The sequence below is a fragment of the Mobula birostris genome, chromosome 18 (genome assembly GCF_030028105.1).
Source record: "Mobula birostris isolate sMobBir1 chromosome 18, sMobBir1.hap1, whole genome shotgun sequence".
Taxonomy (NCBI): domain Eukaryota; kingdom Metazoa; phylum Chordata; class Chondrichthyes; order Myliobatiformes; family Myliobatidae; genus Mobula; species Mobula birostris.
The window spans coordinates 50269735-50521587 of NC_092387.1; the positions used below are offsets into that span (position 1 = coordinate 50269735).

General features: G+C 41.6%; 4 protein-coding genes across 10 annotated transcripts in view; 1 reads left to right on the top strand and 3 right to left on the bottom strand.

The window, feature by feature from the left end:
* Positions 1 to 23777: 23777 nt before the first annotated feature.
* Positions 23778 to 111555, bottom strand: ascc1 (activating signal cointegrator 1 complex subunit 1). Of its 3 annotated transcripts, none has more exons than XM_072282638.1 (10): positions 111303 to 111555; positions 109206 to 109374; positions 105785 to 105884; positions 93844 to 93941; positions 90851 to 91029; positions 81128 to 81264; positions 46961 to 47080; positions 40089 to 40213; positions 37360 to 37439; positions 23778 to 28830 (listed from the first exon to the last, which is right to left on the bottom strand). In XM_072282638.1, the coding sequence occupies exons 2-10, from the start codon at positions 109315 to 109317 to the stop codon at positions 28714 to 28716; spliced, it is 1068 nt and encodes a 355-aa protein (XP_072138739.1). In that variant the 5' UTR covers positions 109318 to 109374; positions 111303 to 111555; the 3' UTR covers positions 23778 to 28713. The 3 variants fall into 3 exon arrangements, with proteins under 3 accessions (XP_072138739.1, XP_072138740.1, XP_072138741.1); XM_072282639.1 differs by lacking the exon at positions 111303 to 111555 and adding an exon at positions 111096 to 111181; XM_072282640.1 differs by lacking the exon at positions 111303 to 111555 and adding an exon at positions 111070 to 111131.
* On the top strand, positions 111523 to 116182 carry anapc16 (anaphase promoting complex subunit 16). Its single transcript, XM_072282644.1, has 3 exons — positions 111523 to 111717; positions 114804 to 114878; positions 115823 to 116182. The coding sequence occupies exons 1-3, from the start codon at positions 111594 to 111596 to the stop codon at positions 115936 to 115938; spliced, it is 315 nt and encodes a 104-aa protein (XP_072138745.1). The 5' UTR covers positions 111523 to 111593; the 3' UTR covers positions 115939 to 116182.
* A 6005-nt stretch (positions 116183 to 122187) lies between these two features.
* Positions 122188 to 169461, bottom strand: dnajb12a (DnaJ heat shock protein family (Hsp40) member B12a). Of its 2 annotated transcripts, none has more exons than XM_072282649.1 (9): positions 169249 to 169461; positions 146901 to 147081; positions 141562 to 141707; positions 138158 to 138343; positions 131474 to 131550; positions 128669 to 128778; positions 127339 to 127511; positions 123323 to 123476; positions 122188 to 122552 (listed from the first exon to the last, which is right to left on the bottom strand). In XM_072282649.1, exons 1-8 carry the CDS (start codon positions 169379 to 169381, stop codon positions 123355 to 123357), a joined length of 1128 nt encoding a protein of 375 aa, XP_072138750.1. In that variant the 5' UTR covers positions 169382 to 169461; the 3' UTR covers positions 122188 to 122552; positions 123323 to 123354. The 2 variants fall into 2 exon arrangements, with proteins under 2 accessions (XP_072138750.1, XP_072138748.1); XM_072282647.1 differs by having other exon boundaries at positions 122188 to 122596; positions 169249 to 169460.
* Positions 169462 to 214027: 44566 nt separating this feature from the next.
* Positions 214028 to 251853, bottom strand: part of micu1 (mitochondrial calcium uptake 1) — a 130017-nt gene continuing 92191 nt past the window's right edge. For all 4 annotated transcript variants that reach the window (XM_072282652.1, XM_072282650.1, XM_072282651.1 and 1 more), the window contains 6 exons: positions 247253 to 247335; positions 245510 to 245707; positions 237811 to 237948; positions 227852 to 227960; positions 223660 to 223749; positions 214028 to 216085 (listed from right to left, as the gene is read on the bottom strand). In XM_072282652.1, coding sequence (XP_072138753.1) covers positions 215925 to 216085; positions 223660 to 223749; positions 227852 to 227960; positions 237811 to 237948; positions 245510 to 245707; positions 247253 to 247335 — 779 coding nt within the window. In that variant the 3' untranslated portion in view covers positions 214028 to 215924. The remainder of the gene's footprint in view (positions 216086 to 223659; positions 223750 to 227851; positions 227961 to 237810; positions 237949 to 245509; positions 245708 to 247252; positions 247336 to 251853) is intronic.

Below are 251853 nucleotides of genomic sequence, written 5' to 3' on the forward strand. Positions count from 1 at the left end.
GGTCTAAAGCCATGTGGAGAGCCACTGAGATTGCGTCTGCCATTGACCTATTGTGGTGATAGGAAAATTGCAATGGGTCCAGGTCCTTGCTGAGGCAGGAGTTCATTCTAGTTATGACCAACCTCTCAAAGCATTTAATCAGTGTTGATGTGAGTGCCACCAGGCAATAGTCATTAAGGCAGCCCACATTATTCTTCTTAGGCACTGGTATAATTGTTGCCTTTTTGAAGCAAGTGGGAACTTCCACCTGTAGCAGTGAGAGGTTGAAAATGTAATTGAATGCTTCCGCTAGTTGGTTGACACATGTTTTCAGAGCCTTACCAGGTACTCCATCTGGACCTTCCACCTTGCAAGGGTTCACTCTCTTTAAAGACAGCTTAACATCAGCCTCTGAGACAGAGATCACAGGATCATCAGGTGCAGCAGGGATCTTCACAGCCGTAGTTGTGTTCTCCCTTTCAAAGCGTGCATAGAAGGCGTTGAGTTCATCTGGTAGTGAAGCATCACTGCCATTCATGCTATTGGGTTTCGCTTTGTAGAAAATAATGTCTTGCAAACCCTGCCAGCATTGCCATGCATCCGATGCCGCCTCCAACCTTGTTTGGAATTGTCTCTTCGCCCTTGAAATAGCCCTCCGTAAATCATATCTGGTTTTCTGGTACAGGCCGGGGTCGCCAGATGTAGCCTTCAGCAACCATGGCTTTTAGTTTGGGAATGTACAGTAAGTCTTTGTAGACTTAAATTATTTTATACAAAACTACAGCTGTTCCATTGACTGAGACACCTGGGAGGACTCCTCTGCTGCTCTTTGGCGATGAGATCCTTTACAAATATCCAGTGGTGCAAATGGGGTCTCATCTCAATAGCTCAGTAATAGGATGGTACCTCCAGAAAAACAACACTCCTTCAGTAAATCAGGAAAACAATTACTGTATATGCAAGTGTAAGGGGGTTTCTTTTTTTTATGTCACTGTGTAGTCTTATTAAAATGGCTTCTTTGTTCTTTGCTGTTTCCCTAGACGACAGTGAGTCAAGCGACCCTGAGGCTGGCCGGGGGCTACACAAGATACCGAGAGGCTGAAAGTTTAGAACAACACATTAATGACTGGGAGGAACTCAGCAGATCAAGCAGCATCTATGGAAAGAAATGGACGGTCAATCTCCTGGGTCGAGACCCGATGCAGGAACAATAAGCAATCTGTTGGAAGAACTCATCATTTCTAGCAGCATCCATGGGAAGGAAGGATCTGTCAATGTCTCAGGCTGAAACCCTGAGTCAAGCCCTGACCTGCAGAGCTCCTCTGGCAGACTGTTTGTTTTGCTCTGGATTCCAGCATCTAAAGTCTCTTGTGTCTCTTTTCCTTAATCTTACACAGGCTCTACCAGCACCACTCGGACAGTGGTTGATCTCTGAGCTGATGTCTGTTTTTGAGGAGAGAATGCTGCCAAGGTAGGGAAAGTGGTCAACATTTTCAGGGGTGACATCATCAACTTTTATGGAGGGCTGGATAAATGGTTGGTTGGGCGGTGGCTGGTATAGGGCCTGTGTCTTTTTTATAATGAAAACGAGGGCTCTAAGTGCCTTGGGAAAGGCATTCAGGATACATTGAAGGTCTTCTTCAGAGTTGCTGCAATGGTGTTGTCAACAGCATACTGAAGCTCCATGACGTTGTTCTTGGCCCTGAACCAGATGGGGTTGAAAAGCCTGTTGTCCATTCTGTACATAAACGGGATTCCCTGTGGTAGGTCTTGGCCAGTGAGGTGAAGTACTGGAGCAATAACATTGGCAAATAATATGGGCACAAAGATACAGCCCCATTTGACTCCTACCTTGACGGAGAAGGTTTCTTATTCAGCGCCACAGTTGCTGAGTACTGTGGCTGGCATGCCATCATGCAGAAGCCTCGGTATTCATAAGTACTTGTCAGAGCAGCCATTTCTTGATAGTATATGCCAGAGAGCTTCGGCAGTCTACTGTGCCAAATGCCTTTGTCAAATCTACAAAAACCAGGTACAAAGGAGGCTTTTGTTCACGGTATTTTTCCTGTAGTTGACGTGCTGTGAGGTTTCACCATGAGAGCTTGTATAACCTGCCTCAGTGATAACTGTCACCCAGAGGCACTCACACCTAGTCCCCACAGGAAGAGCAGCGTGAGCTGCCTCAATGACTACTACCCAGTGGCGCTCACATCTACTGTGATGAAGTGCTTCGAGAGGTTGGTCATGGTTAGAATCAACTCCTGCCGACACAAGGATCTGGACCCACTGCAATATGCCTATTGCCACAATAGGTCTACAGCAGATGCAATCTCACTCAATCTTGGATCACCTGGACAACAGTAATACCCACAATGGCCAGCTGTTTATTGACTACAGCTCAGAGTTCTAAACAATCACACCCTGATTTCTAATCAACAATCTCCAAAACCTCAGCCTCTGTACTTCCCTCTGCAACTGGATCTTTGATTTCCTCACCAGGAGACCACACTGTGCGGATCAGAAATAACATCTCCTCCTCGCTGACAATCTACACTGGCGCACCTCAAAGATCCGTGCTTAGCTCCCTGCTTCACTCTCTCTACACCCGTGATTGTGTAGCTAGGCACAGCTCAAACAACATCTATAAATTTGCTGATGACACAACTATTGTTTACAGAATTTCAGATGGCGATGAGGAGGTGCACAGGAGTGAGCTAGATCAGCTGGTTGAGTGGTGTCACAGCAACAACCTTGGACTCAATGTCAGTAAGACCAAGGAATTGTCTGTGAACTTCAGGAAGGGGAGGTCGAGGGAACAAACACCAATCCTTTTTGAGGTATCAGAAGTGGAAAGAGTGAGCAGTTTCAAGTTCCTGGGTCTATCCTAGGATAGACCTAGGAACTCTGAGGATCTATCCTAGGCCCAACAAATTAATGTAATTACAAAGAATGTATGGCAATGGCTATATTTCATTAGGAGTTTGAATAAAATTGGTATGTCACCAAAGGCACTCACAAATTACTACAGATGTACTTTAGAGAGCATTCTAACTGGTTGCATCACTGTCTGGTATGGAGGGGCTACTGCACAGGATCGGAAAAAGTTGCAGAAAGTTATAAACTCAGCCAGCTCCATCGTGGGCACAGGTCTTCCCAATGTCCAGCACACCTTCATAAGGAGATGCCTTAAGAAAGTGGCATCCGTCGTTAAGGACCCTCATCACCCAGGACATGTCCTATTCTCATTGCTACCACATAGATGGAGGTACCTGAGCCTGAAGATACACTTTCAAACAGTCAGGAACAGCTCCTTCCCCTCTGCCACCAGATTTCTGAATGAACAATGAATCCGTGAACCTACCTCAGTATTTTTTTCCTCTCTTTTTGGACTACTGATTTAATTTAATTTTTCTTTTTTATATACACTTCTCATTGTAATTTATAGTTTTTATTATTATGTATTGCAAAGTACTGCAGCAGAAAAACAACAGATTTCATGACATATGTCAGAGATGTTAACCTGATTCTGATCTGGGATTTCCTCCTTACATTTCACCCTCTTCCTCTCCCTCCTCTTATAAAATGCTCCTTGATGCTTACCTTTATGATCAAGCCACCTAGTCTAACATCATTCGTGGCTTGGCATCCAATTCTATTTAAAAATCATTCCCTTGATGCTCCTAGGGATGTTTTTTAACAAATGTTAGGACACTATATAAATGCAGGTTGTTCTCTGACCATCTCAAAACTCAGTCCCTCCACCATCTAACTTAGTACAGTTATCTAAACCTTTCCCGAGCAAAATGGATCTATTAATATCTTGGAGATACAACTCTCCAAGAGTAACGCCGGGTCTCAAACTAAAACATCAGCCTCCTCCAGCAAGATGTTTATTGCTATCAGTATCTCCATTACCCTCAATACAGTTCCTCAATAGACTTGGCGGCAGTATTTCACAATTGAACTACTATTCCTGGGAACTTGCTCCATTGTTTGGGAAAAAGTATTCAACTCTCAGCTCTGCCCAAAGGTGGTGATACGTGTGGTTCCATTGTCAAGTTTTTGTTCTCAGGCTGAATGACTTCCTTGCCTTAATTGACATTAACAATCATTGTTGTGAAGATTGTTAGTAAGTCTTTTTTCTACAGCAATGATAGGACCTAAGGCTTTCATCCAAACCTATTCCTTGTGGAATTGCTTTAGGCATTCTTTGCTGAATTTTTTCATGTTGAAAGCTCATCACGTACACACTATTGACTGGGTACTTTCTTTGACAAATTGAAAATCTGGTGGTTGTCATGTTGAGCAGGCCCTGTGCCTGCTTCCTTGTTGTTACAGGTATAGTAAAATAATAATTTTGGGGGTTGGAACTAGAACATAGAGCAGTACAGTGCTTAGGTCCATGATGTACTGACCTTTCAACTTACCCAAGATCAATCTAATCCTTTGCTCCTCCATTTTTCTTTCATGCATGTGCCTATCTAAGAGTGTCTTAAACGTTTCTTATGTATCTGCCTCAACCATTACCTCTGGCAACGCATTCTACATTCCTACCTTTGACATCCCCACTATAGTTTCCTCCAGTCACCATAAAATTACCATAAGACCATAAGAGATAGAGGAGAATTAAGCTATTTGTCCCATTGAATCTGTTCTGTCATTTCATCATGGTTGATCCAATTTTCCTCTTGGCCCCAATCTCCTGTCTTCTCCCCACATATCCTTTCATGCCTTGACCAGTCAAAAATCTATCAACCTCTGCCTTAAGTATACATAAATATTTGATTTCCACTGCTGCTTATGGCAAAGAATTCCACTGATTCATCACTCTCTGACTAAAGAAATTCCTCCTCATCTCCGTTCTGAAAGGAGGCCCCTCTATTATGAAGCTGTGTCCTTGGGTCTTGGTCTCTCCCACCATAGGAAACATCCTCTCCACATCCACCCTATCAAGACCTTCCACCATTCGACAGGTTTCAATGAGGTCACCCCTCATTCTTCTGAATTCTAGTGAATACAGGCCCAGAACCATCAAATGCTCTTCATATGACAAGCCATTCAACCCTGGAATCATTTTTGTGAACCTCTTTTGAAACCCATCTAGTTTCAGGACATCCTTTCTAAGGTAAGGGGCCCAGATCTGCTCACAGTACTCCAAGTTGCCTCACCAGTGCATTATAAAGGTTCAACATCACATCCTTTCTTATATATTCTCGTCCTCTTCAAATGAATGTTAACATTGCACTTGCCTTCCTCACCACAGACACAGCCTGCAAATTAACCTTTAGAGAATCCTGCACAAGGACTCCCAATTTCCTCTGTGCCTCAGTTTTTTTTTGTATTTTCTGGCAGTTTAGGAAATAGTCAATCCTTACATTTCTTCTACCAAAGAGCATTCCCATACACTTCCTGACACCATGTTCTAACTGCCATTTCTTTGCCTACTCTCCTAATCTGTCTAAGACCTTCTGTATGCTCTCTACTCCCTCAAAACTGCTTGCCCCTCCACCTATCTTCGTATTGTCTGCAAACATTGCTACAAAGCCATCAATTCCATCATCCAAATCATTGACATACAATGTAAAATGAATTGGTCCTAACACAAACTCCTCTGGAAAACCACTAGTCACTGACAGCCAGTCAGAAAGACTCCCTTTATTCTCACTCTTTGCCTCTTGACAATCAGCCACTGCTTTAATCATGCTAGAATCTTTTTTGTAATGCCATGGGATTATAACTTGTTAAGCAGCCTCATGTGCAGATCCTTGTCAGAGGCCTTCTGAAAATCCAAGTACACAACATCAACCGATTCTCTTTTGTCTATCTCGCTTGTTATTTCTTCAAAGAATTCCAACAGATTTGTCAGGCAAGATTTTCTCTTGAGGAAACCATGCTGACTATGGCCTATTTTATCATGTGCCTCCAAGTATTCTGAGATCTCATCCTTACTAATCAACTCCAACATCTTCCCAACCACTGAAGTCAGACTAACTGGCCTATAGTTTGCGTTTTTCTGCCTCTCTCCCTTCTTAGAGTATGAAGACGCGCAGTCCTCTTTTATTGTTATTTAGTAATGCATGCATTAAGAAATGATACAGTATTTCCTCCAGTGTGATATCACAAAATACAGGACAGACCAGGACTAAAAATACTAACAAAACCACATAATTATAACATATAGTTACAACAGTGTAACAATACCATAACTTAATGAAGAAATCCATGAGCACAGTAAAAATTTCAAAGTCTCTCAAATATCCTGCATCTCACACAGACGGGAGAAGGAAGAAAAACTCTCCCTGCCATGCCCCAACCACAGTCCGACTCTGAGTCATCCGAAAGTTTCGAGCCTCCGATCAGCTCTCCGACACCGAGTACTGAGCGCCATCTCTGTCCGAACGATTCGACCTCAATCTCGGTCGCCAACAGCAGGCAAAGCCAGGGATTTTGAGGCCTTCCCTCCGGAAGATTCCTGACCGCGCAGTAACAACAGCAGAGAACTGACATTTCAGAAATTTCTCCAGATGTTCCTCTGTGCTTTCACGGCTGTCTCCATCAAATCAGAATTGTCCACGGCCCCTATTTAACAGATACAATATCATTTTCACCGGAGGGCTGCGCACACACGGTGTGCTGCTCTCTCTCCTCCCGCTTCTTGAAGAGTGGAGTGACATTTTCTATTTTCCAGTCTTCCAGGGCCATTCCACACTCTAGTGATTCTTGAAAAATCATTCCTAATGTCTCCACAATCTCTTCAGCCACCCCTTTCAGAACTCTGGGGTGCACACCATCAGGTCCAGGTGACTTATCTACCTTCAGACCTTTCGGTTTCGCAAGTACCTTCTCTCTAGTTATGGTAACTTCACACACTTCATGCCCTCTGACACCCGTCTTCCACAGTGACCACTGATGCAAAATACATATTCAGATCATCCGCTATTTCATTGTTCCCATAACTGCTTCTTCAACATTGTTTTCCGGCGGTCTGATATTATGCCCCCTTGCGTTAGCCATTTCTGCTCTGGGAAAAAGATGCTGGCTGTTTACTCTATCTATGGATCTTATCACCTTATATACCTCTTTCAAGACACCTTTCATCCTCGTTCACTCCAAAGAGAAAAACCCTAATCCAGGCAGCGTCATGATAAATCTTAGAATCCAAGTCAGGTTTAATACCATCGGCATATGTCATGAAATTTTGTTGTTTTGCAGCAGCAATACAATGCAATGCATGATAATAAAAACTATAAATTACAGCAAGTACAGTTGAAGTCAGAAGTTTACATCCACCTTAGCCAAATACATTTAAACTTAGTTTTCCACAGAATGTTTCCTAGAAAACATTCCCTGTCTTCGGTCAGTTAGGATCACTACTTTATTTTAAGAACGTGAAATGTCAGAATAAAAGTAGAGAGAATGATTTATTTCAGCTTTTATTTCTTTCATCACTTTCGCAGTGGGTCAGAAGTTTACATACACTTTGTTAGTATTTGGTAGCATTGCCCTTAAGTTGTTTAACTTGTGTCAAACATTTTGGGTAGCCTCCCACAAGCCTCTCAAAGTAAGTTGCTGGAATTCTGTTCCATTCCTCCAGACAGAACTGGTGTAACTGTGTCAGGTTTGTAGGCCTCCTTGCTCGCAAACGCTTTTTCAGTTCTGCCCACAAATCTTCTGTCAGATTGAGGTCAGAAAATGATGTCAAGTCTGATTCATCCTTGGGAGCAATTTCTAAACGCCTGAGGGTACCACATTCATCTGTACAAACAATAGTACGCACGTATAAACACCATGGGACCATGCAACGTCATACTGCTCAGGAAGGAGGCGCATTCTGTCTCCTAGAGATGAATGTACTTTGGTGCGAGAAGTGCAAATCAATCCCAGAACAACAGCAAAGGACCTTGTGAAGATGCTGGAGGAAACAGGTAGACAAGTATCTATATCCACAGTAAAATGAGTCCTATATCGACATAACCTGAAAGGCTGCTCAGCAAGGAAGAAACCACTGCTCCAAAACCGCCTTAAAAAAGCCAGACTACAGTTTGCAAGGCACTTGGGGACAAAGATCTTACTTTTTGGAGAAATATTCTCTGGTCTGATGAAACAAAAATTGAATTGTTTGGCCATAATGACCATCGTTATGTTTGGAGGAAAAAGGGTGAGGCTTGCAAGCCGAAAAACACCATCCCAACCGTGAACCACAGGGGGTGGCAGGGGTGCTTTGCTGCAGGAGGGACTGGTGCACTTCACAAAATAGATGGCATCATGAAGAAGGAAAATTATGTGGATATATTGAAGCAACATCTCAAGACATCAGCCAGGAAGTTAAAGCTCAGTGGCAAATGGGTCTTCCAAATGGACAATGACCACAAGCACATTTCCAAAGTTGTGGAAAAACTGCTTAAGGACAACAAAGTCAAGGTATTGGAGTGGCCATCACAAAGTCTTGACCTCAATCCGATAGAAAATTTGTGGGCAGAATTGAAAAAGCATGTGCAAGCAAGGAGGCCTACAAACCTGACTCAGTTACACCAGTTCTGTCCGGAGGAATGGAACAAAATTCCAGCAACTTACTCTGAGAAGCTTGTGGAAGGGGACCCAAAATGTTTGACCCAAGTTAAACATTTTAAAGGCAATGCTACCAAATACTAACAAAGTGTATGTAAACTTCTGACCCACGGGGAAAGTGATGAAAGAAATAAAAGCTGAAATAAATCATTCTCTCTACTATTATTCTGACATTTCACATTCTTAAAATAAAGTAGTGATCCTAACTGACCAAAGACAGGGAATGTTTTCTAGGATTAAATGTCAGGAATTGTGAAAAACTAAGTTTAAATGTATTTGGCTAAGGTGTATGTTAACTTCTGACTTCAACTGTATATATTTATATTAAAAAAGTTATATTACAATAAATAGTGCAAAAAGAGAAAAATATGTAGTGAGGTAGCGTTCATGGTCTTTTCACCACATCCTTGTATAATGAGGTGACCAGAACTGAACACAGAAGTTCAAAGTAAGTTTAGTATCAAATTACATATATGTCTCCATATATCACCCTGAGATTAATTTTCTTGTGGGCATACTCAAAAAGCCGTAAAAGAAGAACAACCATAATAGAATCAATAAGAGACCACACCAACTTGGGTACTTAGCTAGTTTGCAATAGACAACAAACTGTCGTAAATGAGCAATAAATATTGAGAACATGAGATGATGAATCCTTGAAACATTTCACTGATGGACAAGTGAAATTGAGTGAAGTTATCCCGTTTGGTTGGGGATGGTTGAGGGGTATTTACTGTTCCTGAACTTCATGGTGTGAGTCCTGAGGCTCCTGTACCACCTTCTTGATGGCAGCAGCGAGAAGAGAGCATGCTCTTGGTGGTGGGGGTCTTTGATGATGTTTTCCTGTGACAATGCTCCGTGTAGATGTGCTTAATGGTGGGGAGGGCTTTACTTGTGATGGACTGGGCTGTATCCATTACTTTTTGTATAATTGTCCGTTCAAGGGCATTGGTGTTTCCATACCAGGGTGTGATGCAACCAGTCACTATACTCTCCACCACACATCTATGGAAGCTTGTAAATGTGTTAGCTGTCATGCCAAATCTTCACAAACTCCCAAGGAGGGAGGGGCGCTGTGTGCTTTCTTCGTAATTGCACTTATGTGCAGGGCCTAGGACAGGTCTTCTGGAATGATAACACAGATGAATTTCACATTGCTGACCCTTTCCACCTCTGATCTTCAAATGGGGACTGGCTCATGGATCTCTGGTTTCCTCCTCCTGAAGTCAAAAGTCCGCTCCTTGGTCTTGCTGATATTGAGTGAGAGTTTGTTGTTATGGCAACACTCAGCCAGATTTTCAATCTCCCTCCTGTATACTGATTCATCACCACTTTGATTCGGCCTACGACAGTGGTCTCGTCAGCAAACTTGAATATGGCTTTGGAGCTGTGCTCAGCCTCACAGTCACAAGTGTGAGTAGAGCAGGGGCTAGGCATACAGCCTTGTGGTGCATCTGAGCTGATGGAGATTGTGCAGGAGATATTGTTGCCAATCCAAACTGACTGGGGTTTGCAAGTGAGGAAATCAAGAATCCAATTGCTCAAGGATGTGTTGAGGCCAAGGTCTTGAAGCTTATTGATTAGTTTTGAGGGATTTGAGGGGTTGATGGTATGAACACCATACTCCAAGTATGGTCTAACTGGAGTTTTATAGAGTTACATTACCTCACAGTTCTTGAACTGAATCCTCCAACCCATGAGGGCTAAGGGAGAACTTCACAGTTCAGCTGTATTGCTTTACACAGTTAAATAACATTCTGGCTCATTGTTAAAGCAGTGGCACAAAGTATGGTCACTTTGACAAAATGCAGAAGATGCCAGTGTATTACAGTTTAACACAAGTGAAGGCACAGAAGTCTGCAGATGCTGGAATCTGAAGATAGAAAAAAATTGCCAGAGGGCCTTGGTGAGTCAGGCAGCACCTGTGGAGTGAAACGGACAGTCAACATTTGAAGTCAGGACCCCTCATCTGAACTGGAGACTGCAGATGATGGAATCTGGAGCAACAAAATATCTGCTGGAGTGGGTCAGCTCATGATGCATGATTTTGACCTGGAACATCAACTTTTCCTTTCTTCCCATGGATGCTGCTTGGCCTGCCAAGATCCTCTGACAGATTGTTGTTCCTGATGAAGGGTCTCGATCCACAATGTTGACAGCGAGGCAGCAGACTAGGCCTCAGTTCTTGGGCTCACGTTGTAGTGTGGCTTCTGAGCTCATTTGGGGGTGGCCTCTCCTATCAGTGCTGCCCTCAACTGTTGGATTGGTGGAATTACAGGTAGGACTGCCGGGCACTATACATTTGCGGGACTTGTCACTCAGGGACTTGGACTAAAAATTTGTTTTTTTATATGACTATGTTCTTTTTCCCCCCCATTCTCATTATTTTGAATGCGTGTGTATGTTTTTGTACCATAGCCCCAGAGGAACGCTGTCTCATTCCTACATGGTTTGAATGACAATTAAACTAGATTTGATTTGATTTGACTATCCATTTCCTTCCACTGATGCTGTCTGATCCACTGAGTTCTTCCTGCGCCTTTGTGCGTTGCTCGAGTTTCAGCCTGACACAGGGTATCACCTCAAAATTGGCAACGTATTTCTTTTGCCTCCACAGATGCTGCTTGTCCTATTGAGTTCTTCCAGAGATTTGGTTTTTGTAGATTCTTTAGTCTTCTGTCTGCAGACCAAAGTCGTCACGTGAACAACTTAAATACTGAAAACAAAGGAACAAGCTGAAACTCAAATGTCCATCAAAAAAGAGGAGGCGAGTTTATCTGAAATTGTTGAACTTATGCTGAGCCAGGTATGGAGGCTACAGTGCAATGGACTGCAAGAGACTGCAGAGAGCTGTAGGCGCGGCCAGTCATCACGGGCACAACACTCTTCAGTATTGAGGACAACTTCAAGACGCAGTGTCTCAAGAAGGCAGCATCCATCACTAAGGACTTTGGTCTGAAACTCTGGACCAACGCACAAGGGCACAGGAGGAACTCAGTGGGTCAGACTGCATCTAGGGAAGGAAATGGACAGTCAACATTTTGGGCCGAGGCCCTTCAACACGACCGTCCAGATGGAGGAGCAACAGTATTGGAGGAACTCGGCAGTCCAAGCAGCAACCTCGGAAAGAAAGGAACTGTCTAGTAACCAATGAACACTATCTCATTTTTGTGCACTTTTTATTTTTGTAATTTATAATCATTTAATGTCTTTGTTCTGTCCTGCTGCTGAAAAACAAATTTCATATCTTATACTTTAAGTCAGTGGTATGAATTCTGATTCTAATTCCAAGCCCTGACGACTGCAGCATACCCAGTGGAGGATGAGGTGCTTGTCTTTGAGCCTGTTTTGGGCCAGTGAGTTTACTAACCTGAGCTGTTGACTCACTCTCTCTCCACAGTTGTTGTCATTCTTGCTATATACTTCCAGCATTTGCTCATTTTGTTTTGGATTTCATGTTCGGTACGGTTTTTCACCTTTTTTTTTAAATCTTGTACGTATTTTTCAGTTGCCCACTTTCAGGGGTTAAATATTCCAGGTTTCTTTGTATCTGAATTGACTGAGGTCGAGAATCAGTGTTGCAAATCAGTGACCCACAATGCACACAGTATTCAAGGTGCAGCCTGATCATAGCATGGTACATTTAACATGATATCCTTTAGAAAAATGGAGCCAATCATTTATCTACCTAACAACTTCAGCAGCATTGCTGGATCCATCTATTTTTGTGTTTTCCTTAAAGCATACGGGGAAGCACTTGGAAGCCTAAAAAATCGTGTCTTTTTCATTTAAGATTTAAAAGCATGGAAAAGATCCCAAGACTGAGCAAAGCTTCCGATTGTTATACAAATTATGATCATGTTGCTGAACACACAGCCTGTTTGCCAAGAAATGCAGTGTGCTCTTGGCACTAAGTGGCAATTGGATCAGAATTTCTATAAACTTAAGCTGAAATTGATCAATTAGCGAATCTTCTCACTACAATTTCTCAACATTCATTCAAACATCAATGCTACACGAAAACAAGAGATAACACCCAACAGAAACATACACTTTGCACAAAGAGATTAGAGTTCTAATGTGCAATTGCTTCTGGGAGACATTTGGCAATGGAAATTAATGCATTTGGAGTTTTAGATAAGGAAGCTGGTGCAGTAATAGGGAGCATGGCTACAAATAGAATCAAAGAAATTTGAAGCGTAATATGTGGCAATTGGACCCATCATGCCTAGAATAACTGAATAGTAGCGCTAAGACTAATCCCACTTTCAAATAGTCATCTTCAGACTTATAACAAAACAAGTCCAACACATTGTTTGACTGTACTACAAGAAAGAATGGTGTGGAAGCAATAGAGAGAATGCAGAGGAGATTCTCCAGGATGTTGCCTGGAATGGAGTGCTGTAGTTAGTTGGTAAATTGTTTATGTTGAGAGATGTGGAGAGGAGGTAAAGGAGCTTGAAGACACATACTCAATGTTTTCAGGACACCTTCTTCCCCTCGGCCATCAGATTTCTGAACGGACAATGAACCCATGAACATTACCTCATCAATTTGCTCTCTTCTTGCATTATTGATTTAATTATCTGTTTCTTATTGCAATTTATAGTACTTTGTATGTATTGCACTGTACTGCTGCTGCAAAACAACATATTTCAAGATATATGTTAGTGATATTAAACCTGATTCTGATGTACAGTGAGAAACTTTGTTTTGCATGTGGGAGGGGAAGATGGCGGCACGACGCAGTGCGCGCAGCTCTCTGGTGAAATGATACCGTATTTTTAAGTAGAATGTCGTGCCGTGCACACTTCTGATTTGATGGAGGCATACATGAGAAGCAGAGGAACATCTGGAGAAATTTCTGAAATGCCCGGTTCGCTGCCGCTGCTACTGTGCGATCAAGAATCTCCGGAGGGAAGGCCCTAAAATCCCCGGCTTTGTTTGCTGCTGGCGACCGAGGCTGAGGTCGAAGCATTCGGCAGAGATGGCGCTCGGTACTTGGTGTCGGAGGGCTGATCGGAGCTTGAAGTTTTCGGATGACTCAGAGTCGGACTGTGGTTGGGCATGGCGGGGAGAGTTTTCTTCCTTCTCCTGTCTGCATGAGATGTGGGACTTTCGAGAGACTTTGAACTTTTTTATTGTGCCATGGCCTGTTCTTCATCAAGTTATGGTATTGTTGCACTGTTGTAACTATATGTTATAATTATGCGGTTTTTGTTAGTTTTTCAGTCTTGGTCTGTCCTGTGTTTCTGTGATATCACACCGGAGGAATATTGTATCATTTCTTAATGCATGCATTACTAAATGACAATAAAAGAGGACTGCGTGTCCTCATAATCTAATCTAATCTAATCTAATAATCTAATCCATACAGGGGGCCATTTAGTCATATCTGTGCATTGGCATAGTACAATGGAAAAGCAATAACAGATTGCACTAGAGATTGGATAGGCTGGGTTTATCCTCACTGAAATGTAGGAAGATGTGGGTGAATTTACAGAGGTTTATAAAATAAGATAGGATAGATTCGATAGGCAGACAGAAATCTCTTTCTAAGGACAAGGGAGTCTACGACCAGAAGGCACAGGTTTAAGGTGAGAAGTATGAAGGAGATCTTAGGGGTAAGTGATTCACACAGAGTGGTGGTTACGTGGATTGAACTTCCAGAGGAGGTAATGGAGCCAGATGCAATTACAATGCTTAAAATGGCACTCGAATAAGAAAGGTACAGAGCGATGCAGGCCTAATGAGGCAAACTGGCATTAGCATAGGTAGGTAACATGGTTGGTATGAACAAGGTAGGCCAAAAGGACCTGTTTCTGTGCTGTTTTTTTCTATGATTCTGTGAGGTACTCTTTTTCATACCTTTTAAATTGAATGAGGCGTTCTGCGTCCATCTGAGTGTAGGTAAATAACTTGTTCCTTAATTCCCCTCTAATGCTTCTACTGATAACCTTAATTATTTACTGCCTGGTTATATCTCTTCCATCTGGGCATCCCAAATTCTCCAAACTTTTGAGAATTCGCTGCAGTTTCTGTACCAGACAAGTTTGTACTCTTTCAGAGCAATCTTTAATTGTAGGTCTCTTCTGCAGATCTCTGGAAATAAATTCTTAATCCAACATGGTAGGCAGAAGCACTTTGTCAGTGTCAATGACAGACAGAAATTTGCAGAGCAAATCTATTGCCTTGTGTTGATTGCCACGTAGTCAGTCTACCTACAGAACAAAAAGTTGTAATTAACTTCGCTAGTAAAAAACAATGAAAGCAGGAGGCTTGGTGCCAAAGTTTGTTTGAAAGGGGTCCCCAAACATTTTTATGCCGCGGACCCCTACTATCAACCGAGGGGTCTGTGGACCCCAGACTGGGAGCACCCGGTCTAAAGAATAAAAGGTTAAAGAGGGCAGCATTGTAGCGTAGTGGTTAGCACAACACTTTACAGTATAGGTGATCTGGGTTGAATTCCTGACACTACCTGCAAGGAGTTTGTATGTTGTCCTCGTTACTGCGTGTGATTCCTCCCAAATTCCAAAGGCATACTGGTTGGTAGGTTAATTGGTCATTGTAAATTGCCCCCTGATTAGGCTAGGATTAAATCGGGGGATTGCTCAGCGGCGTGGCTCGAAGTGCTGAGAGGGCCTGTTCCTTGCTGTATCTCAATAAATAAATTTTAAAAATAAATAAAATGCAGGTAACTGATACTACTTTCAAAAGTGAAGTAGTCATTATCTCACTATTGAAACAGAAACTAGTCCTGATGGGCTGAATATCCTCCCCACTTTCCTGATGGATGAGCACAGTTTAATGGGCTGAACGGCCTCACTTTCCTGTATGGGCACTGTTCAATGCCTCACCTGCAGAATGGCCCTGCAATAATGTAGGACTCCATTGGTAACACACTCGCATGGCTGTTATCCTGAACTAGTGCCCACACTACCATGTATCAGAAGTAAAATTACTATTTCTTTACATAAGTGGAACATGGCATTTTGATTTGTGACTGTCATCTGTTTGTACAGTGCAGTAAATAACTCAAATTACTTCAGGCTGAATGGTTTGATTTTTTTCTTCTTCCTGCCAATAATGTCTTAATAATTGATTCCAGTGGACATCAATCTAAAGGACTACTGGAGCACTGGGAAAGAAGCTGGGTTTACAATTATCGTGGCTATGAAGACAGCTCCAGACCATAGTTGGCTCCATTGGACTCAACACAGATTTTCAACAGATTTGATTATGATCAAGTGGTGAAGATGGCACAGAATTAATTAATGTTGACACTGTAGTGGTAAAGAAGACAATTTTTTAGGCTGTTCTGTGAAATCACTCTAGAGGTCATGAACTGTTTCCTTTATTCATGGAAGAAGTAATATACAACAAGTAGCTATTTTTTATACATCACTAATTTTTATTGCAACACCAACAAATTACATTCAATACAACCAGTTGCTGATTACATTTTGACTGTTTAACCCAGCTACCCCCCAACCTTCATTGCCATCCCCCTCCACCCCTCATCCTCATCCCCACCCCCTCTCCACTCCTCCTCCCTCTCCACCCCCCCACCCCGCTCCCCTCCACCAACCAACTGAATAGTAGTGAATACACAGACAGAGCATTCCTATTTTAACAGAAGATCTTTTAAGTTAGATATCAAATTTGCCCACATTAAGATTGTGTTTGGTCCTGCATCATTTACTCTTGCTGATGATAATTCCAGGTAAGAAATGTCCAAAAAGCTCCAAAGCCAGTGAGTACTTGAAATACCATAGGAGGATTTCCAATGCTGGACTACAATCTTAGCTGCAGCCAGGCCACTAAGCAGCCATTTTATTAGGAACAGGAAGTACCTAAAAATGGCCACTGGGTGTATTTTGATATATTAGTAGTCTTCTGCTGTTATAGCTCATCCACTTCAAGGTTTGATGTGTTGTGCATTCAGAGACGCTCTTCTGCACACCATTGTTGAAATGGGTAGTTATCTGAGTTACTGTCACATTCCTGTCAGTTTGACCAAGTCTGCCCATTCTCTCCTAGCCTCCTTCATTAACAAAGTGTTATTGCCCACAGGACTGTCACTCACTGCATATTTTTTTTGTTTTTTTTTGCACCATTCTCTGTAAACCCTAGAGACTGTTGTGTGTGAAACCACCCCATCTGGCACCAACAATCATTCCATGGTCAAAGTTAGGTCACATTTCTCAAAGAAGAGAAAATCTACAGATGTTGGAAGTCCAAGCAAGACACACAAAATGCTGGAGGAACTCAGCAGGCCAGGCAGCATCTATGGAAATGAGTATAGTCAATGTTTTGGGCTGAGACCCTTCAGCTGAAGGTCCTGCTGAACAGTCATGGCCTGAAACGTTGACGATAGTCTTTTCCATAGATGCTGCCCGGCCTGCTGAGTTCCTCCAGCATTTTGTGTGTTGCTTAGATCACATTGCTTCCCATTCTGATATCTGGTCTGAACAACTGAGCCTCTTGAACATGTCTATATGCTTTTATGCATTGAGCTGCTGCCATGTGATTAGCTGATTAGCATTAACAAGCAGGTGTACAGGTGTATCTAATAAAGTGGTCAGTGAGGGTAGATACACATTAATATGAATTCACTATGGTGATCGTTATCTGGCAATATGGTTATTCTATATAATTACCAAAGTATAAATAAGGAATCTGGATCATAGCGTGGTAAATTGTAATCTGGTTGACTAGTGAAATGGCTCCTGCAAGACTGTAAAAGCAGCTTAAATATCCTAAAAGTTCAAATATTCATCAAAATGCCCTTCAGGAAAGTCACTGAGCATCTTCTCTGGCTGGGAACAGACAAGTGGTTGGTTTTCACCTGCTGACTCATACATAGAAAGGGAGTAATAGCAGATGGCGAAGGCAGGAGCTGGAAAGGAGAGTGTGTGAAAGGCAGAAGAGATGCTGAGAGACTGCTTTGCTTTGCTATTGGTGCACTGACTCTTGGTATAAAATGGTTGGTGATTTAGGACTGAGATGAGAAATTTCTTTTCACACAGAACAGTAAAGATTTTGAGTTTCTGTGCCCCAGAGGGCAGTTGATATGTTAGGAATCTGATCAGCTAGGAAAATGGATAAGGCAGAGGCACGACCTTGTCAACTGGCAGAGAAGGCTGGGGGATGTGTATGTACCATTTCTGCAACATTTTTATATCTTCCGAACAACGCAGTAAGGGATCAAAAGTGGGACCTGCAGGAGGAAACGATGCTGTTTAGACAATTCCGTCGACAAGGAGGAGGTAGAACAGGATGCCTACATCAATCCACAGTGTTGCAAGTTCACCTCGATTCATCTGGTCTACTCGCCTGACGACAATGTGCAAAAGACTCTTCATATCCTTTCAGCTGCTTACCTTCACCAAGAACTGTGCCACAGCAAGCATGCACGATGCAACTGAACCCCCTGACAGTACTCTGTAGTCCTTGATCCAGTAGTATTCTGCTCTCGACGACACAAGTTGGGGAGGTATGCATCAATCTGCCCTCCCCAACTTCAACAAGCTCAGTGAGACATGGAGTTTTCTATTATTCCTCCAGGGCTATATTGTCACAATTTTTATCAAGCACATTTTAGATTGGTATACACACCCAGGTACACCTGCACACTTGCTCATTAATGCAAATATCTAATCAGCCAATCATGTGGCAGCAACTCAATGCATAAAAGCATGCAGACATGATCAAGAGGTTCAGTTGTTGTTCAGACCAAACATCAGAATGGGGAAGAAATGTGATCGCTTTGACCTTGGAACAACTGTTGGTTTGAACGTCTCAGAGACTGCTGATAACCTGAGATTTTCATGCACAACATTCTCTAGAGTTTACAGAGAAGGGAGTGAAAAATGGAAAACATCCAGTGAGCGGCAGTTCTGTCAGCATAAATGCCTTGTTGATGAGAGAGGTCAGAGGAGAATGGCCAGACTGATTCAAGTTGTCAAGAAAGCAACAGTAACTCAAATAACCACATGTTACAACAATGGTGTGCAAAAGAACACATCTGCGTGCACAACACATCGAACCTTGAAGTGGATGGGCTACAGCAGCAGAAGATTTACTTCTGTACGTAATAAAGTGGCCACTGAGTGCATATCAAACATTGTGAAGATGCTGCAGAATAATACAGATGTGAAATAAAATAGACAATACTGGAAATTCTCCACAGGTCAGATAATGTCTAATGAAAGGTCACTGACTTATATTTACTCTGCTTCTCTCTCCGGATGCTGCTTGACTTGCTAATCATTTTAAGCAGAATGTCCCTCATCCCTGAACAGTGAGCTGGTAGACTGAAGTGTTAAGAGGTCAAGGAGGGTGGAATCATAAACACAAGAGATTCTACAGATGCTGAAAATCTTTCACAACACACACAAAGTGCTGGAGGAACCCTACTGCCACAATGAGGCCACACTCAGGTTGGAGGAGCAACACCTCATATTCCATCTGGGTAGCATCCAACCCAATGGTATGAACATCAATTTCAATTTCTCCCTTTCTCTCTTCTTCCATTTCCCATTCTGGTTACCCTCTCAGCCCTTCCCCTCACCTGCCATTCACTTCCCTCTGGTGTCCCTCCTCTTCCCCACTTTTCCATGGTCCACTGTCTCCTATCAGATTCCTTCTTCTTCACCCCTTACTTCCCAATTTCTTACTTCACCCCCACCCACACATCTAATCACCATCCCCATCACCCAGTCTTACCTATCACCTGCCAGCTTGTATTCCTTCCTTCCCCCTATCTTTTTATTCCGGCCTCTTCCTCCTCCTTCTTCAGTTTTAATGAAGGGTCTCAGTTTGAAACATCAACTGTTTATTCTTTCCCATTGATGCTGCCTGACTTGTTAAGTTCCTCCAGCCTTTTGTGTGTGTTGTTTTAGGAAAGTGGAATATCTGAGGAGGAAAGCATAATTACAGCCGTCGGAGATTCTTGCTCACTGGTAATCCTGCAGTTGCACAATGACAGTGGGGTGCCTTTTGATGACAAACACTCTCCTAGTGGAATATCAGCTACAGTTGTGAACCTAGGAGTCTGCTCATATTGACAGGTATCCAGCCCTAGGACAGGCCACCTCCAGGCCTCCCATTTACAGTCCCTGGCCTGAACTCACAGACATAGGGTTCCTGACTTCCAGAACCTCTGACCCAGGGGCCTCGACTTCAGTCTTTGACCAGTACTTACTGATTTTATGTCAGGTTATTTATAGTCCTTGTACATATAAAGTTCTTCTTGTGGTGCTCGGTTAATTTTAAGTACTCTGGGTCTGCTGCTCTATGAGCCATGAGTTCCAGATGAACTCAGGGAACTGATGTATCTGAGTTCTATTGATAGTTACTGGTAACCCATGATCATCAGATACACTTGACACTAGGTCTCATTCCAGCAAGTCAGAATTGCCTGCCATCATCCGATATGATACCTGACCCCTGAAACACTAGTGTCCTGACAGGTCCAAGGATTACAACCACTCCCTGCAGACGCGGTGCACTGCGAATGTCCTCGTAAGAGTTGTATTCATTTGGAGCAGCTGGTCTGTGAACAGCTGATACTACTGGATAGCTTGCTCCTCGTGAGAGATCCCAATGAAAAGGGCAAGATCAGTGGCAACATCTGATTAACTTCCCAAAGAGCCGGTCAAGCTGACAGACAGACATAGGTGTCAGAGTAACCCCTCGCCACAAAAATCATAATTAAAGGTTTCCTCAGAAGTTGGTGGGAAGGCAGCTGGCAGAAGTCAGTACACTATTCACAACTTTGTTTATTATGCCTTTGGATCCTTAGTTGCAATGTAACAGCATAAGATCATAAGACATAGAAGCAGAGTCAGGCCATTTAGCCCATTGTATCTGTTCCACCATTTGATCATGGCCGATTTATTTTCCACCTCAGCCCTATTCTCCTGCCTTCTCCCATAACCTTTTACTAATCAAGAACCTACTGTATGAACTGCCACTTAAAATGTACTCAATGACTTGGCCTCCACCGTCGTCTGTGGAAATAAATACCACAGATTCACCACCCTCAGGCTAAAGAAATTCCTCCCAATCTCTGTTCTAAAGAGACATCCTTGTATTCTGAGGCTGTGTCTTCTGAGCCTAGACTCTCCCACAACTGGAAACATCTGTTTAATGCCCATCCTATTCAGGCCTTTCAATACTTGGTAGGTTTCAATGAGATCCCCCCCCACCCCTCATTCTTCTAAATTCCAGTGAGTACAGGTTCAGCGTCATTAAGTGCTCCTCATCTTAGCCCTTTCATTCCCAGGATACTTCTCGTAAACCTCCCCTGGGACGCTCTCCAACGCCACCATATCCTTTCTTAGATATACGGCCCAAAAGTGCTCACAATGCTCCGAATGTGATCCGACCAATGTCTAATACAGCCTCGGCATCATATCCTTGCTTTTATAGTCTAGTCCTCTCAAAATGAATGATAACATCACATTAAAGAAAATTAAAAATTCTAGCATAGTAAAATATTGAAAATGCTCAGCAAGTCAAATATGTGGAAGGAGAAACGAAGTTGATGCTAAAGTTGGAGACCCCTTGTCAGAGCTGATATAAGATGGAGAAGGTTTGAGCACATCAAGAAGCACAGGCATGTGGGAGAAGAGGAAAGTAGAAAATTAAAGCTTTGTAGAAGCAAAGAGATTTAATAACAAAAGGGCTGGCGTTTTTAGGCGGAAGAGAGAACTGAGATAAAAGAAGCCATAAAGGGCAACAACAAAATCCTTGCCGGCAGCTTATGCAGGAAAAAGTGGGAGTTGTACAAAGTAAATTTTTTATCCAGGTACATTTATGTCACCATATACCATCCTGAGATTTGTTTTCTTGCAGGCATTAACAGTAGAACAAACAAATGCAATACAATGAAGAATTACACACAAATGAAGGCTGACCACCAGTGTAAAATAAAACTGTGCAAGTACAAAAATAATAAATATATAAGTAAACAAACAATACTGAGATCATGAGTTGTAGAGTCCTTGAAAGTGAGTCCACAGGTTGTGGAATCAGTTCAGTGTTGAGGTTACTCACACTGATTCAGGAGCCTGATGGTTGAATGGGTAATAACAGTTATTACCATTCAACCATCAGGCTGTGTGGGGCCTAATGCTCTTTATTCCCTTCCCAATAACATCAGTGAGAAGAGACCATGGCCTGGATGTTGGAGATTCTTGGTGATGCATGCTGTTTTCTTGTGGTAATGCTCCTTATAGATGTGTTCAATGGTGGAAAGGGCTTTATGTGTGATGGACAGGGCTGTATCAACCAACACACCCCCAAAGATGTGCTGGAGGCATCCCACAAGGGTTGCCACAAATTCCAGCACCAACATAGCTCGTACAATGCTCAGCAGAGCAACTCAGAGCACAGCCATTGAGAACAAGAGTATCTTAAAAAAAACCCACATATCCATACACATACACAGTCCTCCAACTCTATGAAAGGTCGTCTTCATCAGCCCCCAGCCTGTAGTGTACTTGTGGAGTTCAGACATTGGGCCTTCAACTCCCCTGCGGATTCACAGGGATTCAGAGACTTGGGACTTCGGCCATTGGGCCTCGACGTCTGGAGGTTCAACTTTTGGGATTCGATCTGGACTTTGATGCATGTAGGCTGAATGCCCTCCTGGACTGCAGCTCTTCAATTTGCTTGTTTTCTGGTCCTCTACCCAACCTTTAGATATCTCTATCTCTTCTCCAATTCTAACCTAATATCATTGCCTATATCAATCCTGCCATCACTGACTGCCCTAATATCTGGAATTGCTTCCCTAAGCCCCTCTGTCTCACTACCTCTGCACTTTTAAAACCTTCTCCCAAATCCTATCTCTTTTGTTGTGATAATATTCTTCCAAAGTATCCTGGGAAGCATAGCTGTGTTGAAGTTGCTGTATGAATCCAATTTGTTGCTTTTTTTTTGGAATGAGACAGGTTTCTTGGCTAGACACCAGGTTGAGCATCACGACTGCGTGGGTCATTCTGGCTTCTAGCGCTGCTGGGGTACCAGGCATCTGATGCACTGTTGTGGAGGCAATTCGTACTGCACTTTGCAATTCTAACACATCATTAAGACACACGTTGCTGCAAAGCCACTGGAGCATTTAAGATAAAGAAGCTTCCTCCAGCTGTTTCCAGCTGCCTCATTGCTTCCGACAGCAGCTTGGTAAGTCTGCCTAAACTGGAGGTAGTTTCCTCTGCCTTAGAGTCATAGACGATTACAGCACCAATACAGGCTCAATGAGTCCATGCTGACCACCTCCATCTAACTAGTCTCAACTTGCTTTGGCCCATATCCATCCAGGCTCCCCCTTCATATACCTATCCAAGTGCTTCTTAGTGATACTATTGTACCTTCCTCTGACCATGTTCTTGAACCTTGTCTTAATGGAAACATCTCTCCCAATGAACACTGTTTCCCAGTTCCAGATAACCCACTTCCCCTGTGTTCCTTTCCTTTTCCCAGCAGTTCATCCCGGGTTCACCATTTCCATTCCACTCCCTGCCACATTACCTACACTCATCACCCTTCACCTACGTACATATCTGTCTGTTTTTCTCCCTATCCCCAATCCTAATACTTCCATTGCCCATCGGCCCCTTCTCAGGTTCCACATATCACCCATCAGCCTCTGCCTTTACCTCCCCCCCCCCACTTGGGCTCATCCGCCCATCGTTTCCTGCCCTGCCAATCCAGTTCCACCGATCGTCTACCAGCCTCTGCCTCACCCTACCCCCTCATCTCTTACACTGGCTGACATCCCTCTACTCTGTCCTGATGTAGGGTCTTGATGAGAAAAATCCATCATCCCCTCTGCCTGCACAGATGCTGCCTCACCCACTGTGTAATTCCAGCTGCTTACTGTTTTTCTCCTTGAGCAGTCTCGATCTTTGTCCCAAGAGAAAGCCAAAGTCAAGTTTATTGTCATATGCATGCACAGGTGCAATGAAAAACTTATTCACAGCAGATTGTCTTCCAAACAACTGGACCTCTCCATTTTAACCTTGTACCTGAAAACCCTCATCCTTGAAACTTTTCCTTATGGCTGGAATCTTTCCTCTACCTTTTCTGGGACATTCATACCCTTCCTAAAGTTAAGTGGCCCCAACTGAATGCAATCTGACAGTTGTGGTCCTTCCAAAAAGAAACAGGAGAAATGATGATTAGACGAAAGCAGAAAGACAAGGTGTTCAAATCAGTGATGTTTTATTTATTTCTATTTAGAGATACAGCACAGTAACAGGCCCCTCTGGCTTAACAGGGCCACATTGCCTAGTTAGTAGTTCCAATTAACCCACTAACCCGTACATCTTTGGAACGTGGGAGGAAGCTGGAGCATCTGGAGGAAACCCCGCGTGGTCACGGGGAGAACATACAAACTTCATACGTAGGTGCAATTGAACCTGGCTGCTAAGGCTGTGTTACGCTAGCTGATGTGCCGAGTTCCTTTAAGTGATTCTGCTCTCAGCACTTTACTGCCAAACAGTGGTCTGCCTAAATCAAGATTCAGGATTGTTTAATGTCATACCCAGTACAATTGTGCAAAGCAGATCAAAATAATTGCTACTCCGATTCTGATGGAAAAACACAAACACAATAATAATATTAAAAACCCACAATAAATATAAATGCATAGGGTAGCTTATATACATTGATTGTATGTCCATAAAATGCTGCTCAGTACAGGAGTGTCTGTACATCAGGTAAATGACAGAAAATGATAAACTAATGCTGTTTGGGGTTCTGGAGGGTGGAGGTGTTGATCAGCCTTACTGCTTGCTGGAAGTAACTGTTTCTGAGACTGGTGATGGTATGTAGCCTCCTCCCTGATGGGAGTGGAACAGTTTCACTAATAGGGTGGGTGGGATCCTTCATGATGTTACTGGCCCTTTTCAGCCACCTTTCTGCATATGTGTCCTTGATAGTTCTTGATGTAAAGAGGGCTAAGAGTGGTGCAAGTTCTCCTGAAGTCGATAACCATCTCTTGTCGACATGAGGAAGAGGTTATCTGCATGGCACGAGGCCTCAAGCTCTTCCACCTCCTCTTTGTAAGCTGTCTGATCATCATTGGTAAAGGGCCCCACCACTGTCGTGTCATCAGTGAACTTGATGAAATGATTGCTTGGGTGTTTGTCTATGCAGTCATGTGTGAGCAAAGTGTACAGCAATGGGCTCAGCAGACAGCCTGGGAGGGAGGGGTCATGGGGCAACTGCATTAAGGATGATGGGGAGAGAGGAGCAGTTGTGTATCCTGACTATCTGAGGTCTATTTGTTGGGAAGTCCTACACCCAGTTGTACAGTGGTGTGTTTAGACCGAGGAGCAGGAGTTTGTTCACCAAGGTCTGAGGGATAATTGTGTTGAATGCTGAACTGAAATCCAGAAACAGCTTGCTGACAGAAGTGTCCTTGTTTTTTAGGTGTGTCAGGGCCAGGTGCATGACAGATGCTGTGCTACTGCATCTGTCATAGAGTAGCTCTGTCGGTAAGCGCATTGGTGAGTGTCCAATGTGGCAAGAATGGAGTTTTTGATATGTGTCCTTATCAGTTCTTCAAAGCACTTCATGATGATTGGCATCACTGTCATTGGGCAGGAGGCGTTAAGTTCTGAAGGGGTGGAGTTCTTTGCAACAGGGATGATGGTGGCTGATTTGAAACATGTGGAAACAGCAGCCTGGGTGAGTGATGTGTTGAAGATGTCAATGAGCTGGTGTGCACAATCTGAGTTCTCAGCCTGGGATGTCGTCTGGCAGGGGGGGTTGACTCTCTGCAGAGTCCTTCTCACATCTGTTGCTGTTACAGATGGTGGCTGCTCACTCGGGATGTGGCCAGCGCTGTGTTGCATGCCTTGAAATGTGCATAAAAGTTGTTTAGAGCATCAAGAATGGAGGTGTCACCGGTACAGATAATGCTGTCTTTCCTTGCGTTGTCAGTAACGTCCTCGGCGCCCAGCCACATACGCCGGGGATTGTTAGCAGAATTTTTTGAGTCTATTCGGTCTTTGCCCTCTTAATGCCTAAGATGAGCTTTTTTTCTGGTTGCTCTGAGAGCTGTTCTGCCACCAGACTTGAAGGTAGCTTCTTTAGTAGGTGCACTCCCTTTAGTACATTGTGCACCTCAGTGTTCATCTCGGGCTTCTGACTGGGCCATGAGATGACCGTTCTTAAGGGTCCAACATCATCTACACACTTACTGATGTGGCTGATGACAGATGAGGCATATTCCTCAGGGTCTATCTCTTCTCTATTTGTGAACATCTGCCAGTTAGTCTGTTCAAAACAGTCCTGAAGCATAGAGATTGCCTCATTATGCCACACAGTGATGGTCTTCTTGACTGGTTTCTCCATTTTGAACAGCAGTCAGTATGCTGGGATTAACATTATGGAGATGTGGTCAGAGAGAAGCCAAGTTGAAGACATGGGATGGTTTTGTAAGTACTATGTGTGTCTGTATAAACATGGTCGAGTCTGTTTGTTCCCCTAGTGGCCATGGTGACGTGCTGTTGCAATTTGGGTAAAATGTCCTGCAAGTCAACATATTTGAAGTCTCCTGCATTTATGAAGAGACCGTCCAGATGCTTGTTTTGGAGAGAGCTGATGATACTCTAAAGCTCTCCAAGTGTGACCTTGATGTTCACGCTCAGGGGGATAGAGACAGTGGTGATGAGCACAACAGTAAACTCCCAGAGCAGGAAATGTGGTCGGCATTTAATTGTAAGATATTCAATTGCCCAGAACAGTGACTGTTAATTATAGATAAGTTTGCACACCAATCTTTGTTAATGTACACACAGATTCCACCTCCTTAGGATTTCCCTGACAGGGAGTTTCTATCTCCTCAGAACACAGTCATCCCATTGAGCTGAAATGTCAACTTGGGTATGTTGTTGTTTAACAACAGTTTGGTGAAAACCAGAATGCAACATGTCCTCATTTCTTTCTGTGTTCCTTTTCCAGGAAAAGTAATGGTACCACCAGTCTGGTTGATTTAGCTCTCAGCTGAGCTAGTGCCCCAGCTCTCTTGCCACTTTTCTGTTTCCTCTCACACCACCTGTGCCTGCAGATTCCTCGGCTAACCACTATCGCCAGGTCTGGTGTCCGTGGAACCTCTAGTCTGCTGCTAACACTGCTAACGGCAGTTTAAAAGTAACTTTGTCTAGGAGTTCAGTGGTGCTGTATTCATGGAGCTTTGGTTGATTGAAATCCCTGACTAGAAACTTTAAAACACTAAGAATTTAAAGCTAACACCATTATTGGGAACAAACAAGAGAAAATCTGCAGATGCTGGAAATCTGAGCAACACACACACAATGCTGGAGGAACTCAGCAGGCCAGGCAGCACCTATGGAAAAAAGTACAGTTGATGTTTCGGGCCGAAACTCTTCGGTAGGAGCTGGAGAAGTCGCTGCGTCCCTGCACACTGCCACTTTCTTAAAATAGTATAAAGGGAAGAAAGAGTTGCACTTTAATGTATTAAATCACAGGAAAGGAAGTTAAAACTAGAGAAATTGACTGAACGTGAGGAAGCTGGTTCCTACTCACTGACTTCTGGATTTAATTCCAGTGTTCAGCAGTGTGTGAAGCTCAGGAGGAACGAGTTGCCAACTTCAATATGTTAATCCATCAGTTGCAATAATATTAACTTTTTAAAATACAATTTAATGGAGTGTTCACAATTCGATAGATTTCCTGAACTCACCAGTGGAAAGCAAGATGGTTGAGTCATGAGTAAGGATGGTTTAGAAAGAGCTATTTTAAAAGCAAATTCTCCTCGGTGAATAAATCTTAAATGAATCCACTAAGACTGGTAGCATTTTCAGCCCAAGTCAGAAATTTGGATTTAAAAGTTGAAGATGTTGCCGCACTAAATTCCTATATGGTGCTCAGAGGTTCATCACCATCGATCCCTGGATGGGAAGCTAGATTCATACTCAGTCCATTGGACTCATTGTGTAACATCATTCCTGTACACGGCTGGGAATTCAAAATTAGGAGGCAGAGTTAGATTGAGAAGGGAAAGATTCAAAGGGGATCTGAGGAGCAACATTTTCACAGAATTTTGATGTGTGCTGAATATGGAACAACCTGCGAGAGGAAGTGGTAAAGGTGGGCACATTTACCACATTTAGAAGACATGGATAGGAAAGCTTTAGGGCCAAACTCATATAAATGGGACTAACCCAGTTAGGCAACTTGATTGACACGGTGACTGCAGCCAAACGGCCCACTTCTGTGCGTATATAACTCTCTTCTCGCTGAGGAGCAGTCACAAACCTGATGGGCTGAATGGGTTCCTGGGCTGTATCACTCTGCAAGTTTGAAGTGGCTACATCCTGCATTTAATCCTGGATTTTCATCTGTGCCTGTTGCACAGAAAAGACGATCCAAACAGACAATATTCTGCAGGGAATTCCTGGACACATCAAGCTTCATATTTGTTATATGATCCATACATCTGCTCTGTTCTACTATTAACTCACCACAACATGTTGCAACCAAATAACCCCTGAAACTGTCTGACAGACTGAGACATTCCTAGTAATCGAAGGGTAGGCCAGAGCACGCTGATCTCTCGACTCTGGGTCTGGAGTGCCAATGGAATTAAGAGTCTCCTCTGCCTACTGATCCCATGGGTCATTTGCAGAACACACATCAGCAGTCTGTGGCAGTGTATGTCAGAATGAAAGATGGCAATCTGCCCAAAATGACAATCACCCAGCACTGGATAATTGGCATGGAGAAGGAAAAACTGGCGCAAAAGGACATTACCTCCTGAGGAACAACACTGAGGTAAAAGAAAACATGGAACTTTATTTAGCACCTGACTCTGAAACCCTAGACTTGGTAGTACCCGATTCTGACAAATAAAAGAATACTCCATTTTTCAATATCAGCATTTTATCTTGAGACCATAAAAAGTCCCAACAATTCAGTTCTTTTTTCAGAAAAAGGTGGTTAAATGGTTCCTATTGAAACCCTGGTTCATTTGCTATCGAACACCAGGTCAGTCTGTTCTGCCGTGGTTTCCAAGTTCAGCAGCAAGGCTTATCTATTGTCATTCTCTTTTGGCTTGGGTGAGGGGGTTGACTGATCTTGCACGCATCCTGTCAAAACTGTCAGGGCTCAACAATTCCACCACTCTTAAGAAAAGCTGATGGAGGCAGAAGACGAATAGAAGCCAGAATTGTCAGCTGAGAACCTCTGGGAGACATGGACCATGTTCAGCTCCACTTCACCAAATAAGTAGTCTTCAAATTTCTGTAAAGGAAAGGAAGATGTTAGTATTTTACCTACAAGGGAGCTGGTTCTTCCACCTTTTGTTGGAGGTGCCTGTTACGTTGGCATACCTCACTATGCAACGTCTGTAAGATCTGGAGCAGAATAAGGCCGTTTGGCCCATCAAGTCTGCTCTGCCTTGCAATCATGACTGATTTCTTTCCAATCCCATTCTCTCACTTCCTCCCATTAACCCTCATACCAATGTACAATGCAGTTTAAACTTAACATCCCATGAAGGAGCAGCAGTTAATTGCTGTTTCTCTCCCTGCAACAGAAAGTGAGGGAGAATACCAAGGTAAATGCACCAATCTACTAGTTACCTCGTGGATTACAAAAATCCTCATTACTTTATTTAAAATTATAATTATGAAAGAATTGGATGAGGATCGACATAGTTCTCACAGTGAGGTATCCAAAGCTAAGGGGTCATAAACAAGACAAAAAACAGTAACTGTAATACAGTAATAGTCCAATAGGGGATATTATCTGACGAGCACTTGGAGAGTAAACCTCACTGTCATAGGGGGTGGTTGAACTGAGCAGTAAAGATACATGGATAACTTTGTTAAAGTTAAACGGTGCCAGAAGTGACCCATGTGGATTACAGACCAGAGGCTTGAGTGGCTCATTTCTATGCTGTATATTCTACGTAATAATAAATAAGGCACATTTTAAGTGGTTGAGCAGAGCGTAGGTGAATCCAGATTTTATCCTACAGGGGCAATCCCTTTGGAAAAGGAATGTTTGATGATGAAAACTACTGGAGCTCAAATATCAAGTGATGTGAATTAAAATGTGGAATTTGGTAGTACAATAAGAGATTAGTTATTTGTATTGTTTAGAGATACAGTACGGTAAGTGGCCCTTCTGGCTCAGTGAGCCCACGCCACCCAATGTGACCAATTAACCTACTAACCTGTACTTTGAAACGTGGGGGGAAACCCACGCGGTCACGGGGAGAACGTATAAACCCCTAACAGACAGTGACAGAACTGAATCCGGGCGGCTGGCACCATAATAGAGTTACTCTAACCATGCTGCCCATCCAAAGATAACAGGGGTTTCAGTATTAATACTGAAGGAGAGGTGAAGGAGATAACTGGACATGTGTCTGGACAAATGGAGACCGCAGGGACTGGTATGTAATTCCAAAATATTGTTTTGTCTTTACACTGTCAGTGGAAATGTTTGCATCCTGTGGCTTTTCTCCATAAGAGTATCATGACACAAGCTTCCTAATTTAATTCTGTACTTCTGTCCCACAAGTTTAATGGGATTGATAGAGGGCTTTTTTATATAAAAAATAACAAAACACAGTTTAATGCAATCTACAACAGAAACAGAAAGAGGTGAACTCGACTTTAGCTGCTATTTCAACTGAGTATCATTTAAACTCAAGGTCAATTTGAGACTGCAGAGCTGTGGTGCCTGAACACATTCAAAGCCAATTGCCACACATCCCACAGAGACAGTATTCGACCACCTACAGAGCAGTGCAAATAAAAAGCCAGAAGTCTTCTTCACACAGCTTGGAGGTCAAATTGTTCTCCAACCACAGCAGTTTTATTGCTGTAGTACATGTTTGTCTTCATTAGAAGAGAAAGTATTCACTCTTCCGCTAATCTGAGGCATGGTGGAGAATATTTGTCTTGCATGACCAGAAAATAATACCGGTTACCTACTTAGAAGGTTAACAGATAATTTTATTGAACAGTTCAAGATATTGTGGAATTGTTGAGAGGGAGAAAGGGGGGAGCTTGAGAAATTGGGAGGAAGGGGAAAGGGGGAGGAGTGGGAGGGAGAGGGGGAAAGGGAAAGAGAGGGGAAAGGGAAAGAGAGGGGAAAGGGAAAGAGAGGGGAAAGGGAAAGAGGGGGAAAGAGAGAGAGTCAGAAAGAGAGGGGGAAAGGAGAGAGATGGGAGGGAAATGAGGAAAAGGTAAAGTGGGAGGAAAGGGTGTGGGGGAGAGAGGGAGAGCAGGAGAGAGGGAGAGCGGGAGAGAGAGAGAGAGGAGAGAAAGAGAATGGGAAAGAGGGAGAAGAGAGTGAAAGAGGGAGGAGTGAGGGAGGGAGGGGGTGTAGGTGACTGTTGGAGTCAGGGAAGGAGGAGTCAGTGGATGCTTAATTGGAATTTCAGAATGCCTTTGACAAAGTGCCATACATGGGGCTGCTAAATAAGATAAAAATCTATGGTATTACAGCAATGATACTAGAATGGATAAAAGATTGGCTGATTAGTAGAAGGCAAACTGTGGGAATAAAGGGGGGCATTTCTGCCTGGCTGCCAGTGACTAGTGGTGTTCTGCAGGGTTGGGTGTTGGGACCGCTTCTTTTCACGTTATATGTTATTAGTTAACAGATGAATTGATGGTTTTGAGGGCAAGTTTGCTGATGATACAATGATAGGTGGAGGGGTAGGTACTGTTGGAGAAGCAGGAAGTCTGCAGAAAACTTGGACAGATTAGGGGAACTGGCATTATGAGGAAGTGGCAGATGGAATACAGCGCAGGGAAGTTTATGATCACGCACTTTGGTAGAAGGAATAAAGATGTACACTATTTTCAAAACTGGAGGGGGGGAGTTGCAAATTCAGAAATTAGAGTTGCAAAGGGACAAAGGGAGTGAAGCCATGGCATTGATTGCTTCTATCAGATCTCCCCTCAGCCTTCACTGCTCGAGAGAATATAAAAAGTTTGTCCAACCTCTCCTCCAATTCAGGGAGCTAGTGTGAACCTCTTTAGCACACTCTGTAAAACCTTCACATTCTTCCCATAATGGGGTGACCAGAATGGTATTTATTACTCTAGAGACAGCCTAAGCAGAAATCTGCAATGTAACTTGGCGAGCCTTAAAATCAATGCCTTGACTAATTAAAGCAAGCATGCCATTCACCTTTTCTTATCACCCTATCAAACTGTGCGGCCATCTTCTAGGAGCTATGGACCTGGACTCCAAGATCTATCTATACAATAAGTTTACATTTGATGTCCCAAAGTGCAACAAGTCATACCCGGCCAGATTAAACTGTCATTTCTGCTGTTTCTTTGCCCACATCCGCAATCATCTCTATCCTGCTGTATCCTTTGACAATCTTCCACACTATCCACAATACCACCAATCATTGTATCGTTAGTGAATTTATTAATCCACCCATCCACGTTTCCATCCAAGTCAATTACATATATCACTCATAGAAGAGGCACCAGGGTGAATCCCTGCAGAACACCTCCAGTCATGGGTCTCCGTCCACCTTGAAAACTAAACGTTAAAAAGTGAAAACAGGTGATCCTGCTGCTTTCTCTGATGTTCATAACACATTCACATTGAACCTAAAAGAAAATTACTTATACATTTGCTCTAAACTAGATTACATTTTCCTCAAAGCAATTAGCCTCCAAAGGACCCCAGTGTGCTTCTAATTATAGCAGTTCTTCAAACAGAGTAGGTAGGCAGGCAGAAAAGCAGATTTTGATTCTGGTCTACTTAATGGACTGGCTACCTCACAGACAGCTTCAGCTTGGTAATAGCTCCTTTCATCAGATGCAGCAAATAGACAAAAATCAGACGGAGGTGATCTGATGAATTTAAAGTGGTTTATCTGAATTATTGTCCAATTGGAGAGAAAATTGGTTGGGGTAATTAAATGTCCAAGCACTTGACAAGGGGAGAAACGCTTTATTTGCAGGGAGTAAAGAAAGAAAGGGGTAAGGAAACTTAAAGAGGAACATAAAAGAGGGCAGATAATTCAGAGTGGGGAGTTGGGCACGTTGATTGACAGATGATGGAAGATCAGAACAGGTTCTAGCCTCAAGCCCAGTCTGGGACAGAGTAGGAAGGAAGAGTGTTACCAGACTATGGCTAGTTCCCAGAAGGGAGACTCTAACCAACTATCCTCATCATGCAACTCAAGAGATTCTGCAGCTGCTGGATTTCTTGAGCAACGCCCACAAAATGCTGGAAGAATTCAGCAGGTCAGGCAGCATCTATGGAAGCGAATGAAGTCGATATTTCAGGCTGAGACCCTTCATTAAGACTGGAAAGGCAGGGGGCTGGTCAGAATAAGGTGGGGGAAAGGGTAAGGAGTACAAGCAGTGATAGGTGAGATCAGGGGGAAGGTAGGTGGCTGGGAGGGGATAGGTGGAAGAGGGATGAAGAAGGGATATAATAGGAGAGGACAGTGGATCATGGAAGAAGGGCAGGAGGAAAACCAGAGGGAGTCAATGGGCAAGTGAGAAGTGGTAACCAGAACGCGGAATGGAAAAAGAGAGGTGGGAGGAAGGAAAGGTTACTTTACTTTTACTTTATACTTTATTGTTGCCAAACAATTGACACTAGAACGTACAATCATCATAGCGATATTTGATTCTGCGCTTCCCACTCCCTGGATTACAAATCGATAGTAAATATTAAAAATTTAAATTATAAATCATAAATAGAAAAATTAGAAAAATGGTAAGTAAGGTAGTACAAAAAAACTGAGATGCAGGTCCGGATACTTGGAGGGTACGGCCCAGATCCGGGTCAGGATCCGTTCAGCAGTCTTATCACAGTTGGAAGGAAGCTGTTCCCAAATCTGGCCGTACGAGTCTTCAAGCTCCTGAGCCTTCTCCTGGAGGGAAGAGGGACGAAAAATGTGTTGGCTGGGTGGGTGGTGTCCTTGATTATCCTGGCAGCACTGCTCCGACAGCGTGCGGTGTAAAGTGAGTCCAAGGACGGAAGATTGGTTTGTGTGGTGTGCTGCGCTGTGTTCACGATCTTCTGCAGCTTCTTCCGGTCTTGGACAGGACAACTTCCATACCAGGTTGTGATGCACCCTAGAAGAACGCTTTCTAAGGTGCATCTATAAAAATTAGTGAGGGTTTTAGGTTACAGGAAGTTAGAGAAATCAATGCTCATGTCATCAGGTTAGAGACTATCCAGATGTAATAGAAGGCATTGCTCCTCCAACCCGAGTCTAGCCTCATCCTAGCAATAACTGAGGCCATGGACAGACATGTCAGAATGGGAAGTCAGAGTGAAATTGGAATTGAAGCAGGACACCCTGCCTTTTGCGGAGGACAGAGTGAAGATAACCCAGTCTATGTTGGCTCTCACCAGTGTAGAGGAAGCCACACAGGGAGCACTGGATACAACATCTGACCCTGACAGACACACAGGTGAAATGTCACCTCATCATTCAATGTCATTAATACAGTGCATTGCTCCGTGTCCCACCATGGACCAGGAGATCTTCACTGGCCAGAACTCAAGTAACCCAGCTAGGGTTACAATGTAACTATGAAAGTAGGTCATGGGCTGAGTATCCTGTAGTGAATGGCTCACTTCCTGATTCCTCTAAGCACTTCCATTATCTACAAAGCACAACCAAGAGTTTGACAAGACATCTTCATGAATAAGTGCAAGAAGTTTCACTCTGTCCTGGACAAAGTCGCCTGCTTGATTGGTATTTCATCCACCAACTTAAACATTCCTTCCCTAACACACTGGCGCACAATGGCTGCAGTATGTATCGCCCACAAAATACACCGCAGTTTGCAGCCAGGCTACTTCAACAGCACCTTGCAAACCTGCAATCCCTACCAACAATACGCTCAAGGTCTTCAGTTATATAGCAAAGCCACAATATGTAGGTTCCCTTTCAAGTTGCAACTGTTAAGAAAATAAAACATGGGAAGAGAATTAGGCCATTCAGCCTATTGAATCTGCTCCAACATTCGATAAAGTGATTTATTTATTTTCCCTCTCATCTCATTCTCCTGCCTTTTCCCTGTAACCTTTGATGCCCTTACTAATCAAGGACTTATCAACCTTCACTTTGAATGCATCCAATGACTTGGCCTCCACTGCCGCCTGTAAAAATGAATTCCACCAACTCACCACCCTCTGGCTAGAAAATTTCCACCTCAACTGTTCTTGTATTCTGAGGCTGAGGACTCTGGTTCTAGACTCTCCCCATGTCCACTCAGTATCTGGTAGTTTCCAATGAGATTCCCCCTTCATTCTTCTAAACTCAGATTTATTTGTCACATGTACATCAAAATAATATAGCGAAATATCTCATTTGCATAGGCAACCAGCACAGCCAAGGATGTGCTGGGGGCAGCCCACAAGTGTTGCCACACATTCCAGCGTCAACGTAGTATGCCCACAATGTTTTGCAGAACAACACAAACAACAACAAAACAAGGTAACAACAGCAAAACAGGCCCCTTTCCCATCCCTCCCACTCACACAGATAGACAGGTCTTCACCCCAGAGAAGGCCTCCTCCAGTTCTTGTCTCTGGGTTCTCAGGCTCACACACTTTGGGCCTCTAACTTTGGACTTCACCCCAGCACTTGTGATCATGGTTTTACCTTCAGGCTTTGAGTTCTGGACTGGCATGGACCTCCAACACTAATGACCTTTTAAGCTTCTACCTTTGGCTTTTGACCTTCCGGCTTCTACCTCTGGATAAGCCACACTCTGGACATCAACCTAAAGCTTTGCCTCCAGATTTTGTTGGTTTTGTACTCCAGTGAGTACAGGCCGAGATGTCAAATGCTCCTCACACACTAAACCGTTAATACCTGGGATCATTTTTGTAAACCTTCTCTGGTCCCACTCCAATGCCTGCACATCCTTTCTCAGATGTGAGGCCCAAAACTGTTCATAATACTCCAAATGTGGTCTGACCAAAGCCTCACCCTTGTTTTAAAATTCTAGTCCTCTGGATATGAATGCTAACGTTGCATTTGCCTTCCTTACTACCAACTCAACCTTCAAGCAAACCTTTAAGGTATCCTACACCTTTGAATTCACTTCCGGTTTAAAAAATAGTCTACACTTTTATCTCTTCTACCAAAACGCTTGGCCATGCACTTCCCTGCACTATATAATACCCTGACTTGTGAATATAATTGCCATTCCTTCATCGCTGTTAGGTCTAAATCCTGTAACACCTACCCAACAGCACTGGATACATACCTTCAGCAGCACAGTTGCAGTGGTTCAAGAAAGTAGCCCAGGGGAGGGTGGCCAGTAACTGCTGGCCTTGCTAGCCAAAGAAAGGGTGACATAAAAGCTGTCATCATCTCCAAGAAATGATGAAAAACCATGGATCCTGGTCAACACATGGAGCAGATGTTAATCAGTACTCAGCAGCCTTTAACCCCACATCTTGGTAGCCAGTGGCTACATCTCTTGTCTTAACCTGCCCAACAAACCAAGCTGAGAGGGATTCATTCTGCATGAGTACCAGCGGAGGGCACGGATTCACATCAGATTGCCACAGAGCAGTGTGCAGCATCACATTCAGAACTGGGTTTATTATCACTGATTTATCTTTTACAATTTGCTGTTTTGTAGCAGTAACACAGTGCAAAACGAAAAAGACAAGTTACAATAAGAAACATATAAAAATAAATAGTGCAAAATAGTGAGACAGTGTTCATGGGTTCATGGACCGTTCAGAAATCTGATGCTGTTTTAGAGTTTTAAGCCAGCCATTAGAATCCCCTTACCCTTTTTTAATAAAGTTTTAAGATATTGGATATTTCACTGGAAAGTAAGGACTTCAGACAATGTACTCTCTCAGTTGTACATCAGTCCACTGTGCAGTTAACGTACACAATTTACTGGGAATGCCACCAGCAGAGGCAAGCTAATGCCCTACAGGATCTACCTGCCTTTACTGGTCAGTACATTCCCTTCCAAAATACAATTATTCTTAACATACAATATTGCAAGGGCTTGCAATTGCACAGAATCTTTCAATGCTTCACAGCATCACAGAGAATTCTACAGCTAAAGAAGTACTTTTAAAAGAGGATCACTGCTGCAGGGGTAAGCAGCACCTGCATTGCAAAGTTATAGAAGGCTATGGATCAAATGCTGGTGAAATGGATTGGTGTGGAGAGATACAATAAGCTGCACGGACTGGATGTGCTGAACAGCCTGCTTCTATCTAGTGCTGTATGACTAGTCATAGATCTCTCTATGACTCTATTGTACTAAGTATACAACAATACTGCAAGAAATAATGTCCCAATACGGCAATAAATGATAACAATATCTCTTGGTTTAGTGTTGTTAATCGGTTAAGCATTGGTCAGGACAGGAGACAATGCTCTCCTGCTTTCTTCAGTGCTGTGCCATTGGATGTTTTACAGACAAGATGGAACCTCAGTTCAATCTATACTTAAGGGCTGGAATGCAACTCTAACCCCTGGAATGGGAATAAAATCCTTAAATGTTTTTGAGAGAGAGGTGAAAGTACGTCAGTGACTGATGTATTCCTCCCAAGGTCTTGCATCATAATTCTGTGTGTGCTCCAACCAATATATCTGGAGAGATTCAGCACGGATCTGCTGGGCCATCGCCGGGTCCAGGGTCATAGGCCAAGAATCATGGGAGATGTTTTCCGCTCCATACAACGTACCACTATTCTAGTTAAGCCAATATGCCATTGACTCAGCTAGCACTGTTCACAAAAGGACAAGATGCGTTTTTCTAATTAATGCTTATGACTGACCTTTAACACATTCCTTGCATCGAATGACTCCCTTTCACGAAAATTCGGCTTCCCCGAGGCAGTATTGTCTCGTTCTTCCACTGAAAGCAACAGAGGTTTTCATTATTGGCAGTTCACTGCAGCCACCAAACTAGAATGACAAAGGCATTTTTATTACAGAATCACAGCAGTTTACAGCAGATAGATCAGAGCAGAAGCTCATCTGTTCACGCCACTTGAGAAAGCGCTATCGAACTCATCGAGCTTTTCAACTCTCACTCTCTATTCCTGACACGTCAAAAGCTCATCCATTTACTTTTTAAATGCAATGAGTGTTTCTGTTTCTTTCAGGCAGAGCTCCAAACCCATCATTCTTGGACGGTTTTTCTTCCCTCAACTCTCCTCTAATCCTTTTACTAAATACTTAATGTTTCCTAGTCATTGACATTTTTAACTTGAGGAATTGGTCCATTTGATTCAGGTTTTCTGGATCATCAACACCTATCTCAAAGAAAACTTCAAAGTCAAAGTAAGTTTATTATCGAGAAGTATCTATATATCACCATGCACCACCCAGTGATTCATTTTCCTGTGGGCATTCGCAGTAAGACGAAGAAATACAGTAGAATCAATGAAAAACTACACTCAGACCATGTGTGTATGTGTGCACTTTGGTAATTAATTCATCCTGCGCAGAACTAACACTGGATCTCACATTAGTCAACACCCCAGGGGTAGAACTTAGACAGCGCAATATCACAGCTAGTTTTTTTCTATCAGCTTTTTTCTTGCCTCCTGTAGGTGTCAGCACGTGTGAGGAGGGAGGTTTATTCACTGGCACCTCACCATTGTTCATCTGCAAGCTCACCATTCAGGCTTATTGTAGCTCTGAGGAACCTGAGATGGAGCACCCCAACTCTATCAAAAACTCAACAGATGAAATTACATGAAAATTTAAGTAATTTCTTGCAGGTCAGAAACAAACTGGCAGACCAGCATTTACCCTCAGTAATCTATGAACCTTCAAAGATTCAAAGTACATTTATATCAAAGTATGTGTGCAGTATTCAACCCTGAGATTCTTCTTCCCATAGACAGTCACAAAACAAAGAAACACCATGGAACAGCACAATGCAAAATTGAACTGAACTGAACTAAACTGAACATTCCTAGACTGTTACAAGGACTCTGTGGTTGTTGTTCTATATTTGTGTCTTTTATTCATTTTTTGCCATCTGCATAATTTATTTTTTAAAACTCCATTGTAGTTTTTTTCTCCTTTCTTGCAAATCATCAAAGAAAATTGCATGCCTTCCTGAAAAAGCTGCTGAAGGGACACTTTTGTAGGTGTAACAGTGCACACAAAATCAACGCAGGATGTGGATAAATATGTGCAAAGGTCTGCATCAACAAAAGGAAGTGTTTACTTAGGCTGGTGTTTTTTTTAAATAAAATCATAAACACTTTTCAAAGTCTTTCTGTATTGGTAACATCTAATCATGGAAAATCATAGTCATAGTCATACTTTGATCCCGAGGGAAATTGATTTTCGTTACAGTTGCCCCAACCAAGAATAGAGTGTAAATATAGCAATATAAAACCATAAATAATTAAATAGTAATATGTAAATTATGCCAGGAAATAAGTCCAGGACCAGCCTATTGGCTCAGGGTGTCTGACCCTCCAAGGGAGAGTTGTAAAGTTTGATGGCCACAGGCAGGAATGACTTCCTATGACGCTCTGTGTTGCATCTCGGTGGAATGAGTCTCTGGCTGAATGAACTCCTGTGCCCACTCAGTACATTATGTAGTGGATGGGAGACATTGTCCAAGATGGCATGCAACTTGGACAGCATCCTCTTTTCAGACACCACTGTCAGAGAGTCCAGTTCCATCCCCACAACATCACTGGCCTTACGACTGAGTTTGTTGATTCTGTTGGTGTCTGCTACCCTCAGGTCAGGTTAGTATTTCAGGTGGAAGACAACCTGTGTTGAAATATTAACCTGCATTTTCCTTTTACAGGTATTGGTGGAACTGAAATGCAAGCCCCGTGAAACATCTTAAGTAATCTAAAATTCAGAAAAGATAATAAATATCTATATGCAGTACATTACTCTAAGTTGGTATACTATAAATAGGGTTATGTGGGTAGCACAGCATCTATCACACTGTGTAAAACATGAAGATTGGTTTTATTTGTCACATGTACATTGAAACATAGAAAGATACAGTGAAATGCATTGTTTGCATCAATGACCAATCCAGTTTGAGGATGTGCTGGAGGCAGCTGCAAGTGTTGCTTGCTTCAGCACACAACATAGCAGACCCACGACTTACTAACCCTAACCTGTATGCCTTTGGAATGTGGGAAGGCAATGGAGCACCCGGAAGAAACATGCGTAGTCACAGAGAGAACATATAAACTCCTTGCAAACACGTGCAGTCACAGAGAGAACACATAAATTCCTTGCAAAGACATGCCGTCACAGAGAGAACATATAAACTCCTTGCAAACACACGCAGTCAAGGAGAGAACATACAAACTCCTTGCAAACACACGCAGTCACGGAGAGAACATATAAACTCCTTGCAAACACGCACAGTCACGGACAGAACATACAAACTCCTTGCAAACACGCGCAGTCACGGAGAGAACATACAAGCTCCTTGCAGGCAGTGGCGGAAATTGAATCCCAATCTGCGTGTGTGACCGAGACAGAGTGACATTACACTGGATCCTGCACGTACCTGTTGGATCTCTTCTGAAAAGCGTATTCATCAAAGTAGCATGGAGCTTCACCTTGTTCCATTCTTTCCCCATCAGCCCAGAGGCTATAAACCGCTCCATTAATCCATCAGCGATCAGCTGTAACCTGCATGCAAACGAATTACCGGTCAGTATAGGAAAGCAAGCGACAAAGTAGCAAAAGTAGCAGCATTCACCACCACTGGATGATCACAGACTTGTTTTTAATTTTTAAAAAATTTATTGAGATGCAGCAGGGAATAGGCCCTCCCAGCTCTTCGAGTCACGCCATCCAGCAAGCCGCCCGATTTAACCCTAGCCTAATCATGGGACAGTTTACAATGACCGATTAGCCTACCAACTGGTACACCTTTGGACTGTGGGAGGAAACCAGAGAACCCGGACAAAACCCACACTCACAACACGCTGGAGGAACTCAGCAGGTCGGGCAGCATCCGTGGAAACGATCAGTCAACGTTTCGGGCCGGAACCTGGACAAAATCCATGTGGTCACCGGGAGAATGTACATCCTCCTTACAGGCAGTAGCAGGAATTGATTCTGGGTCGTCTGTACTGTGAAGCGTTGTGCCAGCCACTACACTAGCTCAAGTGCTTTTGACTTTGGTCAACCCTTCTTTCAATGTCCAGCTTTTCCTCTCCAAGAGACAGGAGGGAGAACAGAAAGTTAGGATCTAACGGCTGTAAAGCTTGCCCCAGGTCTGTGCATTTGTCTCAGTGCTTTAACATTAGTGTGCACAGCAGAGCTTCCATTTGCTGAAAGACTAACAGCCAGAAGCAAATGTTTACCTCGTAAAGACTTATTAGCTATTTTTTTTGAAAGTGAGACACCTAACTTAATAAACAGTTTTAAAGATTAGCTTTATTTGTTATGTTTATTGAAACATACAGTGAAATGCATTGTACGTGGCGAGGATTGCTGGGGGCAGCCCACATGTGCTGCCATGCTTTTGGCACCAAAATAGCATCCTACAACATACTAACCCTAAGCTGTATGTCTTTGGAATGTAGGAAGAAACTGGAGCAGCCAGAGGAAACCCATGTGGTCATGGAGAGAACGTACAAGGACAGCAATGGGAATTGAACCCAGATCTTACAGGTAGCATTGTAAAGCGTTAAGTCTTTTCCCTTTCACCATATTCCCAAGTGTTCTTACTCTTCCAAATATCCCAACCCAAATCAGCACCGATCATCACCTTGACTTGTTAGATAGTTCATGTTCCAAAATAACAATGGCCCCCTACCTAGTCTTAAGTTTTTCAGTTCCCAAAAGGTGTCAGTCCAGGCATACTTTTAATACTCCATTGGCTTCACCTTATTTCAGGCACTTCCGAAACCTGATTTCATCGAGGGTAACTATTAGTTTGGGTGCTCTTGCCCTGGATGCTGAGATTCTCTAAACATCTACAGCATGGATCAGCAAGTTTCTGCAGCACCCCATTACCACCACAGCTTTACCATCAGAATTTCATTATAACTGGAAGGCCAACTGCGTCCCTTTATCAATTTAACATCAGTTTGTTGAGCATCTGGAAAAAGTTCTTGAGCTTTGATTCTAGACTGAGATGAAAGTCACAGCAACAGAGAACCTTGTTTTAGTGGTAAAATTGGTTCAGAGAGATGTAGGCAAGAAAGGTGAGGAGGAATAAGCTTTTTTTTTTGAAAGCCTTTATGTTATTTCTCATTGTTCTCTGTATGAAAGAGAAACATGCATTTTGAAACTTAAATATTGGCAGACACGAACAATTAACACAGAAAGCAATGAGAAATTTTGTTTGGTTTGATCAGGAAATTTATCACTCCGCAATAACAACATTTCTCCAGTCTCAAGAAATCAGAATTTGAGATAATTTCTCAAGTAGTCTGGCAATATTTCATGGGTAGAGAATGCAATCTCATTTAACTATATTGCCAGATAATTTTGTATGCAATTATATTCTAAAGGAGATAACACAAATGACCTGCAAAATAGCCAACACAAGTAGAATTACTTTAAACAGACATGGGCTTTACCTTCTCCTACAGAAACTCTCACTATATTAGGAATACAATGAGTCTATCTCATGGTGGCAATTTAATTACAAACAAGAGAAAATCTGCAGATGCTGGAAATCCAAGGGACACACACAAAATGCTGGAAGAGCTCAGCAGACCAGGCAGCATCTATGGAAATGAGTACAGTTGACGTTTTGGGTTGGGACCCTTCAGCAGGACAGGAGGAAAAAAGATGAGGAGTAGAGTTAAATGGTGGGGGGGAGGGGAGGGAGTAATACAAGGTGAAAGGTGAAACTGGGAGGGGGAGGGATGAACTAAAGAGCTGGGAAGTTGATTGGTGAAAGATACAAAGCTGGAGAAGGGAAGAGTCCAATAGGAGAGGACAGAAGGTCATGGAAGAAAGAAAAGGGGGAAGGAACACCAGAGGGAGGCAATGGGCAGGCAAGGAGTTGAGGTGAGAGAGGGAAAAGGGAATAGGTAATGGTGAAGGGGTTGGGGGCATTACTGGAAGTTCGAGAAATCGATGTTCATGCCATTAGGTTGGATGCTACCCATACGGAATATAAAGTGTTGTTCCTCCAACCTGAGTGTGGCCTCATCGTGAAAGTAGAGGAGGCCATGTATAGGCATATGGGAATGGGAATGGGAAGTGGAATTAAAATGCGTGGCCACTGGATTGGAATGGGAATGGCCAACCAATTTACTTCCACTTCCCATTCCCAATCTTTCACCAATCAACTTCCCAGTTCTTTACTACAACCCTCCTGCTCCAGGGTTTCACCTATCACCTTGTGTTTCTCCCTCCCGTCCCTCCACCTTTTAACTCTACTCATCTTTTTTTTCTCCGGTCCTGCTGAAGGGTCTCTGCCCAAAACGTTGACTTACTCTTTTCCATAGATGCTGTCCGGCCTGCTGAGTTCCTCCAGCATTTTGTGTGTGTTGCGTGGCAATTTAATTGTTTGGGTGGATAGGTGGAAGTTAACGTTATGTCTTAGAGTACCAGTGATCAGAAGAACGGGGGTTCAATTCTCGCCACTATCTGAAATGATTCTGTCTGTTCTCCCCATGGTCGCGTGGGTTTCCTCCAGGTGCTCCAGTTTCTTCCCATATTCCGAAGTTATGTGTATGCTATGTTAGCCTGGAAGTATGGTGACACTTGTGGGCTGTCCCCAGCACATCCTTGGACTGTGTTGGTTGTTTTTGCAAACAGTGCATTTCACTGTATGTTTCAATGTATGTGTGACAAATAAAGCTAATCTATGAAGCATACAAGAAAGCGTTTTTCACAATGGTGACCTATGGACAAGGAACAATCCTCAATAATCTGAGTTCCAATTTAGAATTAAGCTCCAGAAACGACCAATTTCTCCATTTTCTTCTGAAGGGCAACAAACAATAGAGTAAAAGTATTAACTGCATGGATCCTACAAAGCAGGAGCCAGTGCAAAGAACAGTGTTAGACTGTGAGTGTCTCTGGAGCAGAGAGAAATGCAGAGCACTTAGGCAGGAGCTGTCAGGTCCCATGAGTAGGTGAGAAGAATATTAATTTTCCATGTAAATAAGCAACAGTAAACAAAATGGCTCAGAAATTCACTCAATGGACAATGGTAGTATGGGGGTTAGCATAATGCTGTTACAGTGCTAGTGAACTAGGTTTAATTTCGCCTGTCTGTGAGGAGTTTGTACGTTCCCCCTGTGACTGCGTGGGTTCCCTCTGGGTGTTCAGCTTTCCTCCCACATTCCAAAGACATACATGTTAGAGTAATTGATCACATGGGTATAATTGGATGGGGCTTGTTGAGCCAGAAGGGTATGTTACCATGGTGTATCTCTAAATAAAGACATGCTTAGATAGATGAATAAATACGTACTGTATATACCTATGTACACTGGCAGGCTAAAATATGTAGATTATACTGTTCAGTAATACAGTACTGGAGAATTAAAAAGCTATTATGGAATGGGCTGCCGGCGGCGGTGGTGGAGGCAGAAATGATAGAGTCTTTTAAGAGGCTCCTGGATGACTACATGAAGCTTAGAAAAATAGAGGGCTGTGGGTAAAGCCTAGGTAGTTCTCAGGTAGGGACATGTTCGGCACAGCTTTGTGGGCTGAAGGGCCTGTATTGTGCTGTAGGTTTTCTATGTTTCTATGTTTATCAATGACAGTATTGTCTCGACAGTGGTTTGAACACCTTTTGAGGCTGGGGTTTCAGTGATTTTACTGATAGCAGGGATCGGAATTGATTAGTAGACAATAATCAGGACAGCGATAATCCCAAACAAGAGCAAAGTCTCATGGTCATTAGCTTTGTCCACCTGCTTCATCGCCATTAGCACATTGCAGAGCTATGGCAGTCCTCAGTTCAGATCATCTCACCTTCTCAGATGTTCTGGAGGGGACAACGTCTGATAGCACATGGCACACGTGGATTTGCATGCTGCATTTATTAATAATGGGTTTGCAAACCCAGTCATAAGAGAGAAAGGCACAAGTCAATGCAGTATCTGCTCCTGCCTTTGTTTCCTAAAGACCTACCCTGGAATTGTGAGCAGACGGGTGAGATTAGAGATTAGCTTTATTTGTCATGTGTACATCAAAGTATTGAAACATACAGTGAAATGCGTCATTTGCATTAACGACCAACACAGTCCGAGGACGTGCTTGGGTTCAGCCCGCAAGTCTCGCCAGACTTCTGGCGCCAACGTAGCATGCCAACAATTTATACAAACCTTAATCCTAAACCTTCATCTTTGAAATGTGGGAGGAAACGGGAGCACCAGAGTAGACCCACGCAGTCACAGGGAGACGTAGAAACTCCTTACAGGCAGGCTGCGGGAAATGAACCTGTAAACCATTTTGTTACTGCGCTGCCCAATGTGGTTGGAGTGCTTCCAACACATTTTAATAGATTTTATTTACTAATTGCTTGATTAAAAATGTTATATAGCCAATTACTAATTTCAATGGCTGTCATTTATTTCCATAAAGAAAATGTTTAAAGACCCAAATTCAAGGTAAAACAAAAATCAAAAGATAATTAAAATGCAAACTAAAAACACAATTTGATGGATATACACAGCTGGCATCCTCTTCATCGGTGATGCACCAGCAGTCTTCTGACACCATGTGACTGACTGGGTTGACTAGTTTCAATATTCTGCCTTAAATAATTGTAGAATCAATGCCTTAACAACCCAGTTCCCTGTCAGTTACAATAGATTCCAGAAATTACATTTGTCCATGGCCCCAACTTCACCCTTGGCTCAGTGAACACCAAAACTCAGTGACTGAAGCTGGCCATGCAGAAATATGGAGAAAATCACACTGGTAATGTAATTGGTGGAAACATCCATAATTCACAGCCACCAACATTGAGTTAGGGTTCACTTCAAGAGGCTGGTCTGACGTGATGATTTAATCCTGTAAAGTGCTTTCACCATGCTGCATGTTCAGTGTTTGGAGTACAATAAATGAGTCGTTAGTTTTTCTTACACAGAAATCCAGGTTCACGAGGATGCTTCCAGAAATGAAGGGGTTAACATACGAGAAGACCTTGGCAGCTTTGGGCCTGTGCTCACTGGAGTTTAGAAGAATATGAGAGGGAGGGGTGGCTGTCATTGAAACATACCGAATGTTGAAAGGACTAGATAGGATGGATGTGGAGAAGATGCTTCCTGTGGTGGGAGTATCCAGAATTAAAGGGCACAGCCTCAGAACTGAAGGGCTACCCTTTAGAACAGAGGTAAGAAGGAATTTTTTTAGCCAGAGTAGTAAGTTGGTGGAATGCTCTGCCACAGGCTGTGGTGGAGGCCACGTCTATGCGTATATTTAAAGGCATGTGTATGGAGTAAAGTGGCATCCGGAATCAGCCAAAATGGAATGGTGGAGCAGACATGGGCTGAATGGCCTAATTCTGCTCCTATCTCTTATAGTCTTATGGTATTAAAACACCTCCGTCGCTTTCAATTGTGAAAACCTACAATAGCATCATTACATTTTGTCATGCCCCTTTAAATAGCTCACTTATTTTTAAATAAAATGGTTATCTGTTCGGCAAACCATTCCGATAACAGGAAGAGATCTTTCACAGAATCATGGCTCCTGAAGTTATTTCAAACAACTCTATAATCAACCCAATTCAAATACTATTTTTCTAATCATTCTCCCTCAAATACCTATCCAGTTCCTCATTAAATGGCATTCAACTGTTTACACTATCTTTTGAAGGAATGCAATTCAGATTATAACCCCCAACCCTATGCAGAAAAAATGTACATATCAAGGGTCTCTGAAGAATAACTATTTCATGGTCATACCGCCTTCCTTTGTATTTCACTGAGGAGAGAATTAATTTCCAGAATTCTACTATTTTTGACCACGGTTATAAATGAACACAGGACAGGGCGGACTAGAGCTGGGATCATTAGGCAGGAGAAAGGTGTGGTGTGGGATTATTAAGAATGAATCAATTCCCTCAGATTAAAGGTGTGCATCACGGTAGCGTAGCAATTAGCGCCGGCTGTAAATTTGGGGTTCGATTCCTGTCACTGTCTTTAAGTGTGACCACATGACTGTGTGAGTTTCCTCTGGGTGCTCCAGCTTCTTCCCACATTCTAAAGACGGGGTAAGGGTTAGTAAATTGGCATGCTATGTTGCTGCTGGAAGCACGGTGGCACTTTGTGTCACTTTTTTATGATGTCAATTGCTTTGCACAACCCTCGCTGATCTGATTTGACACAAACGATGCATTTCATAGTATGTTTCGATGTACATTTGACAAATAAAGTTAATATTTCATTTTACTCTTCTTGTAGGAACTACTGTGAGCAAAAATGAGCTATGAGAATCTTCATCACTTACTTGTCTGTTCCATTTTTCATTTCAATTTTTCCATAAAGAACATCAACCATACTTGGGTCATCATTCATGTACTCGATCCCTTTTACCCTCACGAGGAGCGGCTTTCCTTCTGTGAGTTTACTGAAATAGAAAGGCACGATAAGGAAGAAGGCATATAAATCTCTCAACCACAGTTACCTATGTAGAGTATGGGATATTAGATTTAATAGAAAACTCAAATGTACAGGATAGTCTCACACATAGTCTCAGAAAGCCTGGAGTTGTTTAATGAACTTCATTTAAACATCACCATGTGGATATACAGAGCAAGAAATAGTCAAGATGAATACAATAATTTTACACTTTTAGATTTTTTTTACTTTGCACTTTAGCCCGACAGATCTACTTATTGGCGTTTTCTGCGGACATTTTTGTGATATCAATTACAATGAAGTTTTTACTATTTTAATATGTTTGTCTTCACATACCAACTGGCTGAAATTGAAGTGACATATACCAACTGCCTAGTTCACTTAGTGCTTCATGAGCTCTTCTTCTTTGAGTGTCAGTCTTGAATGGTCATATCTTTCTTGCCTCCAGAGCCCCTTCTACAATGTAATTACATAATTCGGCCTGACATTTCAGTTCAGCACCAGAAGTACTGCACTGCCAGAGTTTCTGTCTTTTTGATTAGATGCAGAATTTGCCCAAGCTCTCCTGAATGTGTAACATTCGGGGCATTGTTTGAAGAAAAATAGGGCAGCTCTTTGCTATACTCAATGCCAATATTTATCCTCCAGTTAATGTTTTTCTTGTGACTATGATTAACCTACTTTCCATTTTAAGGTTGTGTTGATTAACTTCCTTTTTAATGCATGATGCTTGCAGAAAAAGCTGTTGTAAGGGTTCTTAAGGTTAAGCAACTGACTACAAGGTACTAAGCTTTTCCTTCAGTAGCTAGATTTGAAAGTATTAAATATAGATGCAATGATTATTACAGAGTGAAATACTGTACATAAACATTCTAGAAACCACATCTGCTGATATATGCAAACAGGAGGAAGAATTCTAATTCCCAGACATCCATCAGATCACTGTGGAGTTCAGGCTTGTCATCATCTGACTGCACATACTGTGCCTATAAAAATTATCCACTTCTCTCCCCACCCCATCCCCAGAATTTTCATGTTTTACTGTTTTATAACATTGAATAACAGTGGATTTAATTTAGCTTTTTTTGACACTGATCAACAGATACAGACTCTTTCGTGTCAAAGTGAAAATAGATTCCTACTAAGTGATCTAAATTAATTGCAAAATAAAACACAAAATAATTGATTGCTTAAGTATTCACCCCTTTCAAGTCAGTATTTAGTAGGTGTACCTTTGACAGCAATTACAGCCTTGAGTCTGTGTGGATAGGTCTCTATCAGCTTTGCACATCTGGACACTGTAATTTTTCCCCACTTTCTTTACAAACTCTGTCAGATTGCATGATCGTGAGTGAACAGCCCTTTTCAAGTCCAGCCTCAAATTCCCAGCTGAATTTAGGTCTGGACTTTGACATGGCCATTCCAAGACATTAACTTTGATGTTTTAAGCCATTCCTGTGTAGCTTTGGCTTTATGCTTGGTGTCATTATCTTGCTGGAAAACAAATCATCTCCCAAGTCGCAGTTCTCTTGCAGACTGCATCAGGTTTTTCTCCAGGATTTCTCTGTATTTTGCTGCATTCATTTTACCCTCTACCTTCACAAGCCTTCCAGGGCCTGCTGCAGTGAAGTATCCCCACAGCATGATGCAAGCACCATCATGCTTCATGGTAGGGGTAGTGTGCTTTTAATGTGTGGTCTTTGGCTTACACCAAACATAGCGTTTAATCTGACGCCCAAAAAGCTCCATTTTGGTTTCATCAGACTATAAATTGATTGAAGCACCTTCAATAACTCCAAAAGACTGAGGTTTGGTAAAATACTGAAAGGCTTTTATTCGCTGTACAATATGACCTCCACAGTGAGTGTCTGCCCCCGGACTGAGGGGGAGGGGCAAGGCGAACACCTTTATACAGGACTCTGTGGGAGGAGCCACAGGGGCAGTCAGCAGAGGGGTGTGTCCAGGCAGTTAACCCAGTTACAACATATATATACATGGTTTACCACATTCACCCCTCCTTTTTTTAAAAAGAGTCCCGCGGGGTGAAGTGACTGACAATATTTAAAACAAGTGTATTTACAGGTCAAGTCTATCAGGCAGTCGAGTCCGTCACTGTGATCTACGTAGCACCGGTGGTGATTGCATCGGCGGCGGTGGTTGTGCTGGCTCTAGTCTGACCTGAGGTGTCAGCACGTTAGGCGTCAGTAATCCCTCATGCGTGTGCGTCGCGCCCGGTATGGGAGTGTCGTGTGGTGTCTGTGTAGAGTTTGGAGTGCGCGGTGTCTCGTGGGTATATACATCGGTGGGTACGGGGTCAATAGTCACCACAGAGTGTTCAGGGTAGGAGGCTGGTGCTCCTGTGGGTGCCAGGTCGCGGATAGAAACCGTGTCCTCCCGCCCATCAGGTAAAACCACGTAGGCATACTGGGGGTTCGCATGAAGATTCACTAGAATGATTCCGGGAATGAGAGGGTTAACATATGAGGAACGTTTGTCCGCTCTTGGACTGTATTCCTTGGAGTTTAGAAGAATGAGGGGAGACCTCATAGAAACATTTCAAATGTTAAAAGGCATGGACAGAGTGGATGTGGCAAAGTTGTTTCCCATGATGGGGGCGTCTAGTACGAGAGGGCATGACTTCAGGATTGGAGGGCGCCCTTTCAGAACAGAAATGTGAAAAAATTTTTTTAGTCAGAGGGTGGTGAATCTATGGAATTTGTTGCCACAGGCAGCAGTGGAGGCCAAGTCATTGGGTGTATTTAAGGCAGAGATTGATAGGTATCTGAGTAGCCAGGGCATCAAAGGTTATGGGGAGAAGGCGGGGCAGTGGGACTAAATAGGATAAAATGGATCAGCTCATGATAAAATGGCGGAGCAGACTCGATGGGCTGAATGGCCTACTTCTGCTCCTTTGTCTTATGGTCTCATGGTCTAAGTAAGTGAACCCTCTCGACCATCGGGGAGTATTTATTGCTCCTTGCATGTTTCCGGAGCAGCACTGGCCCCGGGGACGTCAGCCAAGTTGGTAGGGTGGTTCCAGTGGTCGATTTTCTGGGAAAAGAAAAGAGCCGCTCATGAGGGGTGGCATTGGTGGCTGTGCATAACAGGGAGCGGATGGAGTGGAGTGCCTCGGGAAGGACCTCCTGCCAGCGGGAGACCGGCAGTCCCTTTAACCTGAGGGCTAACAGTGTGGCTTTCCACACCGTGCCATTCTCCTTCTCTACCTGTCCATTCCCCCGGGGATTATAGCTCGTGGTCCTACTAGTTGCAATTCCCCTAGCTAGTAGATATTGGCGCAGCTCGTCGCTCATAAACGAGGACCCTCTGTCACTGTGGATATAGCATGGGTATGCGAACAGAGTGAAGAGCTTGCGCAGGGCTTTTATAACTGAAGTGGTAGTGGAATCGGGGCAGGGAATGGCGAAGGGGAACCGCGAGTACTCGTCGATAATGTTAAGAATTGCGGTCGGTGGAGGGATGGGGGCCCTTAAAGTTGACACTCAGTCGCTCAAAGGGGTGGGTGGCCTTGATGAGTTGTGCCTTTTCGGGTCGGTAGAAGTGCGGTTTGCACTCTGCGCAGACTTGGCAGCCCCTGGTCATCATCCTGATCTCCTCAAGGGCGTAAGGCAGGTTCTGGGCTTTCACGAAGTGGAAAAGCTGGGTGACCCCCGGGTGGCAAAGGTCTACATGTAGGACGTATAGCCAGTCGATCTGCACGCTGGAGCATCTTCCCCGGGATAGGGCATCGGAGGGCTGGTTGAGCTTCCCAGGCCTGTACATGATATCATAGTTGTAGGTGGAGAGTTCGATTCTCCACCTCAGAATTTTATCATTTTTGATTTTGCCCCGTTGCTGGTTATTAAACATGAATGCGACTGAGCGCTGGTCAGTTAGCAGGGTGAACCTCTTGCCGGCAAGATAGTGCCTCCAGTGCCTAATAGCTTCCACTATGGCCTGGGCCTCTTTCTCCACCATGGAGTGTCGAATTTCAGGGCCTTGAAGGGTACGGGAGAAGAACGCCACTGGTCTTCCCGCCTGGTTGAGGGTAGCAGCCAGCGCGAAGTCGGAGGCGTCACTCTCTACTTGGAAGGGAATGGCCTCGTCCACCACATGCATTGCTGCTTTGGCAATGTCCCCTTTTATGCAGCTGAAAGCCACGTGGGCCTCGGCTGAGAGGGGAAATGTGGTAGACTTGACCAGGGGGCGGGCCTTGTCTGCATAGTTAGAGACCCATTGGGCGTAATATGAAAAGAAGCTCAGGCACCTTTTGAGGGCTCTGAGGGTGTTGGGAAGAGGGAGTTCCAACAAGGGGTGCATATGGTCGGGGTCAGGGCCAATGACTCCATTCTCCACGACACACCCAAGGATAGCAAGTCGGGTGGTCCCGAATACACACTTGTCCTTGTTATAGGTGAGGTTGATAGCTTTGGCCGCTTGGAGAAATTTTTGGAGGTTGTTGTCGTGATCCTGCCGGTCGTGACCGCAGATGGTGATGTTATCCAGATATGCGAACGTGGCCTTCAGTTGGCACTGGTCCACTATCCGGTCCATTGCCCCCTGGAAGACAGATACACCATTCGTGGCACCAAAGGGGACACACAGGAATTGATAAAGCCTGCCGTCCGCCTCGAAGGCGGTGTAAGGGCGGTCCTCCCGGCGGATGGGGAGCTGATGGTAAGCGAATTTTAGGTCTATGGTCGAGTACACCTTGTACTGTGCTATCTGATTGACCATATCTGCGATGTGGGGTAGAGGGTACGCGTCGAGCTGCGTGAACCTATTGATGGTCTGGCTATAGTTCACGACCATCCTATTCTTCTCCCCGTTCCGAACAACGACCATCTGCGCCCTCCAAGGACTGTGCTTGCATCAATGACCCCCTCCCTGAGCAGCCACTGCACCTCCGACTTAATGAAAGGTCTGTCCCCTGCGCTGTACCTCCTGCTTTTCGTTGCCACAGGTTTACAGTCGGGGGTCAGGTTGGCGAACAGCGGTGGGGGAGGGATCCTGAGGGTGGAGAGGCCGCAAGTGGTGTCGGTAGTGTGGCAGTTGGCATGATGTTGGGTGGGATGCGCGGGTCGGTGTGTGCGTGTGGTCAGCAGCAGGGTACGTGACATATCTCTACAAAACTGGGGATTTACGACAGTAATTGGCAGGTGGGGCCCATCATACTTCATTGTCACGCTTTTCAGGTGGCTCTGGAAGTTGAGCCCCAATAGCACAGGGGCACACAGTTGAGGCAAGACCAGTAATGTAAAGTCTCAATATTCTGTGTCCTGCACCACTAGTGTCGCTACACAACCCCCCTGGATGTCTGTTGTATGCGACCCGGAAACCATGGTGACCCTCTGACTTACCGGCCGTATCATGAGTCCACAATGCTGCACTGTGTCCGGGTGGATAAAACTCTCCGTGCTGCCTGTGTCAAACAGGCAGCTTGTCCTGTGCCCCTCCACCAAGATGTCCATCATTGACCTTGCGAGCTGGTGGGGAGCGCTTTGGTCGAGGGTCACGGAAGCCAGGGTTGGGTCACTGTCTTGGTCCGGCGTGGTGGGGTGCCCCGTGAGCACCCGTTGGTCGTAGGCAGTGGGAGGTGGCACCGACCAAGATGGCCACTCCCATGTCTCGCACGTGGTGGCGGCGTGCAGGGAAGATGGCGGCTCCCATGTCTCGCACGTGGTGGCAGCATGCAGGGAAGATGGCGGCAGGCAAGATGGTGACCCCGTCTCGCACGCAGCGCTGCTCGATCTCTCTCGCGGTTTTGACTTACAGACCTTGGCGAAGTGGCCCTTCTTTCCGCAGCTGGAACAGGTAGCTTGTCAGGCCGGGCAGCGTTTCCGGGGGTGCTTCTCCAGTCCGCAGAAATAGCACTTCTGCGGACTCATGACTGGCGGCAGCCAAGGTCGATTCGCCGGCGGGTTGCGGGGTCTGCGGCACCCACGAGGCCATTGGGGGATCGCGTGCCTGGAGAGCCTCAGAGCAGAGCAGCCTCCAACGTATCAGCCAGCTCGATCGCCGAACATAGGGTAAGATCGGCTTTTTCCAGCAGCCGCTGGCGCACGTACACTGACCCCGTTACGAAGGCGTCTCTCACTAGGAGTTCTGCATGCTGCGCCGCCATCAGCTCCTGGCAATTGCAGGCTCGCACGAGTGTCTGTAGTGCCCGGACAAACTCAGCACTTGATTCCCCGGACCGCTGTTGCCGTGTCGCTAACCGGTGCCGAGCATAGACGCTGTTTATCGGCCGCAGGTATTGTCTTTTGAATGTGCTCATTGCGCCGTCGTAGCTCGGCTGGTCTCTGATCAGCGAATAGACCCGTGGACTGACCCTGGGAGTAGAACTCTGCGCTTCGCTACGGGGTCGGTCGCTTTAATCTCCTCTAGGTACACTTCAAAGCAGGTCAGCCAGAGTTCGAAAGCGTTTCCAGCTTCAGGCGTTTGTGGATCGAGGTCTAGTTTGTCTGGTCTCAGGGCCTGTTCCATGTTTTAAAATGTACAGCAAATAAAATTGAAGCACCTTCAATAACTCCAAAAGACTGAGGTTTGGTAAAGTACTGAAAGGCTTTTATTCGCTGTACAATACGACCTCTACAGTGAGTGTCTGCCCCCGGACTGAGGGGGAGGGGCAAGGCGCACACCTTTATACAGGACTCTGTAGGAGGAGCCACAGGGGCGTGTCCAGGCAGTTAACCCAGTTACAACATATACATATGGTTTACCACATTGATGACAGGCCAAGACCTTCTTCCAGCTGACTTCAGGGTCTTCCAAATGCCTTCTCGCAAACTCTAGCCAAGATTTCATGCAAGTATTTTTTCCCAACAGTGGCTTTCTCTTTGCCACTCTCCCATAAATCTGCGACTGGTGAACCACCCGGGCAACAGTTGTTGCCTGTGCAGTCTCTCCCATCTTAGCGTCTGAAGCTTGTAACTCCTCCAGAGTTGTCATAGGTCTCTTGTTGGCCTCCCTCACTAGTCCCCTTCTTGCACAGTCACTCAGTTTTTGAGGATGGCCTGCTCTAGGCATATTTATAGCTGTGCCATATTCTTTTCATTTCTTGATGATTGACTTAACTTTACTCCAAGGGATATTCAGTGGCTTGGGAATTTTCTCATATCCAAGACCTGACTTGTGCTTTTCAATAACCTTTGTGCAGAGTTGCTTGGAGTGTTCATTTGTCTTCATGGTGTAGTTTTTACCAGGATACTGACTCACCAGCAGATGGACCTTCCAGGTACAGGTGTACTTTTACTACATTCAACACCTCAACTGCACACAGATCTTCAAAAACAGATTGCCATTTAACTAATTATATTACTTTTAAAACCAATTAGCTGCACCAGTGATGATAATGTATGTCATATTAAGTGGGGGGGGGGTGAGTACTTCCACAATCAATTATTTTGTGGTTTATATTTGTAATTAATTTATATCACTTTGCAGAGATCTGTTTTCACTTCGACGTGAAAGTGGCCTTTTTGTTAATCAGTGTCAAAAAAGCCAAATTAAATCATTGTGATTCAATGCTGTAAAATAATAAAACATGAAAATTCCAAGGGGGTGAATGGTGAATACTTTTTACAGGCACTGTATATACAACCAAATGAAACTAAGTTCCCCCAGACCATGGTGCACCCACAAAACATAAATCATACACAGCAAATACAATAACTACAATAAGTTAATAAAGTATTATTTAAAATACATGTGGTGCGCAGCTGGCTGTCCTAGTGATGAGACCTCGGTAGTGGTAGGGTACTCATTAGTCACAACCTGAGGGAAAAAGCTATAAGCCAGCCTGGCAGTCCTAGTCCTGATGCTCCTGTACCTCCTTCCTGATGGTAGAAAGTCAAAGAGATTGTGGGATGGGTAGTAAGGATCCTCAACAATGCTTCAGGTCTTTTGTCTACACTTCTCCTAGTAAATGTCACAAATAGAGCAGGGGAGGGAGACCCCAACAATCCACTCAGCAATTCTCTGTAGGGTCTTGTGGTCTGATGCCTTGCAGCTTCCATACCACACAAAGATGCAGGCAGACAGGACACCCACAATGGTGTTCCTGTAGAAAGTTGTTAGAAGGGGGGGCGAGGAGCAACCAAGGCTCAGTACAAAATTGTAAAATTTTTGTTTGAACAACTTTGACAGCCATTCATAAACACAACAGATTCTGCAGATGCTATTGCATAGATAGAACAAAAAAAAACATCTGTGATGTGCCATTTAATTATGGATTTCAGTTACTAAGTTCAATCAGTTGAAGAGACTAACATTAGTTACTATGGAGTTTCTTCCCTCTGCACCATTTTATTATTAAAATATAGCAAACTACATTAGGAAGCTAAAGATATTGCAAAAATGAACATGGTAAGAAGATACAACGCAGAAGGCAAGAACCAAACTTACCTAATTTGTTTTCATCAACATGTCTCTCACAAATAGCAGTCATTTACCCCATACACAGAACAGAGCCAAAATACAGGAAAATTCACCGAGAACTGCAATACAGCTTGATCCAACTGTCATTGGCTCAAACTGCTGATTCTACATTCTGTTTGAAAAATAATTGGAGAGTCTTTCTTTTCCATCATTTGCCTTTCTCCTCAAAGTCTCTACCTCCGTTTCTCAGCTCACGTGGACAGAGTAGCAGCTGATGAAAGATAAATGAAAGCAGAGACTGTTGAAACCACTCAGCATGTATGACGGTAATGCAGAGAGAAATACGAGCAATGATGAATTAGCACAACTATGCAGACAACACACAACTGTATTTGCCTGTTACACCAGATGACCCCGAGGCTCTAAACCCTCTGGTCCAGTGTCTTGCTAGCATTATAGAATGAATGAGTTTGAATTTCCTTAAACTAAATTTTAGTTATTGGTAGCAATAAAAAAGTGTGAAGATCTTTTGCCTTAGAAATCAAGCCAAAAGCAAAGAATTTAGACAACATTGACTCTGAGTTAAATTTCAAATTACATATTAACCATATTACTGAGATGGTGTTCTTTCATTTAAGGAACATTGCAAAAGCAGGAGAAGATGGTGGCGCGCCTGCGTGTGCGCAGCCCTCCGGTGAAAAATGATATTGTATCTGTTAAATAGGGGCCGTGGACAATTCTGATTTGATGGAGAATGGACGTGACAGCACAGAGGAACATCTGGAGAAATTTCTGAAACGCCCGTTCACTGCTGTCAATACTGTGTGGTCGGGCATCTTTCGGAGGATAGGCCTCAAAATCCCCGGCCTTGCCTGCTTTTGGCAACCAAGAAGGAGGTCGAATCGTTCGGCCAGAGATGGTGCTCAGTACTCGGTGTCGGAGAGCTGATCAGAGCTCGAAGTTTTCGGATGACTCTGAGTCGGATTGTGGTCGGCATGGCAGGGAGAGTTTTTCTTCCTTCTCCCATCTGCGTGAGATGTGGGACATTTGAGAAACCTTGAACTTTACTGTGCTCACGGACTTCTTCATCAAGTTATGGTATTGTTACACTGTTTGTAACTATATGTTATAATTATGTGGTTTTGTCAGTTTTTTCAGTCTTGGTTTGTCCTGTGTTTTGTGATATCACACCGGAGGAAATAATGTATCATTTCTTCATGCATGCATTACTAAATGACAATAAAAGAGGACTACGTGTCTTCATAATCATAAAAGTTCAATTTCTTATAAAATCTCAAGATGTAGAAAATTTGATACATGCTTTTGTTTTTAGCTGATTAGACTGCTGTAATGCACTCTTTTCTGCACTAAGAAAGATATAATCAGCTGCAGCTTGTTCAAAATGCAGCAGCAAGAATCTTAACCAAAAAAAGAAGAAAAGCTGAACACATTTCACCAGTTTTAGCATCATTACACTGGTTGCCTGTGTCCTTTAGGGTGAATTTTAAAATACACTTAGTTGTATATAAGTCTCTGAATAATCTCACTCCTCCATATATTTTGGAGTGTCTATACCCTTACATTCCTAATCACAATCTTAGATCTGCGAATACTGGTTTGCTTAGTGTTCCTAGAGCCGGGCATATAAGAACTAGTGATGAATCCTTTTGCTCTTACGCACCAAAATTCTGGAATACACTACTGACTGAGATATGCCGGGCTAGTACTGTGGAACATTCCAAATCACTTCTAAAAACTTACCTTTTTAATTATAGGATTACAAACCTACTTATACAATAACTAATGCCTGTTGATGTTGATTATATTTCTGTAATTTGGTATAATCACATTTTATTCTATATAATGTTTGTCTTTACTTATGATTTTTAATTTTGTCTTGTATTTTTTTAACTATATTGATTCATCCTCACAATCTATGTAAAGCACGCTGAACCTGCATCTTAATGTATGAAAGATATTATATAAAATTATTATGATTATGTTGGCAAATTTTTATTCCAACCAGAAGGGGTTAGAAATCAAACATTTTTCAAGTTGCAAGGGAGGAGAAAGCTAAAGGAATATCTTCAATTGCCTGGCAATCAAGGGGTTGATGAGCACAAAAGGTGGCAGTGCTGCGTGAGTTGATGTGGTGAGGTTCAATCATCATAGCTCGTCTTTCTGGAGGAGATGTAAGAAAGAGGAGATAGATTGAACAGAGAGGGGAAAATCTCAGTGCTGCAACCAATGGATAAAGTTAAAGATAAAAGATTAGTTTTATTTGTCACATATTCATCAAAAAATACAGTGAAAGGTGCCATTTTGAGTCAATGATCAACACAGGATTGCGCTGGGGTCAGCCTGCAAGTCTTGCCATGCTGTTGGCACCTTCATAGCATGCCCACAATTCACCAATCCAATTTCTTACAGTATGCCTTGCAACGTGGGAGGAAACCAGAGCAACTGGAGGAAACCCATCCCTGATTCTCGAAAGCTACATTGACAATAGACAATAGGTGCAGGAGTAGGCTATTCGGCCCTTTGAGCCAGCCCGCCATTCACTGTGATCATGGCTGATCATCCACAATCAGTATCCAGTTCCTGCCTTATCCCCATAACCTTTGATTCCGCTATCTTTAAGAGCTCTATCCATCTCTTTTTTGAAAGCATCATGCATGTTGTATGTTCGTACCAGTGTTTTGGATATCTCCACATGGCCACAGAGGAATGGACTCTCAGGGGAAAGTTTTGATTGTTGTGGTCTATAGAGAACCAAAAATATAAAATGGACAAAGAGCAAAGTCCTTCCACATGAGGAAGTAGGATTCAAGTTAAAAGGCAGAACCACAGAGGTGATAATCTCTGAATTACTACCCGAGACACCTGAAAATTGATACAGGGGATAATAAGTATGAATAATTGAATACATAGTACTGTAACAATGTGCAGACATTCATACACTAGGCTGGGACTGGGGAAGATGGAGCTGCTCTATTGGTTGAAGTTTCACACAGCAATGACAGAATAAAATGATTATTTATGGCTATAGAAAAAGGCTTTAAACTAAATTGTAGAACGACTTTGCTGAAGCAATATTTAGAAAGACAGGGCAAAGAAATTGTGCAGAGTTGCATAGTTCAAACAAATGTACTACTTTCACAGAGTTGTGGAGCAAAGAAACAGGCCCGGGGTCCATCACACTAGGACAAGAATTGTGAATCTTTCACACTAATCCCAATTTATTCTCCCCACATTCCCCTTGACTATCTGCAGATTCTATCATTCACCCACAAACCAGGAACAATTTACAGTGAAACATCTTTGGGAATTGCGAAAAAACTGGAGCAATCAGAGGAAAGTCAAGAAGTCAAAATGAGATTGTGCACCATCCACCAGAGGCCAGGTATGAACGTGGGAATCCTGGAGCTGTGAGGGAGCATCTTTATTATAGCAGCAAAAAATAGTAAAAAGACAGACATGAAGATTCTTCATCTGAATCAATACACTCAGCTTTAGTCTTAAAGCAGATAAATTAAAGGTGCACATTGAAATAGTGTGTATATATGCTTGGAAGAGGATGCAGGATATCAGCAGGAAATAGTGGGAAAAATATAGGTCAAATATAACTGAGCAGCTTGAAGAAATTAGTCTAAGTGTAATCATGTTGGTTAAATTTGTAAAGAAATTAACAGCCAAGAAAGAGAGTAGGAATTTCTTGTTTGAGCAGCTATAAAGTTAAGTATGGTGGGGACTGGTGTTGGAGTCCCAGCTACTCACAATCTATATCAATGATTTGTATGAGTGATCACGGGTAATATATCCAAATTTACAGATGGCAGGATGCTGGTTGGTAGCATGAGCTTCAAGATGCTTCATGGAATGAGCTGCCAGAGAAAGTAGTTGAGGCAAGTACAGTAACGATATTCAAAAGTATATGGATAGAAAAGGTCTAGACGGATATGGGCCAAATGCAGGAAAATGGGACTAGCAAAGGTGGGCCAAAGGCCGTTGTCCATGTATGACTATCATTCAGGGGATATAGGCAGGTGAAGTGAATATAATATGAGATCATTCATTTTTGCCACGAAAAATTAGAAAGGAAGAGCAAATTTTACAATGTTGAGATAATGAAAGGTGTTGGGACCCATTTTCTTTGTACATGTATCACTCAACATTAACATGCAGGAACAACTAGAATAAACAGAAAGTATATTTGCTTCTATTATAAGAGAACCTGCATACAAGAATAGAGCCTTGGTGAGAATGCTTCAGTAATATCATGCATAGCTCCTTCACGAAGGTCTCCCTTCGTGAAGGAGAATATGCTTGTATTTGAAGGAGTTCAGTAAAGATTCTTGATGATGATTAGTGGGATGATGTGTTTGTCATATGAGGAGAGATTTAGAAGACTAGGCTTATCTCAGGCTAATAAAAGGTCATCTCATTGAAACGTACAAACTTCCTGAGGAGTTTGACAGATATGGAGGTAACATTTCCACTGGCTGGGTTATCTGCAGTCAGGGAATGCATCTAAAAAACACCTGTATTGTATTGTCAGCCCTAAAATACAGACCATGCATTTTCCAACATTGTATTTCATTTGTCACTTTATTGTCCATTCTCCTAATCTGTCTAAGTCCTTCTGCATCCTACCTGTTTCCTCAACACTACCCTGCCCTCCACCAATCTTCGTATCATCTGCAAACTTGGCAACAAAGCCATCTATTCTATTATCTAAATCATTGATATACACCATAAAAAAGAAGTGGTCCCAATACCGACCCCTGTGGACACAACTAGTCACAGGCAACCAACCAGAAAAGGATCTACAAGGAAGGAGGTACAGAACCCTTGGGTCCTACACTACCAGTTATTACCCCTCAACCATCAGGCTCCTGAACCAAACTTCACTCATCATAACACTGAAATGGTTCCACAACCTATGGACTTACTTTCTAGGATTCTACAACTCATATTCTCAATATTAGTTAGTTAGTTATCTGTCTATATATTTATTGTACTCCTTTTTGTATTTGAATAATTTGCTGTCTTTTGCATATCGGTTGTTTGTCTGCCTTTGTGTGTAGTTTTATTCACCAATTCTATTTGTATCTGCTGTGAATATCCCCAAGAAAATGAATCTCAGGGTTGTATATGGTATATGTACTTTTAGTATAAATTTACTTAGAATTTTGGACTTTGAAAAATTAAACATTTTTAAAAGGGAGCATAGAGCAACAATATTCTAAGTAAAAGTGAACTCAGTGAAGTGACTCTGCAAATCAAGAAGAGTGGTCAATCAATCACTGCTTTAAATGACTGAGGCTGAGTTGAAGCACATAATCTGCTACTGTCCTCCACTTTGTAATTCTTTCAGGAATATCCGGCTTGTTCCAGCTGCACTTCATTCACAACTTCTCTTTCTTTCATTTTTATAAGTAGATTGTTTTCTGAAAGGCACCTACAAAATGGTGGAGGAACTTAGCAAGTCGGACAGCATCTACGGACGGGAGTAAACAGCCCACAGATGTGGTGATCCAGTTTACCACCTTGTAAGACAGGAGGACCACAAGACATAGGAGCAGAATTAGGACATTTGGCCCTTCGAGTCTTCTCCACCATTTCATCATGGCTGATCCAGTTTTCCTCTCAGCCCCAATCTCCTGCCTTCTCCCCAAATCCCTTCATGCCCTGACCAATCAAGAATCTATCAACCTCTGTCTTAAACATACATATAGACTTGGCCTCCACAGCTGCCTGTGGCAACAATTCCACAGATTCACCACTCTTAGGCCAAGGAAATTCCTCCTCATCTCCATTCTATTATGAGCCTGTGTCCTCTCGTCTTAGGCTCTCCCACATAGGAAACATCCTCTCCACATTGACCCTATCATGGTCTTTCACCATTTGACAGATTTCAATGAGGTCACCCCTCATTCTTCTGAATTCCAGTGAATACAGGCCCAGAGCCATCAAACACTCTTCATATGACAATTGTTGTGAACTTCCTATGAACCCTCTCCAGTTTCAGCACATCCTTTCCAAGATAAGGGGCCTAAAACTGCTCACAATACTCCAAGTGAGGCCTCTCACTGTTTTATAAAGTCTCAATATTACATCCTTGCTTTTATATTCTAGTCCTCTTGAAATGAATGCTAACATTGCATTTGCCTACTTCACCACACACTCAACCTGTAACTTAACCTTTAGGGAATTCTGCACAAGGATCCCAAGTGCCTTTGCACTTCAGATGTCTGTATTTTCATTCCATTTAGAATATAGTCAACCCTTTCATTACTTTTACCAAAGTGCATGACCTGCACTTCCCAACACTGTATTCCACCTGCCATTTCTTTGTCCATTCTCATAATCTAAGCCCTTCTATAGATAGACTCTCTACTTCCTCAAAACTACCTGCCCCTCCACTTATCTTCATATTGTCTGAAAACTTTGCAACAAAACAATCAATTCCATCATTCATATCATTGACATATAATGTAAAAAGAATCAGTCCCAACACAGATCCCTGTGGAACACCAGTAGTCACCAGCAACCAACCAGAAAAGGCTCCCTTTATTCCCACTCTTTGCCTCCTGGCAGTCAGCCACAGCTTTATCCATGCCAGAATCTTCCCTGTAATACCTTGGGCTCACAGCTTGTTCAGCAGCCTCATATGTGGCACCATGTTAAAGGCCTTCTGAAAATCCAAGTACCTGTACACAATATCAAATGATTCTCTTTTGTCTATCCTGCCTGTTATTTCTTCAAAGAATTCCAACAGATTAGTCAGGCAAGATTTTCCCTTGAGGGAACAATGCTGATTACGGATTATTTTATCTCGCTGACGATCAACACTGGTGCATCAGGGGTGTGTGCTTAGCCCACTGCTCTACTCTCTCTATACCCATGACTGTGTGGCTAGGCACAGCTCAAATACCATCTATAAATTTGCTGATGATACAACCATTGTTGGTAGAATCACAGATGGTGACAAGAGGGCGTACAGGAGCAAGATATGCCAAAGAGTGGGTGGTGTCTCAGCAACAACCTGGCACTCAACGTCAGTAAGACGAAAGAGCTGATTGTGGACTTCAGGAAGGGTAAGACGAAGGAACACATACCAATCCTCGTAGAGGGATCAGAAGTGGAGAGAGTGAGCAGTTTCAAGTTCCTGGGTGTCAAGATCTCTGAGGATCTAACCTGGTCTCAACATATCGATGCAGTTATAAAGAAGGCAAGACAGCGACTATACTTCATTAGGAGTTTGAAGAGATTTGGTATGTCAACAAATACACTCAAAAACGTCAACAGATATACCATGGAGAGCATTCTGACAGGCTGCATCACTGTCTGGTTTGGGGAGGTGGGGGGCTACTGCACAGGACAGAAAGAAGCTGTAGAGGGTTGTAAATTTAGTCAGCTCCATCTTGGGTACTAGCCTACAAAGTACCCAGGACATCTTCAAGGAGCGGTGTCTCATAAAGCAACATTCATTATTATGGACCCCCAGCACCCAGGGCATGCCCTTTTCTCATTATCACCATCAGGAAGGAGGTACAGAAGCCTGAAGGCACACACTCAGTGATTCAGCAACAGCTTCTTCCCCTCTGCCATCCGATTTCTAAATGGACATTGAACCCTTGAACACTACCTCACTTTTAAAATATATAGCAACACACATCAAAGTTGCTGGTGAACGCAGCAGGCCAGGCAGCATCTGTAGGAAGAGGTGCAGTCGACGTTTCAGGCCGAGACCCTTTGTCAGGACTAACTGAAGGAGGAGTGAGTAAGGGATTAGAAAGTTGGAGGGGGAGGGGGAGACCCAAAATGATAGGAGAAGACAGGAGGGGGAGGGATAGAGCCAAGAGCTGGACAGGTGATAGGCAAAAGGGGATACGAGAGGATCATGGGACAGGAGGTCCGGGAAGAAAGACAAGGGGGGGGCACCCAGAGGATGGGCAAGAGGTATATTCAGAGGGACAGAGGGAGAAAAAGGAGAGTGAGAGAAAGAATGTGTGCATAAAAATAAGTAACAGATGGGGTACGAGGGGGAGGTGGGGCCTTAGCGGAAGTTAGAGAAGTTGATGTTCATGCCATCAGGTTGGAGGCTACCCAGACGGAATATAAGGTTTAAAATATATATCTGTTTTTTGCACGATTTTTAATGTATTCAATATACGTATACTGTAATTGATTTACTTATTTATTTTTTATTATTTTATTTTGTGTTGAACTGCTGTTGCTGCTAAGTTAACAAATTTCATAATACATGCCAGTGATAATAAACCTGATTCCGATGTGCCTCCAAGTACGCCAAAACCATATCCTTAACAATCGACTCTAAATTCTTCCCAACCACTGAGGTCAGACTAACTGGCCTATAATTTCCTTTCTTCTGCCACTCTCCCTTCTTGAAGAGTGGAGTGACATTTGTAATTTTCCAATCTTCTGGAACCATACCAGAATCTAGTGATTCTTGAAAGATCATAACTAATGCCTCCACTATCTCTCCAGCCAACTTCTTTCAGAACACTGGGGTGTGCACCATCTGGTCCAGGTGATTTATCTACCCCAGACCTTTCAGTTTCCCAAGAAACTTCACACATTTTGCAATTTCACACACTTCATGTCCCCTGACACCCGGAACTTCCACCATCCTGCTAGTGTCTTCCACAGTGAACACTGATGCAATATACCTATTCCGTTCAACCCACCATTTCTTGTCCCCCATTACTACCTCTCCAGCAACGTTTTCCACTCTTGCCTCTTTTTTTACACTTTATGTATCCGACAAAACTTTTGGTATCCTCTTTCATATTACTGGCTTGCTTACATTCATGTTCCATCTTTACTTTCACAATGGCTTTTTTGTTGCCTTCTCTTGGTAATTTGAAAGCCTTCAACTTCTCTAACTTTCCACTAATTTTTTGCTCTATTATTAGCTTTGACTTCTCTTGTTAGCCACAGTTATGTCATCTTACCTTCAGAGTACTTCTTCTTCTTTGGGATGTATATATCCTGTGCATTCTGAATTGCTTCCAGAAATTCCAACCATTTCTGCTCTACTGTCATCCCTGCCAGTGTATTTTTCCCCCAGTCAATTCTGGTCATCTCCTTTCTCATGCCTCTGTAATCCCCTTTACTCCACTGTAATACTGATACATTTTGACTTTAGCTTCTCCTCAAATTTCAGAGTGAATTCAATCATATTATGATCACACTTTCCCTAAGGGTTATTTTACCTTGAGCTTTCTAATCAATTCTGGTTCATTATACAACACCCAATCCAGAATAGCTGATCTCCTAGCGGGCTCAACCATGAGCTGCTCTAAAAAGCCATCTCATAGGCATTCCAGAAACGCCTCCTCTTGGAATCCAGCATCAGTCTGATTTTCCCAATCTACCTGCATGTTGAAATCCCTCATGACTAATGATTATCATCTAAATCTTTAATAGAAATGATGGAGTGACATGGTGGTATAGTGGTTAGCACAACACTTTACAGAACCAGCGACCGGGATTCAATTCCTGCCACCACTTCTTCTTTGGGATGCACATATTCTGTGCCTTCTGAATTTGTATGTTCTCCCTATGACCATGTGGGATTCCTCCAGGTGCTCCAGTTCCTTCCCACAGTCCGAAGATGTACCAGTTGGTATGTTAATTGGTCATTGTAAGTTGTCCTGTGATTAGGGTCAGGTTAAATCGGTGGGTTGCTGAGCAGCAGGGTGCGAAGGGCTGGTGGGCCTACTCCACGCTGTATCTCAACAAAAATAAAAATTAAATAAAAAACAATGACTGACCCAGCACCAATCCCTGCAGCACACCACTATCAGTGAGCATGGTTGCCAGAGGAGGTAGTAGAGGTGGGTACAATTGCAACATCTAAGAAGCATTTGTATAGGGACATGGAGAGTTATGGGCCGAACATAGGCAACTGGAACTAGCAGGGAGGATGCTGTTGTTGGCATGGACCAGATGGGCTGAAGGGCCCATTTTCATGCTGTATTAACACACACACAAAGTGCTGGAGGAATTTAGCAAGTCAGGCAGCATCTATGGTGGGGATTAAAATTCACCATCTCTACCTATCATCTTCTAGCTTGTAACTCCTTTCCATCCCGCCCACCTTCTCATTCTGACTTCTTCCTCCTGCCTTTCCAGTCCTGAGGAAGGGTCTCAGCCCAAAACGTCAGCTGTATATTTCCCTTTATTGATGCTACCTGAGCTTCTCCAGCATTTTGATGTGTGTTGTTGAGATTTCCAGCACCTGCAGAATCTTTTGTGTTAATCCATGCTGTAATACTCTTTGACTCTAATGTAAAACATTTCCTAATTCTGAATAGGCATCTGTTAGTCTCGCCATGCTGCAATCTCCCCTCTCCACGCCACCGATGTTGTCCAAGGGAAGGGCACTAGGGCCGATACAGCTTGGCACCAGTGTTGTCGCAGAGCAACGTGTGGTTAAATGCCTTGCTCAAGGACACAACACACTGCCTCAGCTGAGGCTCGAACTAGCGACCTTCAGATCACTAGACCGATGCCTTAACCACTTGGCCACGTGGCCATAGTTCTACTGTCATGTGTACAGTGCATATGAAGAAGACACTGTGAAACTAATATATAAACAAGAAAGTCTGCAGATGCTGGAAATCCAAAACAACACACACAAAACACTGCTGGAGGAACTCAGCAAGTCAGGCAACATCTATGGAAATGAATAATTTGACGATTCAGGTCGAGACTCTTCCTCAGAACTGGAAAGGAAGGGGTAAAACACCAGAATAAAAAGGTGGGGGAGGAGAAGGAGGACAGCTAGAAGGTATTTCTTGTTCAGTGGCTGCCTGTAAACAGACAAATCTCAAGGTTGAATAATTCAGAATTAGAATCAGAATCAGGTTTATTATCAGTGGCATGTGATGTAAAATTTTGTTAACTTAGCAGCAGTTCAATTCCATACATAATCTAGCAGAGAGAGAAAAAAAATAAAACATAATAATAAATAAACAAGTAAATCAATTACATGTACTGAATAGATTTTTTAAAAATGTGCAAAAACAGAAATACTGTGTATTAAAAAAAGTGTACATACCTTGCTAATAAATGTACTTTGAATCCTTTGAAGCCAGTTGGATAGGAAAGACAAAGTGCGGGAGAAGAAGGAATTTGATAGGAGAGGAGAGTGAACCATAGGAGAAAAGGAAGGAGGAGACCCAGAGGGAGGCGATAGGCTTGTGAGAAAAGGTAAGAGGCCAGATTGGGGAATAGAAGAAGGTGGGACGAGAAGGGAAGATTTTTTTTTTAACTGCAAGGATAAATCGGTGTACATGCCATCAGGTTGGAGGCTATCCAGATGGAATATAAGGTGTTACTCCTCCACACTGAGGGTGGCCTCCTTTTGTGCCAAGATGAGGTCATGGACCAACATGTCGGAACAGAAATGGGAATCGGAATTAAGATGTTTGGCCAGTGGGAGGTTCTGCTTTTGGTGGATGGAGCGGAGGTGCTTGATGAAGCGGTCCGCCGATTTACGATGGGTCTCACCAGTGCAGAGAAGGCTGCATCAGGAGCACCGGACACAGTAGACGGTCCCAGCAGATTCGTAGGTGAAGTGTTGCCTCACCTGGAAGGACTGTTTGGGGCCTGGAATGGAGGGGAATGAGCAGGTGTAGCATTTAGGCTGCTTGCAGGGATAAACTAACATAAACAATTTTTCAAAGATACTTGAATGTAAACCAAAGGATCCTTTCTTAACAAGCATCATTTTGAGATGAGTCATGATCTCCTGAGGAACAATGTTCCAATCTTTACACTGGCCTTGGAAAGAAACCATTTAAACATGTTTACTCAAGCAGAAGGCTGAATTCATTGGTACTCATTTATATTCATGTCCTCTGGTGATTCTGAGCTGACTGCTGCTGTATTGTTATTCGTACAATGGAGAGAAACCCAATGACTACGTGACAGAAACAAGAGAAAGAATGTAAAACTAACTAAACATGCTGGTGCTAGAAAGGTTCGTGTGCTGTCAACTAATGTGCTGAATGATCTGAGTTCCCTGGCAACACACAAAAATGCTGGAGGAACCCAGAAGGTCAGGCAGCATCTTTGGAAATGAATGAACAGTCAACGTTTCAGGTCTAAACCCTTCTTCATGATTCGGCCCAAAACGTTGATTGTTTACTCTTTTCCATGGATGCCGCCTGACCTGCTGACTTTCTCCAGCACTTTGTGTGTGTTGCTTTGGATTTCTAGCATCTGCAGACTTTCGCACGTGAATCATCTGAGTTCCCTGTCCTAACAACGACACAACTATACATGGAGTTCCTCCAGTATTTAGTTGTGTGTTGCAGTTCTTTTTGTATCTGTTATCTAATAAATGATGCTGTTCCGAAAGCTCATCAACCTGAAATGTTAACTCTTTCCTTCCTTCCACAACTGCTGGCTAATTTTCAATTTTCCAACATCTGCGACATTTTGCTTTTCGGTTCTGCACAAAGTCTATCACCTTCACTCCACTCGTTCCCCTACCTTTCTCTCCCACGTAACACAATTTTAAAGGTTACAGCAGCTTTAACAGCTGAATGGAAAATGGAGTTTCTAATCTGACCTCCCCACAAACCACACGACTAATTTTATCGCTTCCTCCCTGCTTCAAGCTTCAGGTTTTTTTTACATTGACAATCTCAAGAAAAACTTGCATTTAGTGTAGCCACTGCACAGCAATGTATAAAGCTGAATTATGCAAGGTCAGGAAATCAAAAACTTTCTCAGGCAGAGTTCGAAAGCGGAGGATATGGAAAAGTGCAGTTTCACGAACGGAAACATACTGATGAGGCTAAGAGGCAGTGAGAATGGGAGAAAAATTAAAGTGAAGCCTGTCCTGATGAAGGATCTTGGTGCAAAATGTCAACTGTTTCTCCCCCTCCATAGATGCTACCTGACCTGCTGAGTTGCTCCAGCATTTTGTGTGTGTGTGCTACTAAGCGAGGTTAAAAAATTAGGATTGGAGAACAGAACTGGGTTTACTATCTCAGTCATATTTAATAAAATTTGTTGTTTTGTGGCAGCAGGACAGTGCAATACATAACAATCACGATAAAGATAGATAACAGATAGATAGATAGAGCAAAGTAAGAATAGTTAGGTTGTGCTCATGGACTATTCAGAAATCTGATAGTAGAGGGAGAGAAGTTAATCTTAAAATGTTGAATATCAGAATCAGAATCAGGTTTATTATCACTGGCATGTGTCGTGAAATTTGTCAACTTAGCAGCAACAGTTCAATGCAATACATAATATAGAAGAAAAAAACACAAAATAAAATAATAATAATAAATAAATCAATTACAGTTTATGTATATTGAATTGATTAAAAATTGTGCAAAAACAGAAATACTATATATTTAAAAAAGTGAGGTGGTGTCCAAGGGTTCAATGTCCATTTAGGAATCGGATGGCAGAGGGGAAGAAGCTGTCCCTAAATCACTAACACGAGGAAATCTGCAGATGCTGGTCCCATGATCCTCTCATATCCCTTTTGCCAATCAACTTTCCAGCTCTTAGCTCCATCCCTCCCCCTCCTGTCTTCTCCTATCATTTCAGATCTCCCCCTCCCCCTCCCACTTTCAAATCTCTTACTATCTCTTCTTTCAGTTAGTCCTGATGAAGGGTCTTGGCCCGAAACGTCGACTGTACCTCCTCCTATAGATGCTGCCTCGCCTGCTGCGTTCACCTGAATCGCTAAGTGTGAGTCTTCAGGCTTCTGTACCTCCTACCTGATGGTAACAGTGAGAAAAGGGCATGCCCTGGGTGCTGGAGGTCCTTAATAATGGACGCTGCCTTTCTGAGACACTGCTCCTTGAAGATGTCCTGGTTACTTTGTAGGCTAGTACCCAAGATGGAGCTGACTAGATTTACAACCCTCCGTAGCTTCCTTCAGTCCTGTGCAGTAGCACCACCCCACCACCCACCAAAAACAGACAGTGATGCAGCCTGTCAGAATGTTCTCCACGGTACATCTATTGAAGTTTTTTAGTGTATTTGTTGAGATATCAAATCTCTTCAAACTCCTAATGAAGTATAGTCACTGTCTTGCCTTCTTTATAACTGCATTGATATGTTGGGACCAGGTTAGATCCTCAGATATCTTGACACCCAGGAACTTGAAACTGCTCACTCTCTCCTCTTCTGATCCCTCTATGAGGATTGGTATGTGTTTCTTCGTCTTACCCTTCCCGAAGTCCACAATCAGCTCCGTCGTCCTACTGATGTTGAGTGCCAGGTTGTTGCTGTGACACCATTCCATTAGTTGGCATATCTCACTCCTGCATGCCCTCTTGTCACCACCTGAGAATCTACCAACAATGGTTGTATCATCAGCAAATTTACAGATGGCATCTGAGCTATGCCAGGCCACACAGTCATAGGTATATCGAGAGTAGAGCAGTGGGCTAAGTACACACCCCTGAGGTGCGCCAGTGTTGATCGTCAGTGAGTCTTCAGACTCTTGTCCTCCCTGATGATAGAAATGAGAAGAGATCAAAGGGTTTTGGCCCAAAATGTCGACTGTACTTTTTTTCCATAGATACTGCCTGGCCTGCTGAGTTCCTCCAGCATTTCGTGTGTCTTGCTCGAATTTCCAGTGTCTGCAGATTTTCTCTTGCTAGAGATCAAAGATGCTTGGCTTCAAGCAGGGCAACAAAAATATGGAAGGAGTTGAAATAAAGGAGTGAGAATGATAAAAAAAAAATCAATGCCAATATAAGTTAGCAAGCACAGAACTGAGGGGACACAGTTGTGAAACATACCACTTTTTTCTGTCTTCCTGCACCTTGCTACAAAACGCTGTGGTTAAAATTAAGAATGTCAGTCTTATCTCGCAATCTGGCAAGAAGCAGAGTACTGATATAAGATAGGCTCAAACTTTTAGTGTATGAATCCAAATTAAAAAGAGACCAAACACATCAATAATATCAGTTTTTATATTACATTAAGTAAGAAAAATGCTTGTTTATCTGCTATGTCTGAGTATTACTATGAAGTCACACAGTAAGAAAATCTATCAGATTTATTAAAAGGATAGGCCCATTAATGATCTTTGTAGTTTATGACAGTTTAATGTCTTTCCTCCACAACTGAAAATCCAGCAGATTATATTCAAAATAAACACATAACAAGAGAAATCGGACATCTTGCCATTTTAGTTTGCAAGATTACTTCAGAATGGAATGCTGGACAGAGTGATAGGTTTTTGTATGGAGTGTATAATACTTTTAAATGGCCATTGCCAGTTCTTGTTTTATTAGTTCCTTAACTCCTCTCCAAGTGAAATCCATTCTCAGTGTATCATCATTTGCTCTTGAACTATCGATTTGCTTCTAAACAGTTCCATTGCTATCCAGATTGGCTTTTTACCTCCACAAACCTAAACTCACATTTATTTTTGCCTGTGAGCTTTAATTCAGCTATGGACAACCAAGGCTTCAATTATGACAGATGAACATCTGGATCCTCACCAAGCATCTCTTTTAAACAGCTGTCATAATAGTTTGCGTAAACCAGGGGTTCCCAACGTTTCTTATGCCATGCAGCCTTACCGTTAATGGAGGTGTCCCAGGTTGGGAACCCCTGGACTAAACAAATGTAAAATAAAAGCAAGTTTCCTTAAAATAGAGTCCTTAAGATGGAAAAGTTCCTATTACAAATTGAAAATGTGTACCATGGGCACCACGATGGCATAGCGGCCAGCATGCCATTATTACAGCTCAGGGCACTGGCGTTCTGACTTCAACCCTGATGTCCACTGAAAGGAATTTGTATGCCTTCCCCATGGAAGACATGGCTTTCCTCTGGGTGTTCCCAGTCTGGTTAGTAGGTTAATTGGCCGTTGTAAATTGTCCAGTGATTAGGCTAGGGTTAAATTAGGGGTTACAGGGTGGTGTGGGTCAAACGGCCGGAAGGGCCTATTCCACTCTGTACCTCTAAATAAATAAATACAATACATAAAATAATAAAGGAACACCAAGGCAAAATAGTAGGTATGAGCCTGTTTTAAAAGGAGGTGGAGAAACCTGAGGCTTCAGGGCCAGTATTCCCACAGACTGTGATTTAAACGAGGAGTGCTTTACACTAGAGGCTAGAGTCAGGGGAAGACAATGTTTGAAAGGGGCCAAAACAGGTCAAAAGGAGAAGTGAAATCATGAAGGTAATCAAACATAAGCATTTTAAAATTGAGTGCCAAAGGAAACCTGAGGTTTGTAGCTGCACAGATTAAAAGCAAGTTGCAAAGGTGAAATAATAAAACTGAAACATCAATTGTTAATACGCAGCACACCTACCATCATGTATAAAGAGGAAAGATGGAAGAGATTCGGCTGGTGCTGGAAAACGAGAGTAAAACACACAAAATGATGGAGGAACTCAGCTTCTATGGAGATGAATAAAGAGTCGACATTTCAAGCCGAGACTCTTCAGGTGAGTTCCTCCAGCACTTCGTGTGTGTCCTGTAAGAGGAAAAACAGATGAATCTTTCCTCCCCACAAATGCTGTTGAATCACCATTTTCACTGTTTATCACTTTTATCTCCAATTTACTAAAACAGTTAAATGCACAACAACGTACACTTTACATTGTAAAGTACCTACTTCCTTATGTTACATAAATATCACGTTTTCTGTTACCTCAAAAGCAGAAATCTTTAAAGCTGCTCAGGATAGAGGATTAATACAAGCAGGCAGCCTGGGATTCCTGAAAGCATGGCTGTAAACCTTATCACGCGTGTGATGAGCTAGCACCTCATTATACTAAAATGCACAAATCTTTTCTGTTGAATAATCAGTTTTTCATTCTAAAACAAAGCCTCAATTTGTTTCTGGTTTAAATCAGCCCTGGAGCAGTGCTTCCAACTATCAACGGGAATTGGGCAACAAGGTCAATCTGTGGTTGGCAGTGCTGCTGCTGAAACATCATGTTGTGCCACAGAGTGCCTTGGCACATTTCTCTGAGAGTTCAGAAACACACGTAATCCATGGCTGCTCCTTTAAAACCGCACTTGTTTACAGATTTTGCTTTAGCAAAGATTTGTGGCAAAGAAAAGCCTTGTTTATTTTTTGTGGACTGGTTAATTTACTTGACAAAGCCTTGTTAACTGGTGAAGAGACAAATTAAACTCAGTTCCATCACAACTCATTGCTAGCTGGGTTCACCTTTTTGTTTTGGACTGCTAAATTCCTATGGAAATAAAGCTGTGACTCTCTCAACTTCACTTTAAAAGCACAACGGCCTTGCATTTCAAAGCAGCATCGCATTGAAAATGATTAGAATCATTCATTACAGGAAATTCTTCAACTCACTGTGCCTGCGCTTGCTCTGTACAACTATCATCCAAATGAGTCCCACTCTCCTGCTCTTTCAGAATCAGAATCAGGTTTATTATCACCAGCATGTGATGTGAAATTTGTTAACTTAACAGCAGCAGTTCAATACAATACATAATACAGAAGAGAAAAAAATATGTAAATCAATTACAGTGTACATATATCGAACAGATTTAAAATGTGCAAAAACAGAAATACTGTATTTTTTTTAATAAAGTGAGGTAGTGTCCAAGGGTTCAATGTCCATTTAGGAATTGGATGGCAGAGAGGAAGAAGCTGTTCCTCAATTGCTAAGTGTATCTTCAGGCTTCTGTACCTTCTACCTGGATGGTGACAGTGAGAAAAGGGCACGCCCTGGGTGCTGGAGGTCTTTAAGAATGGACGCTGCCTTTCAAAGGCACCGCTCCCTGAAGACGTCCTGGGTGCTTTGTAGGCTAGTGCCTAAGATGGAGCTGACTAGATTTACAACCCTCTGCAGCTTCTTTTAGTCCTGTGCAGTAGCTCCCCTCCGCCCCCCTCCATACCAGGCAGTGATGCAGCCTGTCAGAATGCTCTCCATGGTACATCTACAGAAGCTTTGAGTGTATTTGTCGACATGCCAAATCTGTTTAAGCTCCTAATGAAGTATAGCCATTGTCTTGGCTTCTTTATAACTACATCGACATGTTGGGACCAGGTTAGATCCTCAGAGATCTTGACACCCAGGAACTTGGAAATGCTCACTCTCTCCACTTCTGATCCCTCTATGAGAATTGGTATGCATTCCTTCGTCTCACCCTTCTTGAAGTCCACAATCAGCTCTTTCATCTTACTGACATTGAGTGCCAGGTTGTTGCTGTGGCACCACTCCACTAGTTGGCATATCTCACTCCTGTACACCCTCTCATCACCACCTGAGATTCTACCAACAATAGTTGTATCACCAGCAAATTTATAGATGGTATTTGAGCTATGCCTAGTCACACAGTCATGTGTATATAGAGAGTAGAGCAGTGGGCTAAGCACACACCCGAGGTGCGCCAGTGTTGATCGTCAGCGTGGAGGAGATGCTATCACCAATCCGCAGAGATTATGGTCTTCTGGTTAGGAATCTGATGATCCAAATGCAGAGGGAGTTACAGAGGCCCAGGTTCTGCAACTTCTCAATCAGGACCTTTCCACTAGTCTTCTAAGTTTTTTTTTGATTTTAAATATGAAGAGCTGCTCCCTATTAAATGTAATGAGTTCCAAACTTCATTAACATTTCCTATTGCTCCTCTCCTAAATATGGCATCAGGAAATTCAGTTTCTGCCTATTACTGCATATAATAAAAACTAAATAAAAATGGTAATGTAGTGATTAGTGCGGCACCATCAATCACTGATTGACTTTCTGTAAGGAGTTTATATGCTCTTCCCATGGCTGCGTGGGTATCCTCCATGTGCTCTTGTTTCCTCCCACATTCCAAAAACATACAGTATGGGTTAGGGTTAATATGTTTGGGCACACTGTGTTGGCACCAGAGGCGAGGTGACAGTCATGGGATGCCCCCAGCACATTCTTGGACAGTGCTGGTCCCTGACGTAAACAATGCATTTCACTGCATGTTTTGATGTACATGTGATGAATAAAACTAATCTATAAAAATGAATGCATAAAGACTGATATTATAGAACAGGTCTCTCATCCCTTTAGTCAGACCTGTCTCTATTTGCTTCTCAACATACTTTGTTTAAATGGCCATCTTCAGCCTGCTGATCCATCCAAGACTTCTTACACACCCACTTCCACCCAGAACCCTCAAACCCCCACCCCTAGTTCCCCTGTTTTTTTCCCCTTCCTCACCTGGTCTACCTTTCACCCACATATTCAACCTACCAGGCAGAATCTCAGATGGCAATAAGGAAGCGTACATGACTAGACAGATCGGCTGGTTGAGTGGTGTTGCAACAACGAAAGCATCAGCAAGATCAAGGAATTGAATGTGGACTTCAGGAAGGGGAATTTGGGAGAACACACACCAAGTCTTATTGAGGAGTCAGCGGTGGAAAAGGTCAGCAACTTCAAGTTTATAGGTGCTAACGTTTCAGAGGATCTGTGCTAGATCCCACACACTGATGCAATCATGAAGGAGGAATGCCAGTGGCTGTGATTTGTTAGGAATTTGAGGAGACTTGGTATATCACTATAGACACACAGATTTCTCTAGATGTATGGTAGAGAGCATTTTGACTGGTTGCATCACAGCCTGGAATGGAGGCTCCAATGGATAAGATCGTAAGAGGCTGTATGTGGTGTAGAGTTAGGCAGCTCCACCATGGGCACAAGCCTCCCCACCATCGAGGACATCTTGTGAGAAGTGATACCTCAAAAAGGCCGCATCCATCACTAAAGCCTTTTGCTATCTAGGACATGTCCTCTTCAGGTTGCTACCAGGGGGGAGGAGGTAAAGGAGCCAAAAGACTAACACTCAATGATTCGGACACAATTTCTTACCCTCCACCACCAAATTTATAAATGGTTCATGAACCCAGGAACCCAAACTAATTTTTGCATTATTTATTTATTTTGTAATATATAATTTTTAAGTTTTTACACTGTACTACTGTCATAAAACAACATATATCACATCATATAATTCAGTGATAATAAACCTGAACTCCCCCAACTCCTCTCCTTTTGTGTGGTATTCCTCCTTCACACTGACTGTAATCTGCAGCCCTTTGTTGAGACAACTATCATCTCCCAACCTCTGTTGCTAAGTCCATCCTTCCTGCTCACACCAGGCTCTGCCTGCTCTTCAACCTCTCCTCACATGGATCCACCTATTGCTTGCTGGCTCCTGTCTCACCCCTCTACTCCCCACCTCTTCATAGTGGCTATCACCTCTTTACACTGCTCCTGATGAAGGGACTCAGCTTCAAACATGAACAATCCCTTTGCCTCCACAGTTGAAGTGTGGATCCGCTCCTTAGTTAAGTTGGCATTAAATAGCTATTCTATCTCTCTGAGAACATGGAGAAGCCCATGATAGAGAAAAGGATATGAAGAAGGGGTTAAATACAGAAGCATCACATGGAGTTTAAACTCTGGTGGAGATCTTTTGGACTAAATGACCGGATTGCATACCAAAAATATTTTACATACAAATTCACTCAAATCTATTAAGAAAAATACTGAGGGAATTGTTAAAAACTATCCATGGAACATAAACTATTGCAAGTCATTGCAAAGGCATGTTTGGTCTTTTTACAACAAATAAAATTTAGCAATTTCCAAATCTGTTTAATTTTAACTGCATTCCTTCTTGTATGTAGTTCGATAACTACAGTTACCCATTAGAAAAGATAGATTTACCAAACATCAAATTCTAGAATATAACAATTTAGAACAAAATGGATTAATACAACCATGTAGATGATAGGAAAATCACAATCTCGGGAGTATAATTGTACAGTTGGTAAATAACTGAATAAATAAGGTAGAACCGCAAATCCAAATGTCTCACAAAAACATCTAAGAAATTTTAATGCAGTCAATTAAATATATAAAGCAGGAGCAAAACGCCACGTGTACGAAGAATGGCAATAAAATACATTAAAAACCCATCTGATTCACCAATCTACTACAGGATAAGAAATCCACAATCCTGACCCAGCACAGCCTGCTTATGACCAGCTTTCAACAATGTGACTGACTCATAACAGCCTGGTACTTACAACCAACTAGGGACTAGCAATACCGGTTGCCTTGCCAGCCACACTTAAAAAGAACGCTGTTGATCTGGTTGACAGCTAGTTTCTGACACATGCAGTGGCCAACCAGCTCTTTAATGCTCTAGCCACTCATTAAAAGGAGGTTACAAAACCTACTCCACCATACAACTATATCTATAGACCTGCAGGTCACAACTTCTCAAGGAGATATCCAGCCAGTTTTTAGATGGTGATTATTTCTATCTGATTATTTCTTTCAGGCAGTGAGTTCCAGGTTCCCACAGGTAGCTTTTGGCCCCCATATCTCACTTCTAATTTTTCTACTAATTACCTTAAATCTAAACCCCCTGGTTTTCAATCCCCCTCAGCTCCTCATTTGAAAGAAATAGCTCCTTGCTATTTATTCTGCCTAGATTTCTTATAATTTTACAAACACTTCAATTAAATTTCCCCTCAGGCTCCTCTGTTCCAAAGAAAGCAACTTTATCTTTCCTCATAGCTAAAATTTTCCAGTCCCATCACTGTTTCATACATCTCCTGGATATACCAAATGCACTAGCTTCTCATAATTGTGTTTTTCTCTGACTCAGTTACTGTCGTCTTACTTCTGCTGCTATGCATTAATAATACATTTGGCCATAGCAATAGCTCAATTTTCCTTTGTTTTGCCAGTATCATCTTTATGAAATTAGAACCAGAACCCGGTGGATGTGTCAGCATTTGTGAGAGTCCCCAGAGCACATCACCAATTACATGAGATTCCTCTCAGTTTTTAATCTTTGCAAGAGGCCATCAAATGTTTTGTTTTCCCCAATATGTGCTGGAGTCGTTAAATCTGTTGAGTTTTGGGATTGTAATTTGAATTGTGCCATTAGCTTCAAGCAGCTCCCTGCACTGAAATGTTTGAAAATTGTTAGCATATAAATACGAATTAAAATAGTACAGATCCTCAGCCCTAATTTTGTTAATTTATTGCAGCTCACCACCAATATTATCAGTGGATTTAACAATTTGGAATTTGCATTGGAGGCAGAGAATTCCTTCTTTGCTACTTTGCTTAGTAGCAACCCAGACAGAATGCAATTGTTCTACTGCGGATCTAAACTGGTCCAATCCAGATTGAAGAGAAAGGACGCCACACGTAGTAATCCACAGAGCATTTTCAAGTGTTTAATGACACCTAGTGGTGGGTACATCTAACCTCTTATTGCATGGCAGACAGGCAGTCCATAGATTTTTGTGTCAATGATGGAGAGACCTTTCTGACCCAAAGTTTATGCCGGTTCGCACAGCAATCCCATTCCCCACTAATTTTCCCTTTAACCTATCCTTCCTACAATCCCATTAACTCTCCCTAGATTTTACTTCTCAACTACACACAGGGTAATTTACAGTAGCTGATACAGTAGAATGATAAAGTTGTAGAGCACTACAGCATGGAAACAGTCCCTTCAGTTGATCTACTCTGTCAAACTGGTCTTCCTCCTAGTGCCATCTACCAGAACCTGGACCATATCCTTCCATACTTCTCTCATCCATGTAACTATCCAAACATCTCTTTAAACATTACAACTGAACCTGGATCCACCGCATCTGTTACCAGCTCGTTCCACACTCCTCTGAGTGAAGAAGCCCCCCCCTAAAATTTCTCTTAAATATTTCACCTAAACCTATGACCTCTGGTTCTAGTCTCACCCAACTTGAGGGGAAAAAGCCTGCATGCATTTACCCTATCTATACCCCTCATAATTTTGTATACAATGGATTCGCAGTTAATTGGGACACATCGGGACTAGTGCTCTCCCTATAACCCAAGTCCTCAACTCCCAGCAAGCTCCTTGGAAATTTTCTCTGCACTTTTTCAAGTTTTTGAAATCTTTCCTGTACGTAGGTAACTGGAAATCTACACAATATTCCAAAGTTGGCCTCACCAGCATCTTATACAACTTTAGCATAACATCACAACTGCTGTACTCAGTGCTATGATTTATGAAGGCCAATGTGCCAAAAGCTCTCTTTATGACCATATTATCCTGTGATCCCACTTTCAAGGACTTATGGATCTTTGTTCTACTGCACTCCTCAGTGCCCTACCATTCACTGTGTGAGTCTTACCCTGATGTGTCCTCCTAAAGAGCAATAATTCACGTGTCTGTATTAATTTCCATCTGCCATTTTTCACTGATTTTCTCAGCAGATCAAGATCATGCTACAGTAACTAATAATCCAAACATATGGGAAGAAATTGGAGCATCTGTATGGAAACACAACCTCTACACAGAGAGCACCCAGGCTGCTGGAGTTGTTAGGAAGCAACTCTACCAGCTGTGCCATTATGCCACCCTGATTATATATACCGGGAGCAAATGACACAAATTACCTGCCAATTGATATTTACCCTCCATTTGTCCAATGAACTGCTTGCTGGTGGCCCCTCTTTACCTGACACTGGAACTTTGAGGCAGTAGCACGACTAGTTACACTGCTATGTCATGTTAATGTCAGGCAATGGAGCTGTGACTCCACATGAACATTTATGAAATAAACCTTCTGCATATAGCCACGGTAGGAGATCTGAACAGATGAGCAATATTAAAGCCTGAGCTTCTAGCTACCGACATTCAGAATTACAGCCAGCTTCTGCACGTTGAGTTCCTTTTCTTGGCTTGAAAATTGGTACAGGCAGCGGGAAGAATACAAATACAATAAGACAACCTACAGAGAGGAGGTAGACGAGCTCGAGGCCTGGTACAAGGAAAATAATATCTTCCTCAATTGTCAACAAGATAATGGAGATGGTTAATGTCTTCAGGAGAACTTGGACCACTCACACTCCTCTGTACATTGGCGGCACAGCAGTGGAAACTGTGAGCAGTTTCAAACTCCTGGGAACACACATCTCATGGTCCCATAACATATTTTATTCTGCACAATCAGGAAAGCTCACCCACACCTCTACTTTCTGAGAAGGCTGAAGAGAGCTGGACTAGGCACATCCACACTTTTTCCTTCTACAGATGTGCAGTAGAGAACATCCTAACAAGCTACATATAGCATTGTATGGTATGGAAATTGAACTGTAGCAGACAGGAAGGCTCTAAAATGGGTAATCAAAACTGCCAATTGACATTTACCCTCTATTATACAATCAACTGCTTGTTGATGGCAGTTCTTTACCTGATACCAGAGTTTTGAGGCAGCCTACTAACACCAGCCTACCCTCCATCAAGGACGTATATACAGAAAGGTGCCAGAATAGGGGCGGTAACATCATGAAGGATTATAACCACCCTGCTCATGAATTGCTTGTCCCACTTCCATCAGGGAGGAGGCTACGCAGCATCTACGCCAGGACCACCAGATTCAAAAACAGTTACTTTCCCCAAGCAGTATGGCTGATGAATTCTTCCAGCAACTAACTCACCTCTCCACACCACCACCCCCCAGCACCACTACTTTATAATTTCCTCTCAGCCACCTTATGTACAGACACTCCTGTGTTTAGCTTCATTTTATGGACATACTGTACAATCTATGTTAATAAGCTATCTTATATATTTATATGTATTGTGTTTCTTTATTGCTGTGTTCTTTATCTTTTTGTGTTTTTTCTTGTGCAACAATCGTTTTGTTGTTCTACACACTTCTGTACTGGAAATGACATTAAACAATCTTGAACCTGAATTTGAATAAACGAAACACTAAAAGCAATGACCATAAAGTATGCAAATGAGGCACTAAATTATGTTTTTACAAAGGGAAGGTAGGGAAGATACATTAAAACTGTACCATACCCTAGTTGTTCAAGTGGTGAAAATGTATAATTTGCTACCACAGAGAACGGTTGAGATTTAAGATGCAATTCAAGATTGTTTAATGTCATTTCTAGTACCTAAGTGTAATGGAGAACCATTATTCTAGATCCAAGGCAGCACAAAAAGCATAATAAAATAAAGAACACAATAATTTAAAAAAAACACAACAAATATAAATACATAAGATAGCTTATACACATATTCATTGTATGACCATAAAATGACACTTGGCACAGGAGTGTCTGTACATAAGGTGACTGATGGGAAATAATAAAAGTAGTGGTGGTGGGGGTGTGAAGTGGTGGGTTAGTGGGCGGAGGTGTTGATCAGCCATACTGCTTGGGGAAAGTAACTGTTTTTGAGTTTGGTGGTGCTGGCGTGGATGCCTCGTAGCCTCCTCCCTGATGGGAGAGGGACAAACAGTCCACGAGCAAGGTGGGTGGGATTTTCCATGATGTTACTGGCCCTTTTCCAGCACCTTTCTGCATATGTGTCCTTGTTGGCGGGTCGGCTGGTGCCAGTGATGCACTGGGCAGTTTTGATTTCCTGCCAAAACTGCTCAACCCTTCAGGGAATGAGGCACAGAAGCATTTGAGGGGTAACTGCCATGCTTGAAAGAAGGCTCTGCTGACAGTTAGATGTTGTGGAACATAGACACTGGGATGGGTTAACTGTGACATATCATCTGTTTCTGCACCATCTATCTTACATAATACTAGTTCAGGCCCGAGCAGTAAAGGAACACTGTAAAATGCCTTAGATTTTACTCACTCAATAAAGTCCTCTTTGCATTTCTGCAGCAGCTCAGATGCTTTTGTAATTTCTTGCTCATTAAGTAGGATGAGTGTTCCGATTGTCAGGTGTAGCTTTGCTGGGTTCTGGAAGATACTGTCATCAATCCCACGGTCCTGGAAGGGATAAATCGGTGAATTTTTGCATTGTCCTGTTCCCCTGAGAAAAGCTACAAACACGAAGGAGGCACTGAAGCCCATCTCATGGAAAATAGCCGCCATCTAGAAATAGTTACAAATCAGCAAGCTGATCAGGGTTCAGGATGATGTTATGCGATGAGGGTCAGTATGATCTGTACTTACCTGACATACTTTGGTACGTCAACAAAGACTAACAAATTTCCACAGATGTATCATGGAGGGCATTCTGACTGTTACTCCATACTGGTATGGAGGCACTATTACAGAGGATTGTATGAGGCTTCAGAGGGTTGTAGACTCAGACAGCTCCATCATGGGGACAAGCATCTCCACCATCAAAAGACAACTTCAGAAAAGTGGTGCCTCAAGAAGGTGGCATCTATCATTAAGGGCCCTCACCATCCTGAACATGCCTTCTTCTCATTACTACCATCAGGGAGGAAGAACAAGACCCTGAAGCTCCACACTTTATATTTTATGAACAGCTTCTTTTCTTCCGCCATCAGATTTCTGAACGGTTCATGAATTCATGAACCCTATCTTGCTATTCACTTTTGCACTATTTACGTATTTATTTATTTATTTAAATTATTGTAATATATAATTCGTTACGGCCGCACTGTACCTTTGTTTAAAACAACAAATTTCATGACTTATTTCAGTGACAATAAACCCGATTCTGAAACGTGTCCTGTTTCCTACATTACAATGGTTAGTTCCTATGCTTTATAAGCACTTCATTATCAACAAAACATTAGGTTCTTTCTGCTGTGAAAGGTGTTACATAAATTCAAGTGCAAGATAAATTATGAATTATAGCTTCATTCAGTTATGATTTTTATATGCCTACTAGGATCCGGAATAGGTAGTTTAGTTAATCAGCTTTATGGTGCTGCAGTGCTTTATTGACAGAGTAATTATAAAGTAAGTATAAAGTAATGGAAGGTAATCATGCGAGGTGGTGTTAAAAATTTTTGTATGGTTCTAGATGCTCCGTTCTGCAGTTGTGTGTGAAAGCTTCCAACCTGAAGTATGGATGGTGATGCTTTCTGTGCCACAATAAGCACAGCAGCAACAAGCAGAACAAACTGAAACATTTCTGCATTAAGGGGGTAATTACACTGCACGTGTGATTATCTCATCCTTGACCTTGTGACAATATGCCTGGACCAAGGTTACCTTACAGCTTTGCATGAGGAAGAAGCCGGAGGTCCATGTGTCAGTCCTCATTAATGGAACAGAGGTGGTGAGGGTCAGTAACTTTAAATACTTTTTTATTATTATATAAAAGGATCTCAGACCAGCACATAAGCACCATCACAAAGAAGGCACAACAGCATCTCTACTTACACAGAAGTTTGGATAGATTTGGCACGTCATCAAAAATTTTGACAAACTTTGATAGATGCACAGTGGAGAGCATCTTAACTGTTACATCACAGCCTGGTATGGAAACACCCAATGCCCATTCCTACAGAAAGTGGTGGAACTAGCCCACTCATCACAGGCAAAGCCCTCTGCATCACTGAGCACATTTACAAGGAGCACTGCCAGATGAAAGCAACGTTCATTATCAAGGACCCCGACCATCCAGGCTACGCTCTCTTCTCGCTATCACCATTGGATAGGGGGTACAGAAGCCTAAGGTCCCATACCACTAGATTCAGATACAGTATTAGCCTACAACAATCAGGCTCCTGAACCAGCATGATTAACTTCACTCACCTCAACTCTAGTCTGATTCTACAACCTTCAGACTCGCTTTCAAGGAGTCTACAGCTCATGCCTTCAGTAATAATTTTTTATTTACACAATTTCAATTTGAGTTCAATGTTCTTTTGCAAACTGGTTGTTTGTTAGTCTTTGTTTATGTATAGTTTTTCAAGGAAGAACAAACTAGAGAAATAAAAGGAGAGAAGAATGTAGTAGTCAAGGGTGTTCAGTTACCTTTAGAATACAAATTAGGAAAAAAGACAACTTATTATGTTTTAAGAAAGCTTCATATCAAGTATGCTTCAATGACTTTGAAAACTGCAACCAAAGCCAAACCTCATTTTTCAAATGTTTCCGTAAGATTCTGAATGATGACAATACTCTCATGCTCCTGAGGACCTTCCCTGCAGTTCAATAGATTTCTCATGAAAGACAATTATTTATCTAGACAATGAAATCTGCAGGCAATTTAGAATTGTCAACTAACATGGGCAATTTCAGAATTGTTCCAATGAACTATTCAAACTTATTTTTGAAGGACTGTTCAGCTTGCCAGATTAATGTAACATCTGCACTGAAAAATACATTCAGTGACCACTTCATTAGGTACCCCCTGTACCTAATAAAAGTGGCCAGAGTTTATGTTCTAGGTCTTCTGTTGCTGTAGGCCATCCATTTCAAAGTTCGACATGCTGTGGATTCAGAGATGCTCTTCTGCACACGCTGTTGTAATGCGTGGTTATTAGAGTTAACGTAACCTTCCTGTCAGCTTGAACCAGTCTGGCCATTCTCCTCTGACCTCTCTCATCAACAAGAAATTTTTGCCCACAGAACTGCTGCTTATTGGATTTTTGTTGTTTTTCATACCATTCTCTGTAAACCCTAGAGAACTGTTGTGTGCAAAAATCCCAGGAGGTCAGCAGTTACTGAGATACTTAAACCACCCCGTCTGGCACCAACAATCATTCCACAGTGAAAGTCACTTAGATCACATTTCTTCCCCATTCTGAAAACTGGTCTGAACAACAACTGAACCTCTTGACCACGACCGCATGCTTTTAATGCATTGAGTTGCTACCACTTGATTGGCTGATTAGATATTTGAATTAACAAACAGGTGTACCCAATAAAGTGGCCACTGAGTGTATTATCTATGTAAAGGAACATAAATACTATTAAAAGATTCCATGTTCTGATGAGGTCGGTAGAAATTTAACTCTCCAGTGCTCTTCTGGATCCTCTTTGAAATGCTAACGGTCTGGGGATTGTACTTTACCTCCACGTTATCCCCATATATTGTGAGCTGATTTTACATCAAACCAGACAGCAATGGCATCTTCACATCAGCCTTCGTTGTCGTCATCTGAACCCTTAGTGCCTAGGTGGCACACGAGGCCATCACATCAGCCTTTACTTTCTGGTATATTGTGAGCATTCTCTTACCATGTACAAAAATAACAGCAAACTCTCAGGACACCAGAAAGGGTCATTGGCAGAAGTCTACCATCACTGCAAGACATGCCTGTGTCCAGGACAAAGAAGTGGGCAGGCAAAATCACTGCAGACACTACCCACCTAGCAAACTTGTCTTTTCCAAAAGCTCCCTTCTGGAATACACTATAGGCCTATTAAAACAAAAACTTCAACCATTTAAAAAACTTATTTCCCCAGGCATTTAACCTGATTAACCATTCTAGTTAGCTCCCCCACCCCACACTCCTCTATCCATTATCTCAGTCACTGCACTGCAGTATGAACACTTTAAACCACTTCTTATGATGTTTCTATTGTAAATACATGCACATTTTATTCCATATCTGTACTTCTAATTTTATTTTTACACAATTCCTTATTCTGTATAATTGTTGAATATTGTCATTGTTTTTTTTTTGCATATCATGTCTTGACCAACACATCACAGCAATTTCCCAATACTTGTGGCCACTTTATTAGGTACACCTGTACCACCTGCTTATTAATACAAATATCAAATCAGCCAATCGTGTGGGAGCAACTCAATGCATAAAAACATGCAGAAGTGGTCAAGAGGCTCACTTGTTCAGACCAAACATCAGAACGGGGAAGAAATGTGATCTATGTGACTTTCACTTTGGAATGATTTTTGGTGCCAGAGGGGGCAGTTCGAATATATCAGAGACTGCTAATCTTCTGGGATTTTCATGCACAACAATCTCAAGAGTTTACAGAGAATGGTGTGAAAAACAACAAATATCCAGTGAGTAGCAGTTAAGTGAGCAAAAACGCCTTGTTAATGGAAGAGGTCAGAGGTGAAAGACCTGGCAGTTCAAGCTGACAGGAAGGCGAGAGAAGTTCAAATAACCTCACGTTACAACAGTGGTGTGCAGAAGAACGTCTCTGAATGCACAACACATTGAACCTTGAAGTGGATGGGCTACAGCAGCAGAAGACATCAAACATACACTCAGTAGCCACTTTGTTAGGTACAGGCAAACAACGTTGATCCCTGATTCTACTTATCACTGCAGGTTTGGAGACCCCAATGACAATGCTGACATAAGTGGCAGCCATTGATATGTGACTACAAGCTGCTCTTGCTGTGATTATATCAGTTTGCACAACACAAGTTTCAGGTTTTCTTGCAGTTTGACGTGCAACATAAACACAATGGCCTCAGGACTCATCCAGATCAATTTTTACACGTGTAGCAGAGCTCAAATTGCTTACTTCATAAATATTATAATACAGTGCCTCTTTGATCAAAAGATCAATGTAGTTGTCTTATTTCAATTTGCAGTAATGCTCTTTTGATCAGAAAAGCTTTGATCAGTTGTAATTATTTGCATTTTTGATATAGATATACAAAGTGTTTTTTTTCATCCTTGATATTCTCTTAAATATTTATATCATCACCTACTGGTAATTAGATACAAGAGCTAATCGCCCACGGTTAGGTTCAAGTTGTCTGCATCATGATTGTAAAATTTAACTATTAATTTTACATCCCTCAAGGCCAGTATTCCAAACACATCTTGAATCTGAATAGTTTTAATTTTACAATTTCAAACCTGCTTGGGTTAAAGGATAACTAGCTTTCAAGTTCATTCTCCAGATTGATGACTTGTTATTGTTTTGCTTAACAATAACAAGTTCAGGAAATTTTCCAGATGAAAGAACATTTGAGGGGATAAACAAGAGGCTTAATTTCACAGAAAACTTACAAAATCTGAGGTAGCTCCCTGACCTGCCTGGTGCACAGTGACTCGGCGAGTCCCACTCTGCTGCCTTCTCTACATAGCTCTCTGTGTTTTTCCTTTTCAGCTACATATCCAGCTCCCTTTTGAACAGCTGGTGATAGAGCAAATTAAAGCTTTTTGGCTGGTAGATAGAACGATACAGCACAGAAACTGGGCCTTGGATCCACCAAATCTACACCCATCATCAACCACCCATTTATACAAGTCCTACATACATCCCAGTTTTTTTATTTGCCCCACATCTCTCAACTTCCCCCCCCGATGCCACCACTCACCTATACACCAGGGGCATTTTACACAGTCATTAGTTAATCATGCATCTTCGGGAAATGGGAGGAAAGTGAAGCACCTGGAAGAAACCTATTCACCAGGAGAACTTGCAAACTCAAACTAGACAAAACCCCAGATTAAAACTGAACCTGGGTCTACTTGTTTATTTTCGCATTACAAGGTCAAATTGGCCCTTCTGTCCCTTCGAGCCACACTGCTCCAGCAACCCCAAACCCCTGATTTAACCCTAACCTAATCACGGGACCATTTACAATGACTAATTAATATACCCAGTACATCTTTGGACTGTGGGAGAAAACCAGAGCACCCGGAGAAAACCCACGCGTTCCCAAGGGAGGACACACACAGACACATCTTACTGCAATTGAACTCCCCACACCCTGAGCTGTAATAGCATCACACTAACCAATACACTGTTGCACCCCTGTGATGCCCTATCCTGAGGTACGAAACAAGGGGGTTGTTTAGCCCTGCCTTATTGACAATCATTAGACTTGCACTTAACCAGGCAAGTGGAGAGTATAAATACAAGAGATTCCGCAGATGCTGTAAGTGAAGAGTACTCCATCATATGTGTCACTTGTGCCTTACAGATGGTAGAAATGTTTTGGAGTGTCAGCAGGTGAACTGCTTGCTGCAGGGTACTCTGCCTCTGATTTGCTCTTGTACTTAAATTTACAGTTGCAAGAAAAAGTTGTGAACCCTTTGCAATTACCTGGTTTTCTGCATTAATCACTCATAAAATGTGGTCTGCTCTTCATTTAAGTCACAATAATAGACAAACACAATCTGCCTAAACTAATAACACACATAATTGTACTTTTCATGTCTTTATTGAACACATTGTTTAACCATTCACAGTCCAAGTTAGAAAAAGTACATGAAGTCTTGTATTTAATAACTGGGAGAACCTCCTTTAGCAGCAATAACTTCCACTAAATATTTCCTGTAGCTGCTGATCAGACTTATACAATGGTGAGGAGGAATTTTACACCATTCCTCCAAACAAAATTGTTTCATTTCATCAATACTTCTGTGATAACTTGCATGAACAGCCCTCCAGGTCATGCCACAGCATCTCAATTGAATTAAGGTCTGGACTCTGACTTGGCCATTTTAAAACATGAATTTTCTTCTTTTTAAACCATTCTGTTGTTGATCTTACTCTTGTGTTTCGGATCATCGTTGTATCATCCAACTTCTATTTCGCTTCAGATGACGGACTGCTACCCTGATATTCTCCTGTAGAATGTCTTGATACAATTTTGAATTCTTTGTTCCCTCAAAGATTACAAGCTGTCCAGGCAAAAAAGCCCCAAACCATGATGCTCCTTCCACCATGCTTCACAGTTGGGGTTGAGGTTTTGCCGATGGTGTTCACTGCCATTTTTCCTTTAAACATATCAGTGTGCAATTTTGCTGAAAAGTTTAATTTCTGTCTCATCTGTCCACAGACGTTGTCCCAGAAGTGTTGTAGAACATCCAGGTGGTCTTTTGCAAACTTGAGATGTGCAGCGATGTTTTTTTTTGGAGAGCAATGGTTTCCTCCTTGGTGTCCTTCCACGAACACCATTCTTGTTCAGTGTTCTTATGATGGACACATGAACAGAGACTTTAGCAAGTTCTAGAGATTTCTGCAGGTCTTTTGCTGTTACCCTTGGGATCTTTTTCACCTCCTTCAGCATTGCATGTTGTGCTCTTGGTGTGAACTCTGCAGGACACCCACTCCCAGGGAGAGTAGCAACAGTACTGAGTTTGCTTCGTTTGTAAACAATTTCTCTTCCTGTGGACTGATGAACACTTGGGTCTTTAGAGGTACTTTTGTAGCCTTTTTAAGCTTCATACATCTCTACAATTCTTCTTATAAGGTTCTCTGAAAGATGTTTTGATCAAGGCATGGTGCACATAAACAGTTCTTTCTTGAGGAGAGCAGGCTCTATCAGTAACCTGACTGTCTTTTTTTAATAGGGCAGGGCACCTCTACAAATCACACCTCCAATCTCACCTCATTGACTGGAACACCTGACACCAAACTGCTTTTGGAGAACCACAGGTTCACATACTTTTTTGAACCTAGACTGTGATTGTTTAAATGATTGATGAGAAGTACAACAATTATTTGTGTGTTATTAGCTTAGGCAGATTGTGTTTGTCTATTATTGTGATTTAGATGAAGATCAAACCAGATTTTATGAGTAATTAAGGCAGAAAACCAGGTAATTACAAAGGGCTCACAAACTTTTTTCTTGCAAATGTACGTAGCTGGACCAGTTGAACTTCTGACCTTCAGAATATTAATAGTGGGGGACTGAGCATCATAATGTTATTGTAGGTCGATGGCAAGTGATTAAACACTGACTCAGTCCAAAGGATTCCAAATGTAACCATAGCATTTATTTTGAGAGGTTAAGAATTTAAAAGCAAGGATGTAATGCCGAGACTTTGTAAGGCATTGGTCAGACTACATTTGGAGTATTGTGAGCAGTTGTGGCCCCCATATCTAAGAAAGGGTGTGCAGACATTGGACAGAGTCCAGAGGATGCTTGCAAGAATGATTCTGGGAATACGACATAAGCCGGTATTATTAAACCTAATTCTGATGAAAGGGTTAATGCATGAGGAAAGTTCGATGGCCTTGGGTCTGTGCTCAGTGGAGATTAGAAGAATGAGGGGAGATCTCATGGAAACCTACTGAATATTGAAAGGCCTACATAGAATGGAGATGGAGAGGATGCTTCCAATAGTGGGAGTCTAGGAGCAGAGGACACAAACTGAGAATAGAAAGATGTTCCTTTAGGACAGAGATGAGGAGGAATTTCTTTATCAGAGGGTGGTGAATCCGTTGAATTCATTTCTACAGATGACTATAGAGACCAAGTCATTGGGTATAGTCAAAATGGAGGTTGACAGGTTCTTAATTAGCAAGGGCTCCTATAGTACTACAGCATGTCTTAGTCTTGATAAAGATGGTCATTGCCTGCCACTTTAGTGCGCTAGTTACTTATCATCCCAGGCTTGAATGTTGTTTAGCTTTTGCTGTGTGCAGGGAATGGGTTGCTTCATTTGCTGAAGAGTTGCAAATATAATTTAACTCTGCAATCATCAGCAAACATTCTCCACGTTTCAGCTTAAGAGGAAAGGAAAGTCGATGATGAAGCAGCTGTGCCTGGGACCTTCCCTGAAAGATGATGTCCTGGGGGTAGGATGATTGACATCCAACAACCACAACCCTTTTCCCCAGTGTTCCTCTTGAGACCCATTAATATTAGTTAATGTCACAGTTAGACAAATAATGCCTCATTGTCGAGGCAGTCGCTATCACCTCAGCTCTGGCAATCATTCAGCTCTTTGGTCTATATTTGGAAGAATGTGGGTGGGTGGAGTAGGTTCTTCCCAATATCCTGAAAACATTTATTCATACAAGCAATATAGCCTTCAATCTGACAGCATGAACATCGAATTCTCTAACTTCCAGTAATTTCTCCTCCTTCCCCCTTCTCTCTTTTCCTATTCCTGATTCTGGCTCCCCTCTTACCCCTTCCCCTCTCCTCACCTGCCCTCCTCCTCGCTGTAGTTCTCCTCTTCCTTCCCGTTCTCTCATGGTCCACACTCCACTCCTATCAGAATCCTTCTTCTTCAGCCCCTTATCTCTTCCACCTATCAGCTTCCCCACTTCATCCCCCTACCCCACCCATGTACTCTCCGTCTCACCTGGTCTCACCTATCACTTGCCAGCCTTTTCTCCTTCCCCACCCCACACTTCCTTATTCTGGCTTCTTCCCTCTTCTTTTCCAGACCTGATGAAGGGTCTCGACCCAAAATGTTGGCTGTTTATTCCCCTCCATAGATGCTGCCTAACCTGCTGAGTTCCTGCAGCACTTTGAGTGTGTTGTTCAAGATTTCTAGCACTTGCAGAATGTAAACAGCAGGAATTCTGCAGATGCTGGAAATTCAAGCAACACACATCAAAGTTGCTGGTGAACGCAGCAGGCCAGGCAGCATCTCTAGGAAGAGGTACAGTCGACGTTTCAGGCCGAGACCCTTTGTCAGGATTTGCAGAATGTGTTGTGTTTACTCTTTAACACTTCTTGAGTGGTTGTAAATTGCTGAAGAGTGAACCAAGGACATGAAAAAAACAATTTTTTGTCAAGTCCTTTCATAAACTGATACCAAAAGTCTATGCTGTAGGAAATTCACAAAAAAAAACAAGCTTCTTGAAGAACCCTGATTACGTCATACTGAAGGGTCTTTATCTTTAAATTCTCCCGCATTGTCTTGTCTAAAAATAGGATGACGTTTGGTCCCCAGCCTGAGTACTATACCTGTGAGTGGCTTTTCAACATCTCCTCTTTAAACTTCGCAAACCGTTCCTGAATTGTGGCATGATTAAGAGCAAAGGACAAGAAATGGGTGAAGGGCTGCTTCCGACGGAAACTGTCCAGCATCACCTCAATCCGTGTTTGGGCTGATGCCACTCCTGCTCGCTGCTGCCCAGTGATAACTGAAAAAAGAATGCTTGAGGTCAGAATGTGCTTCCCCACCTTGTACTATGTGAAAATCTGATGCAACCACTAATCAGAAACAGGATAGAACATTTTCTGGATTAGCCGAAGTCTGCTAACTGACTTATGAGCATCTGATGCACTGGAGTGGTGTGAGCATTTTCCCTGATGCAGTCCCTACGACACTAATTCCATTAAAAGCATGCACTAAAATGACTCACATGAGGCTGTAAGTTACTGAACAATATCTGTCTTTGTTACTTTTAAATTTGACTACTTCCCACATACAACTACCTGTAAGCATACAATCAATTAAAACTGTACTGCTCTTGTCATCAATCATATTTTTTGCTTGCTCAGCCTAACATGCCTTGTAGTTCACCTCACCTTATTCTTAACATTCACAAGTTAGTTTTAAAATCACTTAATTGCATCATCTCTCCTTACTCTCTCTAATCCTACAACCCTTAGAGATACAGTATCCTAGCTCCTCCAGTATTGTCCTCCTAATCATTCCAGACAGTGATGCAGCCTGTCAAAATGCTCTCCACAATGCAACTATAGAAGTTTTTGTTGACATGCCAAATCGCTTCAAACTCCTAATAAAGTATAGCTGTTGTCTTGCCTTCTTTATGACTACATCAATATGCTGGGACCAGGTTAGATCCTCAGAGATCTTGACACCCAGGAACTTGAAGCTGCTCACTCTCTCCACTTCTGATCCCTCTATGAGGATCGGTACACGTTCCTTCGTCTTACCCTTCCTGAAGAACACAATCAGCTCTTTCGTCTTACTGACGTTGAGTGCCAGGTTGTTGCTGAGGCATCACTCCACTAGTTGGCATATCTCACTCCTGTACGCCCTCTCATCACCACCTGAGATTCTACCAACAATGGTTGTACCATCAGCAAATTTGTAGATGGTGTTTGAGCTATGCCTATCCACACAGTCATGTCTATACAGAGAGTAGAGCAGTGGGCTAAGCACACACTCCTGAGGTGCACCAGTGTTGATCATCAGCGAAGAGGATATGTTATCACCATCCGCACAGATTGTGGTCTTCCGGTTAGGAAGTCGAGGATCCAATTACAGAGGGAAGTACAGAGACCCAGGTTCTGCAACTTCTCAATTAGGATTGTGGGACTGATGGTATTAAATGCTGAGCTATTGTCGATAAACAGCATTCTGACGTAGGTGTTTGTGTTGTCCGGGTGGTCTAAAGCCGTGTGAAGAGCCATGAAGATTGCGTCTGCCGTTGACCTATTGTGACGATATACAAATTGAAATGGGTCCAGGTCCTTGCTGAGGCAGGAGTTCAGTCTAGTCATAACCAACCTTTCAAAGCATTTCATCACTGTTGATGTGAGTGCTACCGGGCGATAGTCATTATGGCGTATTTTGAGCAGCTTTGGGCCTCGTATCTAAGAAAGGATGTGCTGGCATTGGAGAGGCTTACAGGAATGATTTTGGGAAATGAAAGGTTTAATAAAGAAGTATATATTAAAATATAAATAAGTAGCACAAAAAGAGAGCAAAAATAGTGAGATAGTGTTCATGGGTTATTTGTCCATTCAGAAATCTGTTATTACTGTCTTATGTGATGTCAGGGCATCAAAGGATACGGTGAGGAGGTAGGTGTATGGGGTTGAAAGGGATCTGGGATCAGCCACGATGGAATGGCAGAGCAGACCTGATGGGCTGAATGGCCTAATTCTGCTCCTATGTCTTATGGCCTGATGGTCTTTGTGACCAAGTTTGAAAACGCTACAAATTAGGTTGGGGGTGTGCAGGTAGTGCTGAGGACGCAGGGAGTCTGCAGAAGAACTTGGACACTTCAGAGAATGGGCAAAGAAATGACCGATGGAATACAGGATCAGGAAGTGTTTTATCATGCTCTTTGGTAGTACAAATAAAGATGTCGATAGTTTCTAAAAGAGGAGTGAATTCCAAAATTGGAGGTGCAAAGGAGCTTGGGAGTAATAATAAAGTATTTCCTAAGGTTAACTTGCAGGTTGCAAATGCAATGTTAGCATTCATTTTGCAAGGACTAGAACAAGACAGCAAGGATGTAATGCTGAGACTTTACAAGCATTGGTCAGAGTATTCTGAACAGTTTTGGGCCTCATATCTGAGAAAGGATGTGCTGGCATTGGAGATGTTTACAGGAATGATTTTAGGAAATGAAAGGTTTAATTTTGAGTATAATATGGCTTTAAGTCTAAACTCGTTGGAGTTTAGAAGATGAGGGGGGACCTTGCAATAGAGATAAGTGCAAACTAGATAATCTAGGCTGATTTCTGGAATGGAGGAGCTGATGTATGAAGAAAAGCAGTTGTTGTGTGAAGAAAGGTTGAGCAGATTGTGCCTATACTAACTGGAGTGTACAAAAATTAGAGATGACCTTCTTGTAGCTCATAAAATTCCAATGGGTTTAATTGTTTAAGAGATGTTTCTGCTTGCGGGATTACTAGAACTAGGAGGCATAGTTTCAGAATTCAAGATGGAGATGAGAAGTAATTTCTTCTCTCAGAGGGTTGTCAGTGCTTGGAATTTTCTACTCCAGAGAGATGTACAGGCAGACTCACAGAATATATTCAGGATGGAGAATGTCAAACGCCTGAACCACAAGAGAGTCAGCAATTGGGAAGCGTACAGTAACTAGTTTTGAGACCAAGAATTAATCAGCTATGCTCTTACTGAATGGTAACGCATGCTTTAAGGGCCAATCAGCCTCCACCTGCTCCCATTTCCTATGTTCTCATAATTTTTTGTGTCCTACAAAAAATGTCCGTTCATCCCAAATTAAACTTACCAATCGGTCCTTCCATTCCTTGTTTAGGAATATTTATGGAAGTCCGTGTTTCAGTCTCCAGTCTGCGTTTGGTCTCTGCTTTTTTCCCAATTATATATCTGTGGTAAAGAAAGTGCATATTATTATTAGCCAGCTGGAATGCTCCTGGTGAGAAAGGGACTGATCTGCGTTAACCAGTGGAGAAGAAGGTGGTTCACATTGCTGAAAGAACAAAGCAATGTATGGGATTGTGTTATTTTCATGTATTTAACTATCAGGCGAAGATATCATTGATTCATAAAAGAATGAAACTATCATAAAGATTTTCAGTAACTGCCACAAGCACAAGAGATCCTGCAGATGTTGGAAATCCAGAGCAACACACAAACTGCTGGAGGAACTCAGTAGGTCAGGTAGCATCTATGGAGAGGAATAAACTGTCAACGTTTCGGGCCGAATCCCTTCACCAGGACAGCTAATGAAGGGTTTCAGCCTGAAACTTTGACATATTTATTCCTCTCCACAGATGTTCAGTAACTGCAAGAAGTTTGTACGGCCTTCCCATGCACGTGTGGGTTTCCAGCAGGTGCTCTAGTTTCCTTCCACATTCCAAAGACATACTGCTTAGTAGGTTAATTGTAAATTGCATCATGATTAAGCTAGGGCTAAATAGGTAGGTTGCTGAGCAGCACGGCTCGATGGGCCAGAAGGGCCTGTTATGCACTCTGTCTCTAAGTAAATAAATGAAGTTGCCCTATTGGAAGGGATGAACATTAACTACATGTGACTGCATCTCAATGGCAGGTTAACTGAATGTGAAACCTTTCTCCTTGTATAAGCTGCGTCACTTCTCTTAGGGAGGGTGATGACTGACAAAACTGAGTAAATTACCTCTAAAATAAAATAGGTGATATTTGTCTATTCCTAAAATACCGCGAAGTATGATCATTTTAGTGGCAGATAAACACACACCTACTTTAAACTGGAGGTAATTTGAATGGATGACCAATCCAATACAATATTCCAATACTATCTTACAATAGTACAATCTCAAGTGTTAAAATGGTTTGATAAATTCTAAAGATCAATTATAACCTTGGAAAAAATCAGTTCTCTGGATCCTTTGCACATTAACAGGTCTCTCAACACTTCTATGTTGAATGGATTGCTTTTCATGCTTCAAAAGGTTTCGGTACTTGGGTTTCTATCTGGGCAATAAGGATTTCTCCAGCTGCACATCATGTCCATTGCTCTTCTAACCACCAAAGGTTGGAACTACATCAAACTTTAGAACTGTCTCTTAAACACTTCTGCCTGGCTCACAGTGCCTAAATCATTTCCCACTGCTTCCATTTCCCTGACAACCATACATGATGCATTGTGGGATATCTAAATGTCATTAACAGTACTTCTGAAGTGAACTCTGTTCTTGCTGTGCCCTTACACATCACAGCATGCAATGGCTACAGAAAAAACAGAGCTGATCTAAAGCATTTTAGTTTTCACATGCAGGGTGGTTAAAACCACTTTGTCACAGGTCATGTTGGAAATAACTCAGAGACATGTAGCTCGGGTGGTTGATGGTTGAGTTGAGCTGTTCTCCAATCTTGGCAATTGTTTGCAAACATTTCATCACTATATGAGGAAACACAATCAGATTCCTGTTCAAATGTGGTGTGTTCTCCAAATACTTGGCTTTTATATACTTATCAATCAGTTGATTGGTTATCACTATGGAAACTCAATTGTGATATAGGGAGGGGGTGGTTGCGTGGCCAATTCTGTGCATTGTCTGGAATTTTGCCCGGATTGGCTTATAAATGGGATTGAGGTCCACAAATACATTTATGGAATTGTTTTTGGAAAACCACGCTTCTAAGAATTCTCTTACATGCCACATGTTTGCTTGTGCCATGACTTTCACTGATGCCCAGTCGAATTTGTGCCCCTCTCGATCTCCATGGGTAGATATTAGGGAGATTTGATCATGCCACTTTACAGCCAGTTCACGTTCGTAGATCCTTGTGGAGAGTTTTCGCCCAGTCTGGCCAAAGTAATATTTGCTGTAGTCCCTGCATTGCATTTTGTAGACCACATTGGTCTTGTCCAATAACTTGGTTTGTTCCTTAGTCTGCAGAGTACTCTCTTCAATATTGCTGTTGGTTGATGCGCGACCAGAATTTTTTGTTCCTGGAACAGTCGGGCTATCATTTCCGAGCTATTTTGAATGTATGGAAGGACAACCGTCTGGTCCTTTCGTGGTTGGTGTGTTGTTGATCTCATAGGCATCTTCGTATGAAGTTATGTGAGTATTCATTTTGTGCGAATACTTTAAAGAGGTAAGTTTCTCCTCTTTGTCCTTGAGCTCTGCTGTGCTGCAGTGTGTCTTTGCTCTTCGGAACAAAGTTTTGATATAGTTCTTCTAATGTGCATTTGGATGTTTACTGTGAATTTGAATTAAGGGAAGATTGCACAACATAGCTCACTAGCTCCTGTCTCAAATCACTCCACATATAGCAAAATAATGTATACATGTTCAGGAGTATGTCCCCCCCCTCCCCCCCCCCCCCCAAATTAGTATTTTACTTGAAATGTTGAAGTGGCGGAGCTTAGGAAGATGGCGCCTAACGGCAACTCCTTTGGTCACACCTTCGGAAACAGCTCTATATCTATCTTTGATAGCTCCCTTTTACCCTTTCATTTTCTTTTTAAATTTTATTTTCATTTGGATAAGGAATTCACAAGTATCATGTACTTTTTTCACATGTATAACCTTTTCCAGTTTTTTATATGTATAAAACTATAATTATTTATACATTCTTAAGTACACATTGAGATGATATAAAAAGAAATTAGACACTTAAATAGATAATTATGTACAGTAGAAATTCTAATCTATTAGGCTAAGTAATGGTGTTAATTGTTAAGGAAAGCAGTAATAATAGTGGATTAGTAATGGTTTCCATACATCTCTTCTGGATCACTTCTTCTGGTCCAAAATGTTGTGTGTAAGCCTATGTAACAACCATTATAGGTGTTTATATCCTAACTTGTTCATGCTTGCTCCTGCCCCCAAACATAATTATCCGATCCCTATGTACTTATTTACTTAATTTTATCATTTTTTTATCCCTTACCCAAATCTTTTCCTTTACTTGTATTAATTCTCTATTTTCCAAACAAAAAAAAGACAAAAACAGTAAACATTTAGACTAGGGGTGCTTACATTAGCAATATTACTGTGTTGATGAGAAGAGCAGTATAAATCATTAGGAGATTCATCTAAAGTCTGCTCGCATTGGGGTTATATATTCAATCCATTTATTCCAGATTTGATAAAATTTTTCTTTTTGAATTCTCAGGGAGTAAGTCAACTTTTCCATTTTAAACATTTCCAAGATAATTTCGTGCCAATCTTCTAATGTAGGTGGTATTGGATTTAGCCACTTTCTAGTGATTGATTTCTTACTTGCCACTAAAAGGGCCTGCAGCAACTTTATGTCTTCCTTCTGTTCAAGAAACAATACATGCCCCAAATAGAGCGTCTCAAAGTTCAGAGGTATCTGGGTCCTAAGTACCTTAACTAATGTTCTATGAATACCTTCCCAATACAGACTTAATTTAGGACAATCCCAGAAAATATGGAAATGATTTGCCTCCTTGGAGCTGCACTTTCTCCAACACGTCACGTTTGTATCTTTATATTTTTCCTGATATGGGGTCTTAAAGTATCTTATAATATTTTTCCAACAATGTTCTCTCCAAGTCAAAGAATTAGTCGAAGACCACTGAAAGCTGCATATTTTCCCCCAAGCCTCCTCTGAAAGTATCAACCCCGCTTCTTTCTCCCACTTCTCTTTAATATACAATGTGTTTACATTTTTAGCATGGGAGAGTGCATTATATAATCGAGAAACTGATTTACTAGGTATTGAACCGCAAGCCGAATTAAGAATCTTGAAAAATTCTAATTCTACTGTTGATAGGTCTGTATATCTACAACGCTGGTTAACATAATTTCGTACTTGAAGGTACCTAAAAAAGTCATTGTGTTCTAGGCCATGTTTGTCCTGCAGGATTTGGAAACTTTGTAATACTCTTTTATGTATAAATGAGAGGTAGGTTGTAAGACCTTTCTTTATCCATAATTCAAATCTTTTATCTCCTCTGTTGGGAAGGAATTCGGTATCATATGCACACCATCTGAAGAGTTTTAGCATGTTATTAATTCCACATGAATTAAGCACCTTCTGCCATATTTTTAAATGTAAGATTTATCCAACTGTTTTTAAATTTTTCCAATTGGGCCATCAATCCTTTGTCAGCTATTGAGGCCTGTAGAGGAAAACTGTCAACCAATCCAAACTCTATTTCCTTCCATCTAGCCTTATATTCTCTATTACACCAATATAACAGAGGGGTTATCTGTGAGGCATAAAAATAATTTCTCAGGCAGGGAAGAACCATACCTCCTCCTTCCTTCCCTAACTGTAAGGTGTTATATGGAATTCTAGGTTTCTTTCCTTGCCAAATGAAGCGGGAAATCCATTTGTCCCATTCCCTGAATTGATTATCATCCACCTCCACAGGTAAAGTACGGAAAAGATACAGTAACCGAGGAAGAATATTCATTTTTATAGTATTTATCCTTGAATTTAAACTTAAAAAGGGGATAAGATTCCATCTATGCATATCTGCTTTTATCTCTGAGATTAATGGCCCATAATTTACCTGTGACAGCGTTGAAAGATCCTTTGGCAGGGTTATTCCTAAATATTTTAATGATTTAGCTTCCCACTCAAGATCATATGTATCCTGCAATTTTTTGGATGGTGTATAATTTAGGGACATAACTTGCATTTTCTTTACATTTATTTTATAACATGATATTTTCCCAAAGTCATCCAACAATGTAAACAATCCTATAAATAATTTTTCTGGTTCACTCGGATAGACTAAAACATCATCTGCGAATAACGCCACTTTCTGTTCAACCCCTGCCACCTTGATACCTCTTACGATTTCGCTCTGTCTTATTAGTTGGGCAAGCGGTTCAATATATAGCGCAAAAAGGAGAGGAGAAATTGGGCATCCCTGTCTAGTGCCTCTCTCTAAAATAAAGGAGACCGAGAGGTCCCCATTTATCTTAATTCAAGCTGTAGGGCTGTCAGATAGTCTGGATTACTTCAATAAACTTTTCTTGAAAGCCGAATCTTCCTAACACTCTGTATAGGAATGCCCAACTAACCGAATCAAAAGCTTTCTCAGCGTCTAATCCTACTACCACTGTCTCTGTCTCGTTCTTATTAACCTGTTCTAATATGTGTAGAGTTCTCCTTATGTTGTCCTGTGTTTGTCTTTGTTGAATAAATCCAGTCTGGTCTAAATGGATTAGGCCAGATAAGAGCTTTTCCAATCTGCGCGCTAATATAGATGTAAATAGTTTGTAATCTAAATTAAGAACACTAATTGGCCGATAATTGCCACATTCTAATTTATCTTTACCCTCTTTAGGAATAACTGAAATAATCACTTCTCTCCAGGAAGGTGGAGTTTCTCTTCTCTGTAAGATCCAATTAAAGGTGTTAAGTAGTAATGGGGCTATCTGTGACTTCAGGGATTTGTACCACTCTGAGGTAAACCCATCTGAACCCAGGGACTTTCTAGCCTTTAACCTAGAGATGGCCACATTCAGTTCTTTGGCAGTTACTGGTTCTAATAGACTTTCATTTTGTAAATCTGTAAATTTAGGTAGATCTAAAGAATTCAATAAACTGTCTATATAGGGTTCATTGGAGGCCCGGGGTTGGGAGTACATTTTCCCTATTGTATTCTCCACAAGCTTTGTCTTTGGATTCTTTATTTTATGAATTGTATTGTCTGCTTGTTGTTTTCGTAATTTATATGCTAGTAATCTAGCTGATTTACCTCCTACTTCATAATTCTTTTGTCTCAGGTAAAGAAAATTTCTTTGAGTTTCCAATGTATAAATATCGTCAATTTCACTTTGCAATTTCCTAATTTCCTGTTTTAAATTTGAATTACTTTTGTTGCTATCTACAACTTGAAGTTGTTTTAATTTTCCTTGAAGGTCTGCTAATTTTTGTGTATTGATTTTTTTCATGTGAGTGGTAATGGAAATAATTTTCCCTCTCAGTACAGCTTTCAATGTATCCCATAAGATCACTGGTGATGTTTCTCCCGTATCATTAAGGTCTAGGTATTCTTTGATTTCTCCCCTTAATCTCTCCATTACTTCGGGTTATTGAGTATATTTGAGTTTAGCCTCCATAGTGTTTTCCTCATTTTCCTTTCCAGGATTAGAGACATAGAGACTGGGCTATGATCTGACAGATCAATTGTTGCAATGTTACAGTTTTTTATCCTGAATCTATCTGTGTTAAAGATAAAGAAATAGTCTATCCTTGAATAGGCTGAATGAGGGAAAGAGTAATGTGTATAATCTTTACTAGTGGGGTGTAATTCCCTCCACACATCTATAATTCCCAACTCCTCCATCAATAAATTCATTTTCCGAGTCAGAGGTTTATTCTGAGTAACTATTCTTGAAGAATCTAATATAGGATTTAATCTAATATTAAAATCCCCTCCACAAATTACTACCCCTTGAGAACTGACCATTAGGTCAAAAATGTGTCTACAAAATGACCATTCACTACCTGGAGGAGCATAAACATTCAGCAGTGTTATTTCTGTACCTTCTATTCTTCCTGTAATTTTTACAAATCTTCCATCTTTGTCTTTAGTCTCTGAAATATGTTCATAATTAACAGTACTTGATATTAAAGTAGCGACCCCTCTTATGTGGCTCAATTTATATGATGAATAAAATACATGCTTAAAGCCCATTCTTTTTAATTTTCCATGTTCAGATTGGCTCATTATGTGTTTCCTGGAGGAAAGCTATTTGTGCCCTCTCTTTTTTCAATTTAGACATAATCTTATTTCTTTTAATTGGATTCAAAACCCCATTATCATTATAGTAAATTATTTTTACCAATTCAATTTGCATTTTTCTCTAGTAGAAAAAAAACACACTCCTTTTCTAACCAAACAGTAAGCAATCCCTTCTCAACAGTAAACCAAAATATATAACCACACCCTAGACATTTTTGAACGTATAACATTTGAAAATTTTTCCTGACTTCCCACAGTGAGGCCTGAGCACCGACCCGCCTCAGTTCAGAGGGATAACCTCTATCTTCACCCTGTGTTAGAGGGCCTTCAGCAGTTTGAATAATCATAAAGAATTTTCTCCTATTTATGTCTCGACCATATTGCTATCATTCAAGTTATTCCGTCTAGTTTATTTTCAGATACCAGCTTTCATTTTACCTTTAAATCCGAATTGCTCTTTTCAGTCATTTCTCTTAATTAGTCTGTATTCTCTGTACATTCGCATCTGAATATTTGCAGCTTTTCCTTGTAGTTTGACACTCTGGTTCATGTAGAGCATCCTCGTCCCACTAACTGCCACGACTTCTGCCGAATCCTCTCCAGTAGCGACTCTGGTTGGGTGATAACTTTAATAGATAGTCCCCGGTCCGCCAGGTCCAACGTTGCCTCCTCCACCATAGCGTAAGTTTTTGTCCCTTCGTCGTAAAAGACTTTCAGCCGAGCTGGATACAGGGTTTGAAATCTGATGTTGTTTTCCTTCAGGACCCTCCGTGTTTCCATATATTCCTTCCGTCTGGCAAGAATCCCCGGTGCGTAGTCATGGTCTAAACTGATTTTACAGTTGCTCCACATGAAACCTTTCTTTTGCCATGCCCTTTTAAGCACCTCTTCCTTCGTTCTGTAACTGCGAAATCTGACTAGAATCGATCTGGGCTGGGCGCCTGCCGGAGGCTGTGGTGCCAATGCGCGGTGAGCCCTTTCTATCTGTAGGTCTTTTACGGCCAGTATATCAAGGTTCTCTCTGAGCCGCTTCTCCATGAAGGGAATCATCAATCCGGGTTTACCTTCAGTTCCTTCGGGAACTCTGTAAATCCTCACATTTTCCCTTCTTGAGCGGCCTTCTTTTTTTTTCAATCTTTTTATTAATTTCAAAATATAGAAACAAAACATAGCAATAATACAGATAATATGAGATGTATTGTTACATTTAAAAAAGAGTAATTGCAAAACCAAATAGTGGAAATTACCAAAACTCCCATACATGTAGAACTGATCACGGATAATATAAAGCAAAAAAAAAAGGGAAAAAGGCAAAAAAAAGAAAAAAAAACCCATCCCAAAAGAAAAAAAACAACTAAACTAAACTAAAAGACTTGGGCAAAACTAACAACTTAAAAATGGAAAAGAAGAAAACCTCAGCGTCGACGCCTCCACTCCCCTCCAACAACAGTACAGAGAAATAAAACCAGTTTGGAAATGATCAAATTACATCAAATGAAAATGCTGAATAAATGGCCTCCAAATTTTTTCAAACTTAATAGAAGGGTCATAAACTGCACTTCTAATTTTCTCCAAATTCAGACACACCATAGTTTGTGAAAACCAATGAAATACTGTAGGAGGGTTGATCTCTTTCCAATTCAACAAGATGAAAACCTCATCTATTAAAGTTCTAGCTATTAAAGTAAGAAATGCAATCATCCTTCGTGATGAAGAGGTTAAATTATTTGAGTCTATCATTGGTAGTCCAAAGATAGCAGTAATTGGATGAGGTTGTAAGTCTATATTTAGGACCGTTGAAATAATATCAAAAATATCTTTCCAATATTTCTCCAACAAGGGACATGACCAAAACATGTGAGTTAAAGAAGCAATCTCAGGCTGGCATCTGTCACATATTGGATTAATATAAGAGTAATAACGAGATAGTTTATCTTTGGACATAAGAGCCCTGTGAACTACTTTAAACTGTATCAACCTATGCTTAGCACATACAGAGGATGAATTCACCAACTGAGGAATTTTTTCCCATTTTTCAGTCGGTATATTAATCTCAAGTTCTCTTTCCCAGTCAGCTTTAATTTTATTAGAGGCATCAGGACATAAATTCATAATTATGTTATATACAATTGCTATTACACCTTTCTGAGAAAGATTTAAGTCTAAGATTTTTTCCAAAGTGTCCATTGGATATGGGTGTGGAAAATTAGGAGAGACAGTAATTAAAAAGTTTCTAATCTGTAAATATCTAAAAAAGTGAGATCTGGGTAAGTTATATTTATTAGAGAGTTGATCAAAAGACATAAAACAGTTATCCAAGAATAAATCGCGAAAAGATATTATACCTTTGGTTTTCCAATCAAAGTAAGCTTGATCCATCATGGAAGGTTGAAAAAGAAAATTTGATATAATGGGACTTGCTAGAATGAATTGATTAAACCCAAAAAATCTTCGGAATTGAAACCATATACGTAAAGTATGTTTAACTATTGGGTTATTCATTTGTTTATATGATTTAAAAGAAGTAAAAGGAAGTAAAGTTCCTAAAACCGAACCCAAGGAAAACTCTTGTAATGAATTAGATTCAAGATTTACCCAGTGAGGGTTTAAAGATGCGTCCAAATCTTGTAGCCAAAATTTTAAATATCGAATATTAATTGCCCAATAATAGAATCTAAAATTTGGGAGGGCAAGTCCCCCCTCCTTCTTGGATTTCTGTAAATATCTCTTACCTAACCTAGGATTTTTATTCTGCCAAATATATGAGGAAATTTTTGAATCTACGTTATCAAAAATAGATTTTGGGATAAAAATTGGAACCGATTGAAATATATACAAAAATTTAGGCAAAATGATCATCTTAATAGCATTAATCCGACCAATCAAAGACAAAGAGATTGGGGACCATTTGGTAAATAAAAGTTTAATCTGATCAATTAAAGGTAAAAAATTAGGTTTAAATAAATCTTTATATTTTTTGGTAATTGTTATCCCTAAGTATATAAATGAATCAGTAACCAATTTAAATGGTAAACGTCCATAAACAAGTACATGCTTATTTAAGGGGAATAATTCACTCTTACTAAGATTCAATTTGTAACCAGAAAAGTTACTAAATTGAGCTAACAGACCTAAGATAGCAGGAATTGACTTCTCCGGGTTAGAGATATATAACAACAAATCATCTGCATATAATGATAGTTTATGTATTTCATTTCCACGGGTAATACCAACAATATTTGGCGAGTCACGGATAGCAATTGCTAAAGGTTCAAGAGCAATATTAAATAGTAAAGGACTAAGAGGGCAACCTTGCCTAGTACCACGAAAAAGACGAAAAAAAGGAGATCTATAATTATTTGTACAGACCGAGGCTACCGGGGAGTAATATAACAATTTAATCCAAGATATAAATGTCAAATTAAAATTAAATTTCTCAAGAACATTAAATAAATAAGGCCATTCAACTCTGTCAAAGGCTTTCTCAGCACCTAATGAGATAATACATTCCGGGGTAGTAAGTGAGGGGGTATAAACAATATTCATTAACCTCCTAATATTAAAAGATGAATAGCGATTTTTAATGAATCCGGTTTGATCCATGGAAATAATTTGAGGTAGCACCTTCTCCAGTCTAGTAGCTAGAATTTTTGAAAAAATTTTTGAATCTACATTCAGAAGAGATATCGGTCTGTAGGGTGCACAATCCGTAGGATCTTTATTCTTTTTAAGAATTAAGGAAATAGAGGCTTCATAAAACGATTGTGGTAATTTACCTTGAGCGGCCTTCTTGATCTATTAGTTTCCACTGGAGCTGGTCTTGCAGCTTCAGCACTTCTGCTATCACTTCCTCGACGTTTTGTAGCTTCTCTTCAATTCCAACAATCCTCGCTTCGGCTTCATCTATCCTCGAGTTAGTTTTTACTAATTCTCCTTTAATATCCTCCAGCTGTTTGTTGTTACCTTGTCAGAACTCGCGAATCTCTTCCAGAATCAAAGACAGAGTCACCGATTCCTGATCATTATTTCCGTCCTGGTTTGCCGTGGGGGAGCTAGGCCCGTCGCCTTGCTGCGTCTCTTTATGTTTATCAGCTTTCGGAGCAGACTTTTTAATCTTGTTCTTAGACATCATCCTTACCCCTTTTATTAATATAGTTATACAATATTAAGTATTTGTCTAAATTCGATTTTGGGGCAGTTTACCTTCTTTTTGGCCGAGAGACCTTTTCCTTACGACGCCATTCCCTTGATGACCATTTTTACCCTTTCAAGGTTCTTTTGAAGACCCTGACCTAGGGTTACACTCTGACTTTAGTTCTTTGTAGAAATGGGACCCACTCTCAGGGCCTCACAATCAGCAGTGTTTCAATATGCCAAGGGTGTGGCCTGGAAGACTAGCGCACCTTCAGGGTGCCAGATTCTCGTGGGTCTGGAGATGGGCTGATTGAAGGCCGGTGCCACTGCCTGGTGTGTCGAGGGAGTATTTGGAAGATCGGAAGCAGTGAGCTGGCTGTGTGAGCCCTGTGGTATGTCGAATTACCAGGTGAACAATTAGTCTGGGGTACTGCATGTCTGTGTCTTTATTGATGCTTTGCTGCAGGATTGAGTGCTTGGTGGGGGGTGCCGATGCTTTTTTGCTGGTGGGGGGGTGTCGTTGCTTTGCTGCTGCTTATACATGGGAGGGAGGGGAGCTGGGGGGGGCTCTGGGGTTCTAATATTTAACTGTCGTTCATTCTTTGGGGCACTCCTCTGTTTTCGTGGATGTTTGCGAAGAAAAAGAATTTCAGGGTGCATATTATATACATTTCTCTGACATTATATGTACCCATTGAACCAATTGAAATTTCATATAATGAATTAAAGTTAAATCTCAGAGCTACCATTGTGGAATTTGAAACCAGTTTCTTCAATAGTTAATCTAGGTTTATGGATCACCAGTCTGGTAAATTACCTGTTGCATCACCAAAATATGTGTGAAAAAGGCAAAGTTAAAAGTTCTCACATGTACAAACATGCTTGTTAAATTCAAAATACCATAGCTCACTTGTAAAGGGCACTGGGTACATCCATGGTGCATCGATAGCACTGGTCTGTCTGCTCTATAAGTACAGAGTCACAAGGTTCATCCATACTGTCCACAACTCCTGCAGGAGAGAAGAAACAAATGGCAAACATTCAGTTCACAGTTAGTGATATCTAATTCCATGAATTGCAATGGAAATGCTACCAAAATTGTGATCGATGCAGGAGGAAAAATATCACATGCCTTCTTTCTCCAGCAGATACAAACCTCATCTACCTAACCTTTCGTTGTAAGATTACCCATCTATTTCACACAATGGTCTAGTAAACTTTACCTGAAGTGTTTCAAATGCATGAGCATCCTTCCTTAAAAAAGATCAATGCTGTACACAATCAATACCATACATAACTGAAGAAAAACTTCCACTCTTTTATTCAGTTCCATTAATAGCAAAAAGCATTTTGTTAGTTTTCCTAATTGTATTCTAACCTTTTGCACAACACACAATAGGAAATCCAGATCACTCACTAATCTTTCACTATAAAAGTACCTCGTTAAACATTTTCATGCTCAAATAAGCATTTTCCCACACTAAACCACATTTGCCACTCACATAACTTGTCTATTTTCCCTTATATGTAATCATAAAGAAAGCCCCCCACGTCTTTACTTCCTTAAGAAGTTAAGGAGGTTCCAGCTCTAACACTCTAACAAACTTCTATAGGTGTACCGTGAAGAGCATTCTAGTTTGTCGCATGGCATGGAGGGGCCACTGCACAAAATTGGGAAAAGCTTGCAGAGGGTTGCAAACTCAGTCAGCTCCATCATGGGCACTAGCCTCCCTGGCAATGAGAACATCTTCAAAAGGCAATACCTCCAAGAGGCAGCATCCATTATGGGCACCCATCAGCCAGGCCATGGCGTCTTTTCATAACTACCATTAGGGAGGAGGAACAGAAGCCTGAATATAAACAAACAAACAAACACACACACACACACACTGTCACATACTCTGTGACGGGAATAAAGAACCGGCAGAGATGGAAAACACTTTGGAGTCCAGTATTGCTATACACTAATAATATTTATTAGTAACTATGCAATACTGTAATATAAATGTAGATAAATCAAACAGGTTAGCAATGATTATATACATAAGTAAGTATATCAGTAAGTGTGGAAATACATGTATGAAAAACCAAGCTTCTTTAAGCTTAGGGGTAAAAAGATACAGTCTTACGATGATGAGTAAAGTTCAGTTCAGTTCAGTTCGTGGTATTGAGTTGAATAGTGATGGAGAGAGAAAGAGGGAGAAATTTGAGTCTTCAGGTGAGCTGACACCGTCGATCTTCTCGTAGTCCTTCGAAATCCTTTAAAAGTCACCGACTGTGACTTTAATAAAGGGGACTGGTTTTCTGTGGTGGAGCTATCCCCCAGGCGAGGGTGGACACATGGACAACTCCCCACCAGTCAACCCCTTTCCTTTCCACTGCAAGAGCAATGGATCGATCCGCCTGATCGATCCTCCAAAACCCACTTTTCTGCAGGCACAACAATGCTCATTCAGTGTCCAAAATACGCGTCTGAGGTCTATCATCTGACCTCCTACTTTATCTTTTCGTACTGAGCATCAACTGTCATTCAAATAACTCCTCCTTCCTCTCTCCGTGAAGAAATGCAAGCAGGCAAAAGTCCTTGAGAAGTCTCAACAACCTGCCGAAAATCATTACATCGAGTGTCCATTAAATAACACCGCCTTTGGTCATCATAGCAACTTACGAGCTGCTTAGTGCTGTCTCCCTCCAACTCAGCAGAAATCCAAAAGTTAACCAGTTCTTTCTCATTCCTTAAAGTGACAGTCCAACAGTTAGTCTTCGTCTCTCTCTCTCTCTTTTCAAAACAACATGTTGGTGTTAAATAACTCCCTCTCTCTCTTTTCAAAAAGCACAGTTCATAGGGGTAATTCAGGACCCCGTCACAACACACACACAAACATTTTAGGAGCAACTTCTTCCCCTCCACCATCAGATTTCTGAATGGACAATGAACTCATGACCACTACTTCAACATTTTCCCCTCTCTTTTTGCACTACTTAATTCATTTTTTTAATATACTCATTGTAATTTATAGCTATTAGAATCATGTATTGCAATGTACTGCTACATATATTAAACCTGATTCTGAATCCGATACACTGATATTCAGGAACATGAAGCTGCTCGCTCTTTCCTCCATTGACCTTTCAATGACGGCTCGTACGTGTCCCCTCAACTTCCCCTTCCTGAAGTCCACAATGAATTCCTTTGTCTTACTGATGTTGAGTACAAGATTGTTGTTGCGGCACAACTCAACCAAATTATCTATCTCTCACCTCCTCGTCACCATCTGAGATTCTGTGGTGTCATCTGTGAACTTATAGATGGGCATTTGAGCTGTACCTAGTCATGAGTGTAGAGACAGTAGAGCAGATGGCTTAGCACACATTCTTGAGGTGTGCTTGTGTTGATCTTAAAAGAAATTCTAGGAAGGATCATACAGCAACACTGAAAATACAGAATAGGGACTGAGAAAGTTTCTCTTGTCTAATTTTGTACTCCTGTCATAATACACAAGTTCAGGGAAATAAAGTTAGGGAGAGATGTCAGTAATTACTTATTTTGACATAGGGTGGCCAACAACTGAGACACAGGGTTGTGGCAAACCATTATAGGCACATGCAAAATAATTAACTGAAACAGTGATGTGATGCCAGCTATTATTCGTTTCAATTGTACATACACAGCAATACGATGCAGTCCTTCTTAAAGGTCAATAGAAATAAAAACATCAGTAATTTCGTCTGTCAATTTTACAAGTATAGTTACATTCAGTAGCCACTTTATTAGGTACCTCTTGTACCTAACCAAGTGGATACTGGGTGTATGTTCATGGTCTTCTGCTGCTGCAGCCATTTCAAGTTTCGACATGTTGTGCATTCATAGCACTCTTCTGCACACCACTGTTGTAACGCGTGGCTATCTGAGCTACCGTCACCTCCCTGTCAGCTTGAACCAATTTGGCCATTCTCCTCCGTCCTCTTTCAGTAACAAGGCATTTTCACCCACAGAACTGCCGCTCAGATTTTTTTTTGCTTTTCGCACCATTCTCTGCCAACTCTACAGACTGTAATAAAAATCCCAGGAGTTCAGCAGTTTCCGAGATACTCAAACCACCCCATCTGGCACCAACAATTATTCCGGGTCAGAGTCGCTAAGATCACATTTCTACCCCATTTTGATATTTAGTCTGAACAACCACTGAACCTCTTGACCATGCCTGCATGCTTTTACACACTGAGTTGCTGCCACATGATTGGCTCATTAGATAGTTGCATTAAAGAGTAAGTGTATAGGGTTACCTAACAAAGTGGCCACTGAATGTATATTCAATACTTGCAAATACCTGAATACGTAAAGTCATCTTCTTCCTCATGTTGATACACTTGTTCTCTAACATAGTTTTTGCGGTAAATGCGTCCATCGATATTAATGAGTGTCGGCCGAAGAACTTCCATTGTAATGCTTCCTCACCCGAAAGGTACAGCTGACAGTAAGTGAAATATTGTACTGTTCTGTTGATCAATAAAAAAGACCGGTATCAAATCAGAAACCTAAAAAATATTCACATTAAAAGATACTGAATCCTCAGTAATAAGCCCATTTATTGCACAAGGCAAGCAGTTGTCAGACTAGTAAGCCAGAGGCTTGGACTAACAACCAACAATGTAGAGCCTCTGAGTCCAAATCCTGTCACGGTAACTGCTGAATTTAAATTCAATTAACAACTCATAGCTTTGAATTTGGAAGTACAATAATGCAAAATCTACTGCAGTATTGCAAAAGAACTGCAGTATTGCAAAAGAACTACAGTATCCGGTTCAGGATGAGGTTTTCCATTCCAGGACATCTCAAATGTCCTCTTTCTTTAAGGATCGTGGTTTCCCTTCGGCTGTCATTAATGATGCCCTCACCCGCATCTCCTCCATTTCCTACACTTCGGCTCTCACCTCATCCTCCCGCCACCACAACAGGGACAGAGTTCCCCTTGTCCTCACCTACCACCCCACTAGCCTCCGGATCCAACACATTATCCTCTGCAACTTCCGCCACCTTCAACAGGACCCCACCACTAAGCACATCTTTCCCTCTCCACCCCTCTCTGCCTTCCGCAGGGATCGGTCCCTCCCCACGGATCTCCCACCTGGCACTTATCCCTGTAAGTGCAAGTGCTACACCTGTCCCTACACCTCCTCTCTTGCCACCATTCAGGGCCCCAAACAGTACTTCTAAGTGAGGCAATACTTCACTTGTGAGTCTGTTGGGGTCATCTATTGCATCCGGTGCTACCGGTGCGGCCTCCTCTACATCGGTGAAACCCGACGCAGATTAGGGGACCGCTTCGTCGAGCACCTCCGCTCCATCCGCCAAAACAGACAGGATCTCCCAGTAGCCACCCACCTCAACTCTGCTTCCCACTCCCATTCAGACATGTCCATACATGGCTTCCTCTACTGCCATGATGAGGCTAAACTCAGGTTGGAGGAGCTACACCTCATATACCGTCTAGGTAGTCTTCAGCCCCTTGGTATGAACATAGAATTCTCCAACTTCTGGTAATTCCCTCCCCCTCCCTATGTCACTCTGCCCCTCCCCCAGCTGCCTATCACCTCCCTCATGGTTCTGCCTCCTTCTACTACCCATTGTGTTTTCCCCTATTCTTTCTTCACCTTTCCTGTCTATCACCTCCCTGCCTCCCCTCTCCCACCCCTTTATCTTTCCCCTTACTGGTTTTTCACCTGGAACCTACCAGCCTTCTCCTTCCCACCCTCCCCCCACCTTCTTTATAGGGCCTCTGCCCCTTCCCCCTACAGTCCTGACGAAGGGTTCCGGCCCGAAACGTTGACTGATCGTTTCCACGGATGCTGCCCGACCTGCTGAGTTCCTCCAGCGTGTTGTGAGTGTTCCGGTTCACTAATGCTTTTAGGGAGGCATTTCACTATCTTTAACGTGTTCTGTCTTAAATGTGATTTCAGATCCACCCCAATGTGGTTCACTCATAAATGTCCTCTGAAGTGGGCTAGCAATTAGCACAATTGACCAGACACAACGGGCTACCTGGTGCTGGACACAGCAAAGTCTCTCCCAGCCCTTCCAAAACACCCCTTGTAAACATCTTGACTGGAATATAAACTGGCAGAGCAACAACCTGACAAATCATGCACACAGAAACAATATCCATCACCGTGAGCATTGATTCTCTGCATTACCAGCACACAGCAACTTCAGTATGTACCATCTACAAAATGCAGTAGTCACTCGCCCAGGACAGTCTACCGGGCCATCACAAACCTTCCACCGCAACCACCAAGAAGGACGAGAGCAGCAGGAACTGTACCTGAAAACACCGCTACACTATGGAGTGGTTCTACAAATATGTTTCCACCACGATATACTAGTATAGCAAATTAATACATTTTAAATTAATATTTAATAGTCTTACATTAAAATGCAGCAATAATGGTCCACTCCCAAAGAAAATTCATCCCGGCTTTGATGTCGTAAAGGCGACCCTTCTGCCGTAAACCGTACCGCCTAGTTGTCCTGTTTTCGCCAAGAAAGGCGGGCGGGTGTCGTGAGATTGGACCTTATCCCATAAAGTGTGACGGATTACGGCTGTGTGTCGTCCGCTTGTCTTCCTGCTCCCTTCGAGAATGGGGAGCGTGGGTGTCGTGACGACGGACCTTACACCGCAAAGTGTAACTGCGGGGCGGTTTACGGCAGTGTGTCGGCGATGGCTGCCTCAGCGTCGTCTTCGTCGTCCTCGGCGGCGGGTGGGGGTTTCCATGTGTCCGAGCTGTCGCCGCCGCGGAAGGTGCTCTTTACATCGCCCAAGGGAGCGGGCGAGCTGCTGGAAGGTGAGAGTAGGGGCCTGGTTCAATCCATGTGTTCCTCCTTCCACAGACACCCCTGACCCGTTGATCAACTCCAGCGTCTTCTCAGGTCTCCAGTTGTACTTTGCTGGTCGATCTGTCTTCATTCTCTCGCCATATCTAAAGACATCCACATCTCCGTCCCTGTCACAACTAGCACCGGGCTGTATTTACCCCGCATCTCAGTTGTTGATATACACTCTCTCCTGCAGGAGATGTGCCTGGGGGTTTAAAATCTTTGACCCTGTTTTCACTCCCCTGCATCTCTCATTCCTCTCCAGTATTCCGAATGACTGTTGCACAAGAGACGGCAGGTATTGGAATCCAGAGCCCAAAACAACAACAAACTGCTTTAGGATGTTAGTGGATCAAGGTAGCATCTATGGACGGAAATGGACAATCGACGTTTCGGGTCGATTCGCGTCATCCTGACAGCTGAACTGTTGCGTATATCAGATTCTAACACTATCATTGGCAAACAGTTCTTAAACTTTGATTATAAAAAGATTTGGAATCTTCTTTGAAATTAGTGAAATTAGAAGGGGAAAGGTGGAGATGGGACTGGCAGGTAAGGTTAATGGATTGGAATCGGTTTATTCTTGTCAGATGAAAATGTGTTGTATAATGTGCGTCCAAATCTGCACAGTGCATTGAGAGTAGACAAGCTGAACCAATAACGAAGCAGAGTAAAGTGTTAACATCTATAGACAACGTGCAAGATCATAATGAGGTAGGATAGAGATGTCAAAAGTCCTATTTATCATACTAGGGAACTATTTAATAGTCTAATAAGTGGGTTAGAAGCTATCCTTGAGTTTGGTGACACATGATTTTGTACCTTTTGTCCTATGGAAGAGGGGGAAAGAGATAATACACCGGGTGGGTGGGGTCTTTGATTATGCTGGCTGCTTTACTGAGGCAGTGAGTATAGATCGAGTCCATGGAGGGAAGGCTGGTTTCTGTGATATGCTGAAATATGTCCACAACCCTCTGCATTTTCTTGTGCAGAGTAGTTGTCATACCAAACCATTATGCTTCTAGATAAGCTGCTTTCTATGGTGCATTGATAAAAAATCGTTGAGCTCTCAGAAACATGCCAAATTTCTTTAGCGTCCTGAAGAAGCAGAGGCACTGGTGAGCTTTCTTGGCTATGGTGTCTATGAGTTTGGAGCAGGACTGGCTCTTGGTGATGCTTACTCCTAGGAACTTAAAACCCTCAACCTCAGCACTATTTACACAGACAGGAGAATGTGCAGTGCTCCCTTTCTTGATCAATGACCAGATCTTTTGTTTTGCTGACATTGAGGGACAGGTTGTTGTCTTGACACCATGCAACTAAGTTCTCTAGCTCCTTCCTGTACTTCGAGTCATCATTATTTGAGATACAGCCCATTACAGTGGTATCCGCAAACTTGTAGATGGACTTGGAGCAGGATCCGGCCACACAGTCATGAGTGTACAGGGGACTGAGGATGCAACCTTGTGGAGCACCAGTGTTTAGAATAATCCTGGTGGAGGTGTTGTTGCCTATCTTTAGTAATTGGGGTATGTTACTGACGAAGTCAAAAATGCATTTGCAGAGGGAGGCATTGACTCTATGTCCTGGAATTTGGTGACAAGTTTGCCTGAAATTATAATGTTGAAGGCAGAGTTATAGTCAATAAATAATAATATGACACAGGAGCTTTACTGTCCGGATACTCCTGAGATGGATGTAGCCTCGGGGAGATGGCATCTGCCATAGACTTGTTTTGGTGGTAGTTGAGTTACAGTAGGTCAAAGCTGCCTGGAAGACTGGAGCCAGTGTGTTTCAGGTCTAGTCTCTCAAAGCACTTCATGGTGAGTTGTAATGAAGGCGGACACTTCAAAATGTCAGAGCAACTGAAATTCAAGAGTAAAAGGGAGACTAGGGATAGAGTAAGTTCCCTTAGTAGCTAGGGACAGAGTAGGTCTTGAGCCACAAGAGATGGGTGAGATTTTTAATGATCACCACAGAGAAAATCATGGTTGCTCAAGAGATAGGAAAGCAAGTGGGGATGTTTTGGAGAATAGTCAGGGAGGTGGTAGTTGTAGCCATACAGTGCATTAAAGTTGATAAATCCCCAGGGCCTGAAGTGCATCCTTGGACTTTGTAGGAGGCTAGAGAGAAAGTAGTGAAGGCCCTTGTGGAGATATTTATTTCATCATTAGCCACTGCTGAAGTTTCTGAAGAGTGGAAGGTGGTTAATGTTATTCTGCTATTTATAAAAGGCAGTAAGAACAAGCCAGGGAACTACAGGCAGGCCAGCTTGACATCAGTGGTGGAGAAGTTACTGGAGAGGGTTCTGTGTAGGACTTGTACTGTGATTGTACTATGATTAGTTGCCAGGACTAGAGGGCCTGAGTTATGGGCAGAGTCAGATGATAGATCTTGGAACATAGGAGAATGAGAGGCAATCTTATAGAAATGTTTAAAATGATGAGAGGCATATATACTGTGGAAGATAAGTCTTTCTCCCAGGGTAGAGAAGTTCAAAACTAGGCAGCACAGATTTAGAGTGAGAGGGGAAAGATTTAAAAGGGACCGGAGGGCTAACTTTTCCACACAGGTTGGTGAGTATATGTAACGATCTGCCAGAAGAAATAGTTGAGGCAGGTACAATAGTATCATTTAAAAAGCACTTAGATAGGTACATAGAGCGGCGAGGCTTGGAGGAATATGGTCTGAATGCAGGAAATTGGGACTAGCTGGGCAGGCTACATGGACCCATTGGGTTGATAAGCCTGTATCTGCTGCTTTGCTCTATGATTAAGAGGAGGAATTTTCTTATTAACCCCTTCTGTCTCTGCTTAAAATCATCAACTTTATAACCAAACTTTTGATTACCACAGTCTGAAGCTTAAGTGCATTATTTCTGGGTGGACTGTATGCTATCAACCCATAAAGCTTCCCATTGTTGTAAAATAACTTAGTTGAGGAATGAAGTGAGAAATAATTTAAAAAAATACAAGTGGGGTGATTTTCAGTATTGTGCACGTGTTGTTTAAATACTCTGGACTGGAGTTTAAGCACTTTGTTTCTGCTTTTACAGATGCCACAGAGAGATTCCTGTGTGAAGCAGTTTTCAGTTATCAAGTGGCACACACGTTAAGGCAGGTAAAACGAGGTAAGCTACAGTGCAACTATGGAATTGCAGTACAAGGAGCAAGAACAGTACACTACATATTCTGAAGAAAATAATCTGATGCTACAGCCGTAAGTTTTGTTTTAGACAAAATATCCTTGTTATTGAAACTTACCCCATGACTTAATTTATACCACACTTTCTATTCTCACTTCACAAGTTCCATATAGTTTGAAAATGAGTTTGAAACTTCTGAGTACCTAGAAAATATCCACAAACTCACTCATTGATAAAGTGGCGGTAGGACTGCATCTTTCTCGTGAAATGATAGTAGGATTCTCTGGAAAAAATTAGTGAATTTGAGATTGGCTTTGAAGAGGTAACTCAAGCATATTGATATATTAAGCTGAGAGATTTATCCTGACATCCAGCCTCTGTCAGCAGAATGATGTTGCCTGATGGGAACCACTTTGAAACTATAAATAAAACATTTCTGTATCATGAAATTACAAATGAAACATTTCTCTAATGAACGTTGATTTCTCTAACTTCTGGTTATTACTCCTCGCCTCACTTTTTACTCCCCTACTCCTTTCTCATTTTCCATTCTGGTTCTCCTCTCATCCCTTCTCTACTCCTGACCTGCCCATTACCTTCCTCTGGTTCACCTTCCCTTTATTCCATGGTCTACTGTCCGCTCCTATGAGATTCCTTCTTCTTCAGGCCTTTACCTCTTTCACCTATCCTCTCCCAGCATCTTACTTCATCCTGCCTTCTCACTCACCTGGTCTCACCTATCACCTTGTACTCCTCCCACTACATTATTCTTACTTCAGCCCCTTTCCTTCTTTCCATTCCCGATGAAGTGTCTCAGCTCGAAATGTCAACTGTTCATTTCCCTCCAAAGATGCTCCCTTACCTGCTGAGTTTCTCCAGGATTTGATGTATGTTACTCTAATTGTAATGTAATTTTCTTCCCCACTTAGAACAGCAGTGCTCACGGATGGAGAAGCTTGCCAGTTTGGTTGATGAATTGGAGGCAGATGAATGGCGCTATAAACCAATTGATCAGCTGCTGGGATTTACGCCTTCGTCTGGATAAGACTTCCACTTCTTCATGGTGTTTATTTCATAGCTGAAAGCTTTATGCTTCCTGGCAGGTTAAAACTGGGGGAAATACCGACATTACATCTGTAAAATACTACACGTGTTTTGAATATTGTTTTTATTAGACATACTGTACATGGAATTCTACGTTCAAATAGATATATTTGAAATTATTTTTTTCATGACACACGGAACTGCATGTTAAACTGTGTAATAAATTTTGGCCTTTTACAGATTAATTTCTTGGTCTTAAATGCCTTTTAAAATTAAATACAACGGTAGTAGAGTGAAGATTTTGAATACAAACTTGACAAAAAATGTATAATCTGAGCTGACATTCTATTAAGTTATCAAGGAAAGCCATCTTCCAAACTAAGGCCATCTGGACTCCGTTAGCCTTATCAGCAACTCCAGGCCACTCAGTGATGGAAAAGGTTCTAGAAACAATAACCAGAAGCAAGATTGGAAAAGATGTGGATTGATTAGAGAAAGCTAGTAGGGATTTGTTAAAGGCAAGCTCTCTCTAACTTGATAGTTTTGTATTTTCTCCATTGATAGAATTGGCCCAATTAAGAGGAAACAGAATAGTAATGGAATGTTAATTAGACTGGAAAAGTACACAGTATAGTTCCCCAGAAGTCAGTTCCATACAGCACAGAGTCGGACACTTTGGTGCAACTGGTCCATACTAACCAAAATTCCCACCTAAGTTAGTCCCATTTGGTTGTTCAGAGCACAATTTCCAAATTTGTAGGAAACTATGAATATTGATACATCTGGTAAAGCTGCTGCTACAGCTCCAGGGAACCAAGTTAAATCTAACATCCAGTATTGTCTGTATTGAGCAATCCATGTGGGTTGATAAGTTGAACACATCCACTTCTGCAGAAAAAAAAATGAAAAAAAGTACTTTTGTAATTTGTGAGAGATTGAAGTGTTGGTTTGACTGAGCTCCATAGGTGTCCTTATACTTTGAAAGTTGGCATTGTTACGTACCCCGGAACTGGGTTGCCAAACCAGCAGAAATGGATCACTCAGTTGGAGTCTGGATTACTAGAACTAAGAAAGTTTTATTAAAGAAACAAGCAACACAGTAATCGAAAGGATAATAAATGCAACAGTTCAGCAATGATAAACACACATGTGCACAGAATTAAGATAACAGGATCAATCAAGCTCTATCGTTGTCTAGGGGTAAATGACCAGTTTCAAAGTGACACAAAGTCCAGTTCAATTTAGTTCAGTTCGCAGTAATCGTTGCCATGGCGATGGACAACGTTGGGGGAGGGAGAGAGAGAACGAGGACGACTGATTATTCAGAACGGCTTCCACTCACAGACCTGCGATATTGCTCACAAACAGCTTTCGGGCAAGTCCTTTGTGATGTCACCTGGGGTCACCGACTGTGACTCCTCATCCAGATGCGGTCGATCCTCTGCAGTGAACCCGGCACCCAAGCAAGGACGGACACACACCGGGTTCCCGCTGATCATACCTTTCCACCCTGTGCATTTGTGGCCCGGTACTTCCCACCGACTCGTGAGAGGTGCACTACTTCCAGGTTACCTCGAGTGCCGTGTGTGTCCTGCCTTAGCGAACCTGTCCATTTTTATCCCCCTGCTGGGGTATCGCCTGTCCATCACTTCAAATAGTTCAGGGTTCAAAGGGGGAAGCCGCTCTAGACAGCTCTCTCTCCCGTCCCTTCATTACACATCTCCAGATCGCCTGTCCATCACTTCAAACAGTTCAGGGTTCAAAGGGGGAGCCGATCTTGACAATACCCAGACTGATGGCTCCTTCATTAACACCTCCAAATGCTGCTTCATTGTGTGCCTTATCTCTCCCTCCCCTGAGGACAGGTGGCAGACCAACTGCTGATGCCACTGGTGCTATCCCAGGCCAGCAAACATCTTAATTTATGTGTATTCTCGTCACAGCATAAAATACAGCATGCAATTATTTTTTTATTTAGAGGTACAGAACAGTAACAGGCCCTTCTGGCCCAGTGAGCCCGCACCAGCCAATTACACCTATGTAGTCAATTAACCTGCTAACTTGTACTAGTTTGGAGTGTGGGAAGAAACCACAGCACCCAGAGGAAACCCACATGGTCACCGGGAGAACGCACAAACTCCTTACAGACAGTGGTGGAAACTGAACCCAGGTCGCAAGAGCTGTAATAGCGCTACGCTAACCACTGTTCTACTGTGCCTCCCCGATCAGGGAGACAAGTGGGTATGTTGACCATAATTGCAAGAGGGCTTGCTTAAATTCGAGTTCAGTGAGTTCTGCTGGATTGATAAAAGCACTGTGGGAACCACAGCCTTTTACCGCAAATAGGACAGGAGGTACCTGACAGAGTGGACACTGGAAAGATCGTGAGGTATTTCTGCAGGGCTTCTGTGTGCGCCCAATGCATGGACACAAGGTTCTTCATACCATCCTGAATAATACTTCTCAACATTGTACAGTCATTGGCTGGGGATTCCCAAGATTTAGTGGGGATCTTGCAATTTTCTCCAAAGAGGCTTTGATTACATCCTTGAATCTTTTCCTCTGTCTACCTGGTAATCTCCTCCCATGAACAGATAAGTTAATCTGTGTTTCAGACAGGTGAGCAGTATGACCTATCCAATGGAACCAAATGAGTACGCTAGGGCCTCAATCTTGGGAACTCACAATGCTCATTACCTGCAAAATAAAGGCACTTTACCTACCTGCACCTGATGTACAACATTGTCCACAGAAGGTACAGTACTGTGCAAAAGTCTTAGGCACACACACATATAGATAGCTAGGGTGCTTAGGACTTTCTCCACAATACTGTAATTTTATGTATTGCACTGTACTTCCGCAAAATTAAAATTCATGACATATGTGAGTGACGATAAACCTGATTTTGATATGGATCTCTATCGTGGATGGAGAACGGGAAGGGGGCATAGGGGGGAGGGGGAATCATGATTGGGAAAAGAGGAAGGGACAGGGGAGGAAACAGGAAACACCAGAGAGGCATTAATGATCAATAAACCAATTGTTCAGAATCAAATGACCTTGCCTGGTGTCTCATGGCTGTGTGTCTGCACCCATGACATCCCCTGCCCATGGCATTCCTTCTGCGCCACCTGTCCCATACCACTCCTATGGTGTTCCACCCTCACCATTCTCAACATTCTTTGCTCTGCTCCATGTTGACAACTACAGTACTGTGCAAGTCTTAGGCACCTTTAGCTATACATATGTACCTAATACTTTGGCACAGTACTGTAGATAAGTCGCTTGGACCAGATGGACTATAGTCACAGGTTCTCAAAGAGGTAGCTGAAGAGATTTTGCAGGCATCAGTAATGAGTTTTCAAGGATCAATAGATTCTGGCAATAGTTCTGGAGGACTGGAAAATTGCAAATGTCACTCCAGTCTTCAAGAAGGAAGAAAGGAAACTACAGGCCAGTTAGCCTGACCTCCATGATTGGGAGATTGTTAAGGATGAGGTTTCAGGATACTTGGAGGCACATGATAAAATAGGCTAAAATCAGCATGGTTTCCTTAAGAGAAAATCTTCCCTGCCAAATCTGTTGCAATTCTTTGAGGAAATAACAAGCAGAATTGACAAAGGAGAATTGGTGGATGTAATGTACTTGGATTTTCAGAAGGCCTTTGACAAGGTGCCACACATGAGGCTGCTTAACAAGAACCCAGGATATTACAAGAAAGATACTAGTATTGGCTGGTTGGCAGGAAGCAGAGAGTGAGAATAAAGGGAGCCTTTTCTGATCGGCTGCCAGTGACTAGTGGTGTTCTACAGGGGTCAGCGTTGGGACCTCTTCTTTTTACATTGCAAGTCACTGATTTAGATGACGGAATTAATGGCTTTGTAGCCAAGTTTGTGGATGATATGAAGATAGTAAGATCACGCCTACGGTCATGATCGAAAAGCTACAGAACCTAGGCCTCTGTACCTCACTCTGCAACTGAATCCTCGACTTCCTAACCGGAAGATCACAATCTGTGCAGATTGGTGATAATATCTCCACCTCAATGACTATCAACACTGGTGCACCACAGGGATGTGTGCTTCACCCACCACTCTACTCTCTCTACACCCATAACTGTGTGGCTAGGCATAGTTCAAATGCCATCTATAAATTTGCTGATGATGCAACCATTGTTGGCAAAATTTCAGATGGTGACATAAGGATGTACAGGAGCAAGATATACCAGTTGGTTAAGTGGTGTCGCAGGAACAACCTCACACTCAACGTCAGCAAGACCAAAGAGCTGATTGTGGACTTCAGAAAAGGTAAGACGAGGTAACATAAACCAATCCTCATAGAGGAATCAGAACTGTAGAGAGTGAGCAATTTTGTTCCTATACGTCAATATCTCTGGATACCTAATCTGTACGCAACATATTGATTCAACTATAAAGAAGGCAAGTCAGTGGCTATATTAGGAATTTCAGGAGATTTGGTTTCTCAACTAAAATCAGTGAAAATTTCTACAAATGTACTGTGGAGAACATTCTGACTGGCTGCATCACCATCTGGTATGGGGCAGGGGGTCTACTGCACAGGATTGAAGTAAGTTGCAGAACCTTGTAAAATTAGTCAGGCCTAATTTTGGGACAATTTACAATGACCAATCAACCTGCTACCCCACGCCTTTGGACTGTGGGGGAAATCGGAGCACCGGAGGAAACCCAACGCAGTCATGGGGAGAATGTACAAACTCCTTACAGGCAGTGACAGTCCTCCCTATTATGGCTGTGCCGGCATTTTGACAGAAGAATCCAATTAACCCCTGTCCTCACTCAATCCTCAAACTCCAGTAATTACTTCATTGAAGTATTTGCCCATTTCCCTCTCTAATATTACTATTTACTTTGCTTCCATCAACTGTCCCCCCAGAGCATTTCAGTTCAGGGTTTCCATGTGTTATCTGGTTCTTTTGCAAATCACCCTAGATCTGTGTCTTCTTGTTACTACCCCTGTTGCTATTTCTTTTTCTATTTACTCTATCAAAAACATTTAGATTTTGAACATCATTCAAATCTCTTTCTAAATGTCAACAGCCAATCTCTTTTTTGAATGTGTCTCTTCTGCAGTTCTCATCCCTGAGACTATTCTAGTAAATCCATATGCACACTTTCTGGTTTTGATTGACATTCCTGTGAGTAGTAGCTACAACTGTGCTGAGGCCTTATCAGGCAGGGATTGATAAAAGTTTCCTTCCTATTGTACTCTCTACATCACTCAATAAAGACCAAGGATTCCATATTCTTTGTGGAGTCTGTGGAGACCAGCCCTTTTTTATATGTCAGTCCAGACATCCCACCCTGCAAAAACTCATTTCAGGGAGGTAGCACCATCAATTTCCAGGAGAGGTGGGATGTCTGCAATAGAGTAGCTCCTTAGTAGCTAGCCAGCTAGTTTAAATAACGTTAGCTATGCTAATGAATGAATGACACCTGTTAAACTCACCTCAACATATCTTTTACGGTCTTAACCCTCCATGGGCAATAGAAAAGTCACTGTTGCAAACAGTGCAGCGAGCAACACTGTCATTATTTTTTACCCCTATTAGGCAGGGGTACACTTTAGTGTAGTCAGGGATGACATACGTTTTATATTTTCTTTTTTTGGAACACTCTGTCATGGCGCTCTCCCTCTCTCAAAAAAAATTGATTTCTGGGATATTGTATATAATTTGTGGACATCAGGAAGCCACTATCAATATGCGGGAGACTCCCGGAACTTCTGGGAGAAGTGGGATGTCTGTCAGTCCTTCTCTGTGTGTAGCTTTTCATCGATTTCATTGTATTTCTTTATTCTACTGCGAATGCTCGCAAGAAAATGAATCTCAGAGTAGTATAAGGTGACATGTACTGTACATACTTAGATAATAAATTTATTTTGAAAGTTAAACTTTATTCCTTTGAATAAAAAATATTTCCGATGAAGAGAAAGCGTAACCAAATTTGAACCAATTTGTTCAAAAATAATGTAAAGGAAACACGCAACCAGAATTGGAAAGCTGAAATTAACATCCTTCAAAACCTGTTGAAACTAAAAGGAAAATTTAAAATTTTCAGAACAAAGATCGATATATCTTTTGTTAGGTAATAATATTTAGGGTTATGGAACTAAGCTGGATAATGAAGGTAAAATACAATCAGAATCATACAACAGGCTCAAAGGACTAAGTGGCCACAATTGTGAGCAAATGAATGCAGAGACAAAGGTATTTGTCACAGTACAGATTTATTTCTATAGAAGAGCAAAATAAGTTACAACTGATTTCAGCCCCTGCATAAAGTACAATGTATATACAACTATAAATAATTCCCAAATCATTAATTTAACACATTTGTTTATTTGTTCCATTAGAAGTGACTAGTGCACATGTACAAACTTGGTTCATGCGTCATGTTGTCTCTCCTTTCAGTTGTCTCAGTCTCTGACTGAATCCAGTGTATTGTAGCTTACACAGCAGGGTGCTGCCCAAGAGACCTCAGGGGCTTTTGATCCAGTTCATGAAAAAGTTCAGAAGGAGGGTGCTCATAGGCTGTGAGTATTTTCAGCACTGATGCTGGCTAATCAAAATCCAGTCTTAAGACAAATTTCAAAGATATTTTTTTAGTAATCGTCTATCGCTAAATTAAGTGAGAAGACAAAAAAGGAAAATAAATAATTTAAAAATATAACAGTATTTGTCCAACAAATCTAGATCAACTATATCCTTTGCATAAAAAACTGTTCTTTCATTTCTTTCCTTTAAATATTTTTGTTGAAGACACCACTTCTTTATTCTACCAGTGCTTCTATAATCACGGATGGGCACAAAATGCCTATCGCAAGTTACAATATTTTGATCCAATCTTTACACAGCTGGCAAAGAACGTATAACTTAAAAGGAAATAGAAGCTGTTTGCCTTTGGCAACAGAGTGTTTCCAAATTGAAGTTGGTTAATTTGCAGATGGAGCTCAGTAACAATGGAGTCTTGAACAGCAACAGACTGCCTGATCTATGATTTACCAGTACGTTTCTAAATGGGAAGGGCAGATACTCAGTTTCAGACCAGGGTGATTCAGTAACAGGAGACAAAAACTACAGACTCTCGAAATCTAAAACAAACTTAGCAAATGTTGGAATTACTCCAGCAGGTCAAGCATCATTAGTGGAAAGGAAAAGTTTTCCCACATTTGTTGCTTGACCCATTGACTGCTTCCAGCATTTTCTGTTTCTGTTCTGAGTAACCTCCTCAGTGACTTGGCTTGGAGGCTTTTCAGTGTGCTAATCTTTTTTCCTCTGTATGTCAGATACTTCACCTAGATAAAAGGAATGACAGTAAATGAATTATGGAGTCTACTGGACATACCTGGTCTCTGGTTATTCCTGGAGCAGGCTGTCCTATCCGGGTAGAGAAGCCTGAACTTCTGAAAGTCTGGTACAGCTCGGTGTGCTCATTTTCTGGGCTTTCTGATAAAGTTCTACATCTCCAAAGTACCGTGCACGATACAGTAATCCCTCTTCTGTAGAAAAAGAAATAAACTTAGTCGAGAGAGAATATCTATTTTTGTAATCCATTATAAATTGGGAACTATAAATATACTTCTATCTATATATTGAGATCATAAAAAGGTGCTGAAATTACATATATTCAGAAGCCACTTTATCAAGTACGCCTGCTCATTAATACAAATAGCTAATCAGCCGACCATGTGGCAGCAGTTCACTGCATAAAAGCATGCTGACATGGTCAGGAGGTTCGGTTGTTCTTCAGACCAAACATCAGAATGGGGAAGAAATCAAATCTAAGTGACTTTGACTGTGGAATGATTGTTGGTGCCAGGCGGGCTGCTTTGAGTATTTCAGAAACTGCTGATCTCCTGGGATTTTCATGCACAACAGTCTCTGGAATTTACAGAGAATTGTGTGAAAAACAAAAAAAAAAGAGATCAGTAGACCCGTAGGCGAAAATGCCTTGATAATGAGAGAGGTTAGAGGAGAATAGCCTGACTGGTTCAAGCTGACAAGAAGGCTTCAGTAACTCAAATAACCATGTGATTTGCAGAAGAGCATCTTGAACACATAACATGGTGACCTTGGTTTACTGAGGATGCCTTTACATGCACCATGTAGAATGGTGTACAAGAAAAAGATCTGAAATACATGGGACTACTATGCCAAAGATGGATCAGTATTAAAATTAACTGATTGTACAAGAATGGCAAATAAACAGGATTAAGTGCAAAGATCACAGAGAGGGGATCCCAACCACAACCTCACCATAAAACCTGCAAACAAAGGGGGCGCTGTTGCAGTTGAACTAGCTTCTATCTCGCCGAGGCCAGAAGGCAACTCTCACACACCTCTTCTTACTTACCCCTTGAAAAGGACCCCACTCAGGACCATCAGAAATTGTCTCCAACACCAACATTAACCTCATCAACTCTGGAGAACTCCCATCCACTGCCACCAAACTCAATTTCCTTAAACCAAACTGCTCATTTCCAACTTCTACCCAACATCCACAAACCTGATGGTCTAGGTAGGCCTATTGTCTCTGCCTGCTCCTGCCCCACAGAACTCACTGTCTCCATTCTATTGGTTTAGACCCTTCCCACCTACATCCGTGGCACTTCACATGCTATCAATCTCAACAACAACTTTCAACTCTCTGGCCCTGACCACCTCATTTTCTCCATGGATGTCTGGTTCCTATACACTTCTATCCTCCAACAAGAAAGCCTTAAAGCTCTCTGCTTCCTTTTCAACAAAAGATCCAACCAGTTCCCCTCTACCACCACCCATCTCCATCTGGCAGAACTAGGCCAATGGCCCCAGCTAAGCCTGTCTTTTCATTGGCTACGTAGAACAGTCCATGTTCCAAGCCTTTACTGGTAATGCTCCCCAACATTTCCTGTGCTATATACACAAAATGATGGAGGAACTCAGCAGACCAGACAGCATCTATGGAAAAGAGTACACAGTTGACATTTCGGGCCGAGACCGTCCTTCAGGACTGGAAAAGATGGGGAGAAGCTGGGGCGGGGAGAAAGAAGTACAAGGTGGCAGGTGATAGGTGAACAGGGAGAGGGGGAGGGGTGAAGTAAAAAGCTGGGAAATTGATTGGTGAAAGAGATAAAGGGCTGAAGAAGGAGGAATCTGATAGGAGAGGACAGAAAACCATGGAAGAAAGGTTAGGAGGAGGAGCACCACAGGGAGGTGATGGGCAAGTAAGGAGATAAGGTGAGAGAGGGAAGCAGGAACAGGGAATGCTTGAGGAGAGGAGGGGGCAATTTCTGGAAGTTCAAGAAATCAATGTTCATGCTATCAGGTTGGAGTCTACCCATATGGAATATAAGGTGTCACTCCTCCAGCCTGAGTGTGGCCTCATCAGGGCTTTAGAGACCATGAACTTCCTGTGCTACACTGACAACTGCATTGGTGCTGCTTCATGCACCTATGCTGAGCTCATCAATTTCATCAATTTTGCCTCTAACCTACACCCTGACCTTATACTTATTTGGTTCATTTCTGACATCTCTCCACCTGTGGAGACAAACTGTCTTTTATAAACCTAATGATCCCCATGGCTATCTTGACCATATCTCTTCCCACCCTGTCACCTGTAAAAATGCTATTCTTTTTTCTCAGTTCCTTTGCCTCCACTGCATCTGTTTCCAGGATAAGGTCTTCCTTTCCAGGACATCAGAAATGTCCTCTTACTTCAAAAAATGGAGGTTCCCTTCCTGCACCAATGATGCTGTCCACACCTGCATCTCCTCCATTTCCCAGACACCTGCACTCACTCCATCTTCCCACTGCCTACAGGGTTAGAGCTCCTCTTGTCCTCACCTGCCACCCCATGAGCCTCCACATCCAAAACACTATTCTCTGCAACTTCTACCACCTTCAACAAGAAGAACCTACAACTAAACACATCTTTACCTATCCACTACTCTCTGCTTTCTGCAGGGATTGCTCCTCCATGATTCCCTTGTCCATTTGCCCCTCCCTTCTAATCTCTCCCCTGGCACATATTTCTGCAAGTGGCAGAAATGCTACAACTGCCAATTCATTTCCTCACCTACCTCCATTCAGGGCCCCAAGGCGAGGCAACATTTCATCTGCGAATCTGTTGGGGTTGTCTATTATATCCAGCACTCCCAATGAGGCCTCCTCTACATTAGTGAGACCGACGTAAAATGGGGGACTCTTTGTCGAGTACCTCCACTCAATCTGCCAAAAGTGGTATTTCCTGGTGGCCAACCATTTTAATTCCTATCCCCATTCCCATGACCTCTTCTTTTGCAACATGAGGCCACTCTCAGGGTGGAGTCTCGGTAACCTCCAACCTGATGGCAAGAGTAGCGATTTCTCCTTCTGGTAATTTATTTGTTCCCTCCCCCTTCCCTCTTCTTCTATTCCCCACCCTGGCCTCTTACCTCTTCTCCTATTCCCCACCCTGGCCTCTTACCTCTTCTCCTCACTTGCCTATCACCTCCCCCTGGTGCCCTTCCTCTACCCTTTCTCCCACGGTCCACACTCCTCTCCTATCAAATTCCTTCTTCTCCTGCTCTTTACTTTTCCTATCTACCTGGCTTCATCTACCACCTTCTAACTAATCCTCCTTCCCCTCCCCCCACCTTTTTATTTTGGCATCTTCCCTCTTTGTTTCCAGACCTGAAGAAGGGTCTCGGCCTAAAACATTGACCTGCTGAGTCCCTCCAGCATTTTGTGTGTATTGCTCAGGATTAATTGCAGGAATGTAGTTGCTACAACAAAGGTGCCCAACAGTTGGTGTGGCCTTGATTACAAGAGAAGTACAAGTCAAACCTGTGGAACAAGTTATAGCTCTTTAAATAGTGATATGGAAATTTTATTGTCTATCAAAACTGGTAAATGTAACCTTCATTTAGACAAAGAAACTGCAGATTTGGAACCTGGAACAAAAACTATAATGCTGAGAAAAACTCAGGGTGTCAATGTTTCGGGTCAAGACCCTACATGAGGCAGAAAGGGGAGAGGAAAGATTGCCTATATAAAGCAGTACAACATGGTGTGGGATAAAGGCCAGTAGGTGTCCAATGTTCACAACCCTGGATTAAAAGCTACCCATGCAGAATATAAGATGTTCACCTCCATTTAACCTTTCAACTAAAGTATGACATCACCCTGAATTAGGCAGTTCCAAACACTGGAGTGGTTCTGACACATCTTGAAGCATTAATGGCCCGACTCAGGAGAAATAATCCCAGCCACGAGCTCTAAAACATCATCCTTGCTTGGTACACCTTCCCTGCACCTTCTTCTCTCCACCCTCCTCCCATCCTAAAGTTGAACTCCCCTATCACTCCTCTTATCCCATCTACCTCCACTGTTACTCACTCTGTTGTTTCTCCTTCCAGCAGTTATTCCGCAAGTTTGCAATGAAGTCCTCTTCTACGTTCCGTTCCACCAGCTTCAAGTTCTGTCCTGTATATTCTTCTGCAAACTTATCTGTCACAAAATAACTCACTCCCAATACTTCTGTTTTCCGTCTGTAAATGTGACCAACAGACCTGGAAACAAACAATATCTTGAGATTAGAATACTTTTATAGATGTCAAAGTGTTATTACTACTAACAGGTCACAGTACATACAAATGTTCTCATTTGGATTGGTGATTACAACATTTTCTTCTTTTCACAAACAAGGGAAAATCTGCAGATGCTGGAAATCTGAGCCACACACAAAAACTGCTGGAAGAACTCAACAGGCCAGGCAGCATCTATGGAAAAAAGTATAGTCGAGGTTCTTCTTCTTTGTGCTTTTTTGTTTGCAATCTCCTTTTGAGAATTTGATGTCCATCTCAAGATTTATGATAAGCAATTGCATTTTATGATTGGAAACACAAGAGATTCTGCAGATGCTCGAAATCCAGAGAACACCCTCAAAAAATGCTGCATGAACTCAGAAGGTCAGGCAGTATCTATGGGAAGGAATAAACAGTCTATATTTTGGGCTGAGACCCTTCATCAGGACTTACAGTATGTACAGTAGTTTATGAAGGTATGTTGGACATCTTTTATATCATCTCCACTCAGTCCCAATAAATTTGGGCATCAGTGGGTGTGAACTCACTTTAGCCTACCATTAATTGGAATATCCTGCTGGTAGTTATGTGCATACCTCAGTAGAACTTTATAATGTGGCTTAAAAGGAGCAGAGAGAGAAGACATTTTTTAATCGAACCTATTTTGTTGGGTGGAATTAGTCAATCTTCCTGTAAGGATGCAGGAAATCAAAAGCAAAGTCTGCTTTGGGTGGGGGAAGGGGTCTAAGAACCCAACTGGGCGCATTTGACAAGCTGAAACATTCAAGTCATTCATCCACTTGCCATTGTTGCCAGATGCAAGGGTGGTCATGAGGAGATTTTTCTGCTCCATTTTAAATAGCTTGTTCTCCTTTCACAGTCTCCTTCCCATTAATATTGATCACAAGGACTGTTAAATATCATTCGTTTTCACAATTTAATTAAAACTTTCAAAGTAGCATATGGCCACTTTGATCACTTTATACTATGGTAAACTTTGCTTTTTTTGTTCTAATTGTGCTCTGTTTTTTAAAAAATATGTACAATTTATGTTACACGGGAGTAACATGTTTTTTTAAAATGGTAGTTTATACACTCTTATCCAGATACAACCCCATGACATGAACTCAGGATTTACTTACGGTCTGTGGCTCAGACTGTATGGCGGGCTTGACACCATCATTTGACTGATCACAGAAACAATGACCAGGATTAAGATCGGCATTAATTGCACAAAAAGTGCCAACCCACCCTGGAAAAAAATAAACAAAATTACAATTGAATCGATTTTGTGGCATTTATATAGTAATAAATGTTGTATGTAAAGTCTGCACCGCAGTGTTTCCACATGGTATCCAGAAATCTATCAAAAGTTTGGCCGCATGAAATGTTAAATCTCTGTTTCAATGAATGGTGCTTGACTTACTGAGCATATATAATATTTTCTCCTTTTACTACCCATGGTAATTGCTTGGAACATTCCTAATAACATATACTCAGAGGCCACTTATATAGGCACAGGAGCGCAGCCTGGGTTCTGCACACCACTGCTGTAACATGTGGTTATTTGGGTTACAGCTGCCTTCCTGTCAGCTTGAACCAGTCTGTCATCTCTCACTAACAAGGCATTTTTGCTGCTCACTGGATGGTTGTTGATTTTCACAGATTTCTTTGTAAACTCCAGTGACTGCTGTGCGTGAAAATCCCAGGAGTTCAGCAATTCTGAGATACTCAAATCACCCCATCTGGCACCAACAATCATTCCATGGTCAAAGTCACTTGGACCACATTTCTTCCCCATTCTGATGTTTAGTCTGAACAACAACTGAACCTCCTACTTTTATGCCTTGAGTTGCTGCCACATGATTGGCTGATTAGATATTTGCATTAGTGTACAAGCTTACTTAATAAAATGGCTGCTGAATATATAGTATTCTGGCAGTTCCAACTGGAACCCCAACATAATTTATTTTATTCATTTGTCAGGATATGGAAGTCACTGTGGAGACAAACAATTATTGGAATTACTAAGTGAGTTTGATATGACTGAGTGGCTCACTGAACTGTTCCTCTTCCTGAGGGTGGTTAAGAGTCAAACACATCTGTGTGGGACTAGATTCATATGTAGCTCATGCCAAGTACTGTTTTTTTTCAAAAAAGAGCATGAGTGAAATAATTAAAGGAAACAAATAAAACCATAATTCCTGTAATGTGTGTAGATTCTTCTAAAATTCACGTTTCAGGATCTGAACATCTTGTTTAAGACTAGCATTTATTGCCTCTAACTGAACTATGTGGTCTACCACCATTTACGATGCTATTTAAGAATCAACTATTTGGGGCAGGTCTCGAGTGGGTAAGAATGGCAAACTTCTCCCCTCTGACAACATCGGTAATGGGATTTTAAGGTAATTCAGTGGTTTCTATGGACATCATTATTAAATCTGGTTGTTGTTTTCTCCAATATCATCCAAATTCTGTTCCCAAAACCAACTTGGTCTCCAAATTGTTAGTCTGGGCCACTGGGTTATTTGTTCAATAACTCTAACTGCTTGTCCATGACCATACTGCCAAGAAACATCCAGTCAAGAGGGAATGCTGTTGTGAGATTTACCTACACCTTAATAATTAAAACCCAGACTTTGCAATATGTAGATAAGTGTACTACCATTGTACAGCATTACTCATTTGGTGACCCAACACCTCTCCGATTAGATCATATTTATATGGGTATTATCCACCCAGGGGATGGGTCACTGAACACAGGTTGCTCATCGTTTTGAGGACATGGTAGTGCAGCTGGGGTATCTACTTAAGCCACCATAGTCCTTATGGTATTTTATTGGTGGCACCAGGTTGGGAAATGCAGATTCTTAAGCCCAATAATAGATCTCCATGTACAGTGTAAAAACAAAGCAATGAAGTGCAGTCAAAGGCTTTTTAAGAAATAAAAGTACAGATCACATTAAACAAATGCATTTTGACACATGCTCTGTTCACCTAAATCCACAACAAACGGAATCCCCTTTTAGGCAAACCATTTAATTCTGTCCATCATTTAGGTCAGAACATTGTTAAACGCTGCTGGTAAATGCAAAAGTTACTCATCACTGCCAAGTAAGGTAGGAACTTGTTTGATAATTGAAAAATTGAAAATATTCTAGAAGGATTGTAATTGCAAGTCAATAATCCTTACAATGGCAATACATGCCAAATATCAGAAACAGCTTTACCACATGACAGGTGAGAAGTATAATTGTCATCTACAAGTTATAACTTAGCTTCTGCCTTATTATTTCTGATACAGAATATTTATATGAAAATTGTAGTTAAGTCCTTTAAATTTTAAATACACAGAGCTGATGGAGATGATGGCATATGGTGATGTAGTGCAGTCTGCTTCATCACCTTCTGGACTCAGAGTAAATAGCCCACTTTGTCTCTCCTAAATTGAATGGGGGATTTGCCTCTCTACGGAGGGAGGAAAAGAGCCAGGAAAAGGATGCAATGATACATATAGGTTGCATAATGTGGGATTTCATTGCCTTAACTTAATAGCCAGTCTTTCCTGAATAGTGGTCCAAAGACTACAGACAAAAACATCTATGTCTGGCGTTTAATCAAATTCCAAGGCAACACACAGTAAACAAATTCTGGGGACAATACAGCTATTTAAAATTATGAGTTCAAACATAAAAGCATTGGTCAGGGAGCTAATGTGGGCATGAATTTAAAAGAATGAAGAGAGAGGCAAGAAGTATAATCCTGTTTATGCAGAGAATTGTTGGCACTCAGAAGTAGTGGTGGGGTCAAAATCTGCCTAAGGAGATAGGATGAAAATGGGATTTAAAGCTATATTTCAATGGCATGGCATGGGACTGTGTGAACAGCTCTCACAGGCACAAAAAGATGAGTGGCTGCATCATTCTACAGTTCTATATACTCACATCACCATGCTGTTCTCGTCGCTCGGGTCTGTGGTACGTGTAACGCATTCGCCCATTACTATATACATGAACATTACCTGGGGGTGGGGATTGGGAGGGGTGGATGGAAAAATATTAATTACAATATGAAGAGGACATTCAGCCTCCCGAGATGTGCAGTGAGATTAGAGTGATTATTCCTCTATTAATAAAATTAAAGCATAATTAACATATATTTATATTAGATACAAATGAAGAAGCATCCCTACTTCTGATCCTGTTTTATTAGAGACTGGACCGCTAGTTGAATGGCATCTCCTCTCACAGGGTTATGGCTTGACTTTCAGCAATACAGTTATAGAATCTATTTTGCCTGTTAAAGTCATGCTGCAGAAAATGATGCTGCTGTTCCTTTAGGGGATCCTAAAAGCAATAGCTTTTAGGATACACATTCAAGGCAATTTAATCTTACTCAAAATATTCAAAATAGGTGTCATGAAAAGTGCCTCATTCTGTTAAATATCAACCCTTCCCCTACCAATTTTTTCAAAATTTGCATGATTTCTATCATATAACCACTGCCAAGGAGTGAGGAGAGAGACCAGGACAGGAAGGACACATAGAAGAGAAACAGTAGAACAGATTGTCTTACACAACTATAGTTCAAAGTAATCACTGTAAAAGCTGCTTTGAGTACTTTGCAGAGACTTAAAAGGTGCTGTATACATGCAAGTTTTTAAGCTTTACGACAAATCAGAACAGCATCAAAGACATTAGGTCAAAGAGTCATAGAACACTACAGCACAGAAACTAGACCCTCAGCCAATTAGTCCATACCAAACTATTATTCTGCCTAGTCCCACTGACCCACACCCAGACCACAGCCCTTTATACCCCCTCCCCATCCATGTACATATCTAAATTTCTCTTAAATGTTGAAATCGAATCTTCATCCACCAGTTCCACTGGCAGCTCGTTCCAAGTAATTCAGGTATCCTCATTTTAAATAACCTTTCATGCTCTTCCAGTAGTGCCAGGTAATGAAACATACCTAGCTTTGCCAGCCAGTGACAGCATCAAGGAATCATACTTCAGATACAGCAAAAACCTGGTCCATCCACCCAACCATATTTCAGAATCATAATCAGGTCTATCATCACTGACATATGACGTGAAATTTTTTGTTCCATATAAACGTGTCCATGAAAGCTCCTTCAATCATAAAACAACAGCTACTCTTTTATTTTCCACTCTGCAAGTCCCCAGGCTTCCTAAGGTCACAAAGCCAACTCGATGTCAATCAGCACAAGGACAGGCTCAGACTAAATCCCTGCATTCCCTAGAAACCAATGTAAGGCTACTCAAAATTCAGTTCAGGTATGGCCCCTTGAGAAGTAGAAAATATTCATGAGTTGAGGCTCAAAGTTAGATGCATAGAGGCCAGAAGAAGTGATGGGAATGAAATAAGGAGATTGTGAAATAAGAGACAAAGACTCTATATTTATTACGAAGAGGCTAATTATTTTGAATGCAGGAAACGTAACTGGAATTGAATACTAAAGCCTGGTCAACTCTAAAATAAAGTAACATCTGAAAAACAAACCAAAATACTGACAGAAGTAGGACCTACAATTCAATATGTGGAATTACTATACTGACAACTGCATTGCTTCCTGACTGTATGAAACATCAATTTTATCACCTTCATTACTTTCACCCCATCCTCAAACTCGTGGACTATTTCTGACACTTTTCTGAAATTTTCTGTCTCAATCTCAGGAGACAAACTGCCCACTGATATTTACTATAAACCTGCTGATTCCCACAGGTACCTAGACAACACCTCTTCCCACTCTATCTCTTTTCCCCTGTTTCTCCATCTCTGCCATATATGCTCTCAAGATGAGACCTTCCCTTCCAGAACATTTGAAATGTCCTCCTGTTTTAGGAAACTTGGCTTTCCTTTTACTGTGATCAATGGACCCCTCTCATATTTCTCCATTTCCCCATGTTACTGCTTCATCCCATGTTACTCTGGTCCCTAGTCCTCACTTTTCAAGCTACTAGTCTTCACATGTAGCACATTGTTCTTTGTCATTCCTATAATCTGCAATGGGATCCCACCACTAGTCACATCTTCTCACCACTTTTTGCCTTCAGCAGGGATCATCCCCTCTGCGACTCCCTGTTCTGCTTCCTGGCACCTTCCCCTGCAACCGCAGGAGGTGCACCAATTCTTGCTCCACCTTCTCTTACCTCCATCCAGGGTGGATGGAGGGCAGGTGGAACCAGATGGGGAAAGGAGGTCTAGTGGATGAAATCTGTGGGTAGTTGTAGATGAAGATGGGGTCTGAATGAGTCGGGTGTTATGGAAAAAGGAACGGACCTCTGTTCTCTTCCCCATCCATCTCCAATCCTCTGAATTTTCTTCCCTTCAGCCCCCATTAGCCATTTTCATCTCTCACCCCCTCCTGGTTTTGTCCACCTACAACCCACCTCCTTCACCCATTCCCTATCTGGTTCTGTCTGCCCTTCATCTCTCCCTGAAAGGTTTCCATTATCACCGTCCTTACTCACCAGATCTCAGCATTTGTAGATGTTCCTGCTTATTGCCCTCCAGCAGCTGTCTCCATCTTCACTCTCCCTTCTCCACCTCATTCCATCTTTCTCATCATTTTCCCCCCTCCTTGGTCCACTTACTGGCCTCTGTTCTCTGTCTGATCCCTCTAATTTTCTTTATACCAGCTAGTCCCTCTCTCCAATCTCAGTTCTAATGCAGGATTTCAATTGAAAAGTTAGTAGTTCTTCCCCGCACCCACCTCCCTGGGATGCATTTCAACCAACTAAATTCCTTCAGCAGTTTGTTTTTCAGCATTGCAATTCAAATTCTGAAAAACAAGTAACTAATTTTTAAACTCAAATACTTACTTTAAATTCTGTATTTTCACCGTTTAAAAGAGATTTGAACCCATTTCTCTTCTGGTATTACTACTACCATTTATATAACATTTATTTATTTATTCATTGACATACAGTGTGGAATAGGCTGCCCAGCAATTCCCCATGTCACAACATCCAGTTTTAGTGAGGGTCGCGTGCCCTCATGAAGGTGTGGACTTCTTCTGACGAAAGGCCACAAAAGCATATTTGGTGCAAAGGTGTTTATGCGCACGACAAGGTGAAAAACTTTTAGAAAAAAGTGCAAAAAATATTTACAGTGAAAAACAATGGCAAAATAGTAAAAATGACAAAAAGGAGGAACACAGATATATACCAGACTTTTAGGGCTACAGCTTCCAAAACCTTAGTCTGAAGTCTCTCCCTTTCCCTCTCCCTCTCGCTTCTCTCCCCTCCTCCTCTTTGATATTGTTTGCTAGCTTGCTTTCATATTTCACCTTTTCCCTTCTAATGATTCTTTTAGTTACTCTCTATAGGTTTTTAAAAGCTTCCTTATCCTCTACCTTCCCACTAATTTTTGCTTTGTTGTATGCCTCTCTTTTGTTTTTACGCTAGCTATGACTTCTCTTACAACATGCTGGAGGAACTCAGCAGGTTGGACAGCATCCATGGAAACGATCAGTTTAGCGTGTTGTGAGTTGAAACGTTGACTGATCTTTTCCATGGATGCTGCCCGACCTGCTGAGTTCCTCCGGCGTGTTGTGAGTGTTGCTTTGACCCCAGCACCTGCAGAGTATTTTGTGTTTACTATGACTTCTCTTGTCAGTCAGGGTTGTACTATTTTGCCATTTGAGTATTTCTTTGTTTTTGGAATACATCTATCCTGCACCTTCCTCATTTTTCCCAGAAACTCTCACCATTGATGTTCTGCTGTCATCCCTGCCAGCAGCTCCTTCCAATTTACTTTGGCCAACTCTTCTCTCATACCACTGTAATTTCCTTTACTCCACTGAAATACTGCTATGTCAGACTTTACTTTCTCCCTACCAAATTTCAAATTGAACTTAATCATATTGTGATCACTTGTTCGTAAGGGTTCTTTTACCTGAAGCTCCCTAATCGCCTCTGGTTCATTACATAACACCCAATCCAGTATAGCTGATCTCTAGTAGGCTCAATGACAAACTGCTATAAAAAGCCATCTCACAGGCATTCAACAAACTCACTCACTTAGGATCCATTACCAACCTTATTTTCCCAATCAACCTGCATATTAAAATCTCCCACCACTATCTTAACATTGCCCTTTTGACAAGCTTTTCTATCTCTTGTTACAATCTGTGATCCACATCCCAGCTACTATTGGGAGGCCTGTATATAACTGCTTTTGGAACATCTTTGGGATGCTCAAGGAAACCAGTGTACTGGGGCGAAACCCACATGGTCACACAGAGAAAATGCAAATTCCACACAGACAGCACCAGAGACCATGTCTGGACCCAGGACAATGGTCCTGTGAGGCAGCAGCTCTACCAGCTGCCCCACTGTACAACACAAAGGCAATTCATCTTCTCAGCCTTCATAAACTCCAATCATTTCAAATGTGATCGTTTTTCATAATTGCAATTCCTCTCGAATCATCAGCTGACTTTTAACTTATCCTATTACCATTATTTTTGCTTTGTCCTCTCATCTCTTTTTTTATTGAATCCCTCTTGCCTTCAGTCCTTTTTCTTTCTATCCATCCCCACCTCTGTAACATTTAACTCTTGTGACATTTTAAACGTTTTCTAGTTCTGTTTGAAAATTATCAACCTGAAGTATTAACTTTCTTCCTCTCTGTATGGTGTTCCCCAAGATGCAAAATGTATCTTGACATTCTATTTTTAGTTATTTTAATTGGGATTAAAGAATAAACATCAATAACAATCAATAAATAATAAAAGTGGTTGGCCAAGTCCAACATGGGACAGCCGGGCTGGGGCTTGTCCCAAAGGCTCCTCAATGGCACAACGCAACATCAGTGCAGAAGAGATGACTCGTGGTGAGGAGTTGAGAAGACAGGAGGAGGCAAAGCAACACACCAAGGCCGTCTCAATGACTAAGCAGGGCCACTGGACTAATTGGGAAAGCCTGGAAAAGAGGAAACTTAGCTGGTGTGACATCTGGGAGATGGAGGGATCTCGGCTAAGTTTTGTCATCAGAGCCACTTATGACCTCCTACCCACACCCCAGAACCTGAACCAGTGGTGGGGAGAAGACCCCGTTTGCTCTCTTTGTCAAGCACCCGGATCACTAAGGCACATTTTAACAGGATGCACCATGAGCCTCACCCAGGGGCAGTACACTTGGCGGCATAACCAAGTTCTCAGACAGCTGGCATCAATCTTGGAACAGAGGCGAATCACCACAAATGCGCTCCCACAAACATCAGTAGGAAATGTCCACATTACACGATTTGTACCAGCAGGCCAACCTCCAGAGCACCATATAACATCGAAAGATGTAAGCATTCTGCAGGTTGCTCGGGATTGGAAAATGGACATGGACTTGGAAGAAAAGCTTGTGTTTCCTCCAGACGTTGCAGCTACAACACTCCAGTCAGACAAGGTCCTGTGGTCCACAACAGCCAAGCTGGCATATGTTGTGGAATTGACAGTACCATGGGAAGATGGTGTCGAAGAAGCTTATGAGAGGAAAAAGACCAAGTACTCTGAACAGGCAACTGAAGCTGCCCAGAATGGCTGGAAGACCAAGATTTTCCCTGTAGAAGTGGGATGCAGGGGATTTGTTGCTACATCTACGACCAGTCTATTGAAGAAGATGGGGGTGAGGGGTCACTGCCTCCAACAAGCAATCACGTCCTTGTCAAATGCAGCAGAAGAAAGCAGCAATTGGATTTGGATTAAAAGGAAAGACAACAACTGGGCTGCAAGATGAAGACAGGAGGGTACGGAACTGAGGGGGGTGTATCTGGGACGCCAGGTAGCACCGTTGAGCCCTCTGGAGACGTCGTGGACCTATCAACAAAATGTCAATGAAGGAGGGTGCCCACCTGATGACCCCAATGACGTACCTACCCTTCCTCCTTGTCACCACTCCAAACCCACTGCCAACAGCGAGAGTGCCAACTTACCATAGGGATTGAAACATCAAGTCCTAGTAGCTCTACTACAGTACCACTCTTGAATGAGCAGGAGCTATGAGTGGGCCAAACTCAATTATATAATAATAATAAGTAGTACTTTATTGATCCCAAGTGGGAAATTATTTTGTTACAGCAGCAACATTTAAAAATACACTTAGCAGTATGCAGCCTTAACTAATAATAATGTACAGAATAATAATATACTCAATAATAAATTACCAATGTACGATAATGTGCAACAATAATGTACAAAATAATAAAACACAGACTATTGTACTCTGATGTGTGATCTCCTGTCACACAGAGATGCTTATTGCATTTGGTAGGAAAGATTTTCTGTAACAATCCTTGTGACAGTGGAGCTGAATGAGTCAGTTCAAAAGTGTGCTCCGCTGCTTATTCAGTAGGTCCTGGAGGGGATGTGACTGATTAATGGAGTGAGCTTAACTTCAATGTGCATGTTTTATGAAACTTCAATCTCATGGTATAAAGTGATTAAAACTAGTATCAAAAGCAAACAGGCAGTGATAGGGTACTGTTGCTAATTGCTTGGAAGTCTACCAGTTAAGTAAATATTTTACAAATTAACTAGTTACAAATAAATAAGTTTATTTACTAAAGTTGTTGGGAATACTTCCTCAACCAAAAATGTAACATACCAGAGGGGAATCCGCCACCAAAGAACATGTTAAAGAGGTCCTCGGGTGAGATGTCTGCTTCAAACCCTCTGTGGAAGTCCGATGTGCCGTGACTGTGCCGGCTGGCAGCCTGTCGTTCATCGCCATACATGTCGTACTGTTTCCTCTTCTCTGGATTGCTGAGCACTGCATATGCATTTCCAATGGCTGGGAGAAAAGGGGTAGGATCAGAACAAGTGCAAGAAATAGTACAGGGCCTTCAGAGGAAATCATGCCACTGGAGAGCCTGTCATCAGCATTCAGCCAGACAAACTCAAATCAAAACATCCCATTAATTGTGTTATCATTTAGCATGAATTTTTGCACACCACATCAGAATGGTACATAATAAAAACCTTTACAAAATTTACAATACACACAAACTGCTGGAGGATCTCAGCAAGTCAGGCAGCATATATGGAGGGAAATAAACATTCCACATTTTATCAGGATTGGAAAGCAAAGGAGAAGAAGCCAGAATAAGGTGGTCAGGGGTTGGGGAGGGCGAAGTTCAAACTGGCAGGTGGCAGGTGAAACCAGGTGAGGGGGAGGGGATGAAGTAAGAAGCTGGGAGGTGATCGGTGGAAGAGGTAAAGGGCTGAAGAAGGAATCTAATAGGAGAGGACAGTGGACCACGGAAGAAAGGGAAGGAGGAGGGGCAGAAGGAGAGTAAGGGCGAGATTTACAAAGGAGCAGTACTGTGGTGTCGCTGCTGCTTCATAGATTGCATTTGTACTGGGTTCAATCCTGACCTCTGGTGCTGTGTAGAGGCCACACCTTCTCTCTGGGAAGGCACGTCTTTCCTCTGTGTGCTCCAGTTTCCTCCCACATGCCAAAGATGTGCAGGTTAGTATGCCACTGTTAATTGCACTAATAAGCTTTTAAATTACAGTTTTACTTCACAGAATAGCTCATACTCAGATGTTATGTTCACTAATTGATCCTTCGGTTCTAAGGGAATTGGGAAGAAAGTGGAGTGGATGAGATATTTGACCACAACCATATTGAATTTCAGCACAAGCTTATGTTCTTTGAAGATCAAACAAATCTACTTTACAGTTTAACTGATGGAAAAAATATGGAACAAGGTTGTCCAGGTGCCTCTTTTCCAATAAAATGAGAAAGCGAACCTCAAAATTTGAAAACATTGTTTCATGTTATAAAATGGGTATAAATAAGAAAGGAACTAACTTTAAGTCCCATCTCGTGGCATCTAACAGTTTCTTAATTAAGGAGTAGTTAAACATATTTGTTTCTAAAACTACAGGATAGCAATTTCCAGTGAAATTCTCCACATAGATGACTCTTGAAGACTGGCATTGCTGCTCTATACAGAGAGAATTACTTCAGTATCACGTATTTCTTCCACAGGAAATATATAAGGACTTTTCACAACTGGAAATTCCGTTCAGACTGTCATTAGCTCATTCACGGCAAAGAGTGAGAACTAATGGGTCAAGTATTTATTTCCTGGAATAATTGCTACATTAGAAAATTCCTGAGGGCAAAAACAAGGAGCAAAAGTCCCTGTGTCACCAAGAGCATTGGAAATAAAATATTCTTTATGTCATTGGTTCTTTTCAGCAAATCCTAAAAGCCTGAGGGAAAGATTTCTGGTAATTGCTTGCTTTAACATTTTGTAACTGAAATGAGTAAGTGTCTCAGAAGAAGGCAATTAATTTCTCTTAAGTTTTAATGAGGTTGAGCAGTAGTACTTAAAATGCATCATTAAAAATGTGCTTATAGTTCAAGCCTTTAAGATATTTCCTCTGACAGATGAAATATGGCCTTGGTTCAGTAAGTCTGAGTAAGGATGTGCACTTTGAGTAGTGCATTTAATGGCAACAGGTAACTTTGGCTCAGCAGCTCTCAAACTCTCCAATGCTGGGTAAGGGGAGGGTGGTGAGGGTGACTGGTTAATATCAACTCATGATATTAAACACTCATAAACGCTCATCAATAGACACTAATTATTGTGATTATTCAACACCTCAATTATTATTGTACCAGGTTATAATATGGCAGGAGGTAAAGCCTGGACTGTTTTACACCCAGCAATTTGTATATTTCCAATAATCACACACAGATAATTCAGTTTAGGGGCGAAGGGGGAAAAGAACAACCAAACTAAAATACTCATCCTACATCAGTAATACTGCGACCTCCTTTTTGTTCTCCAGACTACATCATGCTCCCATCTCTGAGATTTCCTGTCTCCTAAAGTATCACAGGCAACAATATCTGGAACCGGCACCACCAATTCAGATCTAAGCAAGATTTCCATTTCCGCTCCTGGGGGCAGTCAGTAGAACATCTGTGCAAAAGCCTGACTTGTAGATTTTTAAAAAATGATTCTTGCCAGAAAGTATTTTCATCGTACGCTACGTGACACCGAAAACATGTGTTGCAAGGTTAGAAGTGTAGCTCAGTGCCAACATAATTCACTTGGCAATGAAGTTCTTTCTGAATCACACTCCATGACTTTAGCATAGTCCTGCCAAATACTGTGAAATACTGTTCAAATGTTGCAATGTCAGAGATGCTGCACTTGGATCAGACTCCTGATCCAAGTGCAACAAAAACCCTCCTGTCTGTTCCTTGTGAATGAAAAAAATTCTACAGCACCATCAGGAGAGCAACAGGGAGTTCTCCTAGTGCTCCGAGAACTTCCCTCCAGCAAGCCTGTTAGTAAAATACATCTGTACATATTGCTTAGAAAAATGGTAGATGATCTTATTGAAAAAAATAATTATAATTATAATATATAAAGGAGGCATGATAGAGGCTTTTAAAGTTATGAGACGCATGGATACCTTTTCTCCAGGTACTGTCAAACACCAGAGGACATGTTTTTAAGGTTGGGGTGGAGTATAAAGGCAATGTGTGGGATAAGATTTTTTAAAAACACAGTGAACAGTAATAATTCCATTAGTATGGGTACCTAGATCCAGGGAGTATCATTTCAGAATAAGTGGTCACCTACTTAAGACACGAGGAGGAATTTCTCTCTCAGAAAAATCTGAAAGAGAGAAAGACTCTTTGAAATTTTCAACCCTAGAGGGTTATGGAGGCAGAGTCATTTAATATGTTCAAGATGGAGTTAAGGATTATAGTGATGAATGCTCGGGCAGGCTTGGGTACCAACTGGCTTAGTCCTGATCCAGTTTCTTAAGATTCTGAAAAACAATGCCTCATTTGCTTCCGTCATAATTGTTAGCATAGTCCAATTAATTCACTGTGTGAAATGTCTGTGAGACATGACAAAATACAAATCAAATTGTAGTTTTCCTGTCAGTTCAGTAGATGCATATTATATTCTGTTTTCCTAAGACAATTTACAACAGAATTTAGTTGCCAGTGTGATGTCCCAGTGCCACAGGACTTACCTTTGAATGCCTCTGTAGCTCCTGGTGCCCGGTTCTTATCGGGATGAAACTTTAGAGCTAGTTTCCTGTAGGCTTTCTTCAAGTCATCCTCTGTGGCATCTTTTTTTAGTCCTAGGATTTCATAGTAATCTTTGCATTTTTTAATTCTGTACATTGGACAGAAAGCACAGCAATCTGTCAGTTCCCAGTAAGTAAACAATTCCATTTTCAATGTGAAGTACAAAATCATTTTGATAGGAATGATGCAACTTTATAGGAAAAGCAGTACAAATTCATCTCCCAAGCACTAGACCGCATATGTAGCTGGATCCTTGACTTCCTGACAAACAGATCTGCAAGGTTAGGCAGCAACACCTCTGCCACAATTATCCTCAACCCTGGTGCCCTGCGAGGCTGCATCCATAGCCCTTACATTACTCCCTATACATTCACAACCGTATGCCCAGATTCTGCTCTAACTTCATCCACAAGCTGTCAGAATCTCAAACGAGATGGAGTAGAGGAAGGGAAGAAGTGGCATAGTGGTATGGTGTCAAGACAACAAACTTTCCCTCAACGTCAGCAAACAAAAGAAATGGTCATTAACTTCAGGAAGCAGGGTTGAAGTATCAAATCGATACACGCCCTAGTATGCATCAATTGAAAGATCAACAGTTCATCTTTATCATACAAGACATCCATTCACAAGTCTTTTTACAGTGGGATATAAGCTGTCCTTAAGCCAGTTAGTGCATGTTTTCAACTTTTTTAGCTTCTGCCTTTGGAAGGCAGGTGAAGAGAGAATGATCAGGGGTGCTGAGGAGGAGATGGACAGAAGTTTCAAGTTTCTAGGTGTGAATATTATTGATAACTTGCCCTGATGCAAAAGCAGGAAAACCAGTGGCTGCAGCTACTCAGAAAATTAAGGAAATATCTGGATGACCCTGCCTAATCTTTATAGCTACACCATAGAGAGCATTCTATCCAGATGCATCACAGCTTAGTTTTGTGAATGCTCTGTCCAAAACTGTAAAAAATTGTAGACTTTTTCCAATCATGCAAACCAGACACCCCACCACTGACACTGTCTACACTTCCTACTGCCTTGGGAAAGCAGACAATATAATCAAAGACCCTTCCCACCCCGGTCATTATTAGGATATGTTTAGAATACCGCATTTGCTTGTGATCATCACACTTCGGTGAATATGTCAAAGCTTAGAGAAAGTGTTCAAGAGATTTCCTATAACAGATCCAGGGCTGTGGGATTCATGTAAAGTACAGAGAGTAGAGAAGCAAGGATTGTTGTTCTGAGAAGAAAGAAGATTAAGAGATGATCTAATAGTCATATTCAGAACCAAGAATTAAAAACATCACCTCTCATTCTTCTAAATTCTAATGTGTATAAGCCTACCCATCTGTCATTGTATAATCCATTGTCTAAAAATCAATATTGTCATCCTTAGGTGAAATATTTCTAATGGACGTACTTCCTTCATTGATCACTGTACTCCATATGTGGCATTATCAAAGTACAGCTGTGGCAAGGTTTCTTTACTTTTACACCTCATTCCAATAAAAAAAAACATCCAATTACCTTCTAACAAAATGACTTGCCTGCATGCTAACATCTTGTGTTTATGTACGGGGTCCACCAGATTCCTCTTTCTGCATTATTTAGTCTCTCTCCACTTAAAACAATACTGTGCATTTCTAATCTTCCTATTTAAGAAATTATCTCATATTTCCCCTTATTTGTTCTACCCTGCCAAATTTTTGGTCCCTACTGAACTTTTCTGTAGCTTTTTGCAGACTTTTTGCATTCCTTTCTCATCTTGCTTACTCATCTCTCTTTGTGTCATTAGCTACAGATCATTGAATGGTTCTTGGACTCTTGACCTCACGATCTAGCTCATTGCGTCCTTGCACCTTATTGTCCACAACAGTGCATTTTCTCTGTAACTGTTGCACTTCATGGTGCATTCCATTATTACTTTATCTTGTACTACCTCGATGTACTGTAATGATTTGATGCATATGTACAGTAAACAAGATAAGCTCTTCACTCAACCTCAGTACATGACAATAATAAACCAATCCCACTTTCAACTCCAATAGACTTAGTTCCTTCATGTACATCATTTATATAGACTGCAAACACTGACACTGACCCTTGTGACACTCCACTAGTTACAGCTGCTTATCTGAAAACAAAACATTTATTCTAACTCCCCATTTCCTGCTCTTTAGTCGATCCTTTATCCATGTCACTATATTATCCCCAAATCCATGAGCTCTCACTATATGCAGTAAATATTTATACTGAAACTTATCAAATACTTTCTGGAAATACAAATACATTCCACCTTTTGCTTTCCTTTTATCCATATTGGTCTTTTAAAAGAATTAGTAAACTTGTGGAACAGAATATTCCTTTGATGTTGATTCTGATTGTATGTTTACTTTCTTGATGTCCTCTATAACTTCCTTAATAATGGGTGTTAGCAGTTTTTGATAAAAATATGTCGTGCCAGCTGGGCCTGGAATCTCCTCCTTTCATGAATTTGGGCATTAGAAAGTCTTCCAAACCAATGAATCTCAGCAAAATCCAGAGTGCTTTAGAAATAACTCCTAAAGTAGTAACTTCAGGACTCTAAAAGCTACTTCTTTAAAGCCCTAGTACGCAGGCCATCAGGTCCAAGGGAGTCACCAGACTTTACTCCCAATAGGTTGTGTTGTGCATTTATCCTCTAATGTAGTGATTTTTTAAGATCCATTCTTCCCTTCCCCCTACTGGATATTTTACTTTTCATTGCCCTGCTCTCCTCTCACTGCTACCATTGAGCAGGAAATACAGAAGCCTTAGGTCCCACACTGCCAGGTTCAGGAAGATTTATTACCCTTCAACCAACAGGCTCCTGAACTAGTGTGGATCACTTCACTCACCTCAACACTGAACTGATTCCACAACCTACAGACTCACTTACAAAGAGTCTACAACTCATCTCAGAATTATTTTTATTTGCACAATTTGTCTTCTTTTACACACCGGTTGTTTGGCAGTCTTTATGTATAGTTTTTCATAAATTCTATTGCATTTCTTTATTTTTCTGTCAATGCCTGCAAGAAAATGAATCTCAAGGTAGTATATGGTGACATTATATGTACTTTGAAAATAAATGTACTTTTACTTTATTGAAATTTTTTTGTCTTCAACCATGAAGAAAGATTTATTCATGGATTCTACAACTTGTAATTTCCAATTATTATTTCCCCCCGTGCCATCTTTCAAAACACCAACATTTACTTTTCCCACTCTTCTGCTTTAAATACTTGCAGAAACTCTTATTGTCTGCTTTTATATTTCATGTCACCTTACTCTCATAATATATTTTCTATTGTTTCTGGACTAACACTAATCTTTGTAACTCTGTATGCCTTTTATTTCAATCTAATACAATTCTTAACTTCCCTGGTTAAGAACTGATGGATCGTTATTTCATTAAGTCTTTATTTTTCACTGAAATCTGCTTTTGTTAAGAATTAAGAAAATTCTCCTTAGAACCACAGAACACTACAGCACAGAAAACAGGCCATTTGGCCCTTCTAGTCTGTGCCGAAACATTATTCCGTTAGTCCCATTGACCTGCACCCAGTCCATAACCCTTCAGACCTCTCCCATCCATGTATCTATCCAATTTATTCTTAAAACTTAAGAGTGAGCCCGCATTTCCACGTCAGATGGCAGCTCGTTCCACACTCCCACCACTCTCTGAGTGAAGAAGTTCCCCCTAATGTTCCCCCAAATCTCATATTTATCTCTCCTAATCTAAGTGGAAAGAGCCTACTCGCATTTACTCTGTCTATACCCCTCATAATTTTGTAAACCTCTATCAAATCTCCCCTCATTCTTCTATGCTCCAAGGAATAAAGAACTAAACTGTTCAATATTTCCCTGTAACTCAACTCCTGAAGACCCAGCAACATCTTAGTAAATCTTCTCTGCACTCTTCCAATCTTACTGATATCCTTACTATAGTTAGGTGACCAGAACTGTACGCAATACTCCAAATTTGGCCTCACCAATGTTTTATGCAACCTCCCCATAACATCCCAACTTCTATACTCAATACTTTGATTTATGAATACCAGGATGCCAAAGCCTTCTTTACAACCCTGTCTACCTGTGATGCAACCTTCAGGGAATTATGTATCTGAACTCCCAGATCTCTCTGTTCCTCCGCACTCCTCAGTGCCCTACCATTTACTGTGTATGTCCTACCTTGATTTGTCCTTTCAAAACGCAACACCTCACACTTGTCTGCATTAAATTCCATCTGCCACTTTCTGGCCCACCCTTCCAGTTGGTCCAGATCCCTCCGCAAGCTTTGAAAGCCTTCGTCGCTGTCCACAACGCTTCCAATCTTAGTGTCATCAGCAAACTTACTGATCCAATTTACCACATTATTATCCAGATCACTGATATAGACAACAAACAACAATGGCCCCAGCACAGATCCTTGAGGCACACCACTAGTCATAGGCCTCCAGTCTGATAAGCAATCATCCACTACCACTCTCTGTCTTCTCCCACACAGCCAATTTCGAATCCAGTTTACAACCTCTCCATGGATGCCTAGTGTCTGAACCTTCTGAACTAACCTCCCATGTGGGACCTTGTCAAAGGCCTTACTACATGAGCTACCCTCCAATCCTCCTTCTGTCACAGTTTACCAAACGTCTACCTTTTCCAAAATCTTCTTAGCCAATTCTACCTTAATATCTTTGTGGTTGTTTTTAAGTTTGAGTCACTAGTTTCGGACCAAAGTTTCTCAAACTAAACACTATCAATGACAAGAGATCGCTAATTTTCCTTACTACTTGCGACAAGGTCTATAGTAGCCTTTTCCATAACACATTGTTTAATTTTTAAAAATAGCAGATACTGGAAAACTGAAATAAGTACAAAACACTCAATAAATTACAAAGTTAAACAGTGATAACATTTCAATCCGAGACGTGATACCAATAGTAAGAAAGATAAGAAGTGATTTAAAGTTTATGGAACAAAAACCTTCAGTCCACAGGAGTGTCCCTGAGCTTCCTGTTGCCTGACTTTGGTTCTCCATCCCACCTCCACTCTGAGCTTTCTGCCTCTGGCCTTCCGCACTGGTTCAGTGAGGGTCAAAGCAAGCTTGAAAAAGAGCACAGCATCTTCTGTCTGGACTCACCTGTCTGCGCCTTCAGTGAGATATTCCTGGTCGTTCCCACACCCCACCACTCAACCCTCTGTACTGTTTGCCAAAAAGTACCCAACCCATAGGCTTTTCCTTCCCCTTGGTTGTTTTCCTTCCTTGTACCTTTTCACAGCCTCAAGCTGTTCGGTGGTATAGCTTTTACCCAATTCTCCTCCTGCCTCTCCAGAGCTGGAGCCAGTGAACTTGCTTCCCTTCCTTTGGTGACATTCTGTTGAATCTGCGGCCTCTGGTGGTGTGAAGTTACTGGATGGATAGCCATTCTGTGTCAAAGATTCTATCAATTCTGCAAAGACAATTAAAATAAATATGGTATTAGTCAGAAGACATTTTCCACAACATTGCATATTCAAGTGGCAGAGTATCTTACAGGCAGTTCAAATGACTGATTATTCAGGTTAATTATGTTCAGTCAAAAATGAAATGTAAAATAACTGCGTTCTATTATTCTCCTATGATTTTCAGTCAGTATTTAAACAAATGATTTTTAAACTCAAGGCCTTTGATCTATTCCATATTGAAGTCACAATGAAATGCATTAAGACAGTTAAATCATATTTTTGAGTAGCTATCTTTTATGCAGTGTGAACAAGACTTTTATGAGTGCTCTTTGAGGGTAATGTTAATACACTTAAAAAAAAGGAGCAGGAGATGGTTGTTCAGCCCTTTGGCCTGCTCCATCAGTGACTGTCCACTTCAATACCCTCTTCCCATATCACATAACCCTTTTAGGATCAAGAAATACATTAATCTCCTTCTTGAATAATTTAACAATTTGGCTTCCAGTCCCTTTATTACAGAGAATTCCACATGTTCACCATCTCTGCTGAAAAAAATTCTCCTGCCCTCAATTCTAAACTGTATATTCTGTATCCTAGATGTCACTCCCTACCCTGGAATCCCCAGCCATCAGAAATATTCTCACTGTTCCTAATCTGCCTGCTCCTGTTAGCATTTACAAGGTTCTTGTGAGAACTCCTCGAATTTTTCTAACTTTCAGTGAAGATTGTTGTAACTGACTTAATCACACCTCATATCTCAGTGCATTAATCCCAGGAAACAGCTTAATAAAATTTGTTGCACTCCCACTAATCGTACAAACATTGTTCATCAGATAAAGAGACACAAAACTCCAGATGCACTCTCACATCAACCCTTTACAACTCGAGCTAGACTTCCTCGGTCTTTATTTTATATTTTTTTTATTTAGAGATACAGCACGGCACCACCCTTCCGACCCAATGAGCCTGCACTGCACCATTACATCCACATGACTAATTAACCTACTGACCCGTTTGTCTTTGGAATGTGGGAAGAAACCAGAGTACCCGGTGTAAACCCAGTCACAGAGAGAATGTAGAAACCCCCTACAGACAGTGGCAGAATTGAACCAAGTCACCGGGGCAGTAGTAGCATTACACTAACTGCTATGCTGCCATGCTGCCTTGTACTCAAATCTTCTTCAATTAATGTTAACATAATATCTGCCTTCCTAACTATCTGCCGCATCTGAATGCTTTCCTTCAGCAACTGTACAAGGTGTGCTGCAAATTCCTCTTTCCAAATTTATCACCAATCAGATAATAACTTTTCTGCTTTTAGGGCAAAAGTGAATAACCTCAATTTATAAATGTTAAGCTGCATTTGTCCATTCACTCAACCTATACATATCAATTAGAATCTCTTTGTATCCTGTGTACAGATCACTTTCCCCACTGATGTTTGTGTGGTCGGTAAACTGAATTTTGTTCTCCATTTCAAATCACTGACGTACAGTTTGTTTGTTCGTAATGTGCCGTGTCGTATGACGTAGGCAATCGTCCATGATCGTTCTTGGCAATTTTTTCTGCAGAAGTGGTTTGCCTTCCTCCGAGCAGTGTCTTTACAAGACGGGTGAACCCAGCCTTCATCAATACTCTTCAGAGATTGTCTGCCTGGCATCAGTGGTCGCATAAGCACAACTTGTGATATGCACTAACTGCTCACAGATGATCCACCACCTGTCCCCATGGCTTCATGTGACCCTGATCTGAGGGATAAGCAGGTGCTACACCTTGCCCAAGGGTGACCTGCAGGCTAGCGGACAGAAGGAGCACCTTATACCTCCTGTGGTAGACAGATATCGCCACCCTGCCACCCTAATGTAGAGTATATGGTGAACATGTGCTGATCTCTGCAGGAATCCACAGGATACTTTATGCCATCTGGAAAAAGTGCTGCTTATTCATACCATGTTGCCTGTCTGTCAACTAATTTTCAATGCAAGTACATTTTACCACTCCCATCATGGAGGAAGCTCTGTAGTATCCATGCCAGAACCACTAGACTCAAACAGTTACTGTGTACTTTCCCCAAGGCTGATCAGCACCTCCAGCTACTAGCCCTCCCCTCCACACCCCCAACCACCACTACTTTATCATTTCCTGCAACACACATAAAAGTTGCTGGTGAACGCAGCAGGCCAGGCAGCATCTCTAGGAAGAGGTACAGACGACGTTTCGACTGTACCTTTTCCTAGAGATGCTGCCTGGCCTGCTGCGTTCACCAGCAACTTGTATGTGTGTTGCTTGAAATTCCGGCATCTGCAGATTTCCTCGTGTTTGCATTTATCATTTCCTGTCAGTTCCCTCCTTTAACAAGCATCACTTAATGGACATACAAACAATTTATGTATATAAACTATCTTATGTATTTATATTGCCTACAAAAAGTATTCATTCCCCACCCCTTGGAAGTTTTCATGTTTTATTGTTTTACAACATTGAATCACAGAGGATTTAATTTGGCCTTTTTTGACACTGACCAACAGAAAAAGCTTTTTTTGTATCAAAGTGAAAACAGATCTCTACAAAGTGATCTAAATTAAGTACAAATATAAAACACAAAATATTTGATTGCACAAGTATTCACACCCTTTAACATGACACACCAAATCATCGCTGGTGCGGTCAAGTGGTTTTAGAAGTCACATAATTAGTTAAATGGAGATCACCTGTGTGCCGTCAAGGTGTTTCAATTGACTGTAGTAAAAATACACATGTATCCAGGAAGTCCAACTGCTGGTGAGTCAGTATCCTGGCAAAAAAACCACACCATGAAAACGAAAGCACACTCCAAGCAACTCCGTGAAAAGATAATTGAAAAGCACAAGTCAGGAGATGGATACAGGAAAATTTCCAAGTCACTGAATATCCCTTGGAGTAGAGTTAAGTCAATCACCCAGAAATTGAAAGAATATGGCACAGCTGTAAATCTGCCTGAAGCAGGCCATCCTCAAAAACTGACTGATCATGTAAGAATAGGACTAGAGAGGGAGGCCACCAAGAGACCTTTGACAACCTTGGAGCAGTCTCTGGGAGAGACTGTGCATTCAACTGTTGCCTGGGTCCTTCATCGGTTGCAGTTTTATGGGAGAGTGGCAAAGAGAAAGCCACTGTTGAAAAAAAAACTCACGTGAAATCTCGGCTGGAGTTTGCCAGAAGGCATATGAAGTCAGCTGGAAGAAGGTTCTATGGTCTGATGAAACCAAAACTGAGCTTTTAAGCCATCAGACTAAATGCTATGTTTGGCATAAGCCAAACCCTGCACATCATCAAAAACACCATCCCTACTGTGAAGCATGGTGGTGACTGCATCATGCTGTAGGGATGCTTCACTTCTGCAGGTGCTGGAAGGCTTGTGAAGATAGAAGGTAGAATGAATGCAGCAAAATACAGGGAAATCCTAGAGGAAAACCTGATGCAGTCTACAAGGGATCTGCGACTTGGGAGAAGATTTGTTTTCCAGCAAGGCAATGACCCCAAGTATAAAAGCCAAAGCTAAAAACAACAAAGTTAATGTCCTGGAGTGGCCAAGTCAAAGTCCAGACCTCAATCCAATTGAGAATTTGTGGCTGGACTGGAAAAGAGCTGTTCACTCACAATCCCCATGCAATCTGACAGAGCTTCAGCAGTTTTGTAAAGAAAATGGGGAAAATTGCAGTGTCCAGATGTGAAAAGCTGACAGTGACCTATCACACAGACTCAAGACTGTAATTGCAGCAAAATGTGCATCTACTAACTTGAAGGGGGTGAGTAATTATGCAATCAATTATTTTCTGTTTAATAATTGTAATAAATTTAAACTAATTTGTAGAAATGTGCTTTAACTTTGACATGAAAGAGCCTTTTCTGTTAACCAGTGTCAAAAAAACCCAATTTAAATCCACTGATTCAATGTTGTAAAACAATAAAACATGAAAATGTCCCGGGGGGGGAGGGTAAATACTTTTTATAGGCTCTGTATTTTTTTTATATTATTGTGTTCTTTACCTTGTGTTTTTCCCCTCTGCTGTGTCAGATATAGAATAACAATTATTTTGTTCTCCATTACATTTGTATACAATCTTGAATTTTGAGACTTGTCAGACTTTAGGCCCATTAATTTCCCTAGCACTATATCTCAAAGTTCAAAGCAAATTTATTATCAAAATACATATGCTACCATTTGCTACCTTGAGATTCATTTTCTTGCAGGCATTTACAGGAAGAAAAATAAATACAAAACAATTTATGAAAAACTATACATAAACAAAGACTGACAAACAGCCAATGTGCAAAAGACAAACTGTGCAAATAAAAAAATACTGAGAACATGAGTTGCAAAGAGCCCTTGAAAGTGAGTCTGTAGGTCATAGAATCAGTTCAAAGCAGTGGTGTATGAAGTTGTCCATGGCAGTTCCGGAGCCTGTTTGTTGTACGGTAATAACTGTTCCTGAACATGGTGCTGTGGGACCCAAGGCTTCTGTACCTCCTGCCCAATGGCAGTAATAAGAAGAGGATATGGCCTGGATGGGGGGGGGGGGGGGGCCGGTCTTTGATGATGGATGCTGCATTCTTGCGGCAGCACATGGTAATATACTCAGTGGAGAAAGCAGTACAGGCAGATCCCTGTAAATAATGAAGAACCAAGCCTCAAGGTACATGGTCTCGATGTGGAAGCAAATCAGACCCCAACCCCCAGCCTTCTCCATGACATTCAACAGCCTCGGACATCCCCAGACATGCAGATAATGACCAAAATCACTGCTGCGCATGCACACCACCGACCGTTACTGGCATGTCTGGATCTTCTGTGTGTTAGAACATCAGAATCACAGAGGTCCAGGAAGGAAAATCTTGGCCTTTGTGGAATTCTCAGCAAGGTAATAAATTACCTCTGCCATTAATTTTTAAAATTGAAATTGAATCTCATACCACAAAACAACTATGATATCTGACCTACTCTTTTTTAAAAAAAAAAGTCACCTAATCTATTTTTAGACATACAAAACAACAGGAGTGGGGCATTTAATAATTCTCTTGATGAAAACACAATACTATTCTTTCTGCAGATACTGGAATCCAGAGTTTAGAAAAACACTAGAGGAACTCAATGGGTCTGACAGTGGGATAGTCAACATTTTGGGTTCAGACCCAGTATTACGACAGACAGTAAAAGGCCAACTTGGGGGGGGAGGGGTGAGTCAGGAGCTGGCGAGTGATAGGTAGATCCAGGTGAGGAGGAATCGATGGGCAGATGAAGACTGGTGAGGAAGGGAAGGGAGAGACTAGGAGCAGAAAAGTGGAGGGAACAAAGGGCTGTGGGTGATAGAATCTGATAAGAAAGGAAGTGGAACTAGATCGGGGAGAGATGGTGAGCAGATGGGGATAATAAGATATAGGAATAGGGCCCCAATAGTTTGTGTTTGGGTGACTGGCAGATGGAAGCAAGTGGTAGAGAGAAAAGAAACTGAGTATGGGAAGGGAGAAATGGTAGGGGTTTCAGAATGAAGGGTGTGTGTGAAAAGATCAGGAAGAATAGCTTTTGTACTTCGGTGCAAGGACCACCATAGAGATTACGGCTAGATCATTACCACTTAATAGTTATTCAACATATTGCTGAAATCTCTACAGTGTGGAAAGCTCAGCTCCCTCTTGAAAGCACCAAATATAAGCTAAACTATCAAAACTGCAGACAGTAAAAGTAATCCCAAAAGGAATCATCTTTGAAACCCTGCTTTGGGTTCGAACTACAATTTGCACTCAATTCTTAAGTTATATGCTCAGAGTTAAAACATACCATATGAATAGTTCAAAACATTTATTTACTTAGAGATACAGTGAGGAATAGGCCCATCTGGCCCTTCAAGCCACGCTACCCCACAGACTCTGACAACCCCGATTTAACACCAACCTAATCTTGGGACAATTTACAATGACCAACTCTCCTACCTGGCACCTCTTTGGACTGTGAGAGGACGTGCAGAGAATCCTTACAGAGGATGTGAGGATTGAGCTCAGAGCTCCAATGCCCCAAGGTGTAATATCGTCACGCTGACTGCTACGCTACGTGGCATTTATGATTGTAACTGTAACATTGTAAAGCTTAGAACAATGCAAAAGTTCCACAGCAAAACTGGATCCCTGATAATTGGATTCCTCGCTATATTTAACACTTGGCTAACATATTAGCCAAAATATTACAATTCAAAAGTAGCTTCATTAGAATAAAGGGTATAGTGAATACAGCATGTTATCAAAGCTGTGAGTTAGTTACTACACAATCAATACGTTACAATAGATTTAAAATAGATTAACAATAGGGTCCCAGTTGCTGTGTTCATGTAGCCCTACAACCTAGTGAGAGTATTTTATTTAGAGATACAGTAAAGTAACATTCCCTTCTGGCCTAATGAGTCTATGCCATCCAATTATAGCTATGTGACTTATTAATCTACTAACCCATACATCTTTGGAATGTGGGAGGAAACTGGAGCACCCAGGGGAAAGCCAAATGGTCACAGAGAGAATGTACAAACTCTATAGATGTGTGGTGGAAATTGTGCTGACTGGGGGCATTATGGCCTGGTATGGAGCAGGGGGGAATTGAGCCCAGATCGCTAGTGTTGTAACAGTGTTACGCTAACCGCTATGCTACACTTTTGTCTCCAATACTGACATCTCAGTCGTCTATGGATTTGATTGTTCTATCTTCAGATTCATCACCAGCTCCAAGACTTCCCTTCCTAAACCCCTCCCCCTCCCACCCTTCCTTTCTCTCCTGCTTTAAGGCACATACTAAAAGCTGTTTCTTGATCACTCTAGTCCTTTCTCTTAACATCAGCTTTTGTCGTTTGGTATCAAACCTTGTTTGGCCAAATTCCTATATAAAACATTTTGCTTCACTGGAAGGTTTTGTTTTCTGCTTGATGTTTATGGTACAGTGTTAACATATTAGCCAGAAACTGTTACAATTCATAAGTAGCTTTATTAAAATTAATAAGACTGTCTTTCAAAGTAAAATGAAATTTATTTTCAGGGTTCATACATGTCACCACACACTTCCCTGTGATTCTTTTTCTGCAGGCATATTTAGCAAGTTTATAGAACAGTAACCATGAACAAGATCTGTAAACTGTAGACAAACTGTATAAGTGCAGATAATAAATAAATAGCAGTAAGTAACAAGCATGAAATAACAAGAGTCCTTAAGTGAGCGTAGTTATCCTCTTTTGTTCAAGAGTCTGATGGTTGGGAATTAGTAACTGTTCTTGAATATGGTGCAAGCCCTGAGGCTCCTGTACGTTCTACCTGATGGCGCAGTGAGAAAAGAGCAGGGTCTGGCTGGTGAGCATCTTTGATGATGGATGCTGCTTTTCTAAGGCAATGTTTCATGTAGATGTGCTCAATGGTTGGGAGGGTTTTACCTGTGATGTACCGGCCCGAATCTGCTACCTTTTGTAGGATTTTCCACTCAAAGGCATTGGTGTTCCCATCCCAGGCCATAATGCAGCCCGTCAGCACAATTTCCACAGAAATTTGCCAAGATTTTTGATGACACGCCAAATCTCCGCAGACTCCTAAGGAAGGAGGGGCACTGTTGTGCTTTCTATGATAGATATAAATTATATATATAAAACGATTCTTGAAGGAACAGCATTTATATATGCAGGAATAGGCACTTTGCTTGCATAAGCACTTCTGACTGAGTCAGAAGTTGAATAGTTCAAGCAGCACTCTGAACAGCCTAGAAAATGGATACTAAACCATGGTCTCTAAGTAGCAAGATATTTGAGCATGTGTGTGGCAATCAATAGTTAGTGATCAGACAAACATACTCATCTGAGTTTTAATGGTTAGGCTTGAGCCTCACTGCCAGGAATACTTGTAAGCCAGAGATCATTAGCAGATCTGAATGCGGTAGATTCCAGTTAACAGGGCCATCGGTTGGTTAATTGGAGCAGCCGCTTATTTTGGACAACTCTTAAAGAACAAAAACTAATAGAGAAAATAGCCAGGGTTCTTTTCATTTATTGGGACAATATGCTACTTAATTGGGACAGGAGACATTTGCCCAACAGTTTCAGACTGGAGTGAGTCTGTGTGCACATGTGTGGCCATTAGACACTACACTGTGCTTATAGCAATCAGTTTATAAATAGCATCAGTTGTGTGTGTTTGTGTTCAAAAAGCAATGATTTTTGTCACTGATAGTTGGTGAGAAATAAGCAGTAAGACAATTCAGAACTGTTTTGTTCACTGCACTTTCAGGTTTTCAGGCCTGGAGATGCTAGAAATAGCCAGGAGTGAAAATGAAACGATTTCACTACTTCAACAAGTTAGGAACTATGATGAATTTGAAGGTAACAACAACAACCTTCAATGTTACAATCAAAATGAAATGTGGAAGATGCATTCATTAAAAGCATTGTCTGAAGGCACTCTGTATTCTGCACAGGTGTCCGTGTGGATTTTGTTCATTTAAAGTCAATCAAAAGAACACAGGAACATACACTGAATGAATTCCTCTGTTAATAACTATTAGGAACCAATACACAGTTTTATAGTACTGTAGTAGTATTGGTATTGTTCTGTATTTCATTTAAATGCAAAATTAGTTAGTCTTGTTTTTTAAATACCTTTTTCCTTTTTAACAATTTCCAAGAAACTTTGGCTAATTTGGGCAGCCACTTTATTGGGTCAAAATGTGTCCCAATTAACCAGAACCTACTGTACTCAAATCTCCCTTACCTTTGACAAGTGCAACTGAGGCTCTAGATTTCAATGAAGGAGGTGGTTTCCAAAAATAAAATTAAGTAAAAACAATCACAGTCACTCACTGACTTATGTGTGCAATCTAAGCCAGACTTAATTGAATAGGGCCTTGTAGACATAGAAAAACAAAATGAATTATGCTTACTGACCTATACATACACCCATCCATTCACAACAAAAAAAAACTACGCCTAAAAATTAATTTTGGAATTTTAGCTCAGGTTTTAGAGTTTCCAAAATAAAGGACAAACACTGACATATTCCCAGCATCCTGTGTGTGTCAAGTGCAGATTCTGTAGATTGTACAGCCCACATAATGAGAGCAAAGCCTTGCAATAAGGCAAATATCATTACTTCAGATGAAAGCAGCTAATGCTTCACTATTTAATTTGAAACCCTATTATTAGTCTAGATCTCTTACTCCTTGCTGACAATCAAGCATACCTCAAGTACATATTCTTAGTCCACTGTTCTACTCTCTGCATAGCATTTGCTACTGGGCCGCGAGGAAATGATATGAGTCAGCTGCACCTTTCCTCATTCCCTGTCACACACTGTTGAACTTGAACATAGGGTTGCCAACTGTCCCGTATTTGCCGGGACATCCTGTATATTGGGCTAAATTGGTTTGTCCCATACTTCCCCCGCTAAGGTAGAGCGTTCCTATGAAACTGTTCGTGCCGAAATGACGTAAAGCGAAGAAGCAATTACCATTAATTTATATAGGAAAAATTTTCGAGCGTTCCCAGATCCAAAATATAACCTACCAAATCATACCAAATAACACATAAAACCGAAAATAGCACTAACATATAGTAAAAGCAGGAATCATATGATAAATACACAGCCTTTATAAAGTAGAAATAATGTATGCACAGTATAGTAGGGAAGATTAAGCCAATTCTTCCGATTTGTGGAAGAAAACCGGCACGTACACGCATGCGCACACAGGTGCCCGCGCAAGGCTTCATGGTCATGGTAGTCTTTCCTGGGGTAAACACAAGTGTCCCGGGATTTGACTGCTACTTTTGTCCCTTATTTGGGAGTGAGAAAGTTGGCAACCCTAACTGTAAAAGACATGTTGAGGTGAGTTTAACCCCACTTGAAAACCACTCTCCCCACCGCCGGTTGGTCGGTCCACAAGAATATTGTCAATATTAAACTGGTCTGCAGTGCAAAAAAGGTTGGAGATCTCTGCTCTACACCAATGACAGATTAGCTAGGCACAGCTCAAACACCATCCATATATTTGCCAATGTTACAGCTGTTGTAGGCAGAATCTCAGATGGTGATAAGTGGTGCATAGGAGTGATATGGCTAGTTGAGTGGTATTGCAACAACAACCTTGCACTCAACGTCAGTAAGACTGAGGAACTGATTGTAGACTTCAGGAAGGGGAAGTCGGGAGAACACACAGAAGTTTTCATTGAGAAGTCAGCAGTGGAAAGGGTAAGCAGCTTCAGGTTCCTGGGTGTCAACATCTGAGGATCTATCCTCATATCTCTCAGATATATCACGGAGAGAATACTGACTGTTGCATCACATAGGAGAATGGGCACCAAGGAGAAGATAAACGGGTGAAAAGAAGAGGTAAGAGAGGAGTCAGACTGGGGAACAGAAGGAGAGAGGAGGTGGAGGAGGGGGGAAATTACCAGAGGTTAGAGAAATCTGTGTTCATGCCATCAAGTTGGAGGCTATCTAGACTGCATACTGTATAAGGTGTTTCTCTTCCAACCTGAGAGCGGGCTTATTGTTTCTGTAGAGGAGGCCATGGATTGACATGTCAGAATGGGAATGGGGATTGGAATTAAAGTGGTTACTGGGAAATCTTCTTATTATGGATCGAGCAAAGGTGCTTCTTCAGCTTTATCTGGTGTTTTTAGCACTTGAATTATAAAAGCCACGGAGGCATCAAAGCAGGATTGGAAAAAGCTGCAGAAGATTGTAGATTGTACAAAAAAGATTGTAGATTCAGGCAGATGGGCACAATCTCCCCCACCATTGAGGACATCTTCAAAAGGTGATGCATCAAGAAGGGAGCATCCATCATGAAGGACCAACACCATCCAGGACATGCATTCTTCTCATTACTGCCAGAGGGAAGGTGATACAGGAGCCTGAAGAGACACTCTCAGTGTTTTAGGAACAGCTTCTTTCCCACCACAACAGATTCTGAACAGTTTATGAACCCATTAACACTACCTCATTGTTTTGCTTTCTTTTTGCACTATTTATTTTTTATATATTCATATATTTTAAGTACTGCATTGTATATGTCCCAACATTTAACAAAAGTAAAGATGTTTGCATTTACAAAGCATCCACCTAGAAAGACCTTGTTTTCTACAGCATTTTCAGGTGTCACAGTTAAGTCAGATGCATGTGGCTGTAAGCTCCAAAGCAGAGACTAAAAATTCATTATAGTATTGAAGGAGGGTGATCTTTTCAGTGAATCAGGTTTACTCATGTCCCACTCATTCTCTCAAGTGGAGTAAAAGATGAAAAATAAACAATTTTTAAAAGAAAATCTGGGAATTTAACTCTGGAGTACCAACGATCATGCGATCATTGCCCCTAAATCAAATTATCCAGAAATTCTCACATTTACAGCCATGGCAGCTTGCAGTGTACAGATGGGCTGCTGTGAACTCTGCGTTACTACAGTGATTCCTCTTCATGAGTTATTCTGAGAATTCAGAGTTTGGGAAGGTCCTATATAAATGCAAATTTTTCTTGTGTTTCCATGGCTTTTATAATTCAAGTGCTAAAAAAGACCAGATAAAGCTAAACAAGCACCTTCGCTCCATCCATAATAAGAGGATTACCTGGTGGTTAACCACCTTAATTCCAATCCCCATTTCCATTCTGACATGACAATCCGTGGTCTCCTCTACAGAAATAATGAGACTTCTCTCAGGTTGGACAAATACAGGCAGTCCCCAAGTTACGAATGTCCGACTTACGAACAACTCATACTTACAAACAGAGAAAGGGGAACGTCGTCCGCCATTTTAAATCAGATCACGGCGCCATCCGCCATTTTAAGTCGTTGCCGTTAACCGTGTTGAGTATGTAACTTTGTATTTGGCTTAAATTTTTCTTAGCAAGATTCACTCTGACCCTCCCCCCCACTCTTCCAGTCAGCACTGCCCCCACTTGTCCCATTTAACCTGCCTCAGTGCGGGTGGACTTTAGGACCCGGGGAGCTCAGGTCAAGACCCTCTGCCCACAGCTGGATCCGCAGTGCTTCTGTTCCGCTGACGGAAAACGATTATGATTGAAAATAAAGTGGAAATAATAAAGCCATTGGAAAGAGGTGAAACGCCATCGGTCACTGGAAAAGCGCTAAGCTATAGTCGGTCAACGATCGGAACAACTTTAAAGGATAAAGTATAAAGTGAGAATAATGGAGCATGTGAAAGGCCCTGCCCTGATGAAAGCTACAATTATTACTAAGCAACGCACTGATTTCATTATTGAAATATATACGTTTCTTAAGTGTTTTATATGCATAGAAAGCTAAAATATATACTATATACTAAGACAAACATTTGACTAACTGATGCTAAATATCGCCAGATGTACCTGTTCCGACTTATGTACAAATCCGACTTACAAAGACGGACTCAGGAACGGAACTGGTTCGTAACCCAGGGACTGCCTGTACAGTGTGCAGTCTGGGTAGCCTCCAACTTGATGGCATGAAAACAGATTTCTCCAACTTCCAGTAATTTTTCCCCTCCTGCTCTGTCTCTCTTCTTCTATTCCCCAGTCTGGCTCCCCTCTTACCTATTCTCTTCTTCTCACTTGTTTATCACCTCTCCCTGGTGCCCATCCACCTTTCCATTTTTCTATGTCCTTTCCTATCAGCTTCCTTCTTCTTCATCCCTTTACCTGTTCTACCTATCACCCCCCAGCTTCTCACTTTATCCCTCTCCCCCACACCCAACTTCACCTATCACCTTCTAGCTTGTTCTCCTTCCCCTCCCCCCTCCTTCTTTTTCTGGCTTCTTCCACCTTCCTTTCCAGTCCCGATGAAGGATCTCAGCCCAAAATGTCAACTGTCTATTGCTTTCCATTGATGCTGCCTGACCTGCTGAGTTCCTCCAGCATTTTGTATGTCTTATTCTAAATAAGAACAATGCACCAAAACATTAATTCTGCTCTCGTTCTCCAGATGCTGCAATATGACTTGTAAATTACTGTGTTCACAGAGATTCAAAATTTATGGGAAATTCTAATTAAGGTATAAAAAATAAGTAAGGGTCAATGTAGAATTAATGATTCCATCAAAAGAAAATTCAGATATATGTCATTAATTTAAGATGAAAACTATAGCATTCAGTAGTGAAATCAGGAACAAATTTAAGGAAATCAGAAATGCACCACTGAATGGTTGCAGAATAGAAATAATTGGATGAGGACATACATGTATAGATATCAGAGATAGCAATCCAAGTAAATGGTGGAACAGGTTCAAGGGAAAGATCTACTGTTATTCTGTTTTTGTTTTGTTTATCAGGAAATCTGATCCAAGAGTCGATTATATGTTGTGTGAAGAGTTGCTCAAAGTGGAGGATGAATTTAAGACTGATGTATTTGAACCTGAACAGAAAGTTGCACAGTGGGATCGGAGTTAGTACGGCCAGATTTGGGAACAGCTTCTTTCCAACTGCGATAAGACTGCTGAACGGATCCTGACCCGGATCTGGGCCATACCCTCCAAATATCCGGACCTGCATCTTGTTTTTTTTGCACTACCTTACTTTCCCTTTTCTATTTTCTATTTATGATTTATAATTTAAATTTTTAATATTTACTATCCATTTGTAATCCAGGGAGTGGGAAGCGCAGAATCAAATATTGCTATGATGATTGTACATTCTAGTATCAATTGTTCGGCGACAATAAAGTATAAAGTATGACGTATTCCAGCTTGGGGCATCGGAGTTCTGAGTTCATTTCCAACATCATCTGAAAGGAGTGTGTGGGTTTTCTCTGGGTGCTCCGGTTTCCTCCCACAGTTCAAAGATGTGCTGCTTGGGAGGCTAATTGGTCATTGTAAATTGTCCGTGATTAGGTTAGGGTTGAATGAAGGGTTGCCAGGGTGACACAGCTTGAAGTGCGGGAAGGGCCGACTCCACACTGTATCTCTGTATATGTTATATCTCTAATATTCTGGATTTACCTGTACATGCTGTGTTTGTAATTATTTTATACACAGGTTACAAACACCCAACTTAAGTCATTATCGGTATATTTAAAGTGAGTATCAAAGCTTGCAGGGAGAAGGCAGGAGAACGGGGTGGCGAGGGATAATAAATCAGCCATGGTGGAATGATAGAGCAAACTTGATGGGCTGAATGGCCTAATTCTGCTCCTATGTCTTATGGACACTCCTACATATGAACAAGCCACCCTCCCTCCTTCCAGTATTGTTCTTTCTGATCAGTCTTAAGTGCGTTTTGATGCCATTCAGGTTCAGATTTATCATCAGTGGAACAACACATTCATCACAATGATATGACCAGAAAGAATTTTTTTCTGATTGATGGACGCCAAGAAAAAGAAACCTGTTCATTACTTGTAATGGTCTTTACCTTATGAGTGCACCTTTTCAAGGGTAAAATGACCAGAGGATAGAAAATCAACAATTGATTGCATGTGACAAAATAAGCAATACAATAAATATACCAGTTGAACTTGGATACTGAAATTTTCTTCCACTGAATATGTTAGGCCACTGTGCATTTAGTTTGTGACCATGGACAAATTTCTAATTCCAGGCCGTCCAGTCTTAGTAACTCAAAATCTTTTACATTAAAGACCTGTTCTGACTCTTTCTGAAGCTGTTAGCTGAAGTGTGGAGAAGTCTCTATTCAAATGGCACCACTGAATCTAGGATTGCCACTTGAATTGTACGCAGTTGTAGCATCTAACAATACAGGTTAACAACTGATATTGCACTGCATTTCCCTGGGTTCACGCAATGCTGGAAATCCAGAGCAACAGAAAATGCTGAACTCAGCAGGTCAGGCAGCATCTATGCAGGGGAATAAACAGTTGATGTTTCTGGCTTAGATCCTTCATCAGGACTGGGAGTCAGTTTTGAATACTTTGTTTCAATCTTTGAGGTGCTGTGATACATATTGTTGTAAAGTGGTTAACAGCAGCTGAACAAAGGTACTCGCAGTTCAATATAAATTGTAACAGTTTCTGGCTAATGTGTTACCACTGCATGAAATCATTGAACAAAAAGCTAACTACACGACTGCATCAGTGGATGTAAAGATTGATAAAATAGCAAATACCATAGGTGGACCAACAATAACACTTGTGGTTTCATCACACACAAAACTGCCTGATCTATTTGAAACCATTTTCAAAGCACACAGACATCACTAAAGATGATCAGTTCACAAAAACAATCACTTGCATTTATGCTATATATTTAACACAAAAGAGTTCCAAGCCAAGGTGCCTCAAAATACAAAAGTAATTAGAGGATGGATCAGAAGATGTTCTATGGAGATTCCCTACATCAGAGGAATATCAGAAGGCAGAGGAAAATATAGAAGAGGCAAGAGTTGTAAGCACAGAGGGTATAAGTGGCTGGGTTCAGCCACAGAGACTGAAAGAACTTAAATCCTCCAGTTAAGACCATAAGAGATAGGAGCAGAATTAAGCCAATCAGCCCATCAAATGCTCTGCCATTCCATCTTGGCTGATTTATTATTCCTTTCAACCCCATTCTCCTGGTCTTCTCCCCATAATCTTTGAAACTCTTACTAATCAAAAACTTACCTACCTCCACTTTAAATATACCAAAGTAATTGGCCTCCACAACCAAATGTGGCAATAAATTACACAGATTCACCACCCTCTAGCTAAAGAAATTCCTCCTCATCTCTGCTCTAAGGGGACATCATTCCATTCTAAGGCTCTGCCAGCTGGTAATAGAATTCCCCACAATTGGAAACATACCCTCCTTGTCCACTCTATCTAAGTCTTTCAATATTTGGTGGGTTACAATGAAGTGCCCCCTCATTCTCCTAAACTCCAGTGAGTACAAGCACAGTGTTATCAAATACTCATTTTGTTCTCAAAAGTAACACTGGAGAATTCATACTTTTTGACCAACCCAAGTGGCCCAAGGACAATAAACTTCAGCCACATAACCCAACTCTGTCAAGACAGCAGGGTCCTGTCCATGACAATGGTTAACCAATTTGATTTAAATACTTTTAATACACAGATGTTATGGTTTATTTTCTATTACCAAACATAAATTAAGTTTCCCAACTTGCCATAATGGAACTAAAGACCAAAACCAGAGATCAGTGCCATAATTGGTAAGCTCATGCTCAAAGGAAAGAACTTTGAAATCAAACTTGGCCAGTGCTAATGTCTCCATCTTACCTAATCCTGCTGCACCTTGCTTTCAGGTATTTTATTATATTAAAGGTGCTGTAGAAGTATGCAAATTGCAGTGGAAGTAATTTCTGCTGTATTTGTTACAGTTCAGGTTATTGATCCTGTACCTTGCCAAGTCACTAACAATTTAAAGTACAACATAGCAAGTTGATTCTGGAGGGAGAGATAAAATGCACAACCAGATCTGGAAAAGCTGGGCAGGTTACTAAAAGTGCAACAAAAACACTGCATTGGAGCAAGTTTTTAAATATGGTTTACAGAAAAAAAATCACAGGAAAGAAATTTAGGCAAAAGGTTTTAGTGCAGGGTGTAGAGTACAACTCAAACTTTTAGATTACATACCAAAACTCTATCAATTATTTGCAAGAGCCACCATCCTCTGAGAATAATCAACTGGGTTCAAGTGTAAATTGTTTGTTCAATTATTTTAAGTCCCAAATAAATATCTGAAGCTTCTGTACTTGAACAAGATGCTTAATTCTGGCAGTGGAGCTTGAAGCCATATTTTCTAAGTCAAACTATGAATAAACTATACTGGCTTGGAGATATACCGCTCCTAGTTCCAGCTATTGGCCTTGGACTTTGCCTTTCATAAAATGAAAAGCAGTAAACGTTAACACTATCTCATCATGTGCCACTTTTACCAATGTAATACCAATGAATCCAAATACAAGGCTAAATATCAAAACAGATATGTATATAAAAACTTTATTCTGCACCTAGGCATCACTTCACTAGTTGAGAATATTGAAGGTCTTGCCAGCATCTCTTTCAATGGAATTGAGTCAGATTAAAAAGCCTCTCTGCAGATGGGTATTACGGTCAACGTGGATGAGTTGGGACAATCAGCCCACTTCTGTGCTGTACTGCTCCATGAATCTACGGTGATCACATTAAATGAATTGTCAGAGGTAGAAACTAACACAATACATTTCCTCAATCCAGTAAACATCCCCGTGATGATAATCATTCATCAACAAATATCAATTGATCTCAACCTTGAAGATCCATCTGTTTCTCAGCAGTCATGGTCTTTTGGGGAAGCAAGTTCCAGGTTTCCATTGTGCATTGTGGGAAAAACTGTTTCACTAACAAAAGGCCTAGCTCTTATTTTATGATAATACAACCTTATTGTGAATCACCCCCCGTTTCTTTTAGCCATCTACTGAATTGCAAATGTAGCACCTGCACTTACAGCACTCAACTTTCCCACAACTTGCTGAATGTGTATGTGTAATAGAAAATAAACCATAACATCTGTGTATTAAAAGTATTTAAATCAAATCGGTTAACCATTGTCATGGACAGGACCCTGCTGTCTTGACAGAGTTGGGTTATGTGGCTGAAGTTTATTGTTCTTGGGCCACTTGGGTTGGTAAGTAAGTTATCACTTCAATAAAATGATGCCAGCTGGCCTCATGCTATTAAACTCTATTTTTCTAAGCAGAAGCAACAAGCTCCAAACACCTTTTAAGATTTTTGAATTTTAAAAACAGTGAATATTGTTTATATATGAAGAGCAAAACCTGTTAATCCAGTTAGTCCTGACGAAGGGTCTCGGCCTGAAACGTTGACTGCACCTCTTCCTACAGATGCTGCCTGGCCTGCTGCGTTCACCAGCAACTTTGATGTGTGTTACCTGTTAATCCAGCTAGATAAGCCGAGAAGTGGCTGATCAGGACAGCCGAAGCCATGCAACACACATCAAAGTGGCTGGTGAATGTAGCAGGCCAGGCAGCATCTCTAGGAAGAGGTACAGTTGACGTTTCAGGCCGAGACCCTTTGTCAGGCTTCGCTGAAGCCATATTGTGCAAATGGCAGCCACTCTATTTGTGCCCACTGAGTCTGCTCCACCATTCCATCATGGCTGATTCATTATCTCTCTCAATCCCATTCTCCTGCCTTCTCCCATAACCTGTGACACCTTACTCATCAAGAACCTATCAACCTCCCCTTTAAATATACCCAACGACTTGGCCCCCACAACTGTCTGTGGCAATGAATTCCACAGAGTCACCACCCTCTGGCTAAAAAAATTCCCCTGTTCTAAAGGGACATCCTAAAGGGCTGCCCTCCCTGGTCCCAGATTCCTCCACCACAGGAAGCATCCTCTCCACATCCACTCTACCCAGGCCTTTCAATATTTGACAGGTTTCAATGAGAACCTCCCTCATTCTTCTAAACTCCAGCAAGTACAGGCCCCGTGCCACCAAATGCTCCTCATATGTTAACCCTTCCATTCCCAGGATCATTCTTTTGAACCTCTTCTCCACCCTCTCCAAAGCTCCTTATCTTTCTTAGATAAGGGGCTCAAAATTGCTCACAATAATCCAAGTGTGGCCTTACCAATGCCTTATAAATCCTCGGCATTACATCTTTGCTTTTATATTCTAGTTTTCTTGAAATGAATACTAACATTGTACTTGCCTTCCTTATCATCAACTCAACATGCAAGTTAACCTTGACTTGTACAAGGACTCCAATGTCTCTCTACACCTCCATTTTCTGAATTTTCTTCCTGTTTAGAAAGAAGCCTATAGCATGTAACTGCCACTACCAACCAGCCACTTCAGTACTGTCCCAATGCTTTATCTATATTATTTTTTGGACTCGGCCTTTGGAAGCACTTATACCCCCCCGCCCCCGCATGAGAGAGAGAGTGCGCATGCGCCGGTTGTGAATGCAGCCTGGTACAGCTGTTCCGATCTATTCTTACTTTCTTCTTCTTACTTTTTAATTTACGTTATTTTTTGTTTTTTTTTCTCACTGTAACACGTCAAAGCTGCACCCTCTCTAACATGCTGGTAGAGAGAGTTTTATTTGGGTTTTCTTTAGTGCTGGAAATGGTTACATCCCGACATGCGGGACAGAAGCAAGGTCGCATTGTGTATTCCATGGACCAGCAAATACCGGCTGGTTTAGCGAGCAGAGTGGCGGACACCCTTGCTGAAATCCGGAGGAAAACACACAGAGGATGCAGAGGGGGATCACAAAGCCAAGGAAAGAGTACCGGGTCGAGACAACAGAGACTTTTGGAGAAGAGGAGTTCGGTGGGTAATACCATTCCAGCTGATCGGAAGTGCACTGACAGCGGTAAGCGTAAAGGAATTGGGTGCTTACTGATCTGGTTAACAACGGATGGTGCAATCCGGAGCATATTACGATCGAGGAACGTGTCTGCAGACTGGATATTGAACTTTTTACTGTTGGACTTCGGCCACATTCCACCGTGATACAACACTTGGCGGCACGGGAGGTCGTTCCTGCCTGTGGCCATCGAACGTGCAGCTTCTCCCGTGGAGGGAAAGACACCCTGAGCCAATAGACTGGTCCTGGACTTATTTTCAATCTGGCATAGTTTGCATTTTGGTGTTTGATTGTTGGGGTTTTTTGTATTGCTATATTTACGCTCTATTCTTGGTTGGTGCAGCTGTAATGAAAACAAATTTCCCTCGGGATTAATAAAGTATATCTATCTATCTATCTATTATTTTTATCCTTTCATTAGTGATTACTTTTCCTAAACCAAGTAACAGATACAATCTCACTTCATTCATGGTTACAGTTCTAAGTGTTAGTAGTATTTAATATTTGCATTGTTTTACGAACTGTGTAACAGAACAGGGCAGCCCAGTGGCACAGCTGGTAGAGCTGCTGCCTTGCAGCTCCAATCATCTGGATTCAATTGCAACATCAGATGCTCTCTCTATGCACACCTGCCTCAAAACAATCAAATCAAGTTTAATTATCATTCAAACCATACATAGATACAGCTGAACGTGACAGCATTCGTCTGTGGCCAAGGTGTAAAACATTCAAAATAGCAAACAAATATTCAAAAATAGCAGTAACATAATTCAAAATAGCATGTAAAGAAGCATATCCACTCAAAAGAAAACACATATGTATAGTCCAAGACTCTGAACGACAATGACCAGCAATAGTACAGTCTCCCGGCACTGTACAGATACACGCACACAATCCAGCCTGTCATTCCACCACTCGAACACGAGAGGGCAGCACCAACAGAGGAGGCTACACCCCAGCCAAGCTCGGACGCCACACTGTAAATGCTTCCACATCTCTCACCTGGTCTGCAGCAGCAGCAGGCAAGCCCTGGGCTTGAGGCCTAGTCCTTGCTACAGTCAAGGCTACACAGCTCCCATGTCGTCTGTTCCTCCACCAAACAAGGGTATCAGGCCTGTTTCCTTCCTCATCCCAAAATCATGCAAGCTCAGATTCACATTCACTTATTTATCACATGTACACTGGCCACTTTATCAAGTACCTCCTTAATCTAATAAAGTGGCCACTGACTGTATGTTCTTCTGCTGCTGTGCTCCATCTACCTCAAGGTCTGACGTGATGTGCATTCAGGAATGCTCTTTGGAATGCCACTGTTGTAACGTGTAGTTATCCGAGTTACTGTCACCTTAAACTAGTCTGGCCATTCTCCTTTGACCTCCCTCATTAACAAGGTGTTTTCACCCACAGAACTGCTGATCACTGGATGTGTTTTTTTTGTTTTCTGTGCCTTTCTTTTTTTAATTTTAGAGACTGTTGCGTATGAAACTCCCATGAGATCAGCAGTTTCTGAGGTACTCAAACCACCCCATCTGGCACCAACAATCATTCCATGGTCAAAGTCACTTAGATCACATTTCTTCGCTATTCTGATGTTTGGTCTGAACAACTGAACCTCTTGACCATGACAATGTGCCTTTATGCATTCAGTTGCTGCCACATGATTGACTAATTAGATATTTGCATTAATAAGCAGATACCCAGGAGTACCTAATAAAGTAGCCCCTGAGAGTACATCAAAATATACAGGAAAATGCATCATTTGCCCACAAGTGTCGCCATGCATTCTGGAGCCAACATAGCATGCCCACAACGTTTAGCCGAAGAACACAAGCAACAACTAAAAAACAAGCCCATGTTGTCCTTCACACCCACCCACTCACACACACACTGACAAGTCTCTAACTCAGTCTGACAGTAGACTTCCAACCTCCAATCCCCAACCCAGACTCGCAGACTTTGAGATGTAAATTGGTAAGTCAATTGGCTGTTGCATGTTTTACCGACAGAGCATTAGAATCTAAAGATGTTGACAGGAATGTGGGGAGAATAAAATAGGTTAGGAGAGAATTAGTGTAAAAATGGGTGCTTGATGGCTGGCACAGACTCAGTGGACTGAACTGAATTAAGTCACACATGGGGGCATTCTAAGAAGACACCCTCAACATGTTCAGCGCAAGAATAAGGGCAATGCCTTAAGTGCTTTGCTCCTGTTTTTCCCTTTTATTGTACAATCTAAAGAATAAACAGCTCAGGACCCACAGTGACATCTGGCTGGCATCTAGGACCCCCAATCCCAATCATCTGAGGGTTTTATGATCATAGTGGCACTGTTGAGAGGGGTCAATAATTCCATCTATACCCCATGTCAATGTTACAATCTGAATCACATTCATTCCCAAATCATTCGCAAAGCTTAGTACATAATGCCAAAAGATGACGAAAGTATTAGAGCATGGGATTATAAACAGTTGTGTATCCGGATACTGACAACTACATCCTAAATCCAAAATAAAGTGACTGACTAAATGTCACTGGTCAAACGTGATTTACCTGGGGGTTCCTTTTATATTGAAACTTAAAGTGCATCAACTCTTAATCTACGGCCTACATTTATCATCAGCCCTTTGCCCTGTAATTACACTTGAGATACTATCTGGAAGGGGGAGCTTGTTGTCAGGGGTGCCAGGATGCATCTCGAGAGTTGTAGTTCTACACGTTGGCCGAACAACAGCACCTAACATAAAATCAACCACAACTCCTATAATCCATTTCGGTTCCAACACATGCGCACTGAATTGCCGGTTCGCTCAGACAGGCCGCAGTTTATCCTCACTCTCACGTAGTGCCACCACTCTCACCTTTAACTTTATCCGTCGGGTATAACTTCTGAGCTTTCCGCAAGAACTTGAGTGCCTCCTCCCTGTTACCACGTTTCAACGCGTTCAAACCAATTTCCGTACAGCGTTCCGCCTCATCTCGATTTCCTTCCATTCCGGGCTTTGGGTTGAACGGCCACGGTCAGTGCTCTCAAAGTAGTCTCATTCGTGGTCGGAAAAACCCGAGTGCATTCGGCATCGGCTCGGCGATGTCAGCGACGGAAACATCCGAACCCATTCGGGACGTTCGTGCGGCGCATGCTCTCTGGGAACTGTGAAGTGGCAATAGTGACATTTAATCGTAGAAAGCAGCAAACTTCTGGTGCTCGGTGAGAATGCAGCATGTGGTTATTGTAATGACTGCTTGATATAAACACACGAGATTCTGCAGATGCTGGAAATCCAGAGTGACACACACAAAATGCTGGAAGAGCTCTTATTGCTGCGTTCCTCCGTTAAGACTGCATGATAGTCGTTTAATATTTTTGTGTATTTAAGCTAAATCCATGATCAACGATCACCTTCAACCATTCGATGCTTCAACCAGCGTAAAAACCTTAATCACTACATTATCACCACTCTGGTCACTTTGCACTGAAATGAACTGTTTTCAGAATCAGGTTTAATATCGCTGGCATATGTCGTAAAATTTGTTGTCTTTGCCGCAGTAGTACAATGCAATACCTAATGATAGAAAGACATGAATTACAGTAAATATATATATATATAGTAGTTAAATGAGTAGTGCAAAAGTAGAAATTAAAAAGTAGTGAGGTAGTATTCATGGATTCAATGTCCATTCAGAAATTGGATGGCAGAGGGGAAAAAACTCTTTGTGAATGTGTGTGTGCCTTCAGACTTCTGTACTTCCTTCCTGTTGGTAGCAATGAGAACAAGGCATGACTTAGGTGATGGGAGTCCTTAATGATGGATGTCACCTTTTTGAGGCATCGCTCCTTGAAGATGTCCTGAATACTATGGAGGCTAGTGCCTATGATGAAGGGGACTAATTTTACAACCTATTTCAATCCTGTGCAATAGTCAGTCACCCCACCCCCCAACACCAAACGGTGACACAGCCAGTTAGAATGCTCTCCACAGTGCATCTGTAGACATTTAAGTGCTTTAGGTGACATACCAAGTCTTCCAAGACTCCGAATGAAATGTAGCCTCTGTCAATATAGCCCTTGTAATTGCATCGATGTATTGGGTCCAGGTTAGATATTGACACCCAGGAACTTGAAATTGCTCACTCTTTCCACTTATGATCCCTCTATGAGGACTGGTGTGTTTTCCCTTGTCTTGTCCTTTCTGAAGTCCATAATCAGTTCTTTGTTCTTACTGATGGTGAGTGCATGGTTGTTGCTGTGACACCAGTCATGCACTCAACTGGCTGATAAACCTCACTCCTGTACACCCTCTCATCACCATCTGATATTCTGACAACAATAGTTGTATCATCAGCAAATTTATTTTTCATTCTAATTCTTATAAAAATTATGTTTGTTTTTCTTGTGAATGCTGCTTATATGATGTTATGTGCCTGTGAGGCTGCTGCAAGTTCAGTAAGTTGTCATTGCACCTGTGCGTACATCTGACAATAAACTCAGCATCTTACCTTTTTGAAAATTTACCTCCTCCATGTTTATCTGGTTCCAAGGGCTGAGGAAATAAATATGCAGCCAAAAAGTTTACATTTCCTTGTACTCACTTACTTACTGCCTGTTACACCATTGGCATTTAGGGTCCTCCATTTCTGGTGGTTTTAATGGCTTCCTTCATTGTGTCAGTGGCATCTTCTCTGTTTTCATTACTGTCAGTCACACAGGTCCAGGGTGGAGACTCAGGAATACTGCCGCACTCAAATGTAGAACAGTTCCTCATTGCTGTTTCCATAACAATTTTGTTTTACCAGTCAGTGTTGAGCTGAACCCTGAACCTGGATAACCAGTGAACTACTCTTAGTCCATCCTCTACGCTTTGACCTGTCAGGCATGAGTGACCCCTACTACCAAAACATAAAGCCCTGACTCCAGCCAACACAGCTCTCCGGGTCAGTGAGGCACACAAGCCTCCAAACCACGACAAGGTTATGCTCCTCTTGGAGGACATTTCTGTTTGGGTGGACTCAAAACAGCAGATGCTGGAGGTCTGAGATTTTTTTAAAAATGTGTAAATACTCAGCAAGTCAGTCAGCATCTGTGGTAAGTAAGTAAAGGTTAATGTTTCAGGTTAATAACCCTTCATTTATGTTTATAGTACAAAGTAAAAATCTGTGATTCCTCCTTAACTAGATTTCTCTTTGTATGACCAGGATATTTTTAATTTGTTTAGTTGCCAGTTTAAACATTCAAAGCTTGGGTGAGATACATTTTTTTCAAAAGAATGATGTGACTAAGACTGGATAGTTTATTCAAATAAAAAATAGCAATATGGAAATACTCAGTGGTCCAGGCAGCACTTGTGAACAGAGGAAGAATGTTTCGAGTATGTAAAGTCATACTGCGTGGAACTATCCTTGCTGAGCAAGATGGCAACGTAACCAAGTCCCATTTGCCTGCATTTGACTAATGTTCCTCTAAACCTTTATTATCAATGTACCTGTCAAAATATCATGTAAATGTTGTTATTTTATCTGCTTCAACCACTCCCTCTGGCAGCTCATTCCATATAAGTATCAGTCCCTATGTTAAAAGGTTATCCCTCAGGTTCCTACTGAATCTCTCCACTCTCACCTTATACCTATGCACTCTGGTTCTTTATCTTCCAGTCCTGGGAAAAAGACCATGCATTGAAAAATGTAGTATCTTTGATGTGGGGTGTATGGGGTGTCAGGGAGGGGTAGCACCTCTGGTGGGGGAACATGTCATGTCCTTTTCAAGGCGGTTAGTCCACCTTTGGTCCCCACCTGGCACTCAGCTCTCCCCTGTGGCTCCCCGTAGCTATTTGCATGCGACAGTGGCCACACCTCGGGCAACGGCTTCGACAAGCCGGCTAAACCAGGTGAGGGTAGCTGACGGGTCTCAAACCTTCAGTGAGATAGGGAGTTGTCTATCCCAGCATGTGAAGACAGACTCCGGCGGATTGAGCGGATGAGACTAATGGAAGGTCCAACGGTCAAGAAGGTGGTCTCTGCATGCATCGTGGAACGTGTAGAGCAGGACAAGACACAGAAGACATCTGGGTCATCTCCAGTCATCGTGACTGTCTTGCCACTGGATCCAGATGGGAATTGGGAAGAGAGAGTGAGGCTGATGCTGTGCAACTCTCCCTCACTTAAATCCAAATCATGCGCTAGTCTCGACACCATCATCATAATGATATCGAGGTCTTCATCGACAACGATGATGGATGAACAACATCTTTGATGTATTTGTAAACATAATCAAATAAATTATCATTGATAATTTTTCCAGCAGAATTTTCTGATTAATGTTTTTTGAAGTGCTATCTAGATATGTTGTAAGGTGGAATATTGCTTAGTTTCTTCTTATAAAGAGATTTATTCAAGACAAAATCTGTCTTTTGCCAGTCCATGAAATACGTAGTTTTAGAAGTTATCCAGTCTGTTTCTATCTACATGAGGCAGGATTCTGTAACATGTCTATAAATCAAACACCAAAAACTTTCTCTGCAGCCAGGAATGGCCAAAGTGGACAGGAATATGAATTCTGTAGTTTTTTAAATAATTTCAGTTGCATTCAAAAAGCAGTGATTTTTGTCACTGATAGTTGGTGAGAAATAAGCAGTAAGACAATTTAGAATCATTTTGCTCATTCTGGTTTCAAGTATTCAGGCTTGGAGATCAAAAATGGCCAGGAGTGAAAATGAAACAATTTCACTACTTCAGCAAGTTAGGAACTATGGAGGATTTGAAGATATCAACAATTATCTGGAATGTTGCAATGAAAATGAAGATTTGGAGGATGCAATTGTCAAAACCACTGTATGAAGGTAGTCCATTATCTGCACTAGGTGTCTGCGCTAATTTCGTTCATTTACAGTCAATCAAAGAACACTTGCACGTTGGTTGTCCATCATATCTGACAGTAGAGTAGAGATAGCTTAAGTTCACAAAGTGCAAGATAGATATGCCCCACAGAGGAAGAAGTTCTCGAATGGCAGGGGTGGGCAACTGTAGCTAACAAAGGAAGTTAAGGACTGCATAAAAGCCAAGGAAAGGGCATATAAGGTAGCAAAAGTGAATGGGAAGTTTAATGATTGGGAAGGTTTTAAGATCCAACAAAAGGCAACTAAAAAAGCTATAAGAAGGGAAAAGATGAAATATGAGGGCAGACAAGCCAATAATATAAAGCAGGGTACCAAATGTATTTTCAGTTATATGAAGAGTAAAAGGGAGGTGAGAGTATTGGATCACTGGAAAATGATGCTGGTGAGGTAGTAATGGGGGAGAAAGAAATGGTAGATGAATGTAATGGGTACTTCAGTGTGGAAGAGGACTGTGAGTGTTGGGAAGCAGGAGTGAGTGCCATTGCTATTACGAAGGGAAAAGGTGCGAGGCAAACTCATCCCAGAGTCCTGAGAGAGGTGCTGAAGAGATAAAAGATGCATTGCTCATGATCTTTCTAGGATCACTTGATTCTGGCATGGTCCTGGAGGACTGGAACATTGCAAATATCACTCCACTCTAAGAAGGAGGAAGGCAAAAGAAAGGAAATTATAGGCCAATTAGCCTAACCTCAGTGGTTGGGAAAGTGTTGGGAGTCTATTTTTAAAGATGAGGTTTTGGGGTACGTGAAAGCCAGTATAGTTTCTGTAAAGGGAAATCTTGTTCAACACATCTGTTAGAGTTCTTTGAGGAAGTAACAGGCAGGGTGGACAAAGGAGAGGTGGTGGGTTTCATTTACTTGGATTTTCAGAAGGCGTTCAATAAGGTGCTACATGCAAGGCTGCTTAACAAGATAAAATCCTATGGCGTTCTAGGAAAGATACTGGCATGGATAGTGGAATGGCTGACAGGTAGGAGGCAGTGAGTGGAAATAAGAGGGTTGGCTGCCAGTGACTAGTGGTGTTCCTCAGGTGTCAGTATTGGGACCGCTACTTTCCACATTGTTTGTCGATGATTTTGATAATGGAATTGATGGCTTTGTGGCAAAGTTTGTGAATGATAGGAAGATAGGTGGAGGGGCAGGCAGTGCTGAGGAAGCAATGCAATTGCGGCAGGACTTAACAAATCGGGAGAATGGGCAAAAAAGTGGCAGATGGAATATAGTGTTGGGAAATGTATGGTAATGCATTTTGGTAAAAGGAACAATAGTGTGAACTATTATCTAAATGGGGAGAAGTTTCAAACATCAGAGGTGCAGGGGGACTTAGGAATCCTCATGCAAGACTCCTAGAAGGTTAGTTTTCTGGTTGAGTCTGTGGTAAAGAAGGCAAATTCAATGTTGGCATTTATTTCAAGGGGAATAGAATATAAAAGCAAAGAGATAATGTTCAGCCTTTATAAGACACTAGTCAGGTCGCACTTGAGTATTGTCAACTGTTTTGGGCCCCATATCTCAGAAAGGATGTGTTATCATTGGAGAGAGTCCAGAGGAGGTTTACGAGGATAATTCCGGGAATGAAGGGGTTAATATACGAGGAGTGTTTGGCAGATTTGGGCCTGTACTCACTGGAATTTAGAAGAATGCGGGAGATCTCATTGAAACCTACTGAATGTGAAAGGACTAGATAGGGTGGATGTGGAGAAGATGTTTCCTATAGTGGAGGTATCCAGAACTGGAGGGCACAGCCTCAAAATTGAGGGGTGACACATTAGAACAGAGGTAAGGAAGACCTGTTCTAACTAGAGAGTGGTAAATCTGTGGAATGCTCTGCTACAGACTGCGGTGGAGGCCAAGTCTATGCATATATTTAAGGAGGAGGTTGATTGTTTCCTGATCGGCCAGGGATCAAAGGTTATGGCAAGAAGGCAGGTGTATGGGGTTGAGTGGGATCCAGGATCAGCCATGATGGAATGGCGGAGCAGACTCGGTGGGCTGAATGGCCTAATTCTGTTCCTATATCTTATGGTATAAACCAATGATGGAGAATTTTTAAGTTGAAAAGTCATTGCCCTGGGACAGCCCCACTCTCTCGACCTTGCTGTGTCCAACAGGAACCAAAGGTAAGTGAGCTGTCCCAGAATGGACACAGCAAGCCCTTTCACCAGAGGTGCCACCACTGCTTGCACATCCCTTACACGGCAGCATACACTGGAAGGATTCCTCCATCGATAACTATTAGGAACTAATACAAAATTTTATCGTACTATAGAGGCATTGGTAGTGTTTTAACTTGTTATGCATTTCATTTAAATACATCATTTGTTACTCAGTTAAATGGTAGTTTGCCCTTTTTTAAAACTTCTTTAACTATTTTCATGAAACTGGGGCAGCTACTTAATTGGGCCAAAATGTGTCCTGATATGTCCCAATTAATTGAAATCCGCTGCATTATTGAAAATAATGAATGATAAATAAAGGGTGATATTCAGGAACATTTGGTCTCCTTGTATGCAAATCACTGACAAACAATTAGAAAGGAAAATGATGTGATACAAATACAGGAGAAGGTTGGTTGCCATTAGTACAGAGTTTGGGCGAGACTATACTGAATGAGTCCTGGTACAGAGTGTAATTTTTGTCTCTGTACCTAAGGAAAGATGTATTTGTTTTAGAATATGCTTAAGGATGATTTATTATGTTGATCCCTGAATGAGAAAGTTATCATGTGAGGATGGAGTATATTGAGTTTATTAACATGCTGCGGGGTAATGTTGCAGCTCTATAAAACCCTGGTTAGTCCACACTTAAGAGTATTGTGTTCAGTTTCGGTCACCTTATTATAACAAGGATGTGGAAGTTTTAGAGAGGGTGCAGAGGAGATTTACCTGGACACTGCCTGGACTAGAGAGCATATCCTATAAGGAAAGGTTAAATGAACTGGGGGTTTTCTCTTTGCAGCAAAGGAGGATGAACAGTGATTTGATAGAGGTATACAAAATGATAAGAGGCATAGATCGAGTGGATAGCCAGAGAGTTTTCACAGGACCGAAATGGCTAATATGATTTTAGGATGGCACCTTAAAATGTCAGTCATTTTGTCATGAATTGTGGGCATGCCATGGTGCCGCTAGAAGCCCGTTGACACTAGTGGGCTGCCCCCAGCACATCCTCAGACTGTGTTGACCATTGAAACGAATGGTGCATTTCACCGTTGGTTTCGATGTTTTGAGGTACGTGTGGCAAATAAAGCTAATCTTTCCTTCAGAACCATGAGTAATCTTTACTGGAGGGAGGTGAGAGATTTCCATAAAGGTCATTAGTGAACCAGATGGGAATTTTAAGAAGTTCCATCAAAAACTGGAAGCATTTACAGTTGAAGTGAGAAGTTTACATACACTTAGGTTGAAGTCATTAAAACTCATTGTTTAACCACTCCACAGATTTCATATTAGCAAACCATAGTTTTGGCAAAACGTTGAGGACATTTACTTTGTGTATGACATGAGTAATTTTTCCAACAATTGTTTACAGACAGATTATTTCACTTTTAATTGACTATATCACAATTCCAATGGGTCAGAAGTTTACAAACAAAATCAGAAGAAATCAGCCAAGACCTCAGAAAAAAAAATTGTGGACCTCCATAAGTCTGGTTCATCCTTGGGAGCAATTTCCAAATGCCTGAAGGTACCACGTTCATCTGTACAAACAATAGTATGCAAGTATAAACACCATGGGACCACGCAGTCGTCATACTGCTCAGGAAGGAGATGCATTCTGTCTCCAGATGAACATACTTTGGTGCAAAAAGTGCAAATCAATCCCAGAACAACAGCAAAGAACCTTGTGAAGGTGCTGGAGGAAACAGGTAGACAAGTATCTATATCCACAGTAAAACCAGTCTTATATCGACATAACCTGAAAGACTGCTCAGCAAGGAAGAAGCCACTGCTCCAAAACCGCCATAAAAAAAGCCAGACTACAGTTTGCAAGTGCACATGGGAACAAAGATCTTACTTTTTGGAGAAATGTCCTCCGGTCTGATGAAACAAAAATTGAACTGTTTGGCCATAATGACCATCGTTATATTTGGAGGAAAAAGGGTGAGGCTTGCAAGCCGAAGAACACCATCCCAACCGTGAACCATGGGGCGTGGCAGCATCATGTTGTAGGGGTGCTTTGCTGCAGGAGGGACTGGTGCACTTCACAAAATAGATGGCATCATGAGGAAGGAAAATTATGTGGATATATTGAAGCAACATCTCAAGACATCAGCCAGGAAGTTAAAGCTCAGTCACAAATGGTTCTTCCAAATGGACAATGACCACAAGCACATTTCCAAAGTTGTGGCAAAATTGCTTAAGGACAACAAAGTCAAGCTATTGGAGTGGCCATCACAAAGCCCTGACCTCAATCCGATAGAAAATTTGTGGGCAGAACTGAAGAAGCGTGTGCGAGCAAGGAGGCCTACAAACCTGACTCAGTTACACCGGTTCTGTCTGGAGGAATGGAACAAAATTCCAGCAACTTTTTGTGAGATGCTTGTGGAAGGCTACCCAAAACGTTTGACCCAAGTTAAACAACTTAAAGGCAATGCTACCAAATACTAACAAAGTGTATGTAAACTTCTAACCCACTGGGAATGTGATGAAAGAAATAAAAGCTGAAATAAATCATTCTCTCTACTTTTATCAAGACATTTCACATTCTTAAAATAAAGTAGTGATCCTAACTGACCGAAGACAGGGAATGCTTTCTAGGATTAAATGTTAGGAATTGTGAAAAACTGAGCTTAAATGTTTTTGTCTAAGGTGTATGGAAATTTCTGACTTCAACTGTATAGTTACAATTACAGACACTAGTTTTATATTCCAGATTTAATTAATTACTTCACTGTTAAAATTAATTGAATGCAAATATCCTCGACCCCATGGTGGGATATGACCTTGTATCACCCTATTATTACCATTGCGTAAATTCTGTGGGATGCATTAAAATTGCTGATATTCCATTACAATATTGTGCTTCCTTACTGAGCACTTGAATAAAGCAATGGGAAGAGGAACAGCACTGAAGCATTTCTATTAATAATAAAATAATAAATGTGGGAGTTATGAAAGTGCTAATATGCTCCATACCAACAGCACCCTGCACAATTCAAACTCAGTGTCTAACTCTTCCATGTTCGAGCATTATTGTGTGAGTAAGTGGCAGTGAATGGGAACTGCACAGCTGACATCTTGAAGCTTGCAAGGCTCTAGGGAAACAGGTTAGGATAGGAGCATCTTGGACATCTTCCAGAAGGTCAGAATGGACACTGTGAACTGATTTCTCTCACTCCGGACACTGGTTAACAATTTAGCTCCTGCTGTTGGATGATGATCTGCCGGCTCATGAGGGTGGCACGGTCGTGTAGCGCTTAGTGTAACACTTTACACACCAAGTGACCGGGGTTCAATTCCCTCTGGAGAGTTTGTATGCTCTCCCTGTGACTGCATGGGTTTCCCTTCAAGTACTGCGCTGTCCTCCCACACAACAGAGTTAGTGAGTTGTAGACATTCTGTGTCGGTGCCAGACACGTGGCCACACTTGCAGGCTGCCCCCAGCACCTATTCGGACTCTGTTGGTCATTGATGCAAGCAGTGTTTCGATGTGCATATGACAAATAAAGCTATTCTTTATCTTTCTTTCAGTAACAATTGGTCCCTTTCCACTCTTTGGTCAATGATCTGTCTTCCTCCCGCCCTTTGTTAAAGATTTACCCAGCGTGCTTTTTGGGTAGTGATTTTGTATTGAAATAGAATATTGATTGTGAAGAAATATAGTGGCAGAATTACATACTGATGGCTTTTTAATTACCTAAGTCTTCCACTGAACTTCACTATTTTCTGTGTTATTCTGCTGATTGCTTTACATTAAGGAGGAAAGAGGACCAGGTCGAGACAACAGAGACTTTTGGAGAAGAGAGTTCAGTGGGTAATACAGTTCCGGCTGACCGGAAGTGCACTGAGAGCGGTAAGTGTAAAGGAGTTCGGTGCTTACTATTCTGGTTAACAACGGATGGTGCAATCCGGGGTATATTACGATCGAGGAACGTGTTTGTAGACCGGATATTGAACTTTTTACTGTTGGACTTCGGCCACATTCCACCGTGATACAACACTTGGCAGCACGGGAGGTCGTTCCTGCTTGTGGCCATCGAACGTGCAGCTCCTCCCGTGGAGGGTCAGACACCCTGAGCCAATAGACTGGTCCTGGACTTACTTTTCATCTGGCATAGTTTGTATTTTGGTGTTTGATTGTTGGGGTTTTTTGTATTGCTATATTTATGCTCTATTCTTGGTTGATGCGGCTGTAACGAAACCAAATTTCCCTCGGGATTAATAAAGTATATCTATCTATTAATAGGCTTTGCTGTTATTCAGCAAATGTATCAATAAAAGTTAAAACTGGTGTCAAGGTAGAGAGGGGAAGGAAGGCTAGCAATGATAGAGCACCATCAACTCTCAGGGCCTCACCTAGAAAGGATTCATTTAATGGCAAAAGGAGAATTAAAAGAGCCACAAGCTGCAGATTCAGATTCTGATTTTGTTATCACAAGTGCATCGAAACAGACAGTGAAATGCTTCATTTATGTTAGCAACCAACACACCCACCTACGTGCTGGAGTCAGCAAGTGTCGCCTCCCTTTGCAGTGCCAACATAATACACTCACAATGATAAAAAGAGCAACACAAGCAGCAAGAACAACAATATAAAAGAAAACAAGACAACAGCAAAACCTTCCCCATGCCCATCCTCCCACTCACCCAACCACACATGCAGACAGGCCACCAAACCAGGACAGGCCACTTCTGGGCCTCCAGTCTTTGGCCCCAGATTTACAGACACTGGACCTCCAACCTCCAGAAAGCCGACGTGGGAGCTTTGACCTTTGAGCTTCTACCTTAGGAGTCACCAACTTCAGTCTTCTACCCCCTGACTCGCAGACCTCTGAGCTGCAACTTTCGGTGTTGCCTGCCAGACTTCACCAACCTCTGGGTATCAACCCAAAGACTCGATGATCATGGAACTTGACATTTGGGTCTCAACCCCAGGACTCGCTGATTATGGGACTTTGACCTTCAGATCTCGACCTCCAGACTCCATGGACCTCTCACCCCAGGATTTGCCGACCTGGGGGCAGGGAGGCCCATGCGGACCTCTGAACTGGGACTCGCTGACCTGGGAGTCATTAGGGTCCACCCTCAGCACCTGCATACCCAACCTCCGAGGTTGCTGACCTTTGAACATGGAGATCTCCAAACTGATCTCTGAACACCTACTTCCACCCGAGTCTTCATTTACTGCCACTGACCTCTAACTCTCTCTCGTCCCCATCCCTAAACCTTAACCTGGCCCCTAACTCCAGGTTCTGTCACCAAAACCATCCTTAGGAACTTAAAAAAAAACTAAGTCTGAGCCATGACATTGATGGACATTGCAGCTTGGTATCACCTAGACTGGAAGAAAATCACCAGGTTATTGGCCAGAAAAGCTGTAGTTACTTTGTCAAAGTACCTATAGTGTCTGACTCAACCAAGTAAGTGTGTAGACAGGATCTATTTAAGTTTCCATAGAACCATAGAAACTACAGCACAGAAACAGGCCTTTTGGCCCTTCTTGGCTGTGCCGAACCATTTTCTGCCTAGTCCCACTGACTGGCACACGGACCATATCCCTCCATACACCTCCCATCCATGTATCTGTCCAATTTATTCTTAAATGTTAAAAAAGAACCCGCACTTACCACCTCGTCTGGCAGCTCATTCCATACTCCCACCACTCTCTGTGTGAAGAAGCCCCCCCCTAATGTTCCCTTTAAACTTTTCCCCCTTCACCCTTAACCCATGTCCTCTGGTTTTTTTCTCCCCTTGCCTCAGTGGAAAAAGCCTGCTTGCATTCACTCTATCTATACCCATCGTAATTTTATATACCTCTATCAAATCTCCCCTCATTCTTCTACGCTCCAGGGAATGAAGTCCTAACCTATTCAACCTTTCTCTGTAACTGAGTTTCTCAAGTCCCGGCAACATCCTTGTAAACCTTCTCTGTACTCTTTCAACCTTATTTATATCCTTCCTGTAATTTGGTGACCACAATACTCCAGATGAACACAATACTCCAGATTCGGCCTCACCAATGCCTTATACAACCTCATAACATTCCAGCTCTTATACTCAATACTTTGAATAATAAAGGCCAATGTACTAAAAACTCTCTTTACGTCCCTATCTACCTGTGACGCCACTTTTAGGGAATTTTGTATCTGTATTCCCAGATCCCTCTGTTCCACTGCACTCCTCAATGCCTTACCATTAACCCTGTATGTTCTACCTTGGTTTGTCCTTCCAACGTGCAATACCTCACACTTGTCTGTATTAAACTCCATCTGCCATTTTTCAGCCCATTTTTCCAGCTGGTCCAAGTCCCTCTGCAGGCTCTGAAAACCTTCCTCACTGTCTACTACACCTCCAATCTTTGTATCAGCAAATTTGCTGATCCAATTTACCACATTATCATCCAGATCATTGATATAGATGACAAATAACAATAGACTCAGCACTGATCCCTGTGGCACACCACTGGTCACAGGCCTCCACTCAGAGAAGCAATTCTCTACTACCACTCTTTGGCTTCTTCCATTGAGCCAACGTCTAATCCAATTTACCACCTCTCCATGTATACCTAGCGACTGAATTTTCCTAACTAACCTCCCATGCGGGACCTTGTCAAAGCCCTTACTGAAGTCCATGTAGACAATATCCACTGCCTTCCCTTCATCCACTTTCCTGGTAACCTCCTTGAAAACTCCAATAGATTGGTCAAACATGACCTACCACGCACAAAGCCATGTTGACTCTCCCTAATAAGTCCCTGTCTATCCAAATGCTTGTAGATTCTGTCTCTTAGTACTCCTTCCAATAACTTACCTACTACCGACGTTAACCTTACCGGCCTATAATTTCCCGGATTACTTTTTGATCCTTTTTTAAACAACGGAACAACATGAGCCACTCTCCAATCCTCCGGCACCTCACCTGTAGACAGCGACATTTTAAATATTTCTGCCAGGGCCCCTGCAATTTCAACACTAGTCTCCTTCAAGGTCCAAGGGAACACCCTGTCAGGTCCCGGGGATTTATCCACGTTAATTTTCCTCAAGACAGCAAGGACCTCCTCCTTTTCAATCTGTACAATTTCCATGATCTCACTACCTGTTTCCTTTAATTCCATAGACTTCATGCCAGTTTCCTTAGTAAATACAGACGCAAAAAACCTATTTAAGATCTCCCCCATTACCTTTGGTTCCACACATAGCCAACCACTCTGATCTTCAAGAGGACCAATTTTATCCCTTACAATCCTTTTGCTCTTAATATACTTGTAAAAGCTCTTTGGATTATCCTTCACTTTGACTGCCAAGGCAACCTCATGTCTTCTTTTTGCCCTCCTGATTTCTTTCTTAAGAATTTTCTTGCACTTCTTATACTCCTCAAGCACCTGATTTACCCCCTGTTTCCTATACATTTCATACAACTCCCTCTTCTTCTTTATCAGAGTTGCAATATCCCTTGAGAACCAAGGTTCCTTATTCCTATTCACTTTGCCTTTAATCCTGACAGGAACATACAAATTCTGCACTCTCAAAATTTCTCCTTTGAAGGCTTCCCACCTACCGATCACATCCTTGCCAGAGAACAACCTGTCCCAATCCACCCTTCAAACAGTTCTGATTCAAAGATTCAAAGTACATCTATTTGTATAAATTATACAACCTTGAAATTTGCCTGCTTACAGGCAGTCACAAAGCAAGAAACCCAATTTAGTAAAAAGACCTCTCCCAATGTGCAGGGAAAGAGAAAAAACGCAAATCATCCAAACGATAGAATCAAGCAACAGTATTCCAAACCAAATTGAGTCCATGGATCCGAATCCCCGGAGCATCTGGGGTAGGCCCAAAGCCTCAGTCGCCGTTCATCATGTTAGCAGAGCAAATCACTGCCAAACTCACAGACATGAAGCTCAGCAACCAGGGCAGTCTCACAGTCTCAGCGCGAAATCGGCCCGAAGCTCGTCTCTGGTCTCGACATGCTGCCATTCCTGTCTATCTAGGTTGCATTTAAATTTTCCAAGCAGCAGATCATGCCTCGCATCAGGACCGAGGCACCGCCACAACCTGAAGCTGTTCTTTATTCTCTCCAAATCGGCACAACACTTAAAGCAGGGGCTGATGCAGAATCCCAACCAAGACATCGATTTGCAACTTTTGCCTCCTTTGCTGCTGGTCTTCCAGTGCCCTATTTGTTCCAGATTCCAACACCTGCAATCTCTTTTGTCTTCATATAGGCATATAGGCTTTTGTTTCCAGGACCCACGTGCTGGCTGCCCTTGCCAGACATGAAGGAGTTATGTGCACCTAGAGCATAAAACAGTACAGGCCCTTCGGCCTATGATGTGCTGACCTTTTAACCTTCTCCAAATTAATCTCTTCCCTCCCACATAGCCTTCCATTTTTCTTTCATTCATGTTATTTTTCAAAAACATTGGGAAATGCATCTTGTGATCCACAATGACTGGTTGGAGGCCAGATGTCTGTGGGTTTGAGAGGACAGGGCCAAGGACTGGAGACCCAGAGGTGGCCGGCCCTGGGGTTGGAGGCCTGTGTGTGTGAGGGGTTGGGAGGATGGGCTCGGGGCTTGATTTACTGTCATTGTCTTCTTTTGTTCTGTAGTGATTGCCGGTATTGCTGCTTCTGCTGTTCTGTGCTGAATACGGTGTTGAACTTTGTGGGCATGCTAAGGTGGTGCCGAAATGTATGGCGACACTTGCGGGCTGCCCCCAGCACATCCTTGATTGTGTTGGTTGTTAACGCAAATGGCACATTAAATTTTGTGACTTGATGTACATCTGATAAATAAATCTGAATCTGCACTGAGAAGGAATAAAAATCTTTCCTGTTCAAGAAGCGTTTTCAGTTCTCAATGGAAGCCCGTGTCAGCACCTGAGTGCTATTGATGGGATCCTGTCAGTAAGTGGGTGCTATCAATGGGAGCCCCTGTCAGTAAGTGGGTGCTATTGATGGGATCCCCTGTCAGTATGTGGGTGCTATCAATGGAAGCCTCTGTCAGAACATTTGTGCTATTGATGGGAGCCCCTGTCAGTAAGTGGGTGCTATCGACAGAAGGCAGTGTCGGCACATGGCTACCATTAATGAAAGCCCCGGTCAGCACGTTTGTGCTATCAGTGGGAGCCCCTGTGAATCTAGTCAGTGGTCATCTGTACATATGGGACGTTAGTGATTCTGGTGAATCCCCCTTCCCCTGACACCATGTTAAAATGCACTGTAAGCAACATAGGCAAATAGTTCCTTGGCAATTTCGGTAACTAGATTACCTTCCTAATGTAGTGGTGGATAGCAAATGGTGAAACACATCCGTGGCCACGTGAAATAGTCCTTTGGTGAATGACCTTGACCTACGCAGCATAAGAGCATGGCTGTGGCCACATATCTCAGTGACTGCATCTTTTGAAAAGTTGAGCTGTGAATACAATGGATTGATGCTGGCAGGGGTGATGTGTTTGGGGTTTTGCCATGCTAAAAATTGTTTTTCTCTTTTCCTGGATTGCAATGGTGTCAGAACTTTATAAATCTGCTTTTGATTTTTTCTTTTGGCCCTTTGAGAGTAATTTGATTAACTTAGGTTGAAGTTCTGTGGCAGAGTTTGCTAACAAATCTCCTCTAAAATGGCACACAATCCAATGATAGAATTCTGGTTTCTGACTAGATTGGAGCATCATCAGGCCATGGCCTTGGGCAATAACTACATCTGTACTCCCATAGGAAATAAGTGACTGCTCCTAATAAATTTTAATGGTGTAACACTTTCAGCAGGAACAAGAAAGTAATTGAGTCTGAATGAACTAATGTTGTTATGATCATAGTAATTCATAAAATCTCACTCTAGAGGGAGCCCTAGTACAAATGATCAAAATGGAAGATGTTTTAGATTAGATTCAAGAGAATAAGGTGTACAAAGACGAATGTAGGAGAGTGGAAGGATTAGTTGTTTGCGTTACTGTCGCCTTCTTGTCAGTTTGAATCAGTCTGGCTATTCTCCTCAGAGCTCACTCATTAACAAGGCTTTTCACCCACAGAATTGCCACTCACTGGGTGTTTTTTGTTAACACACTATTCCATATGACCATAAAACTAGAAGATATAGGAGCAGAAGTAGGCTATTTGGCCCATCGACTCTGCTCTGCCATTCAATACTGCACAAGGACTCCCAAGTCCCTTTGCATCTGTGTGTTTTGAATTCTCTCCCCAGCTAAATAATAGTCTGCCCTTTTATTTCTTCCACCAAAGTGCATGACCATACACTTTCCAACATTGTATTTCATTTTCCACTTTTTTGCCCATTCCCCTGAACAATCTAAGTCTCTCTGCAGGCTCTCTGTTTCTTCAACACTGCCCACTCCTCCACCTATCTTTTTATCATCAGAAAATTAGCCACAAATCCATTAATCCCATAGTCCAAATCATTGACATACATCGTAAACAGCAGTGGTCCCAACACCGGCCCCTGTGGAACTTCTTTGGTAACTGGCAGCCAGCCAGAATAGGATCCTTTTATTCCCCCTCTCTCTTTTCTGCTAATCAGCCAATGTTCCACCCATGCTAGTACCTTCCCCATAATTCCATGGGCTCTTATCTTGCTAAGCAGCATGTCAGAGGCCTTCTGAAAATCCAAGTGCACCATGTCTACTGCATCTCCTTTGTCTACCCTGCTTGTAGTTTCCTCAAAAAATTACAGTGGGTTTGTCAGGCAGGATTTTCCTTTCAGGAAGCCACGCTGGCTTTGGCCTATCTTGTCATGTGCCTCTTGGTATTCCGTAATCTCTACCCTAACAATCGATTCCAACAACTTCCCAACCATGGATGTCAGGTTAACAGGTCTATAGTTTCCTTTCTGCTGCCTTCCACTCTTCTTAAATAGTGGAGCAACATTTGCAATTTTCCAGTCATCCGGTACAATGCCAGAATCTATCCATTCTTGAAAGATCATTGTTAATGCCTCTGCAATTTCTCCAGCTACTTCCTTCAGAACCTGAGAGTGCATTCCATCAGGTCCAGGAGATTTATCCACTCTCAGACCATTAAGTTTCCTGAGCACCTTCTCAGTCATAGTTCTCACTGTACATTCTTCACTTCCCTGATAATCTTTGAATGTCTGGTATACTGCAGACGTCTTCCACTGTGAAAACTGATGCAAAATACGCATTCAGTTCCTCTGCCATCTCTGTGTCTCTCATTACAGTATCTCTAGCGTCATTTTCTATTGGTCCTATATCTACCCTCAGCTCTCTTTTACCCTTTAAATACTTAAAAAAATTAATATCTTCTTTGATATTAGTTGCCAGCTTCCTTTCCTATTTCATCTTTTCCTTCCTAATGACCTTCTTAGTTTCCTTCTGAAAGTTTTTAAAAAGCTTCCCAATCCTCTATCTTCCCACTAGTTTTGGCTTCCTTGTATGCCCTCTCTTTTGCTTTTATTTTGGCTCTGACTTAACTTGTCAGCCACGGTAGTGTCCTTCTTCCCTTCAAAATTTCTTCTTATTTGGGATATATTTGTCTTGCACTTCCCTCATTTTTCACAGTAAATTCTCAAGACTGTTGTGCATGAAAATCTGAGGAGATCATCAGTTTTTGAGAAACTCAAACCACCCCATCTGGCACCAACAATCATTCCACAGACAAAGTCACTTAGATCATATTTCTTCCCCAATCTGATGTTTGGTCTGAACAACAAGTGAACTTCATGACCGTGTCTACATGCACTGAGTTGCTGCCATGTGATCAGCTGCTTAGATATTTGCATTAATGAACAGGCGTACAGGTGTAAAAGATCTTTGCTTTTGTATTCAAATTTTCTTGTAGCAAAGACCAACACACCATTTGCTTTCACAGCTGGTTGCTGTAAACGCACAATAACTTTCAGAAACGTATGTAGAAGAACAGCAAGGCTCCTCTGAACATAAAATCTATTCCATCTCTTGCCATTTAAAATTATTCTGCTTTTCTACATTTTTCCATCCAAGTGAATGACTTCATATATTCCATCTCCTCTGGTCTTACCTATTCACATGGCCAGAAGTCTTTCTCCATCTTCTTCACAACCCCACTCTGCTTTGTATCACTACATTTGGATATATTACACTTTGTCTAAATCATTATTGAAGATTGTGAATAGTGGGGTACCAAACTAATCTTTGCAGTTTCTCAATGTTCACGTTCTACCAACCAAAAATGCAACCTATTTATTTCTACTCAGTGTTTTGTCTATTTAGCAATTTTCAATCCACTCCAATATATTACCCTTCAATATTACGAGCTCAAATTTAGTTTAATAACTCTTTTGTAGCACTTTAATAAAGGAGTCTGAATATACCACATCCATCAGACCCTCTTAAATATTCTGCTAACTACAACTTCAAAAACCTACAACAATGCGATTTCCTGTTTCAACTATTCCCAATCTTGGTCTTATACGTCACCAAGGATCTCATGTGGCATGTACATACCAGCTGTGTAGTGAAAAAGGCACAACAGTGCCTCTTTCACCTCAGACAGTTGAAGAAGTTTGGTACGGGCTATCAAGGGCCACAAAATCCCAAGGACTTTCTACAGGGGCACAATTGAGAGCACCCTGACTGGCTGCATCACTGCCTGGTATGGGAACTGTACTTCCCTCAATCGGAGGACTCTGCAGAGAGTGGTGCGCACAGCCCAGTGCATCTGTAGATGTGAACTTCCCACTATTCAGGACATTTACAGAGCCAGTTGTGCAAAAAGGATAATTGGGGACCAGAGTCATCCCAACCACAAACTGTTCCAGCTGCTATCATCTGGGAAACAGTACCACAGCATAAAAGCCAGGACCAACAGGCTCCGAGTTAGTTTCTTGCACCAGGCCATCAGACTGCTTAATTCATGCTGACACAACTGTATTTCTATGTTATATTGACTGTCCTATTGTACATACTATTTATAATAAATTACTATAAATTGCACATAGCACATTTAGACGGAGATAAAACATAAAGATTTTTACTACTCATGAATATGAAGGACGTAAGTAATAAAGTCTTTTCAATTTGCTCAGTATCCTGTTACATTAGTAACATCTAATATTTTCCCTGCTATTGATTCCAAGCTAATTTTTTCTCTTTCCAAGCTAAATGATCAGTATTTCCCATTTTCTCCCCAAGCTAACGGATCTGTAGTTCCCCATTTGTTGCCCCATCACCTTCATTTAATATTGGGATAACATTTCTTATCTTCCTGCTTTGTGATCTTTATAGAATCAATGGGATTTTGGAAATAGACAACCACTGCACTCATTACCTTTATAACCACCTCTTTCAAATTCTTGCCATATTAATTAACTGGTCCTGGGAATTTATCTTGTTTGCTCTTCTTAATTGTTCTAATTTCATTCAACCCCTGAAGCAATCTAGATCTGTGATTTACATTATTTCTGAAGATTTTTAAAATTTTCATTGATCAAAGCAGGTACAAAATATTACTAATTTTCTCAGTCAATTCCTTTACATTAATATGATTTCTCTTGGATAGATACTTTTTGGCCCCAAAGGAAATTACAATGTCACAGTAGCATTGTAAGTGCAGACGTACAAATATTAGAAAAGAAGTAAGAGAATTTTTAAAAGTTACCTTAAAAATAAAATGTACAACATGTATAAGTCAAAGATCTTATCACTTTGGAAGGAACTCATATTGATTTTGATAAATTTGTTTATGCAGATTCAGACTCAGATTTTATTTCTAGTTTTCCCTTTTGTTCTACTTTTCATTTCATAATGATACCTTGTTTTTTAGTGAATATTGGCAATTTTCCTATCCACAGCTTCAATGCTTTTTTTTTTTGACAATTTGGCCTTTAATATAACACTATTTCCAAAATTCCTTGATAACCACAGCCAGGCCATGTTCCTATTAAGTTATTTTCCCCGGTGGTCACCCATTTTACTTCCACTTCCCATTCCCATTCCCATACTGATATGTCAATCCACGGGCTTCGCTACTGTCACGATGAGGCCACACTCAGGTAGGTCTTATATTCCATCTGGGTAGCCTCCAACCTGATGGCGTGAACAACGTTTTCTCAAACTTCCAGCAATGCCCTCCCCCTTCACTAGTCTCCATTCCCTTTCCCTCTTTCCCTCTCTCACTTTATCTTCTTGCCTGCCCATCTCCTCTCTTTGGTACTCCTCTCCCTCCTTCTCCCATGGCCTTCCGTTCTCTTCTATCAGACTCCCCCTTCTTCAACCCTATATCTCTTTCACTGGTCAACTTCCCAGCTCTTTGCTTCATCTTTCCCTCTCCTGGTTTCACCCATCACCTTGTGTTTCTCTCTCCCCTCCCCCACCTTTTAAATCTACTCGTCTTTTTTTCTCCAGTCCTGCCAAAGGAGTGAAATATCAACTGAATTTATTTTTTTTCATAGATGCTGCCTGACCTGCTGAGTTCTTCCAGCATTTTGTGTGTGTTGCTTGGCTTTCCATCATCTATTGAATTATTGAATTAAATTGACTTTATTCCTTACATCCTTCATATACATGAGGAATAAAAATCATTATGTTGCATCTCTGTCTAAATGTGCAAAGTGCAATTTATAGAAATTTATAATAAATAGTATGTACAACAGCACAGTCAATATAACAGAAATACAATTGTATCAGCATGAATTAATCAGTCTGACGGCCTGGTGGAAGAAGCTGTCCCGGAGCCTGTTGGTCCTGACTTTTATGCTGCGGCACCATTTCCCGGATGGTAGCAGCTGGAACAGTTTGTTGGGGTGACTCCAGTTCCCAATGATCCTTCAGGCCCTTTTTACACACCTGGCTCTGTAAATGTCCTGAATAGTGGGAAGTTCACATCTACAGATGTGTTGGGCTGTCCGCACCACTCCCTGCAGAGTCCTGCGATTGAGGGATGTACAGTTCCCATACCAGGCAGTAATTGTGCCCCTGTACAAAGTTGTTAGAACTTGGGGGCCCATACAAACTTCTTTAACCCTCTGAGGTGAAAGAGGCGCTGTTGTGCAGCCAGTACGTACAGACCACGTGAGATCCTCGGTGATGCGTATGCCAAGGAACTTAAAGCTGTTCACCCACTCAACCCCAGATCCATTGACGTCAATAGGGGTTAGCCTGTCTTCATTTCTCCTGTAGTCCACAACAAGATCATTGATTTTGTGATATTGAGGGAGAGGTTGCAGATTTTCTTTTGTTGATATATTGTTTGAACTTCATTTTATCATCTCTGAGCTAAAACTTCTCAACCTGGAAATTGTTATTGCCGACGCAATTGCCATGGCTCACGAAGATTTCCATAATTTCTACATAACAGTCGTGCATTTGTAACACATAACATGCCCTGTCATGGCTCAACTAATAGACAATTTCAAATGTAAATCTACACCACTTCCCTTGCCTCACTGAAGTGCCTTTGTCAACAAAGGCCACACTCCACTGCCTGAGCACTGTGTGTGGTGGTAAAATGCAGGGAAGTTGTAGCAAGAATAATTTATAAACACCTGAATGCACAGAAATTACACTGGAGAAAGTTGCAAAACAGAGCAGTCTATAGAGGAGCAATGAATGATTGACATTTTCTGGGTCTCTGCATGTGCAGAATCCATATATACTGTAGCTGTCAATTTTATAGCGGAATGACATCGGCTGCTGACAATTTCACTTTCATTATCATTGTGTAATGCAAACTAAAATATAAATGCACTTTTAATCACACTGGTCCACTGCATCAGAAATAAGATCTCTCTTTACGATAATAAACAAGAAGTTTTACACCATTAGTCAATAATTCTGATTCTATTCTGATTAATACCAGACATCCTAACCCTATTGCCACTTTCATAATTGAGATTAAAATTGCAGCTTCTTCCATCCGTGCACATAATTCATTTATTCAAGACCGTTTTCGAGTAAATTAATGCTGGTGTCAATCAGCATTAAAATGTGAATAAGAACTGTATTCCCACTGTTTTTCAATAGCTCCTGTACCTAAATCTAGTTTCCATTGGATCTTTTTGTGTATTTAAAGTACTGCTGAATATTTATCTGCATTACCAATATTGTATAAATAAAAGGTTTAGTTACAGAGGGTAATGTGGCAGATAAACTATGAGAGCATTGCAATGAACACAAAGCTGTTTTTCTACTGTGGTCGATCAGAGCAATATATTTTCAAATTCAATTAAACAAGCACTGAGAATTGAATGAAATTAAATTGTTTTAATATACCTTATCATACTGAAGCATCATATTCATTAAGAGAGTTGATCACATGACCTAGAGTTGACAGTTGTAAAGAAATACCCCATTTTAGTTTCCATCTCTTTCATTTTCTCTACACCAGCCAATCTTTAAACCTCGCCCACTGAACTGCAAAGAAATTAAAACTCAATTCCTTTTCAGTGTTGGATTTTTATTGTTGATCTCTCCCACACCCCAACTACAATCCCTCTCCTGCCCCAGTATAACCTTTCAGAATCAGAATTAGATTATTGTCACTGACATAATTCAACAAATGTGTTGCTTTGAGGAAGCAGTACAGTGTAGGCATAACAAATTACTAAGTCACAATAAAAATAAGTAATTAATGTTAAAGAGGAATAGCAAGGTATTGTTCATAGGCCATTCAGAAACCTGATGGTGAAGGGAAGAAGTTGTTCCTAAAATAGCTAAAGCATGTGTCTTCAGACTCCTGTACTTCCTCCCTGATGGAAGCAATGAAAAGAGGGGGCATGTCCTGGATGGTGAAGGTCATTAATGATGAGGCAACAGCTTTGATTAGATTAGATTAGATTAAACTTTATTGTCATTGTGCCAAGTCAGATACAAAGCCAATGAAATGCAATTAGCATCTAATCAGAAATGCAAAGAATAGTGTTATTTACAAAATAACAGCGAATAAAAAGTGCTACAGCACACAAATATAAAAGTACTGAGACAGTACAATATGGGTGCAATACTGCTTAGCGCTGTGACGTGAGGTTCAGCAGGGTCACAGCCTCAGGGAAGAAGCTCTTCCTGTGCCTGCTGGTGCGGGAGCGGAGGCTCCTGTAGCGCCTACCAGATAGGAGGAGAGTTAAAAAGTCCATGGTTAGGGTGAGGTGCATCCTTGATAATGCTTTTAGAAGACGTTTTTGATAATGGGGAGACTTGTACCCGTAATGGAGCTGGCTGAGCCTACAGCCCTCTGAAGCCTCTTACGATCCTACGCACCGGCACCTCCCTAGCAGATGGTGATGCAATCCAACACAATGCTCTTGGCAGTACATCTGTAGAAACTTGCTATTTGATGACACACCAAATTCCCTCAAACTTTGTGCTTTCCTGCTCTGGTTGGAGTGATCAGTTAATTAAACCAATGTTTGCAGAACTAATTTAAGTGCGCTAACTTTTAAAGTCAAATTGTTTATCCTTATTTTGTATTTTGATGTATATTTCCATCCCTATTTTATATTGCTACAGTTGATGACAATACTTTAGCCTTTTGAATGTAAGGTCTCTTATTTAAGTAACCCATTTATAATGTTCATCATTCTGGCTTCTTCCTTCTTTTCCAGTCCTGATGAAGGGTCTTGGCCTGAAACAACAACAGTTTATTCCTCTCTGTAGATGCTACCTGACCTGCTGAGACCCTCCAGCATTTTGCATGTGTTGCTCTGGATTTCCATCTGCAGAATCTCATCTGCTTATAACACTTGTGATCTTCACACCATCGCAGAATTGATTCCCTGTAGATAAGTCTCTTGCTTCACTGTCTCCCTCACACTATGATAGTGAAATGAATGGAACCAATATTCCTGAATGAATTCTCAGCCGTCAGGGCCCTCAGTAATATTTTCCTTAAGCCCTTCACCTCTTTTTTTTTCTCTCTTCTGTAAGTGGCACTTAAAATGACTCATTGACCAAGAATTTGGGCACTTGCTCTAATATCTTCTGTGTGGCTTTATATTAAATAATAGTTAAATGCATACCCATGTACTGTAATTATACTCAAATGATGACGATTCTAAAATAAAAGGAGAAGGAGGAAGATCAAGGAACAGTGGGAAGTTCAGAAACAAGGTAAGATTCCAATGATGTCAAGTGACTTCCAACGATGAGAAGGGGACGTAGCAGCACTCACAGAGATTGGTTTCACACCTTGGAACCGATCTGGCTTTGTGCAAAGTTATGAAATAAATGATCGTGAATTCTCAAATTTCACAATTATCTTCAGTATATTTTGACTTTATGTTTGTTACAGTGACAGTGAATTAGCTTCACTTAAATGTGGAAAGGTTCCAGGATTGGATTAAGTCATGTAGAGGCATGCTGTGCCTTCCCTTTCTCACTTGGATTATTGTGAGCAGTCACAATATGAGGGGGGTAATTGCCACTAGATTCAGCGAAGTGTCCCAATTGCTGCTCCTCCACAACATGAAGATCCTTGTTCAATATTCACAGCAGCTGACACTCTCAGGGAAATCTCTCCTTATTTTGTTCTTAAACTTCATTTTAAGCTTTAATATTTCAGTAGCTGATAACCTTAGCAAAATCATCTTACACAAGTTATCAGCCAAAATCCTTTCATTCCCAATTTTGAAACAATTTTCCCCTAAAAGAAAACACTCCACTTACTGTGTATCTTACTTCTAGTCTTGAGACACTAAAATTAGAGACAAGCTGGTTCAGCCACAATTCTCCCATTAGCGATGCCAGAGGATTGCTGCAAGATGAGGGAAATACAGGCTTACACACGTCCACTTCTGTGTAAGTTTCACACTTTAACTTGCATTTTTGCTATAAGATTAAGTGAGGTCATTGATTTTTTCAACCACTAGCTTTTAGTGAGATTCTTAATTCTAACTTTAGCTCAGTGTGAATGATGCAATATTTTCTTTCTTTCGGTAATATCCCCATTCCCAGACTGGGGAGGCACAATACCTGGAGTGTAGATGGTGACTCGATCAATGCCTTTATCCTCCGCCTGCAGCTGCTTCAGAAACACCCCGACAGAGTCCGAGATGGGTCGGAGGGTGAACTGGCAACGCTCTCGCCGTGACGGTAGATTAAGCGAGAGGACAGGTAATCCATTTTGGTAAGCAACAGTTACATCTGTGGAGAGAAAGGAAAGGAAAATGGTAAGAACTCCAGTAGAAGCAGGGTCTGGTCATTTGGCCCCTTAAGCCTACATCACTTTCAATGTGATCTTGCAGCTCAACGTTACACACACACTGAATTCTGGAGGAACTCAGCAGGCCAGGGAGCATCTCTGCAGAGGGATGAACAGTTAATGTTTCAGATTGAGTATTGTCCTTAAGGGTTGACTTACTCTGGATTTCCAGCATCTCCAGAATCCCTTGTGTTCTTTTAGCTCAGGGGTTCTCTACCTGAGATTCGGGGACCCCTCGGTTAAAGGTACGGGGTTCATGGCATAAAAAAGATTGGGAACCCCTGCCTTAGCTCGACACTATTTTCCTGCCTGTTCTCCAGATCTTCTGGTTCCTCCAATGTGCAGGTTCCCATCAACCTATTTTCAATGGAATCAATGAGTAAACTTCCACAGCCATTGCTGGGTAAAGAAAATCAAACATTCACCACCCTTTAAGTGAAATGTTGCCTCATCTCACTCATAAATGCCTACTGTACATTTTGTGGTCATTGACCCCTGATCAGGTGAAACAGCCACCTCATACCTACCCTGTACAGCACTCTTATATTACTTCACCAAGCAGAGATGATGTGGTCTTTTCAACCACTGATTCACAAGCCACAGCGATTCGCTCTGGAGAGAATCATCATACTCCAGGTCAGACGAGAGATAACCCAGGTCAGGTTTCAGATCACAGTACCCAGGTACATCCTTCACATGATGGCGGTGGTGTGGAGGTAGAGAAGAAGAGGAAGGTCAAGTGGCCAGCAATGGCAGATGAGAAGGCTTGGCGTATATTTGATGAGGATATCAGTATGATGTTGGAGAACACTCTCAGGGAACATCAAAGAGAAAGTTGGAAGTGATGCTCGACATGATTTACAATGTTGGGAAGTACAGGTTTGGTTTGGTTGAGTTGAAGAAAGCAAAGCCTACACAGCAACCAAGCAGGTGCCAGAAGGAGATTAGTAGGATGAGGAGAGAGCTTAGATCGTTGAGACAGAGGTGGAAGGTAGCAAGTAAGGGTGACAAGCCAGGGCTTGCTGATCTCCAAGAGCATTTTGGAATAAAGTTAGCATCACTCCATTGTGCAGAGTCACAACGTAAAAAGAGAAAGAAGAGAGAGAAGGCAAGAAAGTCGTTCTTTGAGAACGGTCATGAGTTCACAAAGAAACTGTTTAAACAAAGTAAGAGCGGGCAATTTAACATCTCTCAACAAGAACTTGAGGATCACCTAGCAAGCACTTACTCTAACGAACAGCGGGAGGCTCCTTTGCTTGACATTTCAGGGCTTGTGAAGCCTACCAAGCCAGGAGTGAAGTTCGACCTGTCAGAACCCAAACTGGCAGAAGTCGAACGGTTCATCAGAAAGGCAAGGTCAGGCTCAGTGCCAGGACCTAGTGGAGTGCCGTATAAGGTGTTCAAGAAGCATAAACAGCTGAGGAAATACTTGTGGAGATTGTTAAAGGTGGTGTGGAGACAAGGTGTTGTTCTTTTGTCATGGAGTGAGGCTGAAGGAGTATACATCCTGAAGGAAGAGAATTCTTCTACATTGAATCAGTTCCGACCAATTTCACTCCTGAATGTAGAGGGGAAGATTATGTTTGGCATTCTGGCAGAAAGAATATCTTCCTTTGGAATAGAGAATGGATTAGTAAATACATCTGTGCAGAAGGCAGGAATACCAGGCTTCCCAGGATGCCTTGAACATTCTAGTATGATATGGCATTCCATCCAGGAATCAGAAATGTTGAGAAGAAATCTGGCTGTAGTTTGGCTTGATCTGGCAAATGCGTATGGTTCTGTTCCCCATGTCCTGATTGAGTTTGCGATGGAATTCCTATGGATTCCTGCTAAGGTGAGGAACTTTGTTCTGTAGTACTACAACGATTTCCAGATGAGGTTTTCCACTCAGCAGTTTACAACTAGGTGGCAGAGCTTGGATGTTGGAATCCCAATGGGATGTGCAATTTCACCCATCCTTTTTGTGTTAGCCATGGAGGTCATTGTGAGGGCTGCAGAATCAGTGGGACCAGGTGTCACACTTGATGGTGGAGGGGAGTTACCACCAATACGAGCGTTCATGGATGATTTCACCCTTTTGGGTCCCAGCACGGAGGCAGTGGAAAATGTACTATCTAGACTCGAGGAGCTAATGGACTGGGGAAGAATGAAGTTCAAGACCAAGAATTCAAGGAGCCTTGTTCTTAGGAGAGGAAAACTGGTGACTTCCATTTCACCCCTTGTGTGGAGGAGATTCCATCCATTCAGGACCAACCAGTTAAGAGCCTTAGGCGATGGTACACAGAGGAGCTGAGAGACACCAAGAGGGTTCAAGAGACGGGAGAACAGATCAGCAGAGGTCTGACGTCTGTTGACAAGTGTAGCTTGCCTGGCAAGTTGAAGTTGTGGTGCTTGCAGTACGGACTGATGCCACGGATAATGTGGCCACTAACTGTCTATAAAGTGGCAATGTCCCACATTAAGGCAATGGAACGGAAGATCAACAAGTATGTGAAGAAGTGACTTGGAGTACCGAGCAGCCTCACCAATGTTGCAATCCACAGTAGCCAGACAAAGCTTACCATCCCAGTGCAATCCCTTGTTGAGGAGGTCAAGGTAGCCAAGGTAAAATCATTCTTGATGCTTTGAGACTCAAAAGACCCTGTCATCAAGAACACCGAGCCGGATGTGAGGTCAGGCAGGAAGTGGTCAGCCCGTGTAGCAGTTGATGAGGCAGAGTCTAGATTGAAGCACAAGGAGATGGTTGGGGCTATCCAGCTAAGCCACCAGGGAGTTGGATGGACAACCCACAAGTGGTGGTCATCTTCTACAGGTAAGGAGCGCCGTGAGCTTGAGTGAGAGAGTGAATCCACCTCTCACTCTAGTCTCCGAAGAATGGAGGCCTAGCTGACCTCATACGACAAACCTGTCAACCCAGGAACAAGGTGGATGAATCTTCTCTACATTCTCACTTTGCAAGTGTATCCTGTTTTTTTTTTTAGAACTTAGGGAAACATTTCTTCATACAGAGGAGTAGTGAGTGGGACAAACATCAGGAATTCTCTAACCAGGAAGAGTTGTGGAAGCTTAATCGTTGATTGCATTCAAAACTGAGATGGATAGGACTCCAGAATTGTTCACGATACACTCTGTGGTCTCAGCAAGGCACCAGATATGGTGATGAAACATCTTTATTCTTATACATAAATCCTCCGGCAATGAAGATCCCTATATCACCCATCCTGCTCACAGCCTGATGGTCCTGTGTGCTAGCTTTCAGTATCTGGTGCACACCATTACCTAGGTTCCTTTGAATATCAACATCAGGTGACATGCCAGCATTGTGGCTAATGTAACACAATTACAGTGTCAGTGACCCGGGTTCAATTCCACCGATGTCTGTAAGGAGTTTGTACATTCTCCCCGTGACTGTGTGGATTTCCTCCAAGTGCTCTGGTTTCCTCCCACATTCCAAAGATGTATGGGTCAGTAGGTTAATTGGTCACATGGGTGTAACTGGGCTAGTTGAGCTGGAAGAGTCTGCTAACGTACTTTATTTTGAAAACAAAATTTCTTAATCTCTTGACGTTTATAAAGAATCTCAGATTCTGCATTTTTCTACCGAACCTTGTCTTCCCCCCAACATTTATTCCATCTGCCAGATTGGTGTCCACTCATCCTGTGTACTTACTTGCCACGTCACCATTACTCACATTCTTACCTCATTTCGAGCAAATATTACGTTTGGTCTCCTCAGCCACACCACTGAAGCAGACCAGGAATGTTTGGGTCCAATTACCGGTGATTGTACCACCTCACCAGTCACAGGTCTGTCAGCCCAAGACAGAAGCTGGGTGTCAGCCCTGTTAGTGGAGCTGGGGTCACATACACCCAGACCGGGTGATTTGCATACTTCACTAAAACTGCATTACACTACAAGGATTTTTACAGCAAACCAATAATTTTATAATTACTAGTCTCTATGCAAACAGAATTAGTTGATTACTTCTAATTTACTTTGCTGACAGCTGTGACAGGATCTGAACACAAGTCTCCAAATCAACAGACCAGACATTTGGATACCAGTCCACCCATTTAAATACAGGGCTACTGCACTTTAATCGTACCACACTTTGTACTGGCTCTCCATCTGATAAGGGCACACTGGGGTGGCAGGGTAGACTGGGTGTTCAGTACAACACATCACAGAGCCAGCTGCAAGACTGAGGTTCAATTCCTCCCATCGTCCACGAGGAGTTTGTATGTTCTCCCTATGACCGCGTGGGTTTCTTCCCGCATTCTAAAAAGATACACGCGTTAGGGTTAGTAAGTTGTGGACTTGCGATGTTGGCACGGGAAGCACGGCGAAATTCGCGAGCTGCCCAGAGCACACCCTCAGACTGTGTAGGTCACCGACACAATCGATGCAGCTCACTGCAGGATTTCATGTTTCAATGTACGTGACAAATAAAGCTGGAGCTTATCGCTGAAGGTAGTCTCCCGATGAGCAACCTTTTGATGACCTGCTCTAATACTACCAGAGGTGGCTCAGTGTTGTGTGAGGTTCAGTTATTGTTCAAACGAAACATTACAATGGGAAAGAAATGTGATCTAAGTGACTTCAACCATAGAATGATTGTTAGAAAACATAGAACATAGAAAACCTACAGCACAATACACGCCCTTCGGCCCACAAAGTTGTGCCGGAAATGTCCCTATCTTAGAAATTACTAGGCTTACCCATAGCCCTCTACTTTTCTAAGCTCCATGTACCTATCTAAAAGTCTCTTAAAAGACCCTATCATATCCACCTCCACCACCGCCGCCGGCAGCCCATTCCACGCATAAAAAACTTACCCCTGACATCTCCTCTGTACCTACTCCCCAGCACTTTAAACCTGTGTCCTCTTGTGGCAACCATTTCAGCCCTGGGAAAAAGCCTCTGACTATCCACACGATCAATGCCTCTCATCATCTTACACATCTCTATCAGGTCACCTCTCATCCTCTGTCGCTGCAAGGAGAAAAGGCCAAGTTCACTCAACCTGTTTTCATAAGGCATGCTCCCCAATCCAGACAACATCCTTGTAAATCTCCTCTGCACCCTTTCTATGGTTTCCATGTTCTTCCTGTAGTGAGGCGACCAGAACTGAGTGCAGTGCTCCAAGTGTGGTCTGAACAGGGTCCTTTACAGCTGCAACATTACCTCTCGCTCCTAAATTCAATTCCACTATTGATGAAGGCCAATACACCATATGCCTTCTTAACCACAGAGTCAACCTGCGCAGCTGCTTTGAGCATCCTATGGACTCGGACCCCAAGATTCCTCTAATTCTCCATGCTGCCAAGAGCCTTATCATTAATACTATATTCTGCCATCATATTTGAGCTACCAAAATGAACCACTTCACACTTATCTGGGTTGAACTCCATCTGCCACTTCTCAGCCCAGTTTTGCATCCTATCAATGTCCCACTGTAACCTCTGACAGCCCTCCACACTATCCACAACATCTCCAACCTTTGTGTCATCAGCAAACTTACTAACTCATCCCTCCACTTTCTCATCCAGGTCACTTATAAAAATAACGAAGAGTAAGGGTCTCAGAACAGATTCCTGAGGCACACCATTGGTCACCGACCTCCATGTAGAATATGACCCGTCTACAACCACTCTTTGCATTCTGTGGGCAAGCTCGTTTTGGATCCACAAAGCAATGTCCCCTTGGATCCCATGCCTCCTTACTTTCTCAATAAGCCTTGTATGGGGTACCTTATCAAATGCTTTGCTGAAATCCATATACACTATATCTACTGCTCTTCCTTCATCAATGTGTTTAGTCACATCCTTAAAAAATTCAATCAGGCTTGTAAGGTATGACCTGCCCTTGACAAAGCTATGCTGACTATTCCTAATCATATTATACCTCTCCAAATGTTCATAAATCCTGCCTCTCAGGATCTTCTCCATCAACTTACCAACCACTGAAGTAAGACTCACTGGTCTATGATTTCCTGGGCTATCTCTTCTCCCTTTCTTGAATGAAGGAACAACATCGCTAGAGGCTCAGCCATCTCATCCCTCGCCTCCCACAGTAGCCTGGGGTACATCTCATCCAGTCCTGGTGACTTATCCAACTTGAAGCTTTCCAAAAGTTCCAGCACATCCTCTTTCTTAATATCTACCTGCTCAAGCTTTTCAGTCCACTGCAAGTCATCACTACAATCACCAAGATCCTTTTCCATAGTGAATACTGAAGTGAAGTATTCATTAAGTACCTCTGCTATTTCCTCCAGTTCCATACACACTTTCCCACTGTCACACTTGATAGGTCCTATTCTTTCACGTCTTATCCTCTTGCTCTTCACATACTTGTAGAATACCTTGGAGTTTTGTTGGTGCCAAATGAGGTGGTTTGAGTATCTCAGAAACTGTTGATCTCCTGGGAATTTCACACACAACAGTCTTTGAAGTTCAAAGTACATATGTAGTATTCAATCCTGAGATTTGTCTTCCCGCAGACAGGCATGAACCAAAGAAACATCATGGAACCTATTCAAAGAAAACATCAAAGACCCAATGCACAAAAAAGGAAGAGCAAAAAAAAGAGTGAATAATACAGAATATTAAGCATCACACCAAAGGGTCCATGAAACAGTCTAGGAATGATCAGTTTAGTTCAGTTCAATTTAGCGCTGTGTCACTCATTGACTGCAGGCAGCAGATCCAGTCTGCCCCAATCAAAATCGTGCAAAATAGCAATAAAGAAGTGAGTAACCAGAAACACTCATAGCATCAACTGCAGAGTCCAGACCATAAGCTGTGCCTATCAAACATCTCCTCCTCATGTGTGAGGAGAAGATGGCAGCGCGATGCACACGCGCAGCTCTCCGGTGAAAAATGATATCATATCTGTTAAATAGGGCCCGTGGACAATTCTGATTTGATGGAGACAGACATGAAAACACAGAGGAACATCTGGAGAAATTTCTGAAATGCCGGTTCGCTGCCGCTGTTACTGGGCGATCGAGAATCTTCCGGAGGGAAGGCCCCAAAATCCCCGGCTTTGCCTGCTGCTGGTGACCGAGGCTGAGGTCGAATCATTCGGATAGAGATGGTGCTCGGTACTCGCTGTCAGAGGGCTGATCGAAGGCTCGAAGTTTTCGGACGACTCAGAGTCGGACTGTGGTCGGGCATGGCAGGGAGAGTTTTCTTCGTTCTCCCATCTGTGTGAGATGTGGGACATTCGAGAGACTTTGAACTTTTTTTTTACTGTGCCTTGGCCTGTTCTTCATCAAGTTATGGTATTGTTGCACTGTTGTAACTATATGTTATAATTATGTGGTTTTTGTTAGTTTTTCAGTCTTGGTCTGTCCTGTGTTTTTGTGATATCACACCGGAGGAATATTGTACCATTCCTTAATGCATGCATTACTAAATGACAATAAAAGAGGACTGCGTGTCCTCATAATACAATCTAAACCCTAGACTCCTACGTCCTCCTTGCCACCAGTAAATGAGAGGGAGAGGGAGACCGGTCAAACACAGGAAGGTGGTGCTGAACATCCACTTGCCTTCTGCTCTTGTCCTCATTGATTTCCATCTTGTTCGAAGCCTTAATCAGTGAGTCGGGTGAGAATTGGAGTGGTTCTTGGGTTCACACTCTTCCATTAGGCTACACACTCCGTACCCAACCTTGCTCTCAATCACGGCAAATTTACTCAGAGATAGCAAAAGTGTCAGATCACTCAATTGGCCCAAAAACATATTATCAAAATACAAATTATGGGCTCCAATCACTCTCAGATTAGTAATAGAAGCATATTTAACAGAAGAAGTAGTCGTAGTTTCTTGAACTGCGTGCAGGATATCACTGTCAGTCTCCTTGATCATTGGCACCATCTTGCAGAAAAATGCTTACAGAGAACGGTGCGAGGAACAAAATAACTTCCAGTGAGTGGCGGTTCTGAGGGCAAAAATACCTTATTAATGAGAGAAGTCAGAGAAGAATGGCCAGTCTGGTTTAAGCTGACAGGAAGGTGACAGTAACTCAAATAACTATGCATTACAACAGTGGCGTACAGAAGAGCATTCTGAATGCCCAGCACATCAAACCTTGAAGTGGATGGGCTACATCAGCAGCAGGTGACCACAAACTTACCCTCAGTGGCCACTTCATTGGATACAGGAAGTGCCTAATAAAATGGCCAGTGTATCTGTGATAAATAAATGAATGTGAATCTGAACTTGCATGATTTGGGGATGAGGAAGGAAATGGGGGTGTTTGGGGGTATAGTCACAGGACAAAATTGCAAAGTCATAGAGGCAGTATGGGGTTGCAATTGAGTCCGGATGATTGGAGCTGCAAGGTAGCAGCTCTGCTAGCTGTGCCACTGGGCTACCCTGCTCTGTTACACAGCTCACAGTATAATGCAGACAGGTACTCTGAGTGCACTACATGTTGAACCATGCAGCCGCAGAAGGCCACATAAGGTTCCACTCCTGTACCAAGTAAAGTGGCCACTGATTGTAAAGTGTACTAGGATATTGGTATTCCAGGTATGAATGTATTTTTAATGAGTATCTTTGTATGTGATTGTCTAGTTGGAACGAGCCCATCAATATTAATTTTAGGCCCATCCAGCCCAGGGAGCATGGTGGGGCGTGACAAATACCATCCTTCCCATCACTTGCCTTCACTCTGGCTGATGATGTTGGATGGGTCATATTAAGCTTTTGAAAAGTGTGCCAGGTAGGCTAGTCAGTTCTTTTTTGCCAAAATCTTATTATGAAGCTTGGCTAAAAAGAAGCAAAGAAGCATTAAATCAGAGAAATATAAGTTTAAGGCTGTCCTTGGAGGAATGAGATGTGTCAGATGAGGTTCAGAAGGGCAGTTTCCTTAACAGGTTGAGTATTTGGTACTCAAACATCAGGAATTCTGCAGATGCTGGAAATTCAAGCAACACACATAAAAGTTGCTGGTGGACGCAGCAGGCCAGGCAGCATCTCTAGGAAGAGGTGCAGTCGACGTTTCAGGCCGAGACCCTTTGTCAGGACTAACTGAAGGAAGAGTGAGTAGGGGATTTGAAAGTTGGAGGGGGAGGGGGAGATCCAAAATGATAGGAGAAGACAGGAGGGGGAGGGATGGAGCCAAGAGCTGGACAGGTGATATTCAGAGGGACAGAGGGAGAAAAAGGAGAGTGAGAGAAAGAATGTGTGTATAAAAATAAGTAACAGATGGGGTACGAGGGGGAGGTGGGGCATTAGCGGAAGTTAGAGAAGTCGATGTTCATGCCATCAGGTTGGAGGCTACCCAGACGGAATATAAGGTGTTGTTCCTCCAACCTGAGTGTGGCTTCATCTTTACAGTAGAGGAGGCCGTGGATAGACATGTCAGAATGGGAATGGGATGTGGAATTAAAATGTGTGGCCACCGGGAGATCCTGCTTTCTCTGGCAGACAGAGTGTAGGTGTTCAGCAAAGCGGTCTCCCAGTCTGCGTCGGGTCTCGCCAATATATAAAAGGCCACATCGGGAGCACCGGACGCAGTATATCACCCCAGCCGACTCACAGATAAAGTGTTGCCTCACCTGGAAGGACTGTTTGGGGCCCTGAATGGTGGTAAGGGAGGAAGTGTAAGGGCATGTGTAGCACTTGTTCCGCTTACACGGATAAGTGCCAGGAGGGAGATCAGTGGGGAGGGATGGGGGAGACGAATGGACAAGGGAGTCGCGTAGGGAGCGATCCCTGCAGAATGCAGAGAGAGGCGGGGAGGGAAAGATGTGCTTAGTGGTGGGATCCCGTTGGAGGTGGCGGAAGATACGGAGAATAATATGTTGGACCCGGAGGCTGGTGGGGTGGTAGGTGAGGACCAGGGGAACCCTATTCCTAGTGGGGTGGCGGGAGGATGGAGTGAGAGCAGATGTATGTGAAATGGGGGAGATGCGTTTAAGAGCAGAGTTGATAGTGGAGGAAGGGAAGCCCCTTTCTTTAAAAAAGGAAGACATCTCCCTCGTCCTAGAATGAAAAGCCTCATTCTGAGAGCAGATGCGGCGGAGACAGAGGAATTGCGAGAAGGGGATGGTGTTTTTGCAAGAGACAGGGTGAGAAGAGGAATAGTCCAGATAGCTGTGAGAGTCAGTAGGCTTATAGTAGACATCAGTGGATAAGCTGTCTCCAGAGACAGAGACAGAAAGATCTAGAAAGGGGAGGGAGGTGTCGGAAATGGACCAGGTAAACTTGAGGGCAGGGTGAAAGATGGAGGCAAAGTTAATAAAGTCAACGAGTTCTGCATGCGTGCAGGAAGCAGCGCCAATGCAGTCGTCGATGTAGCAAAGGAAAAGTGGGGGACAGATACCGGAATAGGCACGGAACATAGATGGTTCCACAAACCCAACAAAAAGGCAGGCATAGCTAGGACCCATACGGGTGCCCTTAGCTACACCTTTAGTTTGGAGGAAGTGGGAGGAGCCAAAGGAGAAATTATTAAGAGTAAGGACTAATTCCGCTAGACGGAGCAGAGTGGTGGTAGAGGGGAACTGATTAGGTCTGGAATCCAAAAAGAAGCGTAGAACTTTGAGACCTTCCTGATGGGGGATGGAAGTATATAGGGACTGGACATCCATGGTGAAAATAAAGCGGTGGGGGCCAGGGAACTTAAAATCATCGAAAAGTTTAAGAGCGTGAGAAGTGTCACGAACATAGGTAGGAAGGGATTGAACAAGGGGGGATAAAACCATGTCGAGGTATGCAGAACGAGTTCGGTGGGGCAGGAGCAAGCTGAGACAATAGGTCGGCCAGGGCAGGCAGGTTTGTGGATCTTGGGTAGGAGGTAGAAACGGGAAGTGCGGGGTGTGGGAAATATAAGGTTGGTAGCAGTGGATGGGAGATCCCCTGAGCGGATAAAGTCGGTGATGGTGTGGGAGACAATGGCCTGGTGCTCCTTAGTGGGGTCATGATCGAGGGGTAAATAAGAGGAGATATCCGCGAGTTGTCGCTGTGCCTCGGCGAGGTAGAGGTCAGTACGCCCGACTACAACAGCACCCCCCCTTATCGGCGGGTTTAATAATAAGGTTAGGATTAGTGCGGAGGGAGTGGAGAGCAGAGCATTCCGAAGGAGTGAGGTTGGAATGGGAACAAGGTTCGGTGAAGTCGAGACGGTTGATGTCCCGTCGGCAGTTAGCGATAAAGAGATCCAGAGCAGGCAGAAGACCAGTGCAGGGTGTCCATGAAGAAGAGGAGGGTTGAAGACGGGAGAAGGGGTCATCGGTGGGGGTGGAAGAGTCCTTGCCGAAGAAGTAGGCTCGGAGACGGAGACGGCGGAAGAAAAGTTCCGCATCATGACGAACACGGAACTCGCTGAGGTGTGGGCGAAGGGGGACAAAGGTGAGGCCCTTACTGAGGACAGAGCACCCTGCCTCCGACAGTTGAAGGTCAGAGGGGATGGTAAAGACCCGGCACGGATAAGAACTGGGATCAGAGGGGGGAGGGGGAGGCTGGGGGTGTCAATGGAGAGGGGAGGGTTGGGGTGAGAGGAAGATGGAGCCTCTGAGGACCCAGGAGCTGACGATGGGATCTGAAGGAGATGGGATTGCAGAGTATTGGTGGGGGATGGGGAGACGGGAGTCACAATAGCAGCACATAAAGACCCGGCCTGGAGTTCAAGGCTGGAATCTTGAGAGCTCGGATCAGAGGGGGGAGGGGGGAGGCTGGGGGTGTCAGTGGAGAGGGGATGGTTGGGGTGAGAGGAAGATGGAGCCTCTGAGGGCCCAGGAGCTGACAGTGGGATCTGAGGGAGACGGAGTTGCAGAGTGGTGGTGGGGAAAGGGGAGAAGGGAGTCACAAGGGAGTATTTGGTACTGCTACTTTACTTAAGGTCAGATCTAAGTCCGGCTTAGGTTCTTCATTTCTCCAAGTCTATGCCAATTATCAAGCACTCATTTGGATTAATCCTCTGCTAACCTATTTTATTTTCTTCACATTTCCATCAACTTTCCCCTGATTCTACAGCTCACCTACAGTTTAGGGATTGTTAACTGTAGCCATATAGCCTGCCAGTCAACACTAGACAGAGTGAACAGGCAGAAGATGTTTCCAGTATTGGGGACGGGTACAGCTTCAGAATAGAATGGCGTCCTTTTAGAAGAGTTGAGGAGGGAGTTCTTTAGCCAGAGGGTGGTGAATCTGTGGAACTCATTGCCACAGACAGCTGTGAAGGCCAAATCATTTGGTACATTTAAAGCAGAGGTTGATAGGTACCTCATTAGTAAGGGTGGCAAATGTTAAAGGAAGGCAGCAGGAGAATGGTATTGAGGGGGAAACTGAACCAGTCATGACTGGATGACAGGGCAGACTCAGTGCACTGAATAGTCCACTTCTGTCTCATGTTTTCTGGGATGATGGGAAGAAACCAGGGCATCTGGACAAATGATGAAGGGTCTCAGCCTGAAACGTCAACTGTTTACCCTTTTCCATAGATGCAATCTGGCCTGCTGAGTTCCTCCGGCATTTTCTGTGTGCTGCTTTGTGCTTCCAACATCCGCAGACTTTCTTGTGCTTGTGGTCCTTACAAACAGCATCCAAACTGAACTCTTAACTCTGATGCCCCAAGCTGGATTAGTGTCGCGCTAACCATTATGCCACCGTGGTGCCCGAATACGTTTGACAAGCTGGACGCATTGAAGGAGCTTTCTTATGCCCACTAATAAAATCATATAAGCATGTAACAACACAGCACGGAAACAGGCCATCTCTGCCCTTCTAGTCCATTCCGAACTCTTACTCTCACCTAGTCCCACCGACCTGCACTCAGCCCATAACCCTCCATTCCTTTCCTGTCCATATACCTATCCAATTTAACTTTAAACGACAACATCGGACCTGCCACTTCTGTGGACGCTCAGTCCACACAGCTACCACTCTCTGAGTAAACAAGTTCCCCCTCATGTTACCCCTAAACTTTTGCCCTTTAACTCTCAACTCATGTCCTCTTGTTTGAACCTCCCCCACTCTCAATGGAAAAAGCCTATCCACGTCAACTCTATCTATCCCCCTCATAACTTTAAATACCTCTATCAAGTCCCCCCTCAACCTTCTACGTGCCAAAGAATAAAGATCCAACTTGTTCGACCTTTCTCTGCAACTTATGTGATGAAACTCAGGTAACATTCTAGTAAATCTTCTCTGTACTCTCTCTATTTTGTTGACATCTTTCCTATAACTTGGTGACCAGAACTGTACACAATACTCCAAATTTGGCCTTACCAATGCCTTGTACAATTTCAACATTACATCCCAACTCCTATACTCAATGTTCTGATTTATAAAGGCCAGCATACCAAAAGCTTTCTTCACCACCCTATCCACATGAGATTCCACCTTCAGGGAACTATGCACCATTATTCCTAGATCCCTCTGTTCTACTGTATTCTTCAATGCCCTACCATTTACCATGTATGTCCTATTTTGATTAGTCCTACCAAAATGTAGCACCTCACACTTATCAGCATTAAACTCCATCTACCATCCTTTAGCCCACTCTTCTAACTGGCCTAAATCTCTCTGCAAGCTTTGAAAGCCTACTTCATTATCCACAACGCCACCTATCTTAGTATCATCTGAATAGTTACTAATCGAATTTACCACCCCATCATCCAGATCATTAATATATATGACAAACAACATTGGACCCAGTACAGATCCCCTGAGGCATACCACTAGTCACCAGCCTCCAATCTGACAAACAGTTATCCACCACCCCTCTCTAGCATCTTCCATCCAGCCACTGCTAATTCCATTTTACTACTTCAATATTAATACCTAACGATTGAACCTTCCTAATCAACCTTCCGTATGGAACCTTGTTAAAGGCCTTACTGAAGTCCACATAGATGACATCCACCGCTTTACCCTCGTCAACTTTCCTAGTAACCTCTTCAAAAAATTTAAGATTTGTCAACATGACTTTCCACACACAAATCCATGTTGACTGTTCCTAATCAGACCCTGTCTATCCAGATAATTATATATACCATCTCTAAGAATACTTTCCATCATTTACCCACCACTGACGTCAAACTCACAGGCCGATAATTGCTAGGTTTACTCTTAGAACGCCTTTTAAACAATGGAACAACATGAGCAATACGCCAATCCTCCGGCACTATCCCCATTTCTAATGACATTTGAAATATTTCTGTCAGAGCCCCTGCTATTTTCACACTAACTTCCCTCAAGGTCCTAGGGAATATCCTGTCAGGACCCGGAGACTTATCCACTTTTATATTCCTTAAAAGCTCCAGTACTTCCTCTTCTTTAATCATCATAGTTTCCATAACTTCCCTACCTGTTTCCCTTATCATAAAACAACAGGGAATAGAACTTTTCACAGCTTTGTGGCCAACGGTAAGAAAATACTAAATTCTGTGGGCTTCACATTTGGACAGCAGGTGGCAGATTTTTGCAGCTTTCAACACTCAAACCAGCATCACATTCACAGCAACACACACAAAGCACAGGGACAAACAGCTTAATACTCACTATTGATGATCACATCAGTAAACTTTGCAAAGCATGCACATTTCATGCCAGCACTCATTTATCTTCTTTCAAATTGTCATTTATTTTAATTTCTCTTCCTTGGATCAAGAGATGCTACCCTCAGGAGTCCTCCACACCAACTGACACAGAAGTGGATACATTTGAGACTCTAGGGCGCACGTCAAGTTCCAGTGTTAAATTGAGAGCTTCAAGTTCCCAGCAGTAACACCCACCAATAACCTTTCCTCATCTAGTCATGTAGATGTCACGGCCAAGAAAGCTTACCAATCCCTCTTTTTCTCAGGAGGCTAAAGAAATTAGACATGTTCCCATCAATTCCTTCCAATTTTTTATTGATGCTCTATAGAAAACATTGCATCTGAATGCAAATGACTTGGTAAGGCAACTGCCCTGTATGCAACTGCAAGAATCTGTAGAGCTGTGGACCCAGTTCAGCACATTACATAAACCAACCTGCTCTCCGTGGACTCTGTCTGTACTTCTTGCTGCATCACTGAAGCAGCCAGCATAATCAAAGACCCTACCCACCCTGGACGTTCTCTCTTCCCACCTCTTGGAATGGACAGAAGACACAAAAGTCTGAAAGCACGTATCACTGGGCCCAAGAACAGCTTTTATCCCACTGTTATTATTAGTTACCTAATATGACAGATTGGACTTCAGACCCCACAACTCCACAAAACCTTTATGATCTTGAACCTTATTGTTCACCTGCACTGCACTCTGTAGTTGCTAGACTTTATTCTGCATTGTTATTGCTTTACTTTGTTCTATCTCAATGCACTGTGCAATGATCTGATCTGTACCAGCAATATGCAAGACAAGCTTTCTACCATGTCTCAGTGCATGAGGCAATAATAAACTAATTCCAATTGAAATAACGTTTCCATTAATTTCCATGTTACGTCCAGCTCTTGGCTCTTTTTTGAAGGGTTTATCCACGGACAGAACCAACCTCTAACCCATTTCTACTCCCAAATTTAGAACAACTTCTGTCATTGGAGCCAAGGTTCTAGGCAAACTAATGGGTCTACAGGCCAACAATCTCCTAGGAACTGATGGCCTACATACATCTGAAGATCATTCAGAACGTGGCCACAGAATAAGTCATGTATTAAATGTAACCAACTGAAATTCCTGGATCCTGGAAAAGAATAACACCACTTGAAAGAGGAGTGACATGGAAAGCAGGAAATAAGCGAGTAAGCCAAACATCTGTCATTGGGAAAATGAAGGAATCCACTCTAACAGGATATTCAATATCAAAAGACAATCAAGTAGGGTACGTAATAATAAATATAAGAGATTCCACAAATGCTGGAAATCTAGAGTAATACAGTGTAGAAGGAACTCAGCAGGTCAGGCAGTATTTACGTAGCAGAATAAAATCAATGTTTCAGGCCAAAACATTTCATCAGGACTTCATCTTATCCTTTTACAAGGATGCTGCCAGATCTGCTGAGTTCCTCCAGCATTTTGTGTGTATTACAAGTAGGGCAGGTGCAGTTGTGTGAAGAGAAAATGGGGTTTGACAAGTTCTAGAGTTCTCTGAGATTTAAGAAAGAGTGGATAAAGAACCAGTAATGTATTTGCATTTCCACGAGGTATTTGATAGAATGGCACATTATAAAGTCACTGCACAATATATAAAAATGCAGAGGGTTGGAGTAATACCATGGTACGTATAATAAAATTATCTAACAGAAAATAGAGTTGGTATAAAGAGTAATTTTTGGATTGACAATGAATAACTATATTGAATGCCACAGGGATCAGTACTAGAAACTCGACTATTTTTAATCTAGTGTATATTACAATAATGACTCGGATGAACAGACCATGTGTCCTGGCAAATATGCTGCCAATAAAGATGACTAGGCACAAAGAGTCTTCGTAGGAATAGAGACTGGTTAAGTGAATGGCAAGAACTTATCAGATGTGTATTTATCAGATAATGAGGAAAAATATTAGTCTGATAATTTTTAAAGGAAGAATGAAGAAACTAATTATTGGTTGAATGGAGTGAGACAGCACTCTATTAAGGTACAGAGGGATCTGTGGTTCCCAGGACATGAAATACAAAAAGTTAGACTGTGGCTAAAGCAAATAATTAGGAAAGCTAATATATTATAAGCGGGTGACACAGTGGCGGAAGGGCATTCAACTGCATATTTGGCATTTACAAGATAAGCAGCTGTAAATATGTTCCTGTGACAAATTATTGCACTGTTTATGGTCTTTTTATTTCAACTCTTAAAAAGTGAAGTATTAGTTACAAAGATAAATTGGGAAAGCCAGCATTGTTGTCCTTAGAGACAGTCAAGGACTTTATGTCATGAATGTTGATGTACCTGAAGCTGTTTTCAGTGATTGCTCAGTGACCAGGACAGACTTGAGGTAAGTGAAATAAACACCATTAACACACCATTAACATTCTGCAGATGCTAGAAATCCAGGGTAACCGGGAAAAATCTTTCATAGGAGGCGTGTTCAGGATTATGTTGACAGTGGGAGAATCAGCTTTTGGAAAAGAGCTGAAGTTTTTAAAAAATACACTATTACCGGGAAAGAACACGGAGAGGGGTGCAAATTAGGCGATACGGACTTGACCTATGTTGTAACGTTAAACGATCAGCGATTTTGTAATAGGGCAGTCAAAGCTCATGAGCCATAGCCAAATATGTAAAATAATAGAAGCTATTATAGAACAACCACCATACTCCATTGAAACCAATGTTTTAAATGGTTTATCCCAAACATAAAACTATGTAAGTATAGCACAGACGCAGTCAAAAAACAAACTATAATCAGTAGAGAATAAAGTACATTCTGTACATCTACTTGATGATTTACCCAAAATATTTGTTGATTTTCACTAATGCAGCATGGTAAAGGGATACTGCGTGATACAACAAATTAACTGATTGGGCTTTCAACTCTAAGACCCTGGATTTGAAGCAGTTTCCGATGAGTCATTTCTACTGGGCACAAAAACTCTACATATAGCATGAAATGTTTTTACCAAGTCTTTAAACAAATTCTGATGGCTTTGAACTTACTGAATCAAATTGCTTTATTCACTCAAATGACAACCAGTCACTAAGAGGGCTAATGTGGACGAGGGAAAACATAGCAAAGTTTTACATCAAGTGAGACCAGAAGAGACCACAAGACAGAGATGCGGAATTAGACCATTCGGCCCATCCGGCCTGCTTGACCATTCAACTATAGCTGATACATATTCCGTCAATCCTATTTTCCGCTTTCTCACCATAACCTTTGATGCTCTTAATTATCAAGAACCTGTCACCATCTGCTTTAAATATGGGTATTAATAATTCCATGCTCCTATTCAATAAATGACATTTTTCACTTCTTATGTCCAATCCTGTCGAATTGTAAAAGATGTTGGTGAAGCCACAGTGCATCTGGAGTACTGTGAACAGTTTTGAATCTCTGTTAAAGGGAAGATATTATTAAGATGGAAACAGTGCAAAGGGAGTTTATGAGAATGATAAGATTTGAGGGCTTGAGTTATAGGGAGAAGCTGGGCAGGTGAGGATTTTATTCCTTGGAGCATTATGGAGGTGTAGAAAATCAGGAGGGGCACAGATAGGGTAAATTCACAGTGGTTTTTCCAGGGAAAAGTGAATCATTAAGGTGAGAGGGGAGAGATTTAAAGGGTACCAACAGGCAACTTCTTCACATGGAGGGTAGTGGGTATAAAGAACTAAAGGAAGTAATTGAGACATTTGAACAGGTAAACAGTTAGGAAAGGTTTTGAGGGAATATAGCCAAATGCGACTGGCCTTCATGGGCATCTTGGTCCACATGGGTGAGTTGGGCCAAAGGGCCTGTTTCTGTACTGTATTACTCTACAAGTCTTATGCTGTCAATCAACAACACAAAAACTCATCATTCATCTCTCTGCTGGGTATGGAATCTTGCTTTGGCAAAGCAAATGTCACACTTTTCATTTAAAAAAAATCTTTTTCAGAACCGGGTGTCAGCAGCAAGGCCAGCATTTATTGCCCAACCCAAATGCCCTTGACAAAGTGGTGAAGATCCATTGTTCCAGCTTTACACCCAGCAAGCTGTGGCCTTCTGCCCATGTCTGTGCCTAACATGATACCAAGTTAATCCAATCTCTTCTGCCTGCACATGATCCATATTTCCTGCACATCCATGTCTGTTTAAAAGTCCCTTAAACACTACCAGCATATCTGTTTCCACTACTGTCTTGCAGCACCTTCAACTCTGAGCAAAAAAAATCTTAACCCGCACATATCCTGTAAACATCCCCTCTCACCTTAAAGTTATGCCATCTAGTTTCTGACTGACCACCCTAAATGTCTTTTTTTTTTAATTTCTAGCAGGTCTCCAACTATTATCAGTCTTTGATTTCTATTGAGCAACCATGTTGAGCCATTGCAATTCATCTTGTAAATGGTACTCACACTGTGTGCCAGCACTGGAGTGAATGGATGGTTACAGCAGTTTTCCTGAATGGTGTTCAGTTTTTTAACATCACTGCAATTCACTGTAAAACTGGCCGAAGTTTCTCACTCCCCAGTGACACAAGCTCATGATTAAAAGTGCAATACCTGGCCTCCCTATTACAGTACTGTACTTAATATTTACAATCACTTGGTTACGGTATTTTTGCGAATTTTGGCAAGAGATTGAACACTCTTTGAGCATTTCCCCCCCATTTCAGCTAACAATTATACACAGAGGAGACAAGCATCTTCAAAATTTTCTAACAAAATGTCCAAATTTTCAGTTAGCTGAGGACTAGTAAAAGTCAAAGTCAAAAAAGTAAGAATTCACGGTGAATGAGACACAAAATAAAAGAGTTACCTCAAAATAAAGGAACAGCAACAGACTTTTTTTTTGCTTTGTTATTTATATTTATTGAAGAACTGGCTGGAAAAGACTTCCTTCTAATTATTGAGTGAATATTGAAACAGCACTGGTTATTCTGCATATAAAATATACATCAACATATTCAATAAAATGGTAGACACTGGAGTGTCATATAAATGTATTGATTTCTCACCTGATGTTGCCAGTAATTTATTGACTTCTACATTGGTAGCAACAGTAAGAACTGTTTGAGCAGTAATGCAAATACAAATCCATAATGTGCATCAAATTAAAACTGGAATGGGAAATTCTAGCCAAGAGACTGAGGGGAAGAGATGTTGATGAAACACTCATCAGCAGATGTCAGACCTACAATTAAATAAAGTGAAACTGCAGTTTCAAATCATTTCTAAAGATTTAAAGCATTATATTTTATTTTATGTCAATGCCTGAAAGAAGCAGCCTTATAAGTAAGAAATTCATTATCGATAAACTACTCTTCGGGAGAAAAAGGATGCAGATAATAGTTCCACGAAGCTCCTATCTACAGTAATCACAACAAAATTTCAGATAATTCTTGTGGGTATCATATCTGAGAAAGAAATATGATGTAATAGTTGACATGATCCAAGTCAATGAAGAAAAATGCAAAAAACAGGGATTCATTGAACACTAGTTAACATGAAACACTAAAACCACACAACCTTTCAGTATTAAAAGTGAGTAAAGATCAGCAGGTACAAAGAATTTGTCTAGTGAATATTTGCCTTAATTGTACCAGTCAACTTTGATTTCAAGCCCCATTTCAAGTATTGAGCTGACAATTCGAAACCAGCTGTCCTCAACTGAGTATGATCAGTTACAACAGGTCTATTTAAAATACATCACTTTATTTACCACTTCTGGGCTGCACCACAAATGGGAAGTTTGTACTGGACCTCCAAACCTTAATCCTAACTGCATTGCCTTTCTAGTTTCTAAGCTTAAAATATTCATGCAGTGATATTAATAATCTGCTCTGCACAGTTACTTCTTTTGCTGCCAGGTTAGTAGTGATTTGCTCCTTTGGACTTTCCACCACTGATTTGGATTTACAAATATAAACCTTTATTGGATGCAGCACTCAAGTGCATTTGTGTGCAGAAACCATGGACTGACAGCACAAATGTTTGTTTGGGTGAAGGGCCTTTGATGGTCCATGGTTAGAATATTGTTGGAGCAACATCAAGAATCTCTGATCTAAACTTTCTGAGCTTACAATGGAGGAAGTCAATAAGCACACTGCAAACTTACTTAGAACTGGGTGAATATCTCCAAGCCTTCTAATACTTGTTGGTTCCCCATGTAATGTGGCCAGTAGGTCAATAAGATGGGGATTAGGGCAAGATGGTGATTCAAGTCCTGATATACCCACCCCACACTGAAGAGCAGTAGTACCACTTTGAAAAGTCTGATGGTACAGGTTCCATGAGAGTGAAATGCAACAGTCAGGAATGTCTTGAATCTAACAAATCCTAAGGCACAATGCACGTGTTTATATAAGAGACCCTATGTGACCAGAAGCTATGAAATGGGCTTACATTAATTTCTTTGATGGATTGGGAGCATCATAGCCATTTAACCATTTTAATTAACTGTCAACGATGGCCCAAAAGCACATTGGCTGTAAATGGCTCAAAACAGATTTCTGCAGTCTATCAGCAGTTCAGAGTAAATTACTCCTTTATACCTACAGGGCTATATTTTGTACTTGACATGCAAAAGTACCACATTTTAAAAGAAGACATAACTTAATTGGAAAATAAAGCCCCAAGAGCTCAAACATTCCATGAATTAAGGCATCAGGACATCCTAGTTCAGTCCTCAGGAGATAAGATGCCAAAGATGCCCAGGGTTGATTAGTAACTCAGTCCTATCTATTTTTTTCTTTATTTGGATAGATAAGGCAAGTCCCAGGCAGTCTCCTGAGTGCATTTCCACATTGCACGCATAAGCCGTGTGAAGCCCGTGTCCTTGGGTTTCTCCAGTCCACGCATTAGTCGTTGCTTCATAATGGAAATGAATTCCTTGTTGCTTAACTCACCATTACCTGAAAGACAGTTTCAAACCTCTATTAATAACTTCCATCATTAGTCACACGTCCTGGTACTGACCGAATACATTTAAAATGGAATAAAAATATCCTTGATTTGCTGTGAAAATGTTCAAAAACATCATGAGCAGAACTGGGAAATTATCCTTTTACTCTTACAGACTGGCAGGATGCAATTATACAATTTGATCCAAGTGATTGGATGAGTTTAATGACCTGTGGAGCTAGCAGAGATTTTCTGAACACTGATTTGAATGCAAATACGAGCAGCGTCCATATTAATTCCTATTAACGAGCACATGGCTTCTCCCAAGTGTTAGTTTGCCTCACTGGAAGTGTTGTCAATTCGAATTTCAAACCCAATTGAGGAAATGAATGTACAACTGAGACTGACAATTCAGTGCTGTGCTTTGGGATCCCAGGATTAGCATATTGCAGCTTTGAGTTAAAATGCTCTGGGAAAACTCTTTTCTCACTTTAGATGTTTCTCTCCTGTGATGAGTCTATCTGAATTATTAGATTTAAAAAAAAAATTACAGGATTACAGTGGGACAGGATCCGTTTTGCTCCTTGCTATACCCCAGATTCTGATAACAGTGGCGACATATGCTCTGCAAATCTGATTACTGGAGAATCTTGGAGTGCAGTCAATAGTCCACAGTTCTTCTAACCTTTTGTAATTCTCACTGTATATTTAATTGCTTCAGAATTTATTTACCTCAACTGCTTTTATGGCATTTCCATACAACTTCATCCACAACTCTATTATACATAGTATTCCTGACCCTGCCCGTAAGGAGTTTATACATTCTCCCCGTGACTGCGCGAGTTTCTTCTGAGTACTCTGGTTTCTTCCCACAGGCTAATCGGTCCTGTGATTAGGCTGGCATTAAGTTGGGGGACTGCTGGGTGGTGTGGCTCGAAGGGCTAGAAGGGCCTACTTTGCGGTATATCTCAATAAATTAAAAGTTCTACAAATTTCCATCTTGCTCTTAAATTACTGATTCATTGCTCACATCCACTGGCATTTTATCCCTTCCTTACAGTGAACAGAGCTGATGTAGATCTGTTCCATAGTGATTGAGTCATAATCTGAACAGGCTGTACACTTCTATATTAGATCAGACAACAACACTGAATGTTGCTGCACCTGGCTTGGTAAGTCACCCTCACTTAGCTGTACTGGTTTAAGGTAACACCCAACAAACACAAAGGCTCACAGAACTAATTTATTCTCCAGTAAAAGCTGCCTGCTTTACTGACCAAATGTTCTCTCTGATGTGAGCTCAGGGTTTCTTGTAGAACTTCCAGCTTGCTTAGTTAAGTGGTGTCTTGACTTCTATGGAGTATTTTTTTTCCTTGATCATTATTCCTTTCAGATACTTTGTAATGCTCAGAGGCAGCCCTGCAGAGAATAAACACTGGGGCAATCTTCCCAGACTTTCTCATATTTAATGGATTGAGAAACAAGAGATAGAGTTACGATCTAATAGTGTTGTCAGCATGCAATTTATTTAATCAAGATTTTATGGTTAATGCTTTTCATTATATTATACATTTTAATGGTGATTTTATCATTCTGATTCCAGTAATGAAGATATTTGAACATTCACTGTAAAAATAAACTAAACATATTTATGTTGGAATGGTGTAACGTGATCCTACAATGGTCTGAACTAGTACTGGAAAATGAATGGGACTGAAAATAAACTGAAAAGGCAGCCAGGTGAAAACCATGAACATTCTCTAAAAAGGGCAGACTTTGTTCACAAACACAAAATGCTGTCTGACTTGCTCAGGTCCTCTAGCACTTTGTGTGTGTGCAGTTTACACTTTGTTCAAGCTCCATGAAGCATTTATTTATAAAGTGAGTATGGCACGAATATGGATTGGTAACCAGCAAAAGGGAAAACAAGCAGAGAATTACTCTGACATTCATTGCCTAACATTACAGAGGGAAGTTAGCACTGACAAGGAGAAGCAAAGGTCACTGATAGGGAATCAACAGGATTTGCACTTGGGCTGATCATAGAGACAACACCAGGCACTGGATGTTGATAGCAATCTAGACTAGGATCAAGCAGTATACATTCCAGACGTCTGGATATGTTTAGCATTGTGAAGAATCCTCGAGAACAGACACTGAGTTTGTACAATGAAAGCTGATGACTGATTTTGTTGGGAATTAGAAAAATAGTTTTAGATGGAGAATAGAGTGGGCTGAGTCTCTAAACGAGAAAGCAATGGCAAGAAACAGATCTGATCCCCACTTTAAAACCTTAAGACATAGGAACAAAATTAGGTCATTCGGTCCATCACATCTGCTCTGCCATTTGATCATGGCTGATTTATTTTCCCTCTCAACCCTTTTCTCCAACTTTCTTCCTATAACCTTTGATGGCCTTACTAATCAAGAACCTATCAATCTCCATCTCCACCATAAATATATCCAATGACTTGACTGACACAGATCACTAACAAATTGATGAGCTGGCCTCTGCAATTTCTAAAAGAAATGCATACACAAAATAAGACTGATAAAGAGACTACAAATCAATACACTAAATACAACTGGGCAGCAGGATGAGAGGGCACTGGTTCAAGGTTATGCAAGGCAAGTTTAGAATAAAGGGCTGCAATCAGTCAGGAAGACTGACTGAAGGTAATGGACTCAAATCAGACAACTCCCAGGTTAAGAGTCCAGTGTTGCAACAGACAACACCTAGACTCTAGAGTTTTTAAACTAATTGTTAATAACATTACACACTTTAAAAAGATCATGCCACAAGAGTATAAATAATTCTGCAAAATCTCAGTCCAAATTGTGCAGATTAAGACATCTCAATGTGTTAAAACATTAATGTGCACTCTATGTATAATTGATTATTTAAAATAGGGTACAAAAGATACAGTTCAGAAACAGGCACAAAGCATAAAAGTTTCTTGTACTAGGATTGAATTTTTGCTGCTGGTTCTGCTAATCCTACCAGCTAACAATTTCAAAAAGGCAGGTACTGCCTGGTAGCTTAACAATGCCATTTCTAAACATGTAACCAGAACATTCTTGTCAGACAGCAACACAAATAGAGCAAATGTTCCAGTTGCGATGAAAGGTCATTGGCCTGAAAAATGACCTTTTTCAGGATACCAGGTCATTCTAGGTAGTTTCAGCATTTTCTATTTACAACATCTATTAGTAATAAACCCACATAGAATTTGAGCTCAAAAGGATAATTTTATATTTCTAGTGCATTTTGCTACTACATATGATAATAATCTATTGTTAATTTAAATGTACTGTGAGGCCACGGGAGATTAAGATACCCACTGCTGGAATAGAAAACAGAAGACAGGCTTATGTTAACCAAATAACTGAAATACAATGGTAATTATACTTCAGAACATTTAGAGGAGTTTAGAGCAGGATCAGGGCTCAGAATCCTTGTAAAGCTAACTCACTAAAGGAGTCAAGAACAGTGGGGTTACACAAGTAATTGCATGTCATGTCAGGGTCCTGATGCAGAAAGAATACATCAGATAAATATTTTTTTTAAAGATTGCTAATTTATGAGCACACCTGACTGGCTAAATTGGTGAGAGTTCCAGCAAACCTTCAGTAGCAGGGCCAACGTTTAAAGAGATGGACACACAGAGTGTGTGGAAACTGTGAAGGCTTTATGGTTATGTTAACAGCTGGGCTCAGAACACCAGTTTTTACCGATACCCAAGAAACTGGCCCTAATTCAATTAGAAGAGGGGAATATGAGTAAGGCAAGAGGGACATCTGTATCTGGATACATAAGATCCCAGAATTTCCTGGCGATAGCTGGCTGCTAACACTTGCCATTTCCCTACATGTTAGGTCTGAATCTTCAAATAGCAAATTCCTGAAATAAGCCAGCTCCAAGCTTGGCAGGCCTTCTGGCTGTAGTGCTATAATGTGGCTGGTCTAAACAGCAAAGATCACAGAAATACTTTGACAATAGTCTCGGTTTTTCATATTTACTTACAACACCTGGCTCTATGTTGGCTTACAGAGTAACACTATCAATCATGTTTCCCTATTTATTTCACCGTACCCTATTGTCTTACATTTCTCCATTATCACCTCCTGATTCTCCCAACTCAACTGCATCTACACCAGGGGTAATTACAGTAGCTACTTGGCCTATCAACCTGAATTGATTTGGGATGTGGGGGAGGGGCAGGAACCAGAGCATCCAGAGGAATTCATGCTGTCAAACTCCAAACATATGGCAGTAGAAGCTGGATCACTGAACATGTGACAGAGGAACGCTATGTACTACAGTATAGTGCTGTCCACAAATAAAATGAACGTTTATGAAATATTAGACATTCAAAAGTTTCCAACTTAATCTTCCATTAAAATTATTTTTAGAAAGTTTCCCCAGCTGATTTAAAAAAAATCTACATTATTTGAAACTTAAACTTTCTTAAACTTTTCGATGATTTTAAGTTCCCTGGCCCCCACCGCTTTACTTTCACCATGGATGTCCAGTCCTTATATACTTCCATCCCCCATCAGGAAGGTCTCAAAGCTCTACGCTTCTTTTTGGATTCCAGACCTAATCAGTTCCCCTCTACCACCACTCTGCTCCGTCTAGCGGAATTAGTCCTTACTCTTAATAATTTCTCCTTTGGCTCCTCCCACTTCCTCCAAACTAAAGGTGTAGCTATGGGCACCCACATGGGTCCTAGCTATGCCTGCCTTTTTGTTGGCTTTGTGGAACAATCTATGTTCCACGCCTATTCTGGTATCTGTCCCCCACTTTTCCTTCGTTACATCGACGACTGCATTGGCGCTGCTTCCTGCACGCATGCAGAACTCGTTGACTTTATTAACTTTGCCTCCATCTTTCACCCTGCCCTCAAGTTTACCTGGTCCATTTCCGACACCTCCCTCCCCTTTCTAGATCTTTCTGTCTCTGTCTCTGGAGACAGCTTATCCACTGATGTCTACTATAAGCCTACTGACTCTCACAGCTATCTGGACTATTCCTCTTCTCACCCTGTCTCTTGCAAAAACGCCATCCCCTTCTCACAATTCCTCCGTCTCCGCCGCATCTGCTCTCAGGATGAGGCTTTTCATTCTAGGACGAGGGAGATGTCTTCCTTTTTTAAAGAAAGGGGCTTCCCTTCCTCCACTATCAACTCTGCTCTTAAACGCATCTCCCCCATTTCACGTACATCTGCTCTCAGTCCATCCTCCCGCCACCCCACTAGGAATAGGGTTCCCCTGGTCCTCACCTACCACCCCACCAGCCTCCGGGTCCAACATATTATTCTCCGTATCTTCCGCCACCTCCAACGGGATCCCACCACTAAGCACATCTTTCCCTCCCCCCATCTCTCTGCATTCCGCAGGGATCGCTCCCTACGCAACTCCCTTGTCCATTCGTCTCCCCCATCCCTCCCCACTGATCTCCCTCCTGGCACTTATCCGTGTAAGCAGAACAAGTGCTACACATGCCCTTACACTTCCTCCCTTACCACCATTCAGGGCCCCAGACAGTCCTTCCAGGTGAGGCAACACTTCACCTATGAGTCGACTGGGGTGATATACTGTGTCCGGTGCTCCCGATGTGGTCTTTTATATATTGGCGAGACCCGACGCAGACTGGAAGACCGCTTTGCTGAACATCTATGCTCTGTCCGCCAGAGAAAGCAGGATCTCCCAGTGGCCACACATTTTAATTCCACATCCCATTCCCATTCTGACATGTCTATCCACGGCCTCCTCTACTGTAAAGATGAAGCCACACTCAGGTTGGAGGAACATCTTATATTCCGTCTGGGTAGCCTCCAACCTGATGGCATGAACATCGACCTCTAACTTCTGCTAAGGCCCCACCTCCCCCTTGTACCCCATCTGTTACTTATTTTTATGCATTCTTCCTCTCACTCTCCTTTTTCTCCCTCTGTCCCTCTGAATATACCTCTTGCCCATCCTCTGGGTCCCCCCCCCCTTGTCTTTCTTCCCGGACCTCCTGTCCCATGATCCTCTCGTATCCCCTTTTGCCTATCACCTGTCCAGCTCTTGACTCTATCCCTCCCCCTCTTGTCTTCTCCTATCATTTTGGATCTCCCCTCCCCCTCCTACTTTCAAATCCCTTACTCACTCTTCCTTCAGTTAGTCCTGACGAAGGGTCTCGGCCTGAAACGTCGACTGCATCTCTTCCTAGAGATGCTGCCTGGCCTGCTGCGTTCACCAGCAACTTTGATGTGTGTTATTTGAAACTTGTCAGTTTTTCACTGAAATAAATGAAGTTTCCAATTTCTTGCTGGGTGTTGCTTCAGAAAGTTGGCACTCAGTTGAAGGATGCTAAGAGGCTTTCAGTGTTGAAAGAGTCAGAAGGCTTTATTCACTTGCATACAATTATGCAGGACTGCCAAGCTTCCCAACATTTAATTAGCAGGATGCTGGCAGTTTCATTGAGAACAACTTGCCACTCTAAGGAAAATACCAAAGGTTGACCTACACTGAGTGGCCACTTAATTAGGTATACCTGCTCATTAAGCAAATATCTAATCAGCCAATTATGTGATAGCAGCTCAATGTATAAAAGCACGCAGGCATGGTCAAAAGGTTCAGTTGCTGTTCAGACCAAACATTAGAATGGGGAAGAAATGTGATCCAAGTGACTACAACCGTGGAGTGATTGTTGGTGCCAGATAGGACTGCTGATCTCCTGGAATTTTCACACACAACAATCTCTTGAGTTTATAGACAATGGTGCGAAAATTAAAAAAAAATGTCCAGTGAGCAGCAGTTATGTGTGTGAAAGCAACTTGTTAATCAGAGAGGTTAGGGGAAAATAGCCAGACTGATTCATGATGACAGGAAGGTGAAAGAAACTCAAATAACTCCGTGTTTAAAAAGTAGTGTGCAGAAAGGCATCTCTGAATACACAATGCGCCAAACCCTGAAGTGGATGATCTACAACAGCAGGGGATCATGAACATACACACGGTGGCCACTTTATTAGGCACAGGAGGTATCCAAATTTCTGTACATGGAGTAGGAAATAGGAATGAGATTTGAAACACTGAGGGAAAGAATAAGGAAAAGGTTAAAAATTTGGGGACTAGGGGACATAGCCTCAAGATCTGGGGAAGTAGATTTAGGACTGAGGAGGGGAGGAACTACTTTTCCCAGACAGTGATGAATCTGTGGAATTCTCTGCCCAATGAAGAAGTGGAGGCTACCTCAGTAAATATATTTAAGAGCAGGTTGGATAGGTTTTTGCAAAGTAGGGGAATTAAGGGTCATGAGGAAAAGACAGGTCGGTGGAGATGAGTCCATGGCCAGATCAGCCATGATCTTATTGAATGGCAGAGCAGGCTTAGCGAGCCAGATGGCCTACTCCTGCTCCTATTTCTTATGTTCTTATGAAGCAAGAAAAGAGTGGGGAAGTAATAGTGAAAAAGATGGTATAAGCAATATAAATTTAGACTGTGATGCTGAATGTTTTATCTCCAAACTAATGTCAGAAGAGAGACTGCGAAATAGAGTAGATTGAAGCATTTAGGAAGATTTTGGATTCACCCACCATCAGAATCAAACAAAGCAAAGACGACATCACAAACGTGATCAGAGAGTTCCACTCGTGCCACTGTCCTGGCAACCTGCTTCATGGTCGCTGTTGAGAAAAAAATTCAGATTTTTGATTAAGTACTCCAAGCTTTACAACTACAACTTCAGAACTGCTAATGGGTCTACAAAGCTTAGACAGTGAATCCTCAAGATAAAATATGTTCAGAAACTGCTTAAAATGGAATAGAAACATGCAATACAGTAACAAGAAAGCAGTTTCTCCATTTCCCATGACCTCTTTGCTCTTTAGAACTTCCAACATTTTTTTGAAGATTTGATGAGTAGGCTTCAGCTGCATTCCATTGTACAGTACTGCACAAGTTCAATATTGTTTTGGTGAAGAAATTTCTCTTCAGAGTCCTACATGTACCTCTAGACTGCGATTCCTGGTTCTAGATCTGCCCATTGTCAGGAACATCCTTTCTGCATCTATCAGATTTTTACAATTTTCAAGTGGGTTCCCTCCTCCTTAGCTAATCTCTTGCTTAACTGTCCAATTGTCCTAATTCCCTTTCATACCCTGCCATTCGAACTGGTTTTTACTACGTAGCAAGATGAGATCAAAACAGAACATAATTCATAAATGAGTCATAGAGCATAGAGTTACAGAACACAGTAGCACAGCAACAGGCTACTTGGCCTATCTAGTCCATGCCAAACTATTAACCTGCTTAGTCCCTTCAACCTGCATCTGGACTGTGGCTCTCCACACCCCCCAACCTATCCACCTTTATCTTAAATGTTGAAATGTTTTAAGAGTGACATCACCAATGTCCTGTACGATTACAGTAAGTTACCCAAGTTCATCGTCAAATCCTTGCAGCATGAAGCCCAACACACCTTGGTTTTCATAATAATCTACTGCATCAGAATAATTATTTCGTTGAGTGACGTACAAAGACATCTAGGTAGCAATGCAATGCAACTCCCCTTTCCAAATCTGTTGCTAATCTTACATTTATCCATATTAGAATGTGTCTGCTTTTTATTTGCCCATTTGATTCTACCTAACCAAATCACACTGAGTCCTCTCCATATCCTCCTCCAATCTCAAACTATGATCCAGCGTTATGGCATCCGCAACTTTTAATTATCCCAGCTTAATGATTAACAGTGTGGTGGTTTAAATACTGAAATCAGTGATACCTCACTAGACACTCAAAAAGAACCCATTTATTCCTACCCTGTTTCCAATCTGCCAACCAACTCTCTATCTGTGTCAGCACATTACTCCCAATCTCATGTGCTTCAACTTTAAACATTAATCTCTTATGTGGAATCTCATCAAAGAATTTCTCCCTCATCCCTTTTGAAATGTATCCACAAAAAATTATCAAACACAATTTCCCTTTTGTAAATCCATGCCCATTTTGACGAATTCCATTTCTAATTTCCAGCCCTATTTTTTCCTCACAAACAAGAGAAAATCTGCAGATATTGGAAATTCAAGCAAGACACACAAAATGCTGGAGGATCTCAGCAGGCCAGGCAGCATCTATGGAAAAGAATACAGTCAACGCTTTGGCAGAACTGCTGAAAGGTCTCGGCCTGAAACATTGACTGGACTCTTTTCCATAGATGCTGCCTGGCCTGCTGAGTTCCTCCAGCACTTTGTATCCATTTTTTCTTGTTTTTTTTTAAATGAATAATGCAGTTACATTAACTAAACTTCAAAATCCATATATTCATAAACTTCATATACTTTGGTTTATCCGTGAAAAAGAGGGCATAGGGTTTCTTAGTGTTTTTAGAAGTTTATTTATGTCCTCTTTTTCACGGATAAACCAAAGTACATGTTCAATTAATTTAGCATTCTTTGTCCATCATTATTCATTTCTGTCTTCATGAATCTTTTTCTCTTCACAATGTATAGAAGGTTTTACATTCAGCTTTTGTTGCCTGCAAGCTTACTCTTATGTTTTTACCATTTTCCTCTTCTTAATTATTCCCTTGGCTCTTCTTCACTAAGTTCTAAGGCATTATCAGCTTTCTTGGACAAATTAATACATTTTCTCTTTGGGTCTAATACCATCTCTAAACTCCTCTGTTACCTACAGTAATGAACAGAAGGCAAGATTCTACTTCAGGCTGGTAACGTTAACTTTTGAATCACAGAAGAACACAGCTAAACAATTTGGTTGTTCATTTCTAATAAAGACCCCTTTGAAGTTTTGGGTCAAGCTCTCATAGTCACTAAGTCTCAATATGCATTTACTAGGCAATTTAAAATGTATTTCCATAGTTTGGCCTCTAATGCTGTACCCAAATATCCAATCATATTATGAATCATCAATTCCCTTCTCTCTTTCTGAAATGTCTCGCAGCATTCAACTCCTGCTACTCATAGTAACTTTCCAATCTTGTACACATCCTGTTTCTTTTTCCAGGGTTTAACAATCCTAGTTTCTTCAATCCTGCCTCATAAAACAAACCCCTGACACGAGTGAGTTGAGATTTGTTTACCACGACAGATGATACACTTTGCCTAATATATAAGTGCAACCAGAACAGGATTCAGTACACCATACACACAATAGATTCTGCAGATAAGGAAATCCAGAGTAACACACACGCAAAATGCTGCAGAGACTCAGCAAGTCAGGCAGCATCTATGGAGAGGAATAAACAGTTAACTTTTCAGGCTGAGACTCTTCAACAATCCTGAGTTCCTCTAGCATTTGTGCATGTTACAGGATGCAGTACTCTGCCTTATCACAACACTCCACAACAAAATGTGCGTTCAACATTCCATTGATCTCGCTAACAGATGGTCTACTTTTTTGGCTTTGATGATGGACAAAAAAATTTACACTGAAATAATAAGTAAAGATATAAACATGTTTAAACAAATACATTGTAACTATTAATAATCTTGGTTTAAGAACACATAAATGTAAATTGCTTATACAAGATGGCAATCAGAAATGGGGTAGCTTTTTAAAGTTGTGTTTTTCAGGAACTGAAACACAAAAGTAGTTTGGAATAACATTCAGAATCTTGGAAATACTTTGATATTGGCTGCCTTGTTGAGCATGACTAGTATTTACTGTTTTTGTTTTATATTTTCAGTAATTTGTAATAAAATTTCTATATTCATTTTTAATCAAACAGTTCTAATGATTGGGGTAAAGAAGAACACAAGAAAAAAGAGCAGTAGACACCAGGCCCCTCAACCCTGCCCCACTACTCAATATGATCATTGCTAAATCTATGCTGTTTTAACTCTTCTTTGTTAGCTCTCTATAACAGTCAATTCCTCAACCTTTCAAAGATTACCTACCTCCTCTCATCTTTAATCTAACTCTCTGGCCTCCACCATCCCAGAGAGCAGAAAATTCAGGAGATTCACTACCCTCTGAGAAAAAGTTTTAAATGACCAGTCCCTTATTTTATAGATATGTCCTCTTATTTATGACCCTGCCATTGGTGAAAAGATCCCAACATCTGTCCTGTTGGGCCTCCACATGATCGTGTACGTCAGAATTATAAAAACGGTGACATCCATGTTCCCCTGAACCAAGGAGTAGATTTAAATTCATAGTAAATACACGATCAATGTCTGTGTTGAAAATGAAAGCTGATCCCACATGCCTACATGTTGCCAATATCCCTCGAATCCCACCCTGTTCATGTTCTTGTCTAATTGCCACTTAGTGTTACTCTCATACCTGCTTCCACCATCTCCCTTGAGAGTGTTCTAGACATTCACTATTCTGTGTAAAAAAAATTACCTCACAAAAAATTAAACCTTCCTCCTCTCACCTTTAACCTATTTCCTCTAGTATGTGACTTTACACTCTGACAAAAATTTACTTCATTAATGCCTCACAATTTTCTATACTTCTAGGTCACCCCTCCGCCTCCGATACTCCAGAGGAAACAATCCAAGTTTATCTAACCTCTCCTTATAACTATTACTCTCTAATTCAAGCAATATCCTGGTGAACCCCTCCTGCATCCAGTCTAATACCTCCATATCTTTCCTGTAGAGTGGCAGTGGAGGGGGTCCAGAAGGGAAAAAAAAAGAACAGAGACTTTTATAATAGTAAATAGTAAAGTCAAGGAACCAATGAAGGTGGAAAGCAGCATTAAATCTCAACCAGCATTAACTATGCATGCAAAGACCATATTCAATTAGCTTATTGTACCTTTATCAATGGAGGCCCCTGCCATGTGATAGAAACTTAGTGCTGTGTCCACATCATTGATGTTCTTCAAGAAAGTGAAGAAATTTTCAACCTCTTCAAATGTAATGCCCTGCAGAGAGGGAAAGATTATTAAACTGCTGGAATTCTATGTTTGTAGTGGGTAAAAAGCCATTTGATCCATCTAAGTCGCTGTTTTTCTAGTATAACTTAATCATAAGCCTTCCATCTTTTACTTATGAACTCCTGTTTTAAATAAAATTTTCCATCCAACCCCAAAGACAAAATCTGTTCACAAGAGATTCTGCAGATGCTGGAAATTCAAAGTACCACACACAAAATGCTGGAGGAACTCAGGAAGTCAGGCAGCATCAGTGGAGAGTTATAAACTGTTGATGTTTCAGTCTGAGACCCTTCATCAAGAGATCCTTCATACAAAAATCTGTTGTCAATGTTTATAATCACTCATGCTATTTAATGGAATTCAATTGCATTCCAGCTTCCTGAGAAGGTGTTACCTTGGAACCAAAGGGAGGCAAGTGCAGAAATTGGTGGGGCCCTAGCAGCAATACTTAAAAACATCCTTAGCAACAGGAGAAGTACCATAGGATTAGTGGATAGCCAATGTTATTCCGCTATTTAGCATAGGCTCTAAGCAGAAACCAGGACATTATTGGCCAGTGAGTCTGACATCAGTTGTGGGAAAGTTATTGGAAAGTATTCCTACTAAAGTAATACACTATAAGTATTTGGATAGACATGGACTGTTAAGAATAGTCAGCATGGCTTTGTGCATGAAGGTCATGTCTAAACCATCTTAAGAGTTTTTCGAGAAGTTATCAGGAAAGTGGATGAAAGGAAGGCAGTGAATGTTGTCTACATGGACTTTAGTAAGGCATTTAACGAGGTCCCACGTGGGAGGCTGGTAAGGAAGTTTCAGTCGCTCAGCATTCAGGATGAGGGTAGTAAATTGACTTTGTGGGAGAAGCCACAGCGTGGTTGTAGATGGGTGCCTCTCTGACTGAAGGCATGTAAATAGTGGTGTGCCGCAGGGATCAGTGCTGGGTCCTTTGTTCTTTGTCATCTATATCAATGATGGGGGTGATAATGTGGGTAACTGGATCAGCAAATTTACAGATGACACCAAGACTGGGGGTGTAGTGGACAACAAGGAAGGCTATCATGGCTTGCAGAGGGATATCCATCAGCTGGAAAAATGGGAGATGGAATTTAATGCCAGGTTTTGCACTTTGATAAGACCAACCAGGGTAGGTCTTACACAGTGAATGGTAGGGCACCGTGAAGTGTGGTAGGAGAGGGATCTGGGAATACAGGTACTCAATTCATTGACAGTGGTGTCACAGGTAGATAGTGTCATAAGGGAGTCTTTTGGCATGTTGGCCTTCATAAATCAATGTATTGAATACAGATGATGGGATGTAATGTTGAAGTTGTACAAGACATTGGTGAGGCCTAATTTGGAGTATTCTGTGCAGTTCTGGTCACTTACCTACAGGAAAAATGTAAACAAGGTTGAAAGAGTTCAGAGAAAATTTACAAGGATGTTGCTGGGTCTGGAGTTGTAAGGAAGGACTGAATAGGTTCAGACTGTATTTTTTAGAATGTAGAAGATTGAGAGGAGATTTGATAGAGGTATCCAAATTTATGAGGGATAGAGGCTTTTATTACTAATTTTGGGTGGGACTATAACCAGAGGTGATGGCTTAAGGGTAAAAGGTGAGGAGTTTAAGGGGAAACTTCTTCACTCTGAGGGTCGCGAGAGTGTGGAATGAGCTGCCAGTACAAGTGGTCCATACGAGCTTGAATTCAATGCTTAAGAGAAGTTTGGATAGGTGCATGGATAGTAGGAATTTGGAAGGCTATGGTCCTGGTCCAGGTCGTTGGGAGTAGGCAGCTTAAATGGTTTTCGGCATGGACTAGATGAGCTAAAGGGCCTGTTACTGTGTTGAACTTCACTACGACTAAAATAATTTTTTAAGCCCCATCTTTATGTTCTACATCCTTTGGGGGCAATTTCTCACCTCGTTTTCAAACTGGATTGAAGAGTACTGTGGTTTGTGCCATGTACTCCTCACACCATTGTGAATGGCACAGATACTCAAGGTGCAGAAAGAAGTTCTCAGTTCAAAGTAAATTTTATTATCAAAGTACATATTTGTCACCATATACAACTGAGATTCATTTTCTTGCAGGCATACTCAATAAATCAATAACAGAATAATAGCCGAAAAAGACTCAATGAAAAGACTGCACTAACTTGGGTGCTCAACCACGGTGCAAAAGACAACAAACTGTGCAAAGACAAATAAAGAAAATAATAAATAAATAAGTACTAAGTATCAAGAATATGAGACGACGAGTTCTTGAAAGTGAGTCCATAGGTTGTGGAAACATTTCAAAGATGGGGCAAGTGAAGTTATCCCCTTCCAGTACTGATGGTGCTACCAAACGCGTGCGACAGCTCACTGCTAGTTAAAAAGTTAAGAAATCTGACTAAAACATCACTAACAACATCATTTTTGTGGTAAATTGTGTTAAATTATCACTGCAAATAGTGAGGAGTCAAGCAATAGTGGGGCAAGTCTAAACATCTAAACGGTGACCCAGGTTGGAGGCAATAGCCAATTTCGCTCGCTCTCCATGATGTTCACGTCTTTCTCCAGGGTGCCGGAGCTCATCACTGTTCTGTTGGTTGGTCAACTTAAACGCCAGCCCAGATAGACTGAAAGGGTAGGGTGTTGGCATCCAAGGCGAGAGCTGATTTTGCTCGCTCTCTGCAATGCGCATTCCTCTCTCCAGGGTGCCAGAACCTATCACTGTTCTGCTGTTTGGTCAACTTAAACGCACACCAGGGTAGACTGAAAAGATAGAGTGTCGGCATCCGAGGCAAGCGCCGGTTTTGGTTGCTCTCCGCGAGGCTATGAAGACTGCCCCGGCTGCAGTGCTTCATGGCCCTCTAACATGACAAACCGAATAAAACGAGGCTTTGGTCTTACTCTGGGGTTTGGATCTGAGGACTCAATCTGGTTTGGAAAGTTGTTGTTCGCTTCAATTGTTTGCATGATGTGTGTTTTTTTCTTTCTTTTGCGCACTGGGTCTAGGTTGAAATATTTATACACTCATTGATAATAAATGTACTTTGAATCTTTTAATACCAGCTATCACCAGAGCAGAGACTTGATCCAGAAAGGCAAAGAATTTTCAGATAATTTCTGTTCTTTGATTTCAGGGTCTGCACTAATGATACTGGCATTAGTAGCTATAACCCCATGCGCTAAATTCCCCTCCTCTGTTCCAATCTCCTCATCGCTCAAATATCCTCCGAACATACTAACTTGCTACCAAGCCTTTGGTTGTTTCTCTTCATACCTTTATCTCAGAATGCATCTTTCTTTTTCATAAGAGATTCTGCAGGTGCTGGAAATCTTGAACAACACTCACAAAATGCTGGAGGATCTCAGTAAGTCAGACAGTATCTCCACCCCACTCCTTTCCAGTCCTGTTGAAGAATTTTAGCCCAAAATACCAACTTGTTTATTTTTCTCCGTAGATGCAGCCCGACTTGCTGAACTCCCCCAGCACTTTGCGCATATTCTATTTTTCTTTTGTGACTCTTCGATGAATCTCTGTCAAAGCCAGTAAGTTCAATGCGTGTAAATGACTGCCACTCTCTGTGTAATGGTTGTGGCCTACAAGTTGTTTACTAAATCCTTGGTTCTGAGACTGCCTCCTGCCAACTATCATTAAAACTTTGATGCTAACATACCAGAGGCTAATGTTTTTTCCCCAAGAGGAGAACAGGAAACAAAATGACAGAGGATGTTCAAAGTTCAAAGTAAATTATTATCATACATGTTGCAATATACTACCTTGAGATTCATTTTCTTGCAAGCATTTACAGGAAAGAAAATAGAACAACATTTTATAAAAAATTATACTTAAATAAAGACTGACAAACAACCTACATGCAAAAGGCAAACTGTGGAAATAAAAATATAATACTGAAAACAGGAATTGTAAAGAGTCCTTGAAAGTGAGGCCATAGGTTGTAGAATTAGTTCAGAATAGTGGTGACTGAAGTTATCTGTGCTGGATCAGGAGCCTGATAGTTGTAGGAAAATAACTGTTCCTGAAACGGCTGTTGTGGGACCCAAAGCTTCTGTACCTCTGGTGATTTTAGTGAGATGAAGTCACAGCCTGGATGGTGGGGGTCTTTGATGATAGATGCTGCTTTCTTGTGGCAGCACTTCATGCAAGTATGCTCATTAAGGGAGGGGGCCTTGCCTGTGATAGGGCTGTATCCACCACTTTCTGTAGACTTTTCCATTCCTGAGGATTGGTATTTCCATTCCAAGCCATGCTGCAACCAGATAGGATACTTTCCCCTGTGCATCTACAGACACTTATCAAAGTTTTTGGTGACATGCCGAATCCATGCAAACTTCTAAGAAAGTCGAGGCACTAAGAAGGTAGCTGTTTCAGAAGTGACAGATATGATATGGTTTCACTGAACATATTAAAATTAGAAGCTCCCAAAGAGAATCTCTATGCAATAAGGTAGTCAATCATGAAGGATATTAGAGAAGAGATTCTCAGAAGATAGTAAAATGTAAATGAAAAATCTACCTAGTGCCAGACTGACATTCTATACAAACTATCCATAACTAATACATTAAATTTGATAATGATTGTTGATTGAATGGTTGGACCGTGCTTAGTCTGCCTGGATTTGTGCTCAATGATCACCTAATTCCCCTCCCCCCCCGTCATGTATAGTGATACCACTATAATTGTACTGACTGATTGCAGTCAAGCATCGGCTAAATGACCTTGATCTCTGGTTCTACTGTAATCTCATGTGTGAATAATGGACGGTGATTGTTAACCGGGGCTCCCAATCATATATCTCAGGGCTCTGCCTCCAGAACACCTCAAAGTCTATGAGTGTTCCCATTGTCAAAGGCTTGTTTCTGTTTTTCAGTATCTCTGTTAGACATTTAAAAACAGCTGAAGATTATTTAAATTAAATACATGAATAGAATTTCAAATCCCCCCAGAACATTGTGACAATCAGGTAAGTACATGAATAGGAAAGTTTTGAGACATATGTGCCAACATGGGCAAATGTGACTAGCTTAGGTGAGTACCTTGGTTGGCATGTACAAGTTGGCCTGAGGAGGCAGCTTCCATGCTGTATTATTCTCTGACTCTGACCCTATTACAGAACGAAGACCATCATCCTCGACCTCGAGGGATAGCCACGATGATTACTACCAACATTACACAATTAACATGATGCAACCCAATTTCAGAATATCAATGTGATTAATAAAAGATGCAGAGTAGATTCACAAAAATTGTTGTCAGGACTTGATGGATTGTGAGGTGGGATGGGAAAGGCCAGGACTGTTTTCCTTGGATCAAAACAGGCAGAGGGGTGATCTTACAGAGGTTTATAAGATTATGACAGACACAGATTAAGTGGATGATCACTGTCCTTCCCGCCCACCCCCCCCCACCCCCAGAGTAAGGGAGTCCAGTACTAGAGGACATAGGTTTCAGCCAGAGAACCTGAGAGACAACCTTTTCCATAGAGGTTAGTGGGTATATGGAATGAACTGCCAGGGAAAGTCGTAGATGTGGGGATAATTATAGCGTTTAGAAGACATTTGAAAAGGTACACAGATAGGGAAGGTTAGGAGGGGTATGGGCCAAATGGGACCAGCTCAGGAAGGCATCTTGGCTTACATGGATGAGTTGGACCAAACTTATATGGATGAGTTGTACAACTCCGTGACTGTGATAGCAATGCTTTATTGGACTGCAGCCAAAAACTGTCACTGGTTCAAACATCAGACAAGTAAATTCAACTGGCCAAAGCTCTATCGCTGTGAAATATTTTACCTGGTATAACGTAATTCTCATTAATACAATGTGTTACTTGACACTTTACCACAGGAGGTTCATAGTGATGAAATGGAAAGAATTCGATGGAAATGGAACACTGATACTTAAGGTGATTTATGGCTCTCTCTGCATTTTACCTTCCTGTTTCTGTATTAATTTTGGTTAATTGTTTTAAACAGGATGCTACGGATTTCTCTTGGGACACCAGAGAGCTAGGGTCTGTGCATCTCTACATTCTATATGACCAAGTTTCTGAAGTAATTATGGAAAATGGAACATCTATCAAAACTTTACAAAATCAAGAAAGTTGAATTCTAGCACGAAAGTGTTGTACTAAAAATGCTAATTCTTTTATTATTGAAAACACATCAGCATACACAAGCACCCATTGCCCAACAATTTAGTTTACAAAAGAAGAAATTCCTATCAAATAATACAATAGGTAGCAGAATCTGAGAATCCATGTTGATCTACCTTTATTGTGAAATGGAGAAACCACAGAACCAAGTTTCAATACACAGTAATAACTACAGACAAGATGGCATGTCATACTGTATTCGAGAAAATGGATCAATAGATTTCTTATGTATTGGTGCCACTTTGAATTAAATAAATATTTCAAAAAGTGAAACGCCATAGGCACAGAAAAATAAAGACATTTTAGATGGACAAAATAGCAAGAAAAAGCCACAGAGTGGCACAGAGTTGGGATTGGTGCTACACTGCTCCAACACTTCTAGCTTCAAGTGCTGTCTGTGTAGAGTTTACATGTTCTCTTTGTAGTCACATGGGTTTCTGAGGTCCTTCTACATTCCCAAGGATGTGCTGGTTGGGAGGTTAATTTGGCTGTCCTTGCTAGACAAATGGCAAGAAAGGAATCAGTACAGAATTGATGGGAATATGAGAGAAAATAGATTATAGGAAAATGTTGGTGAATGGGAGTGATACAGCAACTTGATAGAACAACAAAATATGAGCTCATATATGTAAAAAAAATAACACAAAAGGAGCAAGTTTCAGTTAATCTACCTGGAATCTCAGGTTCCAAGCTGTTTTCTCCCTAGATCTGAGTGTTCATGTCTGGGGAAAGGGGAAGTTCATTGACTAAATGTAGATCTTCATAAAATTCAAATCAATGAACAATAATCTTTTTTCTTCAGTGGAAATAGTTGAGTTCAGACAGAAGTAGGAAGCAATGAGAGTGCTTCTCAGTTACATAAATACAGTTTAAGTTGGGTAGTAAAATGCTTCATGTAATCACAGTGGTTCTCTTGCTACTTCAGACTACTGTAAATATGCTAATTCTTTTGACAGATCAAAACACACTCCCATAAACTCAAATTTAGCCCATAAAATTGAAGTGATATATGCTGCCAAAATTCACAAGGGTCTGTACTTCATCAAGTGTTGGGAGGGGAACTGGCCTGTAATAGTACTGTACAATGTGATGCAATATATTAAAAAAATTGGAGGAACTCAGCAGGCCAGACAGTATCAATGGAGGGAAATGGACAGTTGAAAGGTGGTTCAGTTAAAGGGTTTTGAATTGCTGAATTCCTGACCCGAGTTCCTTCAATTTTTTGTGTTGCTCCAGATTTCAGCATCAGCAGTCTCCTATGTTTCTCTGCCCAAGTGCATGCTCAATAATGGGGAAGAATACAGCTCTAGGCCCAGAGTGTATTGCTGTGCTGGGACACAGGTCCTAATGTGAGGCACGATCCCATGTTTGGACAATTTAAATGCTGGCCCAGATAGACTGAAAAGGCAGGGTGCCGGAACCAGAAGCAAGGGCTGGGCAGATATCGCTTGCTCTTCCGTGAGGTTCACTCCTCCCTCCATGGCGCTGAGGCTGTGAGACTGCTCCAGCTGCTGCATTTCATGTCTGTGAGCTTCGCAGTGATTTGCTCTGCTAATATGATGAACCGAGACTGAGGCTTTGGGCTTACCCTGGATATTCCAGGGATTTGGATCCATGGACTTAATTTGGTTCAGAATATTATTGCTTGCTTCTATTGTTTGCATGATTTGTGTTTTTTCTCTTTCTCTGCGCATTGGGTATTGGTCTTTCTTTTTTTAAATTGGGTTTTTTTGGGTTTCTTGCTTTGTGGCTGCCTGTAAGCAGACAAATCTCAAGGTTGTATAATTTATTCATACTTCGATAAGAAAATGTACTTTGATCCTTGAATCCTATTTATCTAAGAGTGTAAATGACATCACTTACTTCAATTTGCAGAATCTGCTTAAGTTTATAACTGTGAAAGATCACATTAACCTTTTCTTTGGATAACTGCTGAATCACTACTTTGTTGCATGCATAACTTATAAGCCTGTTAACTAATGGTTACTGGAAAAGTATGGTTAGTGGTCTGTATTAAAACAATAATGCATAGCTAAGCTCTAAGCGTACTCAGCTTGCTGCTCAATCAGAATGCATTGAAATGGTATCCCATTTTGGAAAGCTAAGAAACTTCTTTAGTTGGGAGAATGAGGGGATAGGGTTAGCTCAGAACAATATCACTACTGGAATTCCAATGGAACTGATGAGTAATTTGCTGTTACAAAACCTGTAGCTTTCATCATTTACTACATTTAGCATGTTTTGGTGCCCAACTACCAGTTGCAGAGAAAATGCCAATTCTAAGTGATAACCCATTTCCCTATTTGTAAAGGAATGATGCAGGGTTATCTCCCAACACATCGGCAATTCCTTTCTCATCACAAATGTTGCTCAACCCACTGAGTTTCTCCAGCAGATTGTTTGTTGCTCCCTATTTATGTTCACAGATGTTTCACCAATGATAAATTAATGAGCTGAAGTTTAAAGGTATTTGATACTACTCTTCTGGAGGTAATTTGCACGTAAAGTGCCATAAGGTATATAAATGAGTTACATGAAGTGGCAAAAATCTGACAGAGTATTAGTGGAGAAATGTGAAAATGACAAAAATAGAAACACCTAATTGGTGGCAGATTGTGAAATTCCAAAATGCAGAGGGTTCATGATGTCCTACTGTATAATTCACAAGAGGATAGTATATATGTCTAATGAATGATTTTGGAAAGAAAACAATATTATCACACGATGCTCAGGGAACAGAACAAGAAAATAGTAAAGTTATTCTTCAGTTATATCAGGTATTCCTGAGACCATGTCTGATAGTCTGCTTACAATATTGGTCACCTTATTTAACAGAAGACTGAAAGCAGGTCAGAGAAGAGTTACTGGGTTAATATCAGGAATGAATGGATTATATTATGAGGAAAAGTTGCTTGGGATAGCTTTATATCTGCCAGAGTTTAAGAGACTTGATTAAAACATACACAATCCTGAGAGTTTTTACATGGTGGATATGGAGAGCATGTTTCCACTTGTGGTAGAATCTTGAACTAAGACTATAATTCAAAAATATGTGTTGCTAATTTTAGATTGAGATGAGGCAGTATTTTCTTCTCTCAGAGGGTCATGAGATTTGAGACATGTTCAAACAGCAGTGACAATACGTATTTTAATATTTTTAAGATTAAAATTTTTTAAGTTGCCATATTTACTGCCTGTTACGCAGCTAGCATTTAGGTCAACAATGAAGGTCCTCCATCTATGTCTATCCTCGGTCGCTCAGATGTGAAAAGATTCATTGCTATTTCCATAATAATTTTGTTTTACCAGTCAGGGTTGTTAACCCTGAGCTGAACCCCAAACCTGGAGGGCCAGTGGACCACGGAGTCTGGCCTCTCGCCTCTGACCTGTTTGGCATAGGTGACCTCACCAAAAGCCAAAGCACAAAGCTGTGGCTCCAGCTTAGTTTGCTCTCTGTGTCATTGAGGCATGCAAGCCTCCAAACCACGACAAAGTTGTGGTCCTCTTGGAGTCATCTGTAATATGCTAGTACTTAACTATCACAAAAGAAATCCACAGTGCTTTCAGTTTTTTTGAACTGTTATGAAGAGTGGGGATTAGGGTGCACCTTCAGCACAAAAAATAAGCAATCAGTATCTTTGCAACAGCATGTAGGCTAATCGTGCTAGGTCCTTACCTCTGCATCCTTGAATTGCTTTTTGATGCTTTTCAACATTGCTTTAAGTTTCTTGGACTGCACACCACTGTACGCCAAAAGCATTCGTCCAAACTGACGCTCCGTGATCCGTCCATTTACAGGCTCCTGCCTCTCAAACTGCGGAAAGGTGAGAAAAAGCAAGGTGAAAAGGAAGTTTTCCCATCACAAACAAGAGAAAATCTGCAGATGCTGAAAATCCAAGCAACACACACAAAATGCTGGAGGAACTCAGCAGGCCAGGCAGCATCTGCCAAAGGGTTTTGGTCCGAAATGTTGACTTGTACTTTTTTCTATAGATGCTGCCTGGCCTGCTGAGTTCCTCCAGCATTTTGTGTGTGTTGCTAAGTTTTCCTATGTTTTAAGAGGACATGTTATTTATCTGTTAAGCTGGGATAACTACCAATAATGTCACATTCCTGACTCTTATTCCTACTCTACCAAGTCAAACTAAAGCTTGAGAGCGTAAAGCTTTGCTACAAGTACTCACATGGAATCTTGCTGTTCAGTACTAATTGTATCAAGGTTAAAAGGTTCAATGAGGATATGTTCCAAGCAGGAAAATGCTGATGTTGGTTAGAGGCAATTACTATGGAACAAATTTATAAAAATTCCTTCTAGAACCATGGTGCCTGATTTGGCATGTGTGGATTGGGTGTTGATCAAAGGAAGGAAGAGACTCCAAATGCTTAATTTCACAAGCAGCCGCAGATAATTATGAGGTAATTGGACCATGCACTGTTGCTACATTCAGATAGCTGGAAGAGCTAATAAGGCAGGTAAAGAGAAGTCATTACTGCTGATCAAACCATTGAGAACCTGCTTTGACAAGAAACCAAATTAGAAAACAATGCTTCACAGACAGAATGTGAAAATTTGGAATTCTGTCATAAGAGGCAGGTGATGCTGGGATAATAGTAAATTTAAAATCTGAGATTGGTGCACCTTTGTTGTCAAACATTTAAAAATTGGAAGGAAAAATGAAAGAGCAGATTATTATTTAAATGGTAAAAGTTTACAGCATGCTGCTAAGCAGAGGGACTTTGGAATGCTTGTGCATGAATCACAAAAGGTTGGTTTGTAGGTGCAGCAGGCTATCAAGAAGGCAAATCGAATGTTGGCCTTCGTTGCTCAAGGGACTGAATTTAAGAGCAGGCAGGTTATACTGCAACTGTACAGGGTACTGGTGAGGCTGCATCTGGAGTACAGCATGCAGTTCTGGTGTCCTTACTTGAGGAAGGATATTCTGGCTTTGGAGGCAGTGCAGAGGAGGTCCACCAGGTTGATTCCAGAGATGAGGGGGGTTAGACTATGAGGAGAGAATGAGTCGCTTGGGACTGTACTCACGGGAATTCAGAAGAATGAGAGGAGATCTTACAGAAGCATATAAAATTATGAAAGGGATAGACAAGATGGAGGCAAGAAAGTTGTTTCCACTAGTCAGTGAGACTTGAGCTAGGGGATATAACCTCAAGATTCAGGGGAGTAGATTTAGGACGGAGTTGAGGAAGAACTGCTTTTCCCAGAGAGTGAAGGAGTGGAGGCTACCTCAGTAAATATATTTAAGACAAGGTTGGATAGATTTTTGCATAGAAGGGGAATTACGGGTTATGGGGAAAAGGTAAGTAGGTGGAGAGGAGTACATGGCCAGATCAGCCATGATCTTATTGAATGGCAGAGCAGGCTTGTTGGGTCAGATGATCTACTCCTGCTCCTATTTCTTATGTTCTTAAAAATAAAAGGAAATGTGGGTATTTGGAGTGAGATCATAGATGACCAAGATATTGAACGGAATTGCTCAATTGGTTAATTAGCCTATCAATCATCATTTGTTAGTCTGAAGCCTTCTACATTTTAAAATTTCCTTTACTGACTGCGGTAGGGGGACAGGAATTCACAAGATAATTGGGGAAACAAAGAACTATAGAGAGCTACGCAGGTTGACTCTGTGGTTAAGAAGGCATACAGTACATTGGCCTTCATCAATTGTGGGATTGAGTTTAAAAGCTGTGAGATAACGTTGCAGCTAGATAGGACCCTGGTCAGACCCCACTTGGAGTACTGTGCCCAATTCTGGTCGCCTCACTACAGGAAGAACCATTGAAAGGATGCAGAGGAGATTTACAAGGATGTTGCCTGGATTGGGGAGCATGCCTTATGAGAATAGGTTGTGTGAACTTGGCCTTTTCTCCTTGGAGTGACAGAGGATGAGAGGTGACCTGATAGAGGTGTATAAGATAATGAGAGGCATTGATCGTGTGAATAGTCAGAGGCATTTTCCCAGGGCTGAAATGGCTAGCACGAGAGGGCATATTTTTAAGGTGCTTGGAAGTAGGTACAGAGGAGATGTCAGGGGTAAGTTGTTTTTTTTTCACGCAGAGAGTAGTGAGTGCATGGAATGGGCTGCCGGTGGTGGTGGTGGAGGCGGAAACGGTAGGTTCTTTTAAGAGACTCCTGGATGGATACGTGGAGCTTAGAAAAATAGACGGCTATGGGTAAGCCTAGGTAGTTCTAAGGTAAGGACACGTTCGGCACAGCTTTGTAGGCCGAAGGGCCTGTATTGTGCTGTAGGTTTTCTATGTTTCTAACACACTTATATGAAACAAGTTTAAAGTCCCACAAGACAGAAGTATATATAAAGGATTAAAGCAGAATTCTAATCTCAATCTACAGTGTACATTCCAGTCACAAGGAGTTACAATAAATTGAATTTAAGACATGCAGATGCCATACAAGAATTCAAATGGCAATGTTAACCACAGTTTTGTAACTTGGTTTTAGGCTACAATGAATGACTCTGATTCCTGAAATGAAGAAGGAATAATGTAAATATGAGCGTGTCAGCCTTGATTAATGGAGACTGAAGAGCAAGGGGAACTTGAGAATATCAATGAACAATTTAAAGTCTTATTAAAGACGATAAATCGAAAATGCTTCACCAACATTTATGAATATGTGAGGGATCCCAGTAAAAGCCTGAAACAGCAACTCTATTTCTCACTCAGTGTTGATGTAGTGTCTCAACCTGAAACACTAACCATCCCTTTGCCTCCACAGATGCTGCTCAATCACTGAGTTGTACCAGCAGTTTATTTTTTGCTCTCCTTCTGTAGCTGCTGTATGATGTGTCATGTATAACATGCTAAGTTTTTAATTCCAGAAAATGCTTTCTAATTTACTATTTATCTCAAACAGCATGTTTCAAATACTAGTATAATTAAACATTAGCTGAAGTAATAATTTCAACAATTTGTTGATAACAAATCATCAGGGACATATTCAAAATGTACAAGGTCAAGAATCTTGATATAAGCCACAATTCATTCTCCACAGTCCAAAGTCTCATCTGTATTTTATATTAAATTCTAAAAGCACTAAGCCAAGCCTGCAATTAAACTGATTGTGTTCTCAAAGTAAGGCATCATTATGTCAGTCCACCACATCCAGTTTACTTAGTTTGCATGTGAACCTGTCACATACAGTGCCTTGTAGAAGTATTCAGCCCCCAACCCTTTGTTCACATAAATCAGGATTATAACCAGGGCTTTTGAGCAATTTAACTGAGAATTTTTACTTGTGAATCAGGTGCTCCTTTTCCACAGTACAGCCAAAAAACAGGAAGCCTGAGAAACTAAAAATTGGAAAACCGAAATACTAGCAGTTCAAAAGCATTAATTCCCCTATGCTCAGTACATAGTTGAACCATTTCTCACAGCTATTACAGCCAGTAGTTTTTTTTTTTGGAGAAGTCTGTTATCTTTGCTCAATGTGATGGAGCAAGATTTGCCCATTCCTCCTTGCAAAATTGCTCAAGCTGTGCCAGGTTAGTTGTGGGGGTGTCTTGCCAGAGATTTTCGATCAGGACTCTGACTGGGCCACTCAAAGACATCTCTTTTCTTCATTTAAAACCATTCCAGGCAGTGTGTGTTGGGTTGTTGTCCTGCTGAAAGACAAACTTCCTCCCCAGTTTAAGCTTTCTGGCAGAGGCAAGCAGGTTTTTATCCAGCATCTCTTTGTATTTATCAGCATTCATTTTCCCATCAATCCTGACCAGATTACCAGACCCTGCTGCTGAAAAGCATCCCCACAGCACGATGCTACCTCAACCATATTTTGCAGTAGGGAAGGTGTTATCTGGCTGATTCGCAGCATTAGAATTACATCACATGTACTGCTTAGTATTGAGGCCAAAGAGTTCTACTTTAGTCTTATTTGACCACAGACCTTCTTTCACATTTTTTTTTCAAAGTGATGCTTTGTAAAGTATTTACAGCCAAGGATATGTTTTTTTTCAAAAGGCGGTATGTGTGGCATAAATCTAATAGTGTGCATCAGCCAGATAACATCATCCCTACTGTAAAGTGTGGTGGAGGTAGCATCATGTTATGGAAATGCTTTTCAGCAACAGGGACTGGAAATCTGATCAGGATTGATGGGATGATAAATGTTGCTAAATACAGAGACATCCTGGATAAAAACCCACTTTCCTCTGCCAGAAAGCTTAAACTGGGGAGAAAGTTTGTCTTCCAGCAGGATAACAACCCAAAGCAACCATTGAGAGGCAAAGGAAGAAAATTTATGTCCTAGAGAGGCCCAGTCAGAGTGCCGTGCTTAACATGATCGAACATCTCCAGCAGGTCTCTAAATTGCTGTCCACCAACGCTCTCCAACTAACCTAGCACAGCTTGAACAATTTTGCAAAGAAGAATGGGCAAATCTTGCTCCATCATGTTGTGCAAGGCTAACAGAGACTTGTCCAAAAAGACTACTGGCTGTAAAAGTGGCGAGGGGTGATTCAACTAAGTACCGAGCAAAGGGGAATGAATACTTTAGAACTGATGACATTTCATTTTTGAATTTTTAGTTTTTCGTGCTTTACCATTGTCCCTGTTTTTTGGGGCTCTACTATGAAAAAAGGAGCTTGTGATTTACAAATAAAATAAAAAATTCTCAGTGAAATTAATCAAAATCAATGGTTGCAACACTGATATAAGTGAATGAAGGACTGGGTGCTGATTAATTTTTCCAAAGCATTGTACTGCACCTGAGGAAAGTTAGTGCAATAATTACAAAGGGGATGAATACACAGGAAAAAAAACTCTGATGATCCACTTTGTGTGTCAACCCTGACTTCTTGGTATCTGGGTGCTGATGTCTATAATTCCCTCAAAGTACCAGAGCCCAGGTTCCCACACCTCCTTTAAACCCATTTCCAACACTGAACACCAATGGAGTGAGTGCCTTTTCTATGCTTTATGGAAACTCAGTGTTCTGTTTCCTGTGCTTCCTATAAACTTACTAAGTTTACTAGAAACTTTATTAAATTATGAGTATTCATTGGAATAGCATCCAGTAGTCCAGAGCACCTGTGTTTGTAGTGCTCTATGATCTGCTGCATTAAATTGGAGTCCTGAGCTTGTCAGTTTAGAGTTTTACTGTGCACAATGCCCTGGCTAAGCCATCTGCTCTACAGTTCTGATTTTGTTTAAAACTAATTCAAATGCAGGAAGGAACAGGAGTCAGACATCCAGCAGACAAGCTTATTCATTAAAAATTCACTTCCCCACGTGAAGCTCAGAACCACTTTTAAAAAATTTGCAAATGTGAATATTTACCCCCAAACCTAGTTGGCTCTTAAGCCTTCAAGCTACTTTTGTTTTTGAAGGAATTCAGAAATCTTTTCCACATCTGTCCCTTAAATAGTTTTATTTTACAAATAAATATTAATTGACACCAACTTGATATTTGTATTGCTGATCCACAAATATGATTGGAATATTTTATTTCTCTGGTACAGGTGGGGTTATGAAGGTTTGCTTTCCCAGAAAATGGTGCATATCATTATTTTTCTTAACAGAAAGTTACATTATCTCTGCATGCATCATTAAAAGGAAGATGAAAAAATATTTACTTTCCTTTTCAAATAAATTCACTGACAGCAAATTTATTCTAGATCTCATATTTTTGCATAGTCATTTATGAATTCGCTAAGAGTATATTCCCATTACCTGAACAGTCATAATACCAGCGGGGGGGGGGGGGGGTGAGGGTCACCTGCAGCTTGTTATTAATTCTCTTCCTTACTGAGCTTGCATCTAAGTACATAGGTGTTACTGAAGTAACTTACTTTTTTTAATCTCCTGAGGGGTCAGCTTAAAATCATATCATCGAATGTACATTCACAGCTCGGGATTGATTTGCACATCTGTCCAGGTACCTCAGTAAACTTATATGATACATTTTGACTTAAGCCATGATCTACAACATCATATTTCTTCCCAAAGCTACATAATATATCTGTTGTGCATTAACCACTTGTTAAATTCTGTAGCATTCTTTTTCTATTGGCTGCCTTAAGTCTCAATAGATTATTCAGTGGTTAAACAACTAAAGCACATTCTGGGTCTAGGAAGGAAATGTTTTCCAATGAGTGATGTCAAGCATTTGAAACTGTAAAATTCCTGAAACCGTGATACTAAAGTAAGTTGATTGTACAGGGATGACTGCAGATGCAGGTACAAATTTCCTTCCTTGATACCCATTCCAACTTCAAAATGAACTAGTGGCATAAAGAAAAACAAAACTGCAAATGGAAAAGAAAATGTGACATGGTAGGACAGACCATACTGACCTAATTCCCATCACACTCACATTTATCAGATCAGGACACAGAGCTTATCTTGCTGGACAAATGGTGAGGCCGTCAAAAAAAAACAGCAAAGTGGGCCCAACCCCAAAGCACCCTTTTAGGAGCTGGACTCTCCAACTTCAACTTCGTTGCCTACGTCAGTTGTGAATTATTTAGACGCCCTTGACAGCGATATTAAAAAACTGTTAAAACTAAATAAAAACTTAAGCCAAATAATGAACAATTCACCTTTTATTTTGTGTCCTAATTCACCAGTGCACAATTGATACTAAAATCACTGGGACTTTGGATCCTGCAGGAGGCCAGATTCTGCTACTAAACTCCACTTGACAGTTGCTTAAATGGCTAAATAATGGCTGTTCTATTTTAAAATATCCATATTAATCAACAAGGTCAGACCACCAACACATGGGATGTGATAAAACAGCACTATATCCCTAGGATTTCTGCAATTCATTCACACAAGTACCACAGAAGGAAGCTATAATATCACGAGGAAGAGAAAAAGGAAACTTCACATAGATCATTCACATATTACATATCCTTTGTTGACTAAAGGACAGATCAGAACTGGGCAGAGATGCTGATGTACACCTCATGGTGCTTGTGATTTCTCCAGAGAAAAGAAAAACATCCATTTCAAATGCCAAGTAACCTCCACTCCAGATTCTTTACATCTGTGTTCTTGTCAAGCGACCTTCTATCTTGGAAGCAGTGCATCACATTTCCTATTTAATGCCCACTTGTGGGTTTCAGCAGCTTGGCAGCTCATGGGCAGAGTTATAAGATATGCCAGCATTGAATAAAAATCTATTTTAATTCCCAATCTTGGTACAACCTTTGTTTGACATATCAATCAAAATTTGCCATTCCATCTTGCTCCAAAGTATATTGTCGCAAGGTCCAATTTACTATGATTGCAGTCTGCCTGTCACAGCCTCCCTTACCTTGAAAACCAGATCAATATTCAAGCTGCATAATAACAAATTACATTTAAAGCCATATACAATAGAAAAACTATATGGTTCTTACCTCCAGTTTAAGAACATCCTGTTGCAACTTACGCTGAAACTCCAGGAAGTGTTTGATGGTCAGTTTTCCCTTCAGATCAGCACCAAAGAAATAAGTGGTGAGTGCGGAGCTAACGCTGGATTTCAGCGTGTTGCCTGTTGTGGTGCGATCTCGGTGACGCATGCCTATACTGGTCTGGGATCGAATAATACTTTGAACCTGTGAAATGAAAAGAGAAGTGAAGCTTAAAAATCCTTTCTGTAACAAGGCTGAGGCTTGGGCACTGATTAGTCATGCTGGCCATCAGCATAACAATAATATTGATACCTTTGATATTTCATAAGAGATCTTTGATAACAGGTACCCTTCTGTTGTATGTTGAGCCTTTGAAAATAAGACTATATAATATTAGAACTCCAAATTTCTTGATTTCCAGCAAGCTACACAAAGAAAGCAAAAACCACAGAGCAGAGAACTGGTGGAGTTTTGTCAAAAAAGGATAACAGCTGGAGCGGGGGTGGGTGGGTGGGTGTCTGGGTGCAGGGAAGATTGGCAGCAAAGAGACAGGGTTGGGGTGGTGGAGCAAGACAGAAATTAAGCACCCAACATTTTTTGGGCACACTTAAAGATTAGTTTTATTTGTCACATTCTTCAAACTGTACGGTTAAATGTGTCTTTCTGCATCAAGTCAAATCAGTGAAGACTGTGCTAGGCAGCCTACAAGTGTCACCATACTTCTGGCATCAACATAGCATGCCCACAACTAACTAACCCTAACCTGTACACCTTTAGAATGTAGGAGGAAACTTACACAGTCAAGGGGAGAATGTACAAACACACAGTGGTGGGAATTTAACCCCGATCTTACAGCTGGCTGTTATAAAGTGTTGTGCTAACTGCTTTGCTAACATGCCGCTCATATACACTTTGTATACCAACTGTCTGGACTCCAGTGTGATAAACACTAGCGAGACCAGTGCCAGGTTGGGACTACGAGAACACTTCAGAGTATCTGTTATTGTCTTGTACGAGAATATTGTATATATAAAGAAAAGCTCGCTTCCAAAAGCTAAACAGACTGGACAAAAACATGAAAATTAGAATGCTTCTCCATAAGTGTCAATCAGTACATCGTTATCATTATCATGCCATATCTGGTTGTGATCATTGTGTTAATACCACCAGTTTTCTCTTTGCCCTTCTATACCTCCAGGTTAGTATAGATAAAGATTTAGGAGGGAGAGTGCATGGAAAACTTGGTTTTAGCTCTTTTACACAGCATGTGGTGAACGTGTACAACAGAACATCAAGAGACTGTAAAGTTGCATGGTGTGTAAAACTTCAAAGGCAACATGAGACACTGGGAGTTATATCAATCTGGGACACTGGGAGTTACATTAACCAGGAGGACTGAGCTGGCTTTTTTTCGGTTCTGAGCCTTATCATCTTAATTATTTTTATTAGAGTTACAATAACCTTATCTGTTGTAGGCACATCGATTTAGGGAGACAAACCAAATTCTGTAAATATGAATAACAGAAATCTGATCTGCTTGAAGACAGGCCTTCATGCATTATGCAAATCACATTGCAATTTGGAAAGATATCTTGGCAAAGTAGCATAAGCAGCTGTGCATGTCTTTTCTCTGAGTTTTTCAAAACTTTTCCATTCATGTTAAGGTGGAAAATTGTGAGAGAAATTAAAAATCTAACCTTTTTTAAAAATATGACTTCTGTTGGAGCAATTGTGTGTATTAATAATTACCTGTTCAAACTCTTCCAGATCAACTTCACCATCACCATTCAGGTCAAACATTTTAAAGGCAATTTCAAAATTCCTATGTGGGGCTAATTAGAGAAAAAATAATTAATTCTATAGTCATAAATTAACAGGGAAAGTTCAAAGCTCAAAGTAAATTTATTATCAAAGTATAAATATGTCACCATATACAACTCCAAGATTCATTTTCCTACAGCCATACTCAGTAAATCCAAGAACCATAATAGAATCAATGAAAGACTGCACCCAACAAGTAGCAAAAACAACCAGTGTGCAGAAGACAACAAACTGCAAATACAAAAGGAAAATAGAGTACATGAGATGACGAGTCCTCGAAAGTGAGTTCGTAAGTTGTGGTTCAACTTCTGGTTCAAGGTCTTGATGGTTAAGGGGTAATAAAAGTTTGTGAACCTGGTAGTGAGAGTCCTGAGCCTCCTGTGCCTTCTTCTTGATGGTAGCGGCAAGAAAAGAGCATGACCTGAGTGGTGGGGATCCCTGATGCTGCTTTTCTGCCACAGCACTCCAGGTAGATGTGCTCAAACAGCTTACCCATGATGGACTGGGCCGTATCCAATACTTTTTCTTTTGACATAGCAATTTAGTATAAACTGCAGCCTTCATTATAGCATACATTGTTTCCTACTTCTACTTAAATGTGCATTAATATCATTATCACAGAATATCTTGTGTTGCTGTTGCAAAGATGTTTAAAAAAATTAAAGATTGTTAAAATGTCCACCTTATAACAAAGCTTGACTATGTTTTATTGTACTGTCCATTTAAACTACATTTAGGCTTGTAGAAAGTTAGCCAAGTCTACAATTTTTATGACATTATAGGCAATCGTGGAAACATACAAATGATCTTGATAGAATAATTAATTTTTATTTCAGTAATGCACCCTGCAGGCACATTCCTCATTATATGAAATGCCACAAACAAACCATCTCAGTTTGGCAACACTGGCTAAAGTGGAAATTTTAGTCAACCCGTGGCCCACTCAGAAGATGACAGACAGGACGACAGATCTGCATTCTGTCTCAAGTATACTACTTGTAATAAATGCAGCACATCGTCTACAATGCGAAGAAACATTACTGAGTCCTGAGACTTGATTCCAGCAGTAAGATGCTAGGACATTGCACAATTAGCCTGAAGGACAGCATTTGTATCTTGCAGCCAGTGCTTTCTCATGCAATAGAGCTGGATTTCAGAATGTCCTTCAGCAAAAACCAAACCATAAAGTCAGACTTTAAGCTAACATTTTTTAAAATAACACCAAATTTTCATTAGTAAATCATGCACACACATTCTCAGCCCCAGTAAAAAAACAGATCAAACCACAGGACTCAATAATTCACTATAAGAAGTGAAAGCCAAGTATCCTACATTATCCCACATTTCTTGGGCAAGGTTATCTATCATAGGAAAAGGATATTTTTCTCAAGGGACTTTGATCATAAGAGACAATCGATATGTGGTGAGATTGAATAAAATAAAACGGTTGTGCTCCATTGCGATGGCTTCATTTATACTATAACACTCTCTCATACATGACTGATTCTGAATCACTGAGTTCCCTCATTAAACAAGCTACTGTTCCCCTTTAGTCTACTCAGCCAATAAATTAAATCAAATATCTGTAATAGTTGAATACATTTTCATTGAATTTTGCTTGATGAACAGTTTCTTAACTGTGAACAATGGAAGTGTTCCAATAACACTCAATATCTAATGTTACCTTTTATACTTACTCTTGAAGACCTTTTTGTACCCTATCAACAACCAGAGACTGAAAAGGTAATCTGTACCCCATTCTTTGCAATCATAGATTTTAATTAACCACAAGAAATTGCATGAAAATGGATTGATCTGATTGCCACAACCCCTACCCTTACCTTGTGCCTTGAGGAAAAATAATTGGCCTACCCTCCATAAGACTGGAGCTCACTTTGAAGGAGATCATCTGCACCCTCCCAACAAAATCCACAGTGGTCTAACACTGGGTTTCCTTATTTTTGTAAAGAAAATCATTTTGTAGGTACACTAATGTAGAAAAGATCGAGAAAGTCTTTTGTATAATAATACTGACATAATAATAATAATAATAAAATTCCAGACACGTCTCTACTCAGATTGGGTGGTGCTCTGGTCAGAGTCTGTTCTCCGTGGATGAAACTAGAACCTGGCTGTAGGTATAAAAAGCAATACCCTTTCACTTTAGAAATGAAGAGATGTCTACGGAATAGAGTGATATGCCCGCTGCCTGGGATCGCCCGGGCATGCCTGAAGCAAGCGCTGGGCATGACAGTAAGTAAACCGTTAGTGATGCACTGCTGAATAGGTAGGCAGGCACAGGGGAACCCAAAAGAGACACTGCCGACATTCAAAGTAGCCCACCCACACCACAATCTGCAACTGCTGTAAGTGTTTCTCAGGGGAGCAGTTCACTTACAACTGAGACCACACAAGCAGTTAAGAGAAGAAAGACACGCATGAAATGGTCATTAGAAGTAAACACATTCATAATGTGTGCATACTATAGAGTAATGGAACTTGAGACTGACAAAACAGGATACAGGGACAAACTTCATCAACAAGTATACACAGTAAATCTTCAGAAAGCCACAACACTGAACACCAATACAATAGTCCAAAAGTTCCTAGCAATTGATAAATGAGCATGTTTGGGTATGCCTGTACCACGTTTTTCCAGCTTGAGCTGAGAAAAAAAAATATTAATAATAACAAAATCAACTCTTCCATTGTTTGCAATGGGTAAGATTCCAGAAGAATGGAGGGTGGCTAATGTAGTGTCTTCATTTTACGTAGGCTGCAAAGACAAACCAAGGAACTACAGGGTGTTGAGCTTAACACAATGGTGGAAAACTTTCCAAGATACAGGACCTACCTGCATTTGAAAAGGCAACAATAGCAGAGATGGCTCTATGTGTGGGAAATCATGTCTCACAAATTTGATTAGAAATCAACAGGATTAATGAGGGCTGGGCACTAGAGGTTGTCTACATAGATTTTAGCAAGGCTTTTTACAATGTCCTGTTTGGTAGACTGGTCTGAAAGGTTAGATGACATGTGATCCAGGAAGAAATAGCCAATTATATGCCAACTGCCGGAAGGAGTTAGAGATTGATACTGATGGATATGTGGAACAAGCTGCTAAAGGAAGTGGCAGAAGTAGAAAGACATTTAGATACATATATGGATAGGAAATATTTAGAGGGATAGAAGACAAATGCAAATGGCACTAGCTCAGGGAACCAACTTGGTCAGCAATGGAAGAGATGGGGCGAAAGGCCTGATTCCATGTTGTATTACTCTATGACTTTTTAAATAAACACTAAAATAACAGCTGGACAAAGGGCATCTTCTGCATCAGCAAAACTATTGAGACACATAGAAACTTCACACGAGTTGTTTACAGGCAAAATCTGTAATATACCTTATTACAAGTACTGCTTTGTTGTGAAAAGTGAGAGACTAGTACAATAATTTGGCATTGGTAACTAAACGGATGTATATGACAAAGCTAAACTGGAAACAAACTTCTCTGGATAACAAGCCTTGGCTTATAATGCGTACAATCCAAAAATCTAATACAACCTGCATTATCTATATTACTGGAACTGAAATCCCACCAGAAGCAGCTGGCAGCTCGCTGGCTGCCAAAATGCAAACCGCACTTGATTGCTGCAAATTCAAGATTTCCTCACAGAATGATTAATTTATAGGTCTTTAATTTGAACCAATTTACTGTAACTGGTTCTTTTTTGGACAGAGAAGAAAGCAAAGTACAGAAACCCTATATTTAAGAGTCTATGAACGAGGAAAACCCAAGTCCATTGAACACCAAAGAAATCTATCTCTCTCTTCTTCAAGAGGATACTGGACTTTCCCAATTCCCCAGACTTCAGAGCTGTGGTAACGCCAAAGTTATGGAGTCCCAAGTACACTATACGCTCTATCTGTCTTACCTTTTAGCATAGAAAACAAGCAAGTTACCTACTACTATGCTAGAGGCAGTCAATCTAACATTTTAATAATTTCTAATGCTGAATATGAAGAATCCCAGCCCAGTGGAAGTTGTACCACTGTAAATTGCAACAGTAGGCGACCTGGTTGGTCAAGCAACAAGACTGGAATATTGTTGATCAGTCTTATTATCAGGTTATCACTTTCACAATGATCAGTGAACTTCATTGCAAACTTTAGTTGCTGGGATATCATCTTAAAACTATTGCGATCATAAAGGATGTAACATTAATCTTATTCCTGGCAGACTGTTACAGAGGCAAGATTCAGCTCATTGTGCATTGCAGTGGAATCCAAGAAATAACAAGGAAATGACTGTGGAATTGAAATTCTGAAATAAAAGCAAGGTGCTGTAAATACTCAGCAGTACAATCAGCACCTGAGAAAGAAATAGTTAATGTTTTGGACCAATGATCCTCGATGAAAACACCATGTTCTGCTGATAGGTCATTAACTTCCGTTTATCATTCCATAGATTCTGCCAGACCCAAGTACAGAATTTTTTGTTTTCATTTTAGTTATCAAGAACTTATCAT

What these genes read in the sequence shown, in the direction of transcription:
- ascc1 (XM_072282638.1), bottom strand. Translation starts at nt 109,317, where the DNA reads ATGGAAGTTCTTCGGCCGACACTCATTAATATCGATGGACGCATTTAC. An exon ending in GTACCCAGTGCCCTTTACAA is followed by an intron (nt 93,942 to 105,784) that starts GTGAGCTATGGT and finishes TCTTTACCACAG; the next exon opens with ATATATAATTGGGAAAAAAG. An exon ending in AGGAATGGAAGGACCGATTG is followed by an intron (nt 91,030 to 93,843) that starts GTAAGTTTAATT and finishes TTCTTTTTTCAG; the next exon opens with TTATCACTGGGCAGCAGCGA.
- anapc16 (XM_072282644.1), top strand. Translation starts at nt 111,594, where the DNA reads ATGGCTGCCTCAGCGTCGTCTTCGTCGTCCTCGGCGGCGGGTGGGGGT. An exon ending in AGCGGGCGAGCTGCTGGAAG is followed by an intron (nt 111,718 to 114,803) that starts GTGAGAGTAGGG and finishes CTGCTTTTACAG; the next exon opens with ATGCCACAGAGAGATTCCTG. An exon ending in GTTAAGGCAGGTAAAACGAG is followed by an intron (nt 114,879 to 115,822) that starts GTAAGCTACAGT and finishes TTCCCCACTTAG; the next exon opens with AACAGCAGTGCTCACGGATG.
- dnajb12a (XM_072282649.1), bottom strand. Translation starts at nt 169,381, where the DNA reads ATGGAAGGAAATCGAGATGAGGCGGAACGCTGTACGGAAATTGGTTTG. An exon ending in TACAGTCTGAGCCACAGACC is followed by an intron (nt 127,512 to 128,668) that starts GTAAGTAAATCC and finishes GTTTGTTTCCAG; the next exon opens with GTCTGTTGGTCACATTTACA. An exon ending in CTGGAAGGAGAAACAACAGA is followed by an intron (nt 123,477 to 127,338) that starts GTGAGTAACAGT and finishes CTTTTTCTACAG; the next exon opens with AAGAGGGATTACTGTATCGT.